At 44.5% G+C, this 288,358-nt stretch overlaps 2 protein-coding genes and 2 long non-coding RNA genes across 4 annotated transcripts; 2 read left to right on the top strand and 2 right to left on the bottom strand.

The window, feature by feature from the left end:
- The first annotated feature begins 1,133 nt into the window (after nt 1-1,133).
- On the top strand, nt 1,134-26,630 carry LOC130358514 (uncharacterized). The gene is made up of 4 exons (XR_008889548.1): nt 1,134-1,213; nt 16,152-16,301; nt 18,490-18,553; nt 26,313-26,630. It is a non-coding gene; the product is annotated as an uncharacterized LOC130358514 (long non-coding RNA).
- Nucleotides 26,631-74,290: 47,660 nt separating this feature from the next.
- On the bottom strand, nt 74,291-89,750 carry LOC130358515 (uncharacterized). Its single transcript, XR_008889549.1, has 3 exons — nt 89,655-89,750; nt 81,434-81,498; nt 74,291-74,458 (listed from the first exon to the last, which is right to left on the bottom strand). It is a non-coding gene; the product is annotated as an uncharacterized LOC130358515 (long non-coding RNA).
- A 124-nt stretch (nt 89,751-89,874) lies between these two features.
- On the top strand, nt 89,875-193,407 carry KATNAL1 (katanin catalytic subunit A1 like 1). The gene is made up of 12 exons (XM_056561851.1): nt 89,875-90,154; nt 104,238-104,412; nt 112,883-113,043; nt 123,262-123,427; nt 150,662-150,789; nt 161,794-161,899; nt 162,457-162,543; nt 162,576-162,647; nt 165,130-165,256; nt 169,531-169,665; nt 189,458-189,584; nt 192,044-193,407. The coding sequence occupies exons 2-12, from the start codon at nt 104,251-104,253 to the stop codon at nt 192,240-192,242; spliced, it is 1,470 nt and encodes a 489-aa protein (XP_056417826.1). The 5' UTR covers nt 89,875-90,154; nt 104,238-104,250; the 3' UTR covers nt 192,243-193,407.
- A 62,366-nt stretch (nt 193,408-255,773) lies between these two features.
- Nucleotides 255,774-287,725, bottom strand: LOC130357375 (uncharacterized). The gene is made up of 6 exons (XM_056560064.1): nt 287,544-287,725; nt 286,186-286,271; nt 273,527-273,574; nt 258,776-259,007; nt 257,479-257,605; nt 255,774-255,844 (listed from the first exon to the last, which is right to left on the bottom strand). Exons 1-6 carry the CDS (start codon nt 287,625-287,627, stop codon nt 255,774-255,776), a joined length of 648 nt encoding a protein of 215 aa, XP_056416039.1. The 5' UTR covers nt 287,628-287,725.
- Between the last annotated feature and the right edge of the window lie 633 nt (nt 287,726-288,358).

Raw genomic sequence — 288,358 nt, 5'->3', positions numbered from 1 at the left:
TATTCATAGTTAACTTTTTTAACAGTTAAAGGAGAACTCTGGGATAATAAAACTAAATCAAAATTAAAGCCTTCATCAAAAGTTATATAACTTTGAAATACACTTACATAGTCTATCTTGTACTGTTCGTCTGTTCCAATACTTCATTCCCTCCGGCCGGATGTGCTATAGGTGCTTTCTAACTTTCATTTTCGACCGCCATTCATTCCTATTGTGGCGGCCACCTTGTGGTCGAAGTCTCGGCTTACCCGGCATGCTCTGGGACTGTTCTCTTCCTCCCATCCCCGAAATAGGCCACTCCCAACTGTTGAATAATAATTTATGCTCAGCCGTCATTGGCTGAGCTTTGTTAGCTCATTCCCCGATCCTTTGGCCAATCGCAGTGCTGCCGCTGAGCAGCCTCAGAAGGCTCATTGCTGTTACTTCATTGTAAGTGCAGTGAGCCAACCAGACAACGCACCCCAACATGCGCTGTGTGCCAAACCAAGCTCCGCAAGTTTAGAGATCTGACCTGGAGCTCTGCGCCTGTGCAATCAATAAAACAGTGAGGGGGGGGGGGTGCGATTGGGGGGATTTATTGCCTAAATCTTCCCAATACTTTACCTGTGGTGTTCTTGATGCATATGAAGGGAGTACAGTGAGGGGGAGAAAAGGGGAGCGGGAGTAGAGTTAGAGGGAGGAAAATAAAATAGAAAATAGGAGCGGAATGAGAATAAGGGATGAAGGTTGAATATCATAAGCGAGTGTAGAGAGGGATAAGAAAGGGAGAAAAGAAGAGGATGAACATAGAGGGATGAGGAATGGATAAAAGATGCAGGTGCACACAAAGGAGAAGGGGGAGAAGTGAGAACGGGAGATTAGATTCATTTTTTCCCATAGTGGCGGTCCACGGAGCGAGCTCACAGACGTCTTGTTTACTTTCCTCTTCCTGTAGTGTCATTATGCTGCAGTGCCACAATTTATTGGATGATTACAGTCACATGGGGTGTGAGGTAACTGTACTAGGTGTGGTTAGTTGTAGATGTGTTAGCTGTGGGCGTACATAGTAAATAGAAGGGCGTGAGCAAGCGCAGGGGGGGTGAAGATATTACTGGAAGCTAAAGCAGGGAATCATGGGACATGGTGGCCATATTCATGATGTCACAGGCACTTTCGGCAGCGATTACAGAAGAACGGCTAGACCGATTTTCATTACAGAAAGTTTATCCGATAGGTGAGCGATTTATCTATCATATGAGAGGAAGTTATTTTTTGATTTTTCCATGCTGTAGTTATCCTTTAACTTTTTGTTAACATTTTATTCAACATTTTTTTGTCTCCATAGGAGACTATTACATGAAATTTTCAGATTGCATACACTGATCAATGCTGCTCCATAGGGGAGCATTGATCAGTGTTATCAGTGCTCGATTCCTACAGCCTGCAATGGCTGGCTGCAGCACTGGACCACCGATTGGTTGGCAGGGAAGGAGGTAAGAAACTTCCCTCTGTCTGCACAGTTCCCTTCATTACCCCTGTCGTGCAGCTGCGCCGTTCATAAACAGCATTTTGAGGCAAGGGGTTAAAGGGGTACTCAGCCCTTAGACATCTCATCCCCTATACAGTCATCAAGCACGAGGCAAGTTTGTTCCGTGCACCGGATGTCTGGGGTGCTACTGCCAGGATCCCAGGGGTCCCCAGCTGTGGGACCCCCGTGATCAGACATCTTATCCCCTCTCCTTTGGATAGGTGATAAGATGTTTAGGGTCAGAGTACCCCTTTAGGTGTTACACATTTTAAGTGATTGAGGGAGATTTATCAAAACCTGTCTACAGGAAAAGTTGCTGAGTTCCCCATAGCAACCAATCAGATCGCTTCTTTCATTTTACAGAGGCCTTTTCAAAAATGAAAGAAGCGATCTTCTTGGTTGCTATGAGCAACTCAGCAACTTTTCCTTTGGACAGGTTTTGATAAATCTCCCCCATAGTGTATATGCTGAATGCTTATTCTATTAAAAAATATGTTTTAATATGTATTGAAATGTTTGTCTATATTGATGTGTATTTATGGCATATGGGCTTCCTAAAACCTGGTTTCCAATATATATATATATATATATATATATATATATATATATATATATATACTGTACACACACGTTTCTGCTTTTGGGTGCAATAGGCTGCGCACCCCTATGGTTTATTAAGAGGAATCCTGTGAGCACAATCTACATATGGATGGGACATTGACTGTAAATGCAGACCATTTTGTGGGACTGTATCACTTTTACTTTAGGTTTGTTCTGTTTTTGTTGTGTGTTTGCACTTGGTGAATGGTGTAGTCATAATTACACAGCACTTTATGAAGCAGCTGTACAGTCATGTCGTCCCTTTTCCCTTATATCGCCATCTACTGGTAGTTAAACTTACAAACCAATGAGAAGTAGGCATGCAAGTCCTTAAATTTATGAATATTTTTACTTTCTATACTTGTACTTCGGCGAATCACTCCGTTCAGATACATGATGTATAAAGTAAGAAGCTAAGTTGGTCTTGTAGACCGGCCATTTGTTGTTTCGCTATTCACATTTTTCTTTCACAAGATGTTTTCAGGGCCTTCTGTTTTCTCATTTGTTGGAGTTTACACATTGCTCAGCTCGTCTTGCTGCACAATTTTTAAAACGATTTGTTCATGAGAATATATTTGTTTGTATGAGGCATTATTCCACTTTCTAACATGCAAATGTCTCTTAGCCTGGGCTTGATAAATTCTAGGTGTTTGTCAGCCCAAGCACTGACGGTGGCAGTAACAATTAGATACACCCAGCGGCTGATGTATCCCCTTTTATCTAGTGCTGAGCCACCTCTGTCGAGAAGGATGCTGCTCTGTGCTGGGGCGCTCCTGCTGCACCTCCTGTCACCTTCTCTGCTGCTACATCTCCTGTCACTACCGTCACCCTCCATCCTGTTACACTTTCTGTCACCCACCCTCCTGCTGCACCTCCTGTCAGCCCTGTTACCCTCCCTCCTGCTGTACCTCCTGTCACCCTTTCTGCTGCTGCACCTCCTGTCACCTTCCATCCTGCTGCATCTCCAGTCACTCTCCCTCCTGCTTCACCTTCCTTTACCCTCCCATTATCATCCCTCCTGCTGCACCTCCTGATACCCTCCCACCTGCTACACCTCCTGTCACACTCCCATTACCCTCCCTCCTGCTGTACTTCTTCACACCCTCCCTCCTGCTGTACTTCTTGACACCCTCCCTCCTGCTGTACTTCTTGACACCCTCCCTCCTGCTGCACCCCCTGTCACTGCCTTTTCAGAGCAAATTCTTCTAAAAAAAAAAAAATGAGCATGTTCATTCTTTTGGCAGAATCTGTGGTCCAGAAATTCCGCAGAGGAACATAAATATTGTAGTATGAGTGGTACAGCAGAATCCCATTAGGAACAATGGGAGGCTGCTTCACTGTATTTTCCAAACGTAATCCACTTAGAAAATGTGTAGTGTGAATGGGCCCTTAGAGTATACTGATGGCGGTGGCAAAACTTATAAATTTGCCTTTTTATTTCTCATCCAAGTGTCAAGGAGGTGTGCCGAACTATTTTCAAAGTGCCACAGCCTAGATAACCTTCTTGCTTACCCTTACCTCCCAGCTTCTATTTAATTGACATACAGAGCTCTGTACATCAGTCTGTTACATGCTGGGAGTAGTAGTACTACCTAAAAAATGAAAAAAAAAATTAAGAAAAAAAAAGTTAAACAAACTTTATTAACAGTTAATAAAAATTTTGTTATAAAAAATAAAAATGTTGTTAAATAAATTTTTTCCGTCCCTACTGCATCCTTTTTTTTTTTGTACTCAACACATTTTGAAGAAAACACCAGAGGGGCCAAAAATACAATTTCCACTCAAATGCAAAAACGCCCCCAAAAAAAAGTCAGACGCAGGGAATTGCACTGGCGTTTTTTCTGGCGTTTAAAAAAAAAAAAAAAAAAGGGGAATCCTGGCCTTAGAAGCAAGATAGACATGATCTGAAAGCGGAGTAGAAAATGATCTGGGTGCAGATCTGCACGAAATTTATCATGGTCACTGCGACAATATGATAAATTTAAAGCAGCACTGCCATAAAACAAAACAAAAAAAAACGTTTCTAGACAAACCACAAAAATGATCTAGCCAAGACCATTATTCATAAATAACCCCCACTATGTCTTGGGACCATACTCCAGGTGAGTATTGGGTGATGAACATGGCACGGTCACAGCATAGCGTCCAAGAGGATGCAGTGCAGCATCCATACTGTGACTGGTGCACCCCATTTGTGGCATAGTGGCAGGGCAGGGCTTGACCTCCCACACACCCACAGTGACACAGCAGGATGGGCATTGACCATCAGTCCCTTTGGGTGCAACCACAGTCCTCTGCCCTGGTATAAAGGTGACTTAGATCTGGTGATTCCACTGTGAAGCAAATACCAGTAGAAGCCTGCTTCATTGTAAGGCAGGATCGCTCCTTCCACACTATATTTTTCAGTACATGTCATTCATCACAGCCTGATATCACGAGGCCAAAGTGTCCTACTTTTTCCCTTTTGAAGAGCAAACAATTACTACTTACATATTGATCAGACAGCGCACAGCGTGCTGAGGGAATTAAAGAAACAATCCCATCTTTGCCGACACTGGAAGACTGGATGTGTTGGTGCAGTAGAAGTCTTTTGTGGAAATGCTTTTGTAATGATCGAATAACTTTAATTACAATGTAGAAGAGACAGAAGCAGCAAATAGACCTAGAAATTGTACAATATAAATGACAGATATCCATATCTATTTAAAAGAGGGAAAAAAAACTGATGTATTTTATCTAGCGGTGGAACATCATTATTGTACAAATGATTGCTTTAACTTTTTGTGTGGTTTGCTAGAAGCTAGTTTAAGGTTAGGTTTCTACATCGGCTTTTTATGGCATTTTTTTCTTAAGCTGCCACTGCGCCAAAGCCAGAAATGTATTAAAAAGGAATGGGAAATATAAAGGAAGGGCTTATACTTATACTCAATGACTGCACTGGCAGTATAAAAAAAAAATGCCAGAAATCTAGCCTAAGGGTAGAGTCACACATAACAGATCTGCTGGTGACCCAACCTATAGTGTGCCTCCTGGTCCCTGTTCATCACTGCTACTTTCTGAATTAAATAACCTATCAACCGTAAAGACCACTCAAGAACAGACCAAATATAAAAATAGGTAATCTTTATTATGACAATAATACAAAAAAATAGGTTAAAAGCAAGAGGCATGGACACAGAAAAAGGTGGGGACTAGGGAAAGGAGGGGTACAGAGCCAAATATGATAATGGCTATTGTTACGCCGAGCGCTCCGGGTCCCCGCTCCTCCCCGGAGCGCTCGCTACACTCTCGCTCCTGCAGCGCTCCGGTCAGATCCACTGACCCGGTGCGCTGCGATACCGCCTCCAGCCGGGATGCGATTCGCGATGCGGGTGGCGCCCGCTCGCGATGCGCACCCCGGCTCCCGTACCTGACTCGCTCTCCGTCGGTCCTGTCCCGGCGCGCGCGGCCCCGCTCCCTAGGGCGCGCGCGCGCCGGGTCTCTGCGATTTAAAGGGCCACTGCGCCGCTGATTGGCGCAAGTGGTTCTAATTAGTGTGTTCACCTGTGCACTCCCTATGTATACCTCACTTCCCCTGCACTCCCTCGCCGGATCTTGTTGCCATTGTGCCAGTGAAAGCGTTTCCTTGTGTGTTCCTAGCCTGTGTTCCAGACCTCCTGCCGTTGCCCGTGACTACGATCCTTGCTGCCTGCCCCGACCTTCTGCTACGTCCGACCTTGCTTCTGTCTACTCCCTTGTACCGCGCCTATCTTCAGCAGTCAGAGAGGTTGAGCCATTGCTAGTGGATACGACCTGGTCACTACCGCCGCAGCAAGACCATCCCGCTTTGCGGCGGACTCTGGTGAAAACCAGTAGTGACTTAGAACCGGTCCACTAGCACGGTCCACGCCAATCCCTCTCTGGCACAGAGGATCCACCTCCTGCCAGCCGGCATCGTGACAGTAGATCCGGCCATGGATCCCGCTGAAGTCCCTCTGCCAGTTGTCGCCGACCTCACCACGGTGGTCGCCCAGCAGTCACAACAGATAGCGCAACAAGGCCACCAGCTGTCTCAACTGACCGTGATGCTACAGCAGCTACTACCACAGCTTCAGCAATCATCTCCTCCGCCAGCTCCTGCACCTCCTCCGCAGCGAGTGGCCGCTTCGGGCCTACGACTATCCTTGCCGGATAAATTTGATGGGGACTCTAAATTTTGCCGTGGCTTTCTTTCTCAATGTTCCCTGCACTTGGAGATGATGTCGGACCAGTTTCCTACTGAAAGGTCTAAGGTGGCTTTCGTAGTCAGCCTTCTGTCTGGAAAAGCTCTGTCATGGGCCACACCGCTCTGGGACCGCAATGACCCCGTCACTGCCTTTGTACACTCCTTCTTCTCGGAAATTCGAAGTGTCTTTGAGGAACCTGCCCGAGCCTCTTCTGCTGAGACTGCCCTGTTGAACCTGGTCCAGGGTAATTTTTCCGTTGGCGAGTATGCCGTACAATTCCGTACTCTTGCTTCTGAACTATCCTGGAATAATGAGGCCCTCTGCGCGACCTTTAAAAAAGGCCTATCCCGCAACATTAAAGATGTTCTGGCCGCACGAGAAATCCCTGCTAACCTACATGAACTCATTCATCTAGCCACTCGCATTGACATGCGTTTTTCCGAAAGGCGTCAGGAGCTCCGCCAGGATATGGACTTTGTTCGCACGAGGCGTTTTTTCTCCCCGGCTCCTCTCTCCTCTGGTCCCCTGCAATCCGTTCCTGTGCCTTCCGCCGTGGAGGCTATGCAGGTCGACCGGTCTCGGCTGACACCTCAAGAGAGGACACGAAGCCGCATGGAGAATCTCTGCCTGTACTGTGCCGGTACCGAACACTTCCTGAAGGATTGTCCTATCCGTCCTCCCCGCCTGGAAAGACGTACGCTGACTCCGCACAAAGGTGAGACAGTCCTTGATGTCAACTCTGCTTCTCCACGTCTTACTGTGCCTGTGCGGATATCTGCCTCTACCTTCTCCTTCTCTACTATGGCCTTCTTGGATTCCGGATCTGCAGGAAATTTTATTTTGGCCTCTCTCATCAACAAGTTCAACATCCCGGTGACCAGTCTCGCCAGACCCCTCTACATCAATTGTGTTAACAATGAAAGATTGGACTGTACCATACGTTTCCGCACGGAGCCCCTCCTAATGTGCATCGGACCTCATCACGAGAAAATTGAGTTTTTGGTCCTCCCCAATTGCACTTCCGAAATTCTCCTCGGACTACCCTGGCTTCAACACCATTCCCCAACCCTGGATTGGTCCACTGGGGAGATCAAGAGTTGGGGTTCCTCTTGTTTCAAGGACTGCCTTAAACCGGTTCCCAGTTCTCCTTGCCGTGACCCTGTGGTTCCCCCTGTAACCGGTCTCCCTAAGGCCTATATGGACTTTGCGGATGTTTTTTGCAAAAAACAAGCTGAGACTCTACCTCCTCACAGGCCTTATGACTGTCCTATTGACCTCCTCCCGGGCACTACTCCACCCCGGGGCAGAATTTATCCTCTCTCTGCCCCAGAGACTCTTGCTATGTCTGAGTACATCCAGGAAAATTTAAAAAAGGGCTTTATCCGCAAATCCTCCTCTCCTGCCGGAGCCGGATTTTTCTTTGTGTCCAAAAAAGATGGCTCCCTACGTCCTTGCATTGACTACCGCGGTCTTAATAAAATCACGGTAAAGAACCGCTACCCCCTACCTCTCATCTCTGAACTCTTTGATCGCCTCCAAGGTGCCCACATCTTTACCAAACTGGACTTAAGAGGTGCTTATAATCTCATCCGCATCAGAGAGGGGGATGAATGGAAAACGGCATTTAACACTAGAGATGGACACTTTGAGTATCTGGTCATGCCCTTTGGCCTGTGCAACGCCCCTGCCGTCTTCCAAGACTTTGTTAATGAAATTTTTCGTGATCTCTTATATTCCTGTGTTGTTGTGTATCTGGACGATATCCTGATTTTTTCTGCCAACCTAGAAGAACACCGCCAGCATGTCCGTATGGTTCTTCAGAGACTTCGTAACAATCAACTTTATGCCAAAATGGAGAAATGTCTGTTTGAATGTCAATCTCTTCCTTTCCTAGGATACTTGGTCTCTGGCCAGGGACTACAAATGGATCCAGACAAACTCTCTGCCGTGTTAGATTGGCCACGCCCCTCCGGACTCCGTGCTATCCAACGTTTTTTGGGGTTCGCCAATTATTACAGACAATTTATTCCACATTTTTCTACCATTGTGGCTCCTATCGTGGCTTTAACCAAAAAGAATGCCAATCCTAAGTCATGGCCTCCTCAAGCGGAAGACGCCTTTAAACAGCTCAAGTCTGCCTTTTCTTCGGCTCCCGTGCTCTCCAGACCTGACCCATCTAAACCCTTCCTATTGGAGGTTGATGCCTCCTCAGTAGGAGCTGGAGCGGTCCTTCTACAAAAAAATCCTTCCGGGCATGCTGTTACTTGTGGTTTTTTTTCTAGGACCTTCTCTCCGGCGGAGAGGAACTACTCCATCGGGGATCGAGAGCTACTAGCCATTAAATTAGCACTTGAGGAATGGAGGCATCTGCTGGAGGGATCAAAATTTCCAGTTATCATTTACACCGATCACAAGAACCTCTCCTATCTCCAGTCTGCCCAACGGCTGAATCCTCGCCAGGCCAGGTGGTCTCTGTTCTTTGCCCGATTTAATTTTGAAATTCACTTTCGGCCTGCCGATAAGAACATTAGGGCCGATGCTCTCTCTCGTTCCTCGGATGCCTCGGAAGTAGAGCTCTCTCCGCAACACATCATTCCTCCTGACTGCCTGATCTCCACTTCTCCAGCCTCCATCAGGCAAACTCCTCCAGGGAAGACCTTCGTCTCTCCACGCCAACGCCTCGGAATCCTCAAATGGGGTCACTCCTCCCATCTCGCAGGTCATGCGGGCATCAAGAAATCCGTGCAACTCATCTCTCGTTTCTATTGGTGGCCGACTCTGGAGACGGATGTTGTGGATTTTGTGCGAGCCTGCACTGTCTGTGCCCGGGATAAGACTCCTCGCCAGAAGCCCGCTGGTCTTCTTCATCCTCTGCCTGTCCCCGAACAGCCTTGGTCTCTGATTGGTATGGACTTTATTACAGACTTACCCCCATCCCGTGGCAACACTGTTGTTTGGGTGGTCGTTGATCGATTCTCCAAGATGGCACATTTCATCCCTCTTCCTGGTCTCCCTTCAGCGCCTCAGTTGGCAAAACAATTTTTTGTACACATTTTTCGTCTTCACGGGTTGCCCACGCAGATCGTCTCGGACAGAGGCGTCCAATTCGTGTCAAAATTCTGGAGGGCTCTCTGTAAACAACTCAAGATTAAATTAAACTTTTCTTCTGCCTATCATCCTCAATCCAATGGGCAAGTAGAAAGAATTAACCAGGTCCTGGGTGATTATTTACGGCATTTTGTTTCCTCCCGCCAGGATGACTGGGCAGATCTTCTACCATGGGCCGAATTCTCGTATAACTTCAGAGTCTCTGAATCTTCCTCCAAATCCCCATTTTTTGTGGTGTACGGCCGTCACCCTCTTCCCCCCCTCCCTACTCCCTTGCCCTCTGGTTTGCCCGCTGTGGATGAAATATCTCGTGATCTTTCCACCATATGGAAAGAGACCCAAAATTCTCTCTTACAGGCTTCATCACGCATGAAGAAGTTTGCTGATAAGAAAAGAAGAGCTCCCCCATTTTTTCTCCTGGAGACAAGGTATGGCTCTCCGCTAAATATGTCCGCTTCCGTGTCCCTAGCTACAAATTGGGACCACGCTATCTTGGTCCTTTCAAAATTTTGTGCCAGATTAATCCTGTCTCTTACAAACTTCTTCTTCCCCCTTCTCTTCGTATTCCTAATGCCTTTCACGTTTCTCTTCTTAAACCACTCATCATCAACCGTTTCTCTCCCAAACTTGTTTCTCCCACTCCTGTTTCCGGCTCCTCGGACATCTTCTCCGTAAAGGAGATACTGGCCTCCAAGAAGGTCAGAGGGAAAACTTTTTTTTTGGTCGATTGGGAGGGTTGTGGTCCTGAAGAGAGATCCTGGGAACCTGAGGACAATATCCTAGACAAAAGTCTGCTCCTCAGGTTCTCAGGCTCTAAGAAGAGGGGGAGACCCAAGGGGGGGGGGTACTGTTACGCCGAGCGCTCCGGGTCCCCGCTCCTCCCCGGAGCGCTCGCTACACTCTCGCTCCTGCAGCGCTCCGGTCAGATCCACTGACCCGGTGCGCTGCGATACCGCCTCCAGCCGGGATGCGATTCGCGATGCGGGTGGCGCCCGCTCGCGATGCGCACCCCGGCTCCCGTACCTGACTCGCTCTCCGTCGGTCCTGTCCCGGCGCGCGCGGCCCCGCTCCCTAGGGCGCTCGCGCGCCGGGTCTCTGCGATTTAAAGGGCCACTGCGCCGCTGATTGGCGCAAGTGGTTCTAATTAGTGTGTTCACCTGTGCACTCCCTATGTATACCTCACTTCCCCTGCACTCCCTCGCCGGATCTTGTTGCCATTGTGCCAGTGAAAGCGTTTCCTTGTGTGTTCCTAGCCTGTGTTCCAGACCTCCTGCCGTTGCCCCTGACTACGATCCTTGCTGCCTGCCCCGACCTTCTGCTACGTCCGACCTTGCTTCTGTCTACTCCCTTGTACCGCGCCTATCTTCAGCAGTCAGAGAGGTTGAGCCGTTGCTAGTGGATACGACCTGGTCACTACCGCCGCAGCAAGACCATCCCGCTTTGCGGCGGGCTCTGGTGAAAACCAGTAGTGACTTAGAACCGGTCCACTAGCACGGTCCACGCCAATCCCTCTCTGGCACAGAGGATCCACCTCCTGCCAGCTGGCATCGTGACAGCTATGTAGCACTAATAAGAAGTCCTGGCCAGATATACAAAACAAAAACAATAATACAGTAGTCCCACACAGATGTATATGGCAGGACTAGGTAGAAATAAAGATAAGTGCTATCGTGCAAAAAATGCAAGAGAAGTGCACTGTGACAAATAAATACATATGAGTACATATGAATGGTCTCCTAAAGCAGTGCCAAGCACAATGAGAGATAGCAACAATGAGAGACATAGCTGGGAGGCAGAAAAAGCGGTCCAAGACTGGCATGTAAACAGATATACAGAGACCCCCCCCCCCCCCCCGTTCCCCAGTCACCTACCACACCTCTGTCGTGTTTCGCCATGGGGGCTTTGTCCAGGAGTGCTGCTTTCTGGTCACAGTTTCCAGTTCAGCCAATCTCTGACCTCAGCTTTGTGCCACCTCAGTTAGTCATTGGCTTAGTGGGGGAGTTCGTGCAGGGACAACAAGTCACCTGAACCAGGAAGCGTTGGTGACAAACAGGGACTGGAAGAGGCCAGAACAGGAGTTGTGGTGGATCAGGGCAGGTGGATGTTAAATAATTTTTAGGTTCAAAGAAGCAGACCAGGCTTTGTTTTGTTTTTGTGCACACTCATCATCACTAGTCCTACAGCACCATCTGTTTTATTCCAGCACAGCTGCATCCATTGTGTCATGTGATCACCAACTTGACTCACAGAAAGTAACAGTGGAAGTCGTCTGTCCTGGGTCAGCTGACTTCCTGTGAACTACAGGTAGACATCATCACCCATCAAATTTCTTCTGGCTGTTCATAGACCCCTTCCTGCCCCTCCCCCAAGTTCTATCTGTATACTATCTGTATGAGATCAGGATATAGAGTAGTTATATTCCTCTCCTGAGGCTGTGTTCACATGTATTTGTGCAATTTTCCTGCAACTGTGCAAATCATGTTGTCATTTTTACTGCAATTTTGGAAAATTGCATATAAACCACAGAAAGAATCTGTGAAAAATAAAATAAAATAAAGACTTGTAGGTCAAATCACTTTAGCTTCATGGCAATAAGGATATAAGACAATGTATCAAAACTGGACACAGTGTGAACTGACCCTGAACACTTATGAGTCTAATCAGCTCACCTGGGTGAACTCCAGCACTAGCAGCTTATTTAGATGAGATTTGTGATGAGACTCCACCTCCTCTTTCTACAAAGCCAGATAATTCATTGAAAATGTATGGAGCATTAGGAAATCATTTCAGTGGGGAAATAGTAATCAGTATGGCTGAAAAACAAAGTCTGCCACATTAGCTAGAACAGGTAAACACAAAGCATACACAAAACCCCTACATTACTCTCTACTAATAGCATACAGTGCACTTTATTAGCAACTTTGTTCCCAGAGTGCTTCTTTAAAGTTCCCACAGCCAAATATAAAAATATGTGCCCAGACAACACTTTAAAAATCTATTTTTTCATTTTCTTTTTCAATCGCTTTTAGCTTCAGTACAAAATCTGCAGGAAGTTTTCCTGCTCCTTTAAAATAAAGCTGTTTTATTTCATATGTTATACAATGTAGCTTAAACCCTGTCAAGTCTCTAAATGTGAACAGAGCAAAGACTCTATTACCTTCCGGAACAAAAAAGGTTTTGAGAACAAGGTATGAAGATTCTCCACAGATGATTTCTCTAGGTCCATGAATATTTATGTTCCACATTTTTAAGAACATTTTTGCTTTGAATGTGTCTTTATTCTGTAGGCAAAAAAAATATGGGACTTAGTGTCGTCAGCCATAAGCACATAACAAAGCACGCCGGCTTGACTTACAAGACGTTCCTTCTTTGCTGAGATGGACCCCCTGTAGTGTGTGAGAGGTGACACAGCACCATCCTCTATAATTCATGAATTCTGGGAAATCACCGGGTCTGGAATGAGAACAATTCTATGGAAACTGCTGTAAAATGACAAGCACATTTATCTCTAGACCGCTAACTGGCTACACTCGGTGCTCCTGATACACTCCCAGCTAATTCTAGCATTTAAATATGACACATTCATCATTTATTCATATAGATTCATCTATGAACAACATATGATCTATCATATCAGCTCAATCAAGATGCCTCTTCTGACATCATTTTATTTATTTATTTATTTATTTTTTTATAAAGTAAATAAAAGTTGCAAATACATTAAAGAGGTACTCCGCCGAAAAACATCTTATCCCCTATCCAAAGGATAGAGGATAAGGTGTCTGATCGCGGGGGTCCCGCCGATGGGAAACCCTGCAATCTCTGGCATGGCACCCCAGTCATCCGTGCACTGAGCAAACTCTGCTCCATGTCGGATGACTGGCAACTACAGCTGCCACGCCCCCTCCATTCATGTCTACGCCTCCTCCCATAGACATGAATAGAGGGGCATGGTGTGACCAGGCCCGTCACTACTGGACCGGCAAACCAAGCAATTGCTTGGGGCCCCGAGCTGGCTGGGGGCCCTAAGCAGAGCCGGTGCACATCCAGTAGCGACAGGGCACTTCGGGGGGCCCACACATTTCAATTAAATTACCTTTGTAGGGCGCGGGCCCCTTAAGAAACAAAGCGCAGGGCCGGCACCGGACAGGTCAGGGGCTGATGGGAGTAGAGACGTCACGTGCCCCGCGTAGGCACGCACGTCCACTCCAATCACCTGACCTGTCCTTGCTTACGTCCCTACGCGAACCTCCAGCATCCTCCTCATGCAGTGACGGGGGATTGTATGGTGGTTAGGGGACTACATTGGTGATGAGAGGTGTGTGTGTGTGTGTGTGGGGGGGGGTGGTTATGGGGGTGATAAGAGGTGCAGGGGGGGTGTTATGGGGGTGATGAGAGGTGCAGGGGGGGTGTTATGGGGGTGATGAGAGGTGCAGGGGGGGTGTTATGGGGGTGATGAGAGGTGCAGGGGGGGTGTTATGAGGGTGATAAGAGGTGCAGGGAGGGTGTTATGAGGGTGATAAGAGGTGCAGGGAGGGTGTTATGAGGGTGATAAGAGGTGCAGGGGGGGTGTTATGGGGGTGATAAGAGGTGCAGGGGGGGTGTTATGGGGGTGATAAGAGGTGCAGGGGGGTGTTATGGGGGTGATAAGAGGTGTAGTAGGGGTGTTATGGGGGTGATAAGAGGTGCAGTAGGGGTGTTATGGGGTGATAAGAGGTGCAGGGAGGGGTGTTATGGGGGTCATGAGAGGTGCCCCCCCTGCACCTCTCCTCATTAGCCCCCCCCCCCATCACCCCCCCTGAGTATAGTAGTATTTTATTCAGGGTACAGTGTATGGCAGTATTATATTCAGGGTACAGTGTGGGGCAGTATTTTATTTGGGGAACAGTGTGGGGCAGTATTTTATTTAGTGGGTACAGTGAATAGCAGTATTATATTCAGGGTACAGTGTGTGGCAGTATTATATTCAGGGTACAGTGTGGGGCAGTATTATATTTAGTGGGTACAGTGTATAGCAGTATCATATTCAGGGTACAGTGTATGGCAGTATCATATTCAGGGTACAGTGTATGGCAGTATTATATTCAGGGTACAGTGTGTGGCAGTATTATATTCAGGGTACAGTGTGGAGCAGGATTATATTTAGTGGGTACAGTGTGTAGCAGTATTATATTCAGGGTACAGTGTATAGCAGTTTTATATTCAGGGTACAGTGTGTAACAGTATTATGTTCAGGGTACAGTGTGTGGCAGGATTATATTTAGTGGGTTAAGTGTATAGCAGTATTATATTCAGGGTACAGTGTGGGGCAGTATTATATTCAGGGTACAGTGTGTGGCAGTATTATATTCAGGGTACAGTGTGGGGCAGTATTATATTCAGGGTACAGTGTGGGGCAGTATTATATTCAGGGTACAGTGTGGGGCAGTATTATATTTAGTTGGTACAGTGTGTGGCAGTATTATATTTAGGGTACAGTGTGTGGCAGTATTAATTTTAAATTCGGGTAGAAAAACAGACATGGTGCACATCTACAATCTTGTATAATGATCTGATTGCTTCTCAGCATAATATCAAAAACTAACAGGTTGTTAGTATACATTTTTGATCAAAAAGTACAAGCCCACTCGCCACGTCAAGGCCACCTATCCAGAGCGGGTCCCTAACGTGCCTAGCATAAAATGGCGCAGCAACGGGCGGCGACCACCACCGCCGCGACACCAATGCCCACAGGGGGGAACGACCCACCGGCAGAGCGGCCCCAATGCCACTCAAACCAGTCTATGGGCCGCCTGGTGCTGCGCCATTTTATGCTAGGGACGTTAGGGACCCACTCTAAATAGGTGGCCTTGATGTGGCGAGTGGGCTTGTACTTTTTGATCAAAAATGTATACTAACTACCTGTTAGTTTTTGATATTATGCTGAGAAGCAATCAGATCATTATACAAGATTGTAGATGTGCACCATGTCTGTTTTTCTACCCGAATTCGCAGTATTAATTTTAGTTGGTACAGTGTGTGGCAGTATTATATTCAGGGTACAGTGTATAGCAGTATTATGTTCAGGGTACATTGTGTGGCAGGATTATATTTAGTGGGTACAGTGTATAGCAGTATTATATTCAGGGTAAAATGTGGGGCAGGATTATATTTAGGGTTCACTTTCTGGCAAGGTTATAATGATTACTGTCTTCATGCAGAGGATGAGGATCTGCTGACAGTGAGGAGCCAATGATGTCTGGATATAAGACTCTGCAGAGAAGATGGAGAACGACCCACCGGCAGAGCGGCCCCAATGCCACTCAAACCAGTCTATGGGCCGCCTGGTGCTGCGCCATTTTATGCTAGGGACGTTAGGGACCCACTCTAAATAGGTGGCCTTGATGTGGCGAGTGGGCTTGTACTTTTTGATCAAAAATGTATACTAACAACCTGTTAGTTTTTGATATTATGCTGAGAAGCAATCAGATCATTATACAAGATTGTAGATGTGCACCATGTCTGTTTTTCTACCCGAATTCGCAGTATTAATTTTAGTTGGTACAGTGTGTGGCAGTATTATATTCAGGGTACAGTGTATAGCAGTATTATGTTCAGGGTACATTGTGTGGCAGGATTATATTTAGTGGGTACAGTGTATAGCAGTATTATATTCAGGGTAAAATGTGGGGCAGGATTATATTTAGGGTTCACTTTCTGGCAAGGTTATAATGATTACTGTCTTCATGCAGAGGATGAGGATCTGCTGACAGTGAGGAGCCAATGATGTCTGGATATAAGACTCTGCAGAGAAGATGGAGCTGGGGGAAGACCTGGTCTCTGGACCCGATGAAGAAAATATAACAGAGAAGATGTCACTCAAGGCAGAAGACGTCACTCAGGTCACTGATATCATTGTGTATTCTCCTGACTGTCCCATCAGAGCTGTAGTCACTTGTAAGTTCTGCAGTGATGATGGGTAAAACTGTGTCCAATCTGTGTCTCTCCAGCTGTTACAAAACTTCAACTCCCATTGCCAGAGGCTCTCCAGACATGATGGAAGTTTTAGTTTTCCAACAGCTGGAGAACCACTTCAACCGAGGTGATCGGTGGGGGTCTCAGCAGTCAGACCCCCACCAAAAAAAATGGCCCTGGGGGGGTGGACAGGGGGTATGGGTAGGGAACACTGCTGCACCTAATGTGGGGGGAACACTGCCTGCCTAATGTGGGGGGAACACTGCCTGCCTACTAAGGGGGAACACTGCCTGCCTAATGTGGGGAACACTGCCAACCTAATGCGGGGGGAACTCTACTGCACCTAATGTGCATCGTATCGACGTTCGCTCACGTTGCGCTCCCAGAATTCAAGGGCCGGCGTTACTATATCCTGACGCCGGCCCTAGAGCGTGACGTGCGTGAACATCAAAGGGGGGGGGGGGGGCCTCCATGTCCATTTTGCTTGGGACCCCAAATTCCTTCAAACGGCCCTGGGTGTGATGTCACGAACACGGAAACTCCAAGCTTTCGTGTTCCGGAGGGCACCTCTGCTGGCCCGGAGATCGCGTGGTCCCCAGTGGTCAGACATCTTATCCTCTATCCTTTGGATAGGGGATAAGATATTTCTCGGCGGAGTGCCCCTTTAAAGGGGTACTCCGCCCCTAGACATTTTATCCTCTATCCAAAGGATAGGGGATAAGATGTCAGATCGCCGCAATATAGCATTTAGCACCCACCTATAGGTGGGTGCTGCTTGCTATATTGTGGGGGGTCCCCAGCGGCGGGACCCCGGTGATCTGACATCTTATCCCCTATCCTTTGGATAGGGGATAAGATGTTTAGGGGCGGAGTACCCCTTTAAGGAAAACTTAACAATATTGCCATAGGATGTATGCATTTTCAAGAAATTTTTTAGTTGCGGGTTACTGTCCATATGATAACATATACATAATACTAAAGAAGGAAAAGGCCATAGCACTAAGCAGGAGACTCTGCTATCAAAAAAGAGCTTTTAAAATGTATTTGTTCCCAGAAAAAACATGCAACGTTTCAGCTACATGTTAGCCTTTATGAAGCATTTATCATAGCCATGACAAAGGCTAACATGTAGCTGAAATGTCGCAATTTTTTTCTGGGAACCAATACATTTTAAAAGCTCTTTTTGCGCAAGATACTGGAGTCTCCTGTTTAGTGCTGTGGCCTTTTCTTTCTTTTCTATTGCACCTGGATTGGCAGTCCGGTTGACCACTTGCACAACAGACTGATCCAGTGCTGACTTTCAGTTCCTTATGTTATACATATATCATAAACATAGGTACAATGGACCTGAAACGGTAAATGACAGACTAATATAGAAAGAGAGAGGGCCCTGCCCATGAGGACTTCCAACAATCTACAAGGGGGGGCAGTAGGTGAGGGAGACAGCTGGTCATCTGGGAGAAGTTATGAAAGCAACCATAGGGGCACACAGTGGCAGGAGAGGTTGTACTGTTGTACACTTTCTTGAATAGATGGGTTTCATGTTTCTTTTGGGTTAGAGTCTGATATGTTGGGTTAGTAAGTTTCAGTGTATGAGAGAAGCATGGGAAAACCTTGGAGATAGTTGTGTGAAGTGCAGATGAGGGGAAAGCACAGATGGAGGTCTTGAGAGGATCAGAGATTGCATAAAGAGTATCTTGTAGCAAAAGATCAGGTCAGAGAAGTTTAGAGGGGACAGGTCGTGGATGGCCTTGCATATCATAGTTAACAGTTTAAACTGATTTGTTGGGCAATGGGATATATTAGGTGGGGGGGGGGAAGAGTGCTTGAAGGAAGGTCACAGAGTAGGATGTTGCAGTAGTTGAAGCAGGCGATGCTGAGGACATGGACCAGTAGCTTAGTGTTGTCAAAGTTTAGAAAGGAGCAGATTCAAGGATTGTTTTTGAGGTAAAGGCAGCAGGAGATGGTAAGAGTCTGGATGTGGGGTTTGAAGGATGGAGCAGAATCGAAGGTGACCCCAAGGCAGTTGACTTGTGGGAGGACTAGGGACAGAGTAGCACCATTGACTGTCATTTATAGGGAAGAGATAATGAATTCTGTTTTCTCCATGTTAAGTTTTAGAAAACGGGAGAAGGAAGATATAACTGAGGAACACTCTGGGATCCTGGATAGAAGAGAGGTAACATCCAGATCAGGGAGGAAGATTTTAGTGCCGTCAGCATAGAGGTAGTACTTGAAGCCATGGGATTCGATAATCTGCTAGTGAAAACAGTGCCAATCCATAACTAGAGTACATGCGCCAAGTAAAGGATGTTAGCAGCAGATCATTTTAGTCCTTGCAAGGTAACCCATTTGTGGATGAGATTTGTTTTTCTAGCACATCCCACAGATGCCTGATCCCATTCAGCCTCCAGTGCAATTTCCATTGTATTTGGACACTACAACAGAACCTAGTATTATAGGTCAATGGGGTCCATCTGGTTTCATTGGTGTCAATTGTGTGACAGATCCAGCTCGGGTGACCCAGTACGGGATGGTGTTACCCCGTACCTTCCCTGCCCTGTTAGGCAGTGTCCCTTCGTGTCCCAAGGGCCCACTGCATTGTCTCCCGCATTGTAAATATGTTATGCATTATGCTGTGTATTGTACCTTTAACTAGTTATACCATGTGATTGTTACCCAGGAGGTACCAGTGACCAGCTGACCCCAAGAGTGACCTATGGGCTCCCTGCTAGTCTCCCCCATATAAGCCTTGGGTGGAGCTAGCTTCTCTTTCCTCTCTTGGAGCTTAGAACTCTTTGTGCTGAGGTCCGGTGCAGTCGTACCCAGTGTGTGTGTCCGGAGCAGTGGAGGCCTCAAGTCAAGTCCTGCCGCCACAAGTCAAATACACGTAAGCTAAAGTCACCGTCCTGTCACAAGTCAGTTAAGCCAAGTCATCTACCCAGCGTGGCCTGCGCTAAATTCTCCCGTCTAACTACAAGTCCCAGAAAGCCTGTGAGGTCTCTGTGTCACTGGTCACCTCCTTGGTCCCTGGCTGAACTGTATAGACTTTACCAGCTGTCTAGCCTCAGTAAAGCTACCGTTGTCTGTAACTTGGTGTCGGTGTCTTCATTGCCCCCGTGCCTAGCCCAGGATTCAGCAGTATACCTTCAGGTGGTTATAAAGCTAAACCAAGCCCTGGTGTCACGAATACAAGGGGTTAATGCTATCTGCCCCTAGGGTAACAACATCTGCCCTGCACCTCACACCCTCCAATACCATACAGCATTGCATTTTTCTGCTCTTAAGACTGAACAGAAGAATGCCATTGACAACACAGGTGTGAATTCAGATGAAGTTTGAAGACACCAGTGCTGGCTGCCTAGACAAAAGCTATAGTGAATTTCCTGTTACTGTGGCATCAAGCACAGCCATAAAAATAAAGCAGAACATTTGCTCTAATAATATACAGATGTACATTTCATCAACTGCAGAGCTGGGATTGCACCATACAGTTATAGAATGTTTGAGATATATATACAGTACAGACCAAAAGTTTGGACACACCTTCTCATTCAAAGAGTTTTCTTCATTTTCATGACTATGAAAATTGTAGATTCACACAGAAGGCATCAAAACTATGAACTAACACATGTGGAATTATAGACATATCAAAAAAAGTGTGAAACAACTGAAAATATGTCATATTCTAGGTGGAAAGTGTCCCCAAGTGCAGTCACAAAAACCATCAAGAGCTACAAAGAAACTGGCTCGCATGCGGACCGCCCCAGGGAAGGAAGACCAAGAGTCACCTCTGCTGCGGAGGATAAGTTCATCCGAGTCACCAGCCTCAGAAATCGCAGGTTAACAGCAGCTCAGATTAGAGACCAGGTCAATGTCACACAGAGTTCTAGCAGCAGACACATCTCTAGAACAACTGTTTAGAGGAGACTGTGTGAATCAGGCCTTCATGGTAGAATATCTGCTAGGAAACCACTGCTAAGGACAGGCAACAAGCAGAAGAGACTTGTTTGGGCTAAAGAACACAAGGAATGGGCATTAGACCAGTGGAAATCTGTGCTTTGGTCTGATGAGTCCAAATTTGAAATCTTTGGTTCCAACCACCGTGTCTTTGTGCGACGCAGAAAAGGTGAACGGATGGACTCTACATGCCTGTTTCCCACCGTGAAGCATGGAGGAGGAGGTGTGATGGTGTGGGGGTGCTTTGCTGGTTACCCTGTTGGGGATTTATTAAAAATTGAAGGCATACTGAACCAGTATGTCTACCACAGTATCTTGCAGCGGCATGCCATTCCATCCGGTTTGCATTTAGTTGGACCATCATTTATTTTTCAACAGGACAATGACCACAAATACACCTCCAGGCTGTGTAAGGGCTATTTAACCAAGAAGGAGAGGGATGGGGTGCTGCGCCAGATGACCTGGCCTCCACAGTCACCAGACCTGAACCCAATGAAGGCAAAAGGGCCAACAAGTGCTAAGCATCTCTGGGAACTACTTCAAGACTGTTGGAAGACCATTTCATGTGACTACCTCTTGAAGCTTATCAAGAGAATGCCAAGAGTGTGCAAAGCAGTAATCAAAGCAAAAAGGTGGCTACTTTGAAGAACCTAGAATATGACATATTTTCTGTTGTTTCACATTGTTACGCTATGCGCTCCTGCCTCACACGCTGGCCGTGAGCGCATGGTCCCCTTACCTCCTGCTGCCGACGGGGCTAGGACACGCATTGCGGGACACACCCACATGCGAGCCCCAGTCCGTCACTCTCCGGGTGTTTCCCCTTCCTCTGCTTCCGCCACTCTGCTCCGGCACGTGTGTCCCCGTCCCTTAGGGTGTGCGCGCGCTGGAGCTTTAAGATTTAAAGGGCCAGTACGCTCATTAGTGTAACCACCTGTGTCTTGTTGATAAATTCCTCCACCCTCCTCAGTTCTCTGCCGGATCTTTGTTTCCTTGTGCCCTAGAGAAAGCGTTCCTTTGTATTGCCTTGCTGTGTACCAGATCTCCTGCTCTTGTGACCTTGACCTTGCTTCTCTGCTGTCTGCCTACTGAACTTCTGCTACGTCCCGACTACGCTACTGTGCCACTTGCCCTGACCTACAGCTATCCTGACTAAGAGTTGTCTCATCCCTTCTGTGCTTTGCATCTCCTCAGCCGCCTTTGTGGTTGAGCCGTTGCTGGGGGTTGCTACCTGGGTGTCGCCTGCAGCTGCAATTGCCATCCTGCTTTGCGGCAGGCTCTGGTGAAGACCAGCGGCACCTTAGACTCCGCTCCCTGGCACGGTCCGAGTCATCTGTCACACAGGTCCAGCGGATCCACATACACCGGAGTTCCTGTCTTCAGAAATGTGAGTGTTACACACACTTTTTTGTTATGTCTATAATTCCACATGTGTCAATTCATAGTTTTGATGCCTTCAGTGTGAATCTACAATTTTCATTGTCATGAAAATAAAGAAAACTCTTTGAATGAGAAGGTGTGTCCAAACTTTTGGTCTGTACTGTGTATATATAAATAATTTAAAAAGAACAGTGGCACACCAAGTGTACAAAAGAAAAGGTGGTTTATTCAAAAAGACGTCGGTCATCGGTGAGCCAGCTGAAATGGCGCCTTACACATTTTTTGAATATACCACCTTTTCTTTTGTACACTTAGTGTGCCACTGTTCTTTTTGGATTTTGTAGCTAAGGGGGTCCCTAACCTGGACCTGATACAGTAGAACAAACAGGAAGAAGTGCTCAGATAAGCACCTTCTCACCCTGTTGTCTCCATGATGCATGTGACGGATTGTATAAAAAGTCTATGAAGCCTGCACAAAGAAAAAGTTCTCAACAGAGGGACTGATGGGGTTCTCAGCATCCAGACTCTAATCCAACACCAACTCTTTACAATGTTCCTCAAACCAACGTTCCCCTGTTCAGCCCGCAGAAAGGTGTCAGACCCATACACAACTGACACACTTTTCAGCTGTGGTCGGTGATTCAGCTCAGTAAAGACAGTATAAAACCAATATGTTTTGCAATTGCTTTCATTAGAAAATTTTCAGTATTTCATACTGAAAAAGCCAGTCAAACAACTGCCCCCCACCGGCTGCTTGGTCACATACTAGTCCTGCTGTGTCCATGCGTCATCACCTACATCATGGACACACTTCCTTGATTGACAGCTGTGAGTGCAGGGGTCACAGCTAGAGGAAAAATCCTCCCACTGTCAGCTTATGTCCCGCTACTGTCAGTGAGGACAAGCTGGGAGTTGTAGTTTTGCTAATGCTAGGGGAGATGTGAGCAGACCGCATACAGAGGGAGGGGGTGGAGAACTGCACAGTGAGGCCACGCCCCCTCCCTTTGAGAGGAATTCAGACTAGTGAGCTAAATTAAAAGTGTATTCAAAAAATAAATAAAGGTGCTAGACACACAAAAATGCACATGGTCAGGATTAGGTACTGAGTGATATATTAAAAAAAAAATGTTGTTGGGTCTGTCGGGTATACTTTAAAGAGGTACTCCGGTGGAAAACTTTTTTTTTTTTTAAATCTATACGATTAAAATGATACCCTACTTATATAGGTTTGATTTTGTTGTACTTCTGGAAAAAAAAAAATCATAACTACATGCACGAAAATGTATACGTTTAAAATTGTCATATTCTGACCCCTATAACTTTTTTTTTCCACGTATGGAGTGGCATGAGGGCTCATGTTTTGCGCCATGATCTGAAGTTTTTAGCGGTACCATTTTGTATTATTTGGACTTTTTGATGGCTTTTTATTCATTTTTTCATGATGTAAAAAGTGACCAAAAATATGCTATTTTGGACTTTGGAATTTTTTTGCACGTACGCCATTGACCATGCGGTTTAATTCACGATATATTTTTATAGTTTGGACATTTCCACATGCCACATATTTATTTTTATTTACACTGTTTTTTTTTTTAAATGGGAAAAGGGGGTGATTCAAACTTTTATTAGGGAATGGGTTAAATGATCTTTATTCACTTTTTTTTCCACTTTTTTTTGCAATGTTATAGCTCCCATAGGGGGCTATAACACTGCACACACTGATCTCTTACATTGATCATTGTTATCCCATAGGATAACATTGATCAATGATTCTGCCGCTTGACTGCTCATGCCTGGATCTCAGGCACTGAGCAGTCATTCGGCTATCAGACACACAGGAGGCAGGGAAGGACCCTCCTCGATTTCGCAATGGTGGTCCCGAACAGCCCACTGAGCTAACCGGCAGTAATTTACTTTGACTTTAGACGCCGCGATCAACTTTGAACGCTGTGTCTAAAGGGTTAATAGCATGGCTATTAGCCACGGGTCCCGGCCGTTGTTAAAGGCTGGGCCTGACCTGCTATGACGTGGGGCCACACGATGGCCCCGCGTTATAGAAAGGGAGCGGACTCAGGGCATACAGGTAAGCCCTGAGTCCTTAAGTGGTTAAAGGGGCACTCCACTGGAAAACATTTTTTTTTTTTTTAAATCAACTGGTGTCAGAAAGTGAAACAGATTTGTAAATTACTTTTATTACAAAATCTTAATCCTTCCAGTACTTATCAGCTGCTGAATGCTCCAGAGGAAGTTCTTTTCTTTTTGAATTTCTTTTCTGTCTGACCACAGTGATCTCTGCTGACACCATTTTAGGAACTGCCCAGAGCAGGATAGGTTTCCTATGAGGATTTTCTCCTACTCTAAACAGTTCCTAAAATAGACAGAGGTGTCAGCAGAGAGCACTGTGGTCAGACAGAAAGGAAATTCAAAAAGAAAAGAACTTCCTCTTTAGTATACAACAGCTGATAAGTACTAGAAGGGTTAAGATTTTTTAAAAGACCTAATTTACTAATCATATCATATATTTTGATTTCATTTCATATCTTTCTTGAGAAGGCATGGGATAAAAATATCTAAAGGAAAAATAGCTAGATTAGGCTGCATTCACATCTCGTTTTTGCAATACGGTTGCCGTATCCCGTTTCTGTACAAAAACGTATGTCTCCAAACTGGACCGAAACGTATGCAACCGTATATGCCCCCTCACGTTTTTAAACCGTATACGTTTGAAAACGGATGTCCGTTTGCATACGTTTTAATACGTTTTCCTTGAAAAAAAACGGATATGGTTTTATGTTTGTCAACATTTTAAATAAAGTAATTTTTTTATTGAATTTCCCCCCCCCCCCAAAAAAAAAATTAAAAATAAAAACAGTATTGTGCAAACCGGATGTAACCGTACGCACATACGGTTCAATACGGTTACCATAGAACTCCATTTTAAAATAACCGTATACAGGTTGGATACGGTTTTTGACCGGGACACAAAACCGTAGTAGACTATGGTTTGGTGCACAGTTAAAAACCATATAAACCCGTAAATGATGCAAAACGTACACAACCTGATGCTACGGTTGGCATACAGTTTACAATGAAATGTCTATATATACGGTTTGCAATACGGTTCGATACGATTTTTTCAATGAAACCGGATACGGCAACCGTATTGCAAAAACAAGATGTAAATGCAGCCTTACACAGTTTTGGGCTGCAGAACATTTACCGTATTTTTCGCCGTATAAGACGCACTTTTTCTTCCCCAAAACTGGGGTATGGCGGCGGTCCCTGCGGCCATCAACGGCCGGGACCCGCGGCTAATACAGGACATCCCTGATCGCGGTGATGCCCTGTATTAACCCTTCAGATGCGGCGATCAAAGCTGACCGCTGCATCTTGAGCAAAAGTGACACTAACCCGGCTGCTCAGTCGGGCTGTTCAGGACTGCCGCTGTGAAATCGCGGCATCCCGAACAGCTTACAGGACACCGGGAGGGACCTTACCTGCCTCCTCGGTGTCTGCTCCGTGCCGGGATCCCCTGCATGGCCGGCGCTATCCTTCGTCGTCATCACGTCGTCGTGCACGCCGTCCTGTCATCCAGTAGGAGTGGCATGCGCAGCAACGTGATGGCGGTGACGGAGAGCAAGGATACCGGGCAGCAGAGACGTTCCGGAGCGACGGGGACACCACGGGGACACGGTGACAGCGATGGAGGGCGACATCCAGGGCAGCGGTGACGGGTCCGGAGCGGCGGGGACACGTGAGTACTACCTCCTATACCAGTGGTCTTTAACCTGCGGTCCTCCAGATGTTACAAAACTACAACTCCCAGCATGCCCGGACAGCCAACGGCTGTCCGGGCATGCTGGGAGTTGTAGTTTAGCAACATCTGAAGGTCCGCAGGTTGAAGATCACTGTCCTATACTTTACATTGTATTTGGTTCAGAATCTTTACTTTCTGGATTTTTATCCTTTATAATTGGGTGCGTCTTATATGACGAAAAATACGGTAATATCTATAGCTGGTTAAGGAGTGAATGTCTATGTGAGGCTTTATATCTCTGTATCATAAAAACTGAGCTATGATGGCTATAAAGCTATATTAAGAAATGAATCAGCAAAGACATTTGAACCTAAAACAACATGATAATAAAAGGTGGAGATTCGCTTTAATGTATTTGTACATAGTAAACAGACATATTAAGCCTATCCATCAATGGAACGGTCCTATTCATTAAGACGATCATGGGGGGCTATGTATTAGCTTTTTCACAAGCATGACTTACATGACTATTTCTATCATAGATTTCTCCTCATTTACTCTTTCTTTATTATTTGGCTATTTTGTCTTCTAACTCCTAATTTTCTGGTAAATTGAGTCTGGAGTTTAGGAGCCTTTATACAGTACAATGGGAACAGCTCCATAAAGCAGATATTGATAAAATAATAGATGTTTCCCTGTGATGTCCTTTTAAAGGAATCTTTTCAACAAATTCAGCTGTAAAACACGATAGAGCAGAAAATGTATCTCAAGCAGTTATTAGGGCTATTACTGGTAAAATGTGTCACTAATAATAACCAAAATCCATGTTTTATCTTTTAAGTTCGTGGAAGGAGTCTGGAGGTCTTTGTTATTCAAATGATCGTTCCATTATTCTCCAACGATAATGAATAATACATCACACAAAGGAATAAAGACTGGTTCAGCCCATGTCCAACCATGAGCACGGGGGGATTAAAGGGATACCGAGTAATGTCGTAATTGGAAACAGAACAGACTGAGAATCTAAAGCATAATAGAACGCTGTGTTAAATAATTAAAGAAGATGAAGCAAGGTTATTGTTATTCAATGTTATGTACAGTTATTCATTTATTATTTTTAGCATTCTATATATTTATACATCATTTTAGATATATGGTGGGGAAGATAATCAAAGAATGTCGAATATAAAAAAAAAAGAAAACCTGCCTCTGTTGCCCATAGCAACCACTTACAGCTCAGCTTATATGTTGTAACAGGCTCTGAGCTGTGATTGGTTGCTATAGGAAACCAAAACCGTTTTTTGTTATTAGACTTTTTGATTACCTCCCCCACTGGTTGTTCTAATTTATTATTCCCTGCGCCACGCACGGAATGATAAAGCCAAGCACAGCCCACACCAGCAGTACGCTCGCTGTTATACCAGGTCCTGACTGGCATGAGCTGTGCGAAAATATGTGCGAAAATATGTGCAACTTTTCAACTCCTTCACACACAAAGATGCCAGGATTAAAGTGTGCACTCTCTGCCCCTTAGATTTGCCAGTGCAGAAAAGGCATCTGCACCGGCGAATACATGGTAATATATGCGGCGCACACTGTGCATCACAACAGGCATTCAATAAAGACTGATTTTGACTTTAGGACATGACCCCCTATGATTATAGCCAGAGCAGACCTTCGGCCTGCTGGCGACCTGTGCAATTCTACTGATAACCATCTTATGGTGTACTATAGTCTACCCAAATAATATTATCATTCACCACTCAAATAACATAAACATACAGATGTAGCCAGGTTTTTTTTAGTTAGCACGGTATGCTGTCAGCAAAGCATGCATTGCAAGGAACAAGGACAGGTGTCCCTGCTCCTGTGCATACTTTTCCCAAATTCATAAATTCTGGACAGATTCCGCATGCAGCAGCCTCAGTGCCAAACCCAGGAAAATTGTGCCCCTACCCAGAATTAAAGGAAATCTGTCACCAGTGTCACCTGCACTAACCTGTTGGTGCAGGTGACACTGATGACAACGGTACTTACCTTGTCCCTTTCCATGGTGGGGATCTCCGGTAATCTTCTCCTTTAAGCTTCAGCTCTAGCCCAGCTTGGGGCACGAGCGGAGCTTAGTGACTTCACCACAGCTGCTCCCTGCTGGGTCCCACTGCTAGAGAACAGCAGCGGTGACGTCACTAAGCTCCACCCGTGCCCCAAGCCGGGCCGGAGCTCTAATTTAACGGAGAAGATTACCAGAGATCCCCGCCACAGAATGGGACAAGATAAGTATGGTTTTCATCTGTCGTTACCAACAAGTTAGTGCAGGTGACACTGGTGACAGATTTCCTTTAAACTAGCTATGCTTAATACAGTGAGGCACAGGGTTTAAAGGGGTATTCCAGGATTTTTTTTTTTATTCGACTGTGCTACAGGGGCGGTAAAGTTAGTGTAGTTTATAATATGTTTGTACCTGTGTTTGATGGTGGTCTCACAATTCTTCTATGATTTTTGTCCCAATGTTTATTTTTAACAGCATACAAAATCAGAACCATCTCAGGTTTTCCCAGGTTGCAGTGTGGCCTGAGACATTACATCACTGGTCAGGTGATGAAAGGAAGCCTGTCTTTGCTTCAATGGGTGAGTGACCGATGGGTGGGAAGGAGATCATTCTGCAAGGATCCAGCAACAGCTGAAGGCACCCTGGTTAGAAAAATTGGTCTATTGAGAACAGGTGGGTTTCAATGGTTGGTGTGCCTGATGTGTAGGTGGGAGAAAAGTGATGTACAAACAAGGAATCATGGGACATGTTGTTGGAGGGAACTCCAACAAGAAATAACCATTTCACAAAAAGAAAGCGTTATGGTAATCTCACAACATAGCCCTTTAAATCTAATGCAAGCATGGATCCTTCCTAACATGGCCATTACTGTCTGGCAGGTATGTACTAAAATCACCTTAACCCCTTAAGGACACATGACGTACTGGAACGTCATGTGTCCACTCCCGATCTATAACGCGGGGCCACGGCGTGGCCCCGCGTCATAGCGGTTCGGGCCCGGCCTCTAACAACGGCCGGGACCCGTGGCTAATAGCGCGCGGCATTGATCGCTGTGCCGCGCGCTATTAACCCTTTAGACGCGGCGTTCAAAGTTGAACGCCGCGTCTAAAGTGAAACCGAAAGCATGCCGGCTAGCTCAGTGGGCTGTTCGGGATAGCCGCGGCTAATCGCGGCATCCCGAACAGCTGACAGGACAGCGGGAGGGCCCCTACCTGCCTCCTCGCTGTCCGATCGCCGAATGACTGCTCAGTGCCTGAGATCCAGGCATGAGCAGTCATCCGGCAGAATCATCGATCACTGGTTTCTTATGAGAAACCAGTGATCAATGTAAAAGATCAGTGTGTGCAGTGTTATAGGTCCCTATGGGACCTATAACACTGCAAAAAAAAAGTGCAAAAAAAAAGTGAATAAACATCATTTAACCCCTTCCCTATTAAAAGTTTGAATCACCCCCCTTTTCCCATAAAAGAAAAAACACAGTGTAAATAAAAATAAAAATAAACATATATGGTATCGCCGCGTGCGGAAATGTCCGAATTATAAAAATATATCGTTAATTAAACCGCACGGTCAATGGCGTGCGCGCAAAAAAATTCCAAAGTCCAAAATAGTGCATTTTTGGTCACTTTCTATATCATGAAAAAATGAATAAAAAGCGATCAATAAGTCCTATCAATGCAAAAATGATACCGTTAAAAACTTCAGATCACGGCACAAAAAATGAGCCCTCATACCGCCCCATACACGGAAAAATAAAAAAGTTATAGGGGTCAGAAGATGACAATTTTAAACGTATCAATTTTTCTGCATGAAGTTATGATTTTTTCCAGAAGTGCGACAAATTCAAACCTGTATAAGTAGGGTATCATTTTAATCATATGGACCTACAGAATAAAGGTAAGGTGTCATTTTTACCGAAAAATGTACTACGTAGAAACGGAAGCCCCCAAAAGTTACAAAATGGCGTTTTTTTTTTCAATTTTGTCTCACAATGATTTTTTTTCCCGTTTCACCGTAGATTTTTGGGCACAATGACTGACGTCATTACAAAGTAGAATTGGTGGTGCAAAAAATAAGCCATCATATGGATTTTTAGGTGCAAAATTGAAAGAGTTATGATTTTTTAAAGGCAAGGAGCAAAAAACGAAAATGCAAAAACGGAAAAACCCCCGGTCCTTAAGGGGTTAAAGGGGTACTCTGGTGAAATGTATTTTTTTTAAATCAACTGGTGTCAGGAAGTTAAACAGATTTGTAAATTACTTCTATTAAAAAATCTTTACCCTTTCAGGACTTATCAGCTGCTGTATGCTCCAGAGGAAGTTGTTTAGTTGTTTTCTGTCTGACAACAGTGCTCTCTGCTGACACTCTTTTTATTAGAAAAATACAAAACTTATCAAATACAAAACACAAAGCAAGCTTAACCAGCTATAACATAAATAAGAAATACTCTAGAACCAAAAACAAAACCTCAAACAAAACCCTGCCTAACCGGCCAGCCCAGCTTTACTAAGATACTAAAATACTAAGATATTAAAATATGCCCAAAATATCAAATCAAACACTCACACGCTTACCGAAAATGAACATAAGAAAAATAAATAAAATATCACAACTTGGCTTGTCAAAATATAAACATAAAAGTTATCATTATCCGACTATAACTCAAAACCATCCATACTTGGGAACACGCAACAAGAAAACTAAACAGAAACGTAGCAAGCACACATTATATATTTAAAAAAAAAAATTTTATTTTTACTTTTTATATATATATATTTTTTTTTTACACACATATATATATATATATATATATATATATATATATATATATATATATAATTTTTTTTTTTTTTTATAAATAAAAATAATAATAGTAATAATAATAATCCACACATACATTCACTTACAAAACGTCCAAATTAACTGGATCCTCTATCCGGGACTAATGAAAATACCAAAGAAAACATAAAACAGACCAAATAACTGAAATAAACTAAATAAACCACATATCAACACAACAACTGGTCCGGCTACCATAACGCTATAACATGAAACAATATGAAACAATATAGATATAACACAATATACGTACAAAATTACTAAATATACTATATAAATAAAATATAATATAAACAAAATATATGCACTACAGAAAACACCTACAAAATCAATAGAAAACCATAGGAAAACCCCTACACTAAAACTGTACCCTCATCCACACCACCCCTCCTGTACATGGGTCAGAGTCCATACCATTCTTACAGTTCACAAAGTCCAGTCCTTAACTGACCCATGTCAGGTCCCCCAAAGATGAACACCACCACCCACAAGCACACCCTCCCCACCTAGCACTCCTCCCAACCAACTTATACACAAACTTATACACACTGGGGGAGATTTATCAAAACCTGTGCATAGGAAAAGTTGCTGAGTTGCCCATAGCAACCAATCAGATCGCTTCTTTCATTTTACACAGGCCTCTTTAAAAATGAAAGAAGCAATCTGATTGGTTGCTATGGGCAACTCAGCAACTTTTCCTCTGGACAGGTTTTGATAAATCTCCCCCACTGAACCACAACCCACTTTAGGCCCAAGTTTGGTCGCCTGTAAGCCCTTCATACCATATCAGCTTAAAAACAAAACAAAAAGCTAGTGTGCACATGCATTAGCCCACCACCAGGGAGAAGGATGGCAGACTTGATACATTCAAAATAACTTTACACTCTTTCCCTAACTCCCCCTACAATTCTCCCTAATCCTATCCCTCCATTCAAACTAACCCTGTTCTCAACCTATCACTATCCCTATAACACTGTCCGTAACCAAAATAAAGGTACTCTACCCAAAAGGTCTAGTACCTAGGGCACATCAAAAGAAAACCCTCTCCATAGGAGAGAAGCCCTACTGTTACCAAGACTGCCATACTCCAAAGACCTGATCTTCCCGAGGTCACCGGTGATGTTCCTACAGACCACCTCGGAGAGGATTTTCTGTTGGGACGACACTAAACACCGTGCATTCCATGTGTAGTACCTAACCACTAAACTAACTAAGAATAAAGTGCCCCGATCTCGGCCACCCAGGTTCCTGAATGCCCCATAAGCCCACTCCGGATAGGTAAGGCCGGCAAGTTGACTCCAGCCGATGGAAGCACCCACCCTGTTGCAAACCCCTATATTAAAGGGACAATGAAGCAGGAAATGGTCCATGCTTTCCAGCGTGTCCCCGCACTCTTCTCGGGGACATCCCCGGTCATCAGAGTTCCTACACTTCAAATTATCCCTCACATATAGTTTCCCCTGAAAGCAGCGCCAGGCCAAGTCTCAAAACTTCTGGGGGATCCTTTTCATGTTTAAAAGGTACAACCCCACCCTCAGATCCCGACCTGGGCAGTCCCTGAGCGCCAGAGGCTTGCTTCTGGAAGTGGGCCAACAGAACCCGTTTGTCAAGGACCTGCCTTGACTGGGTCCTGATCTCCCACACTCCCAGACCCCACCGACATATCACTTTCAGAGTCGGGGTAGCATAAGCCGGAAGATATCCATGGGGCGTACGGAGGTCCTTCACTTGCCCTCCTGTCTCCCATTCCTGGAAGAAAGGCCGAAACCATTCCCTGCAGGAGAGTACCCACGGAGAAGCCCTCTCTGACCAGAGGTTTGAGATGTTAGCTTTCAAGAAGGTGTTGGTTAAGAACACAACAGGGTTTACCATAGATAAACCCCCTAGTCTCCTCGTGCGGTACGTAACCTCCCTCTTGACTAGGTTCATCCTGTTTCCCCATAACAGTTGGAAAAACAGGCTGTAGATCCTAGTGTAGTAAGCCTCTGGCAAGATACATACACTGCCCAGATAGATAAACAAGGGGAGCAGGTACGATTTGATCAGGTGTACCCTTTCCCTGAGGGTCAAAGACCAACCCTTCCATTGGTCCACCTTCTGAGCGGCATCCTGGAGCTTACCATCCCAGTTTTTGGTGGGATAATCATCCTGGCCGAATATGATGCCCAAAACTTTTGCTGACTCTTGGGGGGCCCTGGAAGGGTGTCCGGGAGATCAAACGTGGGATCTTCCCCTCCCAGCCAGAGACTCTCACACTTATCCCGGTTGATCTTAGACCCGGATGCCTCCGAGTAGCTGTCAACTTCCGACATCACCACATCGACCTCCTCTCGCGAGGACACGAAAATGGTGACATCGTCAGCGTACGCCACCACTCTCTGGGCGACATCCAGCTCCGCCAGACTCATCCCGACTCCCGCCAACGGCCCACAATCTACCCTCCGGACGAAGGGATCGATCGCAAACACGTATAACAGCGGGCTCAAAGGACAACCCTGACGGACTCCGGACCCCACCACAAAAGAGCGGCCAGACCAACCATTCACCAGCGGGAAACTCTCTGCCCCTGCATACAAGGTCTTAAGCCAATTAACAAAAGTAGTCGGTAAGCCATATCTAAAGAGGACAGACCAGAGGTACTCGTGGTTCACCCGATCAAATGCTTTGGCCTGATCCAGGGACAGCAAGTACCCGTTCCAGAAACCTGCACTACTCTGTTCCACTGCCTCCCTGACACTAAGGACCGCACGTAAGGCGCTTCGGCCTGGAACAGAGCAGTGCTGAGCCCCCGAAAGGAGCCGGGTGTAAACTTCACCAGCCGATTAAACAGTATCTTAGCCAGAAGCTTCCTTTCCTGTATTGAGAAGAGCTATGGGCCTCCAATTCTCAATACGGCTGGGATCTTTACCCTTTGACAGAAGAATCAGGGCTGACCTCCTCATTGACCTTGGCAGAGTGCCCGAGGAGAGACACTCATTGAATACCTCAGTCAAGAGGGGAGCTAAAGACTCCTTAAAGGTCCTGTACCACTCGGATGTTAAGCCATCCGGACCTGGCGACTTCTTAGGGGCAAGCCCCTCGATCGCCAGTCTCACTTCCTCTTCCCTGATTTCTTCTGCCAAAACATCAAGAGAGGGGTCTACCCCTGGCTCAGGAATGGTTTCAGTCAGGAAAACCGACATCTTGTCTCAATCTAGATCCTTCCTCCCCAAGAGGTGCGAGTAGAAGGATCTGACGACCTCCAAGATCCCTGATCTGGACCGATTCAGAGATCCTGTACTATCAATCAGTCCTGAAATGACTTTACTACTCACTGACATCTTACAGTTTCTGTAAGGGTCGGGCGAGCGGTACTTCCCGAAATCCCTCTCAAAAACCAAAGATGCGTGCCTATCGTACTGACACCCCATCAGCAAGGATTTCACTCTGGAGATATCCTCTCGGCTACCTCCAGTCGAGACGAGAAGCTCGAGTTTCCTCCTCAGTCCCTGATACAGGCGATACCTGTTCAGGGACCTGAGGCTCGAGAGCTGGCGTAAGAACCCCGCAACCCGCTTCTTGAATATCTCCCACCACTCTGACTTACTACTACATAGGCCCAGTAAAGGTACCTGACTCTGAAGAAAATCCTCAAAGGACTGTCTTACCTCCGCTTCCTCCAGAAGGGACGAATTCAGCTTCCAGTAACCTTTACCCATCCGGGGGGTCTCTGAAACATTCAAGGAAAACAAAATCATACAGTGATCAGAAAACTCCACCTCAACCACGGACACTGCGGAAGAGACGGCTTCCTCCTTTAAATAAAACCTATCTATTCTAGAACTGCGACGACCTTGATGATAGGTGAAACCCACGTGGCCCGAGGGGTTCCGGATGTGGGCGTCCTCTAGGCGAGCTTCTCTAGCTATGCTAATCAGTGCCACACTATCGCAAGTCAGCGGACCACCGTGACATTATTGAAGTCCCCTCCAAAGATCACCTGCCGACTTGTAAAAAGAAAGGGCTTAATCCTCATAAAGAGATCTTTACGGCCCCGCTTAGTTTGCGGGGCGTAGATGTTAATGAGCCGGAGCCCCTGCCCCTTCATGAGGACATCTAAGATCAGGCACCTCCCCATTTCTAATTCAATAACCCGTCGGCATTCAACAGGAGCCGTAAAAAGGACCGCCACCCCACTATACGGCTCAGCCGCAAGAGACCAGTGGGAGGGACCGCGCCTCCACTCTCTCCTGGCTTTTACCAGAGAGGCTAGATCTGACAACCTGGTCTCCTGTAAAAAGAAAATGTCGGCTTCAACGCGGCCGAGAAAATCAAAGGCTGCAAATCTAGCCGTATCAGACTTTATGCTGGCACAATTAATAGATGCCAGCGTCAATGGGGTGAGGGCCGCCATACAGGGTGATTGAGTTAGACGGCCTTCTATCCCTTACACCTTCTTCCTCTCCTTTCCCCCACCCCCATCTGAGTCAAAGGAAGACCCCTTACCCCTTTTAAGGCTGTGGGATAAATCCATCCCAGGATCGTTACCTTTGGAATCCAGAGTTGCCTTCCCCCTTGAGGAAACCACCTCAGGGGTGGAAGGCTCGGCGCCCCCTTGAGGCTGCACCACTTCCCGCCCCTCTTCCTCCCCCTCAAGAGGAGGAGGTGAGATAGTATCCCCGAGGGCCTCATACCGATTCGAGAGGACGATCAGAGGGTCAGAGACTGAGATGTTCCTTTTCAGGTCTGGGGCTTACTTACTTTTTCCCCTTTTCCTCCTCCTCTTCTTTTTACGGTCACCATTTAGTTTCTGCCCTCCCTCCTCCTCCTCATCCACTGTTTTGTATTGGGAAGAACTGGAGGAGAGGGCAATTTCACCCTCCTCTCTGCGAATTCTCCCGACCTCCTCATCCAACTCAGTCTCACCCAAAACCTCAGATTGCTGAACAGCTGAGCCCGTGCCTGGAGAGGGACCCAGAGTTACCCCTGGCACCTGGGAATTCTCCTGGACCCTCTCCAACCTGCGCTTCTCCTCTCGCCTCAGCTGAGAGGGGGTCTTGTGCTTCTCCCTCACTGATTTTGGTGCCCCTTCTCCATGGCTGGTCCCCTCCCCCACTGAGGCAACCGACAGGCTCTCCCCAGCAGGAGTGGTCGCAGCATAGGAAAAGGAGCGCGGACACCGGCTGAAAGGGTGACCTAAGTCACCACACAAGTTACACCTAATCTGCCCACAGGTGACTGCCAGGTGACCCACCCCACAGCAGAGGGCGCATATCTGCTGAGTGCAGTTTGCACTAAAATGGTTGGGGTCACCACACCTGTGACACAGCTTCGGCTGCCCTTGGTAGAAGACCTGAATCCTGTCGCGTCCAAGGAAGGTGGCTGAAGGGATGTGGGTGACTGTGTTCTGTGTTCCCTGAACGCCTGAGACTGACGGAAAACGTCCAGGCCCCAGACCAGATCCCGTGTTCATCAAAATTCTTTCGGGGGACGTCCGTCACCTCCCCGTACCTGCCCAGCCAGGTCATGATATCGTAGCATGAAAGGGACTCATTACGAGTTAATACGGTCACCTTCTTCAGCATGCTTTGGCGGGATACCGCTTTTACAGCAAAATCACGCCATCCGGGCTCGTTCTTCATCAGCTCATAATTAGACCAGAAAAGATCAAGTCCCTCTGGCCTAACAAAGCTGACGTCAAACTCAGAGGAGCCGAAGGGGTGAATCAGGGCAAAGATGTCCCTAGCCCTGAAACCCATCTGGAGCAGAAGCTCCACCACCTTGCCCCTTTGGGGGCATGCATCATTGCCAGTCCACACCAAACGGGCCACATTCCTGCGGCCAGCCTCCTGCCCGGGTGTATGGAGGGACCATACGATCTCCCCATCTTTTTCTCGGAACGCTCCAAGACCATGTCTCTCCACCCAAAAAGACAGGTCCACCTCCTTTCCCTCTACCTGGAGCGTCCTCTCTCCTCTCCTAAGCGCCTCCAGGAGGTGCCGCTGCAAGTGACCATTTCCAGATTCCAAAGGTAAAGAACTCCCTGAACCTCCCGAACCCCCAGCCGCCACACTTGCATAACTCCTGGCGACTGGGGGGGGGGGGGGGGGGGGGGCAGCCGGACCAGACCCCGACACACCAGAGCCACCAGCACTTACACCACAATCATTCCTCCCATCCATGACACTCCTCCTATTCATACCACTACCACTCCTCTCATCCACAGCACTAGCACTCCTCCCATCTGCACCACTACCACTCCTCCCATCTGCACCACTACCACTCCTCCCATTCACAGCACCACTCCTCCCATCCGCACCACTACCACTCCTCCCATTCACAGCACCACTCCTCTCATCCACAGCACTTCCACTCCTCCCATTCACAGCACTACCACTCCTCTCATCCACAGCACTACTCCTCTCATCCACAGTACTTCCACTCCTCTCATTCACAGCACTACCACTCCTCCCATTCACAGCACTACTCCCCTCATTAACAGTACTTCCACTCCTCCCATTCACAGCCCTACCACTCCTCCCATTCACAGCACTACTCCTCTCATCCACAGCACTTCCACTCCTCCCATTCACAGCCCTACCACTCCTCCCATTCACACCACTACTCCTCTCATCCACAGTACTTCCACTCCTCCCATTCACAGCCCTACCACTCCTCCCATTCACAGCACTACTCCTCTCATTCACAGCACTATCACTCCTCCCATTCACAGCACTACTCCTCTCATCCACAGTACTTCCACTCCTCCCATTCACAGCACTACCACTCCTCCCATTCACAGCACTACTCCTCTCATCCACAGTACTTCCACTCCTCCCATTCACAGCACTACCACTCCTCCCATTCACAGCACTACTCCTCTCATCCACAGTACTTCCACTCCTCCCATTCACAGCACTACCACTCCTCCCATTCACAGCACTACTCCTCTCATCCACAGTACTTCCACTCCTCCCATTCACAGCCCTACCACTCCTCCCATTCACAGCACTACCACTCCTCCCATTCACAGCACTACTCCTCTCATCCACAGTACTTCCACTCCTCCCATTCACAGCCCTACCACTCCTCCCATTCACAGCACTACCACTCCTCCCATTCACAGCCCTACCACTCCTCCCATTCACAGCCCTACCACTCCTCCCATTCACAGCACTACCACTCCTCCCATGCACTACTCCTCTCATCCACAGTACTTCCACTCCTCTCATTCACAGCACTACCACTCCTCCCATTCACAGCACTACTCCCCTCATTAACAGTACTTCCACTCCTCCCATTCACAGCACTACCACTCCTCCCATGCACTACTCCTCTCATCCACAGTACTTCCACTCCTCTCATTCACAGCACTACCACTCCTCCCATTCACAGCACTACTCCTCTCATCCACAGCACTTCCACTCCTCCCATTCACAGCCCTACCACTCCTCCCATTCACAGCACTACTCCTCTCATTCACAGCACTACCACTCCTCCCATTCACAGCCCTACCACTCCTCCCATTCACAGCACTACCACTCCTCCCATGCACTACTCCTCTCATCCACAGTACTTCCACTCCTCCCATTCACAGCACTACCACTCCTCCCATTCACAGCACTACTCCTCTCATCCACAGTACTTCCACTCCTCCCATTCACAGCACTACCACTCCTCCCATTCACAGCACTACTCCTCTCATCCACAGTACTTCCACTCCTCCCATTCACAGCACTACCACTCCTCCCATTCACAGCACTACTCCTCTCATCCACAGTACTTCCACTCCTCCCATTCACAGCACTACCACTCCTCCCATTCACAGCACTACTCCTCTCATCCACAGTACTTCCACTCCTCCCATTCACAGCCCTACCACTCCTCCCATTCACAGCCCTACCACTCCTCCCATTCACAGCACTACCACTCCTCCCATGCACTACTCCTCTCATCCACAGTACTTCCACTCCTCTCATTCACAGCACTACCACTCCTCCCATTCACAGCACTATCACTCCTCCCATTCACAGCACTACTCCTCTCATCCACAGTACTTCCACTCCTCCCATTCACAGCACTACCACTCCTCCCATTCACAGCACTACTCCTCTCATCCACAGTACTTCCACTCCTCCCATTCACAGCACTACCACTCCTCCCATTCACAGCACTACTCCTCTCATCCACAGTACTTCCACTCCTCCCATTCACAGCACTACCACTCCTCCCATTCACAGCACTACTCCTCTCATCCACAGTACTTCCACTCCTCCCATTCACAGCACTACCACTCCTCCCATTCACAGCACTACTCCTCTCATCCACAGTACTTCCACTCCTCCCATTCACAGCCCTACCACTCCTCCCATTCACAGCCCTACCACTCCTCCCATTCACAGCACTACCACTCCTCCCATGCACTACTCCTCTCATCCACAGTACTTCCACTCCTCTCATTCACAGCACTACCACTCCTCCCATTCACAGCACTATCACTCCTCCCATTCACAGCACTACTCCTCTCATCCACAGTACTTCCACTCCTCCCATTCACAGCACTACCACTCCTCCCATTCACAGCACTACTCCTCTCATCCACAGTACTTCCACTCCTCCCATTCACAGCCCTACCACTCCTCCTATTCACAGCACTACTCCTCTCATCCACAGTACTTCCACTCCTCCCATTCACAGCCCTACCACTCCTCCCATTCACAGCACTACTCCTCTCATCCACAGTACTTCCACTCCTCTCATTCACAGCACTACCACTCCTCCTATTCACAGCACTACCACTCCTCCTATCACAGCACTACCACTCCTCTCATCCACACAGGTATTACTAAACCCTTTTAGTGCAGTAACTTTTTCACTCTTACTTTTGGCTGAGCTGGCCGGGATAGACTGTAATGTTGCTGGTGCCGATGTCACTAACTCTGCCTCTGGCATCACATCTCTGCCACTGATGTCACTAGTTCCATCTCCTGACGTCACTTCCATGAGCAGGGCCGCCCCTCCTCCTTCACCATGTGACGTGTAGGAAATCCCCTCCCTCACAGGGGAAGTTTCCATAATGTCAGCACTTGCACTGAACGACCGCATGGACTGTCCAGCTGATGCCCGGACACTCCCCCCCCTCACAGGGGAGTGCCCTGCAGCACCAGCAATGCCCAGGGGACCGCCCCCCACTTCAAGCCTGTCCTGCCCTTCCCTACCGACAGGACAGGAGGGCTTCTCAGCATCTCCCTCCGCCATCTTGGATTTCACACTGTACCCCCCGTGCTGGCCCCGCTCCACCTCAGAAGTGGGGTCTTGCAGACTGGGGGCCCAGCAGCCTGTACCGACTTCTCAGCCGGCCCAGACTGCTGGAAAGGACTAAATACAAAACGGGTGACTTCTCCCACTTTCCTCTTCTTTTTGCTCCTCTGCCCTTTCTTCTTCCCTCCTTCAGGGCCCAGATCATCACCAAAAGAAAAGTTCTGGAAGTGAGTGGGGGATTCCTGCAGGATGATGGCCCTGAGCACCCCGCCATCACTGTCCTCGTTGCTCTCATCAGCAGATGACACAGAAGGCCACCATTTGAGCAGCAGCAAGGTGGTCTTCACTGAGGGGGGGGGGGGGGGGGGTTAGGGGTGACACAGACAGCAGGGGTCCCACCATCCAACACCACACTCTCCACCCTCCCCTCAGCCTCTCTGACAATCTCTGACTGTTCCATCTCCTCCTCACCGCCACTACTCTCCCCATCATCCACCACCTCCTTACCTGGGGATTTCATGGCGGTGAATCTGTCCTTGTTTAGCAATTTTTCTCGGAAGAGTCCACTGCCTTCCAAAAGGACCTTTCTCCTTTCTTCCAACGCCTTAATCTCTGTTTTCTGGGCTTGTATTCTCACCCTCAGCTCGGGTCGTTTTTTCTTGGGACCCCTGTCAGCCAGGTTTTGGGCCAGGCGCAAATTGTTACGCCGAGCGCTCCGGGTCCCCGCTCCTCCCCGGAGCGCTCGCTACACTTCCCTCACTGCAGCGCCCCGGTCGGTTCCACGGACCCGGGGCGCTGCGTTACTACCTCCGGCCGGGATGCGATTCGCGATGCGGGTAGCGCCCGCTCGCGATGCGCACCCCGGCTCCCGTACCTTACTCGCTCCCCGTCAGTTCTGTCCCGGCGCGCGCGGCCCCGCTCCCTAGGGCGCGCGCGCGCCGGGTCTTTGCGATTTAAAGGGCCACTGCACCGCTGATTGGTGCAGTGGTTCCAATTAGTGTTTACACCTGTGCACTTCCCTATATCACCTCACTTCCCCTTCACTCCCTCGCCGGATCTTGTTGCCCTAGTGCCAGTGAAAGCGTTCCTTGTGTGTTCCTTGCCTGTGATTCCAGACCTTCTGCCGTTGCCCCTGACTACGATCCTTGCTGCCTGCCCCGACCTTCTGCTACGTCCGACCTTGCTTCTGTCTACTCCCTTGTACCGCGCCTATCTTCAGCAGCCAGAGAGGTTGAGCCGTTGCTAGGGGATACGACCTGGTCACTACCGCCGCAGCAAGACCATCCCGCTTTGCGGCGGGCTCTGGTGAAAACCAGTAGTGACTTAGAACCGATCCTCTAGCACGGTCCACGCCAATCCCTCTCTGGCACAGAGGATCCACTACCTGCCAGCCGGCATCGTGACAGTAGATCCGGCCATGGATCCCGCTGAAGTTCCTCTGCCAGTTGTCGCTGACCTCACCACGGTGGTCGCCCAGCAGTCACAACAGATTGCGCAACAAGGCCAACAGCTGTCTCAACTGACTGTTATGCTACAACAGTTACTACCACAGCTCCAGCAATCATCTCCTCCGCCAGCTCCTGTACCTCCTCCGCAGCGAGTGGCCGCTTCTGGAATACGACTATCCTTGCCGGATAAATTTGATGGGGACTCTAAGTTTTGCCGTGGCTTTCTTTCCCAATGTTCATTACACTTGGAGATGATGTCGGACCAGTTCCCCACTGAAAGGTCTAAGGTGGCTTTCGTAGTCAGCCTGCTGTCTGGAAAAGCCCTGGCTTGGGCCACACCGCTCTGGGACCGCAATGACCCCGTCACTGCCTCTGTACACTCCTTCTTCTCGGAAATTCGAAGTGTCTTTGAGGAACCTGCCCGAGCCTCTTCTGCTGAGACTGCCCTGTTGAACCTGGTCCAGGGTAATTCTTCCGTTGGCGAGTATGCCGTACAGTTCCGTACCCTTGCTTCAGAATTATCCTGGAATAATGAGGCACTCTGCGCGACCTTTAAAAAAGGCCTATCCAGCAACATTAAAGATGTTCTGGCCGCACGAGAAATCCCTGCTAACCTACATGAACTCATCCATCTTGCCACTCGCATTGACATGCGTTTTTCCGAACGGCGTCAGGAGCTCCGCCAGGATATGGACTCTGTTCGCACGAGGCGTTTCTTCTCCCCGGCTCCTCTCTCCTCTGGTCCCCTGCAATCTGTTCCTGTGCCTCCCGCCGTGGAGGCTATGCAGGTCGACCGGTCTCGCCTGACACCCCAAGAGAGGACACGACGCCGCATGGAGAATCTCTGCCTGTACTGTGCTAGTACCGAACACTTCCTGAAGGATTGTCCTATCCGTCCTCCCCGCCTGGAAAGACGTCCGCTGACTCCGCACAAAGGTGAGACAGTCCTTGATGTCTACTCTGCTTCTCCACGTCTTACTGTGCCTGTGCGGATGTCTGCCTCTGCCTTCTCCTTCTCTGCTGTGGCCTTCTTGGACTCTGGATCTGCAGGAAATTTCATCTTAGCCTCTCTCGTCAACAGGTTCAACATCCCGGTGACCAGTCTCGCCAGACCCCTCTACATCAATTGTGTAAACAATGAAAGATTGGACTGTACTATACGTTTCCGCACGGAGCCCCTTCTAATGTGCATCGGATCTCATCACGAGAGGATTGAACTGTTGGTCCTCCCCAATTGCACTTCTGAAATCCTTCTTGGACTTCCCTGGCTTCAACTCCATTCCCCAATCCTGGATTGGTCCACTGGGGAGATCAAGAGTTGGGGGCCCTCTTGTTCCAAGGACTGCTTAAAACCGGTTCCCAGTAAACCTTGCCGTGTCCCTGTGCTTCCTCATGTAACCGGTCTCCCTAAGGCCTATATGGACTTTGCGGACGTTTTTTGCAAAAAACAAGCTGAGACTCTACCTCCTCACAGGCCTTATGATTGTCCCATTGACCTCCTCCCGGGCACTACTCCACCCCGGGGCAGAATCTATCCTCTGTCCGTCCCAGAGACTCTTGCCATGTCTGAATACGTCCAAGAAAATTTAAAAAAGGGCTTTATCCGTAAATCCTCCTCTCCTGCCGGAGCCGGATTTTTCTTTGTGTCCAAAAAAGATGGCTCTCTACGTCCTTGCATTGACTACCGCGGTCTTAATAAAATCACGGTTAAGAACCGCTACCCCCTACCCCTCATCTCTGAACTCTTTGATCGTCTCCAAGGTGCCCATATTTTTACCAAACTGGACTTAAGAGGTGCTTATAATCTCATCCGCATCAGAGAGGGGGATGAATGGAAAACGGCATTTAACACCAGAGATGGACACTTTGAGTATCTGGTCATGCCCTTTGGTCTATGCAACGCCCCTGCCGTCTTCCAAGACTTTGTTAATGAAATTTTTCGTGATCTACTATACTCCTGTGTTGTTGTATATCTGGACGATATCCTGATTTTTTCTGCCAATCTTGAAGAACACCGCCAGCATGTCCGTATGGTTCTTCAGAGACTTCGTGATAATCAACTCTATGCCAAAATAGAGAAATGTCTGTTTGAATGCCAATCTCTTCCTTTTCTAGGATACTTGGTCTCTGGCCAGGGACTACAAATGGACCCAGATAAACTCTCTGCCGTCTTAGATTGGCCACGCCCCTCCGGACTCCGTGCCATCCAACGTTTTTTGGGGTTCGCCAATTATTACAGGCAATTTATTCCACATTTTTCTACCATTGTGGCTCCTATTGTGGCTTTAACAAAAAAAAATGCCGATCCCAAGTCTTGGCCTCCTCAAGCGGAAGACGCCTTTAAACGACTCAAGTCTGCCTTTTCTTCGGCTCCCGTGCTCTCCAGACCTGACCCATCTAAACCCTTCCTATTGGAGGTTGATGCCTCCTCAGTGGGAGCTGGAGCTGTCCTTCTACAAAAAAACTCTTCCGGGCATGCTGTTACTTGTGGTTTTTTTTCCAGGACCTTCTCTCCGGCGGAGAGGAACTACTCCATCGGGGATCGAGAGCTTCTAGCCATTAAATTAGCACTTGAGGAATGGAGGCATCTGCTGGAGGGATCAAGATTTCCAGTTATTATTTACACCGATCACAAGAACCTCTCCTACCTCCAGTCTGCCCAACGGCTGAATCCTCGTCAGGCCAGGTGGTCTCTGTTCTTTGCCCGATTTAATTTTGAAATTCACTTTCGGCCTGCTGATAAAAACATTAGGGCCGATGCTCTCTCTCGTTCCTCAGATGCCTCTGAAATTGAACTCTCTCCTCAACACATCATTCCTCCTGACTGCCTGATTTCCACTTCTCCAGCCTCCATCAGGCAAACTCCTCCAGGAAAGACCTTTGTTTCTCCACGCCAACGCCTTGGGATCCTCAAATGGGGTCACTCCTCCCATCTCGCAGGTCATGCGGGCATCAAGAAATCTGTGCAACTCATCTCTCGCTTCTATTGGTGGCCGACTCTAGAGACTGATGTGGTGGACTTTGTGCGAGCCTGCACTATCTGTGCCCGGGATAAGACTCCTCGCCAGAAGCCCGCTGGTTTTCTTCATCCTCTACCTGTCCCCGAACAACCTTGGTCTCTGATTGGTATGGATTTTATTACTGACTTACCCCCATCCCATGGCAACACTGTTATTTGGGTGGTCGTTGATCGATTCTCCAAAATGGCACATTTCATCCCTCTTCCTGGTCTTCCTTCAGCGCCTCAGTTGGCTAAACAATTTTTTGTACACATTTTTCGTCTTCACGGGTTGCCTACACAGATCGTCTCGGATAGAGGCGTCCAATTTGTGTCTAAATTCTGGAGGGCTCTCTGTAAACAACTCAAGATTAAATTAAATTTTTCTTCTGCATACCATCCTCAATCCAATGGACAAGTAGAGAGAATTAACCAGATCTTGGGTGACTATTTACGACATTTTGTTTCCTCCCGCCAGGATGACTGGGCAGATCTTCTACCTTGGGCCGAATTCTCGTATAATTTCAGAATCTCTGAATCTTCCTCCAAATCTCCGTTTTTCGTGGTGTACGGCCGTCACCCTCTTCCCCCCCTCCCTACCCCCTTGCCCTCTGGTCTGCCCGCTGTGGATGAAATTTCTCGTGATCTTTCCACCATATGGAAAGAGACCCAAAATTCTCTCTTACAGGCTTCTTCTCGCATGAAGAGATTCGCAGATAAGAAAAGAAGAGCTCCTCCCATTTTTTCCCCTGGAGACAAGGTATGGCTCTCCGCTAAATATGTCCGTTTCCGTGTCCCGAGCTATAAGTTGGGACCACGCTATCTTGGTCCTTTTAAAGTTTTGTGTCAAATTAATCCTGTCTCTTACAAACTTCTTCTTCCTCCTTCTCTTCGTATCCCTAATGCCTTTCACGTCTCTCTTCTTAAACCTCTCATCCTCAACCGTTTTTCTCCTAAATCTGTTCCTCCCACTCCTGTTTCCGGCTCCTCGGACATCTTCTCTGTCAAAGAGATTTTGGCCTCTAAAAAGGTCAGGGGAAGAACTTTTTTTTTAGTGGATTGGGAGGGTTGTGGTCCAGAAGAGAGGTCCTGGGAACCTGAGGACAATATCCTGGACAAAAGTCTGATCCTCAGGTTCTCAGGCCCCAAGAAGAGGGGGAGACCCAAGGGGGGGGGTACTGTTACGCCGAGCGCTCCGGGTCCCCGCTCCTCCCCGGAGCGCTCGCTACACTTCCCTCACTGCAGCGCCCCGGTCGGTTCCACGGACCCGGGGCGCTGCGTTACTACCTCCGGCCGGGATGCGATTCGCGATGCGGGTAGCGCCCGCTCGCGATGCGCACCCCGGCTCCCGTACCTTACTCGCTCCCCGTCAGTTCTGTCCCGGCGCGCGCGGCCCCGCTCCCTAGGGCGCGCGCGCGCCGGGTCTTTGCGATTTAAAGGGCCACTGCACCGCTGATTGGTGCAGTGGTTCCAATTAGTGTTTACACCTGTGCACTTCCCTATATCACCTCACTTCCCCTTCACTCCCTCGCCGGATCTTGTTGCCCTAGTGCCAGTGAAAGCGTTCCTTGTGTGTTCCTTGCCTGTGATTCCAGACCTTCTGCCGTTGCCCCTGACTACGATCCTTGCTGCCTGCCCCGACCTTCTGCTACGTCCGACCTTGCTTCTGTCTACTCCCTTGTACCGCGCCTATCTTCAGCAGCCAGAGAGGTTGAGCCGTTGCTAGGGGATACGACCTGGTCACTACCGCCGCAGCAAGACCATCCCGCTTTGCGGCGGGCTCTGGTGAAAACCAGTAGTGACTTAGAACCGATCCTCTAGCACGGTCCACGCCAATCCCTCTCTGGCACAGAGGATCCACTACCTGCCAGCCGGCATCGTGACACAAATCCTCCCTGGCTGCCTTTAGTTCTTTCCCACAGCGGTCGTACTCTGTAAACCGAGCCGTGATCCTGGAGCAATATATTTCCGTGGACTCTTTCGGGTCTCGGGTGCCCCACATCTCAACATTCTGCAGGCTTTTCTTGGCCTTCCTGCCACTAGTGGCCTTTCCACTACTCGCCGTTGCCTGGGGGGCAGGGACCACATTACTGCGGTCCCTGCTAGATTTTCTCACACAGGCCGGAAGACTGGCTGTAGTTGGCTTCTCTCCACCCCCCGCCAGCCTGGAACGGGAAGTGGAGCCCCGAGATTCCCGGGGCTCCATGCAGGGAGGCTCTCCCCAGGAGACTGCCACCCTCCTGGGAAAAGCTGTTAGAACACCTGCCTCTGTAGTCTGCTTGGAAGTCCTGGAGAGCTCAAACAGGGACACACCCGCACGCTTCTCACACTGAACTAGTGTGTTTCACAGGAAGTGCTCTCTGCTGACACCTCTGTCCATGTCAGGAACTGTCCAGAGCAGGAGCAAATCCCCATAGCAAACCTATCCTTATCTGGACAGTTTCTGACATGGACAAAGGTGTCAGCAGAGAGCACTGGGCAGCTAAGGGTAAAAGCGCTGGTATCATGAGGAGTAGATAAAAGCGCTATGCACACTGTAGCTTGGCTAGCGTGGGGCGGGGTTAAGATATACTCTGTGTCAATCAGGGAACAGGAGTCAATCTATCCAATAGTGTGAGTGCAGCAAACGTGGATCTAACTAGCTAGAACCTAAAACGTTTATGTGATGGCACAATAAATGGGAGCACTATATAGGCTAGAGCATAGCTGGCATGAGGCAGAGTTAGACTATGATGACTGTCAATCATAAGGCAGGAGCGCCGGGTATGTAACAATGTAACTGACACTGGATACAGATGACAGATGCATATTAATACAATGGTAAGGTATATATATCAATGTAAGTGGGAGCGCTATATGTGTTAGAGCGTAGATAGCATGGGGCGGAGTTAAACTACGATGGCTGTCAATCAAGGAGCGAGAACGCCGGGTATGTAACAGTGTAACTGACGCTGGATGCGGCATACAGATGGCAGATGCATACTGATACAATAGTAAGATATCTATCTATGAGCCTAGGGTTGAAGGCATGGTGAAGGCCGCTATCAAAGTTAATAGGTCAGCTGATTTGTGGGTTACCAACTAGGTTATCCCCATGGTAACCTGTAAATCAGATAACTGATAGGGCCCTCCACCATGCTTTCAATGAATATATATATATATATATATATATAATTCCGTGGCGGAATTCCGTGAGCGGAATTCTGCAGTGTGAACTTAACATTAGTGTGAATGGGTCTTCCGCGAGACTCGTTCACACTGTGGAATTTCAGCGGCGGACAATTCCGCCACTGAAATTGTTCCACGCAAAGAAAGAACATGTTCATTCTTTGCGCGGAAGTCCGCGAGCACTGCATAGCCGTCAATGGTGAAGGCGCAGTGCCGCACAGTCCTTCCGCCGCCGCCGGCTGCCAGTCTGAATCTCCGCTTGCTGAATTCAGCGAGCTGAGATTCCGTTCACACTCTGTAGTGTGAATATACCCTAATAGTGTATACACAGTGAATGCATTTATTCAGCACCATGGACAGAAACCAATATTCATATTACACAATTTGCCTATAAGGGCTGTCACGAACCGACACGAGCGGGTGGTAGGGTTATCTATAAAATCACTATTTGTCTAGACTAGACTGAAAATAATCATAATCACTGCCACCACCTGTCAGTTTCAAGCCGACAGGAAGCTATCAATCCAATCTGGATATGCTACAATTCCCAAATATAATCTACTATCCCCAGTAGTATATGAAAAACAGGAAAAAGATTAATCCAAATCTATAATGTAGCCGAACAGGTAAGTAAATTATAAGACTATAACTTAGCTCTCTTCAAGGACGATGTGCGTCTGTTTTACCAGACATAAGGCGGTACTTAATAAATGAATGATTTATTATGAAAGAAAAATATTCACAATACATATAAAGATAGATATTAAGAAGACAAAGCTTCACCACACAGAAAATAAAATAAATGGGTAAAAACTAGAATCCTTACTTACAAAAAGTTACAGAGTTCTATTCCATGGGGGTCTGGTAGGAAATGGCGTCTGGCATCCAAAATTAGATCTTATCCCCCATGCAAGCGCACCCTAGCCCCCCCCAGGTCTGTCGTTTTATACCCTGCTATGGACAGGTGATCACTCTATGTTCAGCCCCTGAGCGGGACAAGAGAGATAGATGTTGTGATACCTTTGTGCCCAAAGAATAGGGAATGTCCTCTATCTTCTATCATGGGCCAGGCACCCACATACTCTGCTGCTGGACATCTTATTTCCTATCCTCTGCTGGGACCCCGCATGATCTCCGCGCAGCACCCTGTGTTGTGAACACTACACCCCTCGTGACATCACACCACACCCCCTATATTCATGTCTATGGGAGATCATGATATATGGGGCATCATGACCACTGCTCTCGGAACCCGACGTTTGTTTTAAACTCCGGGTGCTGCGCGGAGATTGTGGGAGTTCCAGAGTACCCCTTTAAGTTCTTTTTTTTGTAAATTGCAGGTGGCTTTTATGGGACTTTTACTTGGGAGAGCCTTTTTGCCATAAAGCAAAACTTGCTGGAAGGATGCAGTTATGGCTGATCTTTTTTTTTGTACCCTTCTCCTAATTGGTGGCTCCACACAGTCCTGCCCTGGAGCTCTACAGGTAGTGCTTCCCACCTTATAACAAAGCTCAGATATGAATTGGCAAAGCCCTGATAGGCATTATCAGCTGTGAGAACTTATATACACAGGTCTGTGTCTTTCTAATCATCCAATCATCTAAATTTACCTCAGGTGACTCCAATCAAGGTGTAGGAACATCTCATAGATGATCAAGAGAAATGGGAGGAGCCAAAGTTAAAAGTGTCATGGAAAAGGGTCTGAATACTTCAAGGGGTACTCCGGTGGAAAACTTATATTTTTTTTTTTTTAAATCAACTGGTGCCAGAAAGTTAAACAAATTTGTTAATTACTTCTATTAAAAAATCTTAATCCTTCCAGTACTTATTAGCTGCTGAATACTACAGAGGAAATTATTTTCTTTTTGGAAGACAGAGCTGTCTGCTGACAACATGACCACAGTACTCTCTGCTGACATCTCTGTCCATTTTAGGAACTGTCCAGAGCAGCATATGTTTGCTATGGGGATTTTCTCCCACTCTGGACGGTTCTTAAAAAGATGCCAGCAGAGAGCACAAATCCTCTGTAGTATTCAGTAGCTAATAAGTACTGCAAGGATTAAGATTTTTTTTTATTTTTTAATAACTTTCTGGCACCAGTTGATAAAAAAATAAAAAAATAAAAAAAAATAAAGGTTTTCCACCGGAGTACCCCTTTAATGTCAATGCAAAATTTTAGTTTTTTATTTTCAAAAATGTAAAAGATTCTGTTTTCAGTTTATAGTTATAAGGTATTGAATGCAGAATTGCAGAATGATAGGTGTGTGTGTGTGTGTGTGTGTGTGGGGGGGGGGTTACATGATTTTTTATTTTAATTTAGCACAAGGCCGCAAGGTAACAGAATTTGTAATTTGTTAGGCTCCGCCTCCAAGCAGATAATTAGCATACAGTACTTCAATTAACTAATGCAACCAAAGCATTTTATGCCTTCACTGGAATATCCCATAGTGTTTTTTTTCCAACCAGGGTGCCTACAGCTGTTGCCTACAGCTGTTGCAAAACTACAACTCCTAGCATGCTGGGAGATGTAGTTTTGCAACAGCTGGATGCACACTGGTTGGTAAACACTAATCTATACTGGAAAAACATCATCTTTATCAGTGTTTCTTAACAAGAGTGCCTCCAGCTGTTGCAAAACTACAATAAAAATACAAAAAAAATACAATAAAATAAAATACAATAAAACTCCCAGCATCCCCGTTCCTCCAGATGTTAAAAAACTACAACTTTCAGCATGCCCATACCTTCAGCTGTTGGAAAACTACAACTCGCAGCATGCCTGGACCTCCAGATGTTTCAAAACTACAACCCTCAGCATGCCTGTACCCTAATATGTTGCAAAACTACAACTATCAGCATGCCTAGACCTCCAGATGTTACAAAACTACAACTTTCAGCATTCCCATACCTTTAGCTATTGGAAAACTACAATTTGCAGCATGCCCAGACCTCTAGATATTTCAAAACTACAACCCTCAGCATGCCCGGACCATAAAGGGGTTATCCAGGAATAGAAGTGAATATCCATTGAAGCGAATGGACCCAAGTTGTAATACTACACACAACCTGGGGACAGACATGGAACTGTTTTCGGAAGAAATTACCTCTGTTTTTCTATTCTTGGATAACCCCTTTAACACATTGCCAAACTACAACTCCCAGCATTCCTGGACCTCCAGATGTTACAAAACTACAACTTTCAGCATGCCCAGACCTTCAGATGTTACAAAACTACAACCCTCAGCATGCCCATACCTTCAGAAGTTGGGAGATGCTGGGAGTTGTAGTTATGCAACATCTGGAGGGCCACACTTTGGAGGCCACTGTTATCTAATATGCATTAAATATAATGTAAGTGATCTGAAGGTATTCAGGGTCCCTGACCAGCTGTTTGGGGAATACTGGTTTAGCCCATATCTGTTGGTGCAGGAGTCACAATAAGGACCTAGCTGGTACCTAGAACTTGCTGTGATCCATAGTGTACACCAGTTTTTTCCAACCAGTGTGCGTCCAGCTGTTACCTTTGGCTGTTCGGGCATGCTGGGAGTTGTAGTTTTGCAGCAGCTAGAGGCACCCGGTTGGGAAACACTATCCCACCACCAAATATGTACTCACAGGCTGGTCTAAATGTTAGCAGGTGAGCGCCACCCAGTGGAGAAAAGCAATATTTCAGTGGCTTGCAAGGCTACTCGTGCAGTATTTTATAATAATACATATGTGAAATATCATGCAAGAATTATGGAAAAATTGTGACGCCGACGAGTACTTATGTATTGTGCCAATGCTTTAAGGAGATACACGAATGTCACACTGTAATATCATCATCAACCCTGTATGTCATGAAAGGTCAGAACACTTACACTGTAGAAAAATGTAACCTATTGAAGCATGGATTCCCGCTTCTACTTTACATTTATCATTTTACTTTTCAAACACATTAAAGAGGAGCTGTTGGCTGTCCAGTCAGGTTGGCTTTAGTGATGAATCAAAGAGGTAGCGGACCGGCACTTGCTCTGCTGGAGGGGTTAAATGCACACAGCTAATAGCTGACCTCTATGAAACAGCCTATAACTTGGATCCAGTGGTGCGTAGTCCCAAGTACAATGCAGTAAAATGTCAAATGTAGGAGAAAAGAAGACAGCACTCACCATCCAGTAGAAAACTTCTTTACTGTAGAGTAGGCATAAAGACAACGTGCAAGGCAACGTTAAAGAGCAGAGGCAGGGGTGATGACGAGACAGTGCCTCGGCTTGTGGAAGCACGCTAAGCGTGCGAAACAGCACTGTCCCGTCATCACCCCTGCCTCTGCTCTTTAACGTTGCCTTGCACGTTGTCTTTATGCCTAATCTACAGTAAAGAAGTTTTCTACTGGATGGTGAGTGCTGTCTTCTTTTCTCCTACATTTGATATTTCAGGTTGGCTTTAGTATTTACCTATATTCCCGGAGTCACCTCACTCCTACTGAGCCTCTTCTGTTTTTTGTAAGTTGTTCTGCTCCTCCATTAAAGAAGTACTCCGGAGGGGGAAAAAAAATGTGAAAACTGGGGCAGTGGAGTACCCCTTTAAGCCTGCCCTTAATTAAAAGCTGCTGTATGCTCCAGAGGAAGTTGTGTAGTTCTTTCCAGTCTGACCACAGTGCTTTCTGCTGCCACTTCGGTCTGCGCCTCTCTTGCTCTGGACAGTTCCTGACCCGGACAGAGGTGTCAGCAGAGAGCACTGTGGTCAGACTAGAAAGAACTACACAACTTTCTCTGGAGCATACAGCAGCTGATAAGTACTGGAAGGATTAAGATTTTGTAATAGAATTTACAAATCTGTACAACTTGCTGGCACTGTTTTATTTGAAATTTTTTTTTTCCTCTGGAGTACCTCTTTAAGGACCTTGAACGAGCAGTGTGATCTGCCATCAGCATGTTATAGAGTGGGAGGAGCTAAACAGATTTTAACTGTTGCTCATTCTGGACAAAGGAGTCCAGTAGGCGGTCCTATCAGTGATTGACAGCATTCTCTACATGCTTATACAGGAAAGGCTGTCAATCATAGACTAGGACCACACACTGGACTCATAAGCCCAGAAACAGCAGGGAATTTAATAAATAATGTAACATTTATTTAATCTTTTATAACAAAACTATCAGAACAAATGATGCTATGGCAATAAATTGACATATAGAAGGTTACAGATTCCTGACACTGTTCAATCAGCCACCATAAGCAGAGATCTTATGTGACGCTCCACGCAAGAAGGCAGCAAGACCTTTCAGTATCATGGAAATACCATAAGTTTTTAAATAAAAAAAAATGTTATATGTTGGCAAGCCATTAACCTTTCGAATATACTTCATTAAAATGTTATCTCTTTTTTTTTAATAGAAATCATGGTATAGGACCACTAGGGGTTCTTATACCATCCAGAACATAATCTTGTCCGGCTGTATCATTGTCTTTATCACAGCTGAAGCACAGGCATGGACAAAGTCCAGTAAGTGAGGGCAGGACTAGCACTTCTCTGTGCTCACTCCTGTCCCATCAGACTGTAGCATGAAAACAGAGAGGAGGGGGTTAAAGAGCAACCTGTAGTGATTGGATGAAGAGACCAAGCACAGCAGACTCAGGGAGGAAGTAAATGCATGGTGAGTGAGAGCGGGCTCTGTGCTTGCCTCTGGACATGCTCCTTTCTGAGAAGTGGATGTAAGAATAAGTGAGCAGTAGAACGGAATACAGAAGCTAGACACATAAAAAAGACATGTAAAGAATCTGTATGGCCAAATGAGGGACATATCTAAGCATTATTTTTATTCTGTGATATGGCAGCCATCATGATAGGGCTAGTCATCATGATTTGGGGCTTTTCTTTCCATTTTCATAGTCCCTTTCTAGTGCAGAGATATAAACCTTTTTATTAAGATGTAAACAAGGTTTAAGTGCTTAGGGGTTGCATGGAAAAAGCCCAGGTAAGTCCAACTCATCTCAATACCTCTGTGCCCAATATCAAATAAAGACAAGGTGAATGCAGTGGGCATGAACAAGAGGAGATGACCTGGCTAAGCCTGGACTCTTGCTTGCTTGCTTGCTGCGCTTTAAAGGGGTTATCCATTTTTTTTAAAGAAAAAAAAAACTGTAAAAGGCCCTTTAAATTAACCCCTTAAGGACCGGAGGTTTTTCCGTTTTTGCATTTTCGTTTTTTGCTCCTTGCCTTTAAAAAATCATAACTCTTTCAAATTTACACCTAAAAATCCATATGATGGCTTATTTTTTGCGCCACCAATTCTACTTTGTAATGACGTCAGTCATTTTGCCCAAAAATCTATGGTGAAGCGGGAAAAAAAATCATTGTGCGACAAAATTGAAAAAAAAAAACGCTGTTTTGTAACTTTTGGGGGCTTCCGTTTCTACGTAGTACATTTTTCGGTAAAAATGACACCTGATATGTATTCTGTAGGTCCATACGATTAAAATGATATCCTACTTATATAGGTTTGATTTTGTCGGACTTCTGGAAAAAATCATAACTACATGCAGGAAAATTAATACGTTTAAAATTGTCATCTTCTGACCCCTATAACTTTTTTATTTTTCCGTGTATGGGGCGGTATGAGGGCTCATTTTTTGCGCCGTGATCTGAAGTTTTTAACGGTACCATTTTTGCATTGATAGGACTTATTGATCACTTTTTATTCATTTTTAAATGATATAAAAAGTGACCAAAAATGCACTATTTTGGACTTTGGAATTTTTTTGCGCGCACGCCATTGACCGAGCGGTTTAATTAATGATATATTTTTATAATTCGGACATTTCCGCACGCGGTGATACCACATATGTTTATTTTTATTTTTATTTACACTGTGTTTTTTTTTTATTGGAAAAGGGGGGTGATTCAAACTTTTAATAGGGGAGGAGTTAAATGATCTTTATTCACTTTTTTTTTTCACTTTTTTTTTGCAGTGTTATAGGTCCCATAGGGACCTATAACACTGCACACACTGATCTTCTATGTTGATCACTGGTTTCTCATAAGAAACCAGTGATCAACGATTCTGCCGCATGACTGCTCATGCCTGGATCTCAGGCACTGAGCAGTCATTCGGCGATCGGACAGCGAGGAGGCAGGAAGGGGCCCTCCCGCTGTCCTGTCAGCTGTTCGGGATGCCGCGATTAGCCGCGGCTATCCCGAACAGCCCGACTGAGCTAGCCGGGAACTTTCACTTTCACTTTTAGCCGCGCGGCTCAGCTTTGAGCACGCGGCTAAAGGGTTAATAGCGCGCGGTGCCGCGATCGGCGCTGCGCGCTATTAGAGGCGGGTCCCGGCTTCACTATGACGCCGGGCCCGCCATGATATGACGCGGGGTTACTGTGTAACCCCGCGTTATATCAGAATAGCAGGACCAATGACGTACCGGTACGTCATTGGTCCTTAAGGGGTTAAAGGCCCTCATTAATACAATAAACTGTCTCGTACTTACCTCTTCAATCCTAAACCAATCCCCTGTTTAGCCTCCAGGTGGCACACCGGCCTTACTTTAGTAGCCGACATCACATGATCGCTGCAGCCAATCAGCACCACCAAGAGAGCCATGTTGCCAGAGGTACAGAGCCTGACCACTGATTGGTTATGGTGGTCACGTGACATCCGCTTCTAAAGTAGGATCGGGGTACACACCGGAGTCTTAATGAGGGTTCAGCACAGAATTGCAGAGTCAGTTTGATGTATTAATACGTTTTTGGTCCTTTTAAAGTTTATTTTTCCCACTGGATGGAATGAAGGCTTTCTTTTTCCATATACTGACAGAAAGCAGAGACCTTGAAAATAGCAAGTAATTAAAGCATAATAACTAGTCCCAATGTGTGCTAGATGGCCGGACATGACCCAGGAAGTGTTGGGAAGGGTCATGACCCAGGAAGTGTTGAGAAGAGTCTAGAGCAGTGGTCTTCAACCTGTGGACCTCCAGATGTTACAAAACTACAACTCCCAGCATGCCCGGACAGCCAACGGCTGTCCGGGCATGCTGGGAGTTGTAGTTTTGCAACATCTGGAGGTCCGCAGGTTGGAGACCACTGGTCTAGAGGTTTTTCTTGAGCAACCTTGTCCTGGTTGAGATCTATTGTGCAATTTGGATTCCCGGTCCCAAGTGAAGTAGACTATGGAATATACTAGGAGGAGCTTATGTGGGAATTTGATTCAGGGTACATTCACACCTAGCAAATCTGCAGCGGATTTCCTGCAGCTGATATTTCACTTGCGGATTTTTGGCTGTACATTTCCGCCGAATTTCTGCAGCGGTAAATCAGCAAACAGGTTATGTTGCTACCTATTGACTTCAATGGGTAGCAACATAATCTGCTTTCAGAATTCCACAGCCCAAAAGCTGCATGCAGAATTTCAGTTGCAGGAAATCCGCTGCAGATTTGCTAGGGGTGGTGTGACTCTACCCTAAAAGTGTCACCTAGATTTTGAATGTGTAACCTAGATTTTGTTTCCTGATTAGAGCCAGATACTGAAACATTTTCTTTTATATCTGTTTCATTCTTTTATATTTTTTCTTATATTCTTTTCAAATTTTTTTGTGCATTATTATGGGGTTATCATTTTGCCTTAAAGGGGTACTCCAGCACTAAACATCTTATGCCCTATAAAAAGGATAGGGGATAACATCCCGCCGCTGGGCACCCCCGCGATCTCTCCTGCAGCACCCCCGTTTTTCAGCTGCACAAAGCGAGGATCACTCTGTGGCTGATGACGGGCGCCCATCACGCCCCCTACCATAGACTTGCATTGAGGGGGTGGGGTGTGACTTCACGAGGGGCAGAGCTGTAACGTCACAATACTCTGTCCCCTGCACCGCCTGTTATCGCCACAGAGCAATCCTTGCGATCTTATCCCTTATCCTTTTTATAGGGGATAAGATGTTTAACACCGGAGTACCCCTTTAAAGGGTAGCTGCCACCATCACTTTTTATTTTATTTCTGTCCCTGCCTATTACCCATCTATCCCTAACCCCCTCCCTGCCTTTAATTTTTTTACATATTAAAAATGCTTTTTTGTCTGCCTGGTAGCGTGCTCACTACCAGGCAGACTTCCCCAGCAGGCACCACGTCACTGATGCCTGCTGGGGCCGGCACTTCCGCCCGTAGTTCACCTATACAGGGTGCCTCCAGCTGTTTCCCTACTGCAACTCCCAGCTTGCCCTGACATCTATTGGCTGTAAGGGCATGCTGGGAGTTGTAGTGGGGAAACAACTGGAGGCACCCTGTATAGGTGAACACCGGAGCACATACCGCTCCCCGCTGCACAGCCCGCAACCCCCCCCCCCCCCCGTCGTGCCGCTCAACTCACTCCCCCTCTCCCTTATGGTGCTTTCACCCAATAGATTGATACTGACTTGAGAAAGGACCGAAGATTGTTCCAAGTCGCTATGGTTCTGTCAAAGTTTTGTAGCTTTCTCCGCCAGGGCATGAACTTCCACCGTGCGGGTGAGCAAAATGACTGGATAAGACTTGAAATGATAAATTTGATCTGGGCCTTCCCTTAAAGCTTCTCCACACACCACACACCTTTACCACACTGGAGCTCATAAACAACTGGACTCTGAACTAGGGCAACTCCTCCCCCTACTACACTATATGGTCAAGAATTTAGGGGTTCCCATTGGGCATACAGGGTCACATGGGATTGCATTGCTCCAGTCTTAAAGGTACAAAACACATATAGAAATAGCAGAAATAAAAATAACACAAAATACTTAGGAAATATATTAACCATTTGATAAAGTGCTTCAACATAATAATAGGGTTAACCATCCCTTCAGTGGGCCAAACATCTGTGCCGCAGGTCTGCCCGAGGAAGCCCAAAGCCACAGGACAGCCTTTGGTGCTGGGATACCACATATGGGTGTCATCAAGAGGGTCCCATTTTTGGCACTCACCTATGTTAGGTAGATCAGAAGCATTTTTTTAAGAAGACTTCTGATATTCTATGACTTATTTGTTTATGCGCACATACTCACATACTATATACATTCTAAACAAGTGCAGTTTTTTTCTTACCAGGTTCCATCCAAAAAGATAAAGTAGCAATAATACAAAACACAGGTAGCAAAGACTCCTTTCCAGTATAGTAGATACAGTTTACTTCTTTATTGTGCACCTTTGGTTTTGTTTTTTTCCTGTTCCCAATTAAAGCAACTTTTAGTCTTTTTATTGTTTAGGGCACATTTTCCCTTCAAAGCCACTTCAAAAACAGCCATGATGAATGAAAAGTGACATGGACGAATTAGTATACCTGGCCTGTCTGCAATATGTTACCTAACAACCTGTGATTCCTTAGATCTTAAGATCTAAGAACCTGGACTATATTTAAAAGTGTGATGTCCATAGCAATTCTCTCCATTCCTGAACAGAGATGAAAGAGGGATGAAACATTTGATCAATGCATTTAAAAGAAGCTCCGTGGGTTTGATTTCTGTCATTTCTGGCTTTATAAGGTAAAAACGAGCACTTGTTCTAAGTGTGGTTGTTGTTGTGCCATAACTATAAAGCCGGAAGGACACTGAGTTTTCAGCACCTGCACCATGTGACACAGGATCATTCCCTTCTGTATGTTGGATCCAGTCTTGGTTATGGTGAAAAAATAAGCGAGTTACATTCACACTATATAACTGAACTATATGTGAAAACAAGATAAGAACAAAGCTTCTCTCTTTAGGATATGACCAGTCACAGATTATAAAGACCATACCCTATGGCAGGGTGTCAAAACTGGGACCACTCTTCCCTACTGCCACCCAGCTATGCTGTCTGTATAGTTGACACCACTTTTCTTTATAAACTGGTTTGATTCTGGGTAAAGAAACATTCCAGGTTGATGGTTTTTGCCCATATCTTGCACATAACCCATGGCTGGCAATGGGATTCCGCTGCACAGTGCACACTACGAAATTTTAGCGTCAGAGCTGAAAATTGATCTTGATCGCTCTTTCAGCAGAATATCCCACGGAATACATAGCAATCTATGGGGACTGGCAACATCTGTAATTTAACCGGGGCTGGTCCCCCTGGGATTGAAAATTCCTCAGTCTGAACCTAGCCTCAGTGTACTAAATGTGAAAAGCCCTTCAATTAGAACTACAAGCTTTCTACTAGAAAGAGCTTCAATAACCTGTGTAATGTGGACTGCAGAACTTCTTTGCACAGAGCCCCATCCCGGACAAAGGGCGTAAAGGTACGTCCTTACGTCTTGGTACTGGCATTAACCCAAAGTTGAGTGGGGCATCTAAAATGAAGGTTAATGGTGCTGGTTAGCTCAGTGGAGCTTATCGGGACATCAGCGACGACATTGTGAGTACCGATCAGCGGTGGGAGGGCCCATATCTGCCTCCTCGCCGTCCGGAGGACATGCAGGCTGGAGCAGCAGAGCACCAATTACACTGATCAATGCTTTGCTATGGCATAGCACTGATCAGTGTATGCAATCAAAGGATTGCTTGGTATAGCCTCCTATGGGGACAAAAAAAAAGTATAAAAAATAGTTAATAAAAGTGAATTATCTATTTCCCAAATTAAAGTTTGAATCACCCCCCTTTTCCCATTTAAAAAAAATAATGTAATAAAAAATAAACATAATAATATGTGGTACTGCCGCGTGCGTAAATATCCGAACTATTAAAATATAAGGTTAGTTCAACTGCACGGTCAACGGTGTACATTTAAAAAAAACACCAAATTCCAAAATTGTGCATTTTTGATAACCTCATATACCATTAAAAAAACTAATAAAAAGTGATGAAAAAGTCCCATCAAAATAGAAATAGTGCCAACCTGCAGATCACGGTGCAAAAAATGAGCCCTCATATAGCCCCGCATGCAGAAAAATAAAAAATGTATAGGGGTCAGAACATGACAATTTTTAACATATTAAGTTTGGTGTAGTTATAATTTTTTTTAAGTAGTAAAACAAAAGAAAAGCTACATCAATTTGGTATCCTTGTAATCGTATGGACCTACAGAATAAAGAAAAGGTATAATAAAATAATTTTTACTGAAAATTGCACTGTGTAGAAACGGAAGCCCCCCAGAGTTACAAAATGGCAGGTTTCTTTTTCAATTTCACCCCACAAATATATTTTTTGGGGTTTTGCGGTAGATTTTGTTATTAAATGATTGATGTCATTACCAAGTACAATTGGTGGCGCAAAAAACAAGCCCTTATATGGGTATGTAGGTGCAAAATTGAAAGTGTTATGATTTTTTAGAAGGGGAGTAGGAAAAAATGAAGGTGCAAAAACGAAAATTGTCCTGGCCCTTAAAGGAGTACTCCGCTGGAGGTAGTTTTGAAACATCTGGAGGTCTGCAGGTTGAAGACCACTGTATCAGACATTGACAAGCGGTAATGATGAAGGTGGGGGGGGGCTGATGACATGTGGTGATGATGACAAGGGGATGATGAAGGGGGGGTGTGGGATGATGACAAGGGGATGATGAAGGGGGGTGGGGATGATGACAAGGGGATGATGAAGGGGGGAGGGGATGATAACAAGGGGATGATGAAGGGGGGGTGGGATGATGACAAGGGGATGATGAAGGGGGGTGTCACGATGCCGGCTGGCAGGTAGTGGATCCTCTGTGCCAGAGAGGGATTGGCGTGGACCGTGCTAGTGGATCGGTTCTAAGTCACTACTGGTTTTCACCAGAGCCCGCCGCAAAGCGGGATGGTCTCGCTGCGGCGGTAGTGACCAGGTCGTATCCACTAGCAACGGCTCAACCTCTCTGACTGCTGAAGATAGGCGCGGTACAAGGGAGTAGACAGAAGCAAGGTCGGACGTAGCAGAAGGTCGGGGCAGGCAGCAAGGATCGTAGTCGGGGGCAACGGCAGGAGGTCTGGAACACAGGCTAGGAACACACAAGGAAACGCTTTCACTGGCACAATGGCAACAAGATCCGGCGAGGGAGTGAAGGGGAAGTGAGGTATAAATAGGGAGTGCACAGGTGAACACACTAATTGGAACCACTGCGCCAATCAGCGGCGCAGTGGCCCTTTAAATCGCAGAGACCCGGCGCGCGCGCGCCCTAGGGAGCGGGGCCGCGCGCGCCGGGACAGGACAGACGGAGAGCGAGTCAGGTACGGGAGCCGGGATGCGCATCGCGAGCGGGCGCTACCCGCATCGCGAATCGCATCCCGGCTGGAGACGGTATCGCAGCGCACCGGGTCAGTGGAGCTGCCCGGAGCGCTGCGGTAGCGAGAGAGAAGCGAGCGCTCCGGGGAGGAGCGGGGACCCGGAGCGCTCGGCGTAACAGTACCCCCCCCCCTTGGGTCTCCCCCTCTTCTTAGAGCCTGAGAACCTGAGGAGCAGACTTTTGTCTAGGATGTTGTCCTCAGGTTCCCAGGATCTCTCTTCAGGTCCACAGCCCTCCCAATCCACCAAAAAGAACCTTTTTCCTCTGACCGTCTTGGAGGCCAGTATCTCTTTCACTGAGAAGACGTCAGAAGAACCGGAGACAGGAGTGGGAGAAACTAATTTGGGAGAGAAACGGTTGATGATGAGTGGTTTAAGAAGAGAGACATGAAAGGCATTAGGAATACGGAGAGAAGGAGGAAGAAGAAGTTTGTAAGAGACGGGATTAATTTGGCACAAGACTTTGAAAGGACCAAGATAGCGTGGACCCAGTTTGTAACTGGGGACACGAAAGCGGACATATTTAGCGGAGAGCCATACCTTGTCTCCGGGAGCAAAAATGGGGGGAGCTCTTCTTTTCTTATCGGCAAACTTTTTCATGCGAGATGAAGCCTGTAAAAGAGAATCTTGGGTCTCTTTCCATATGGTGGAAAGATCACGAGTCACTTCATCTACAGCGGGCAAACCAGAGGGCAAGGGAGTAGGGAGGGGGGGAAGAGGGTGACGGCCGTACACCACGAAAAATGGGGATTTGGAGGAAGATTCAGAGACTCTAAAGTTATACGAGAATTCGGCCCATGGTAGAAGATCTGCCCAATCATCCTGGCGGGAGGAAACAAAATGTCGTAAATAATCACCCAGGACCTGGTTAATTCTTTCTACTTGTCCATTGGATTGAGGATGATATGCAGAAGAAAAGTTTAATTTAATCTTGAGTTGTTTACAGAGAGCCCTCCAGAATTTTGACACGAATTGGACGCCTCTATCCGAGACTATCTGTGTGGGCAACCCGTGAAGACGAAAAATGTGTACAAAAAATTGTTTAGCCAACTGAGGCGCTGAAGGAAGACCAGGAAGAGGGATGAAATGTGCCATCTTGGAGAATCGATCAACGACCACCCAAACAACAGTGTTGCCACGGGATGGGGGTAGGTCTGTAATAAAATCCATACCAATCAGAGACCAAGGCTGTTCAGGGACAGGCAGAGGATGAAGAAAACCAGCGGGCTTCTGGCGAGGAGTCTTATCCCGGGCACAGACAGTGCAGGCTCGCACAAAGTCCACGACATCCGTCTCCAGAGTCGGCCACCAATAGAAGCGAGAGATGAGTTGCACAGATTTCTTGATGCCTGCATGACCTGCGAGATGGGAGGAGTGACCCCATTTGAGGATTCCGAGGCGTTGGCGTGGAGAGACGAAGGTCTTTCCTGGAGGAGTTTGCCTGATGGAGGCTGGAGAAGTGGAAATCAGGCAGTCAGGAGGAATGATGTGTTGCGGAGAGAGTTCAACTTCCGAGGCATCCGAGGAACGAGAGAGAGCATCGGCCCTAATGTTCTTATCGGCAGGCCGAAAGTGAATTTCAAAGTTAAATCGGGCAAAGAACAGAGACCACCTGGCCTGGCGAGGATTCAGCCGTTGGGCAGATTGGAGATAGGAGAGGTTCTTGTGATCGGTGTAAATAATAACTGGAAATCTTGATCCCTCCAGCAGATGCCTCCATTCCTCAAGTGCTAATTTAATGGCTAGAAGCTCTCGATCCCCGATGGAGTAGTTCCTCTCCGCCGGAGAGAAGGTCCTAGAAAAAAAACCACAAGTAACAGCATGCCCGGAAGAATTTTTTTTGTAGAAGGACCGCTCCAGCTCCTACAGAGGAGGCATCAACCTCCAATAGGAAGGGTTTAGATGGGTCAGGTCTGGAGAGCACGGGAGCCGAAGAAAAGGCAGACTTGAGCCGTTTAAAGGCGTCTTCCGCTTGAGGAGGCCAAGACTTGGGATTGGCATTTTTTTTGGTTAAAGCCACGATAGGGGCCACAACGGTAGAAAAATGTGGAATAAATTGCCTGTAATAATTGGCGAACCCCAAAAAACGTTGGATAGCACGGGGTCCGGAGGGGCGTGGCCAATCTAAGACGGCAGAGAGTTTGTCTGGATCCATTTGTAGTCCCTGGCCAGAGACCAAGTATCCTAGGAAAGGAAGAGATTGGCATTCAAACAGACATTTCTCTATCTTGGCATAAAGTTGATTGTCACGAAGTCTCTGAAGAACCATACGGACATGCTGGCGGTGTTCTTCTAGATTGGCAGAAAAAATCAGGATATCGTCCAGATATACAACAACACAGGAGTATAAGAGATCACGAAAAATTTCATTAACAAAGTCTTGGAAGACGGCAGGGGCGTTGCACAGGCCAAAGGGCATGACCAGATACTCAAAGTGTCCATCTCTAGTGTTAAATGCCGTTTTCCATTCATCCCCCTCTCTGATGCGGATGAGATTATAAGCACCTCTTAAGTCCAGTTTGGTAAAGATGTGGGCACCTTGGAGGCGATCAAAGAGTTCAGAGATGAGGGGTAGGGGGTAGCGGTTCTTTACCGTGATTTTATTAAGACCGCGGTAGTCAATGAAAGGACGTAGAGAGCCATCTTTTTTGGACACAAAGAAAAATCCGGCTCCGGCAGGAGAGGAGGATTTACGGATAAAGCCTTTTTTTAAATTTTCCTGGATGTACTCCAACATAGCAAGAGTCTCTGGGGCGGACAGAGGATAGATTCTGCCCCGGGGTGGAGTAGTGCCCGGGAGGAGGTCAATAGGACAATCATAAGGCCTGTGAGGAGGTAGAGTCTCAGCTTGTTTTTTGCAAAAAACATCCGCAAAGTCCATATAGGCCTTAGGGAGACCGGTTACAGGGGGAACCACAGAGTCACGGCAAGGGGTACTGGGAACCGGTTTTAGGCAGTCCTTGAAACAAGAGGGCCCCCAACTCTTGATCTCCCCAGAGGACCAATCCAGGGTTGGGGAATGGAGTTGAAGCCAGGGTAGTCCAAGGAGGATTTCGGAAGTGCAATTGGGGAGGACCAAAAATTCAATCTTCTCGTGATGAGGTCCGATGCACATTAGAAGGGGCTCCGTGCGGAAACGTATGGTACAGTCCAATCTTTCATTGTTTACACAATTGATGTAGAGGGGTCTGGCGAGACTGGTCACTGGGATGTTGAACCTGTTGACGAGTGAGGCCAAAATAAAATTTCCTGCAGATCCGGAATCCAAGAAGGCCATAGTAGAGAAGGAGAAGGCAGAGGCAGATATCCGCACAGGCACAGTAAGACGTGGAGAAGCAGAGTAGACATCAAGGACTGTCTCACCTTTGTGCGGAGTCAGCGTACGTCTTTCCAGGCGGGGAGGACGGATAGGACAATCCTTCAGGAAGTGTTCGGTACTGGCACAGTACAGGCAGAGATTCTCCATGCGGCGTCGTGTCCTCTCTTGAGGTGTCAGGCGAGACCGGTCGACCTGCATAGCCTCCACGGCGGGAGGCACAGGAACGGATTGCAGGGGACCAGAGGAGAGAGGAGCCGGGGAGAAAAAACGCCTTGTGCGAACAAAGTCCATATCCTGGCGGAGCTCCTGACGCCTTTCGGAAAAACGCATGTCAATGCGAGTGGCAAGATGGATGAGTTCATGTAGGTTAGCAGGGATTTCTCGTGCGGCCAGAACATCTCTAATGTTGCTGGATAGGCCTTTTTTAAAGGTCGCGCAGAGGGCCTCATTATTCCAGGATAATTCTGAAGCAAGAGTACGGAATTGTACGGCGTACTCGCCAACGGAAGAATTACCCTGGACCAGGTTCAACAGGGCAGTCTCAGCAGAAGAGGCTCGGGCAGGTTCCTCAAAGACACTTCGAATTTCCGAGAAGAAGGAGTGTATAGAGGCAGTGACGGGGTCATTGCGGTCCCAGAGCGGTGTGGCCCATGACAGAGCTTTTCCAGACAGAAGGCTGACTACGAAAGCCACCTTAGACCTTTCAGTAGGGAACTGGTCCGACATCATCTCCAAGTGCAGGGAACATTGGGAAAGAAAGCCACGGCAGAATTTAGAGTCCCCATCAAATTTATCCGGCAAGGATAGTCGTAGACCAGAAGCGGCCACTCGCTGCGGAGGAGGTGCAGGAGCTGGCGGAGGAGATGATTGCTGAAGCTGTGGTAGTAGCTGCTGTAGCATCACGGTCAGTTGAGACAGCTGTTGGCCTTGTTGCGCTATCTGTTGTGACTGCTGGGCGACCACCGTGGTGAGGTCGGCGACAACTGGCAGAGGAACTTCAGCGGGATCCAGCGCCGGATCTACTGTCACGATGCCGGCTGGCAGGTAGTGGATCCTCTGTGCCAGAGAGGGATTGGCGTGGACCGTGCTAGTGGATCGGTTCTAAGTCACTACTGGTTTTCACCAGAGCCCGCCGCAAAGCGGGATGGTCTCGCTGCGGCGGTAGTGACCAGGTCGTATCCACTAGCAACGGCTCAACCTCTCTGACTGCTGAAGATAGGCGCGGTACAAGGGAGTAGACAGAAGCAAGGTCGGACGTAGCAGAAGGTCGGGGCAGGCAGCAAGGATCGTAGTCGGGGGCAACGGCAGGAGGTCTGGAACACAGGCTAGGAACACACAAGGAAACGCTTTCACTGGCACAATGGCAACAAGATCCGGCGAGGGAGTGAAGGGGAAGTGAGGTATAAATAGGGAGTGCACAGGTGAACACACTAATTGGAACCACTGCGCCAATCAGCGGCGCAGTGGCCCTTTAAATCACAGAGACCCGGCGCGCGCGCGCCCTAGGGAGCGGGGCCGCGCGCGCCGGGACAGGACAGACGGAGAGCGAGTCAGGTACGGGAGCCGGGATGCGCATCGCGAGCGGGCGCTACCCGCATCGCGAATCGCATCCCGGCTGGAGACGGTATCGCAGCGCACCGGGTCAGTGGAGCTGCCCGGAGCGCTGCGGTAGCGAGAGAGAAGCGAGCGCTCCGGGGAGGAGCGGGGACCCGGAGCGCTCGGCGTAACAGGGGGGTGTGGGATGATGACAATGGGATGATGAAGAGGGGGTGTGGGATGATGACAAGGGGATGATGAAGAGGGGGTGTGGGATGATGACAAGGGGATGATGAAGGGGGGGTGGGATGATGACAAGGGGATGATGAAGGGGGTGTGGGATGATGACAAGGGGATGATGAAGGGGGGGGGGGATGATGACAAGGGGATGATGACAGGCGGTGATGATGAGGGTGTTAATGACGGGGGTCTGGATGATGACAGGGGGGATGATGTATTTCCCACCCTAGGCTTATACTCGAGTCAATAACTTTTCCTGGGATTTTGGGGTGAAATTAGGGGCCTCGGCTTATATTCAAGTCGGCTTATACTCGAGTATATACGGTATATGTTTTCCAGTGGAGTACCCATTTAAGGTCAAAATGGGCTTCGTCCTTCAGGGGGTATTTACATCTACTCTCTGAGTAGTCTTCACAATATTTAGCTGGGAGAATTTCATATTTCCTTTAATGACATTACTATAATCCCTCATCAAAACACGTACAAATATAGATTTATTTCAATATAAGATGTAGGTCTGTAAGTATACTGGGAGCAGGGCCGACATTTGACCAGTGGGTCGTCTGCGGGACCGACTATCTTTTTTTTAAATAAAACAACTGTGGCTCTGGCCGCTTTACCATCCCTCCAGATGGGTCTGGAGGAGGACTAAGGGGTCATTGTTTTTAATGGGATTCTGTTCGTTCTTGGAAGGAATTCCACCAGACTGCATCTCTGGCAGCTCCTGCTGCATGAAGACACTACGCTGGCTGAATGTCCGCAGTGTGGAGGAGCCCTTAGGGAGGGAGAAGGAGAAAGATTGGTTTAGGGGAGCCTTAGGGGTCTGGGGGAGGACAGTATCGGGGTGGGATCCTGCCAAACAGAAGAAACAGTGTGTGGTAGTATCATTTTTCAGGGAGCATGATGCCTGGCAGGGTTAATTGTAGGGGGCACAGTGTTTGGAAGGGTTATAATGATTATTGTCTTTATACATAGAATGAGGATCTGCTGACAAAATGAGAATCCAATGATGTCCGTGCATCAAATTCTGCAGAGAACAATGAGCTGTAGTCACTTGTTGTTTCTGCAGTAATGATGGGATGGGTGAAACTGTATCCCAATCTGTGGCCCTCCAACTGTTACAAAACTACAACTCCCATCATGCTGAAGCTCTCCAGGCATGATGAGAGTTGTATCTTTGTGGCAGGTGGAGAGCCACTTGAACTGAGTCTAAGCAGCCCCCCCCCAAAAAAAAAGAAAAATAGAAAAGGCTGCATAGTTTATTATGCCCGGGCCTATTTTTGGTCCTAGTCCAGCCCTGGCTGGGAGTTGTAGTTCTGCAGCAGCTGAAGACACACTGGTTGGAAAGACTGGTCGATATAAGTCTAGAGCAATTTGAAGTCCCCCCCCCTTATTATTTTCTGGCCTCTGTGACTACCATGGACAATTTCAATTATATCAGTATATTATGACATTCCCATTAAAGCGATTCCCTTTTGTATTCTGTCCCGGATCTCTAGACGTACGTTTTTGTCTACGCACTGCAGCTATCATTGATCTTCATTGTGTCTCCAGCCTCTGCCAATATGTTTCTAATGCCCCCCGCTGCTTTCCGTCTTCAGGTCCTGGACACTGAAAATTTCCGACTATAACTTTTCCTGCTATTTCTTTTGGATACCGAATATTAAAGGAATTCTGGAACCTCCAGTTCTGTATTAAAGGGGTACTCTGGTGGAAAACATTTTTTTTTTTTTTAATCAACTGGTGCCAGAAAGTTAAACAGATTTGTAAATTACTTCTATTAAAAAATCTTTATCCTTCCAGTACTTATTAGCGGCTGTATATCACAGATAAAGTTCTTTTGTTTTTGGATCTTTTTTTTCTGCCCACGGTGCTCTCTGCTGACACCTCTGTGTGTGTCAGGAACTGTCCAAAGCAGCATAGGTTTGCTATGGGGATTTGCTCCTGTTCTGGACAGTTCCTGATAAGGACAGAAGAGTCAGCAGGGAGCACTGTGGACAAAAAAAAATAAAAAAATAAAATAAACTTTTTTTACCTAACTCAGTGTTTCACGACCGGTGTGCCTCCAGCTGTTGCAAACTACAACTCCCAGCAGTCACCTTACACCATGCACCATACATGCTGGGAGTTGTAGTTTTGCAACAGCTGGAGGCACACTGGTTTTGAAACACTGAGTAAGGTCACAAACTCCGTGATACATAACCAGTGTGCCTACAGCTGTTGCAAAACTAAAACTCTCAGCATGTACAGTCTGTCAGCGCATGCTGGGAGTTGTAGTTTTGCAACAGCTGGATGTCCCCCCCAATGTGAATGTACAGGGTACACTCACATGGGCGGAGGATTACAGTAAGTATCTGGCTGCAAGTTTGAGCTGCAGCAAATTTTCTGCAACAGCTCAAACTGCCAGCGAGAAACTACTGTGAACCCCCGCCCGTGCGACTGTACCCTAAAAACACTACACTACAATAACAAAAAATAAAATAAAAAGTAAAAAACACTACATATACACATACCCATACACAGCCCCCCTCCCCTCCCCAATAAAAATGAAAAACGTCTGGTATGCCACGGTTTCCAAAACGGAGCCTCCAGCTGTTGCAAAACAACAACTCCCAGTATTGTCGGACAGCCGTTGACTGTCCAGGCATGCTGGGAGTTTTGCAACAGCTGGAGGCACCCTGTTTGGGAATCACTGGCGTAGAATACCCCTATGTCCACCCCTATGCAATCCCTAATTTATGCCTCAAATGCGCATGGCGCTCTCACTTTGGAGCCCTGTCGTATTTCAAGGCAACAGTTAAGGGTCACATATGGGGTATCGCCGTACTCGGGAGAAATTGGGCTTCAAATTTTGGGGGGTATTTTCTGCTTTAACCCTTTTTAAAAATGTAAAGTTTTTGGGAAAAGAAGCATTTTAGGTAAAAAAAAAATTCTTTTTTTTACATATGCAATAATCGTGAAACGCCTGTGGGGTATTAAGGTTCACTTAACCCCTTGTTACATTCCCCGAGGGCTCTAGTTTCCAAAATGGTATGCCATGTGGGGTTATTTTGCGGTCCTGGCACCATAGGGGTTTCCTAAATGCGGCATGCCCCCAGAGCAAAATTTGCTTTCAAAAAGCCAAATGTGACTCCTTCTCTTCTGAGACCTGTAGTGCGCCAACAGAGCACTTTTCACCCCCATATGGGGTGTTTTCTGAATCGGGAGAAATTGGGCTTCAAATTTTGGGGGGTATTTTCTGCTTTAACACTTTGTATAAATGTAAATTTTTTGGGAAACCAAGCATTTTAGGTAAATTCTTTTTTACATATGCAAAAGTCGTGAAACACCTGTAGGGTATTAAGGTTCACTTTACCCCTTGTTACGTTCCCCGAGGGGGTCTAGTTTCCAAAATGGTATGCCATGTGTTTTTTTTTGCTGTCCTGGAACCATAGGGGCTTCCTAAATGCGGCATGCCCCCAGAGCAAAATTTCCTTCAAAAAAGCCAAATGTGACTCCTTCTCTTCTGAGACCTGTAGTGCGCCAGCATAGCACTTTTCACCCCCATATGGGGTGTTTTCTGAATCGGGAGAAATTGGGCTTCAAATTTTGGGGGGTATTTTCTGCTATTACCCTTTTTAAAAATGTAAAACTTTAGGGAAACCAAGCATTTTAAGTAAAAAATTCTTTTTATTTTTTTTTACATATGCAAAAGTCGTGAATCACCTGTGGGGTATTAAGGTTCACATTATCCCTTGTTACGTTCCCCGAGGGGTCTAGTTTCCAAAATGGTATGCCATGTTGGGTTTTTTGCTGTTCTGGCACCATAGGGGCTTCCTAAAGGTGACATGCCCCCCAAAAACCATTTGACGCTCCTTCCCTTCTGAGCCCTCTACTGCGCCCGCTGAACACTTTACATAGACATATGAGGTATGTGCTTACTCTAGAGAAATTGGGTTTCAAATACAAGTAAAAATTTTCTCCTTTTTACCCCTTGCAAAAATAAAAAAATTGGGTCTACAAAAACATGCGAGTGTAAAAAATGAAGATTGTGAATTGTCTCCTTCACTTTACTGCTATTCCTGTGAAACCCGTAAAGGGTTAAAACGCTTACTGAATGTCATTTTGAATACTTTCGGGGGTGCAGTTTTTATAATGGGGTCATTTATGGGGTATTTCTAATATGAAGACCCTTCAAATCCACTTCAAACCTGAACTGGTCCCTGAAAAAAAGCGAGTTTCAAAATTTTGTGAAAAATTGGAAAATTGCTGCGGAACTTTGAAGCCCTCTGGTGTCTTCCAAAAGTAAAAACTCATCAATTTTATGATGCAAATATAAATTAGACATATTGTATATGTGAATAAAAAAAAATTATTTGGAATATCCATTTTCCTTACAAGCAGAGAGCTTCAAAGTTAGAAAAATGCAAAATTTTCAAATTTTTCATAAAATTTTGGGATTTTTCACCAAGAAAGGATGCAAGTTACCAAAAAATTTTACCACTACGTTAAAGTAGAATATGTCACGAAAAAACAATCTCAGAATCAGAATGATAACTAAAAGCATTCCAGAGTTATTAATGTTTAAAGTGACAGTGGTCAGATTTGCAAAAAATGGCCGAGTCCTTAAGGTGAAAAAGGGCTCAGTCCTTAAGGGCTTAAAGACTTCTCATTGCAGAGAAAATGCCTATATCCCCTGTGTTCCTGGTTTTCTCTATTACAGTGTTTCCCAATCCAGGGTGCCTCCAGCTGTTGCAAAACTACAACTCCCAGCCTGCCCGGACAGCCTTCGGCTGTCCGGGCAGGCTGGAAGTTGTAGTTTTGCAACAGCTGGAGGCACCCTGGTTGGAAAACACTGCTCTATTAGCAGGTATAGATTCAGCATTGGTTGCTATGGGAAAGCTGCTTGTATCTTTTCTGCCTCATACTCTTATTCCTTGTGGTTATTCCTCAATATATTAGTTCTCATCCTTTACAGAATAAATGGTGGAAATATTGATATATAGAAATCTATTAATAAAAAGTTACGAGCAGGGAATGAATTAGATGACAGATATTTAACACTTCCTGTTGCTGACTGAGATATTTCGGAGCTCCCGAATTCTGTGGTTTGATGTATTCACTGTAATGTGCTGACTGCAGATGAATCAGAGACAACATCCACGCTGCATCACTGCGGAGCTCCTCTTAATGTTGATTCATTTGTTTTTCAAAGTCTTAGCAGCCAACCATCTATAATCCCCAGACAAGAGGATTCTAGGCTTGTTGTTGCCTGAGCCAAAAGAGTGAAATGCTGCTGCCCCCCTGACCCCCCCATCCAAACCTTTATTCCCCAAATTGCAGATGGTAAAGTGTAAGGATGGACTATATATCTGCCACAATGATGCCCCCTACAGTCAGGAAACTGTGTCAACTGAGACAAAGTGAACAGCTCACTCACTGATAATACGCTTTCCTTTGGAATAAATACTATGGAACCAATAACAATGTTTTTTGGGGGGATTACGGTGTCCATTTTAGGACATCGTCAGTCATCAGCCGTAACTCCGTCCCGCATCAGGTGAAACAGCGTCCCACCTCCTCCCTTGGACCAATCGAAAATATGCAGAATATCTGCAACCTGTGTTCCTTCTCTTAGAGATAGAATCTATGCTTTTTGGAACAGGGTAAACTCTTTATTTATGTTGCAAAAAACCCACCCCCAATCTTTTTATTGATAACTCTGTTAGTAGGACAATGTACAGGTTAATAGATAGAAAAGATGTGCTAAAAGGCCTCTAATTTACCTCTATGTAACATCTGATCTATCCACCCCTCTGGGTGAAAACCATTGGTGGAAATACCTCCTGATGTAAGGAAATTGATGTTGTAAGTGTAACACTCACATTTCAGAAGACAGGAACTCCGGTGGATGTGGATCCACTGGACCTGTGTGGCAGATGACTCAGACCATACCAGGAAGCGGAGTCTAAGGTGCCGCTGGTTTTCACGAGAGCCCGTCGCAAAGTGGGATCGACTTGCTGCGGCACCCAGGTCGCTACCCCTGGCACGGCTCGACCCCACAGGCGGCTGAGGAGATGCGAGGCACAGGAGGGATAAGACAGCTCATAGTCAGGATAGCAGAAGGTCAAGGCAGGCGGCAAAGTAGCATAGTCAGGATGTAGCAGGAGGTCAGTAGGCAGGCGGCAGAGGAGCAAGGTCAAGTCACAGAGCAAAGGATCAGATACACGGTAAGGCAACTCTCAGGAATGGTTTCTCTCAGGCACAAGGCAACATAGATCCGGCAGGGAAGTGAGGAGGGTGGAGGAATTTATCAATGAGCCACAGGTGAATTACACTAATGAGCGCATTGGCCCTTTAAATCTTAAACCTCCGGTGCGCGCGCGCCCTAGGGGACGAGGGACTCGCGCGCCGGAGCAGAGAGGCAGATACTGGGGCAGGAGAAGCAGCAGGTGAGTGATGGACTGGGGCTCACATGCAGGCACGTCCTGCGATGCGAGTCCCAGCCCCGCCGGCGGCAGCAGGTAACGGGACCATGCGCTCGCGGCCAGCGTGTACGGACGGAGCGCAAAACGTAACAGTGAGCATATTCTTACACCATTGACTGCACCATTGACCATTCTTACACCATTGACTGCACAATTAAAGGGGTTTTCCAGGAATAGAAAAACAGAACTAATTTCTTTCAAAAATGGCTCCCGTCTGTCTCCAGGTTGGGTGTGGTTCTGGAGACAGGCAGAGAGTGGTTTTTGAAAGAAGTGATCTCTGTTTTTCGATTCCTGGATGACCACTTTAAGTAAATTTCACCCAGGTAATTGGTGCTTAAAGGGGTACTCCGACTCTAATACATCTTATCCCCCATCCTTGTCTGGTCATGGGGGTCCTGCAGCTGGGGACCCCCCCCCCCCCCCCACAATCTGTCATTCAGCACCCACCTTTGCAAGCTCTCCACAGCGCTGGAGGCTCCGAGTGTGTAGTGTGACGACCACGGGGTCGGAGAATTGTGATGTCACAACTCCGCCCCTGTGTGATGTCACGCCCCACCCCCTCAATGCAAGTCGATGGGAGGGGGCATGACGGCCTAACAGATATTGTTTGATAGTAGATAACAGATATTGTTTGAGTAGTAGGGTAAAGTTCCTGTAGGTATCAGTGGTGGCCATTGTATACCCTCAGATGTGGACCAACTGTGCTATCTTATCGATTTAGGACCAAATTTGGGAGTGGAGAGGAGTCGGTATCCTCTAGGTTTTCACCCTTTATCCTACTTCACGATTCGGAAGCTGGAATTCTTCTGCAGGAGGATACCAGGTTAGTTCCCCAAGAGTGGTCCTGGTATAGGTCTGGTTAAGCAGGGCAAACAGCTCTGGTGCCAGACACTGAGGGCACAAATAGTGGTAAGGCTGGTGCAACGGGTCTGCAGAAGGGACATGCACAGACATTTTGGGAGGCAGGAGCTGATCTAAAAAACGGGTAATTTATATATGCTCACATAATGAAATCAAACATCAAAAGGGCAGGGGCTCAATCCCCCTTTCTAGTCAACCTGTGCACATCCCTGGTCTGCAGCCTGGTGGTAATTGCAGCAAATGCTAAACAGTCAAGAGTGTTAAACAGTCAGTAGCAGAAAGCAGCTCCAGTAGTTGGCGCTGGTCAACAGCAGAATATCCATCCCAGTAAGAGAAAGCAACTAGAAGTTGTAGCAGAGCTGAAGATGTCCTGGAAGCAACAGGATAAATAGCTGTTGAAATACAGGCACAGATTCAGTGTTCACAGCTTGGGTCATGCACAGGAGAGGCAATGTCAAGTGAACAGGCACAGGTCAGATACAGGATAGCAGATCAAGAACACGCACCATAAGAAAGCTTTGTCCATGTAATATACAGTAAGACAGGGATTGGTGGAGGACACATTAGAGACGCATGCACAGGTCGTCTAAAGTTGCAGCCAGTGCAAGGTTGTGGAAAAGAAAGCTGCAGCCATGGAAAAGAAAGCAGAAGAGAGGCCAGAGGAGCAAGCCAGGACCAGCAGGTTTGAAGGCGAAGAAGCGATCGCAGCCCAGTGGTGATAAGTGTCAGGGCAAGACACACGCCGATGGATGCCAACCGCCGGCTTTATGGTTTAGCAATAATCTGTTTTCTTGCTATATTGCTACATAGGTAGCTACCTCCCATTGGATGTGGAGTACTCTGGCTAACACCTACCCACCTGATGTACCCAGCTGGGGACAGTAAAAATCACTTATTTGTTTTTATCTCTTTCAACCTGTTAAGGACAAAGGGCGTACAGGTATGCCCTTACGTCCAGGTACCTAAGGACCAAGGTTGTACCTGTACACACTGAATCCTTAAGCGGCTTTGAACCGGCGCAGGAGCTGCACTCGCTTCAGACCAGTGAGTGTCGACTGCTATCAGTAGCCTCACACTCACTGCTTATGCCAGGAAGCGGCGTGCGGGATCATAATGTTTATGATCCCGCACGGTAAACGGCGTAAACGTAAAAAAAAAACAAAAAAAAAACACAAAAAATACTGATGTTTACTCACATCATATATTGGAAAAAAAGTAATAAAAAGCGATCAAGAAATCCCATCAAAACAAAAATGGTACCGATAAAAACGACAGATCAAAGCACAAAAAATGATCCCTTAAACCTCAGAAAAGGACAATTTTATGCATACCAATTTTGTTACAAAAAGTTAGCATTTTTTTTAAATAGTACAATAATAGGAAAACTATATAAATTGGGTATCGTTTTAATTGCATTAACCTGCAAAAAAACAGGTAATGTATTTTTTTTTCCATAATAAATTTTTATTAAAGTTTTACCAAACAATGGTCAACATACAACATCATGTCAAAAGGTAACATAGAAATAAGGATGGAGAGGCATATTTCAATACACAGCCAGGAAGGCAAAATAATGCAGTAAGAGCATACATATCAGGTCTCAGTGGCTGTCATAGGGCTTGCTGTGTGAGAGCAACAATGAAGCCTCCCTGCAGAGGGGAATAAACATGAAAACTAATTCAGGCGATCTAAGTAAAACAATCCCACAAATATGGAGAAACTAGGGAATGCACTTCCCATGTTACGGTGTACAGATTATCATAGGAGAAAAGGCACAGAAAGAGTAGAGGAGAGGAGAGGGGGAGGAGAAAGGAGAAAGAGAGGACTAGCAGATGGAGTAAGTGGGGGGGGGGGGGGGTAGAGGAAGAATAGACGGAATAGCACAGGACGGCAGGCGCCGGCGGGCCCCCCAGGGGGAAGGGCATCGAAGATGACACATGGCGGCCAACACGCCCGAGAAGCAAATGAGTGGATCAATGAGTATTTTGCGGTGAGAGGTGTAGAGATCTTAATTCAGGAGAGGAAACAAAGGAGGTCCAAGGCTCTCAGATCAAACGGTGTTTCACAAATTGATGTTTGGAGTCAGCCATAAGTTCCTCCATGCGGTGGATATGTGAAAGTTCTTGAGCCCATGAGGAGAAGGAGGGGGGCGAGGTCGTTTTCCATAAGCGCGGTATTACCGACCTGGCTGCTAGAAGCATGAATCTAATTAGACGGGCGTTCCATTTTGGGACCAATGGGGGTAAGATGTAGAGGAGCAGAGGGGCCGGGGTCAGCGTAAGGCGTATTGTAGTCAGTTTATGTATCACATCAATGACACTATTCCAAAAGGGCATCAATATGGGGCATTGAACCCAGATGTGCGACATCGTGCCGCCACCAGGAGTCCTCCACATTCGGGTAAATGCGGGACAACACAGCTGGCATTCTGTACCACCTCGATAACACCTTGTAGTTCGTCTCAAGAGCATTCCAGTCCCCATCCGAGAATGAACTATCAGTCTCATTTTCCCAGCCTTTCAGGTAGGGCAGGGGCTCATTAGGATGAGCCTCTAATAGAAGAGCATATATTTGTCTCACTGGGTGAGTCTCGCCGGTGGGAGAGCAGCAGAGTTTCTCGAACGGGGAGGGAGAGCGGGTCAACTGGAGCGAAGCGGAGCAAGAGGTAAAAAAATGTTTAAGTTGCATGTATTGGATGTGATGAGTCGGCGTGAGAGACGGCAGAGCAACAATGTTGCATAGTGGTTTCAAGCCCGTGGCATCTAGGAAGGCGGAGAATGAAATGCCCTCAGAGCTATGGGGACCCAGGAAGGAGGAGGAGGACAGGGCAGGCGGGAAGGACTGGTTATTGAAAAATGGGGCAAGAGGTCCATTAGGAGAGAATAGAATATTACCGACCGGGAGTAGGCGTTTGACATTCACAATGGAGAGAGTTACTGGGGGAACCATGGGGGCCAGGCCAGCCGGGACTGCTCGCAAGGGCAGCCAGAGTACAGATTTGGGGTCAAGTGGAGAGACATGTCTTTCCAGGGAGACCCATTGCTTAGTGGTCTGGTCAGTGCTGCAGTCAAGAACTCTTGTCAGGACAGCCGCTAGAAAATAATACAGACAATCCGGCATACCCAGGCCCCCGTTGTCTTTACGTCTAGTCAGGACGCGCCGGGATATTCTCGGGTGTTTGCGGGCCCAGACAAAGCTAGAGAGGAGCGAAGCAATCCCTCCAAAGAATGACCTGGGGGGACATATCGGCGTGCAGGAGAAGAGGTAGAGGAGTCTCGGCAGCACATTCATTTTTATTATATTAATCCTCCCAAGCCAGGAGAAATCTTTCCGCTCCCATATAGCCAAGTCCGTTTTAATGAGATGCAAAAGGGGAGGGAAATTGAGTCGAAAGGTGTCTGTTACGCCGAGCGCTCCGGGTCCCCGTTCCTCCCCGGAGCGCTCGCCTCATCCTCGTTGTTGCAGCGCCCCGGTCAGATCCACTGACCGGGTGCGCTGCGGTCCCGCCTCCAGCCGGGATGCGATTCGCGATGCGGGTGGCGCCCGCTCGCGATGCGCACCCCGGTCCCCGTACCTGACTTGCTCTCCGTCGGTCCTGTCCCGGCGCGCGCGGCCCCGCTCCCTAGGGCGCGCGCGCGCCGGGTCTCTGCGATTTAAAGGGCCAGTGCACCAATGATGGTGCCTGGCCCAATCTTCCCAATTAGCTTATTAGTTTCCACCTGTGCACTCCCTACTTATACCTCACTTCCCCTGCACTCCCTTGCCGGATCTTGTTGCCCTTGTGCCTAGTGAAAGCGTTCCCTTGTTTGTTCCTAGCCCGTGTTCCAGACCTCCTGCCGTTGCCCCTGACTACGATCCTTGCTGCCTGCCCCGACCTTCTGCTACGTCCGACCTTGCCTTTGTCTACTCCCTTGTACCGCGCCTATCTTCAGCGGTCAGAGAGGTTGAGCCGTTGCTAGTGGATACGACCTGGTCACTACCGCCGCAGCAAGACCATCCCGCTTTGCGGCGGGCTCTGGTGAAAACCTGTAGTGACTTAGAACCGGTCCACTAGCACGGTCCTCGCCAATCCCTCTCTGGCACAGAGGATCCACCTCCTACCAGCCGGGATCGTGACAGTAGATCCGGCCATGGATTCCGCTGAGGTGCCGCTGTCAAGTCTTGCCGACATTTTCACGATGATCACCCAACAAAATCACCAGCTGGCATACTTGTCCTCCGTGGAACAGCAACTGAACTCACAGTTACAGCAGCTGCTGCCACTGACACTGCAGCTGCAACTGCAACAACCATCTCCTCCGCCGTCTCCTGCAACTCCTCCGCAGCGTCCGGCCATGGATTCCGCTGAGGTGCCGCTTTCAAGTCTTGCCGACATTTCCACGATGATCACCCAACAAAATCACCAGCTGGCATACTTGTCCACCGTGACACAGCAACTGGAGTCACAGTTACAGCAGCTGCAACTGCAACAACCATCTCCTCCGCCGGCTCCTGCAACTCCTCCGCAGCAACCGGCCGCTCCTAACCCCTGCTTGTCTCTGCCGGACAAATTTGATGAGGACTCTAGACTCTGCCGTGGTCTCCTTTCTGGAAAGGCCTTGTCTGGGGCCACACCACTCTGGGACCGCAATGATCCTGCCACAGCCACAGTCCAGTCCTTCTTCGCTGAGGTCCGTGGTGTCTTCGAGGAGCCTGCCCGAGCTTCTTCTGCCGAGACTGCCCTGCTGAACCTGGCCCAGGGTGTTTCTTCCGTTGGCGAGTACGCCATTCAGTTCCGTGCTCTTGCTTCCGAGTTGTCCTGGAATAGTGAGGCTCTCTGCGCGACCTTTAAAAAAGGCCTATCCAGCAACATTATAGATGTTCTGGCCGCACGAGAGACTCCTGCTAACCTACATGAACTCATTCATCTTGCCACTCGCATTGACATGCGTTTTTCCGGATGGCGTCTGGAGCTCCGCCTGGATATGGACTTTGTTCGCACGAGGCGTTTTTTCTCCCCGGCTCCTCTCTCCTCTGGTCCTCTGCAAACCGTTCCTGTGCCTCCCGCCGTGGAGGCTATGCAAGTTGACCGGTCTCGCTTGACACCTCAAGAGAGGACACGACGCCGCATGGAGAATCTTTGCCTGTACTATGCCGGTACCGAACACTTCCTGAAGGATTGTCCTATCCGTCCTCCCCGCCTGGAAAGACGTACGCTGACTCCGCACAAAGGTGACACAGTTCTTGATGTCAACTCTGCTTCTCCACGCCTTACTGTGCCTGTGCGGATATCTTCCTCTACCTTCTCCTTCTCTACTATGGCCTTCTTGGATTCCGGATCTGCAGGAAATTTTTTTTTGGCCTCTCTTATCAACAGGTTCAACGTCCCTGTGACCAGTCTCGCCAGACCCCTCTACATCAATTGTGTTTACAATGAAAAATTGGACTGTCTCGTGCGTTACCGCACGGAACCCCTCCTAATGTGCATCGGACCTCATCACGGAAAAATTGAGTTTTTTTTCCTCAGGTTCTTTGGCCCCAAGAAGAGGGGGAGACCCAAGGGGGGGGGTACTGTTACGCCGAGCGCTCCGGGTCCCCGTTCCTCCCCGGAGCGCTCGCCTCATCCTCGTTGTTGCAGCGCCCCGGTCAGATCCACTGACCGGGTGCGCTGCGGTCCCGCCTCCAGCCGGGATGCGATTCGCGATGCGGGTGGCGCCCGCTCGCGATGCGCACCCCGGTCCCCGTACCTGACTTGCTCTCCGTCGGTCCTGTCCCGGCGCGCGCGGCCCCGCTCCCTAGGGCGCGCGCGCGCCGGGTCTCTGCGATTTAAAGGGCCAGTGCACCAATGATGGTGCCTGGCCCAATCTTCCCAATTAGCTTATTAGTTTCCACCTGTGCACTCCCTACTTATACCTCACTTCCCCTGCACTCCCTTGCCGGATCTTGTTGCCCTTGTGCCTAGTGAAAGCGTTCCCTTGTTTGTTCCTAGCCCGTGTTCCAGACCTCCTGCCGTTGCCCCTGACTACGATCCTTGCTGCCTGCCCCGACCTTCTGCTACGTCCGACCTTGCCTTTGTCTACTCCCTTGTACCGCGCCTATCTTCAGCGGTCAGAGAGGTTGAGCCGTTGCTAGTGGATACGACCTGGTCACTACCGCCGCAGCAAGACCATCCCGCTTTGCGGCGGGCTCTGGTGAAAACCTGTAGTGACTTAGAACCGGTCCACTAGCACGGTCCTCGCCAATCCCTCTCTGGCACAGAGGATCCACCTCCTACCAGCCGGGATCGTGACAGTGTCCTTGGGGTCATTAGGTACTTGGATCCAAAGATAGGTAAGAGAGGTGGGGCACCACTTGAAGGGGTAGTTGGCTTGCAATTGTCGGACGGTCTCTGGGGAGAGGGAGACGTTAGGCGCTTCACTTTTAGAGGAGTTTAATTTGTAGTTCGAGTGGAGAGCAAAGGTGCGTATGGTCGCAAGTAGGGCAGGCAGGGAAGTGTGCGGGGAGGAGAGGAATAACAGAAGATCGTCCGCAAAGGCCGAGCATTTATGATTGTGAGTGGCAGCGGGAAAGCCCTTGATGTCCACATTACCACGAATCGCTAAATGTTCCATGCAGAGCACGAACAAGAGGGGTGATAAGGGACACCCCTGCCTAGTACCATTACAAATGCGGAAGGGGTGTGATAGTTGACCATTAACTCTGACCTGGGCTTGCGGGTCTGAGTAAAGGGCCACAATGCGAGCGAGCATCTGCGATCCCAAGCCTATCTGAGAAAGGGTTGCCCTCCGGAAGCCCCAGTCCACCCGATCAAAAGCTTTCTCGGCGTCTAAAGAGAGCAGGCATAAGGGTGTCTTAGTCCTGCGCGCCTGATGTACAATTGAGAAAGTGCGCAGGGTGTTATCCCTTGCTTCTCTGCCCCGTATGAAGCCAACTTGATGGTTGTGGACTAGGGTCCCCATGTATGGGGCCAATCTGTTCAAGATCAGTTTTGCAAAGAGCTTCGTGTCTGTGTTCAACAGTGATATGGGGCGGTAGTTTTGGCATAGGGATGGGTCTTTATCTCCCTTGGGGATCACTGTTATAAAAGCCCGCAGGAAGGATTGAGGAGGAGCGGTGGAGTCAGCGATAGCGTTGAAGGCAGAGAGAAGGGGTGAAGACAGTTCTGACCCAAGGAATTTATAAAATTTGGCTGTGTAGCCATCTGGTCCCGGGCTTTTGCCCGCCGGGAGAGATGTGATCATGGAGCTTAATTCCTCAGGTGAGAACGGTGCTTCCAGGGCCGATACAGCATCCGGCGGCAGTCACGGCAGTGCCGTTGTGTTAATATAGGAAGAAAGAGAGGAATGGTTTGAAGGAGAGGACGATGGGAGGCTGTATAGCTTAGCGTAATAGGAGCGAAAGATGTCAAGAATGTTCGAAGTGAGATGGGTGAGGGATCCTGACGAATCCCTGATACAAGGGACAAAAAGGGAGGCCCTCTTTTGTCTGAGAGCCCTGGCTAATATTTTACCAGGCTTATTCCCCCATTTATAAAAGGACCTTCCCACAATCTGTTTATAATATCTGTGTTTCACGTTCAGGATGGTTAGGATTTCCTGACGGACTCGAATAATGTCACGGAGGGTGTGTTCAAGTTGAGTTTGCTTGTGTTGGGATTCCAGGGCATGTAGTTCCGTTTGAAGGGAGGGCAGTTTAAGTGACGCCTATCTCTTCAGCCTCGCCCCATGTTTCACCAACATCCAGCGGAGCAAGCATTTCAATGCCTCCCATTTAATAAGTGGAGAGGAAGCATCTGAGACGTGGTCCGCGAGGAAATTGGCAATCGATTCTTTCAGTTCCTGGGCACAGAGGGAGTCCAGAAGGAGACTCTCATTAAGCCACCAGGTGGCATGGGGTTTGGCGAAAGAGGGGAGCGTAAAGGTAAGCCTCACAGGAGCATGGTCTGAGAGGGTTATAGATCCAATGGACGTGTGGGTGATCGATGAGAGAAGATTATGGGGGCAGAAGATGTAATCGATCCGGGAATATGAGTTGCGCGGATGGGAAAAGAAGGTGTAATCTCTGCCATTAGAGTGTAGGGTGCGCCGCGTATCGGCGAGTTGCAATTCGTGAAGTTTAGAACGAATGAGACTCAGTCTGCTGTTGGGGAGGAGGGAGCGGCCAGAAGAGGTGTCTAGCGTGGGGAATAGCGGGAGATTTAGGTCTCCGCAGAGTAGAATTTGACCCGTCGCAAAGGAGGCGAGAGCCTCCAGGGCATTCAAGAGGAATGTGTTTTGATGACGATTAGGTATATGGAGGCGATGGTAAGTTTATGACCAGAGAGGTCACAGTTAGCAAATAGATATCTGGCATTAGGGTCAGAGACCGAGTCCAGAATTTTTAATGGAAGGGATTTATGGAAAGCTACGGAGACGCGCATCAGGGTTCGTGCTGTGCAGCCAGGTCGAGTAATATCTGGTGGGAAGGGTGGGAAGGTGATCCGTTTTGAAGTGTGTCTCCTGTAGGGCAAGTATATGTCTGCGTTGCTTATGTTGGGAGTACAGAATTTGAGCACGCTTTTTGGGCATGTTGAACCCTTTGACATTCAGTGTAGTGACATTAATGTCAGCTGCTATGTGTGCGTGAGGGAAGAAGAATAAACTTACCAACCCCCCAGGAGTCCGCCCACACCGCCATCCATCGAGGTCGCCCTGTCAGAGGATTACTCCATCTAGGAAGGAAGAAAGGAGAAGAGAGGGGTAAGTAGGTGAAAAGGGGAAGCAGAAAAAGCAGCCGTAAGAGAACGGATACAAAGGGACTATGTGTGGAAGCCATAAGGGCTAAGGTAAGGTGCAACCAGGACCAGCTTGGACACTCAACTAGTGGGTAGCCGGGAAGTGGCGCTAGATGCCCACTTGTGGGGGAACTAAAACGAACTGTAACCGGATAACAAGAGTACGGCAGGTGGCCCACAATGTACTATAGGAATTTCCCCTCAGAACAGAGGAGGGGAAATGCAGTGAAAACCAAGGAGGGTTTGAGAGCCAATGACACCTACGTGGCATGGGAAACGTAGCGAAGTGTAACAGGTAATGGAATACAATGACTAGCGTGTAAGAACAACTTGTAAGGTGCAATATACTACTTCAGGGGCGACCTTAAACGGAGAGAAAGTCAGCCCCCAAGAACAGTCAACAGGAGAAGCAGTGCACAGTGACCATGTGAAACATCACACGGTGGGAGAAGAACCAGATGACTAGCAGGATGTCTCAGTCTCAGGTCGTGCGGCCTCTCCTCTGGGGGAGAGGTGCCAAGTCCTTGTCTTTTCCGGTACGCCTCAAGGCTTGGCAAATCTCAGCCGAGTGACGCGCTGACACTGTAACAGGGGAGAACAGCTGTTCCCATTTCTGGAGGTTCACAGGAGGTAACTTGAAAGCTGCCAAGAATTCAGGGAGGTCATCCGGCTTGCGAAGGGTGGCCACTGTTGAACCATATCGAGCCATTAGGGAGAACTGGGAACCCCAGCGGTATACATTCTTTGCGTTCTGGAGAATAGAGAGCAGGGGCTTCAGCGTGGCCCGCAGGCGGAGGGTGCGGAGCGACAGATCAGGGAACAGGAAAACTTCAGCCACTTTGCACTGTATCGACTTCAGGTTACGCGATTTTCTCATAATGTCCTCCTTCAAAGTGTAATGATGGACCCTGCATATGACATCCCTCGGTTTGAGCGGGTCTGGGGACTTCGCTTTTAGAGCGCGATGGGCTCGATCCAACTCCAGGGGGGGGGGTCAGGGGGTCTTTGGAGTATACTATTGAACAATTTTTGAAGGGTAGCAGGGATCTCTTGGGGGGTTACAGATTCAGGCAGTCCCTTAATGCGTATGTTATTTTGCCTGTTTCTGTTATCCATGTTGTCCATATGGTCAACCATTTGAGCTTTCTGGGCAAGAAGAGAGGTGGTAGCATCCTGCAGGGTGTCGACCTCCGACGAAATGGATGAGCGAAAAGATTCTAGAGCAGTCATTCTGGTTGACAATTGGGCCACTTCAGCCTTGACAGGTTCCAGATCTTGGCGCCAAGTTTTTTTAATTTCCTCGGCCATGGAGAGCATATCCATTTTGGTCGGGATCAGAGCTAACAACGCCTGCAGTTCTGAATGATTTTTCAGCGTGTTGGCAGCAGCCTCAGGACTGGGCAATGCAGGCGCTGTCTTTCTATTAGTGAGTTGAGCAGCAGAGGGTTGTGAGGGAGGACCGGTGGACCACCTGAGGCATCATGATGCGACCTCTTGGTGCCGGCAGGGTCCTGTGAGTCATCAGAGGAAGAGCAAGCACCACTGTATGCCGCCCTGCGGGCGAGACTTGGAGGGCGTGCGGAATAATTTCCTTTTAGCAGGAGGGCTGTCACCCCAGTATTCCGGGACATCACTATTGTCCGTGGAGTCATCATCGCAGGGCGAGGCATCTGAGTCCATATGTTGAGAATATGGGGGGTTAGCTGCATCTGGGCACGACAGAGGAGGACCATATGGAGCAGGAGTGGGATAAGATTTCTGTGCGGCAGCAGTCCCCTTCTTGATAAGTGACATTGGTGGTGTGGCGTTTGCTGTAAGGGGTTCTCCCTCCTCCAAGGTGGCAGCAGGTGAGGAGGGAGTTAATGCAATGTCCATTGCGGCAGCCGGGGTTGTGGCTGACCCACAGCTTAAAGGTGGGGGGATGGGGGAGAGCGGACTCGCCATATTGTGTACAGCAGGGCCGTTTGTTACCTCCATAGACGTTGCTGTCTGCGCCCTGGATGTAGGCCTAACGGTCACGGGGCTAGCTGGGACTGCCAGCGCCACTGTCTGAAGCCTCTGCAGCGGCAGGAACTCGGTCCAGGAGACTTCAGCAGGGAACCCCAGAGGTACCGCAGCAGGGGAGCAGGGTTGCAGATCCCGGGCGTGTGAGGCGCTCACTCCAGCAGCAGAGGATGAGTCAGCGGCTTGAGCTGTGGGGATGGGCGGTGCTTCAGGCGCACAGTGTGAGGGTGCGCAGCTAGGCCACGGTCGCGGCGGGGAACTCAGAGGTGCCGGCAGGCTCTTGAAGAAGGCTGCCGCTCCCGCTGTGCTTTTTGTGGCGGTGGCGGTTTCCCATGCCAGGGAGAATCCTCCTTTTAGCAGGGCCGGTGCCGGAGCTCTCTTTATGTGCGTGCGGTCGCCAGCGTGTCAAACCACGCCCCCCCGATGTTTTTTTTTTTTTTGCATAAAGGGCACTGTGTAAGAACCGAACCCCCCCCCCAAAATTAGCACAATTGTAGTTTTCTTATAAATTTCCCCCCACAAATAATAATTTTATTGTTGCATCGTAGATTTCAAAAAGAGAGGAGAAAAAAAATGAAAATGCAAAAATAAAAATTGTCCCAGTCTTTAAAGGGACACTCTTCCCCTAGACATCTTATCCCCTATTCAAAGTATAGGGAAGAAGATGTCTGGGCGGGACCCCCCGTGGCAGAACCCCCAGCGGTAGGACCCCCGCGATCTCTGTGCAGCAGACACATGCCACCACGAGGGGGCTTGGCCATGACGTCATGAACCCCGGGTGTTGCATGGAGATTGCAGGGGTCCCAGCAGCACCCGGCATTTGTTTAGAATGCTGGATGTGGCGCCGGGGGCTCATGACATCACGGCCACGCCCCATCATGACGTCACGTCTCTACTGCACAGAGATCGCGGGGGTCCCGCTATCTCTGTGCAGATAGGGGATAAGATGTCTAGGTGCGGAGAACCCCTTCAAGGCCAAAATGGGCTTGGTACTTAAGGGGTTAATGTTATCTGAGTTTGCATTATAGCGGGATGGTCCCAGTGACTATCAGCCGCCGGGACCCATGGCTAATGCCAGGCATTACCGATCGGGCTGATGCCTGGCATTAGCTCTTTAGACAACACAATCAAAGTTGATTGCGACGTCTAAAATGTAAAAAAAATAATACTGGCTGCTCAGCTGAGCTGATCGGGACCAACGCGGTGAGACCGCGATGTCCTGATCAGCTAAGAGGATGGCCGTTTAACCCCTTAAGGACTCAGCCCATTTTGGCCTTAAGGACTCAGACAATTTAATTTTTACGTTTAAATTTTTTCCTCCTCGCCTTCTAAAAATCATAACTCTTTTATATTTTCATCCACAGACTAGTATGAGGGCTTGTTTTTTGCGCGACCAGTTGTCCTTTGTAATGACATCACTCATTATATCATAAAATGTATGGCGCAACCAAAAAACACTATTTTTGTGGGGAAATTAAAACGAAAAACGCAATTTTGCTAATTTTGGAAGGTTTTGTTTTCACGCTGTACAATTTCTGGTAAAAATGACATGTGTTCTTTATTCTGAGGGTCAATACGATTAAAATGATACCCATTATTATATACTTTTATATTATTGTTGCGCTTAAAAAAAATCACAAACTTTTTAACCAAATTAGTACATTTATAATCCCTTTATTTTGATGACCTATAACTTTTTTATTTTTCCGTATAAGCGGCGGTATGGGGGCTCATTTTTTGCGCCATGATCTGTAATTTTTTTTGATACCACATTTGTATATAAAAAACTTTTAATACATTTTTTATAATTTTTTTTTAATAAAATGTATTAAAAAAGTAGGAATTTTGGACTTTTTAATTTTTTTTTCGTTCACGCCGTTCACCGTACGGGATCATTAACATTTTATTGTAATAGTTCGGACATTTACGCACGCGACGATACCAAATATGTCTATAAAAAATGTTTTTTACGCTTTTTGGGGGTAAAATAGGAAAAAACGGACGTTTTACTTTTTTATTGGGGGAGGGGATTTTTCACTTTTTTTTTACTTTTACTTTTACATTTTTTTACATTTTTTTTTACACTTGAATAGTCCCCATAGGGGACTATTCATAGCAATACCATGATTGCTAATACTGATCTGTTCTATGTATAGGACATAGAACAGATCAGTATTATCGGTCATCTCCTGCTCTGGTCTGCTCGATCACAGACCAGAGCAGGAGACGCCGGGAGCCGCACGGAGGAAGGAGAGGGGACCTCCGTGCGGCGTTATGAATGATCGGATCCCCGCAGCAGCGCTGCGGGCGATCCGATCGTTCATTTTAATCGCGAACTGCCGCAGATGCCGGGATCTGTATTGATCCCGGCACCTGAGGGGTTAATGGCGGACGCCCGCGAGATCGCGGGCGTCGGCCATTGCCGGCGGGTCCCTGGCTGCGATCAGCAGCCGGGATCAGCCGCGCATGACACGGGCATCGCTCCGATGCCCGCGGTTATGCTTAGGACGTAAATGTACGTCCTGGTGCGTTAAGTACCACCTCACCAGGACGTACATTTACGTCCTGCGTCCTTAAGGGGTTAATCGGCTCTCCTATGCTCCAGTCAGCCATGGCAGGCTGGAGCAATAGAGCGCAGATAACACTGATCAATGCTGTGCTATGGCATAGCATTAAACATCCTCTTAGCAATCTAAGGACGGCATGTAATAGTCTCCTATGGGGACTAAAAAAATAGTGTAAAAAAAAAGTTTATAAATGTGATATAAAAACTACAGATCACGGCGCAAAAAATTAGAGCACATCCCTATATACGGAAAAGTAAAAAAGTTAAAGGGCTCAGAAGAGGACAATTGTAACCATACTAATTTTCGTACATAATGTTATAATTTTTTTTTAAAGAAGTAAAACAAAATTAAACCTAAATAATTTGGGTATCCTTGTAACCATAGAGACCTACAGAATAAAAGATAATGTATAATTTTTACCAGAAAGTGCACTGCATAGAAACTGAACCCCCCAAAATTTACAAAATTGCATTTTTTTTATTTTGCCCCACAAATATATATTATTTATTAAATATATACTTATTACAAAGTTGGTGGCACAAAAAACAAGCCCTCATATGGGTCTGTAGGTGGAAAATTGAAAGCGTTATGATTTTTAGAAGGTGAGGAGAAAAGTGCAAAATGGAAAAACCCTGATTTTTTTTTCTCTCCAATAGATTTCTATGAGAGAAATGCAAACATTTTTGTGAAAAGAAAATCATAGTCTCAACATGCTGCAATTCTGCAAAAATTCCACTGATCCACTAAATGTAGTGTGGAGCACAAATATTCGTAAATGCGAATTTTTATCGTGAATATCGGCAATTTGCGATTTTGCAAATATTTAGAATATAGTGCTATATATTTGTGATGACGAATATTCGTATTTTTTTGTTTTTTTCACATGCTAATTTTTATGCAAATTTTCCAATGCGAATTTTCCATGCGAAAAAGTGAATGAACAAATTTCGCTAACATAGGGCAAATAATCATCAATATATTTGTGAAATATCGCGAATTAAAATATGGCCCCTGCTGCTCATTACTAGCCAAATGTAGAAAAACGCCAAAAAAACGGCAAGTGGATTTGGTACTTCATAAATCCCTACTGAATTGCAGCGAACATCTGGCAATGGCATTTTTTCACGGGCATTTTTGTTTAAAAAAAAATAACAAAGCCTTGAGGTGCATTCCCAAGGCGTTATTGCTGTCCGCTTAAGGGTCTATTCACACGTACAGTATTCTGCACAGATTTGATGCGCAGGATTTGAATCTGTGTTCTGTCATTTAGTTTACATTGAAATCTGCAGCAGAAAATCCAGCACATCAAATCTGCAACGGATATTGTACGTGTGAATAGACCCTAAGAATAGGGTCACACGGATGGATTTGCGGTGTATTTTATGCTGCGGATTTGCCTATGATGGACCCTACAGTGTTGCCTTCAGCTAAGCCTGCTCATGGCGGAAATCCGCTGCTACGAGCAGACACACTGCGATGTGCGAGTCGCCCCACACATGCGCAGTGTACTCGCACACATCGTGACCACTCTCCCTGCTCCCTGAGCTAGGCCGAGAGCAGCCGCGATGTGTGCGAGTACACTGCGCATGTGTGGGACGACTCGCACATCGCAGTGTGTCTGCTCGTAGCCGCGGATTTCCGCCATGAGCATGCACAGCTGGAGGTACACTGTAGGGTCCCTCGTCGGCAGATCCACAGCGTAAAATATGCTGCGTATTTGTCGGTATGACCTTACCCTAACACAGGAAAACGTATATGTTAACAGATGCTAATAGTGGATGCCACACAGCATAATCCCATTAAAGGAGTACTCTAGTGCAGAGTATTCCTGCTCCGTTCTGCCCGGGCTGCAAAATAAATGAAAATGAACCATCACTCACCTCCCTGGGTTCCCGCGGAGCGCCACTACAGCTGATCGGTCCTCCGGTCCATCCTCTTCATACTTCCGGGTGTAACGAAGCGTCACATGGCGCTCAGCCTATCGCCGGCCGCCGCGATGTTCAGCCTCGGCCGGCGATAGGCTGAGCGCCATGTGACGCTTCGTTACACCCGGAAGTATGAAGGAGATGGACCGGAGGACCGAACAGCTGTAGTGGCGCTCCGCAGGAACCCAGGGGGGTGAGTGATGGTTCATTTTCATTTATTTTGCAGCCCGGGCAGAACGGAGCAGGAATACTCTGCACTAGAGTACTCCTTTAACTTACGTTATGTATATATATATACAATTTTTTTTTGCGTACACAATAGCAAGATTAAACGGACTGTAACCGAAATAAAAAAGCATTGTGAACGCAGCCTTAAATGGTCACTCTCATTAAAACAAATATATGCTATTGCACTCCTTACGGTAAATAAAAAATATTTCTAATATACTTTATTTTAAAAAAATGAAGTTTTCTATGTTTTATTTGTGCTTAACCCCTTAACGACGCAGGACGTATATTTACGTCCTGCGCCGCCTCCCGCGATATGAAGCGGGATCGCGCCGCGATCCTGCATCATATCGCGGCGGTCCCGGCGCTCATCAACGGCCGGGACCCGCGGCTAATACCACACATCGCCGATCGCGGCGATGTGCGGTATTAACCCTTTAGAAGCGGCGGTCAAAGCTGACCGCCGCTTCTAAAGTGAAACTAAAAGTATCCCGGCTGCTCAGTCGGGCTGTTCGGGACCGCCGCGGTGAAAACAGCCCTTACCTGCCTCCTCGGTGTCCGATCGACGAATGACTGCTCCGTGCCTGAGATCCAGGCAGGAGCAGTCAAGCGCCGATAATGCTGATCACAGGCGTGTTAATGGACGCCAGTGATCAGCATAGGAGATCAGTGTGTGCAGTGTTATAGGTCCCTATGGGACCTATAACACTGCAAAAAAAATGTTAAAAAAAGTGTTAATAAAGGTCATTTAACCCCTTCCCTAATAAAAGTTTGAATCACCCCCCTTTTCCCATAAAAAAAAACCAACCAACAGCATATGGCAGTTAAGTGTGAGAGGAGCTATGATTGGATGAGGCTGGACACCCCCCCCCCCCTCAGCACTCCATGCTGCACTTCCTGTGTTTCAGCTTCAGTCCTAAGTCTGTGTATGAGTTGGGGGAAAATGTGCTCTAGAGCTTTTTTAAGCACAAGTGAAACATAGAAAACTTCATTTTTTTTAAACAAAGTATATTAGAAATCTTTTTTATTTACCATAAGGAGTGCAATAGCAAAAATTTGTTTTAATGAGAGTGACCATTTAATGATTAGAAAACCAGAGATAATTTCTTACAAAAACAGAGCCACACTGGTACTCAGGTTGTGTGTGGTATTGCAGTTCTGTTAGAGTGAATGGAGATGTGCTGTAATACCACACACAACCTGAGGACAGAGGTGCTGCTGTTTCTGAATCCTCCTGACATGTGATTCCAGTAGTGGGCGCTGTTAGCTGGGCACACGATGACACTGCTTTTTCAGAAGCATTACATAAAAGTATTCTATAGGTTATAAACCAGTTATTGGGCACTATATGGCACATTGTAGCCTTAACATTAGGTTCTCTATGGTTTCCAATGTCCAATGTAACCAGCAGCTCCCCCTGGAGGAGGCATCAGCATTTACAGGACAATAAACCCCTCCCCCAGACGGCTCTTCTCTCTGCATCCGCCCGCAGCCATGACAACGCTGCAAACACAACTTGGTAACGGCCGGGGCGGGGGACGTGTTCCGCTAGAAATAAAGACCTGGGCCGGAGACTCGTCCTAATCCTAGGCCGGACCCCCCTACAATACCGTCCATTAATCCGCCCCCCCGCCTGAACACTGCTGTCCCCTACACTCAGCTGTATCACTGACCCCCAATCGGGCGCGCTACGCATGCTGGGATATGTAGTTTGTTACTCGCCGGCGCAGAAAGGAAACTGTAGGCGCGGAACTACAAGCCCCAAGACCCCAGTCACCTTGCAGGGATTCTCCATCCTTATCCCCTGTACATTTATCCCTATTGTAGTGGATACACTGGCTCATCGACCCGAATAGTGATCAGAGGCAGGTGAGTGATGGGATGTGATGGGATTGGGATGGGGGTATATAGGCATCTTCATGTATCCTGTGGTGAGAAGGGAGATCGTGCAGGGCCGGGGTGCTCAGTGATGTGTCTGTTACATTCTTTGTATTGTAGCAGTACATTATTCAGCCTAGAAAATGATTATGCAGTATGTGGGCTTTGGAGGCACTACAAATCCCAGCACACCCTACCCTTGCCTGCCCTATTACAGTGTCACAAAAAGTGCACAAGCAATTGCATAATCTTTATGGTATATAACATGTATAAATGTTACAAGACTACAATTCCCAGCATGCCCGGACCTCCAGAAGTTGCAACACTATAATGCTTAGTACGCCCGCTGGTATGCTGGGAGTTGTAGTTTAGCAACATCTGGAGGGCTGCAGTTTGCAGACCTGTAATATAATACGCAAAAAATATAATGTAAGTGACCTGAAGCTATAGTGCTGTGTTCCCCGCTCTGTGGTTCTCCAGCTGTTTGGGGCTCATGGTTTTGCAACAGCTGGAGAACCACAGATGGGGGAATTCTGGTTTAAACCCATATCTGTGGGTGCAGGAGTCATAATAAGGCAGTGTTTCCCAACCAGGGTGCCTCCAGCTGTTGGAAAACTACAATTCCAATCATGCTCGGACAGCCGAAGGCATGATGGCGATTGTAGTTTTCCAACAGCTGGAGGCACCCTGGATGGGAAACACTGCAATAAGGACTCACAGACGTGGCCGTACTACAGATCCATAATATGGTACCTAGTGTTTGCTGTGGCTCCAGTGTACACCTGTGTTTTCCAACCAGTGTGCCTACAGCTGTTGCAAAACTACAATTCCCAGTATGCCCGGACAGCCTTTGGCTGGAGGCACCTTGGTTGGGAAACATTGATGTACACCAAGCATGTCAAACTCAAAGGCTAACATGGGCCAAAAAAAAAAACAAGGTTTAAGTTTATGTGGGCCACATAAAAAAAAAAAAAAAAAAAACATGCCCCCACCCCCTCTGCACAACACCTCATGCCCCCTCTGCACAACACCTCATGCCCCCTCTGCACAACACCTCATGCCCCCTCTGCACAACACCTCATGCCCCCTCTGCACAACACCTCATGCCCCCTCTGCACAACACCTCATGCCCCCTCTGCACAAGACCCCATGACCCCCCTTTGCACAAGACCCCATGACCCCCCTTTGCACAAGACCCCATGACCCCTCCTTTGCACAAGACCCCATGACCCCGTTTGCACAAGACCCCATGCCCCCTGCTCAAGACTGTGCTGTACAGTTCCCCCACATTAGGTTGGCAGTACAGTTCCCCCACATTAGGGTTGGCAGTACAGCTCCCCCACATTAGGGTTGGCAGTACAGTTCTCCCACATTAGGCTGGCAGTACAGTTCCCCCACAGACATACAGCCTCCAGCCATATACAGTGTATGGCTGGAGGCTGTATGTCTGTGTACTGCCTCACTTCAGTGTTCTGACCACCGCTCCTCCTGTCCGGGGTCACGATCTACTGCTATGGCCTATAGGCCATAGCAGTAGGTCCCGGGACCGGAGGAGTGTTGGTCGGAACACCGCAGATGACGTGCTGGTGAGTGGTGACATACCATACCTGCGCGTCCTCCTTGCTGCTTCGCTCCGCTCTTCTCCTATAGGTGCACACACGGGATGTCAGTGACGTCCCTGCGTGCGCTACCTCCCAGCGGCCCGTTTTTAAAGTTAACGCGGGGCCGCAGAGAGGTAACCGGGGCATCCTTGTGTCCTGAAAAGATTTTTCGGAACACAGGGATGCCAGGTGGCAAAGATATTCATTGTGGGCTGCATGTTTGACACCCATGATGTACACTGTCATATGGGGACATACAGATGGGATTTTTTAATTGTATATGTGCCAAAAAAAAAAAAAAAAAAACAATAAGTACATCCCATGTTGTATTATGAAGATATTCTCCCCTAGAAGTAGTGCTGCCAGGAGGGAATGTGTTGGCATACAGAGGATCCTCACACAGAGAGACCCCATGTGCCACCCTGCATTGTCTGTACCCATGTGCACTGCTTCTTACAAGGCTGATACCGGTAAGGCTATGTTCACATGGTGGATTTTTTTTGCAGAATGTCCGGCCGGAAAATTTCCAGCAGGGCATACCGGCGCTAGGACCGAGCGGAAAGAGCAGAAAGAATTGCCATGTTTAAATTCCCGTGCCACATGTTTCCAGTGTGGAAATTCAGCCATGTGCACAGTCCAGCAGAATCCCATTGGCTGCAGTGGAATTTGTGAGCTGAATTTTTCTTCCGGATTTCGCTCGGAAATTCTGCCGTGTGAACGAGGCCTAAGGGAGCATGCACACTACGTTTTGGCAACACAGTTCCCGTATTAGGTTTTTGATGAAAAGCGGATTCCTCAAAACCGTACCAAACTGTATCAAAACGGGTGTACAAATTTTAACCTGGATACGGTTAAAAACCGTATACTGTTTGAAAAATGATGTCCGGTTGCATCCATTTTTGTAACAAAAAACCATATACGTTTTTAACTTTTTATTCCATTATGAATAAAGTTTCATTTGTTTCATTGAAATTAAAGAAAAAATACTGTGCAGAGTCAAAAACCGTATGGTGCGTTTCCCATTGACTCCCATGTTAAAAAAACAAAACGTATACAGTTTTTCTCCCGGACCAAAAACTGTGGTAGGCTACGGTTTTGGGTACGGGAAAAAAAATGACCAAACCGTACAAGACGCAAAACGGATGCAACTGGATGTATCGTTTGGCATACGATTTTTAATGGAGAGTCAATGCATACGGTTTTCAATACGGTTCCATACGGTTTTCTAATTGAAAATGTAAACGTGGTGTGAATGCAGCCTAACAAGACATGTACACGTGTGCCCATCATGTGACCGCATTATTGTATTTATTAAATGACAGAAAGCAGAGGTCTTGAAAACTGTGAGGAATTACTATAGAAAGTATTGGAATGTAGCAGAATGTATCAGAATATCTTTTATTTGTAAACAGTCTGTCATCTGTATTTGTTCTTATGAGCTGCAGGCACCTTTGGATAGCTTTTAGGGTATAAAAGTAAAATGTATCTTTCTGGAGAGGATGGTGGTTGCCAAACTTACTAAAGGGGTACTCTGGCGCTAGGACATCTTATCCCCTATCCAAAGGATAGGGGATAAGATGCCTCATCGCGGGGTCCCGCTGCTGGGGACCCCCATGATCTTACATGCAGCACCCCGTTAGAATCAGTCCCCGGAGCACGTTCGCTCCGGGTCTGATTACTGGCGATCACGGGGGCCGGAGCATTGTGACGGCACGGCCCCACCCCCTGTGTGACAACACGCTCCGCCCCCTCAATGCAAGACTATGTGAGGGGGCGTGACAGCTGTCACACCCCCTCACATAGTCTTGCATTGAGGGGGCGGAACGTGTTGTCACACGGGAGCGGGGCCGTGACGTCACAATGCTGCGGCCCCTGTGATCGCCCCCGTGGAATTCTACATGGAAATTCCATTGTGTGAACATAGCCTTTTAGTTTTTGATATTATGCTGAGAAGCAATTAGATCATTGTGCAAGATTGTAGATGTGCGACCATGTCTGTCTTCTACCTGAATTCACATTGTGTTTTCTATCCCCTCTTTTTTTTGTTTGAACATGTTGTCTGCACTCTTCCCCACTCCCTCAGCCCAACCCTATATAAGTAGTAGTTAGCTACACATGGGCCTTTTCTTTCCTGGCAGCCTCCCAGTCTGACTGGGAGAGCATGGTAAGTGAGCTGTAGCATCCTGTTCACACTGGTGTGGTGCTCTGCGGCGTCTGTTGCTGCCATGGCACCGTGTCTGCAGGTAGGTGTGACCCATGGACTGGTTTGAGTGGCATTGGGGCCGCTCTGCCAGTGGGTCGTTCCCCCTGTGGGCACTGGTGTTGCGGTGGTGGTCGCCGCCCAGGGCTACGCCATTTTATGTTAGGGACCCAATCTAAATAGGTGGCCTTGACGTGGCGAGTGGGCTTGTACTTTTTGATCAAAACGTATATACTAACAACCTGTTCGTTTTTGAAATTATGCTGAGAAGCAATTAGATCATTGTGCAAGATTGTAGATGTGCGACCATGTCTGTCTTCTACCTGAATTCACATAGCCTAAGAGTATGTTCACATGGCGGAATGTCCATGGGGAATTCCACCAGAATATTCAGATGCAGCTGTGTTCGTTTTTCATGGGATTCTGCTGCACTGTGCGCACGGGGAAATTTCCGCGGCAGATGTTTCTGCCATGGAAATCCCGATTCTGTCTCTTTTTTTTTTTTTTTTCAGATTTTGCTCGGAAATGCTTTACAGGCTATGAGACAGAGCATTTCCAAGTGGGTCTAGTGCCCGCCGAAACTTTGAACTGTGCGGAAGGTCTGCCCGTGTTTTCCAGGTGGTCATTTTGCACATTTTCCTACCGTATGAACATACCTTAAAGGCCACTCAGATGTCTACTCAAACAATACAGTGGTCCCTCAACATACGATGGTAATCCGTTCCAAATGGACCATCGTTGAAACCATCGCATGTTGAGGGATCCGTGCAATGTAAAGTATAGGACAGTGGTCTTCAACCTGCGGACCTCCAGATGTTGCAAAACTACAACACCCAGCATGCCCGGACAGCCGTTGGCTGTCCGGGCATGCTGGGAGTTGTAGTTTTGCAACATCTGGAGGTCCGGAGGTTGAAGACCACTGTTAGAGGAAGTTGTACTCACCTGTCCCCGCCGCTCCTCACCATCACCGCTGCCCGGGATGTTGCCGTCCAGCGCTGTTGCCGCGTCCCCGAGGTCCGGCAAGGCCTCTGCTTCCCCGGCATCCGTGTGCTCCGTCGTCGCCATCACGTTGTTACGCACGCTGCTCCTATTGGATGACGGGACAGCGTGCGCAGCGACGTGATGATGTCGATGGAGGGGATCCCGAAGAGGACGCTCCGGAGCCCCAAGGACAGGTAAGAGACATCACCGGAGCACACGGGGCACCGTAAACGGCTATCCGGTAACAGCTGAAGCAGTCTGCGCTGCCGGATAGCCATTTATGCGATGGCCCCGACATACAAAAGCATCGTATGTTGATGCTGCCTTCAACATGCGATGGCCTCTGAGAGGCCATCGCATGTTGAAATTATGGTATGTCGGGGCCATCGTAGGTCGGGGGGTCACTGTATTGATTACATGTTGGGTGAAAGGTGGCAACTTTGCCACGATTCAAAACTCTTGCCCACGGTTTCTATACATACAATGATCCCTGTGATCTGACAGTAGATTTATTTTGTATCCATTCATGTCTAATGCTGAACAGACTCTCACATGGTACCTGTTGTTTTTCAGCTGTAGTCATAGCATCTTCACTTCCGTGTAGTAAGAATAAGAGCTAACAATGTACTTTTGCGCGGACGACAGAGGCGTATCTGAGAAGTTCTTATGATCTTTTCATCATGTAATACAATTTTCTTTTTCCCTTTAGTATTTCGGATAGATCTCACTTCAGCTGACATCAGTCACTTAAAGAAGGGAAAGAAACCTCCTTATTTTGCCCTTTCATCTTGGACTCCTACACATCCCATACATACGTCATCTAATTGAGGAAATGGAGGGAAAAATAGCATTCGGCTTTTAGCTTTACAAAAACAAGTTATAGGAGTGCACTTAAGAGGAATACGTCGTATGCAGTTATTCTTATAAGAAAGCAGAGTGTTTACTTGCTTGCTTTTTCTGTAACTATTCTTTAGGAAGCCTTGTAGAATAATAAAGCACTTTTCGGGCATGTCCTTTGTGTTATACTACCGCCTGTCTGTGACATCCTCGTTTGGTGCCTTCAGGTGGATTTCACCTCCTACATGTACGTTATGTTTCTTCTGGTGATATTTGTATTGCATGGTCAGATATTAAAGGGGTATTCCAGGAATATTTTTTATTTGACTATGCTACAGTGGCTGTAAGGTTAGTATAGTTCATAATATAATGTCGGTACCTGTGTGTGACTGTTTCTTATGTGATTTTCACCACAATATTTATTTTTAACAGCATACAAAATGACTGCTGTCTCAGATTTTTCCCAGATTGCAATGCGTTCGAGACCTGACATCACTAGTCAGCTGATGACAGGGAGCCTGTCTGCTTCAATCTGCAACTAATGCAGAAGCTGTAGGCACCCTGATTGAAAACCACAGGTCTTTTGAATGGATGCAGCTCATTTATGTTTCAATGGGTGGGGTGGCTGATGTGTGGGAGGGAGGAAGATAAAATTATGGGATTTGTAGTCATAAAAAGAAAACTGAAAAGGAAATACCAGTTCACAAAAAGCTATCCACAGTGTTATGGTAATCTCTCAACATATCCATTTAGCCCCAAGACAAGTGCAAATCCTTCCTAAGCAAGTTACTGTCTGCCAGGTACGTACTAAAATCACCTTATGGTGGATAACCCCCTTTAACAGCCTAGAAGGCTGCTGTAGGAGAAGGAAGTCAGCAAATACATGCTTGAGGATCAGATATACACAACCTGGTAAAGGAGCATAGCCCCAGATATGTCCAGTAAGTTACCACAACTGAGCATGTGTGAGCCTGGGCTTACAGCGCCCGAGTAGTTAAAGGAGTACTATCCGTGCAGGAAAATGTATCTGTTTAATCGAGCGCGCGCGGGGGGGGGGGGATTTGGGGGTGTCTGACTGCTGTTTTCCGAAATGGCACCCCAGCAAGAACGAAGCGTGTCGACCACGCATGAATCACCAGCCGACACCCCCCCTCCATGTATATGTACCTCCATGTATCTCTATGTACCTCCATGTCTACAACTCTCCCATAGAGATTATAGTTCTCTTTAAATGGGTACTCTGCTGCTCAGCATTTGGAACAAATGCTCAGCAGCGGGGTACCCCTTTGAAAGCAGTGCCCTCTACTTTATTGGCAAAGTCTAGTTTACAACATACCGCTATTAGTCAAAACAGGCATCCTTTCCTCTTCTGTTGAGCAAAGCAGGAGAGGCTGTGGACCAAGTGTTGTCCAACCAAGTGGGCATTACTGGGGCTGGCACACTTATTTGCAAATGTCTACAAAGTACCACAATGGCTGCAATCTTTGTATGACCACTGGCATAAGTGCTGCCCCCTTCAACACAGCAGTGTTGAGGGGGCCGAACTTTAAGAGGCACTGTCATAATGAAATACTTTTTATATTTTGTGGTACTACTGATAAGATTACTTTTTTAATTAAACATTTATTTAAAAAAAAAATTACAAAAAAATAAATAGCCACCACTAGGGGTCATCTATCCTTATGCAGACAGACTACTCAGTATTTTGCAACATACTGGATACCTGCCGTAAAGTGTCTTGGTATGCAGTGTAGGAGATCACCATTGCACCACTACAGCCTTCAGTTGTTCCTAAACTACAACTCCCATGATGGGAGTTGTAGTTTTGCAACAGCTGGGGTACATTCTTTGTGTATTCTCCAGCTGTGTGCCTCCAGCTCTTGCAAAACTACAGACAAAGGATATGTGGGCATGCTGGGAGTTGTAGTTTTGCAACAGCTAAAGGAAACACTGCTCTAACACAGTTCTCTACAAACACTGCAGCTCCAGCTGTTGCAAAACTCCCAGCATGCTTGAACAGCCAAAGCTTTCTCTGAATGACAAAGAAGCTGATCAGACATTCAGGAGTCTGTGAAAGCTGAATGACACACATAGTTATAGCTATGTTGATTAGTATCCAGCTTTACTGGGAACAGATAGAAGACATATGCATAAAAACTACTGTGCAGTGATTGGTAGACTGCCAGGCTGCTCCTAGACTTGGAGCAGATGAGTGATCACAGTGAGGGAGAGCGATGGGCACGCCCCCTCCACAAGGATAGAACAAAAAGCAAGTGAGCAACATATAAATGCTATTTGTTAGGGATATATAGGTCCTAGACACATAAAAATTATATGTGCATGATCTGGATTAGTTACTGAATAACATATCACTTCTTTTGGAAGTATGATAGCTATGCTTTAATTGGGCACATTTACACATAATGTAGGGACATGTCAAAAATTTTCAGTGGTTGGGGTCTCCGTGCAGATTCCCCCCTCCCCCCCAGATCAGCAGAATGAGTGGGGATAAGCAAGTGTACGTTACTCCCCAGCTCTCAGTGATCGTTGTCTTACTGCATAGACTTATAATGAAGGAGACAGACAAAGATTGCTGTGAGTCGGGGAGTAAAGTGCGCATTGTTTATCCTGCTCGTTCTCCTGATTGGTGGGGGTGTCAGCACTGAGACCCTGACTGATCATAACTTTTTACATGTTCCTACGACTTGTCAAAAGTTTTTTCACAGGGACACTTTGTGAGTAACAAAAAATAAACCCTTTTCCTGTGGCTGCTCCCCCCATGACGTGGTCTGGAGAAAAAATGTAATCCCCCCCCCACACACTCCTTTTGGTTAGAACTGTAGCCACTGATTGGGGATTTGCGATTAATTTAACCACTTTCTGTGTATAGGTGTGGGATCTACATTGAATCTGCAACCAAATCCACATGTAATTCATACGTTTTTTGCTGCATAGTTGTGGCAGATTTGCATGAAAAAAATTCTGCCCATGAAATCGCCCAAATGGGGTGTGTTCAGTCTGAGTGTCTAGGGCAGCTGGAGCTGTAAATAAGGCCCTGGTTGCAGCCAATACCGGCCCCCTGGATACAGGTACCAAAACTTCTAGTATATTAGAACTTTTTTTAGGTATGTAATTAGATTCCATATATTCATCTTGATGTAATGTTCTGTCAGTCCAGGCGGTATAATTTATCCATATTACGGTAGGAGCCTTTGCTCGCGCTCACATGATTGCACATTCATTTTTTGTGCTCCTCTGCAATCAACTATCAGTATAAGGAAAAAATATCGTTTTTGGAGAGATGGAGGAGGGGCAGAATGCTGAGGAGGATGTTTTTCGAGAAATTGCCATCTTTCATGGTGAAATGTTTGGCTTTTTCTCCTTCTCAGTGGCCAGTTTTTTGAATAAGCTGAGTTAATATTCGCAAAAATGAATAATTTACAGAAATGTTTATTGGCACCTAATCGGAATGAAGATGAATAAAAACATTACAAAATACAGTATGATACATGACAAGATCCAGTTCAGTAAATGGTGCCGTCAGCAGCTATCATACTCTTATTTCTACTTTAAAAGTGTTGTCTAGTGCTACAAAAAAAATATTGTTTAAGGGGTACTCCATCCAGAGACATCTTATCACCTATCCAAAGGTGATCCACGTGATTTCCTTGCCGCACCCGGCATTCTAAACAGTATTTTTAGACCGCTGGATTTCCGCAGCCGGAGACATGGCTCGACGTCACGTTTCCGGACGCAGAAACCCAGCGTTCTAAACATACTGTTTAGAATGCCGGGTGATGCACTGAGATCACGGGGGATCCCAGTGGCAGGACCCCCGGGATCAGACATCCTATCCTCTATCCTTTGGCTAGGGGATAAGATGTCTCTGGGAGGGGTACCCCTTTAACCTTTTGGGGATGCAGGGCATATGCATTCACCCTGCATCCCCGATCCTTAAAGGGGTACTCTGCCCCTAGACATCTTATCCCCTATCCAAAGGATAGGGGATAGGATTTCAGATCGCGGGGGTCCCGCCACTGGGGACACCCGGGATCTCGGCTGCAGCACCCCGCTTTCATTACGGCACAGAGCAAAATCGCTCTGTTCCTAATGACGGGCAATACAGGGGCCAGAGCATTGTGACTTAACGGCTCCACCCCTCATGATGGCACGGCCGCCCTGCCCCCTTAATGCAAGTCTATGGGAGGGGGGCGCGATGGCCGCCAAGCCCCCTCCCATAGACTTGTATTGAGAGGGTGGAGCCATGATGTCATGAGGGGTGGAGCCGTGATGTCACGATGCTCCGGCACCTGTATTGCCCGTGATTATGCACAGAGCGAGTTTGCTCTGTGTAGTAGTGAAAGCGGAGTGCTGCAGCAGAGATCCCGGGGGTCCCCAGTGGCGGGACCCCTGCGATCTGACATCTTATCACCCTATCCTTTAGATAGAGGATAAGATGTCTAGGGGCGGAGTACCCCTTTAAGGACCCAGGGCATACCTGTACGCCTGTGGGAATTCCGGTCCCCCGACGCTCGCTAGGCTGGGATTAGACCGGGATGGATGCCTGCTGAAATCATTCAGCAGGCATCCCGTGCCAACACCTGGGGGGAGACCCATGGTAGTCCGGGCAGAGCGGGGGACCTGTGCTGGGAGTGGCGGAGGTCCCGTACTTATAGCAGGCGGCAATCGGCGGCGGGCGGCTCCTCTGCGTGCGGCAGCGGCGATCCTGCAACTGACCCGGTGAGTTGTTGCCTAGCAACATTTGGAGGGCCACAGTTTGGAGACCACTATACAGTGGTCTCTAATCTGTAACCCTCCAGATGTTGCAAAACTACAACTCCCAGCATGCCCAGACAGCCATTTGGGCATGCTGGGATTTGTAGTTTTGCAACAGCTGGAGGGCTACAGTTTGGAGATCACTGTACAGGGTACATTCCCACGGGCGGGTTTACAGTGAGTTTCCTGCTCCAAGTTTGAGCTGTGGCAAATTTTCCGCTGCAGCTCAAATTCCTAGCGGGAAATTCACCGTAAACCTGCCTGTGTGAGTGTAGCCTAAAAACACTACACTACACTACACCTACACAAAATAAAGGGTAACACACTACATATACACACGTACACTTTCCCCCCAATCAAAATGTAGAAACGTCTCGTACGTCAGTGTTTCCAAAACAGAGCCTCCAGCTGTTGCAAAACAACAACTCCCAGCATTGCTGGACAGCCACTGACTGTCCAGGCATGCTGGGATTTTAGCAACAGTGAGCATTTATACCCCACTGGTGTCTGACAGAGTTTTGGAACAGTCGTCCGTGAAAAAAATGATGTTACACATTTTCGGGGCATTTTCTCCTAAAAATGTAAAATTTTGTGAAAAATGTTAATTTCATTTAAGCATCTGACTTTAAATGGTCACTCTCATTAAAACGAATTTTTGCTATTGCACTCCTTATGGTAAATAAAAAAGATTTCTAATATACTTTGGTTAAACATAGTCAAACGTAGCAGAAGGTCAAGGCAGGCGGCAAAGGTTCGTAGTCCAAAAACGTAGCAGAAAGGTCTGGATACACGGGAATGGCAAAACAGGCAATGGGAACGCTTTTTATTTGTGCTTAAAAAAAGCTCAAGAGCACATTTCCCCCATCTTATACACAGATTTAGGACCGAAGCCCAAGCACAGGAAGTGCAGCCTGGAGGGCAGGGGGGGGGGGGGGGGGGTTGTCCAACCAACAGCATATGGCAGTTAAGTGTGAGAGGAGCTATGATTGGATGAGGCTGGACACACCCCCCTCAGCACTCCGGGCTGCACTTCCTGTGTTTGGGCTTCGGTCCTAAGTCTGTGTAGAAGATGGGGGAAATGTGCTCTTGAGCTTTTTTTTTTCTTTCAATAGTTTTTTACTGAATTAAGCAAAAATAAAAAGCGTTCCCATTGCCTGTTTTGCCATTCCCGTGTATCCAGACTTTCCTGCTACGTTTATTGACTACGAACCTTTGCCGCCTGCCTTGACCTTCTACTACATTTGACTACGCTACAGCCTCATCCTACTGTACCTTGTCTTGCCCATTTATCTGTGTAGTCGAGCCATGTCGGCGGTAGCGACCTGGGTGTCACCTGCCGCAGCAAGCCCATCCTGCCTTGCGGCACCTTAGACTCCACTCCCCAATACGGTCTGAGTCATTAGCCACACAGGTAGAGGATCCACTTCCAGCTCCGTGACAGCCTCCACCCAGGTGCGTGACATCACTCCATAGATTAATGCAGTGGAGGAGTCAATGCAGTGAAGCATCTGGCTAATTACAGCTTATAACTAGAGATGAGCGAACTTACAGTAAATTCGATTTGTCACGAACTTCTCGGCTCGGCAGTTGATGACTTTTCCTGCATAAATTAGTTCAGCTTTCAGGTGCTCCCATGGGCTGGAAAAGGTGGATACAGTCAAAGGTGACTCTTTCCTAGGACTGTATCCACATTTTCCAGCCCACTGGAGCACCTGAAAGCTGAACTAATTCATGCAGGAAAAGTCATCAACTGCCGAGCCGAGAAGTTCGTAACGAATCGAATTTACTGTAAGTTCGCTCATCTCTACTTATAACGTGTGATCACAACGGGTCTCAGGTCTGAGATCCCGTACGAGCTATACTTTCGTCGTGTCTGGACGACATGTCAATTTTATTTATTTTTTAACAAATGACAGTGATGCTTTATGAGCAACTGCATTTATTTAGTCTTAAGAAGAGACATCTAAGGGGAGGACATGATTCATTTATATAAGTATATTAAAGGGGCTCTGTCATTAAAACTATTTTTTGATATTGCACTCCTTATGGAGTAATGTACTAATGTACTTTGTTTTAAACTAAATGTGAAGTTTTATTTGTGTTTAAAAAAAGCTGCCACTAGGGGTCATCCTACTTGTCCAGAGCACATTTCCTCCTATATCTTGCACAGACTCCTGTTGGCCTGGCAGATGTCCAAATTCAGGAAATGCAGTCGGGAGGGTGTGTAATGCCCCTTCCCAGTCTGTGAATCTGAGACTGAGCAGAAAATACAGAGCAATATCAAGGTAGAAAACTAACAAATAATACAAATAAAGGCAGGGGGTGATTTATCATCATGGGGCAGTAAACTGGGAGGATTATAAAATGTAATAAGATCGTGACAGGTACTCTTAAAGTATATGTAAGTGGGCTGTACAAGAAGTATGGTGAAAAGCTATTCAGGGTAAAATATTCTTAAAAGGGGCAGTCTTTTATCTGGAGACAAATCTTTATCCTATGATCCTTTACCTTTATGCTTTCACATATGACAGATGCCATTGAGTGGAATCAATGATAGCTATATGGCAGGGGTGTCTACATATCTACAATGCAAAGGCTTCAAAATGGGATTAGACAATTTCTTAAAACAAAATAACATTAATACTTTTGATGTATGTAATATGTAAATGTATAGAATTGCATGTTAATTCAGTCTGACCGGAAGTGAAATTTTTATGGACAAATTGGCTCATGTTTTTATTTTATTTTTATTTTGTTTTTATATTCTTCTCTGGATCCATAAGCGGAAACAATCTTATACAGTACCCGCAATTCTTTTTTTTTCCATGTCCTCTTCCATTCACTTTGATGGGATTTAAGCTGCAGTAACCCAGCACTTAGACTACACACTGTATGGCCCAGTCTGCTTTCTTTATATATGTGTTATATGTGTCAAATAGCTGACCGGTGGGTGTTCTGGGTGTCGGATCCCCAGAAATCACTGTTAGGCATAGAGAGCATTGCCTAGGCTGCATACAGTTTTATTCACTTCTCAGCTAAGGGCAGGACAAGCTCTGTACAGAATTTTAGCCTCTGAATGTAAACAAAGCGTTCTTATAAGTTGACTCTCAATATCTTGAAAATATTGATGAGTTTAACCACAAACCATAAGAAAAGTTGGTATATAAAACTAGTAAGGGTAGGGTGACAAGTAGTGCATCTGCAGCGTATTTGATGTTGCGGATGTGCTTCTGACTGCCCCTAGAGTTAGCCTCCTATTTTGCCAGTGTGTCCTGGTTTTTCTGTTGGTAGCAGCAATACGCCGCTACGAACAGACACAGACTGAGCTGCGAGTTGCATGCGTGCATGTGCAGTGTACTCAGACATTGCGGTTGCTCCCTCTGCTAGGCCAAGCGGCCGTGATGTCTGTGAGTACATTGCGCATGGCGCACAACTCGCTGCTCAGTCTGTGCCTGTTTATAGCGGTATATTGCTGCTAAGAGCAGACGAACCAATGCACACACATATATGGCCAATTCAAATGATAGGCCATCATTTTTATATATTGGTTAACCACTTTAGTCTTAGTGATGGTGGTATTATAGGTTGTTACTATCCTATTGTATTTCTTATGAAAATGGTATTTCTTTCCCATCTCAAAATAAATCTCTTACTTTTTTTTTTTTTTTATTCCCCATAGGAGGTTCACAAAAATGAATTTGGCTGAGATGTGCGATAATGCTAAAAAAGGCAGAGAATACGCTCTTCTTGGAAATTATGACTCCTCTATGGTTTATTATCAGGGAGTAATTCAACAAATTCAGAAACACTTCCAGAGCATTAGGGATCCAGTGGTGAAGGTCAAGTGGCAACAAGTGAGTAGTTTGATTATGTATTGTGACGCACTGTTACATTCCCTTGTGTGCTGTGGATTTTACCAATATTGTATTTTTTATGGAAATTATACCCATTTAGATTGCTGGCTTTTGTTGTGATTAGCATCTGGTGTAAAAAAATTAATAAAATAAAATAAAAATAAAACAGAATGTCGGTAAAAGAACCAGCTTTCTTAATCAAAAAAACTTTTTTAGCCTATTTTTCTAATAACACATTGCCTCCCACCCCCTTTGTATACATCTTAAAGGGGTACTCCGGTGGAAAACATTTTTATTTATTTTTTTAAATCAACTGGTGCCAGAAAGTTAAACAGATTTGTAAATTACTTCTATTAAAAAATCTTAATCCTTCCAGTTCTTGTTAGCAGCTGTATGCTACAGAGTAAATTCTTTACTTTTTGAATTTCTTTTTTGTCTTGTCCACAGTGCTCTCTGCTGACACCTGATGTATCAGGAACTGTCCAGAGCAGCGTAGGTTTGCAATGGGGATTTTCTCCTGCTCTGGACAGTTCCTGATACGAGCATCAGGTGTCAGCAGAGAGCACTGTGGACAAGACAAAAAAGAAATTCAAAAAGAAAAGAATTTCCTCTGTAGCATACAGCTGCTAAAGGTACTGGAAGGGTAAAGATTTTTAATAGAAGTCATTTACAAATCTCTTTAACTTTCTGGTACCAGTTGGTTTAAAAAAAAAAAAAAATGTTTTTCACTGGAGTACCACTTTAAATGTTAAATGAACTGGGAGGGGAAATAAAATAACAATAGAAAAACCTAAAATCACCCCTCCTTCCATTCCCTTTCCAGTGCCACCACTGATCCAGTGTCCACAGCAGAAATGCCCCGCCAACGTTCACTGTGTGCTGAATGCTATGGCCGATTATTGGCCTCTGAGGTCATGTGCAAGAGGAGGTGTACATGACCTATTTAACAGCAACTTCTGGTGGCTTTTCAGGATAGTCTGCCCTGCATGTGTACATAAGGAACAGCACTATTTCTGGCCATTATATAACTTGTATTTGGTATTTTAGCAGATTTCTGCTCCGCAGGCTTCATCTATAATTTGCAGTATCCCCAGAGTTGGTGGGTGGTACTCTCTTCCCCCCCCCCCTCTATAAACTTGTATTGCCTGTCTACAAGTCTCCACCAAACACTGTTGTTGGATTAATGTTTACCTTTCCAAACCCTCCCCACGTGATCCCAAAATCTGCCCTCTGATGCATCTGCCTGTCTTATTCCTGTCTGCTGCATGTAATGCTGTGCCCCTCTAAATCCAGATTACAGAGATTGATCATGGAGTTACAAACAGAAAAGTGTTCCCATGTTCTTGATGTACAGCATTGTGTCAATCCTAAAGAAGCCCTGTGCCTGACATTACAACAGAGCCCCATATAAATGTAGGAGTTCTGATCCAGCACTAAGTCAGGAACAGCTAAATAGCCGCCGCACCTTTCTGGTCATCGCTGCCTATATGTAAGTGTTTCCCAACCAGGGATGCCCGGACAGCCTTCGGCTGTCCGGGCATTCTGTGAGTTGTAGTTTTGCAACAGCTGGAGGCACCTTGGTTGGGAAACACTGCTCTATGTTGAAGGGAATCCTAGCGATCCACCTCCACAGATCACACAACTCCGTATGCCATCAGTGTTTACTGTAGGGAAAACCCCATTCTCTGCAGAAAGCACTTCCTGGATGGAGTCCAATTCTGCATGTTGAAGCACACAAATTATATTTATTATTTTTAGCGACAAAGATTCTAATAATATCTAGACATTGATGTTATTTAGAACTTCATTTATTTAATCATCACTTATCAGTTAGTATGAAAACAACTTGTACATATATATATCCTGTGTGGCACAAAGGGGTTATCCCAAGATTATCACTTTCCATTATCCACAGGATAGGTAACATGTATTTTATCGAAGAGGTCGGACTATTGCAAGAATGGAGGTCTCATGGATTGGATAGGATGGATTGGATAGGATGGATTGGATAGGATGGATTGGATAGGATGGATTGGATAGGATGGATTGGATAGGATGGATTGGATAGGATGGATTGGAAGGATGGATTGGAAGGATGGATGGATTGGGTTGATGGCTTGGATTGATGGATTGGCAGCACACATGCTCGACCACTGCTCCATTCACTCTCTATGGACCAAAGATAGCCGATGGGTGTATTTGGCTATCCTAGGCAGTCTTATTGTGGAGTTGGAGCAGCAGCTCTGTTGACTTATGGGACAAGAGAGCTTTCTTTTTGTGATTGGTAGGGGTCACATCAATCAGATTCTGTGGTTAGGTTATAGGTTGTCACCTTTGTTTAACCCCTTTAGGTCATGCCCTGATATCTATTAGTCCTGTGTCTGCTAGACCACCTGCTTCTTTAGCAAGATGCAAACCACACTACTGTGCTAGGGTGGTCATAAACACTAGGCAGAACTGACCAACTATCGTATGTTTACGGTCGTGTCCCCAATGGCAGATATAAGGCTACATTTCCATGGTGTTTCTTAGGGTGCATGCACACCATGTTTTTGCAATTCAGTTCCCGTATCAGGTTTTTGATGAAAAACGGGTTCCTCAAAACCGGTCTAAACTGTATCACAACTTGTGCACAAATTTCAACCCGTATACGGTTTGAAAAATGATGTCCGGTTGCATCCGTTTTTTAAGAAAAAAACCTATACGTTTTTAACTTTTCACTCCATTTTGAATAAATTTTCACTTGTTTGATTGAAATTCCAAGAAAAAACTGTGCAAAGTCAAAAACCATATGGTACAAACCGGATGGAACCGTACGCACATACGGTTGTGTACGGTTCCCATTGACTCCCATGTTAAAAAAAAAAAAAAAAAAAAAAAAAAAAAAAAAGTATACGGTTTAATCCGGTTTTTCACCCGGACCAAAAAACTTGGTAGTCTACGGTTTTGGGAACGTGAAAAAAAAAAAACGGACAAACCCGTATAAGACGCAAAACGGACCAAACCGGATGATTCGTTTGACATACGGTTTACATTGTTAAGTCAATGCATACGGTTTTCTATATCGTTCCGTGCGTTTTATAACTTTAAACCATATAGGAGAACTGTATAGCAAAAGCGTCGTGTGCATGAACCCTTACATACAGTTGCCATATCAGTTTTTTGTTTTCCTAAATGGGAAACACAAAACTGACACAACCGTATGTATTTTAATGCTCAATGCGTTTTGCATTGAATATGTTTTTCAATATGGTTGCATACGGTTTGTACATTGAAAAATGTATTTGCCAGCCATATGTAAAAAACGTGATGTGAATGCATCCTAAGGAGGATAAGAGTCAGGCAGTTGGATTTTAACGTGCCCTATCTTTTTGTTCTCAAGTAAGATAAACACCCTTATTCTTACCCTTATAGCCGTCACGCCCCCTTCCATAGACTTGCATTGAGGGGGAGGGGCATGACATAGTGAGGGGGCGTGCTTATGACATCACGAGCTTCCGGCTCCAGCGTTTGAAACATTTTGTTCCAAACGCTGAGCAACGGAGTACCCCTTTTAAAGGGTACCTCTCATCAAATAAACTTTTGATATATTTTAGATTAATGAATGTTGAATAACTTTCCAATAGCATGTTAATGAAAAATATGCTTCTTTCTATTGTATTTTTCCCGATCAGTCCTGGCAGCAAGCATTTCTGACTCATGCTGGAGTCCTAAACACTCAGAGCTGCCAGCCTGCTTTGTTCACAGCCAAACAGGCTGTGAACAAAGCAGGCTGGCAGCTCTGAGTGTTCTCCTTTGTGAACAAAGCAGACTGGCAGCTCGTAGTGTTTAGGACTCCAGCATGAGTCTGAAATGCTTGCTGCCAGGACTGGTAGGGAGACCCCTAGTGGTCATTTCTTCAAAGTGGAAAATTAAATAGAAAGAAGCATATTTTTTAATAACATGCAATTGTAAAGTTATTCTGCATACATTAATCTATAATATATCAAAAGTTTTTTTTAATGAGAGGTACCCTTTATGGGAACCTCTGACCATGATATATAATTTATGAACCAAAAAGTAATTTGACAATGGCACAATTAGAATCCACACACTAATATTTACTTACACATTTCTAATCTGAACAAAGGACACAATGTAATCAACCAGCACCAGAATACTCACTACTTTACTTTGTAGCAGAGGGTCATTTCTTCAGTGCTGTCACTTGAAAAGAATAAAATATTACAAAAATGTAAGGGGTTGACTCGCTTATGTGAGATACTGTATTTAAATAATGTGAGGCGTGGACTCGCTTATGTTAGATACTGTGTATTATAATATGTAAGGGCAGACAGAGCATGATTAAGAAATACTGAATAAATGAAGTCATAATAATAAAATTAATAAATGGAAAGGTGATATCGCACTCTCAAAATTATTGAGCATGCATACACCAATTTTATATAGCAAGATCTTTCCAAAAATACCATCCATGTGTTGGAATTAGTTACGATACATGTAAATACACTATAAATTGTGCCATTAGTTCATGTTACAAAAACGAAGAAACATGAACTAATAGCCAGGATGGAGAAAATAGCCAGGGAGCCCATCTCTGTGATCACGTTAGAGTTGAGGGAAGGTGATATCGGTAGAAACTCTACCCAAGGCTATTGTATGGAGTGCTTTACGTCTCTGTTTTGATCACTGGTCGGGGACGTCTACATTACGTTCCTCACCCTTGTTTAGGGTGCATGGCTTCCTAGTAAACTGATGCACTGTTTACACCAACTCCACTGCAGTATCCATAGTGTTTCGGAAACAAGAGCACTTTAATTTACACCTAGTAAATGCTTTCACACCGCACCACAACAATACAGCACATCCAGGCCTTACATTATATCTTGTATTGTCAGTATTTCTTAAAGGGGTACTCCGCTGCTCAGCGTTTGGAACAAACTGTTCCGAATGCTGGAGCCGGCGCCGGGAGGTCGTGATGGCATAGCCCCACCCCCTCATGACGTCACACCCCGCCCCCTCAATGCAAGTCTATGGGAGGGGGCGTGACGGCCGTCACGCCCCATCCCATAGACTTGCATTGAGGGGGCGGGTGTGAGGTCATGAGGGCCGGGGCTTTGACATCACGAGCTCTCGGTGCTGGCTCTAGCGTTCGGAACAGTTTGTTCCAAACGCTGAGCAGCGGAGTACCCCTTTAATCATGCTCTTTCTGTCTGCCCTTTATTATATACAGTATCTCACATAAGTGAGTCCACCCCTCTCATTTTTGTAAATATTTAGTAAATATTTTATTTTACGTGACAACACTGAAGAAATTACACCTGATACCATGTAAAGTAGTGAGTGCTCAGCATGTAGAACAGTGATTAATGTTGTGTCCCCTCAAAATAACTCCACACACGAACATTATTGTCTAAATCTTGGCAACAAAAGTGAGTATATCCCTAAGTGTAAATGTCCAAATTGGGCCCAGTTAGCCATTTTCCCTCCCTGGTGTCATGTGACACTCATTAATGTTACACGGTCTCAGCTGTGGGCATGTGCTCAGCGTCATATTCAGACGTTGTGTTTGGGAAATAGTGTTGCCAGCATTGCTGCAGAGGTTGAAGGGGTGGGCAGTCAGCCTGTCAGTGCTTAGATAGTACGCTGCACACTGCATCAAATTGGTCGACAAGGCTTTGTCACATAAGGATGCCTCTTCTAAAGATGAAGCACAAGAAAGCCCGCCAACATTTTGCTGACATGGATTACTGGAACCATGTCCTGTGGTCCAGTGAGACCAAGATAAACTTTTTTTGTTCAGATTGTATCAATTGTGTGTGGGGGCAACCAGGTGAGGAGTACAAAAGACAAGTGTATCTTGCCTACAGTCAAGCAAGGCGGTCGGAGTGTCATGGTCTGGGGCTGCATGGGTACTGCTGGCACTGGGGGGCTACAGTTCACGAAGGGAACTAACAATTGCCAACATGTACTGTGACATACTGAAGCAGAGCTTGATCCCCCTCCCTTAGGAGATTGGATCACAGAGCAATATTCCAATGTGATAACGACCCCAAACACCTTTTTAAGATGACTATTGCCTTGATAAAGAAGCTGAGGGTAAAAGCGATGAACTGGCCAAGCATGTCTCCAAATCTAAACCCTGTTGAGGCTCTGTGGGGCATCCTCAAACGGAAAGTGAGGAAGCACAAGGTGTCTAGTTGAAGAGGACTCCAGTGGCAACCTGTGAAACTCTGATGAACTCCATGCCCAAGAGGCTTAAGGCAGTGCTGGAAAATAATGGTAACCACACAAAATATTGAGACTTAGGACCTATTTGGACACTTTCCTCTAAGGGGTGTACTCACTTTTTCCCAAGTTCCCAAGATTTAGACATTAATGTTTGTGTGTTGAGTTATTTTAAGGGGAAACAACATTAAAGGAGTACTCCGGTGCACTTTTTTCATGTTATCCCGTCCGGCCTGCAAAATAAAAGAAAACGCACTTTATCTTACCTGCCAACAAGCCCCCGGAGCTCCGGTACAGGTGTTCGGTCCCCGGGCTGTATTCTTCTTGCTTCCGGTTAGCCCGGCACGTCACATCGCTGCGGCCAGTGATAGGCTGAAGCTCCGTGTGACGTGCCGGGCTAACAGGAAGTAAGAAGAATACAGCCCGGGGACCGAACACCTGTACCGGAGCTCCGGGGGCTCGTTGGCAGGTAAGATAAAGTGCGTTTTCTTTTATTTTGCAGCCCGGACGGGATAACATGAAAAAAGTGTGCACCGGAGTACTCCTTTAAAGGGGTATTCCAGGAAAAAAACTTTTTATATATCAACTGGCTCCAGAAAGTTAAACAGATTTGTAAATTACTTCTATTAAAAAATCTTAATCCTTTCAGTACTTATGAGCTTCTGAAGTTAAGGTTGTTCTTTTCTGTCTAAGTCCTCTCTGTTTACACTTGTCTCGGGAAACTCCCAGTTTAGAAGCAAATCCCCATAGCAAACCTCTTCTAACCTGGGTGTTTCCCGAGACAGGTGTCATCAGAGAGCACTTAGACAGAAAAGAACAACCTTAACTTCAGAAGCTCATAAGTACTGAAAGGATTAAGATTTTTTAATAGAAGTAATTTACAAATCTGTTTAACTTTCTGGAGCCAGTTGATATATATAAAAAAGTTTTTTCCTGGAATACCCCTTTAACCACTAACACTGTTATACAGGCTGTACACTCACTACTCACTGACACCCCTCATGTACAATAGTTGTCCACCTTAATAGAACCGTGACAGGGAGGGAGGGACGGGCAAGATGTATTTTCTTCAGGCTAGCAGCTCGCTCAGTCCGCCAGTAGCTTATATAGAGTTGATAGTTCCCGCCGTGACTGGAGGTAGCCAATCAGGTTCTGATCCAGATCTGCCCAGCAACACCGCCAGCCCTATAAGAAATGCTCAGCACCAAAGTTCATAGTTATAAGGACATGAAGGAGTTAATTAAATTATTAATACTTGTTCATATACAGTGGTCCCTCAACATATGATGGTAATCCGTTCCAAATGGACCATCGTTTGTTGAAACCATCATATGTTGAGGGATCCGTGCAATGTAAAGTATAGGACAGTGGTCTGCAACCTGCGGACCTTCAGATGTTGCAAAACTACAACACCCAGCATGCCCGGACAGCCAACGGCTGTCCGGGCATGCTGGGAGTTGTAGTTCTGCAACATCGGGAGGTCCGCAGGTTGAAGACCACTGGTATTGGAGGTTATACTCGCGTGTCCCCGCCGCTCTGGCAAGGCCTCTGCTTCCCCGGCATCCTCTCTCTCACGTCGCTACGCACGCTGCTGCTATTGGATGACGGGACGGCGTGCGCAGCGACGTGATGAGGATGGAGAGCGCCGAAGATGCAGGGTATCCCGAAGAGGACGCTCTGGAGCCCCGAGGACAGGTAAGTGATCATCACCGGATTACACGGGGCACCGTAAATGGCTATCTGGTGTCAGCTGAAGCAGTCTGCGCTGCCGGATAGCCGTTTATGCGATGGCCCCGACATACAAAAGTATCGTATGTTGATGCTGCCTTCAACATGCAATGGCCTCTGAGAGACCATCGTATGTTGAAATGATCGTATGTCGGGGCCATCGTAGGTCGGGGGGGGGGTCACTGTACTGCTAAACCAGAACCCAGGGGAGCAGAGAGAGACCCATCCCATGTGGCCCCTCCGTTATCCTCCTGGGCCTTGACATTGTAGCAGAGGGTCATTTCTTCAGTGTTGTCACATGAAAATATATAATAAAATGTTTAAAAAAAACTTGACATATGTGAGATACTGTAATAGAAAACTGTCATGCTATAAAAGTGACATGGTGTTAAGTTGACCTTTTTTAAGGGGTGTCTGACAGGTGCCCCATTCAGGGGGTGGGAATGTAGAGAACATAGCTGATTCTTTGAATACGGCAAATCTGCTGCATTGTGTTTTTTTTTACTGCTTGCAGGTGTGCCAAGAGTTAGTGGAAGAATACGAGCAAGTAAAGACCATAGTAAACACTCTAGAATCCTTCAAAATTGAAAAGCCTGCCGACTTCCCCGTCGCTTTACAAGATGAACCTGTGAAGGACCCAGCAGTATGGCCGCCTCCTGTTCCAGCAGAGCACAGGTGTGTGTATATAATGGCGTAGCTCTCAGTAAGTGCTGTAAATCACAGTAGTTACACGACATCTGCGAGGACGCACTTAACCTTTCAGTCTTCGTGACAATCGCCTGCAAAGCCACTTTTCATAAAATCATTTTCTATGCTCCCATCATGGGGACTTTTTTTTTCTCTTTGTTTTGTGTCCTTTTTCATGCATTTAACACATTTTCTTTTAAAATAAATCAGTAAATGTTTTTTGTTCTAGGTTGTAAACAATGCATTGACATTTTGGCATCGTTATCATTCTTTCAATTTTCTCAATTGGATGCACTATGCTTTTTTGACAACCTGTCCTTTTAAAGAGGTACTCCGGTGAAAACCTTTTTTCTTTTAAATCAACTGGTGCCAGAAAGTTAAACATATCTGTAAATTACGTCTGTTAAAAAATCTTCATCCTTCCAGTACTTATTAGCTGCTGAATACTACAGAGGAAATTCCTTTCTTTTTGGAACACTGATGACATCACAAGCACAGTGCTCTCTGCTGACATCTCTGTCCATTTTAGCAACCGTGCATAGCAGATGTATGCTAAGGGCAGCATGGTGGCTCAGTGGTTAGCACTGCTGCCTTGCAGTGCTGGGGCCTTGGGTTCAAATCCCACTAAGGACAACAATAAATAAATAAAGACTTATTATTATTATTATTATTATGACGTCAGCAGAGAACACTGTGCTCGTGATGTCATCAGAGAGCATTCCAAAAAGAAAAGAATTTCCTCTGTAGTATTTAGCAGCTAATAAGTACAGGAAGGATTAAGATTTTTTAATAAAAGTAATTTACAAATCTGTTTAACTTTCCGGGGCCAGTTGATTTAAAAGAAAAAAGGTTTTCACCGGAGTACCCCTTTAAGGGGTACTCCAGGGTACTGAACTTTTTAGACACATCCCCCCCTATACACAGATAGACCACCTGCGATCAGACATTTATCCTCTGACATTGGACCTCCTGCGATCTCCTGTATGGGACCTGGCTACTTAACCCCTTAAAGACCATAGACGTAAATGTACGTCCTGGTTTGGCGGTACTTCCCGCACCAGTACGTACATTTACGTCCTGTGTATGACCGCGAGCATCAGAGCGGTGCTCGCGTCATACACGGCAGGGTCCGGCTGCTATCAGCAGCCGGGGACCCGCCGGTAATTGCCGACATCCGCGATCGCGCAGATGTCAGCCATTAACCCCTCAGATGCCTTCGGCTGTCCGGGCAGCCTGGGAGTTGTAGTTTTGCAACAGCTGGAGGCACCCTGGTTGGCAAACACTGGCTCAGACATAGGATATGTTCAAAATGTCAGATCAATACAGGTCCCAACCACTGGGACCCACATCTATATGAAAAACAAGGACCTCATAGGGCTGTCCAGATTAGTTGCGGCAGCCAGAGGTGGTCAGGATACAGAAAACAGCAGAGCGGGTTAATAGTTATGTATATTGCACTAATGAGTGATGAGATTAAAACATAACATTTATTTTTATGCTGATAAAAAAAGCTCCAAAGAGTGAGAGAAAAAAAAAAAATCAAAAAAGCACATTTGTATGCGCCGCCATCATTGTGTCCACGCTGAACGTAAATAAATGACAGCAGTCTTGTATTGCAGGACCAACATCAGACGGTGGCATATATATATATTCCTGGGCACACAGTAATATATAAGTCTGTGCATCTGTATATCATAGTCTCTTAGCACAGAGCACATATATATTCAGAAATTCCCATAAAGATATTGCAGCAACCATATACAGTGATATTTGGCGGTATCTGAGCAGATTAGTATTAAAAATCTCTCCTATGAACATGCAACCATAATATTCCGCATGTCAGCTGCCATAGACACCTGCAGATTTATATATTGCACTGTAGAGAAAAAACGTTACTTCTCCTGCTATCTTCCCAGTTTAGGTCATATAGCAGCGTATATTACATACAGATATTATTGCACATAATCCTTGGGTTTAAGTGTAACCGTTGTCAAGTGACATATATTCCGTAGGCACCACATATACCCTTGCATGGGTATCACAGTTTTCGTGAGAGCATTATTAATATATAGATAGGTGCGATGTGCATTAAGGTGCTGCAAGTGGATATAGAAAAAACATGTGATCCTGGGCTTGCTTCAGTTGTCTTCCGAAATGCCGTTATGGTTAGTCGGCTCCTCTAGTGTTGCGATTCTTGCGATTCGACGCATTTCCCTCTCTTCGGTCCCCCTCATCAGGAATCATGATGTATCCACACATAGATATTCATGTATAGCTGCTGTGAAGCGTATTGGGAACATGACACGGATGGCGGCCATGTAACGAGCTAATGTGAAAGCTGCACTATATTCCTACTAGCCCATCCCCTATTTTTTACTTAAAGGGGTATTCCAGGCAAAAACTTTTTTTTAATATATCAACTGGCTCCGGAAAGTTAAACATATTTGTAAATTACTTCTATTAAAAAATCTTAATCCTTCCAATAGTTATTAGCTTCTGAAGTTTTCTGTCTAACTGCTTAATGATGATGTCACGTCCCGGGAGCTGTGCATGATGGGAGAATATCCCTTGCATGATGGGAATATATCCCCATAGGAGCTGGACAGCTCCTGGGACGTGAGTCATCATTGAGCAGTTAGACAGAAAACAGCAACTCAACTTCTGAAGCTAATAACTATTGGAAAGATTAAGATTTTTTAATAGAAGTAATTTACAAATCTGTTTAACTTTCCGGAGCCAGTTGATATATAAAAATTTTTTTGCCTGGAATACCCCTTTAATTCTTCAACTGTGGAGCAATTTTGGCATACCCGCAGGTATTGGCCAGTAGGGATTCCCTTCTTCAGTGGGGGTGGATGACAGCTCCCCCACTGAAGATGGTTATTTGTGGCTGTCTCTTTTCTATGGATGGTCGTCATTATTTTATGATTACTCGCTATCCAGATTTCTAAATCTAAGGTGATTAGCTCTCATTGGCTGATGGTATGGGTAAATCTCAAACCCATGTCATTTTCATTCAACTTAGAGACAAATTCCCTAAATGACTCTTCTGATGACGTCCAAATAAGGAAGATGTCATCTATGTACCGGATCCACAAATTAATGGATCCGGTCCATAGAGACATCTCCTCTGAGAAGACCTGCTGGTCTTTCCAGAAGCCTAGGTATAAATTAGCGTAGCTGGGGGCGCAGGGGCTCCCCTTGGCCACGCCCCGCTGTTGCAAGTAGGTCACCCCATCAAAGCAGAAATAGTTGTTGGTTAGAATAAATGAAAGTAATTCTAAATCAAATTCATTATGTTGCATAAATTGGACACCTCGTGTTTTGAGAAAATACTCGATAGCTTTACACCACTCCATGCGAGGGATGGACGAATATAATGCCTCCACATCGAGGGACACCAAAAAGGCCCCCTCCTCGACGTGGAGGTCCTCCAATCTCTTAAGTACATTCGTGGTGTCACTCACATAGAAGGGGAGCCCATACACAAAAGGCCGCAGTATAAGATCTACTGTGCAGGCCATCAATTCCCGGGGGAAGTACCTTTGTGTATCAAGGGGGAGGTACCTTTGTGTATCTTAGGAGTGCTATAAAAGCATGCCATCTTAGGGGAATCGGGCCTCATATATTGATATTCAGATTCGCTTATTAATTGGTTATGTTTTGCTCTGATCAAAATTTTATTAAGCTTCTCACAATATGTTTTTGTAGGATCTCATCGCAGCTGGTTATAACATTCGCAATGTTTTAAAATTTCTGGCACATGCCCTTGTACTCCTCTCTGGTCATAATTACAATATTGCCACCTTTATCCGATGGGATAAACTTCTTCTCAGGAGAGAGGCAGAATGGACATATAAAATACAATCAGTCGAACCGTTGGGTTTAAATGATTTGATCTCCTATTCATGCTTTATATGACTGCAATATACATATTGGAAATCAAAATCAGTTTGTTTTTATGGTCTTAGCTATCGTTATGTTATTGTACTGATGCGTCTTGGCTGCTGTTTGTTTAAGGCTAATAGTAATACCATCTACATTACGGCATCATAGTGTACTTTATAGTATTGGCTGTAGTTATCAATATATATATCCATGTGAGATTATTTAGAAATAAGAGGCACCGATCGTGGGTGTCGATATTATAACACTACACGTATTTACCGATGCAGAGCAGATACCTTGATACGCAACATCCTTCATTGCCAGGCAACCACAATAAAAACGAGGCGTGGATAAACACGTCCCTAGACCCCGTGACCTGGTTGTTCATGGTCGCAAGTATGCAACGCACCTCACATATAGTCCAGGTGTGTTACCGGACATACGTCGGATGTAAGGGGCGGCTATTGAGTGCAGGTAAAAAATGGGGGATGGGCTAGTATGTATATAGTGCAGCTCGTTACATGGCCGCCATCAGTGTCATGTCCACAATACGCTTCACAGCAGCTATACATGAATATGTATGTGTAGATACATCATGATTCCTGATGGACCGAAGAGAGGGAAACGCGCCAAATTGCAAGAATCGCAACACTAGAGGATCTGACTAGCCATAACGGCATTTCGGACCACAACCGAAGCAAGCCCAGGATCACAGGTTTTTTTCTATATCCACTTGCAGCACCTTAATGCACATCACACCTATCTATATATTAAAGGGGTACTACGGTGGGAAAACTTTTTTTTTTTTTTCACATCAACAGGTGCTAGAAAGTTAAACAGATTTGTAAATTACTTCTATTTAAAAATCTTAATCCTTCCAGTACTTATTAGTTGCTGAATACTACAGAGAAAATTATTTTCTTTTTGGAACACAGAGCTTTCTGCTGAATCACGAGCACAGTGCTCTCTGCTGACATCTCTGTCCATTTTAAGAACTGCCCAGGGTAGGAGAAAATCCCCATAGCAAACATATGCTGCTCTGGTCAGTTTCTAAAATAGGCAGAGATGTCAGAGAGAGCGCTGTGCTCGAGATGTCAGCAGAGAACACTATGTTCCAAAAATAAAAGAATTTCCTCTGTAGTATTCAGCAGCTAATAAGTACTGGAAGGATTAAGATTTTTTTTTTTATAGAAGTAATTTACAAATCTGTTTAACTTTCTGGCACCAGTTGATTTAAAAAAAAAAAAAAAAACTGTTCCATCGGAGTACCCCTTTTAATAATGCTCTCACGAAAACTGTGATACCCATGCAAGAGTATATGTGTGGTGCCTACGGAATATATGTCACTTGACAACGGTTACACTTAATCCCAAGGACTATGTGCAATAATATCTGTATGTAATATACGCTGCTATATGACCTAAACTGGGAAGATAGCAGGAGAAGTAACGTTTTTCTCTACAGTGCAATATGTAAATCTGCAGGTGTCTATTAGAGATGAGCGAACTTACAGTAAATTCGATTCGTCACGAACTTCTCGGCTCGGCAGTTGACTACTTTTCCAGCGTAAATTAGTTCAGCCTTCAGGTGCTCCGGTGGGCTGGAAAAATGGATACAGTCCTAGGAAAGAGACTCCTAGGAATGTATCCACCTTTTCCAGCCCACCGGAGCACCTGAAAGCTGAACTTATTTATGCAGGATAAGTCATCAACTGCCGAGCCGAGAAGTTTGTGACGAATCGAATTTACTGTAAGTTCGCTCATCTCTAGTGTCTATGGCAGCTGACATGCAAAATATTATGGGTGCATGTTCATAGGAGAGACTTTTAATACTAATCTGCTCAGATACCGCCAAATATCACTGTATATGGTTGCTGCAATATCTTTATGTGGATTTCTGAATATATATGTGCTCTGTGCTAAGAGACTATGATATACAGATGCACAGACTTATATATTATTGTGTGCCCAGGAATATATATATATATATATATATATATATATATATATATATATGCCACAGTCTGATGTTGGTCCTGCAATACAAGACTGTTGTCATTTATTTACGTTCAGCGTGGACACTATGATGGCGGCGCATACAAATGTGCTTTTGAGATATATATATCAGCATAAAAATAAATGTTATGTTTTAATCTCATCACTCATCAGTGCAATATACATAACTATCAACCCGCTCTGCTGTTTTCTGTATCCTGACCACCTCTGGCTGCCGCAACTAATCTGGACAGCCCTATGAGGTCCTTGTTTTTTCTACAGATGTGGGTCCCTGTTGTTGGACCTGCATTAATCAGACATTTTGAACATATCCTATGTCTGAGCCAGTGTTTCCCAACCAGGGTGCCTCCAGCTGTTGCAAAACTACAACTCCCAGCCTGCCCGGACAGCCGAAGGCTGTCCGGGCAGGCTGGGAGTTGTAGTTTTGCAACAGCTGGAGGCACCCTGGTTGGGAAACACTGGCCTAGGGACTTGTACACGCACACACACACACTTGTATTGTTTTCTCTCGAAGGCTGTCTGGGCATGCCAGAAGTTGTAGTTTCGCAACAGCTGGAGGCACCCTGGTTGGGAGACACTGGTCTATGCCATAAATTTTGGAGATCAGGATACCTCTTTAAGTATGTCCGATGAAAAAACTATATAGGGGGAGATTTATCAAAACCTGTCCAGAGGAAAAGTTGACCAGTTGCCCATAGCAACCAATCAGCTCGCTTCTTTCATTTTTTACAAGGCCTCTGCAAAATGAAAGAAGCGATCTGATTGGTTGCTATGGGCAACTGGGCAACTTTTCCTTTGGACAGGTTTTGATAAATCTCCCCCTATATCTTCATTCTAACACTGATTTGACCTTTTAGTGTTTTTCGTTGTATTTTTATTTTTTATATTTTTTTCCCGGGCAGTCCATTAGTTAGGAAAAACCTTCGATTTATATGACCTTGTAGCAAATACCACACGTCGGTGAAATTCTATCACACTGCTGTTTACTGAGGACATTACAGTGTGTTTCCAGGTATATTTCCAAGAACTCATTGGCTTTAGTGGTTAAGTGTGAGATCAATACTTTCTTTATTTGCTCCTCAGACTGGTCCTTCCGGGAGCTGTGCTGTGTGGGATATCCTTATGAATTGTTTCTTGGTTCGCCTGTTCATTCTTGAAATGTCTGGTAGTGAATGACTTCCGCGGGATGAAGTAGCGTTCTGACACTTTTACATAATAATGCGTCGTGTTTCTGTTGTGTTAGGATTCAGACAAATCATATATTCTCTCAGTTGACACAACGCCAGAGGAAGAGAAATATACGGCGAAGGCAAATTCTTCTCATCTGTATACTTCTGAAACACGACTAATGCCAAGTGTATTTTTATTGAAATATTAGTCATCTAGTATTTTTTCTTTAACAAAAAATGATAAAGTAAAGGAAAATGGAAAAGAAAGTAAAAAAAAAAAAAAAAGTTTGAATGTGGGAGACAGTAGGGGAGGGAATCGGATGTCCGGCTATTGTAGGTTGTAGGATATTCTTTTAAAGAGTAGCTCCCACCATCCTTTTATATTTTTTTCTGTCCCTGCCTATTGCCCATCTATCCCTAACCCCCTCCCTGCCTTTAAATTTGAGAAATGTCTTTTTGTCTGCCTGGTAGTGTGCTCACATACCAGGCAGACTTCCCCAGCATGCGCGACGTCCCTGATGCCTGCTGGGGGGGCCGAATTCCACCTTTAGTTCACCTATACAGGGTGCCTCCAGCTGTTTCACCACTACAACTCCCAGCTTGCCCTGACATCTATTGGCTGCCAGGGCATGCTGGGAGTTGTAGTGGTGAAACAGCTGGAGGCACCCTGTGTTGAAAACAATAACTTTGTTAGGGCCAGGTCCAAGGCGCTACCCCGAACCCCGCTCTCCCCCCCCCTTCTCTCTTGAAAACAATGGCTTTATTATAGCCGCAGAGCTACCCCGAATAACGCTTTCCCCCCAACCCCCCCCCCCCAGGAAAAGCAATACCTGAGTGCAGAGCAGCAGCGGTGCGTATGTGCTGGGAGGTGGGGCAGGTGTGTAAGGCCGGGAAGCCAATGCTCGCTCCCGCCGGTCTGTGTACAGTACTGGGCACCAGTGTACAAGAAAGATGTAGTGGAGCTGGAGAGGGTTCAAAGACGGGCAACCAGAGTAATACGGGGAATGGGAGGACTACAGCACCCAGAAAGATTATCAGAATTAGGGTTATTTAGTTTAGAAAAAAGAAGGCAGAGGGGAGAACTAATAACTATGTATAAATATATCAGGGGACAGTACAGAGATCTCTCCCATGATCTATTTATACCCAGGACTGTATCTATAACAAGGGGGCATCCTCTACGTTTAGAGGAAAGAAGGTTTCTACACCAGCACAGACGGGGGTTCTTTACTGTAAGAGCAGTGAGACTGTGGAATTCTCTGCCAGAGGAGGTGGGCATGGTGAACTCTGTAAAAGAGTTCAAAAGGGGTCTGGATGCATTTTTGGAGAATAATAACATTGCTGGTTATGTATACTAGATTTATAAGGACAGAACGTTGATCCAGGGATTTATTCTGATGCTATATTTGGAGTCGGGAAGGAATTTTTACCTCTAGTATGAGGGTTTTTTGCCTTCCTCTGAATCAACTCCGTAGGGACTCATTAGGGTTATAGGTTGAATGTGATGGACTCTGGTCTTTTTTTTAACCTTAGGAACTATGTTACTATGTTATGTATAGAGGGTGTAGATTGCCTTTATGTCATTGTTATAAGTTTGAAGGGAATCTGTCAGATGCAATTCATGTTCCAAACTGCTGACACTGTGCTGTTTGGACATATACCCATCTGTGCTTCCATAACAATAGAAAATGTTTTTATTTTCTATTACAAAGTGTCAAAGAGGCGGTCCCAAGCCCCTATATTACTGAAGGCTGGAACGCCTCCTTGCTCCTCCTCCCAACCCTATTCCTGCTTGACAGTCAGTTGGAAACTAGGGCTGAGGGGTAGAAGGCAGCGTCCAAGTGAAACAGGGAAAAATAATTAATCTGTTTTTTCAATGTTGAGTATTAGAAAGCAGAAGGAGAAGATGGTTTACAATATGACTTAAATAGGCTATACAGGAATTGAAAACCAGAGATAATTTCCTTCAAAAACAGCACCATACCTGTTCTCAGGTTGTATGTGGTATTACAACTTGGCTCCATTCACTTCAATAAAACTGAGCTGCAATACCACACACAACCTGAGGACCGGGGTGGTGCTGTTTTTGAAAGAAATTGGCTTTGGTTTTCTACCATTTTTAAGAAGTGTGCACAAAAAAACAAACAAAAAAAATCCCTGAAACATCAATACAAAAAATATTATATTCACATTACAAAAGGGCTGTTTGTTTATTGGAATACATTAGCATACTGGTAGAATGGTATGCTGACATATACTTCTGCAGGCCAAAAATAGTCTGGTATTCTGGTCAAAAAGAGGCAAAAATATTTCTAAAAAAAACACTGTCAAAAATGTCCCAAAGTAGAAGAAAGGCTAAAAAGGGTGGTCAGCTTTTGGAACAAACTGTTCCGAACGCTGGAGCCGGGAGCTCGTGACGTCATAGCCCCGCCCCCTCATTACATCATGTCCCACCCCCTCATTACATCATGTCCCACCCCCTCAATGCAAGTCTATGGGAGGGAGCGTGATGACGGTCAAGCCCCCTCCTATAGACTTGCATTGAGGGGGCGGGACATAATGTAATGAGGGGGCGGGGCTAAGATGTCACGAGCTCCCAGCTCCAGCGTTCGGAACAGTTTGTTCCAAATGCTGAGTAGCAGAGTACTTCTTTTAAAGAAATTCTGAAACTTTTTTTTAACCTGAAATACGTTGGATTTTGGAGCTCAAGTCTGATCCAAGGAGTTGTCGCCCCAAAATTTACGGGACCTAAAGGATCTATTGCTTAACCTCTTGATACCTGGTACCACAGGATACCTTCAAAGGTCCTATAGAGTCCAGGTCTCAATGCGTCCGAGTTGTTTCAGAGGCACAAGCTGGAGCCTGCACACTATTTTGCTGGTGGTTTTAATTTTATTGGCGATCACTGTATCTTGACCATCCTGATTCTGTAAAATATTGGATTTACCAGGATTGACACACCTTCGAACAGGAATGGTCGGTCCACAGTGCTGACTTTTCATCTATGTAAACTGTATATAGGTTTTGAGCATTTTTTTTTTCATCCACTTCGGTCACAACAATAAATGTAAGTATTTCTTGGCACCAACCAATACATTTCAGTTAAACCTATGGTTTCCTTTTATGTTTTTCAGGGCTCCTCCCCAGGTCAGAAGACCTAACAGAGATGTAAAGCCTTTACGTAAAGAATCTCCTGGAATCCAACCACATGGCCCTGTCGGCAGAGCGCATCCTATTTCAAAAAACGACAAGGTGTCAAATCGGGAAAGAGATGTCCGAGGAAGAGTAAAGGATGACAAGGTAAGGAACTAATTTATTTTCTCGGGTGGTCTTCAAGGAAATTTGAATTGTCTTTAAAAAAAACAAAAACAAACAAACAAGACTCATCACCCTATCATTCTTTACTGTAAGAGCAGTGAGACTATGGAACTCTCTGACACAGCATGCTTTCATAGTTGAGGGGGTTGGCCAAGATCATAATGAAGGAGATTTATCAAAACCCGTGCAGAGGAAAAGTTGACCAGTTGCCCATAGCAACCAATCAGATCGCTTCTTTCATTTTTGAAAAGGTCTCTAATAAATGAAGGAAGTGATCTGATTGGTTGCTATGGGCAACTGGTCAACTTTTCTTCTGCACAGGTTTTGATAAATCTCCCCCAATGTATTTTCTATATGGCCAGGGTGGTATAAGAATAAAAAGGAAGTCATACTCCCCCCCCACACCCCGGTCTGGTCCCTGCTTGTCACCGCTTCTTCCTGGTGACAAGTCTCAAAAAATGGCTAACACTGGCCATAGTAGTGTCCCACCTAAGTTAGTAATTATCTAAGTAAGCAGTGCTTGCTGAGACTACTTGTCACAAGGAAGAAGCGTTGACCAGACCAGAGTGATAAGTATGACTTTTTTTTTCTTCTTTTTATTCACCACCCCCAGCCATATAGAAAGGGACACACAATATATAAATTGGCCTGGATACCTTAAAAGTATTTGCATTACAAGTTATGTGTACTTGATACTGTAGATGAGTTACTGTTCCAGGAATTAGGAAGGGTTTATTTTTATTACACCTAATATGAGGCAATTGGCAACTACATCGTGAGGTTTTTTCCTGCCTCTCTTCCACTAAGAGGTTATAGTTTATAATATATCTAAAATTGAATACAGGTAGGTTGAGGGCTAAAGAGTCTTTGCATCCCGCTGAAGGGGCATGAGGGTGAGAATACTCCCAGTGATGCTGACTGACAGGTCATACCTTACAATGCCCCACCCATATATATTTTTCAGTTGAATGCCAGCACTGTATACAGTGTCCATCACTGTGGATGTAAACCGTTATTAAAGGGGTATTCCGGCTCTATACATCTTATCCCCCAACCAAACGATAGGGGATAAGATGTATGATCGCAGGGGTCGCGCCACTGGGGACCACCATGATCTCTGTGCAGCCCCTGGCATTCTGAGTTGGGCTCTGCCTCTGAGACAGGGACGTGATGTCATCACCACACCCCTAGGGATGTAACGCCACGCCCCTCCATTCAGGTCTATGGGAGGGGGCGTGATGGCCATCACGCCCCCTCCCATAGACATGAATGGAGGGGCGTGGCATGATGTCACGTCCTAGTCTTGGAGGCAGCGCCCGGCTAAGAATGCCGGCGGCTGCACCAAGATCGCGGGGGTCCCCAGCGGCAGGTCCCCTGGGATAAGATGTATAAAGCCAGAATACCCCTTTAATGTCAACCTTCAGGTAGGGTCTGCTGGGATCATCGCTCAAGGATCGCATTGATGAGCTAATATCGAATATGTAGTTGAAGTTATTTTTCTCTTTTTTTTATTTATTTTTATTTTTTATTTTATACCAGCTGTCTGGAAAACAATCGAATTACATCATATCTTTTTTTCCAGCAGCTGGGAACCAAGTGCATTTCCCTTTTACCCTTTCCATCTATTTTTAACCTAATTTTGCGTTGCCATGGTGGTTATTGTTGTCTGTGGAGAGCATTAGTCGCATTTTGAGTTTCTGGAAAGGTAGAAAGTGTGTGCAGCAGAGCTTCTCAAGCTGTGAGGCAGGCTGCGCTACTGAGACTTGCTGTCATCTCCACAGTAATAACCTGGAAGAAGCCATTGTCTGCTCATGGCACATTTCTGTTCCGCATACAGTACAGCCTGCTGCAGCTGCGTGTTCTATTCAGTGATGCCGCACAGCTATTAAAAATAAGAAAAAGCAGTAACACAAGAGTACATTGATCCGTGCTGTTGGGTGTATCCCACCCATCGAACAGCAGCTAGTTCACACTCTTAGCAGTATCTGTATATGTCTCCAGCTTATGAGATCCGAGCAGAGATGAAGGAACATGGACCATGACTGAGGCAGGGTTGAAGGAGAACAGATCTCGAGCATTATTAAAGGGAAACGGCAAGCCGGTCCACCTGCACTGAACCAAATACACAGGGTTATAATGTGTTAATATCTAGCTTATAGATCTCATATTAGGAATATATTGATACTGCTAGTAGAAGTAAATGATAGGATCCATGACAACAATGTAATAAGAAAGGAGACAGTCGGCAACTCACCGGATGCTCTTCTTACTTCTTCTTTATTAAAATACTAATTTTACATAGTTGGGGAGGACAACAATACAGGGGGGTACAGCAAGGCAAGGCAAGGCCTTGCTGTTCCCTGTGTTTTGTTGTCCTCCCCGTCTATATAAAGGCCTTGCTGTACCCCCGTGTATGGTTGTCCTCCCCGTCTATATAAAGGCCTTGCTGTACCCCCGTGTATTGTTGTCCTCTCCGACTATGTTAAGGCCTTGCTGTACCCCCGTGTATTGTTGTCCTCCCCGACTATGTAAAGTGAGTATTTTAATAAAGAAGAAGAGCATCCGGTGAGTTGCCGACTTTTTTCTTATTACATTACTTTTTCTGAACAACATGTACAGTAAAGATATTGGCCCAGAATTTTGGCACCAAATGTGCTAGAAATGTGGTGCATGGCAATTGTGACCCAATTATTACACACAGTGCATCAAAAAGAATAGTAAACTGTGTCTCACTCAAGAAGGCTGCATGGCTAAGACAGAAAGTTAAAAATGTTACCGTGTGGCAAAAATGTGGCATTATTTTGGCTTAAAGCTAGCCAAATAATAGTTTGTACTTCGACTCGATAGACAAATGTGTCAGATGTATCAGACTGACTAGTCTAAGTTAACACTGTCTAGGAATTAGGGATCGACCGATATCAATTTTTTAGGGCCGATACCGATAATCTGTGACCTTTGAGGCCGATAGCCGATAATTTATACCGATATTCCGGTATAAGTTATCAGCTATTAGCTCCCCCCCCAGAAGCCGCTGCAGATCAATGATTTAAAACGGGTGCTTTTTATATCAATGAACTGCAGTGGCTTTTGCGGGGCCAGTGACTGCCGCCGCCCGCTTCTCTCCCCCTGCCTGTCCTGGGGTCCTCCCTAGTCCAACCACCACCGCTGCTCCATTGCCTCCCCCCATCCCCGGTTTTATAATTACCTGTTCCCGGGGCTCGTGGTCCGTGCTACTTCAGGCTCCGGTGGAGTCCTGAGCTGTCACTGTGTGCACTGACGGTGACGTCGCGTTGAGGACGTCACTCGTCATTGTGCTGCGCAGCGTGCAAGAAGTCGCAGGAGCCAGAAGTAGCGCGGACCCCGGGCCCCGGGAACAGGTAATTATAAAACCGGGGATGGGGGGGAGGTAATGGGGCAGCGGCGGTGGTGGTCTCTGGCCAGGTGGGGGGGGGAAGGGCATTATCGGCATATCGGCAAGGTAATTGCCGATACCGATAATGTCCAAAATCATGAATATCTGCTGATAATATCGGCCAAACCGATAATCGGTCGATCCCTACTAGGAATTAGATTAGGTTTAGTACATCTGGGTTATTGTTTCAATAAAGATGAGTAGTGTAAAAACAAGTGGAAAAATAACCAAACATAAAAAGAAGAAAATACAAAACCTAAAACCTTAAACATTGAGAAGTAGTAATTGATGGAATAAAAGGAGGCAGAAGCTGCAACAATTCTGGAAATGAATAAAGGAAAAAAAAGAAACCAGGCAGTACTATTCCCCTTGTCAATTACAAATGTCACATTTGGGATTGTCCATAACCTTCTGTTCCTTTGGAAGAGAAAATGTCTCATATTTTCCAAAGGAACAGAATTCTCCTCTTCAACAGAAATTCATTATAACTTATGAACTCTTGCTAACTATGCACTGTCTGTTTTAAGGATAATATCAAGTAATCTGCCTTATTCACTTTGATATAATTCTCATTTGGATATTACATATATTGTATGCATTTATATTTTAGTAGGTGTTGATATTAATATTTTCATTGTGCATATAATCGAAAGATATTTTCCCTTTGCAGCTATCATTATTAATATTGATATTTAGCTGCTGCTAGGACACCCACAAGGACCCTGTGACTTGTCGTTTTTTTTGTAAACTGCTAATTGGTCTGATTATTTTATCCCCATTTTTTATTTTAAGTGTATTTTATTTTTCACAATAACTGCCTAGTTAATTTATTATGTTGTTCTGTTACACTTCTTTTAAGTATAGATCATTTATTAAGGTGTTAACTATATTTATTCCGCTAACATTACCCTGGAAATACATATCCATCTATCACCTCCAATCGTGTATACTATTAGTCCTGTTTATGAACAAACCTGTATAGCTACACATATATACTATCCTATTTATCTTGCGGTCTGATACTCCCTTTTAATTCTTTTTCACTTTCTCTCAAGGTATATGTATAGGAGGTTCAATATCAGAGACCTCAAATAAGATTATATATATATATATATATATATATATATATATATATATATATATAAATATACTGTGTGTGTATATATATATATATGTATATATATGTATATATATATATATATATATATATATATATATATATATATATAATCAATAAAGAAATTCCCTGCCTTACTCAAAATAATGTTTGAATATTCTGAGTGCACCTCTGAAAATTTCAGTGGTAAAAATTAGGGCTGGGCGGTATACCGGTTCATACCGAATACCAACATTTTTGTGCTGCACGATATGAATTTTAACCCATACCTCAATACCGGTTTGGCCCCTCCCCCTCGGGAATGAATGAATTAGCCCAGCGCTGCGCTGTCCCCACATCGGGGAACTAATCATATATTGCCCGCGAGCGCTGTTCTGCCCCCCCAATTAATTATCAGCCTAGAGCTGTCCCCATCCTCGCCCTCCTGTTTGTTGTGGCCGCCAGCGCTGATACTCTATACCAGTGGTCTTCAATCTGCGGACCTCCAGATGTTGCAAATCTGCAACTCTCAGCATGCATGCTGGGAGTTGTAGTCTTGTAACATCTGGAGGTCGGCAGGTTGAAGACCACTGCTCTATACTGTGCTGTATCCCTATGCCCGGGCTGCAAAAAATAAACAAAATAAACTTTATCTTACCTCCCATTGGTCTGATACCGGCCTCATCTGCTTCCTAGGGAATGGAACGTCGGACAGCCGTCAGCCTATCACCGGCCGCAGCTATGTTCTGCCTCGGCCGGTGATAGGCTGAGCCCACTGTCATGTAAGAAGCCGTCCAGAGCTCCTTACATGACAGTGGGCTCAGCCTATCAGCGGCCGAGGTGGAACATCGCTGCGGCTGGTGATAGGCTGACGGCTGTCCGACGTTCCCGTCCCCAGCGTAAGGCCGACGTCGGATCATGCGTTAGTTTATTTTGTTTACCTTGTGTCGGCGCCGGCGGCTGCAACAAACAGCACGAGGAGGGCAGCGCTAGCGGGTGGCATGTGAGTATTTACCCCGATGGGGGCAGCGCTGGGCTGATAATTAATTTGGGGGGGGGGGGGGGGGGGGGCAGAACAGTGCAGCGCTGGGCTGCTAATTAATTTTGGGGGGGGGGGGGGGGAAGAGAAGGAGGAGGAGGAAATACCATTATATACCGTGGAGGCACCGAAAGGTACAAACATACAGTGATACACATATTTGGTCATACCGCCCAGACCTAGTAAAAATGTCTTTTAGGGTATGTTTCTATTGGTGCTATTTTTTATTTTTTTTTCTCAAGAAAAACAATGGAGACCTTGGTGGAACTTGGTGGACTCTTTTATAAGTCATCAGGTTCTCACAGCCTCTGCTAGTGTCTGGTATGCAAGGGTCTGGGTTAACATCATGTTTACTGTACATAATTTAATTCAGGATGCAGATGTTTAGAATAACTCAGAATTGGTTACATTTTTATACTGAAATTTGTGAGTTCTTATATTTGGTGATAAAAAGTATTTTGGTCTGCGTCCATGGATCACTGTGGATACATTTTTATAAAATATTCCTTATTTTTAAGAAAATATGTTATAAAAAATGACCAATTGTTTAAAAGGGTACTGTGCCCCTAGACATCTTATGTCCTATCCAAAGGATAAGGGATAAGATGTCTGATCGTGGGGGTCCTGCCACTCGATACCCCTGCGATCTCTCCTGCAGCATCCCTATCATCTGGTGCTCGGAGCGAGCTTCGCTCCGTGCCTGATGACTGGTGATGCAGGGGCCGGAGGATCGTGAAGTCACTACCCTGCCCCCTCATGATGTCACGCCCTGCCCCCTTAATGCAAGTCTATGGGAGGGGGTGTGGTGGCCGTCACATCCCTCCTATAGACTTGCATTAAGGGGGCGGGGTAGTGACATCACGATCCTCCGGTCCCTGCATCACCAGTCATCAGGCACGTAGTGAGGATAGGGGATTAGATGTCTAGGGGCGGAGTACCCCTTTAAATCAAGTTTTTTTGTTGAACATATTTTTATGAATTTTTGGTGATGTTATTTCTAATTTACCATTTTACCATCTATATTTTAAAGTAATCCTGAACTGTTGCAGTTTCCATTCTGGCCACTAGGCCTAAAACTAAGCTGAAACTTCCTGTTCTGTACAGATCTTTTCCCAGTAATGCCTTTCTTCTCAGAGCAGACAAGGGAACCAGTGAAAGGTAACACTGCAGAGCTTACCTTCCCCCATCCCTGTAAAATGACCTTTGCAAAGGTCCCAGAGAATGCCCAGTAGCGTCTCCAAATTATCTGAATGGGACATGTCCTGTCTATTGTTGTCTATGGTTCATGGGTGATGTCAACCATATCTCTAAATCAGTGATTCCCAACTGGGGTTCCCTGGATCCCCAGGGTCCTGTCAGGCCCTGCCCGGGGTACTGCGATGCTCCGGCAATTTTTTTTTTTTTTAAACCTCCTGCCCTGGCCTGTGAGCCTGTGAATTAGGGCAGCACAGGGGGAAGGGAAGCCTGCATGCGCATTGCGTGTACGTGCGCACACAGCGTCCCCCTCCCCCTGTGGTGTTGTGAGTGAGTCACAGGTGTGCAGGCCGGGAAGGGGATATATGTAATGGGGATGGTGCACTAGACCATCCTCCCGGCCCCAGGACCAACCATCTATCCTCCCAGGACCATCTTCCCGTCCCCCTGCAGTAGGACATTGAAAAACAGCTCAACTTAATTGAGGTAATGCACCCCTACTCCCCTGTCACCCATGTACACTCTTCTACAACCATCTGTCACCCATGTACACCCCTCAACACCCCTCTGTCACCCATGTACACCCCTCAACACCCCTCTGTCACCCATGTACACCCCTCAACACCCCTCTGTCACCCATGTGCACCCCTCTACACCCCTGTCACCAATGTGCACTCTTCTACACCCCTCTGTCACCAATGTACACTATTCTACACCCGTCTGTCACCCATGTACACTATTTTACACCCCTCTGTCACCCATGTACACTATTCTACACCCCTCTGTTACCACTTTATACCTATACGCCCCTGTATTCCTCTTCACTTGTAAAAGAAGAGGCTGATGCAGTAAAAGTGCGGGTTTAGCATGTTTAACAGTGAAGAATTGTTCGTCATGAAGACCCGGAGAAGAGAAGGGAATGACGCTGATTTTAGAAGATGTCACTTTCGAGTTGCTGTACAAAGCAGCACTGTAATCTACATAGCCAACAGATAAATTGATAATGTGCATTGCAGCTGTTTACCCACAACAACCCTCACCCCTTTTTTTTTTTTTGGTTTGTTCAAATTCGGTAGGGGTACCCTGCAGAAGAAGGTTGGGATCCACTGCTCTAAATGCTGTTAAAATCAACTGCCACCATAAAATGACTGGCCCCATAATATTTTACTAAAATAAAAAAATAAAATTACAATCAGAAAATAGTTTTCATATCTGGCTCTAATCAGAAAAAAAATGTTTAATGTCAAGTACAACATTTCTGTTTTTATGTTATGTTTTTCTAAAATCTTTTTTACTTTTAATATCAGTTTATAACTGATCATACGTTCTCTCCAGCTACATTCGAAGCGACTATAGCTAGCTGTAAGGATATTATCTACAACCATTTATAATTATACTCATGAAGCTAAAAGTATGTTTTCTTTCCCATGTATTTTTCATGAAGCACAGAAAGTAATTATTTCCCTGCGCGCGCAAGACGATTGTAAAATAAATCCGGCGGTCTGCAGCCTGTGTGGGTTTCTTTCGGAAGGTTTTGGAGGGCTGCTCATTAGTCTGTGTGGCTGGCATGCCGGCAAAGTGATTGAACAGCAGGTTTGCTTAGCAACCAACCACAAGTGTCAGCAGAAGTGTTGCAGACAGCACAGCCGCTCGGATCATTCTCCGATCCCGCATAAAGGAAACTCTCCTGTGGGGTTTGGCTTATCATTTATTATTGTCTTGGCAAGTATAGGCTTCATTTAACCTTTTTGTATCCTCGGGGGAGTATCAAAAAAGACCTTAGTCAAGAGGATGGAATTTTCTTTTTGAATGATGAAATTTCTCCCAAGTGTCTAATTGGAAATACACTTAAGTATGTGAAGAATAGAAAAAAAAAGCATCTTAGGTTGAGGCAGGATGTGAGAACAGGTTCTTCATTCTACTATGTAGATAATTTACATTACACTGTTCTAACACTGAAATGTCACAAAGACATATTGAGTGAGTGTATATATACACTTCTGAACATTTAAAATTGCAACACTAAGAAACAAAAGTTGTGGAATTCTGGAAATCACATGATGAAACGTTAATAGTATGCAAAAGAGGGAAACAAAATATTTAGAACATCTCTACAGTGGTCCCTCAATATACATGAGGGATACATACCATGGATTATACTCGTGTGGCCCCGCCGCTCCGTTCCGTCAGTTCGCCTCTCTTTTGATGCCGTATCACTATGTCGCTCTCCGGCGCCGTCATCACATCGCCACTCACGTCTCCCAATAGGGGCAGCATGAGCAGCAACGCGATGATGGCGACAGAGAGCGACGGCGACAGAGAGCGGCAGCAGAGGAGCGGCGCAATGACAGACCAGAGCGGCGGGGACAAATAAGTATTAATCAGCGGGGCACATTTAACGGCTATCCGGCAGCTGAATCAGTCAGCGCTGCCAAATAGCCATTTTAGCCGTTTTGCTGTTGCTGATGGAAGACAAGTGCTAAGATGCTGGAGGCTATTGTAGCACGTTTAGGTCACACAGGCTGCTCACAATGCCATGAGCAACATGTAATCTGTCTTTTTCACGTTGAAAAACAACTCCTGGGACATTTCAGAGAAATTGCCATACTACTGCTTCCACAACTTCCAAAAATTGTGTACGTGGAATGAAGACTAGAGGGGTCTGGTCCCCGTACATTATGCCACCCCACACCATAGTCCCAGGATAGGACCAGTGTGTTGTTTCCTCGTAAAGGCCTTTTCATGGCATTTCCCACATGGCATAGACAATTTCTGGCTATCATTGTGTCCGAGACAAAAACGGGACTAATTCATTGCTGAAGAGGATAGACCTCTATTGTCCATACTCTGTACCATAACCTTACGGCTTTTCCTTCTTGAATAAGGCATGTAAGGAATCTCTGGGGCTCTGTGACATGGTTGCTAGGTTCTGCTAGGGCCAACAGCACCGTCAAAAAAAAAAAGTTATGGGTCTTGGAATGTGGCAACAATTTGTTTTGTTGTTGTTAATAAAAAGTGTTTCTACTATACCAACCTACTAAAACCGAAAAAAGAAAAAAAAACACACGCAAAAAAAAAACAAAAAAAAACCTTATATAAATTGCTGTAGTCATACTGATCCATAGAATAAAGTTGTATAGTGGCATTTTTTTTTACTGCATGGTAATGGTGTCAAGTCTGAATGCAAGAAAGAACTATCCACCCCCCAAACAAAAATAAATAAAATTGAATTAATAAGTTATATGAAGCTCAAAAAGGTGCCATTAAAAGTACAACTTGTCCAACAAAAAACAAGCCCCTGACCAAAAAATATAAAAGTAACAGTTCTTAGAACACACCAATAAAGCAAAATGAAGAAAACTGTTTGGGCAATAATACCCAAAATAGCTTGGTCACTGAGGCGTTAAAGGGGTACTCCAGTGGCAAACTTTTTTTTTTTTTTTAAATGAACTGATGTCAAAAAGTAAATTACTTTTATTAAAAATATATTTACCCTTCCAGTACTTTTTAGCAGCTGTATGCTATAGAGGAAATTCTTTTCTTTTTGAATTTCTTTTTTGTGTTGTCCACAGTGCTCTCTGCTGACACCTCTGTCTGTGTCAGGAACTGTCTGGAGCAGCATAGGTTTGCTATGGGGATTTTCTCCTGTTCTGGGCAGTTCCTGAAACGGACTGAGGTGTCAGCAGAGAGCACTGTGGACAAGACAAAAAAGGAAATTTAAAAAGAAAAGAATTTTCTCTGTAGCATACAGCTGCTAAAAAGTACTGGAAGGGTAAAGATTTTTTAGTAGAAGTAATTTGCAAATGTGTTTAACTTTCTGGCACCAGTTGATTTAAAAATGTTTTCCACTGGAGTACCCCTTTTAAGCTTCACTACTGTCTTTTAACTCGGGATGAAAAATATCCTACTGTTATGCACGATTACATTTAAATAGCAGATATATAATTTAATCCCATTAAAGGTACAGGGCCATTTATGGACAATATCCTTTATTATTTCCCTGATAAATGGTGCAGTTAAAATAATATACAGTAGTAATGTAATGTAGAAGTAATGAATAAGATTTTTATATCCAAATTTAATTTAAAAAATGAAATGCAACAATGCAATATTTCTTCTTTTCTCATGACTGAACTGCTGAGGGCACCACTGCTTTTTTACTTGCGTACCGTCCAGCTAAACGTACTTTCTCCATCTGCTTTTGAGCAATTCATGTGTAAAAGGCACTTGACATTAGAGTATACTTGTCTTACATCTGCAAGTGTAGGGGAACGGCAATGGGATGGAAAACTGTTTATTCCGTGATAGTCTCGGAAGGAGCTCATTGACTTTATCCCTTTAATGCAGTGGTCTCAAACTGTGGCCCTCCAGCTCCCTCCAACTGCGCTGGATGTGCTGAGTACTAGCACTACCCAACAAGGCCACAACAGCTGAGGTCTTAAACTGTGGTAAGATGTTGCAAAACTTCAACTCCCAGCATGCCCTTGAAGTTTTGCAAAATCTTCAGGGCCACAGTTTAAGACCTCAGCTGTTGTGGCCTTGTTGGGTAGTGCTAGTACTAAGCACATCCAGCGCAGTTGCCTTTTATATATCAACCACGATTTGTTACTCTGCTAAGGATTATAAAATAACAGGTGTTTCACGTCATCCCTAGGGCTTTTTGTTACCTAAAATAATATTTGCATCCATGTATAAATGCTATTATGTATTGCCTTCCTCCACTTATGGCATACGTTAGAATTGCATGATAGCGATGTCCCAATATATTATGTCTATGCTAATAAGAATTACTTCCACAGGAATATTCTGCTTATAGTTTCAGGATAAGGCATCATATTCCCTTTCCCCCCAAGGCATCCCTGTTAGCCCATTAGCAAGTACAAACTATTTTACCACTGTCTTTATCTGTCGCTGCATAAATAGAATACAGCCGGCTGTAAAAGGTTAGTGGCTCTGTGTATGGATTAGCAGATTTCCTGCTGCTGTCTTACTCTGTTATTGGATTGCTTACGCTTGTAGAGAGAGCAGGAAAGTTTAATAAAGAATCGCTGTTTATGCAGTTCCCTAATGCCAATAGCGCACGCACATTCATAGATGATATATAATACAGGGCCATGATGCAGTTTAGTAAATGCTGCAATTCTTATCTTTATTTTTTGTTTTTATTGCAGTATGGAAAAGGAAATGGTTTTGCTCAGATGCATAAGTGAACTTAAAGGGGTAATCCGGTAGAAGCCTTTTTTTTATTTTTTTAAATGAACTGGTGCCAGAAAGTTAACCAGATTTGTAAATTACTTCTATTAAAAAATCTTAATTCTTTCAGTACTTATTAGCAGCTGGATGCTACAGAGGAAATTCTTTACTTTTTGAATTTCTTTTTTGTGTTGTCCACAGTGCTCTCTGCTGACACCTGATGCCCGTATCAGGAACTGTCCAGAGCAGGAGAAAATCCCCATAGCAAACCGATTCTGCTCTGGACAGTTCCTGACACGGACAGAGGTGTCAGCAGAGAGCACTGTGGACAACACAAAATAGAAATTCAAAAAGAAAAGAATTTCCTCTGTAGCATACAGCTGCTAAAAAGTACTAAAAGGATTAAGATTTTTTAATAGAAGTAATTTACAAATCTGTTTAACCTTCTGGCACCAGTTCATTTTTTTTTTAAGTTTTCCACCGGAGTACCCCTTTAAAGTGATATTCTTCTCATGAAGTTATCCCATGTCCACAGGATGTGAATACGATGAGGAAGAAAAATGGTGATTTGCTGTGGCGCTGCCTTATAGAGACCAAATCGATTCCAGTCCAGTTCAAAATAAAGCATTCATATTTTTCTAAGTAATTGTTTATTTTAAAGACGTTTTTTCATATTTATATAACATATGAGGTACAGAAAACCAAAAAGTACATCACGTAATAATGTAAAGAAATCAGAATCATATATTCAGTATAATAATATTCATGACATTTTAAATTGAAGGCAATATATTCCTCAATGTGTGCGTAAAGAAAACAATATGTGGTTCGTTGGGGTTTCTAAATATTGGTATCTAGAATGCATAAAGATTCAGTGATTTGGCATAAACCAGATGTATGGCCTATCCCGATAGGCCAAAATTATTCTACCATCTACATATTTCGTTGAGAGAGGGAGTATACCCCTAGATGACATAGAGAATACATGAGGAAATCAAGAACAAGGTAAAAGGAACAATAAGGATAGAGAATTGGGGAAAGAAGAAGAGAATTGGAGAAGTATATCCGCTCCGTCTCATACTGTGGAGGGAGTTGAAAACTAACTAGGCTCTGTATGATTCTTCCTCCCATAAGTCCCAGGGCCGCCATGTCTAGTGGAATTGAGACATGGTATGGTATATGAGGGCAGAGAGATATTCCATCCATCTTACCTCCCTAATCCTGCCTAGTAGTGCCAATAAGGGTGGTGTCTCAGTACGTTGCCATACTGCGCTATGAGGCATTTAGATGCAGTTAAGATGTGGAGACACTATTCCCCATCCCCTCCCAAGCTGGGGCTTGTACTTTCTTAACCCCTGTGTTTTGACTGTTTATACTGTTAGCCCCTGTGTTTTGACTTGTTTCACTTGTCCTGAGCTGCAGGGATTCATTTCTCCCTGCTCATGCCTTTGTTTGTGTTTTTATTGAAAAACTCTGAATAATAATTAACAGTTCAAAAAATAAAAAATAAAAAAAATGTGGAGACACAGTTTGACCTGGAACTTAAGACAGTTCCATAGGAGATTAAGGAGAAATATTGATGGATCCGTATGGACCAGATATCCAAGTAGTTTGTGAATAATATTACGTACCCTTAACCAAAACAGTTTCAGTAAAGAACATTCCCAAAATATATGCGGGAGAGTCCCTTTATCAATCCCACACCGCCAACATGTTTCGGAGACTTGAGGAAAGAAACGTTGTAATGCATCTGGGGTATGGTACCAAAACATGAGTATTTTAAATTGATTATCCTTATGTGAGATAAACGAAGAAGATTTACAGCATGAGACCAAATCCTTTGCCAGTACTATAATGGAATGTGTTTTCCCAGATAAGATTCCCACTTGGACTTGTATGAATGAGGGTTTAAGTCCAGATCAGTGGGTGTTACCAGAATGTTCTAAATTTGTGAAATAAGGCCTTTAGATGTCACTGTTTTTCTGCATATTGCTTCAAATGGTGTTAGGGAGGGAAGTGGTCTATTCATGGAAGAGGGGAAACATTTATTGATGATTTCCCTATACAAGGGAAGGGAAGAGTCAGGGAGATCATATTTGTCTTGGAGGGTCACAAAGGTAAAATGGTACACCTAAGTGGGTCAATTATGTCAATTAGTTGAAACAATCTATCCTTCATCCAAGGAGAGATCACATCAATATATTTACTCAATGGAATAAAAAAGTTAAAGCGCAAGGGGGTTAACAAGGATTTAGGTGATTTCAGGAGAAATGCAGAAGAGGATCTCTCCCAGATATTGTTAGTAAGTTTCATGGAGCCCAGTAGGTCTTTGAAAGTTTCGGTTGGGTTCCAGGCCCATATATGGGAACTGAGAGGAGCAGCAATAAAATATGCCGGAATGCCAGACCGCCAACGTTTTTAGGTGATGCCAAAACCGAAAAAGGGATTCTATGGCGTTCCCCTTTCCATACAAATTTTAATAGTGACTATTGGAGTTTTTGCAAGGTCTTTTTGGGAACAGGAATGGGTAAGGTTTCGAAGAGGTAAAGGGCCTTGGGTAAGACAGTCATCATAACATTTAGTCAGTAAGGCGTTAATCTCCTGAATAAGCGAGGGAAAATTATATTTAAACAAGGAAGTGAAGTTTGGAGTGAGTTTGATCCCAAGATATTTTAATGAGGTGTTTTGCAGCTAAAATTATAATTTAGCTGTAGTCTCTGAAGGTCAGGTCCTGTAATGTTTATGAGTAACGCTTCAGTTTTAGTAGAATTGATTTTATAACCTGACACTTTAGAATACAGTTGGATAGAGGAGAGGAGGGTAGGTAGGGAAATGTGGGGGTTTGTTTATGTGAGGAGGACGTCGTCCACAAATAGAGAAATCTTGAACTCTGAAGAGTCCAATCTAACTCCATTTATGTCAGAGTTGTTTCTTATACTAGCTGCTAGAGGGCTCTATACTTAATACGAATAATAAAGGAGATGGGGAACACCCCTGTTTTGTCCCATTGGAAATCTTAAAGAATGGGGATAATAACTAATTTATGAATTATGAATTATTAATTATGGTCAACAAAAATATTAATATTATGACCGTTATAATTTGCCAAAAATATACAAACCATGCAATTCACCATATCTGGGCCCGCCTTTTCCCAGATACGAGTTCTTTGAAGTAGTGGTAGATGTAACTTTTGCAATATAAAAAAATAACACAGTTATTATAAAAATTATATGTACATTTATTGATTATAATTGATTTACATTAAAGAGTAATAAAAACAGACCATAATATAAATACAATTATGTTAAGAATATCAATGACTTAATGTTAGATATAAATCAATGGAGTATTAGTATGTTATTTAATAATATTAAGCTTAGTCACAGAAGTAGGTTAGTTCAGGCATCATTTATATTACTATGCATAGAGATAATCATATTACATGATATCTAATGGGCATTTTACATATATAAAATGGGAGTAAACCCCGCCCAGTTCGAACCACAACTATCTCTGGTAAGATACGGTACTAAATATATAATTTATAGTACGCTACTAATTAGGAAGACTTAAATTAAGTTTCCTTGTGGTAATTATTATTTCATGTGGTGAAGCAGAGAAAGAGCCCATCAGACTATGCTAATATGCAATATGATCATTGCATTGATCCCCATAAGACGAGCCCCGTTCATCTGCAGTAGAAGGGTGTGTGGCTTATAAACTACTATTACATATCATAATTGAGATTATATATGTCAGGTCTGCTCATCTACATAACATAATTCCGTCCACATTAAAAAAGAGGTAACTTAATCAAATAAGAAACCTTTGTATCTTACCGAGTGTAGGCACGGTTGTAATCCTGGATAAAAGATAGATGGCTGCCTGGGGTCCATGGGGATGCCTGTAGTCATAACCGGTTATCAGAGAAGAGTGGGCTATAGGACATACTCTCCCCCTGACTCTTCATGGCTCCACCCCTTCAGATAGCTTCTAGGAACTTCAGTAATAGGGATCTGTGTTGCTTCTGTGATGCCTCCTTTTGCAGTTCCCTGCAGTTCTTCCAGTTCTCCTTACACCTGCTTTTAGCTTGTTTTCAGAAGATCCACCCAAACAAATATCAGATCATCCAATGATGACTGGGGTTGGTGTGTGTATGGAGATCAGGGCTAGTCACATGCCTAGTCACATGACATCACAGCTAATCATTAATGATAACTGTATATTCTATGTGTGATTAAATTCACCATAAGTGATAGATATATCTATATAATGTATCATGGCTACTTTATTTATCATTATATGATATATGATTTCTGAATGAACTTATCAGGCAACTGAAAATTACATGATTGAACATCCCATACATTATTTAGACAAATTGAATACAGCATTTAGCTACATAGCTGTATACATAATAATAATAATAATAATAATTGTTATAATGCCACTATCAATCAGTTATATATCAATATTGTTATAATAGGGCTAGACAGCATATTCATGCTACATTGATCATATTATAAGGAATGGTTTTATGAAGACATCTATATTAACTTGTATTTCACTTTTGGCTGGCAGAATCGCACCTTGTTGACTATCAGAGACATGTCTTTTGTTTACAGTCCCCCAGTATCCCTAGCTTAGTAAATATGAAAGCTATTGTGTTCAAACCCAGCTAACACCGTCAAGATTTAAAGATCTCAAGTATTTACTGCTCTCAAGACTTTTGTCAGTAGACCATTTTCTGACTTGTTTGCCAGACCCCATAGTTTATATCTACATGTCTATTAGAGAGATAACATCTTTGCAAACATTCAAAGGAATACACATTTCTAGAGATACTGTGATCTTTCAATGAACTCCACTTAGGCCTACTTACTCGGGGCCTTCTGAGAATTCCTACAACATGGCGGACATTTTGCCATGTTTTATCTTTCATATTAGAACATCTGATTATATCAGTACCAAATAACCCGACACCATAAGACTTGTGGGCTTCCATGAGAAATGGCCAACTCAACCTGTTGAATGCTTTTTCAGCATCTAAGCTGAGTAGAAGACCTGTTTTCTTTTTGTTTAAAAAAAATGATCTATGATTTTTATGTTCCTTCTCGTGCTGTCCCCAGCCTGCCTACGTTGCACAAACCCCACTTGATCTTTGTGAACTAATTTAGGGAGTACCTCGCCCAACCTATTAACCAACAATTTGGAAAAGAATCTGAGTTTAGCAGGAAGACTGGGCAATAATTTGCACACTCAGATGGCTTGGGAAGAACTATAATATAGGAGTCGAGCATAGTGGAAGGAATGGGCTCACCTGATGATAAAAAATAATTAAATAAAGTCAACTTGTGGGGGGTAAGGGTGTCCAAAACACTTTAATAATATAAATACGTAAGAGCGTCAGGTCCCTGGGACTTACCATTAGGTAAACTTTTTATTGTAGCCTGCAATTCTTCTGACGTAATTTGAGAATTAAGTAATTGTAGGTCATCTAATGTGATTCTTGGCAAGTTACATTTATCTAGGTAAGATTAAACAATACGTTTCTGTTTGCAGGATCAAAAGGATGGTCAGGATCTAAATTATATAGTTGAGAATAGTAATCCCCGAACAATTTAGCAATATGTTCCGGGTCATATATGATATGACATGATTTATCTTTTATTTTAAGTGGGTTAGACTGAAGGGACTGAGAGTTAAGTTGGGAAGCAAGCAAGGAGTGGGTCTTATTCGCCCTAGCATAATACTTATGTTTGGCGTATGTAACCAGTTTCTCTGCATTATTAACCTCCATGTCTCTGTTTGTTTCTTGTCTGGGTGATACGTCTCAGAAGTGCTATTGTGGGGCGAGTCTGTATCCTCCGCTCTAGGGATTTTAGTGATTTCTCTAAATCAGATGAGTCCTTCAGCAGTTCCTTCTTAATTCTAGAAGATAATGCTATACATTGACGCCTGAAAACTGATTTATGTGGTTCCCATAGAGTGGAGGATGAGACCGACCCTATATTATACACAAAATATTCCTTCAAACATTCCTTCAATAATTTTTTATGTATTTTTTTTTTTTTTTAAGCAATGACTCATTTAGTCTCCAATGACACACCCTTCATGGAGCCGAACCATCTTTTAACTCTAATGTAATTGGAGCATGGTCGGACCATGTGATGGGATGGATCACAGATTTTTCTGAGAGACGTAGGGCCAACACATTACCGAAAAAGGTGTATATCCTTGTATGGGTGGTATGTGGGTGGGAATAAAAAGTGAATTCCCTATTTTTTGGGTTAAGTATGCGCCATAGATCAAATGAGTGGTGTTTCCTGATTAATTGCCTAAATTGTGAAGATAGGCGGATAGAAGCTGGTGACAGGGTAGGGTGGTCGATCGAATGTTTATCTGTAGTGTCAGAGAACGTAATGTTGAAGTCACCACCTGTTAATATAGTTGTCGGAAGGAATATAGGCAATTTATTGAAAACCAGTTTTAAAAAGGTTATTTGAGAGTGGTTAGGTGAGTATAAATTACAGAGAGTAATGGGGGTATTGTATAATCTGCCAGAAATAATGATATATCTACCATTCGGATCGGATATTGCACTTGAAAAGGGCAATTTTTGGAGAACATAATGGCCACCCCACCTCTTTTCCTATCTTGATTCAAAGTAAATACCTTGGGATATTGGCGTAGAGCAAAATTAAAGGCTTAAAGGGCGCATTTCGGGGGCAAGTTCCCTCTTTCTCAATTGCAGAAAAGGAATGAATATGATATGCATATACCAAGACTAACCCCAGGTGAGCACATTTCACAACCGGGGCTATTGTGGGGACATAAAGCCCACGGTATTACGCGAGGCGCTATCCTCTCCATCTTTTTCCCTTCCTTTATTTGCTTCACAGGATGTTGGAATAACAAGTGGATTAGTGATGCACCAATATAAATCGGTGGTCGAAATGTTTTGGCCGAGAGTGCTGTTTTCAGAATAGAAAGCATGTACAATAAGCTTCCTTCCCTGGATATACAAAGGGGCACTCTGCCCCTAAACATCGTATCCCCTTTCCAAAGGATAGGGGATATAATTTGTGATCGTGAGGGTCCCCCAAGCTGGGACCCTGCGATCTCCGGCACAGCACCCCAGTCATTTGGTGCATGGAGCGAACACCGCTCCTTGCTGGATGATTGTGACCACAGTCGTCACACCCCCTCCATTCATGTCTATGGGAAGAGGCGTGACGGCTATGTACCCCCCCCCCCCCATGGACACATTGGCGTGACAGCCCAGAAATCTCGAGGATCCCAGCAGCTGGACCCCCCATGATCAGACATCTTTGTCAAGGAGAGGAGTACCTCTTTAACCTTGCCTTCTCTACTGGGCATCTTTAGCAAGAGTGTTGCTATGGGAGAAAGGAAGTGGACTATGGACTGGTGGCAGAGCATTTTTTTTATTTTTATTGTTGGATGGGGGATAGTTAATTTACTTCTTCGGAGACGGTCATCCCAACTAAAATAGAATATTTATTTTAGGGTCAGGGGCATAGTATATAATATATGGTGCCCACTGGCACAGTATATAATATATGGTGGCTGCACATGGTATATGGTTGTACACAGGATATAATATATGGTGGCACTTGCTGGAACAATGTATATAGTGGCACACAGTATATAATATATGGTGGCCCAGGATATATGGTGGATGAGAGAAAAAAGCAATTTTAGATTCAGTTTTCGGCCAAGAACATTTTTTTGATTTCGGCTCAGAATTATTTTATTTTTGGTGCACTACTAAAGCTATGTTTACACGGTGTAAATTGTGCGAAAAGTCTGCCCTGAAAAAATGAGGATAATTCTGCACATTTGAGTGTTCTGGCAGTGCTAGATAGCAATACATTTCCAAGCGGAATCCACAGAAACAGGTTCATCATTTCTAGGGATGCCAAAATTGCCATTGGTGGGGGAATTCCGCCATGTGCACAGTGTAGCAAAATCCCATTGTATTCAATGGGACTCTGATGAAGCCGAATATTTTTCCAGAATTTCACTCAGAAATTTTGTTGTGTGAACATGGCCTAAAGCTGATCCCACCAACCACTGGGACCCCAACCAATCCTAAGAAATCAGCAATGTTCGGTGGCCCCTTAGAGAATGAATGGAATGCTGTCTAAATACTGTCTACACATTTTTACAATTCTCGTGTTTGGTGTCCCAAAGGTCAGGTCCCCCATTGATCACAAAGTCGTGGCATATATTAACAATATACCATCTCCATCTCATTATGAGATTAGATTGTAAACCCATTGGGCTGATGTAAATTGTTACAGAATGTCTTGGTTCTATGCAACCAATGGGAAATAAAAATTCTATAAAAGTGAGTAACCTTCACGCTGTAGTCCTGTAGTAATGTGCAGCTTTTAAGTAATGGTGTAGGACGTTATTTTAATTGAAATAAAAGCAGATTACATTGCTGTAACGCCGAGCGCTCTGGTCCCTGCTCCTGGACCGGAGCGCATACAGCGTGTGTCCCCAGGCAGCGCTCCGGTGTCTCAGCATGTGCGCCCCCGCTCTCTTGGGCCCGGGACTCTTAGATCTAAAGGGCCAGTGCACCGGTGATTGATGCCTGGTCCAATGTGGTTGATTAAGGGTTAAGGTTTGTGAGAGGCAGTGCTGCTTGGACTTAATTAGGCATCACCTGTGCACTGCCTATAAATACCATCTCCTCCCACAGCCTCCTGCTGGATCTTTGTTGCCTTGTGCCTGAGAGAAAGCGTTCTTGGTTCTTGTGTTCCCTGCCTGTTGCCGACCCGTTGCTACTGACTACCGCCTGTGAACCGTTGCTGCCTGCCCTGACCATTTGCTTCGTCCGACTACACCTTTGCCTCATCCTCTTGTACCTTGCCTTATCTCAGCAGCCAGAGAGGTTGAGTCGCTACTGGGAGGAACGACCTGGGGGTTACCTGCCGCAGCATGTCCATCCCGCTTTGCGGCGGGCTCTGGTGAAAACCAGTAACTCCTTAGACTCCGTTCCCCTGGTACGGCCCACGTCATCACCTCTCTGGCACAGAGGATCCACCACCAGCCTCCGCTACCTGCTACCAGCCCGGATCCTGACAATTGCATATAACTCTGTGAGATTTCCAGAACTTTGGGCATGAGGTCTGCAGGCTTTTGGGCAGCTGTGATACTGCTCCTTGACAAGGATAATTGAGCATTGATAGAAACATTATGCACAGGGCAGCCATTCACAATGTACAGGTATTATTTGGGTTCAGTAGATGAATGGCCATGAATATAGCAAGCACGGAGCTGGTTTAGTGTATTGCCACTTAACAGTTTTTTTTTCTGGCTGTTACTTTGTACATTAATAATGTCTTCAAGGAAAATAGTCAATTATTTTGCTGGCTACACTTAATGCATACTGTGTATTCATTATGCAGCAAGAAGTGATGTAACCACAAGTATTTTTTGCCGATCCCAGGGAAAGTAATTTATTACTATAGAACTTTCAGTTAACGTGCACAGATTGTTCCCTAGAGGCTGCAACACTTTGTAATTTTGGCTTTTCTTCAGACTATCATTTTATCTTTCTCAATTAACCTGCATTTTTTCCTGCATAGCTTATAACAGGGGATTAAAATTCTTACCCCCAAGGGTTATGTCTCCCTTGTCACCATGTTCTAAAACATCTCAATTACCCTCATTTATATTATTGGTAGTTAAAGAGTACCTGTCCGTCCATTCAGTTTCCTTTTTAGATAGGGGATAAGTGTTTGATCGCGGGGGGTCCGAACGCTGGGGCCCCCGGCGATCTCCTGTATGGGGCCGCGGCTCTCCCGTGCAGGGGGCGTGCCAGCCGCATCATGACGTTGCGGCCGGCACGCCTCCTCCATACATCTCTATGGGAGAGGCGGGAGGCAGCGTTCCTGCCTCCCAGTCTCCCCCATTGAACTGTATGGGGACGGGGAGGAGTCGGGGCGTCACCATCGACCTCTAAGTCGACGGTACGTCACCATGAGCGCTTATGGCGGCACCCCGTTAGGGAGACCGGGGGGGGGGGGGTCCCAACGGTCGGACCCCCCGCGATCAAACACTTATCCCCTATCCTGTGGATAGGGGATAAGTGTAATGCTGCTGCAGTTGTCCTTTAAAGGGGTACTCTGGTGGAAAACAATTTTCTTTTCAAATCAACTGGTGCCAGAAAGTTAAATAGATTTGTAAATGACTTCTATTAAATAATCATAATCCTTCAAGTACTTATCAGCTGCTTTATGCTCCATAGGAAGTTGTGTGGTTCTTTTCAGTCTGACCACGGTGCTCTCTGCTGACACCTTTTGTTCGTGTCAGAACAGGAGAGGTTTGCAGTGGGAATTTGCTTGAACTCCTTGAGTTCCTCTCATGGACAGAGATGTCAGCAGAGAGCACTATGATCAGATTAAAAAGCACTATACAACTTCCTCTGGAGCATACAGCAGCTGATAAGTACTGGAAGGGTTACGATTTTTAAAGAGAAGTAATTAACAAATTTGTATAACTTTCTGGCAGCAGTTGATTTGAAAAAAATTGTTTTCCACCGGAGTACCCCTTTAGGATATGTAGCCAAAGTTATATGATGTGATAAAAAGTAGCTTGTTATATAACCTGTTCAGTTTATTTGGTCGACTTTATCAGTATTCTTTTTGCTGCACGGTATCCCTGATGCATACACTATTTCCAATTTTCTCCTTCCCAAAAGCTGTATGTTTTGTCTGTGGCCTGATTCGCAGATAAACCACTTGAGGAACAAATACTTCTCATCCCAAGAAGCCAGCTCCCGTATTGATTTTGTAGTTTGCTTTAGGTGTGAAGACTCAGCATGGAGTAATGCGTTCATAGATATCTGTCAAGATATTCCCACTCAGATCTGCTAAGATAAATAGATCGAAAAGTTCTGCTACCGCTAAATGGACTTCTTAATGTTTAAAACTTTTGTTGACATGTGTGATAAAATGAGTTACGGTTTTCGGGCAGGGTCACATGGGGCACATCCACAGCATATTTCCTGCTGCGGATGCTCCGACGCCAGTCACTAGAATGAGCTCCCTGCTGTGGGCGCAGGCCGCAGCAGGGGGCTCACTCTAGTGACTGGGGTCGGCACATCCGCGGACTGAAATACGTTGCGGATGTGTTACGTATAACCCTACTCTTAGAGTATATTCACACATACAGTATCTTGCACATATTTGATGCTGTGGTCAGTCATTTAGTTTGCGTTGAAATCTGCAGCTTCAAATCCTGCGCATCAAATACGTGCAGGATACTGTATATATGAATACACACTTTCTACTTTTGTGTTATTTAAGTAGCATGCCATCTATATAGTGCAGGGGTACCCAGAACTTTTTCGGTCTTAGAGCTGCTATGTCAGATTGTGCTACTTCAAGTGGTTGCAATAAAATGTTGGATGCTAAATAAAGTGTACTTGCTAAACCAGTTTTCCACAGATTTTTCAGATTTGGAGTGGAGAGATTCAAGTCTGCGCTGTGCAGTTCATGTTTTATTTATTTTTTATTTTTTTTATTTATTTTGGCTGGCTTTTTCAGTGGCAGGCACTCTGGATGGCTCTGTTAATAATAGGACATTAAAGGAAAACGGCCAGCCTTTTCACCCACACTAAACCCAGTACACTGAGTTATAGTGTCGGGGGGGGGGGGGGGGGAGTCCTACGAGGGGTCACTTACTTAAATATGTCCAGTAGATCCTGAGATATGTCCCCCAGAAGATCCTCTGCTAAATTCAGTGAATCGCACGCAGGGCGCGTGGCTTTGCAGGGGGAGGGGCTTCGTAACTCCACTTCCCTAGGATGTGGATTCACAGACAATGAGTATGTAAATTGAGCTGGCGAAACCCCACCTCCTGTGCGCGATTCACTGAATTCAGCAGAGGATCTTCTGGGGGACATATCTCAGGATCTACTGGACATATTTAAGTAAGTGACCCCTCGTTGGACCCCTGTTCACCCACTCTATAATCCAGAGTATGGGTTTAGTGTGGGAGAACAGGCTGACAGTTTTCCTTTAATAGTAGGGTGCACTTTACTTGAACTTTTAATAATGGGGGCACTCTTCTGGCACTATTAATAATAGGAGTACTCTCTTGGCACTACTAATGGTTGGGGGCACTCTGCTGGAACTATTAATGATGTGGGCACTCTGCCAGTAATATTAATAACAGAGGCATTCTGCTCGCACTATAAATAATGGAGGAACTTTGGTATCAATATTAATTGGGTACTCAAACTTTTTTTTTTTTTTATGAACTGGTGCCTGAAAGTTAAACAGATTTGTAAATTACTTCTATTAAATAATCTTAATCCTTATAGTACTTTTTAGCAGCTGTATGCTACAGAGGAAATTCTTTAGTTTTTGAATTTCTTTTTTGTCTTGTCCACAGTGCTCTCTGCTGACACCTCTGTCCGTGTCAGGAACTGTCCAGAGTAGCATAGGTTTGCTATGGGGATTTTCTCCTGCTCTGGACAGTTCCTGATACAGGCATCAGGTGTCAGCAGAGAGCACTGTGGACAACACAAAAAAAAAAGTTCAAAAAAATAAAGATTTTCCTCTGCAGCAATCAGCTGCTAATAAGTACTGAAAAGATTAAGATTTTTTTATAGAAGTAATTTACAAATCTGTTTAAATTTCTGGCACCAGGTCATTAAAAAATAAAATAAAGTTTTCTACCGGAGTACCCCTTTAATAATGGGAACACTCTGACAGCACATACTAACAGGTGGTCAATCTACCATCAATATTAATAATAGTAAGAGGCAGTCTGTCATCAATATTATTAATGGGGGCACTATGCCAGCACTATTACTCATAGAGGACACTTTGCCGGTACTATTACTAATGTGTGCACTCAGCCAGCATTATTAATTATAGGGGGCCCTCTGCTGGTAATACTAATAATGGGAAACATTCTGCTCTGAAAAAGGACTTTTCATATAAAGTAATTTGGGTGTCGGGAACAGGAAAGGACAAAACATCACGTCGCAGGGATGCTGACATCCTGTGCAGCAAGTGAGATGACGTCACTTATAGTGCGCACCTCCGCCAGGAAGTCCCCGCAGGCAGATGTAAGTAGCAGTTTAGTGATGGGGCAAGACTGGTTGCCCCAGCATTTGTGTACCGGATCCCATGTAGCAGTGTTTGCCGAAGTTTGTGAAGTCTTCCGGCATTTAGCCCTGCTTTCCCGCTGTCCAGGTGGGGAATCTGTGCTACGGCTACCTATTGTGGGGAAACTGTGCTGCGCTACTTAATGTGGGGAAACTGTGCTGCGCTACCTAATGTGGGGAAACTGTGCTGCGCTACCTAATGTGGGGAAACTGTGTTGCGCTACATAATGTGGGGAAACTGTGCTGCGCTACCTAATGTGGGAAAACTGTGCTGCGCTACCTAATGTGGGGAAACTGTGTTGCGCTACCTAATGTGGGGAAACTGTGCTGCGCTACCTAATGTGGGAAAACTGTGCTGCGCTACCTAATGTGGGGAAACTGTGCTGCGCTACCTAATGTGGGGAAACTGTGCTGCGCTACCTAATGTGGGGAAACTGTGCTGCGCTACCTAATGTGGGGAAACTGTGCTAAGGCTACCTAATGTGGGGAAACTGTGCTAAGGCTACCTAATGAGGGGAATCTGTGCTAAGGCTACCTAATGTGGGGAATCTGTGCTGTGCTACCTAATGTGGGGAAACTGTGCTGTGCTACCTAATGTGGGGAAACTGTGCTGCGCTACCTAATGTGGGGAAACTGTGCTGCGCTACCTAATGTGGGGAAACTGTGCTGCGCTACCTAATGTGGGGAAACTGTGCTGCGCTACCTAATGTGGGGAAACTGTGCTGCGATACCTAATGTGGGGAAACTGTGCTGCGCTACCTAATGTGGGGAAACTGCGCTGCACTACCTAGTGTGGGGAATATGTGCTAAGGCTACCTAATGTGGGGAAACTGTGCTACGGCTACCTAATGTGTGGAAACTGTGCTACGCCTACCTAATGTGGGAAAATATGCTATCTAATGTGGGGAAACTGCTACCTACCTAATGCTCCCCCCCCCCCCCCCCCGAGGCAGTAGCATCCCCATCATCCATCAGCTCATGCTATTACCACAGGGGGGGATGGGGGGGTGTTGCTGGTGGATGATGGGGGTGCTACTGCTGGCGGGGGGTGTTGGTGGTGGATGATGAGGGGCGCATGATGGGGGCATTATATGTGAGGGGCGCATGCGGCCCAGCCTCACCCAGCCGCTACCTCCAGTGGCCCCCAGATAATTTGAGTTTGAGACCCTTGGTGTAGATGATACTGATGACAGGTTCCCTTTAAGGGTATGTTCACACTACAGAATCTCCGCTCGCAGAATTCCGTGAGCGGAGATTCCATTCTGGCGTTGGCCGCCACAATACTGCGGTGGTAGGACCGCGCAGCACTGCGCCGTCACCATTGATGGCTATGCAGTGTTCGTGGACTTCCGCGCAAAGAATGAACATGTTCTTTCTTTGTGCGGAACAATTTCAGCGGCGGAAACCCATTGACACTGATGTTTATGTTCACAGCACGTAATTCCGTTCGCGGAATTCCGCTGATGGAATTCCGCGTGAATTACGTAGTGTGAACATACCCTTATGCAGCTTTTGCACAAAAATAGCCTGTAACTGCATTACAGACCCAGATACTGAGGAAAAGAGTAATTTAAAGACTTTCATCTTTCAATAAATTATCCACATGCCATTGTTTTGTTGCTAAGACCAGTGATGTCCAAAGATGACATCGGGCCCTGGTGGACTATATAAAGGGGACACATCACCTGCTAATCTTGCCTGGCCCTTGTTCCAGTGTGCTTGTTGCTAAAACTTTCCTACTGACCATAACCTTATTGCTGACTTGGACCTAGTTCCCGGATATGCTCCTGATTTGCCCTTTGGAGTCTGTGCTTGGTAGCTGTTGTGGTTTGGGCTTCTGGTTATCTCTTGACTATGGTTCTTTCTCATCCCATGGCCCTTCTACTACTGGCCCGATATTACTGTATCATACTGCCACCTGTCAGTGACTGTTCTGGGGATCTACCTGCAGGAGGAAATATTTTTTTTCTGAACAGGACGTATTAATAAAAATGTCACCAATATCCCTCATGATCAAAAAAAAAAAAAAGTATTTATTATATTTATCCAATGTCTGTCCAAACCATTTCTGGATGTTGGTTCCCAAACATTCTTAATCTGTATTAAACATATTTCTATCTCTTTTATAGGGGAGAAAAAATCAGCAGGATGTGGGTGGAGACAATGAGCTGAAGAAGTTTGATGGTGCTGGGCATGACAAGGAACTTATTGAAGCATTAGAGCGGGACATCATCTCTAGGAATCCCAATGTCCATTGGTATGCTTAACCCTACGATGACTGTATTGTAATGTATGATGATGCAGTAGATTTTTATTGATGATAAGTCTAGTCTTTGCTCATTTATATGTTTATAGGGGTTTCCCACCAACAAGACTCATCTCCTATCCTGCCCTTTAAATTGTCACTATTAGAAGTGAACACTTTCCTTCCAGGCTTTGTGACACCTGACCAAGACTGGATCATAATGTATGTCTATGGGACCATCTCGCTCACAGAGTAGGGAGAGATGCTTTAGGCCACCCGCTTTTCTCCCCACTTATTATTTTGAAGTATTATTTTATGTTGCATACATAAAACATAGAAACATTCAAAAGGAAGGAAAAAAGAAAGTCTTGGCGACTGTTGCTAATCGTTATTTTTAAGCTTTTAAGTAAAACAGATGGAAGGGTGAAGAGGGAAAAAAGGGGAGGGGGGAGGGAAGAAAAGGTAGGGGAGGGGGATACATTTATAATTATCTAAATTCAAGCTATTTTGCCCATAGGATGGTAAATTTTGATAGTTGATTACAGACAGAAGCAATGGATCACTCCATAGTGTAGTTGAGGGGGATTATATTGATAAGGTGCTGGATATCTGGTAGTTCCACACTCTTCCACTTAGACGCCACTGCCGCCTTAGCGACTGTAAGAAAATGCACAGTAACAGTGACCTCTGGGAGGTAGACGTCATCTAAACCTAAGTGAAGTAGTGCCACCTCTGGGCCCCAGGGGAGAGCATAACCCACAATTGTACACAGGGTAGAATATGTTTTGTGCCAGAAGGATTGAATCTTTTTACATCCCCCTAGGGCTGCACGATATGGGGAAAATGTGCGATTGCTATCATGGGCCTAAATATTGCGATATCGATATGCGATGCAATATAAAAAATAAATGGTGAAATCCCACCATTTCATGTCCAATCTCCTCCCTTTTACAACTATCCACACATTTTATGCCCACCGACCCTCCATTAAATTTCTATCTCCCCCTATGTCACATTCCTCCCCCTATGTCACATTCCTCCCCCTATGTCACATTCCTCCCCCTCTGTCACATTCCTCCCCCTCTGTCACATTCCTCCCCCTCTGTCACATTCCTCCCCCTCTGTCACATTCCTCCCCCTCTGTCACATTCCTCCCCCTCTGTCACACTCTCCTTCTGTCACATTTTCCCACCTGTCACATTTTGTACTGCAACAATCCACTAGGTTTCCCGGGTGGTTTTCAAATCACCAACCTAGTGTGTTTGCTGCTGAAAAAGACCTTTCCCCATCAGCCAATCACTGGCTTGACACGTGACATTGCTGCAGCCAGTGATTGGCTGAAAAGGGAAAGGTCCTACTGCTTGTATGGAGAAGACATGAGACATCAGACCGCACAGAGGGAAACGGCATCTGCAGGGACCGGGAGTAGGTGAGCAGAAGTTTTTTTTGTTTTTTTCTTCCTGTGCCCTTTTACTTAGCTCAGTGTTTTTCTACCAGGGTGCCTCCAGCTGTTGTGAAACTACTACTCCCAGCCGGAGCAGGTAAAAAAAAATTTAAATACTAAAATTCACTGTTTCCCAACACTCCCAGCATGCCTGGACCGGGAAAGGCTGTCCAGGCATGCTAGGAGTGTTGGGAAACACTGAATTTTAGTATTTACATTTTTATTACCTGCTCCGGCTGGCCCCTGCCTGCAGCAGCACACAGGAGCTGCCCGAGCAGATAATCGCAAGTTTTCCCAGGGGCTGTATCGCTATATCGCAAAAATCGCGATATATCGTGCAGCCCTAATTCCCACCAAATATGGAACATAGTGCCCGCTTCTTCATTACAACGCCAACATTTGTTGGAATGACCAGAGAACATTTGTGCAAGCTTGTGTGGGGTTAGGTACCATCGGTACAGAATTTTTCTAGCAGTTTCTAGATGAGAAGCATTGTGAGAAACTTTGGTGCTTAGGGTGAAATAGTGGGTCCATTGGTCATCAGTGAAGGTTTTACTTAAATCCTGCTCCCATTTTTTACAACAAGTTGATGAAGTTGCAGTAGAGAGAAGGGAATGATAAGCTCTAGACATTTCTTTATGTAGTAGGCTAGTATTGGAAAAAAACAAGCTGTATAAAGATTTGGGTCAAGAGGTTGGAAACTGAAGGGATGTAACATGTGTCTCAACTTTAAATATTTGTAGAATTCCGTTATGGAAAGAGAAAATTTCTGTGCAATCGTTGTAAATGGTAGAAGCTCCCTGGTGTCCGAGAAGATATCAGAATATGTTAAAATTTCATACTGTCGCCAAATGGAAAAGTCAATACTAGGAATCTGTGCTTTAGGGATATCCAAGTCTCAAGGGGAGTATGGAGTCTGGGACGATGGGTAGAGACCAGATTTGGAATGATGCCTAAATCTTGGGGCAAGACTGTAGTGTAGTAACTTTGGATACTCTGGCTAACCAAAGTGCTGTATGGAGTGAATCTGTTGATGTTAAAGAGGATTCTATATCTACCCATAGTTTGGAGTGGTCATTTTTCCACCATAGTTTTAGTTGATCTAATAATGAGGCTCGATAGTACCAAAGTAAATCTGGGCAGTTCAGGCCACCTCTATTACTCGGAAGGCTGAATAAATTTGTAGATATTCTAGCATTTTAGTTTTTCCAAATAAACTGCATAAAGAGCTGTTAAAAAGCTTGAATCCGATATTTAGGGACTGGAATAGGTAAATTGCAAAAATAATAAAGGACTTTGGGCAATAATATCATTTTAGTAATGGCAATTCGGCCAATCCAAGAAACCGGAAATTTAGAATATTTAGTGATGTCCCATAACAGTATGGTGTTTAAGGCAGAATAATTAACCGAACTTAATTTGGACGTGGGTGATGTAAGAATAATTCCTAAATACGGGATTTGGCCATCTGTCCATTTGTATGGGTATGTTTTTGTAAGTTGTTTTTTTAGTTGTTTTTTGAGGTTGTATGAGATGCCTGAAACAAGGGAAGGGTTAATTTTATAGTAGCTTATATCACCAAACTTCTGAAGGATTCTAGATACACAGGACAAGGATGAGTTAGATGAAATAAGAGATAATATAATATCATCGGCAAAGAGTCCGATGCGATGCTCTCTAGAGCCGATTAATACCTGAGACTTCATTGGAAGAACGGATATTCTGGACGGCTATCTCTCAGTTAGTATGCCAGAAATATGAACATTCGCTGAGGGATTAGTATACAGGGCCATAACTGCCTTTCCAAAGGTTGCCCCAAGGCCGAACTTAGTAAACACTTGTGCCAAGTAGCCGCAGTGCATGCGGTCAAACACCTTCTTCGCGTCCAAAGATAGAAGTAGAGAAGGCGTTCGACGGTGCTCCAGCACTGATATAATATCGATAAATAGGCGAGTTCCATCTGAAGTTTGACACCCTCTCACAAATCCCACCTGGTTGTTAGTTATTAAAAGGGACAAGACAGAACGGAGTTTACTGGCCAGTATAGAAGCATAGATCTTAAGGTCCGCATTTAATAAAGCTATAGGCCTGAAATTACTTGGTGTATCGGGGTTTGCCAGGTTTTGGAAGGGCTACTACCAATGCCCTAAGCGTCTCGGGAGGGAAATTTCCTCTTGAAATATTTTCATTATATAATTTAACCAAGTATGGTGCTAGGAAAGAATCATACAGTTTGTAGTATGCATTGGATAGTCCATCTGATCCAGGTGATTTATGTGGCTTTAATACTTTAATAGCTGAAGTGATTTTGTCTAGAGTCATTGGGGTCGAAAGAGAAGCTAACTGGTCTACGGATACTTGGTGTAGCTGCAAATTATCTAAAAAGGCTGAGATGTTGCTAGGTGTCGGCTGTAGTGTTTCTGGGTTGTCGCTAAGGTTATAAAGTGTATTGTAATAGTCTGACAGAACATTTGCAATGCCTTTAGGATCTGTAATTTTGTCCCCCTGCTTATTGAATATGTTATTAAGTCTGCTCAGTTTTTAACTGCTTGGCTAGGAATGCATCGGGGCGGCTTTCATGTCAGTAATGGTTAAATTTTTTCTTACGTAGGGCCAGGTGGAATTTATGGTTTTGCAAGGAATGCAATTGGGACGTAAGTTTTGATATTTTGTTGGCCCTTTGGGAGTAAAATTTAAATTTATTTAAGCCATGCAGAGCTGCTAACTTCTGCTGAATGTCCAAAACTGCCTGGGTGCTGTTTAAAAAAAATAATGATATGCCTGTTGTATAAAGTGACCTTGTATAAAGGCTTTATGGGCACACCAAAGTGTACTTTCTGATACCTGCCCATTATCATTAATGCAGAAATAAGTGAATATGAAGGGCTTCTACCGTGGTAGGCATGTTGTCAGGTTGGTGAAGTACCAACTCATTAATGCACCAAATGGAATCATAAGAGCATGGAACTTGTTCTCTAAGGGATAATGCAATTATAGGGCTGTGATCAGACGATGTTATGGCACCGATATTGGTTTATTCCACTTGGTGCAAAGTAGAATGTTCTATTAGGAAAACATTGATTCTAGAATAGGTCTTGTGGCGTGAAGAGTAGAACGTGAAGTCGCATTCACCTGTGTGTTGTACTCTCCAGGGGCCGTAAAGATGATGGGAAATAAGTGTCTTAACATAAAGGGTTGGTTCTATGGTTGACCCAACAGTTGTTGAGTCCATAGATGGCCATAATGCCATATTAAAATCCCCCATTATAAGTAATAATTCTTGTCAGATACTAGCAGTTAATTTTAGTATTTTTAAAATGAAGCCATGTTGTCTAGAGTTAGGGCTGTAAACCAAGACCAGTGTATATTGTAAATTGTTAATTAAGCAATTTAATATAACATAGCGACCCTCTGTATCTACAATTTGTTGCTGAAGAATAAAAGCAACTGTGTCTCAGATCAGGATAGAGACCCCTCCTTTTTTGCAGACTGCTGGTGAAGACACTATTGTAGTATAACATTTGATCTTAAGTCTATGTAAATCCGCCTCATTTAAGTGAGTTTCTTGAATGCAGCATATGTCTGCCTGTTGAAAGAGTATTTCTTTGGTTAATTAAGATCGTTTGTATGGGGAATTTAGGCCGTTTACATTAAGAGAAAATATTTTAATGTCCTATTTGTATATGGTAGCAGTTCTGTACAAGTACTTTATTTGCGCAAAAAAGAGGTCTCCACCTGCATATTGTGTATGTGCAAGGTCAGATACCGACCGTGAGGATGCCGACTCATTCGGGGTAATTCTCCGAATTCTATCCTTGTGGCTAACCTGGCTAAGGAAAAAAAAAAACAAGAAGCAAAAGTTGTACAGCCTTTATGAAGAATAATCATATGTCGGGAGAGAATAAAGGTATATCCGCACTCACCACCAAGTTCGGCATCAAACGTGGAGACAGCCACGGATTCAGAGAGACTGCATCGCTTTGTGTGCTCAGAGGCAATAACCGGCTATTTTGCGCACTTGCGCTTCATCCGGCTTCAGTGTTCGTCATCGCGTTAAGGGTTTTTATATCTGCAGGTGAAGTGCATCGAGTCACATGACGATTCAGGTGAGTGAATGTGACGTAACATAAAAAGGAAGAATAACATATTAAAAATAGTTAGATATAAACGTCATTGTTGCATATGAGCATGACAAGGATTGTCATGTGGATAAAACTATAGTATAGAAATACCGCCAGATCTATTTTCTCGTTGAAACCGAGTGGACTCTGCCCGTCCAGGCGCATGATCCAGACGGCTTCAGCTCTTAGAAGTCTGGTATTCCTGTCCAATGCCGAATTGGAACATTTAAATATTTCTAGTCCTCCAAACTTCAAATCTGCTGTGGAACTGTTATGTGCTTCACGCATATGCTTAATGAAACGGGGAGCACCAATACCCGTTCTAGTAGACTGGATGTGCTCACGCACCCGGATTCGAAGCTGTCTAATTGTTTTACCTATGTAAAATGGATTGCATTTGCACATTAAAAAGTATACCACATATGAAGTGCGGCAGGTGATAAGATCATGAATCTTGACAGTGGTGTGACAGAGTTGTACCAAAGTTGAATTCTAGTTATGAATGCACATGTACCACATTTTTTATTGAAAAAATTCATAACTATAATTCAACTGCTGAGTTGCTGCTGACAAATCTGCAAAAATGTTGAGGTACTTAAATCGCTCTGGCATCTGTGGTGGATTCCTTGCTGCCTGCAGGATTTTTTTCTTAACATGAAAGTAGTGCATCCGCAAAGTAGTGTCACTAGGAAGTGTTGGAGAGAGATTTTTTGGTTTTGGTAGGCGGTGCACTCTATCCAATGTCATATCTAGTGGGGAGAGTTGTGGTAATAAAATTGCAAAGTATTCTTTAAGGAAGGGAGCTAGTTCTTCTTGTTTTACCGACTCTGGGACACCTCTCATTCGGAGATTATTTCTCCTTGAGCGATCTTATATGTCCGTTACTTTTGCTTTAACTGCTCCATTTCCCCTTTTATCTCCTCCACTGATACAGCTACCTTGTTATGGGCCTGTGCATGTTCCTCCAATCTATATTCCATCTGGGTAGTGTGTAATCCTAATACCTGTATCTCATGTTGAATAGTTGATACTGCAGTTTGTAGTACTGATGTGAAGGAGGATTTAAGTTCTACTTTCAGAGACCAGGATTAATTCCGGTTTGTCTTTACATTCTTTGGGAGAAGACGTACTAGGTTTAATGTTAAAGGTTCTAGGGTGCTGTGGCTCTAGGACTTGTTATATACCTTCAGGTGGTGAGTTAAACATTAAAGGGGTATTCCAGGCCAAAACTTTTTTTTATATATCAACTGGCTCCGGAAAGTTAAACAGATTTGTATATTACTTCTATTAAAAAATCTTAATCCTTCCAATAGTTATTAGCTTCTGAAGTTGAGTTGTTGTTGTTTTCTGTCTAACTGCTCAATGATGATGTCACGTCCCTGGAGCTGTGCAGTTCCTATGGGGATATTCTCCCATCATGCACAGCTCCCTGGACGTGACATTATCATTGAGCAGTTATACAGAAAACTTCAGAAGCTAATAACTATTGGAAGGATTAAACAGCAAAAAGAAATCTTGTCCACAGCACCAATTCCAAAAAAGTGAAAATTTTATTCCATAACAGGTGTCAATACAGCAGCGACGTTTCAGTCAGCTCAACCTGACCTTTCTCAAGCCTCCATACGGATATTTTTTAAATTGGATGTGCTGTTCTTCTATCTTCTTCTGTATTGGAAGGATTAAGATTTTTTAATAGAAGTAATTTACAAATCTGTTTAACTTTCCGGAGCCAGTTGATATATAAAAAAAAGTTTTTGCCTGGAATACCCCTTTAAGTTTAGCCTACTCTTTGATCGGGCTGCTGGGCTGAAGGCCACAGGCGCTGACAGGGATGCTAAAGAGGGGATATTTTTAATGTTCTTCAGCCTAGTTCCCTCATGTGCCTGATCTGGGGGTTATCATCGGGCTTGTCCGATACCACTACTGTGGGGTTGTTTGAATCCCCCTCGTTGCACCCATAAGTATTCAGCCCTCCAGCTACGGTAACTTTACTTCCCCCACTTTTGCTTAACGCTTCAGGAGACTTTGTAGCAGTAGAAGTTGGTTCGGGCCAGGAATCGTTTGCAGGTGAAATCCAACCTACATCCGGATCCTTTCCTCTGTTGTTCTCTTCCGTGCCTCCGTTCTCCTCATCAGGCTCCTCTGTCAGCGTGATCTCCCCACTTCTCCCAGTGCTGACACCTCCTGCCTGGCTCTGCTTCCGTCCTCTCTCCAACATACCTCCAGCCACCAGAGCGTCCACTCCTCTCTGGGGCTCTCTCTCTCTCTCTGGTCACTAGCTGGGGACCCAAACGTTCCACTTCTTTAAGTTCCTCGATCTCCTGTTCTGTCCCGCAACTCCGCACCTTCCGGTGCTATGCTCGCGGACATCGCTCCATGCCTGGTGCGTGTCAGTCCCGGTGACCCTCCACTTAGAGCCGCACCTCCTTGTCCACCTGTGCCTCCTCCCTGCCGGTGAGTAAAAGCTTGTCACTTTCACAGGACTTTTCTTTTTGGTCTTGCTGCGAGTCATCTTTAATCAGCAATTGTATGGTGTCTTTCTTCCAGTGGGTTATTTTTATTTCCTCTACTACAGGCTGTTAGTCGGTGTTCAGCCGGTGATGCAGCAGTAGTGCCTTCTCACAGGGCTACCGCCGCCATGCTCAATTAGCCACTCCCTAAGACCTTGACTTGACTAACACTAAGACCTTTACTGATAAAACATTTTTTTTTAATTTTTAATGTTTTATTATAATTTTTATTAAGAGGAAACCAATAGGAAGGAATAATAATGCAACCAGTTTCTGTAAAAGAAAGAATTCACTTTCCACCTAAAATGAGGCACAGTCACTAGCTGTCAAGATCAGGAATCGGTGTTAAAAATACACAAATCAAACGTAAAAAGCATCACATCTAGAAGTATAGGAGAAAGTAAAGCAAAGAGAGAGCAAGAAAGGAAGGAAGGGAAGAAGGTTAATAAAGAGGGTAGGGGAGTAGAAGGAGAAAGAAAGAAGCAGAGAGAAATGCATAGAGACTGGGCTGCAGCTTCTATTAAGTGTCATATCTCACCCCAGTGCTAGATTCACAGCTTACACTGCTCAGTTCTGCTCCATTTTGTTTCTATGGTTGTGTTGTACAGCTATAGGGGAGCTATAGCTCTTCTATATCTGTGTCCAGTATATAGGAGACATCATAGAGGTTAGGCGCCACCCACTGGCTCAGGAACAACTGGAAATTAGAGATTAAGTCTGCAGAAGGAAAAAGTTGTGAAAAATGCCATAAACAAGTTATGTAATGGGAAGAAATAGTGCTCACACACGCACACAACAGCTTATCCTAAAAAGTTACCTGAAATGACAGGGATACTTTAATAATATTTTCCACTTTAACTGAATATAAATTAGGAAATCATATGGTTAAAACTGTACAATTGATTCTAATGGTATAATGATCTGCTTCCCCTTCTCCACAAGTCTGTTTTTTTTTTTAGCTGGTTATCAGGAGTCAACCATGCCTATTTGTTCTCTGGTTTATATTCCTCTCTGAGAAAAGTGGCCCTGACATTTATTATATCTGCCAGAACTAGAAATAAAGGAAATGAAAGGCTGCTTCCTATAAAGCGGTTATGTAGAGACCCAAAAGTAGTGATGCAGAAAAATCCATGCTCTTTAGAAATATACTTTTGAAAATTGTTACTGGCTTAAGTGATTAACGTCTGAACAAAGCCGAGCGGCGCTTAAGCCTGAAAATCCTACACCTAGCTGTGAATTTATATTTCAGTCACTTGAAATGTAATATGGTATTTACAATAAAGCTGCATTTTGGGGCTGAGACGGTAATAAAATGTTTGTTTGGTTTCTCATATTGTAAATGAAAACTAACACGACTTCTAGTAAACAAAACTTTATAATGTCAGCCTTAGCACTTACATCATAACTGAGGCTGAATAACTGCAGTCAACCACATTCCCAGCCTGGTGGCTATGGGGCTGCTGTGCTGGGGAAAACAGTGAAGAGGATACAGTGTTATGCTTTCTCTTTATTCTGATGATCCTAGCAATATGCCATCTGCATATACCCCTTTAAATGGGCACTGTCATTATGGCAAAGTTTTGATCGGCGGGGGTCTGAGTGTCCAGGCCTCTTTCGTTCAGGAGTACAAGCCGGAAGAAGTTTGCACTCAGTACGTTCTTCTCCTGGCTGAGTGCCAGGATCGAGACAAACTCTCCATGTAAGTCTATGAAAATGTCTTGATCACATGACACAGGCAGGTTGGGGCGGGGGGGGTGTCAAGGAGAGGAGTGTGTGCGGCAGTGAGGTGGTTCTCCTGATCGACAGAGGTCTGAACACTCAGACCCCCGCCGATCAAAACTTTTGACATGTTACTAGGACATGGGAAAAGTTTTTCATAATGACAAGTAGGCTTTCTAAATAGTCTTCATTCAAAATTTCCTGATAATGTTTGGGGGAGAGAGGGGGAGATGGAGAGAGAGAGATGGAGAGTGAGATGGAGAGTGAGATGGAGAGAGAAAGTTATATAAATCTATCAGACAGGCTTTCTCTTCAAAGTCTTAGGTCATGTTCACACGTCTGAATTTCCGTGCCGGATTCTGCATTGGAATTCAGCACGGAGATTCTGCTGCAGCTCAGTCTCGTTGAAGTCAATGGGATTCTGCTGCACTGTGCACATGGTGGAATTTCCATGCCAGGTGTTTCCGGCACGAAAATTCTGTTTTCCGTGTCCACAGAAAGAATAAAAAACGTTCATTCTCTCTGCGGACTTCACACGGAATGCAGAGCAGTCTATGAGACGGCACATTCCTGTGCGGTCCTAGCGCTGGCATATTTATGCCGGCGCCCGCAGTTTGCGGAATGTCCGCATTGAGATTCTCCGTGCGGGCACTCCGTGGTGTGAACATAGCCTCAGAGATAGCAGCAGGGAGGGGTTTACACAGAAGCTCAGATTGCAAACAGGGGGAGAGAAACCTTGGAGGACAACTCACACAAACAGCCTTGAGATGAAAAGTAGAGTAGATACAAAGCAGCCTGCAAGAGAGAACCATATAGGGTGTGTAGAGAGGAAAAAGAGCTTATGCTGCATACTGTAATCGCTGTAGAAGAGAAACTAAGGGAAATTCTGTAAAAAAAATAATATAGCAAAAATGTGTTTGCACCATAAGTACAAATGTAGAGTAATGAAAATGCTTTCTAAAGTTGTCCATAGTCTTTAATTCTCACTGTTCTTTGCCACTCCTCCGGTCCACCGTGTCAGCTATATTTCCACATCTGCCATATTGACATGCCTGTATACATGCATTACTACTGCAGTCAATAACTAGCCTCAGCTGTTTTTTTTTTTTTTTTTTTGCTTTCAGTTTTTCCCTCTTTCTTCCTTACTTTTTCTTAATTTTCTCTTCCTCTTATAACACCTCTTTTCCATTTCCTCTCTCATTATCATTTTGTCTCTACATAGGGAAGACATTGCTGATCTGGAGGAGGCAAAGAAATTATTAAGGGAAGCTGTAGTCCTTCCTATGTGGATGCCAGATTTTTTCAAGGGGATCAGAAGACCCTGGAAGGTAAGAAAAAGAATATAAAACTTCAGTCATTGCCCAACCACCAGCTGGGAAGTGAACCCAAAACTCAAACCCAAACTTTTACCCAGGGACTGGGATACAGAGATCTTAAGGCGTCTCCTGCCTTTGTACCCTGGTTTAAAGGGGTACTCCACCGACCAGCGTTCGGAAGTTAATGTTCCAAACGCTGTTTTCGGGCTACGGGGGTCGGCCACGCTCCTAGTGATGTCATGGTCACGTCCCCTCAGTGCAAGTCAATGGGAGGTCGATAGCTGTTAACGCCCCCTCTCATAAACTTAAATTGAGGGGGCGTGGTCACGAGGAGCGTGGCCGACCCCCACAGCGCGAAAACAGCTGGCCAACGGAGTAACGCTTTAAAGCTTAGTCATCTTTATGAAAAAGTATTTTGTTGTACAGTGGGAAATTCCTAGAAACCATTCATTGAGAAAGCTGGTGGTGTGAAAATGTCCTGTCGTCAGGAACAAAAAAAAAAGAGAAAATCAGTAAATAGCCTTTCTTATAGGAAAAATAATTATGTATTTTATTCTTTTCTTTTTTAGGGTGTTTTAATGGTCGGACCACCTGGTACGGGTAAGACCATGCTGGCTAAAGCTGTAGCAACAGAATGTGGGACGACATTTTTTAATGTTTCCTCATCAACCTTAACATCTAAATACAGGGGTCCTCATCAACCTTAACATCTAAATACAGGGGAGAGTCTGAAAAATTGGTGCGACTATTATTTGAAATGGTAGGTGTTTTCTGTTAAGTCGCACACTGTATTGTTGTTAGGGAGAGATCTAAGCTGGACAGCAAATTGTTGTGGAAAAAATCCCTCCCAAATGGAACATTGGCTTAAAGGTTGGAATAAGAACTGCTTGAATGCCGGAAAATATAACCTTTTATAGGTTTATATATTATTATTGAACTGATGTTATTTTTATAGCAGAAATACAATAGTCACTAAGCCAGTGTTTTGTTACATTTAGATTTTTATGTTATGTTTTTCTCTAAACCAGAAACAAAGTACAAAAAAAGTGATTTTTTTATTTTATTTTTTAAAGTAATTCAGTATGTTATGCCTAGTGCGCAACCTATGGGGGCAATACATGATACTTCACTATACAGTGTATATACAGTATATCAGTTTTGCCAAGTATATGTCTTTAAAGCAACCCAGATAGATACCTGTGTCCACACTTCCGTAGGGTGGTGCTGGTGTTAGACAGACTTGGGACATAGTATAGCAAATAATCCCAGCACTCACCAGAAGATTTGGAGCGAAAGTAGAACTTAATTCCACAGTGAAGAAGAAAATAACAAGACGCGTTTTGACAATAGTCTTACTCGACTGTTGATGCGTTGATAGTCTTGACTGTTGATGCGTCCTGTTATTTTCTTCTTCACTATGTAATAAAGCTCTACTTTTGCTCCAAATCTTCTTGTGAGTGCTGAGATTATTTGCTTTAAAGTGACCCTGTCATGTTACAAAATGCAGTATGACCTGTGGGCATCATGTTTTAGAGCATGAAAAACTGAATCGGCTAACATACAGTCATGGCCATAAATGTTGGCACCCCTGAAATTTTTCAAGAAAATGAAGTATTTCTCACAGAAAAGGATTGCAGTAACACATGTTTTGCTATATATATGTTTATTCCCTTCATGTGTATTGGAACTAAACCAAAAATGGGAGGAAAAAAAGCAAATTGGACATAATGTCACACCAAACTCCAAAAAGGGGCTGGACAAAATTACTGGAACCCTTAACTTAATATTTGGTTTCACACCCTTTGGAAAAAATAACTGAAATCAGTCGCTTTCTATAACCATCAATAAGCTTCTTACACCTCTCAGCCGGAATGTTGGACCACTCTTCCTTTGCAAACTGCTCCAGGTCTCTCTTATTGGAAGGGCGCCATTTCCTAACAGCAATTTTAAGATCACTCCACAGGTGTTCAATGGGATTTAGATCTGGACTCATTTCTGGCCACTTCAGAACTCTCCAGCACATTGTTGCCATCCATTTCTGGGTGCTTTTTGACATATTTTTGGGGTCATTGTCCTGCTGGAAGACCCAAGATCTCGGACGCAAACCCATCTTTCTGACACTGGGCTGTACAGTGCGACCCAAAATCTGTTGGTAATCCTCAGATTTCATGATGCCTTGCACACATTCAAGGCCCCCAGTGCCAGAGGCAGCAAAAAAAACAAAAAAAAAAACATAATTGAACCTCCACCATATTTCACTGTAGGTGCTGTGTTCTTTTCTTTGTAGGCCTCATTCCATTTTCGGTAAACAGAAGAATGATATACTTTACCAAAAAGTTCTATCTTGGTCTCATCTGTCCACAAGACATTTTCCCAGGAGGGTTTTGGCTTACTAAAGTTCATTCTGGCAAAATGTAGTCTTGCTTTTTTTAGTTACAGTGCCATGGGTTACAAACTTCTTGATAATGTTGCGCACTGTGGACAAAGGCAAATCTAGATCTCAGGAGGTGGACTTGTAACTTTGAGATTGCTGCTATTTTTCCACAATTTTGGTTCTCAAGTCCTCACAGTTCTCTTCTCTTTCTGTTGTTCATTCTTAGTGTGGCACACACAGACACACAATGCAAAGACTAAGTGAACGTCTCTCCTTTTTATCTGCTTTCAGGTGTTATTTTTATATTGCCCACACCTTTTACTTGCCCCAGGTGAGTTTAAAGGAGAATCACATGCTTGAAACAATCTTATTTATCTATTATTTGATGTGACATTATGTCCAATTAGCTTTTTTTCCTCCCTTTTTTGGTTTAGTTCCAATACACACAAAGGGAATACACATGTATATAGCAAAACATGTGTTACTGCAATCCTTTTCTGTCAGAAATAATTCATTTTCTAGAAAATTTCAGGGGTGCCAACATTTACGGCCATGACTGTATATACATTTGTGGGAAATCATTTAATATAACTTGTATCTTATACAATTAAAGGGAAACTGACATGAGGTTAGAAAAAAAACAACCTAATGATTCAGGCTAATAGGGCTACGGGGCTGCGCGGAGATTGCAGAGGTCCCAGCGGCGGGACCACCGCCATCAGACATCTTATCTCCAATCCTCTGTATAAGATGCCTAGCGGCGGAGTACCCCTTTAACTTTGAACAGTCATTGAATAAGTCTCCTTGTTTTTCATATAATTATAAATTGATCTTAAATAAATTATTTTTGTAATTGCTCTCACCACAGGCAAGATTTTATGCTCCCACCACCATTTTTATTGATGAAATTGACTCAATCTGCAGTCGAAGGGGAACTTCAGATGAACATGAAGCCAGTCGAAGAGTCAAGTCAGAATTGCTTATTCAGATGGATGGTATGATATGTCTAGACGTTGCCTGAATGTTTTTATAGGATTCATACAAAAATTCATGGGGGAGATTTATTAAAATCTGTGCAGAGGGAAAGTTGACCAGTTGCCCATAGCGACCAATTATAATAAAAAAAAAAAAAAGAAAAAAAAAAGTGATCTGATTGGTTGCTATGGGCAACTGCTCAACTCTTCCTCTGCACATGGTTTCATAAATCTCCCCCCACAGTGTCTATTCCAGCAGTGTCATGTAAAGTTTTAGTAAAATATTGGCACAATTCAAGAATTCAGCTACTCCCCAGTGTTCTTGGCAAATACTCCTAATGTCATTGTTTACATAATTTTCATTATAAAATGCTAAAGAGTTATTCCATGATTTTTTTTCCCTTCAACCCTTGAAGGGGTACTACCGTGCTGACAACTTATCCCGTATCTAAAGGATAGGGAATAAGTTGCCTGATAGCGCGGGGTCCTGCCGCTGGGGACCCCCGCGATCTCGCACGCAGCACCCCGCTCTCATCAGGCCCCGGAGCCAACATCGTTCCGGGTCTGATGACTGCCGATCACAGGGCCAGAGTATCGTGACGTCACGCCTCCGCCCCCATGTGACGTAACACTCCCCCCCTCAATGTAAGTCTATGGCAGGGGGCAAGACGGCTGTCTCGCCCCCTGCCATTGACTTGCATTGAGGGGTGGAGCGTGACAACACACAGGGGCGGAGCTGTGATGTCACGATCACCGGCCCCGTCATCAGACCCGGAGCTGATGTTCGCTGCGGGGCCTGATGAGAGCGGGGTGCTGCGTGCGAGATCGCGGGGGTCCCCATTGGCGGGACCCCAAGCAATCAGGCAACTTATCTTCTATCCTTTAGATAGGGGATAAGTTGTCATCACAGTAGTACCCCTTTGAGCCCATGATACCAAGTTATTATACTGTTAAAGGGGTACTCCGGCGCTTAGACATCTTATCCCTTATCAGCGGCGGGACCCCCGTGATCTTGCACGCCGCACCCCATTTATAATCAGTCCCCGGAGCGTGTTCGCTCCGGGTCTGATTACTGTCGATCACGGGCCGGAGCGTTGTGACGTCAAGGCTCCTCCCCGTGTGATGGCCCCCCCCTTCCTCAGCGGTCATGCCCCCTCCCATAGACTTGCATTGAGGGGGTTGGGCATGATGTCATGAGGAGGCGGGACTATGACTTCACATGCTCCCGGCGCTGGCTCCAGCGTTCGGAACAGTTTTTTTTCCAAACGCTGAATAGTGGAGTACCCCTTTAATGATCAGTGGGGATCAGTTCAACTGTTGGGACCACCCAGCTAGGCAGGGAATAACTAAATGGGATGCAGCCCAAACTTTAATTTCTGGATCACTGGAGGTCCTAAAGGTTGGACCCCCGCTAATCAGTCATATGCCATCACTTTTAAAAAATAGGGGTACCCAGTAAAGGCTGTGTATCAACCTAATATAATGTTATTTAAAGGGGTATTTCAGGGATTTTCATGCAGATGGTAAAAAAAAACACACTCCATTCTTTGCTGTGCAGCTCTTTCAGGTTTGGGATCAGCACATGGTATCGGTCTCTTGGCCAATCAGCAGTCACCATGGCCTCCTTCCTAAGCTACTGATTGGCCCAGTAGCCAAAAACCATCTGCTGATCCCAAAGCTGAAAGTGCTACTCTTTATGTTTTTACCACCCGCATGAGCACCAATTATGGGGAAAAAACCTATACAAATATAAATATATAATTATTATTATTATAATTTTTTCTGATTCTCCCCCCCCCCCCCCCCATTGTTTCCTGCAGCTTAATAATCCTTGTCAGTTAGTAGATAGTAATAACATGTACATGTCATATTCTGGTGTTTTCTAGTCTTTAGATGTACACAAAAAGTACACAAAATGTTTTCTATTCAGTTAGGCTGCATTCACACTACGTTTTTACATTACGGGTGCCGGATCCGGCTGGGGGAGGGGCAAACCGGGCTCTCCCGTACCCCAGCCGGACCAGTGCTGTAATCCATTTACTTTAATGAGCCGACCAGAGTCAAACGGTGACTCCGGTCGGCTCATTTTTGACCCGTATGCGATTTCCTGACCGGATCTAAAACTGTAGTATACTACGGTTTTAGGTCCGGTCACAAAACCGGATACGGGTCAAAAATGAGCCGACCGGAGTCACCGTTTGACTCTGGTCGGCTCATTAAAGTAAATGGATTTCAGCACTGGTCCGGCTGGGGTACAGGAGAGCCTGGTTTGCCCCTCCCCCAGCTGGATCCGGCATTCGTAATGTAAAAAGGAAGTGTGAATGCCGCCTTAGAGCTAGAAAGATCTTAAGTCTAATTTAACAGTTTATAAACCTTTGTTTAAATAAAACTGAAACCCTCCTTTATGCTGTCACATGGATAGATATGTATAGTATATACTGGTCCATAATTTTATTTGTGTTTACTGTGACATACATAGTGAAAAACAAAATACTCCAGATAGGGCCTCTAACCTGAGCTGGTTCACATACCTAGACATGCCTTCCTGTACATTCTCCCTTCATTTATATAAGCATGGGGGGGGGGGGGGGTAAAACTCTCTCATTTATATGTTTTATACATTGCCTGGTCTGTGAAGAGTAGAAGTCTTGATATCGTTGTGTATTTCTAGTTTTTTTTTTTACAGATTCTTCTGGGAAGAAACGCAGCTATATTAGTTCACACAGAGCTTAATTCGGGGAGCTCCGTCACAAGTTCTGTTTATTTTGTAGAATCTTAGTGGACAAAAAATACTTCAAGCTGTTATTGTTTTTTGATTATTTTTTTTAAATCAACGGACACCAGACGGAAACCTTGTTTAAAGGACCATCCAGCTCTGTTTTGTGACACCAAACGGAGTCTGCGTCAGGACTCTGAGCCTCAAAGGGTTATTCCTGCATTAAGACACTTATCCCGTATCCTGTGAATGGAGGATACATCTTTGTTTGCAGGGTAAACGACCAGTGGGACCCCAACAATCTCCATAATATGGCTCCAGTTCTCCCCGCTGCACGGAGTACACCACTCCATGCAGCTGATATAGCTGGGACTCCATTCTGGAGATCATGGGTGACCCCCCTGTAATCAAATACTTATTCCCCACACTGTAAATAGGGAATATGGGGGAGATTTAGCAAAATCCGTCCAGAGGAAAAGTTGTTTAGTTGCCTGTTGCAACCAGTCAGATTGCTTATTTAATTTTGCAGAGGCCTTGGTAAAAATGAAAGAAGGAATCTCATTGGTTGCAAGGGGCAGCTGCACAACTTTTCCTCTTCACAGGTTTTGATAAATCTCCCCTATGTGTTTAAGTGCTGGAATACCCCTTTTTTTTTTTTTATCAAATTGTGGCAGAAAGTAAAAAAGATTTCTAAATTACTTTTATTACAAAATCTTAATCCTTTCAGTACTTCTGCTGCTGTATACTACAGAGGAAGTTATTTTGTTTTTGAATTTCCTTTCTGTCTGACCACAGTGCTCTCTGCTGACACCTATGTCTATTTTAGGAAGTGTTCAGAGTAGGAGCAAACCTATCCTGCTCTGGACAGTTCCTAAAATGGAAAGGGGTGTCAGCAGAGAGCACTGTGGTCAGATAGAAAGGAAATTCAAAAATAAAAGAACTTCCTCTGTAGAATACAGCAGCTGATAAGTACTGAAAGGATTAAGATTTTTTTAATAGAAGTAATTTACAAATCTGTTTAACTTTCTGGCACCAGTTGATTTAAAAGAAAAATGTTTTCTAGTGGAGTACCCCTTTGAAAGAAACTAGACCTTTTCATGCATCATAATCGTTTTGCTTTTTATACAGAACTAAAGTGCCTGGATGCAGTTCTGCTTTTCGTGCTGAAAAGCTCAATATAAAAGAACTTTAGGATTGTTTCCTCTAATAACTTTTCATCCCCTTTAGTCTGAGAGCAGTAGAGACAGTTATATAAATAACCTGTCTCCCTCGGCTGAGCAATGTACAACAGTAGTTATTTTATGTAAAGCCCTCCAGCATCAGACTTCAAAACCACCGAGCACAGATGCCATTTGAGAAATTGCCTGGGACAGTCTGTTTTTATGAATATATACTTGCATGAACTAGCCGAGCAGTACAGTGAAAGCAGAGCTGCTATGATTGATGGCAAGTGGTCTGTGAATTCTAAGGAGTCTTTAGAGCAAAGTGCGGTTTTAATAAAGATCCTGGTTTCTCCATTGTCAACACCCTAAGTCAGTTTACTTCTGCTAACTTCATAATGCATGTTTTAATATTGCAGGTGTTGGAGGCGCACTGGAAAATGATGATCCCTCAAAAATGGTTATGGTTCTGGCGGCTACCAATTTCCCCTGGGACATCGATGAGGCTTTACGGAGGAGATTAGAAAAGAGGATCTATATAGCATTACCTACAGGTACTGAGATACTCATAAATAACACTCGGGCAGTGGCAACTGTCATAAAGTACAACGAAAGTCTCAAATCTGAAGAATCTATACATGATACATATAGCTAGAGGTGATCTCTACATCCAGGAGGCGTGCTGGTATATGCTTAGGGCAAATCTGAAAGCCAAATGCGCCATCAGTGTTCCCTTCTAATGCATGTGTATCAGCCCTTCAATCTTATTATGTTATTATATAGCATTCCCATTCATAAGGAAGGGAGTTGCATTAAATATTTGAGAGATTGCAGATTTTGCCAGTATGCATATCAATGTAAGATCAAAAGCCATTATTTATCTTTTTTTTAATGTCACCCTTGCAAAGCCTAACTGTCTTGTCCACAGTGCTCTCTGCTGACACCTCTGTCCGTGTCAGGAACTGTCCAGAGCAGAATAGGTTTGCTATGGGGATTTTCTCCTGCTCTGGACAGTTCCTGATACAGGCATCAGGTGTCAGCAGAGAGCACTGTGGACAAGACAAAAAAAGAAATTCAAAAAGAAAATAATTTCCTCTGTAGTATACAGCTGCTAAAAAGTACTGGAAGGGTAAAGATTTTTAAATAGAAGTAATTTACAAATCTGTTTCACTTTCTGGCACCAGTTGATTTAAAAAATAAAATAAAAAATGTTTTCCACCTGAGTACCCCTTTAACCTGTTAAGGACCCATGACGTACCGGTACAACATGAGGCCCTGGTAGTTAAGGACCCATGACATACATGGGAATTTCTGTCCCCGCCGCGTGCAGGGCGGGGACCAGACCGGGGTGACTGCTGATATCGATCAGCAGGCACCCCGCGCAAAAGCCCAGGGGGTCATCAGACCCACCCATGTCAGCGATTGCCGCAAATCGCCGGTGAATTCACACCGGCGATTTGCGACAATTACGGGTCTATGGTGACCCGGAAAATAAGGGGGATCGGGGTTGTCCAAGACACCCACGATCCTCCTGAAGGGATAGGAGTGAGGTGGCAGGGGTGCCACCCCTCCTATCCCTGCTATTGGTCATCTAGAAGCGACAACCAATAGCAGATCGGGGGCGGGGGGGTTAACTTTCGGTTTCCCCATTCTGCCCACCCACAGTAGGCTGGGCAGTACGGGGAAACTGACGTGGACCGGCGCCAAAGGTCCACTTACCCATCGGTGGCGGCAGCGGGCGGTCATCGGCGGCAGCAGAGGACGGTGATGCGGCTCCCTGGATCCTACGGAAGCCGGTGAGTTGCCTAGCAACATCTAGAGGGCTACAGTTTGAGACCACTATACAGTGGTCTCTAAACTCTAGACCTCCAGCTGTTGTATAACTACATCTCCCAGCATGCCCTTTGGCGATCAGTACATGCTGGGAGTTGTAGTTTTGCAACAGCTGGTGGCACACTGGTTGGAAAATACTGATTAAGGTAACAGAACCTAACTGAAGGATTTCCAACCAGTGTGCCTCCAGCTGTTGCAAAAGTACAACTCCCAGCATACACAGTCTGTCAGTACATGCTGGGAGTTGTAGTTTTGAAACAGCTGGAGGTTCCCCCTCCCCCCCCCCCCCCATGTGAATGTACAGGGTACATTCACACGGGCGGGTTTACAGTAAGTTTCCTGCTTGAAGTTTGAGCTGCAGCAAATTTTTCACCGCAGCGCACACTCCTAGCGGGAAACTCACTGTAAATCTCCGCCCGTGCGAATGTACCCTAAAAACTCTACACTACACTAACACAAAATAAAGGGTAAAACACTAGATATACACCCCCTTACACTGCCCCCCCCCCCAATAAAAATGAAAAAGTATTGTACGGCAGTGTTTCCAAAACTGAGCCTCCAGCTGTTGCAAAACAACAACTCCCAGCATTTCCGGACAGCCACTGACTGTCCAGGCATGCTGGGAGTTTAGCAACAGCTGGAAGCACCCTGTTTGGGAATCACTGGCGTAGAATACCCCTATGTCCACCCCTATGCAATCCCTAATTTAGTCCTCAAATGCGCATGGTGCTATCTCACTTCGGAGCCCTGTCGTATTTCAAGGAAACAGTTTAGGGCCACATAGGGGGTATTTCCGTACTCGGGAGAAATTGCACTACAAATATTGGGGGGCTTTTTCTCCTTTTACCCCTTATGAAAAGGAAAAGTTGGGGGCTACACCAGCCTGTTAGTGTAAAAAAATTTAAAAGGAAAAATTTGTGGGCATAAAATGCTCTGCGGACGCACAACAAGGCTCAGGAGTGAAAGCGCACTATGTACATTTGAGGCCTACACTGGTGATTTGCACAGGGGTGGCTGATTTTACAGCGGTTTTGACATAAACGCAAAAAAATGAATACCCACATGTGACCCCATTTTGGAAACTACACCCCTCATGGAACGTATAGTAAGCCTTTACACCCACAGGTGTTTGACAAATTTTCATTAAAGTTGGATGGGAAAATGAAAAAAAATGTCACTAAAATGCTGGTGTTACCCTAAATTTTTCATTTTCACATGGAAAAATAGGAAAAAAGCCCCCCAAAATTTAACCCTATGCTCAGAAGAGAAGGAGCGCCCTTGGGCTTTTGAAGAGAAAATTTGTCCGGAATTGAAGGCTAAGTGTGTTTACAAAGCCCCCATGGTGCCAGAACAATGGACTCTCCCCCACATGTGACCCCATTTTGGAAACTACACCCCTAATGTAATGTAATGTAATGTAATAAGGGGTACAGTGAGCATTTACGCCCCACAGGTTTCTGACAGATTTTTGGAACAGTGGTCCGTGAAAATGAAAAATTTAATTTTTCATTTGCACAGCCCACTGTTCCAAAGATCTGTCAAACACCAGTGGGGTGTAAATACTCACTGCACCCCTTTTTAAATTATGTAAGGATTGTAGTTTCCAAAATGGGGTCACAAGTGGGGGGGGGGGGGGGGAGGGTCCACTGTTCTGGAAAAAGGGGGGTTTTGTAAACGCACATGGCCCCTGACTTCCATTCCAAGCAAATTCTCTTTCCAAAAGCTTAATGGCGCTCCTCCTCTTCTGAGTAGTGTAGTGCACCAGCAGAGCACTTGACATCCACACATGGGGTATTTCCATACTCAGAAGAGATGGGGTTACAAATTTTGGGGGTAATTTTCTCCTATTACCCCTTGTAAAAATCAAAAATTTTGTGAAAAAACAGTATTTTTGTAACAATTTTTTTTTTTCATTTGCACATCCAACTTTAACAAAACGTTGTCAAACATCTGTGAGGTGTAAAGGCTCACTGTACTCCTTGTTACATTCCTTGAGGGGTGTAGTTTCCAAAATAGCAGGCCATGTGGTTGCTTTTCTTTTTTTTGCTGTTCTGGCCCAATAGGAGCTTCCTAAATGCGACATGCCCCCCAAAACCATTTTAGCAAAATTTGCTTTCCAAAAGCCAAATGTGACTCCTCTTCTGAGCATTGTAGTTCTCCAGCATAGCACTTGACATACACACATGGGGTATGTCCATACTCAGAAGAAATGGGGTTACAATTTTTTTTTTTGGGGGGGGGGGGCATTTTCTCCTATTACCCCTTGTAAAAATAAAAAATTTGGGGGAAAACTAGCATTTTAGTGAAAAAAAAAAAAAAAATCATTTACACATCCAACTTTGCTCTCCAAAATCCCACTGTTGCTCCTTCCCTTCTGTGCCCTCTAGTGCACCCACAGAGCACTTGACATACACATATGAGATATTTTCTTACTTGAGAGAAATGGGGTTACACATTTTAGGAAGATTTCTCTCCTTTTACCTCTTGTAAAAATAAAAAAAAACGGGGTCTAGAAGGAGCCAGTGTAAAAAAGGAAGATTTTGAATTTTCTCCTTCTCCTGCAATTCCTGTGAAACACCTAAAGGTTTGAATGTCATTTTGAATACTTTGAGGGGTGCAGTTTTTATAATGGGGTCATTTGTGGGGTATTTCTAATTTGAAGGCCCTTCAAATCCACTTCAAAACTGAACTGGTCCCTGAAAAATTTCAATTTAGAAAATTTGGTGAAAAATTGGAAAATTGCTGCTGAACTTTGAAGCCCTCTGATGTCTTCCAAAAGTAAAAACTTGTCAACTTGTTGATGCAAACATAAAGTAGACATATTGTATATGTGAATCAATATATAATTTATTTGGAATGTCTATTTTCCTTATAAGCAGAAAGCTTCAAAGTAAAAAAAAATGCAAAATGTTTAATTTTTTTCATCAAATTTTACCACTAACCTAAAGTAGAATATGTCACGAAAAAACAATCTCGAAATCAGAATGAAAGGTAAAAGCATCCCAGAGTTATTAATGCTTAAAGTGACAGTGGTCAGATGTGCAAAAAATGGCTGGGTCCTACACTGAAAATTGGCTGGGTCCTTAAGGGGTTAAAGTTAGCCTTTTGCACGGGGGACATAAAAAAAGTTAAATAAATAACAATGGCGTTTGATCTAAAAAGCAGCTTATTTAATTCCAGCCTTAAAGGGGTACTCCGCCTCAAGACATGTTATCCCCTATCCAAAGAATGAGGGATAAGATGTCTGATTGCGGCGGTCTCGCCGCTGGGGACCCCCGCAATCTCCCTGCTGCACCCAGCATTCGTTTAAAGCGTCGGGTGCAGCGCCAGAAGCTCGTGACGTTACGGTCACGCCCCACTTGTGACGTCACGGCCACGCCCCCTCAATGTAAGTCTATGCTTGCATTGAGGTGGCGTGGCCGTGACATCACGAGCAGGGCGTGACCGTGACTTCACAAGCCTCCGCCCAGCATCTCCAGTCATCCGGCACTGAGCGAAGTTCGCTCGGTGCACCGGATATCTGGGGTGCCGCATGCAATATCACGGGGGTCCCCCAGGACCCACGCGATCAGACATCTTATCCCCTATCTTTTAAGTAGCTGTTGGCCGCTTGATTATTGGACTGGCAAGTTACCTCTGCCGACCTACGCGTGAAAGTTTGGCACTGCAGAATGTTCATGTGTCCTCTCTGGGGAGGGGAGGGGTAAGCCACCACCAGACATCTCCAGTCAGGCAGTTAAAATTCAACAAATCCAACCCTTCTCTCCATCAACAAAGTCTATCAAGAAAAGTCAGGAGGCCGCCATACATTTAGAGCAGTCGTCTCCAAACTGTGGAGACTGTTGCAAAACAACAACTGCTCGCATACCCGGACAGCATGCTTTGAGGGAGTTGTAGTTTTGCAACCACTGGAGGTCCAACTCCAGTTTGGAGACCTACTGTATGCTACAGACAGTGGCCCAAACAACAAGAAGTATACGGTGTATTGGCATCTTAGAGGTAAACTTTATGGATGGCCACAGCGTTTCCCAGTAACAGCCGGTCACCAGTAGTTTCAGAAATTGTACCTGCTGCTATCAGTTGATCACCCAGCTGCCATCATCTCAAGAGTTTGCTATAGGAATTAAGTAAAAGTTGAAGGCAGTGATCAGATTACATGGGTCCAACGCATTTTGAACACAGGGGCATAAGGGTTATTGTCTTATGTGGATGATTTGAATGCAGCTGCAATGCAGTTAAAAAACACATGGGAATGTTGTATGACCCAATTTTGGATTGATTAGTAATGACCATGCGGATTTGCAGGCATCTTACCTGCATAACTGTATGGCCAGGGTGTCTATACACATATATATATATATATATATATATATATCAAGAGTCACACGACTTTGCAACAAAACTGTACAGCTATTATCAGTCCAGTGGTTCCCAACCAGGGTGCCCCCAGCTGTTGCAAAACTACAACTCCCAGAAGGCTGTCCGGGCATACTGGGAGTTGTAGTTTTGCAACAACTTGAGGCACCCTGGTTGGGAAACACTGTATCAGTCAATAGAAGATTATGCAAAACGGCATGCTTCTTTAAAGGGGTACTCCGGTGGAAAACTTTTTTTTTTTTTTTTTAATGAACTGGTGCCAGAAAGTTAAACAGATTTGTAAATTACTTCTATTAAAAAATCTTAATTCTTTTAGTACTTTTTAGCAGCTGTATGCTACAGAGGAAATTCTTTAGTTTTTGAATTTCTTTTTTGTCTTGTCCACAGTGCTCTCTGCTGACACCTCTGTCCGCGTCAGGAACTGTCCAGAGTAGAGTAGGTTTGCTATGGGGATTTTCTCCTGCTCAGGATTGTTCCTGATACGGGCATCAGGTGTCAGCAGAGAGCACTGTGGACAAGACAAAAAAAAAGAAATAAAAAAAAAAATAGATTTTCCTCTGTAGCAAACAGCTGCTAAAAAGTACTGAAAGGATTAAGATTTTTTAATAGAAGTAATTTACAAATCTGTTTAACTTTCTGGTACCAGTTCATTTAAAAAAAAAAGTTTTCCACCAGAGTACCCCTTTAAATGTGTTGTGTCTGCATCTTTGGCTGTCTGTATTTTGCACTGGTATTTGTTGGGAAATACCAGTGCAAAATACAGACTGGTGCCAGAAAGTTAAACAGATTTGTAAATTACTTCTATAAAAAAAAAATCTTAATCCTTTTGGTACTTTTTAGGGGCTGTATACTACAGAGGGAATGCTTTTTTCTTTTTGGATTTCTCTTCTGTCATGACCACAGTGCTCTCTGCTGACATCTCTGTCCATTTTAGGAACTGTACAGAGCAGCATATGTTTGCTATGGGGATTTTCTCCTGCTCTGGACAGTTCCTAAAATGGACAGCAGAGAACACTGTGGTTGTAACATAAGAGAAATCCCCCAATAAAGCATTTCCTCTGTAGTATACAGCCCCTAAAAAGTACTGGAAGGATTAAGATTTTTTAATAGAAGTAATTTCAAATCTGTTTAACTTTCTGGCACCACTTGGTTTATTTTCACCGGAGTACCCCTTAACAGTTTCATTTTGATAGTACGTGTAGCAATTGCTGGGGAGTTGTGTGCTGCATGACAATACTGCACACAGTTTTACAGCAAATTGTCATAGTTTTGTGATGCAGTTTTCTGCCATGGGCCATGTACAGGTGAAATACACTGAAACATATCCCTCAATGTACAGCATTCACACAACCTGACTGTATAATCCCACCCATCACCTGTCACTCCCATTGTTAAAATTAAGTCCTGCCCATCTGACCGATTCCCTGAATTGTCAGATAAACTATAAACCCTCATATTTCAGGAGCGGGAGTACATATAAAGAAACTGTAAAAATATGTGTGATCGTAATTTTTGGTATTCCGCCCCCCCCCCCCCCCTCCTCTGGATCATGCTCCACCCACTCAGGTTCCACACCAAGCATTACACAGTGGCCCGACAGTTTTTCCTCGGGTTGTGCGCCCAAATTGTGTCACATGCTGCATGCAACACATTTTGCGACAGTCTGCACCCCAAAAAAATCCAAGGCTTCTCAAAACCCTCCAATTTAAAAATAAAAAATAAAATGTTGGTGTGTCCCCAACAGTTTCTTTTAAAAAAAAACAACTTATTTACTAATGTTCCCACACAAAATGTGGTGGATTTCAGCTTTAGAAAACCCGACAGCTCAGAGCAGGTGTAAAAAAAAGAAAAATGTAGGAAAAAGTGCAAAACTCAGGGAAAATACCTGTCGGGAATCAAAACCCACAAGGAAAACTACACTCCACTCTTAGTAAATCAGGGCCAGTGGATCAGTTTTTCCAGGAGTATTTCTTTAAAGGGGTACTCCGCTGCTCAGCATTTGTAACAAACTCTTCCGAACGCTGGGAGCCGGCGCCGGGAGCTCGTGATGCCATAGCCACGCCCCCTCATGATGTCACGTCCCACCCCCTCAATGTAAGTCTATGGGAGTCCCATAGACTTGCATTGAGGGGGTGGGGCGTGGTGTCATGAGGGGGCAGGGCTATGACGTCACGAGCTCCTGGCTCCAGTGTTCAGTACAGTTTGTTCCAAATGCTGAGCAGCGGAGTACCCCTTTAGGCCATTATGTAATGTGTTTCTAGATTCCTTAGTCACAGGTCTGTATCCTTCCCCTCAGACTTTAAGACTTTTTCAGCAGATTAATCCCTCATGTCAGTCTGCCGGGTGCTGCTCGCTGATATTTGTTTTTTACTTTTTTTGTATCCAAGTTCAACGGTGATGAATATGAAAAACATATAAATGTTGCATTACCGGCTCCTGTTTTGTTAAAAATTTGTACCAAAAATTTCTAATAAGGGTTATTGTTGTGTCCATGACTGCGTGATCATTATGGATTGGAGAGAGTATTTGTATTTAACTATACACTTCTAGGTGGATGATGTCAACTGCAGATTAATGTGATTAAAGGAGTCGCCTCCATATCTGACGCAGCCATCACTGCAGGGAGCCGCTCCGCAGCAATACATTTCTATTCCGAATGGATATTTGTAAGACGTGTATTTGATGCTGGCTGCTTTACAGACAACAGGGGAGACTATTAACTCAGCCTGTGTCCTGGACAAATTAAAATACTAAAATGAGACAGCTTGTTTTAGTTTCATAAAAGCCTGTACTAGCTTAGGGGTTTGGTGTTTTATTTGTCAACTTTTTTTCTTTAAGGAAAAAGACAAAGTGTTACTGTGAAGACTAAATCCATCATCTTCATTAATACATACATTGCACCTTTAAGAATGGCGTAGCGAACCAAAATTAAAGGGGTACTCCGGTGGAAAACTTTTTTTATTATAAATCAACTGGTGCCAGAAAGTTAAACAAATTTGTAAATTACTTCTATTAAAAAATCTTAATCCTTCCAGTACTTATTAGCTGCTGAATACTACAGAGGAAATTATTTTCTTTTTGGACCACAGTGCTCTCTGCTGACATCATGAGCACAGTGCTCTCTGCTGACATCATGACCACAGTGCTCTCTGCTGACATCATGACCACAGTGCTCTCTGCTGACATCATGAGCACAGTGCTCTCTGCTGACATCATGACCACAGTGCTCTCTGCTGACATCATGACCACAGTGCTCTCTGCTGACATCATGACCACAGTGCTCTCTGCTGACATCTCTGTCCATTTTAGGAACTGTCCAGAGCAGCATATGTTTGCTATGGGGATTTTCTCCTACTCTGGATAGTTCTTAAAATGGACAGAGATGTCAGCAGAGAGCACTGTGCTCGTGATGTCAGCAGAGAGCTCTGTGTTCCAAAAAGAAAATAATTTCCTCTGTAGTATTCAGCAGCTAATAAGTACTGAAAGGATTAAGATTTTTTAATAGAAGTCATTTACAAATCTGTTTTAATTTTCTGGCACCAATTGATTTAGAAAAAAAAAAGTTTTCCACCGGAGTACCCCCATTAAAGCGTCACTTCAGGTTGTCCAAACATGTCAAAAGTTTAGATTGCACCAGATCTTAATCCTGAGCGCTCTTCGCTCCCTGGCTGGCCACTTCATCTGAGCTTTTCACTCCATAGACTTATACAGTAAAAGGATTGGGTTTGAGTGACAGCCAGGGAGTGAGGCACACGCTGCCCCGCCCTTCACTCGGCTGTAACTTGTGAAGAGTGAGACACAATGCAATCTAAACTTTTGACAAGTCTGGACAACATGTCAAAAGTTTATTTAAATGAAAGTGACACTAAATGTGGTGTTCAGTGGTAAGAAAAAAGGTTTTTTATATGCCCGGGGGTAATGTGAAAATAATAAAGAAGCTATACTCACCTTTCCTGAGCCCCTTCAGCTGACACTCCTGGTCCTTCTCATCACTGCTACTTCCTTGTTCCTGGTGAGGTGTCGTCCCTGCAGGAAGTGCCTGTTCAACCAATCACTGACTGAGGCGAGACACCAGCATGTTTCTGTGCCAACAGCATGTCACTAGGAAAGGTAGCAGTGAAGCGTGAAGACCAGGCGTGTCGGTGCAGCAGTTGTGGGGAACTCTGGGTAGGTGAATATAGCGTCTCTATAATTTTTACACTACCCCCAGACATACACAAAAAGTGTACCTGTTACTTCATTTTCTGCCATTCTTCCATTTGGGCGGTGAGAGACGCGGTCTATTGTAGGCTATTGGGCTGCTGAGGCATAGCTGTAGGCTATTGGGCTGCTGTGTATTAAACTCACAGGGTGTTGTATGTTTGCCTCGGCAACCCAACATCTCGGCATAGACCGCAGAACGGGCAGGAGATGAGGTTTGCAATTACCAGTGTATAAATTTACTTGCGCCATCTTGATCCTTGATGCATTAAGATATTTTTTACTGCATTCCTGTAAAATTATCTTAACCTAATTTGAACATTACTCCTCAATGACTGGTACCAACGATGCTTTAAAAAGAAATAATAATATAACAATAATATACATTTCTGGTGCATTGTGAATATCCCAACATCTTAAAGGGGTACTCCACTGCCCAAGCGCTCGGAACTAAATGTTCCAAACACTGGGTGCAGGCTTCCGGGGTGACCATGCGCCCTCGTGACATCACACCACGCCCCCTCAATGCAAGTCTATGGGAGGGGGCGTGGCGGCTGCTACACCCCCTCCCATACACTTGCATTGACGGGGCGTGCGCATGACGTCTTGAGGGGTGTGATGACCCCCGAAGTCCAAACCCAGTGTTCGGAACATTTAGTTCCAAACGCTGGGGAAGGGGAGTACGCCTTTAACACAATTAAAATAACCATGGCTACATCTCTACGAGTCCTGATTGACAGTTGTCATGACTACTTCACTCTTGAGAAAAGAGGTCTTCCAGATACAGCTTTTCCATTTGCATATATAAAGCTTTCTTTTACCATATGTGATGTAGCTGCTGATTTTGTTTGCTGTGACTTCCTGCTGTGATAGAGAATGTTTAATATTGTGTTATGGACTACGACCAATGGTGAGGCCCACAAATCCTGGCTTGGGGTTCCTCTAGAAACAGATCAAGATGCCCAACACTAACTATGCTGACACCTAATAGTAGTGGTCCACAGAGTCTACGGAAAGAGTATGAATAACCTCTTCCTTCTAGAAGTCATGCAGGTAGCAATACCCTAAAGTTGTATCGACATACATTTCAGGGCTGCATATAACTTTTCATCCCTTGATATTTTATGAAAAGTTTCCTTTCCTGCCTTAACACTAAAACATTTTTACTGCCTTGTACACTTGGGAGCCACTTCACTTTTTCTTCAGAAACTGATATAAAGAGTAGAAATAACAGGAAGAAAATAATCCAACGGGTCAATTGTTTGCAGGGAATATTGCTAAAAATAAGCACTGTCTACTAATAGAAATATAATGGGAGCACTTGAAATAGAAATGACTTCATACGCAGTAGGTAACTCTCATTCTAGCAACTAAAACGTCTGAAAATTGAGCTTCTCACAAAAGAAGTTCTCTTATGTCTTTCTAGTATTTTTAATATGCATGAATGTGTAATGGGGTGGCAGCCCGCTGGAATGTCGCCGACTCTTTTTTTTCTTTAAACAAATGGCTGTATTAATGTTTTCAGGCAGTAGGCACAGCAAGCTTAACAATTACAGTGCATAAAAGTGGCACATAACACTTGGTGGTTACACTCACATTTAACTTTTATAAGTGTAACTTATCAATTCAGCAGTATCTAAAGGTCCATTTACGTGGAGCGATTATAGGTCAAGAAGGCCAAAATTGCCTTGGGACAATGGGTAATAGGGTCAATGATTAGCTGATACGTAACACTCGTTCAACGGCTGATCGCATTGTTTTGCCTTGCTACAAAGTCATTGTTCATCCACATCTGTCCGTCTAATAGGAGAAATACAGCCTACACGCCCCCTCCCATAGACATGAATTGAGGGGCATGCCGTGACGTAACTAGGGGGCATGGCCGTGATGTCACGTCCCTGTCTAGGAGGCAGCGCCCATCACAGAAAGAGGCGGGACCCCTGCGATCATACATCTTATCCCCTCCTTTCGATAGGGAATAAGATGTATAATGCCGGAATACCCCTTTAAATAGGATGCTGTGGCCCAAATAAGTTCCAACATTTTGAACACATTTTTGGCATTAAGTAAGCCAACTATTCAGTGATAAAAACCTAGTTGATTAGACAGTCTAAAGATGTGCTGACTATCACACAGCCTGGGTCACTGTGATAAATCTGGCACATTTTTTGACTGTTTTACACTGTCCAAGTATTAGATAATTTTTATTTGTCTTCCCCTTTTTCTTTAAAGAGTAGCTCCCACCATCATATATATATATATATATATATATATATATATATATATATATATATATTTCTGTCCCTGCCTATTGCCCATCTATCCCTAACCACCCTTCTGCCTTTAATTTTTTTTTTACTCTCTTAGAAATAACTTTGTCTGCCTGGTACTCGCTCACTTACCAGGAAGACTTCCCCAGCAGGCGTGACGTCACTGATGCCTGCTGGGGCTGACTTTTGCCCTTAGTTCACCTATACAGGGTGCCTCCAGCTGTTTCACCACTACAACTTCCAGCTTGCCCTGACATCTATTGGCTGTCATGACATGCTGGGAGTTGTAGTGGTGAAACAACTAGAGGCACCCTGTGTTGAAAACAATCTTTGCAACGGTCACGGTGCCACCTGCCCCCCCCCCCATGCACAATGTACAAGACAGCAGCAGCTCCCGCTCCCCTCCCCCCTATCCCATGCAACTCCCTATAAAACATTTACAAAGCAGCAGCGCCCTCTCCCCCTATCCCATACAACAAGACAGCAGCAAGCACTGCACGCTGCCGTGCGTATAAGTCTGGAGGCGGGGCCGGCGCGAGGCCAGGGAGCCAATGCGCTCAAGCCCTGGCTTTCACAGCGCTCACTCCCGCCTGTCTGATTGACAGGCGGGGAGCGAGCGCAGGCTGAATGAATTAATACCGATGCCCGGCCGGCATCTGTCTGAATTCAAGCATGACGTCACGCCAGCCTGCAGCTGGCCACTAGGAGGGAGACCCCTAGTGGCCAGCTTTCAAATGTAAATTAAAGTATTTTTATTAAAAAAAAAATATATATATACATGTAAATATAAAGTACATACATACACATATTAAGTATAAAGCACTGAAAGGTAGCCTTCCCCAAGGATAGTCCAAGTTTATTTGCCATTTACAGATGTTAATTCATCTGTGATTCCTTTTAAATATTTACCGCCACAGTCCAGAGAGTGAGCCGAACATCATTTTAACATCATTTGGAGCTGTCTAAGATGGTTTTAAAGCAAAAAAAAAAAATAATTCAGTATCTAAACTCTGCTGTTCTCAGGGAAAGAACATAAGTTCCTACATCTTTTTCATTCGAAGGCGCAGATCATTGTAATCAGATCATTGTAATTCAGCGATGTCTGGTCCCGGTGACTGCGCTGTCTAGACTCGCACTACATCAGAATGCAGCAGCCTCACCTCTGCCATTACTGTTTAATCACATATGTCAAACTTTATGGCTGACTGCAATAAGCCAGATTGTAAAGTTAGTTACAAATAGCAATGGTTACATTATTAGGAAATAGAAATATTTGTGCAGAAATGAGGATTCTAACTATAAACCGGACTATATAGGGTTTATCAGCCAAATAAATGCACATGATACCGTGTGCGGAGCCTGAACGGTTGCTCTACGGCTCTGTAGTCTTGTATGTTGAAAGGATGTGGTTTCCTCCAACATACAGTTGCTTCTTGGGATTACTACCTCTATATTATGACATCCGAATGTCACATTTTTTCTGTTAGAGTCTATATAAATGCAATAGAAAAACAAGAAAAAACGAAACTGAGTAAAATAAAACCCTACAGGGCAGCCAATGTGGGCGGTTTAAATAGCAGCCACATTGGTTTTCATTCATCTTAGGAAGAATTAGCCTCTTGTTGTAAGAAAATGTATGTTTATTTTTATGATGCATCCCTATGTATGATGGGCCACTATATATCATCGGTCATGGCGCATATGTTAAATGGGTACTGTCAGAATCAAAAACTTTTGAAATCATGGCTCATAAAAAAGACCACTAGGGGTCCCCATACCATCCAGAACATAATCCTATCCAGCTGCAGCACGATCTTTGTCCCAGCTGAAGCACAGGCTGAGACAAAGTCCATGATGTGGGGGCGGCACTAGCTCTCCTCTGTGCTCACTCCTGTCCTGTCTATCAGACTCCTGTCTGAAAACAGAGAGGAGGTGGCTTACAGAGCAGCCTGCAGGGATTGGATGTGAAGATCCAGTACAGCACAGCAGACTCAAGGAGGAAGTAAATGGAGGGTGAGTGAGAGCTGGCTCAGGGCTTGCCTCCGACACGCTCTTTCCTGAGCAGTGGATGTCAGAATGAGTAAGCAGCAGGAACCGAGGGATTTGTGAGCCAAATACAGACTCTAGAGTCTAGACAGACACATAAAAAGACATGTAAAGTATCTGCATGACGTGAATCACATATAAAAGCATTCTTTTTATTCTGTGATATGACAGATACGCTTTTAATAGAAACCATAAATGTGATGTAAACATATCCTTAGAATTCGTCCTTTACATGTGGAATATTAGGAGGCACTGCATATAGATGTACTTGATCCCCCCCCCCCCTTCTGATCCTTAAAGGGGGGGGGGGGGGGAATCAAGTACATCTATATGCAGTGCCTCCTAATATTCCACATGTAAAGGACGAATTCTAAGGATATGTTTACATCACATTTATGGTTTCTATTAAAAGCGTATCTGTCATATCACAGAATAAAAAGAAGAGGACAGAGTTTTAAATTAGAGGGGAAAGGTTTCTGCAGTAATATCAGGAAGTATTATTAGTAGTGAATGCATGGAATAGCCTTCCTGCAGAAGTGGTCGCTGCAAATACAGATAAGTATAAGGCTATCCTTCATATAAGATAGGGCCAGGGACTATTCATAGTATTCAGATTATTGGGCAGACTAGATGGGCCAAATGGTTCTTATCTGCCGACACATTCTATGTTTCTATGTTAGATCGCAGGGGTCCCTCCGCTGGGGACCCTCACGATCCCCGGGCCGGCAGCGGCGGCATCCGGAACACGAAAACTTGCAACGTTTGTGGCGTCATGCCACGCCCCCTCCATTCATGTCTATGGGAGGGGGGGTAGCGGCCACCACGCCTCCTCTCATAGACTTAAATGGAGGGGCGTGGCAGCTTGCATTGCCAGTCAGTCATCGGGCTTGGAGAGAAGTTCGCTCTCCGCCGTAGCGGAGATTGCGGGGTTCCCCAGCAGCGGGACCCCCGCAATCTAACATCTTATCCCCTATCCTTTGGATAGGAGTTCTCCTTTAATGATCACGGGTTTGTTATTGGGCTACCTGCAGTGATAGAAATGGTGAAACGACCTGGACTACGCCTTGTAAGTTAATGTGACTATAGTGATTATGGGACATGTCGCACTCCTGATACTTATGGTACATCTTCTGCCAGCCAAATGTCTGGTCACAGAACATTACTGAGGACATTATGAATCTCCTATCTCATAATAACCGTCTGGTTCAAGGGCATTGACTACCAGACTGGAATAGAAATATAAGTTATGAGGATTGTCGCTGCTAATGGAACAGTTGTGAGCGCTGTACGGGCTGCATGTAAAGTGGATGTGTTTCCAGCGAGGCCTTGGCTGAAGTCTATGACTTTTCAAGCTTTTCCTGGAAAGTGATGTCATTAGATCAGATTTATTCATACATGTATTTTATGCTGCCCGCTGCTGTGAAAACGTATTACTTACTTAACACAAAGAAAAGTGCATTACAAAGAACATTGAGAGAGTTTTTCAAGGTCTTCACGGCTGACTTTCAAAAGAAAAAAAATATGTATTTTCAGGGGAATTGCTGAGAAGTGTATATGATGTTTTAACAGGAATAGGCTATGTTTCAAAGAGTGATACTTTCTTAGCAATACATTTTATTCTTCAAAAATCTTACGTTCCTTCCTTTTCTTCACTTCCTTTATTTTTATATATAGCACACACACATTCCGCAGTGATGTACAGTTAAACAATTAAACTGTTCCCTGTGCCCATTGGGGCTTACAATCTAAATTCCAAAATTACCTATCAGTATGCTTTGGGGTATGGCAGGAAACTGGAGTATGCGTATTCCCTTCTTCGACATTTGCTTTACCTGATCTTGTTGGTACTTTTAGTCTTTCTTGCTATGTGTATAGATGATTATGACTATTATTAGAAGGCAAAGAATATGTTAGTAGAATATGTCTAGACCAGTGTTTCCCAAACAGGGAGCCCTTAGCTGTTGCTAGACTACAACTCCCAGCATTCCCAGACAGCCTTCGGCTGTCTGGGAATGCTGGGAGTTGTAGTTTAGCAACAGCTGAGGCTCCCTGTTTGGGAGCACTGGTCTGGACCCAAACATATGTAACCGAAAAATTCAAGTTCTATCTGTATACGTATAAGAGGCGGTACATTACCATGCATTTTCCATTAACCAGTACAGAGAGCCGGTCCACCCATGTCTTACCTGGTCACCTATTTATTTCAATGGTTGAAACTAGAGATGAGCGAACTTACCGTAAATTTGATTCGTCACAAACTTTTCGGCTCGGCAGTTGAGGACTTATCCTGCATAAATTAGTTCAGCTTTCAGGAGTTCCGGTGGGCTGGAAAAGATGGATACAGTCCTAGGAAAGAGTCTCTCCTAGGAGTGTATCCACCTTTTCCAGCCCACGGGAGCACCTGAAAGCTGAACTAATTTATGCAGGATAAATCATCAACTGCTGAGCCGAGAAGTTCCTGACGAATCGAATTTACTGTAAGTTCGCTCATCTCTAGTTGAAACATAAGGCTGGGTTCACGTTCACACTTTGTATTTGAGTCAGTAGTTTAGCCTAAAGCAGGAGTCCAAAGTAGGACAATATTTTCATTTTAGTTTCCTGTGTTGGCTCAACTTATAGCCAAAAATGCCAAAATGAGCCCCAAAATATGGTAAGTACCAGATACTACTTGTGAAACCATGCCAACGGTATGGTGACCATTGCAAAAACTATGTATGGGCCAGTAGTTCGGTTGCAATATCTGCATCATCATCTGTTCTATTGGGGGGGGGGGGGGCGGGGGCTAGTCCTACAGTGAAAAACTAAATGCTGGTTTGGCTACATTTCAAGTTCTATAAGTTGTAAGGATCCCACGACACATAATATTGACCAGTAAATCTTACGGAGATCTGCAGTGTAAGACACTTATCCCCTAGGATCTGCAGGATAAGGGATAAGTGTCTAATCACGGGGGTCCGAACGCTGGGATACCCCCCCCCCCCCCCCCCCCCCCCCGCGATCTCTTGTACAGGGCCCCGTGCAGGAGACGTGTCAGCCGCAGCGTGATGCCATGGCTGATATGCCCCCTCTATGTATCTCTATGGGAGAGGCAGAGATGCAGCGTTCATGGGTCAATGACACGTGCATCAGCTGGGCACAACTGCTCCCGATCAGACCCTTTCCCCCTATCTTGCGGGTAGGGGATAAGTGTCTAACACTGCAGTACTCCTTTTGACTTAAATGTAAAAACTTTATTGAAAAAATCTTCCAGAAAATACAGGAGTAAATTTTCTCCTGACCCTTTCAATTTCCATTGTCATTATTAGGTATTAAACTTTGTTGTAGAGAACTTGTCATCACTTTCATGCTGCCTGAACCACAAGTCATCAGAGAGGTCCTCGGAGGCTTCTCCTTAAACCCACCCACTTTGATGGATAGATTTTTCTTAGTTAAAGTAAAGAAATTGGTCTTTTCATCCAGGCTGGTGGGGCAGTGAGAAGTTTCAAGAGACCACCTTGATGACTTGTGGTTTAGGCAGTTTGAAAGTGATGACAGGTTCACTTTAAAGTGTACCTGTTGTTTTCAAACTTTTTATATAATGAATTATTTTATATGTATATTTGTAATATACATTGGTTTAAAAATGTGTATATTTTTTGGGTAACATTTTTTTTTCCCTGCAGCTATAGCTTACATGTTTCTGTGCAGAGACAAAATACAGGAAGTGAGGGCAGGCAAGCAGGACTTTGTGCAGGCTCCTGGCTTGTCAGTCAGCCTGGTGTGAGTCTGGGGGGTGTCATAGAGCCTCAGTGCACAGAGCCCTGCTTGTCCTCAGTGCACAGAGCCCTGCTTGTCCTCAGTGCACAGAGCCCTGCTTGTCCTCAGTGCACAGAGCCCTGCTTGTCCTCAGTGCACAGAGCCCTGCTTGTCCTCAGTGCACAGAGCCCTGCTTGTCCTCAGTGTACAGAGCCCTGCTTGTCCTCAGTGTACAGAGCCCTGCTTGTCCTCAGTGCACAGAGCCCTGCTTGTCCTCAGTGTACAGAGCCCTGCTTGTCCTCAGTGTACAGAGCCCTGCTTGTCCTCAGTGTACAGAGCCCTGCTTGTCCTCAGTGTACAGAGCCCTGCTTGTCCTCAGTGCACAGAGCCCTGCTTGTCCTCACTGCACAGAGCCCTGCTTGTCCTCACTGCACAGAGCCCTGCTTGTCCTCACTGCACAGAGCCCTGCTTGTCCTCGGTGCACAGAGCCCTGCTTGTCCTCGGTGCACAGAGCCCTGCTTGTCCTCGGTGCACAGAGCCCTGCTTGTCCTCGGTGTACAGAGCCCTGCTTGTCCTCGGTGTACAGAGCCCTGCTTGTCCTTGGTGTGCAGAGCCCTGCTTGTCCTCGGTGTGCAGAGCCCTGCTTGTCCTCGGTGTACAGAGCCCTGCTTGTCCTCGGTGTACAGAGCCCTGCTTGTCCTCGGTGTACAGAGCCCTGCTTGTCCTCGGTGTACAGAGCCCTGCTTGTCCTCGGTGTACAGAGCCCTGCTTGTCCTCGGTGTACAGAGCCCTGCTTGTCCTCGGTGTACAGAGCCCTGCTTGTCCTCGGTGTACAGAGCCCTGCTTGTCCTCGGTGTACAGAGCCCTGCTTGTCCTCGGTGTACAGAGCCCTGCTTGTCCTCGGTGTACAGAGCCCTGCTTGTCCTCGGTGTACAGAGCCCTGCTTGTCCTCGGTGTACAGAGCCCTGCTTGTCCTCGGTGTACAGAGCCCTGCTTGTCCTCGGTGTACAGAGCCCTGCTTGTCCTCGGTGTACAGAGCCCTGCTTGTCCTCGGTGTACAGAGCCCTGCTTGTCCTCGGTGTACAGAGCCCTGCTTGTCCTCGGTGTACAGAGCCCTGCTTGTCCTCGGTGTACAGAGCCCTGCTTGTCCTCGGTGTACAGAGCCCTGCTTGTCCTCGGTGTACAGAGCCCTGCTTGTCCTCGGTGTACAGAGCCCTGCTTGTCCTCGGTGTACAGAGCCCTGCTTGTCCTCGGTGTACAGAGCCCTGCTTGTCCTCGGTGTACAGAGCCCTGCTTACAAATATATATATAATAGTATTATCTACATTATATAAAAAGTGTTTGCAAATGACAGGTACACTTTAAGTGATCATAGCTTATCATCGTGTCTCCTGTAGTGGATGGAGTAATGGTGGAGGGTTCCTTCTGCTACCAGTTGCCTTACAGAAAGAGACATAATCATCAGTAGGAGGAGCAGTAATTTGTTGATCTTCTGGGATACATAGATTTTATTAAATTAGATTTGTTATTATAATATTGACAAAGATATAGCATGTTATTGCTATTTTAATAACTTTGTAGGGAATTGTTGCTTTGTCATTACTGTGGTTATGTTGTTAGCCATCAGTATCTTTTGCCGTGCTCCTTTTTATTATCCAGCGCACATATGTTCTGCTCAATCTGCCATGATAATTTTGAATGGCATTTTGTCAGAACTTGGCACCTGGCAGCCAAGCGGAATCTCCTAAGAGAATATAATTTGTGTTTAATTGATTTAATCTTGGCAAATTTGAGACTATGCTTATGTTTTCAGTTCTTTTGGGAACTGGTTCTATTATTAATCACTACAAAGTTAACTTTGCCCCCCTGTCTCTTTGTGTTGCAGCTAATGGAAGAGCTGAGCTGCTGAAAATAAATCTCCGAGAAGTTGAGCTGGACCCGGGAGTAGACCTGGAGGTCATTGCTGAGAAGATTGAGGGATACTCTGGGGCGGACATCACCAATGTTTGCAGGTACTTTATAGACTCGCTTGAATCTTAAAACCATAATGTTCTACTGCATTGTTGTAATGCGGATTTCTGTCTGAAAGGGGAATTACAGTTTTAATAAATGTACAATTTTTCAGGATCTCTGCTTGCAGTCATTCAAGAGAAACCTTTGTTTGTTTCACTTGGATAAAAATCTGTACTGGTCATGTAGTGGATATATAAATGTGCTTTGTGTTACGATAATGAGATTGAGTTGGGATGAGGTGTGGGGGTGACCCCTTGAATAGACAAGGGGGTCAAGCAGTGGCCACCCTGCAGAATAACTTACAGGCCACAGACACATGGTTTGCTCAATATAACTTTTCCTCTTATTGGAGGCATGGGCTTGGTGTTTGCAATGTATAAACAGGTCACAAGTTTGAGACAGTCATAGTTATGTATAAGTGCATTAGTTTACGTAATGGTTGGCGGTCACAGCTGCAGTTATGCTGTGTGTGTATCAGTCTGCTCTCTTTGCTGATGGTTCTCATTTTTATGTAGTCTCCACAGAAAAGCTCTTCTCTATCTATGCTGGTAACCCTGTTTTCCCTCACAGCACCTTCTGTTGGTTGTGGCATGCTAGTTGGTAAAAGGGTATTCCGATGAAAAACACATTTTTTTTTTTTTCAGATCAACTGGCTCAAAAAAGTTAAACAGAATTGTAAATTATTTCTATTAAAAAATCTTAATCCAACCAGTACTTATCAGTTGCTGAAGTTGAGTTGTTCTTTTTCTGTCTGACAACAGTGCTCTCTGCTGACACCTCTGTCTGTCTCAGGAACTGTCATGAGCAGGAAAGGTGTGCTATGGGGATTTGCTCTTACTCTGGACAGTTCCTGAGACAGACAGAGGTGTCAGCAGAGAGCACTGTTGTCAGTGCTCTGTAAGCATCACATGACCAAGACAGATCTGTATCCTCTAGAAAAAAAATGATTGAGGTTTATATTGAATGAAAGATCTTGGAAAAGGAATTGATACAATAAGTATGTTAGGAAAGACAGCATCCCTTGTTAATAGACAGGCAATTCTGTTTATATGCTTGTTTGTGTATGATATATGAAATGTGTATATTATTTGTTTCTACATAGTCGATTATGAAAGAGTTAAACAACAAAAAGATACAAAATGTCCCTACTGTTCCTAACCCCCCATTTCACCATCCTTCGTCTTCTACAGGTGCAATTTCATTGGGTAAATTGTAACCTTTGCTAAATAATTTAGCAATCTGTTCCTGTTTTAGGTGAATCTGCTTGTGCTATTAATCAGGGCTCTGGGCTCCTTCAAATGTAATTAGAGATTTAATATCTGGGGGAAGGATTTTTCGATTGTCTATTTAATTACTTTAAGCGGCGCCTTGCTCGAAAAATTAAGTGAATTTTTGTCATAGAAACATTGAAATGGTGTCAGAAATAGACGACTCTTCCCAATTAACGTCTATTGTCTTTGGTTTCTACAAGATATTTTTATCGGATTTGTCACATTTGCACTTGTGTTATTACTTCTAATTGAGAAAGAGGTCAAAGTATGACGTCTGGTGTCATCACAGAGGCGGCACTTTCTGGAGAGTCCTGTTCCATTGTTAAGGGGCTAGGATGTCAATTCGAGCCACCGGGATAGGACTACTCAGATAAAGGGGATGTCTTAAGACCTATCCCTTATATAGGATGTAAGTGTATGAATGTGGGGGTTCCAAATACTATCATCCCCCAACCCCTCGATCCCTTATTAGAGCAGGGGTCACGCAGGCGCTCTGTCTTTTTGTTAATTGTATATGAGGCCTGCTGGAGGTAGCCAACCTATGTACTTGGCTTTGGCAGTATGAAAGATGAGCGGCAGTTCACTCCATTTCAACCAGGCTCTTTGACCTCAGGTGGATGGGAGGTATCAGTCCAGAGCTGCACTGACAATTCATGATAAAATCTCCCACCATTCCTTGCTGACTTTACACTGGTCTTTACTTCGCCCCTAGACTTCTTATCCCCTATCCAAAGGCTCATGACATCATGGCCAGGCCTCCTCAATTTCAGTCTCGCCAGTCATCCGGCAAGTTCGCCCCGTATGGTCATTCATCCGGCAATTTCACTCCGTGCACCGAATGTTTGGGGTGCCGCAGCCGAGATTGCGGGGGTCCCCAGTGGCGGGACCCCCGTGATCAGACATCTTATTCCTCAACCTTTGTCTAGGGTACCCTTTTAACCATATCAGGGTAACTACACAAGTAGGAGTCCAATCACAGTGACCTCTGCCGATCACTAGACTGAAGTGTTGCTGTGTTAGAAAAATACATTAAAATAGGTTTTCTAGAACCCCATTACATTGAATGGCTGACTATGCTGCCTTTGTTAAAGCAGATTGACATGGGTTTGTTGTCGTCTGATGTCATCAATATTCTGCTTTAGACTACCCCTTTTAGTCATGTTAAAACATTGGGTTTTATTTTTCAGGGATGCCTCCATGATGGCTATGCGCCGACGTATCCAGGGCTTAACGCCAGAACAGATCCGTGCTTTATCCAAGGATGAGCTACAGATGCCTGTGACAATGTTAGACTTTGACTTGGCACTAAAGAAAATTTCAAAGTCTGTTTCTGCTGCAGATTTGGAGAAGTATGAGAAGTGGATGGGAGAATTTGGTTCAGCTTAGTAAAACTAAACTTATGCATCTTGCATTTAAACATTTTCAAGCTCCGAAGGTCATGTGATTCCCACCTTTTTTTTTATTGACTCTAGACAAGGTCACTTGGTGGTCTCCAGTATATCGAGTGAAACCATTCCTCAGAAGATCCACCTCTAATTTTACTAACTTTACCCCTTCATTATGCGATCTTCGGTGGGGGCAAAAAAGAACATTGTTGAATGTGTCTGCTTCAGTGACCCCAGTTTTAGGTTTTATTCCCATTTGCACTTTGAAAACTCACCTAACCCTATGAAGAAGACCATTTTGTGACCAACTTTCACCATTTCCAATTATGCCAGAACCAATGTTTTCAAGCACATTTATTATTTCTTCTTTAATAGTAGGCCGTAGGTTTGTTGATTCTTTCGCATAAGGTAAAAATGTACAGTTGACGATCGATTAGGGGTTGGACTAGTGATCTACTGTTGGGTATAAAATTCACTCTACCCTGAACATCCATTTTCATCACTTACACAAAGCTTTCCTCCAAAGCTTCTACATAGATATCCATTACATACTGCTTCAAGGGAATATTTGGATGTCTAACCCAAAAGTTGTCCGTGTATTGTTTTTTTGGGTAAATACAAAAACCAAGCTGAATATTGAGTCCTGGGATGTTGACCATAGCTTCTTCAAAATCATGATATCCTACGAACTTTTGTTTTCTACTAGTTGTACAAGTCCTACCATTATCATAGCTTCATCCATATGGACCTTATAGAAAAATGTATAAATAATCGTCACAACAGTGCACATATCGTTATAATACAGTTAGGTCATTAAGCGCTGACCTCAAGTATCTGTGAACGGCGGAGATTGAGTTTTGTCCTGCAGCTTACATAGACTATACATACTACAGAGATAATAGGGGAGATTTATGAAAACCTTTAGCCTATGGCAACCAATCAGATCGCTTCTTTCATTTTTGAAAAGGCCTCTGAAAAATAAAAGAGGCAATGTGATTGGTTGCTATGGGCAACTCAGCAACTTTTGCTCTGGACAGGTTTTCATAAATCTTCCCCAATATGATTGTACTAGAGACTTTCATCTGTGATGTGCAAAGACACTTTATTCTAACAAGAAATATTTTACCATGTGAAAATGTTTTACCTATTAAAGAAGTTAAAGTGAACCCCGCTTAAAGGAGTCGCCCAGTAAAGAAAACACACTTTTATATATCCTATTAAGAGCATTTTTGTTCTACGGTTTTGTGTCTTCAACCTTTATGCAGACCTATGTGTTTCCATGGTTACAGACTACACCAAAAGCTGTGTAGTCTGATTCTTCAGCCAGGTGTTACTACCTTTTATCTTCCCCTATTCTGTAAGTTAGCCATAGGTCTGCATAGGAGACACATAGTTCTGCATGGGAGCTGTATACACTGTAACAAAGTTTGCAGTCATTATTATTATTATTATTTTTTTAAGGAGTACATGTCATCAAACCATATTTTCTAAACTAACTCAGATTAAATTCCCTTACTACTCCTAGCACCCCTCCTGCCCTTAAAACAAATTTCCGAGCTTTAAAAAGCTCTTTATCATACCTTTCCCCTTGCTCACATTGTGTGAGCTCCCGGCACGCGAAAGTGGGTGTTCCCCAGCAGGTGCCACATCACTAAAGCCTGTGAGAGCTGTGCCTCTCCATGCCCTGCACGCACTTCCTGAGTTTGGTCTCCTGCCAGGCCAGGAGGAGACCAAACTAACTGTTTGACTTGCAGCAGGGAACAGAACAGAGCCACCTAGTGGCCGTTTTTTCAATGACATTAAAAACATATAAAGGTTGAGAATTTTAACAGTAAGTAAATAGCAAAGTGTCTTATAATTACATAAAGAACAATATATTAAAAGTTTAGTTTGGTGACAGGTACTCTTTAAATACATAAATGCAATACAAAAGTACATACAATCGTGGCCGTAAATGTTGCCACCCCTGGAATTTTTCTAGAAAATGAAGTATTTCTCACACAAAAGGATTGCAGTAACACATGTTTTGCTATATATATGTTTATTCCCTTTGTGAGTATTGGAACTAAACCAAAAAAGGGAGGGAAAAAATCTAATTGGACATAATGCCACACCAAACTCCAAAATTGGGCTGGACAAAATTATTGGCACCCTTAACATAATATTTGGCTACACACCCTTTGGAAAAAGTAACTGAAATCAGTCGCTTCCTATAACCATCAATAAGCTTCTGGCACCTCTCAGCCGGAATGTTGGACCACTCTTTCTTTGCAAACTGCTCCAGGTCTCTCTTACTGGAAGGAGCCTTTTCCCAACAGCAATTTTAAGATCTCTCCACAGGTGTTCAATGGGATTTAGATCTGGACTCATTGCTGGCCACTTCAGAACTCTCCAGCGCTTTGTTGCCATCCATTTCTGGGGGCTTTTTGACATATGTTTGGAGTCATTGTCCTGCTGGAAGACCCAAGATCTCAAACCCAGCTTTCTGACACTGGGCTGTACAGTGCGACCCAAAATCCATTGGTAATCCTCAGATTTCATGATGCCTTGCACACATTCAAGGCACCCAGTGTCTGAGGCAGCAAAATAACCCCAAAACATCATTGACATTGAACCTCCACCATATTTCACTGTAGGTACTGTGTACTTTTCTTTGTAGGCCTCATTCTGTTTTCTGTAAACAGTAGAATGATAGCTCTATCTTGGTCTCATCTGTCCACAAGACGTTTTCCCAGAAGGATTTTGGCTTACTCAAGTTCATTTTGGCAAAATGTAGTCTTGCTTCTTTATGTCTCTGTGTCAGCAGTGGGGTCCTCCTGAATCTCCTGCAATAGCGTTTAATTTCATTCAAATGTCGACGGATAGTTCACGCTGACACTGATGGTCCATGAGCCTGCAGGACAGCTTGAATATCTCTGGCACTTGTTTGGGGCTGCTTATCCACCATCCAGACTATCCTGCATTGACACCTTTCATCAATTTCTCTCTTCCGTCCACACCGTGGGAGATTATCTACAGTGCCATGGGTTACAAACTTCTTGATAATGTTGCGCACTGTGGACAAAGGCAAATCTGGATCTCTGGAGATGGACTTGTAGCCTTGAGATAGTTGATATTTTTTCCACAATTTTGGTTCTTAAGTCCTCAGACAGTTCTCTTCTCCTCTTTCTGTTGTCCATGCTTAGTGTGGCACACACAGACGCACAATGCAAAGACTAAGAGAACTTCTCTCCTTTTTATCTGCTTTCAGGTGTTATTTCTATATTGCCCACAACTATTACTTGCCCTAGGTGAGTTTAAAGGAGCATCACATGCTTAAAACAATCTTATTTTTCCACAATTTTAAAAGGTTGCCAATAATTTTGTCCAGCCCATTTTTGGAGTTTGGTGACATTACATCAAATTTGCTTTTTTTCCTCCCTTTTTTTGTTTAGTTTCAATACACACAAAGGGAATAAACATGTGTATAGCAAAACATGTGTTACTGCAATCCTTTTCTGTGAGAAATACTTCATTTTCTAGAAAAATTTCAGGGGTGCCAACATTTACGGCCATGACTGTAGCTCATAATCATATACATGTAACAATTTATGACCCTCAGCCCTTTATTACATAAGAACATAGTATGACTACAGTATGAATCACATGTTTTGACACGTAGCTTATAGGAAATAATTGAGTATTATTCTTCACTGTGGCACATTAGGAATACTCTTGACAAAACTGATACATTGTTTTCTATCTAATTATGTTGAGGGTTTAATGGGTCAAGTGCCATCCTGAGGATCTGTGCTCAGTGTAAGACAGTGTATCAGTTTTTTCTAAATTGTTCCTTTGGCTGTTCCTTATCCTATTATGTCGGACGAGATTCATTTCCATATTTCACATAGTGCTATCTCATACATATACTATTATTACATTACCTCTTCTGCCTACTTACAATACTGCAGTTACACAACTTTAATGAGTTATCACCTTGTGTTTTACCTCCTTGTTTACATGTACATAAAAGTAGCATTTCTCCCGCCCAGCCTAAATGCAATATAAAGCTAAATATAAAGCTACTTAGGAACATAAATAGATCATATTTCACGCCTATTGTGATCCATTATACCACGTGAACCTCTGTGGCAAAGATAAGGCTATAATTTAATTTGCTCTGCTAAAATCCTTCCAGTTGTAAAGATATTACAAGCGTAATTACATCTCTGTCTATTTGGTAAACTCTGCCACTAATCCAATTATAAGAGCGTTCTTGGAAAATTTGAGCTGAGGACGTTCAGCGCCGGCAGAGGGTTTTCTCTCTGAATAAATGGATTTCCTCATAAGATCATGTAGAGACTTACCATTGTTCGCTGGCCTGTAGGTAGTCTGAATTTTTCTTTTACATATTACATATATTTGCTTCTTTTATGAGTGTCTTCCTGTGAGATGTAATCAACTACAGTATTTAGCTTAAAGTGTACATCAAAAAAAAAGTCAATAAGAAAACTTTAGACATGTTGTAAGGACATGTCAAAAGTTTTTATTGGTTGGGGTCTAAATCTTTAAACCCCAACCAAGTATGAGAATGAGCAGGGAGAGAAACAAGAGAATCGGTCAGTGTCTAAACACACAACATCAATCAAATCAGTCTCCACGACATGGTGTTTGGTTTGGGCTTTGTGCATGGCATCCATGCAAGAGTTGACATGACTTAGAAGGATACAAGGATCATCTTCACTTCTACAGTAATAGTGCACTGGACTTACACAGAAGTAATCCCTGCTAGGCTTATACCTACACAATACATTTGTAAAGAATTTATGCAGTGTAGATCCTGTAGATACCGTGAAGAGCCCTTTGTGGTTTAGGACGATAGGACAAAGTTACCCAAATTTCAGCTAAACAACATCACTTGCTAAAAAATTGACTAGCATTTAAAGAAGGTTTGCCACCATGGACACTTATCCCCTATATAGGTTATAGGGGATAAAGGTCTAATGGTGAGGGGGTCCTCACCACAAGGACCCCTGTGATCTTAAGAATGGGACCCCTGAAGGCAGAAGCAGTTCACATACTTGACCACTGTTCCCTTCATTGTCAGTGGTAGGGCTGACGATAGCTGTAACAGCACCTGCACTGCTGCTCCAATCTGTATGAGATCTTTGAGAGTCCCGTTCTTCAGAACGCAATGAGTCCTAGAGGTTGGACCCCCTGCAATCAAACATTCATTCCCTATCCTGTGGATAGGGGAGAAGTGTCCTTGGTAGCGTTGCCCCTTTAAAAGGAACCGGTCATCACTTTCATGCTTCCTGATCCATGTGTTATCGGGGTGGTGACTTCTGCTGCCCCACTTGCCTTGACTGATGTCTTCCTGTTTGGGTATAGGTAGAGATCTATCATACAAGGCTGGGAGGAATCGCTGGGGACCGCCCCGATGACATGTAGTTCAGCCAGCATAAAAGTGATGACCAATTCCATTTAAAAGCATTGTTTAAGATCAGAAAAAGGGTCTTCGTTTTCCCAGGTACAGTGTCACTCCTGTACTGTACATGGGCTGTGCATGATATTGCTGCTTAGATCCATACATACAAGCCATAAGCCTACGCACTCTTTAGACAAATACCTTCAATCTGAAAATCTTATGTAATTAAAGTTTCATAATTAATATTTATACACAGTTGTAATATGCACCATTTTTATGACCCAGGCTTTCTGTCAGTAAATGAGAACATTCTTGTTTTAAATCCTGAATCTTAAAACTTGATGCACAAATAAGAGATGAATAAGGTTGTACTCAGCCAAGGGAACCTTCTATCTGAATACCGTTGTAAGTAGTAAGGTATCTGTTCAGCCCACAGTAGAAAAAAATAACTGAGGAGAAGTGCGTAAATATAAATACTCAAAGCGGGAAACAGGGAAATGTATCAAAGATAAGTCCTCACAGTGATTCTAAAGGAGAGAGAGAGGTGAAGAATGAGAGATTTTGTAGTGAAATCTAAAAGGGGTACTCCACCCCTAGACATCTTATCACCAGCTGCTGCACCCTAGACATCTGGTGCACAGAGCGAGCTTCACTCCGTGCTGGATGACTGGCGATGCAGGGCGGTCACACCCCCCTTGTGATGTCACGGCTATGCCCCCTCAATGCAAGTCTATGGGAGGGGAATGGCGGGGTCATGACGTCACGAGCCTCCGAGCCATTGAGGGGGCGTGACGTCTCAAGCCTCCACCGCTGAACCCGACACTCTAAACGAACGCCAAGTGCAACACAGAGATCGTGGGAGTCCCCAGCGGCAGGACCCCCACGATCAGACATCTTATCCCCTATCCTTTGGATAGGGGATAAGATGTCTAGAGGCGGAGTACCACTTTAATGTGTACAACACAATCTCCCATTCTTCACCTATGTTTGCCCTTTAGAACCACTTTAAGGACGGTTTAATTTCCCTGGATACAATTGTATCTACCCTGGAGAACAAAGGGGGAGAGTTATCAAAACCTGTGCAGAGGAGAAGTTGACCAGTTGCCTATAGCAACCAATCAGATCGCTTATTTTATTTTTCACAGGCCTTGTTAAAAATGAAAGAAGTGCTCTATGGGCAACTGGTAAATGTTTCCTCTGCGCAGGTTTTGATAAATCTCCCCCAAAGTACTGGAAAATGGTAAGAAACTAAAAGGTATAGAACTTTCAGACATACATCACAAAACCCTTTCCCCCACTGGGGTTTTCTCTATACCACTATAATATTTCTTTGTTTACATCAAATATTACACATGGTACTACTATTATTTTTACTCTGGAACACAGATTATTTCATGTTTATTTTTAACCTCAACTGTGAGTATAATATTTATTGACCATATGAATTGTACACTCACAATGCATTTGAAAATCCAGATGTTTAATATTTTACCTTGAATTAATAATAAAAGTACATAGTAATAACCGTGACTATTATGACATTATTTTGTTTTCTATTGTATTCGCTTTTTTTAATTCACTTACCATCAATTGATTGTTTATGGGTGTATTCACACAAATGACAATTCTTATGTATTTATAATTACCTTCTAAAATCTTCAGCGGATCCCGTGTGTGAATGCACCCTAAGGGTACGTTCACACGTGTGTACTTTGTGCTGCAGATTTGATGTAGCAGATTTTGCTACCCATTTAAGGTCAATGGGCAGCAAAATCTGCTACAGCAAATCTGCAGCAAAAATAAGCACGTGTGAACATACCCTAAAAATGTATTCCTATGTTCTTGATCCGCATATTGTAATTTTACCCTTTGGCAATATTCACACAGTTTTTGGAACTCTTTAAAAAAAAAAAAAAAAAAAAAGGATTTGGAGATTTTTAACAATTGAATTAAATGGGAAAATGTCTGTCAATTCAATTGTACATCTGTCCTTCTTATTATGGACAAATAAACTAGTTACCCAGTTATAAGAAAAAAAAGAACCAGAGCTAGTTTCTTCAAAAACAGCGGTATTAACAGCTTTGCCTTATTCAGGCTAGGTTCACACTGCTGTTGTGGTCCAATCCTTTCAGGGTCCATTTAACTCCAAAGGAGCTCCCTTTATCGGAGCACAACGGCTACGTGAGCGAGTCCTAACTTCAATAGAACCGAGCTGCAGTACCACACACAACCTAAGGACATATGTTTTTTTTTTTTTTTTTTTTTAAATCTGTGCTGTTTTTCGAATCGTAGATTACATCTTTAAATTCAAAGGACTTCTTTTGGGCTGTTTTTCCTCCCAAAAAATGTATGTGTGTTGACATTTATTGAGCCACTTATGGCTGATTTGCAAATTGCATATGAGCATTTACTGAGGCAAAAGTAAAAATAAAAAGATTGAGAAAATAGTTAAAAAATGCTCTAATGCCAGGGGAAATGTCTGAAAGTTTGAGACTTATTTTGCTTGTATAAACAGATTATTATTATTATTTTTTTTTTTTGCAAGGCTTGAAATACTGTATTTTTCGCCGTAGAAGACGCACTTTTTCTTCCCCAAAACAGGGGGGGAAGTTGGTGCATCTTATAATACGAATACACCCCTAGCGTGGCGGTCCCTGCGGCCAGCAACGGCCAGGACCCGTGGCTAATACAGGACATCACCGATCGCGGTGATGCCCTGTATTAACCCTTCAGACGCGGCGATCAAAGCTGACCGCCGCGTCTGAAATGAAAATAACACTAACCCGGCTGTTCAGTCGGGTTGTTCGGGACCGCCGCGGTGAAATCGCGGCATCCTGAACAGCTTACAGGACACCGGGAGGGACCTTACCTGCCTCCTCGGTGTCTTCTCCGTGCCAGGATCCCCTGCATGGCCGGCACTCTCCTTCGTCGTCATCACGTCATCGCGCACGCCGTCCCGTCATCCAATAGGAGCGGCGTGCGTAGGGATGTCATGGCAGCGACGGAGAGCAAGGATACCGGGCAGCAGAGACGTTCCGGAGCGACGAGGACACCCCGGGGACACGGCGACTTCGATGGAGGGCGACATCCAGGGCAGCGGTGACGGGTCCGGAGCGGCGGGGACATGTGAGTACTACCTCCGATACCAGTGGTCTTCAACCTGCAGACCTCCAGATGTTGCAAAACTACAACTCCCAGCATGCCCGGACAGCCAACGGCTGTCCGGGCATGCTGGGAGTTGTAGTTTCGCAACATCTGAAGGTCCGCAGGTTGAAAATCACTGTCCTATACTTTACATTGTATTTGGTTCAGAATCTTTATTTTCTAGATTTTTATCCTATAAAATTGGGTGCGTCTTATATGACGAAAAATACGGTACTTTGCGTGCACAAAGTCAAATAGTTATGAGAAGATTCTATCTGAAAACATACTGCAAAAATAAAAAAAAATTAATTACATAAATAGATAAATATAATACCCAATGGGAATATAAATAGTAGACACGTTAGATATAGACACCCAAGCTAATTTCCATGCATCTTAATGGGATTGTTTCTGTAGCCTGTGCATGGATTTCTGCAAAACTTGCTAGTTGTCTCCAAGCTACAGCCCTCTAGATTTTGCAAAACTACAATTCCCAGCATACCCGGTCAGCCAACAACACTGAATCAACTGTGTGAACGTAGCCTAAAAAAAAACTTGGATGTAACTATAGATGACAGTATCCATTGATTGAACGAGAGTAGCAGATTTGCTGGTCAGTAGTTTAGTGATTTACAAATTGAATATGGCAGCCATAGCTGATTTTCCCTGACCTCCGCCACAATTATGAGACTTATTTTGCAGCGTTATTATAAAGCATAGGAATCTAGTTAAAGCTGTCACATATGGTTTACAGGAGCACTCCATTCCGCTCCACTGAGTCTCAGATTGTTGTTGTTACCAGTGGAACAGTACATTTTATTCCTGCAACATTAAACAACTCCTGGTCGAATATAATGATGGACGTAGCCTTTGTATTAATAATGTGTTCACCATGTTGCTTTAGCCTTCCAAGGGAGATCTGCTATAGTTTAACAACAAAACATATCATTAGTATAACTTTTTATTTTCACTTTTAACATTTAAAGAGTTATTAATGTTTCAATATTTTTTATTACATTTTTGAGAATAAGAAAATATAACAAGAACATTGTGCAACAAGTACATGAAGTAACATATACACAAAGTTGTCAATAGTAAAGGGAGCTTCTGGTTCCAAATATAAAGGTTCAGAGTGGGTACAATGTATATTGTAGGACATGTATACAGTAAGTACTTGTCATATCCCACAAAAAATATTTTTTTTTTATATGTTACTCAGTACCTAATCCTGATCATGTTTTATGTGTCTAACACCTATATTTCTCTCACAAATACATTCTTTCCTTTGCTCATTCTATGCTTTGGAGGGGGCGTGTCCTCACTTACCATGCATTCACTTGAGTCTGCTGTGATGTACTTGGTCTCTTTATCCAATCACTGCAGGCTGCTCTAAAACTCTATCCTCTGTTTTCATGCTGCAGTCTGATCGGACAGGAGGGAAAACAGTGGAGTGCTAGTTCCAGCCTCGCTTACTGGACTTTGTCCCAGCCTGTGTTTCAGCTGGGACAAAGATAATGCTGCAGACGGACAGGATTATGTTCTGGATGGTATGGGGACTCCTAGTGGTCTTTTTTTTTTTTTTATTAGCCATGATGTCTATAAAAAGGAAATACATTTTTCTTGAAGTATATTAGAAAGGTTTCATTGTCCTTATATCGTACCTAAGCCAAAATATGTACTGAAATATTTTTCAGATTTAAAAACCTTTTATATGTGCAACATATAAAAGGTTTTTAAATCTGACAGTGCTCATTTAAGCAATATTTCAGTACATATTTTGGCTTATGTACGATATAAGAACAATGAAATGTAATGATATTTACTGGTTTCCCAAGGAGACCAAATGTAGTAAAAAAAGGTGTCTAACTTGCCATTCCTATATGCTAATGCGAACTCATAAAAATATGTGATGTTTATAGTAATAATTACCTCTTCCAATTATGTGAGATTTCCTGTTTTGATATTACTAGAATTTTATTTCTTTTAGACCGTTAATAGGTTATTTATATTTACCAATGTTCTGCCATATAGTATCTTTGCCATCACATTATGATTATGGGGAACCTGGCCTTTGGCACTCTGATCATGAGGCTGAAGGCACATAGGAGCTGTTATTTTATTCCATGCACAGCCTATGCAGGGAACTGCAGCACAAGTTTACTCAAGTGAATGTGTCTGTGTTTTCATTCCCTGCACAGTGAGAACAGTCATGCTAGAAAAATCTGTGAAGAAACAGCGGTGGAGGTACATCACTTAGTAAGGATCTGAGGTGGAGGTCCATCATGTAGTGAGGGTCTGAGTTGGGGGCCATCACCTTGTGAGAATCTGAGGTGGAGGTCCATCACCTAGTGAGGATCTGAGGTGGTGGTCCATCACCTAGTGAGGATCTGAGGTGGAGGTCCATTACCTAGTGAGAATCTGAGGTGGAGGTCCATCGCCTAGGGAGGGTCTGAGGTGGAGGTCCATCGCCTAGGGAGGGTCTGAGGTGGAGGTCCATCCCCTAGCGAGGGTCTGAGTTAGGGGCCATCACCTAGTGAGGATCTGAGGTTGAGGTCCATCACCTAGTGAGGATCTGAGTTGGGGGCCATCACCTAGTGAGGATCTGAGTTGGGGGCCATCACCTAGTGAGGATCTGAGTTGGGGGCCATCACCTAGTGAGGATCTAAGGTTGAGGTCCATCACCTAGTAAGGGTCTGAGGTGGAGGTCCATCACCTAGGATGGGTCTGAGGTGGAGGTCCATCACCTAGGGTGGGTCTGAGGTGGAGGTCCATCACCTAGTGAGGGTCTGAGGTGGAGGTCCATCACCTAGTGAGGGTCTGAGGTGGAGGTCCATCACCTAGTGAGGATCTGAGTTGGGGCCATCACCTAGTGAGGATCTGAGTTGGGGCCATCACCTAGTGAGGATCTGAGGTTGAGGTCCATCACCTAGTGAGGGTCTAAGGTGGAGGACCATCACCTAGGGTGGATCTGAGGTGGAGGTCCATCACCTAGGGAGGATCTGAGGTGGAAGTCCATCACCTAGTGAGGATCTGAGGTGGAGGTACATCACCTAGTGAGGGTCTGAGTTGGGGCCATCACCTAGTGAGGATCTGAGGTGGAGGTCCATCACTTAGTTCAAAAAGCCCATTTTTATATAGTATACGATAGTTTCAACATACGATGGCCTCTCAGAGGCCATCGTATGTTGAATACAGCATCAACATACAATGCTTCCGTGTGTCGGGGCCATCGCATTAAATGGCTTTTCGGCAGTACTGACTGCTTCAGCTGCCGCCGGATAGCTGTTTAATGTGCCCCGCTCAATGATATTCATGTGTTCCCACCGCTCTGGCCCGTCAGTTCGCCACTCCTCTGCTGCTGCCCTGCGCCGTCACTCTCTGTCAAAGCTCACACTGCCCCGTCTTCCAATAGGGGCAGTGTGAGCAGTGACGTGATGATGACTGCAGAGACCGACGGCACAGAGCGACGGCGACGTAGTGATACGGCAGCAGAGGAGCGCCGAACTGACAGGCTGGAGCAGCGAACTGATTGGCCAGAGCGGCGGGGACATGTGAGTATCATTGAGCATCTAACTACATGTATAGTTATACAAGTCCCTCAAAATACGATGGTCCGCCTGGAACCAATTACCATCGTATGTTGAGTGACCACTGTATGTTCTGAATAAATAAGAGGGTGCAGGAAGGTTTAGGTTCATCTCTTGACCAGAGCGGAGAATGGTTTTGAAGAGCAAGTCTCTGTATGACCTGCCTTGTCTTGCGTCACATAGACAACTCATAGACCATGTCATGTTAAATTTCCCCTATGGCCGTGCTGAAAATTGGACTGCCAGGTTTCTCCTCAGATTACTGCTGCTCTTGAGGGGGCCCATGAAGGACACAGGCACACCAGCAAAAATAGTTAAGTTTTCTGATTTTCTCAATGATGTCATGGCAATAATGTAGAATCCCACCTTCATCATGCTAAATGGGTTTTCCAGTGCCCTTATTCTTATTAGAAATCCCACAACTTCAGAACAAGATATCTTGGCAGCAAGTTGGCGAAAATAAGTAAGTGACCCCTCATTTGAATCCTGTTCACCCACACTATAACCCAGTCTATTGGGTTTAGTGTGGGGGAACAAGCTGACAGTTTTAAAGGGGTACTCCGGTCAGGCCAGGCGGAACCACCAGGCGGGCAAGTCCGCAGACGGGGGTGGGGTGGAAAAATTAACCTCTTCTTTTTTTTTGGAACATCCCTGCGGGGTGCTCAGTAGCAGATCGGAGCGGGGGGGAAATGAGGAGCGGGGGGGGGGAAATGAGGAGCGGGGGGGGAGAATGAGGAGCGGGGGGGGGAGAATGAGGAGCGGGGGGGGAGAATGAGGAGCGGGGGGGGAGAATGATGAATGAGGAGCGGGGGGGAAATGAGGAGCGGGGGGGGGGAAATGAGGAGCGGGGGGGAGAATGAGGAGCGGGGGGGGGGAGAATGAGGAACAGGGGAGACAGGGGAGAATGATGAACAGGGGAGAATGATGAGCAGGGGGGGTAATGATGAGAGGGGGAGAATGATGAGCAGGGGGGAGAAAGATGAGCAGGGGGGTGGAATGATGAGCAGGGGAAAACACGGGAAAGGAGGCGGGGGGGGGGGGTGTAAATATGGCACAGGGGCTGATAAAAGGAGGAGGGGGGGTCAAAGTTTGTATCTGTCTGACCCCAGCGCTCTATGCTGGCACCTCTGTCCGTGTCAGAAACTGTCCAGAGCAGGAACAAATTCCCATAGCAGACCTATCCTTCTCTGGTACAGTTCCTGACATGGACAAAGGTGTCAGCAGAAAAGACTGGTGCAAGGATTTTTGCCACCCTAGGCAGAAGCTAATTTTGCCATCCCCTTGACTCCCGCCCTATGACACACTCCACCTTACTACTGGGGTGACACACTGTAACAAACCCCCTCCTCATGTAATTTCCTTACTACTGGGGTGACACACTGTAATAAACCCCCTCCTCATGTAATCACCTTACTACTATGGTGAGTGGTTGCTATCAGGACCTGGAGACAGTGTGCAATAACTTTCTTGCAGAAGGCAGAGCGGCGCCCCAATCAAGAAGGCACTCTAGGCAGCTGCCTATTTTGCCTATAGGTGGAGCCAGCCCTGCATGGGATAGGCATATGGTTATCCTTCATAAATGCATTCCTTGTTTTCTTTTGCCATTGCCATCCTAGTTTATTGAAAGAGCTTTGGTAACCATACAGTCATCATTACAAATCATTCAATAACTTACAATCATACATAACATGACAGTACAATATACAAAGTACAATATACAGCACAGGTTCCCTACACTATACACTGTACCACATGCTGCACTAACATTCCACTCCATCACTCATTGCATTGCAACATTGCATTACAATCTGTGATCGAGGAAAGGTGTGGGGTCTATGGGGGTAGGGAGGGGCGGATCACAAGGCCAAACTACTCCGCAAACGTATTGGGAGGTGGGGAAGTAGAAGGGCGTTAGTCCTCTTCTTCATCCACGTCCGGACTGTCCAAGATAGAATAGTCTCTAAGCAGGCTGTGGATCAGCCTGAGACAGTCCTGGACGGGCATGTCCTCCCTGTTGAAGATGAGGCGGTTCCTAGCAAACCATATAGCATCCTTAAAACAGTTCATAATGCGCCAGGCCTTCTAGATGAACTCCACGCCGTGAACCCCAGGAAAAAGTCCATAAAGCACTGAATGGTATCATAAGTTATTCCTAGGTACCAAGGCACCGCGCACAGAGGTTTCCTCCACATTGGGGCACCTGGGGCAGTACCTGGTTCTGCTAAGGCCATGAACATGCATGAATGACCTCAGAGACAGTCCCCCCTGAATGGTAATCCACAACAAGTCCTTGTGCGCATTGGTAAGCCTTGCAGTCGCCTTAGGGAGCCCTGGAACAAGCTCCAGCGAGTCCTTAGCTCTGATGAGCTTGTAAATAGTCTTAGGCTTCCCAGGTCGGGCTTGAGTCCTTCAAGTTGATGTTCCCCTATGAACAAGACCACATCCCTATAGAACCAGGGAGTGTACTAGTTGTAGGGGATGGAGCTGTCCCACTTGTCCTAGCCAAGCCTCTTCCAGAGGGGCAGGAGAAACAGGCGAGACATGGACCTGCTTGCAGAGCCTTTCTTTTCATCTAGTCCTCTGCATGCTGACACATGCAAAGGAAGCCTGCAGCAGAGTGGGGATATCGTGGACTCCCATGCCACGCTTCTTGTACATCAAAGTCTGCTTAACTCTGTCCATTTTGCCCCAGATGAAACAAAACACAGTCCGGGTGATGGCACTGGAAATGGTGGTAAGAGGGGGTCATGCCTGTGCGGTGTATTATAGCACAGGCAAAACTTCACTCTGCAGGACAAGTGTTTTGCCCTCAACCGAGAGCTGTCTGGTACTCCAAAGTGCAATGTTTGAGTTCATCTTAGCCAGTCGGTCTTGCCAGGGCTTGAGGGCCACACCTTCATTCCCGAACCAGACTCTGGGGATTAGGATGAAATCTGGTTTAACTGTGAAGGAGGCAGAAGAAGCCAGGTGCCATTCCACGAAGAGCATAGCTTCCAACTTCCTGCAATTGACCTTTGCCCCCGAAGCTCTGCCAAAGTCCTTGCGGGTCTGGACGAGTGCAGTCACCGAATCAGCACAGAAGACGGTCACATTGTCCATGTAGAGTGAGCACTTGACCTCGTAGCAATCTGGTCCTGGTGTGGTGTTCCCTCTGATATCTCCATTCTGCCGGATAACTCAAATAAACATAAAAGGTGAAAGAGGGCAGCCTTGTCTGACCCCAGAAAGCATAGGGAAGGGGTCAGTCTTCCAGCTGTTCACCAGCACGGTGCTGCAAATGTCAAGATACATCACATTAACATACGAGAAAAACATCTTCCCCAGACCTAGCCTGTGCAAAGCCCTGACCATGAATTTGTGAGAGACCCGGTCAAATGCCTTCTCCTGATCCAGACTGACCAGGGCGGAGCGGGCATGACGGTCCTGGATGTAATGGACCGAATCTCTCACAAGGGCAAGACTATCGGCGATCCTGTGACCGGGGATGCCGCAGGTCTTGTCCGAGTGGACGATCTGCCCCATGACAGACTTCAGCCTGTTGGCCAGCACTTTGGTGAGGATCTTGTAGTCCACGTTCAAGAGAGAGATGGGACACCAGTTTTTCAAGTCACATCTCTCCCCCTTGCGCTTATACAAGACCGTGATCATCCCTTCCCTTAACGACAGGGCCCTCCACCACCATCTCCTCGTACAGATCTGGACAGATCAGGTCCCCCAACGCTACATAGAGCTCGGTTGGGAGACCGTCACTGCCTAGGGTCCTGCCTGGCTTGAAGGATTTAGCAACAGATAGCAACTCCCCCACCGTCAAGGGATCGTCTATGGCCACGGCACCTGTAGGATCAACAATGTTAGTGATACCTGACAGGAACCTCTCGGCAGCTTCGGGGTCGGATCTCTTTGGGGCGTAGAAGTCTGCGACGACCCCCATCACCTACTCCTTGCCCTTCCACATGTATCCAGTCTCATCTCTCAGTTCTGTCAGGAATGTATGGCTGGCGTGGAGCTTCCTGAAAAAGAAAGGGTTACATTTCTCACCCTTTTCCAGGTTCTCCATCTTGGAATGAAAGACAATTAGCTTGGATTCCTCCTCAAAATGCCCTTTCAAGCTCTTTTTTTTGTCTCCTCCAGCTTCTCCCTGACGTCCCAGCCACACCGGAGCAGATCTTTCAGTGACCGGAATTCTCGCTGCAGTCTCCTGAAGTCCCATTTCTTCTTACACCTGTTGTCTGCTTTTTGCCTGAAAGAAACAGCGAAATTCGACTTTAACATACTTCCACCAGTCACGAGAGCAGTTGAAAAAACATTTATTATTACTAGAGATGAGCGAACTTACAGTAAATTCGATTCGTCACGAACTTCTCGGCTCGGCAGTTGATGACTTTTCCTGCATTAATTAGTTCAGCTTTCCGGTGCTCCGATGGGCTGGAAAAGGTGGATACAGTCCTAGGAGACTCTTTCCTAGGACTGTATCCACCTTTTCCAGCCCACCAGAGCACCGGAAAGCTGAACTAATTTATGCAGGAAAAGTCAGCAACCGCGGAGCCGAGAAGTTCGTGAGGAATCGAATTTACTGTAAGTTCGCTCATCTCTAATTATTACACCACACAATGTAAGCATCTCTCCTAGATGCATTTGTCCCATCTGGTTTAATTTCCTCAACTATTAATCAACAAAAATACTAGTGCATGCCCTAATAATCTGCTGCTTAGATTACAGCAACATCCTTTTCTGTGGACACCTCTGACTGTGCAAACCTATCCTGCTCTGGACAATTCCTTTTTTTTATTTTTATTTTTTTTAAAGTATTTATTTAGAAATTGAGGCTGGAGGAGGGCAGGACACAGACAGACAAAAACAAACACACCACACACACACACTCATCCCAGCAACCCCCTAACCCCAGCACCCCTCCCCCCCCCCCCCCCCCATAAAACAGTACTACAACACTACAACATAGGAGACCTACTGGGACAATCTCGCCAGAGGGTCAGCTGACACATCAATTAAGAGCCAGAGGGTCCAGATATTATGAAATTTCTTGGGACACTTGCGACTCCCATACAATGCCTGGTACAATGGGACATATTTGTTAACCAGACTAAGCCATCTGGACAGAGGAGGAAACATATCCTTCCACGTCATCGCTACCCACCTTACGAGCACAAAAGAGAAGGAATCAGTTTAAACGTCTATGGGAACCAGAAACAATCCCATTAATAACTCCCAACAGGCACACCACAGGCCTAAGTAGATAAGGGAAATCTAAGTCGTCAGCTAAAAACCTCATCACATCTCCAGAAGAAGGCGATAACAGGACAATCCCAAACAGCGTGCAAAATAGTACCCACCTCCGAGGAGCAACGAAAGCAAAGATCAGATGGGGAAACACCTATATGTTTCAATTTTGCAGGGGTATAATACAGACTGAGTATATATCCAGTTGTATTAGCATATTTCTACTACTAACCACAGTAGAATAATAAGTACCATCAACTTCCTTCCACTGACAATAAGACAAGTCTGGGATATCAACCACCCACTTATGAAATGTTTCCGAGAAAGGACTAGGCCCCAGCGACTGGAGGAGAGCATAGGACTGGGTTAGAGCTTTAGAGAGATCCATGGTGCCCAGGAGAAGCTCCACCTCAAAAAATACAGGAGTAAACGTAAAGGAGCCAAACTGCGCCTGGACCGCATGCCTAAGCTGAAGATACCTATAAAAAGGCATTTCCAGGGATGCCATAATGTTCCTGCATGTCCGAAAACCTGATCCTCTCCAAACAAGTCGATCACAAATTTGACTCCATGATTTCCTCAAAAGCTGGCTCCCTGTAACCCATGCAGGTAAGGAAAATGTACATTCCCCCACAGGGGTGCTCTAGGAGATACCAACAGCTGCGGAAATCTACTCGACACCATGGACCACAGTTTAGCTATCGACTGAATGGGAGTAATAAAAGATGAAGTAGAGGAATACCTGTGGAGCGAGTTAGTAAGAGCTTCATAGGAACCCATAAGCGCTCCAGCCAAGGCAGTAGCAGAATTTGAAAGATCCAGGTCGATCCACCACGCTGCATAGACCAGTTAGGAGGCAAGAAAATTGTTATACACATCAGGGGCGGCCAGGCCGCTGTGCCTTATAGGGGCCTGGAGAAGAGCCCAGCCAAGTCTGTGAGGTTTGCCCTGCCAGTAGAAGGATCCCAGAGCACCACACAGTTTCCCCAAAAAATTCTTAGGAGGAATAAGGCGAGATAAATGGAAAAGATAAAGGAATTTGGTAAGGTAAATCATTTTGAATATATAGATCCTGCCAGCTAGGGATAGAGGAAGCAAGGACCAGGCATTCAGCCGTTCCTCAGTGGAACACATAAGCGGTTCTAAGTTCAGAGAAAAATAATCCCACCAGGGATGCAGTGACCTCCACCCCCAGATATCTTAAAAGATGGACAACCTGTAAACCAGCTGGAAGAGAAGAGGGCAGAAGAACCCCAGTTGATAGCGCCATCAGGGAGGACTTAGCGCAGTTGACCCGCAGGCCCGAAATCAAACTAAATCGGGCAAGTAGGTCAATTAGAGAAAGGAGAGAACCTTCCGCATCCGCCATGTACACTAACGTGTCATTTGCATAAAGGGAAACCTTTTCTACAATAGAACCCCTGGGGATACCACATCTAGTAGGGTCCATACGGATAGCTGCCGCCAAAGGCTCTACCGCTAGCGCAAAAAGGAAGGGAGACAGAGGACACCCCTGCTTCGTCCCATGGCCTAATGGGAAAAGTGCAGAAGTGCTGGAGCAGCAGTGTGTGCCGAACAAAACTCTGCACAATAGTAAAATCATAAATCTTTATAAAGTATACAGAATCTTTGAGATTCTCAAAGAATTTTGCACCAAAAAAAACTATTTTTTCGCGAAAAGTATCAACCACATTTTCAAAGCGCTTTGTGCTGCGGTTTACACTGTTCATGTCAGTTTCGTAAAAGTGAGCGTGCCCACGTATATTGTCTGCTTTATATAATGTTTTCAAAGGGGTGAGAGTCCAGTTTACATCAAAAATTTCACACCAGCTTTTTGATAATGTAGAAATCACAGAAATGGTTGTAGTTTTATTGTTTATGTCTTCTTCTCATTTTAGATAGGTGAGTGCGGAGGTCTACGTCAGATTCGGTGGATTGCGATGATGAACATTGTGTTTTTTAAATGTCAATAAAAGGATTAACGAAGGCTGTGGGGGAGTGTTTTTTTTATAAAAATATTTTTGTGTTGTGTTTTTTATAATTGAATTTTCAGGCTTAGTAATGGAAGCTGTCTTGTAGACAGAATCCATTATTAAGCCATGGCTTAGTGCTAGCCCCAAAATCAGTTAGTACTAACCCCCAATTATTACCCCGATACCCACCGCAACAGGGGTTCCAGGAAGAGCCGGTACCAACAGGCCTGGAACCTCAAAAATGGCGCCTTGGCCTACAGGCTGGTGTTATTTAGGCTGGGGAGGGCAAGTTACAATGGTCCTCGCCCACCCTGGTAACATCAGGCTGTTGCTGCTTGGTTGGTATCTGGCTGATACTGAAAAAATGGGGGAACCACACATTTTATTTTATTTAAAAAAAATGCATAGTGTTCACTTTATTTTCAGTATCAGCCAGATACCAACCAAGCAGCAACAGCCTAATGTTACCAGGGTGGGCAAGGATCATTGATACTGGCCCTCCCCAGCCTCAATAACCCCAGCCTCAATAACGCATAATGTGAACAGAGTCAGGCCTGGACTGTGTAGCTCCATCCCCTAATGATGTCATCACTAGGGGGCGGAGCAGTAAAGGTCGCAGGGGGTCTTAGGAGTGAGACCCCCTTTCGATCTGTCCCTCTGCCCTTGGACTACTACTACCATCATGGGACAGAGTCTTTCCCATGATGGGAGTAGTTGTAGTACCGCAGAGCTGAGGGATGGCACTTGCACATCCCCTGGCTGTGGGACTTTTAGGACTACTACATAGTCTAGGGGCTGAGGTGCAGATCGCAGCAGGTCATTCTCCAGAGACTTGCTGCAATCCGCATTTATTAAGTTAAAAAGCCGGCGGCACATGCGGCTACACTGCGCTCCCCGCCGGCTCCTGTATACGGTGTCATAATTCATAATCACCGCCGGGAGACAGGAGCTCTGATTGGTTAATAGCTATTCACCAATCAGAGATCCCGTCTGCCGACTGGGATTATGAATTATAAGAGCGTATACAAGAGCCTGGAGCCGGCGGGGAGCGCAGTGTAGCCACATGTGCAACCGGCTTGTTAACTTAATAAATGCGGATCGCAGTGGGTTTCTGGAGAATGACCTGCTGCCATCTGCACCTCAGCCCCTGGACTATAACTCCCATCATGGATGGAGTCTGTCTATGATGGGAGTAGTAGTCCTAAAAGTCCCGCAGCCAGGTGAATGTTCAAGTACCATCCCTCAGCGCTGCAGTATTACAACTATTCCCATCATGGGACAGACTCTATCCCATGTTGGGAGTAGTAGTGATATGGATTTTATCAGATAGCATAGTAAATATCCTACTCCCATCCGAATCCATTTATATTCTTTGATCGGATCAAGTGCATGCACCTTAAGTAAATCACACAGACACACACATGGTCAGTGGTAAAATACTTCTACCTTTATTAGGATGTCCACTTGCTTATATAACCTCTGTATTTAGCATAAGTTCCCACCCTCACATGGGGGGGGGGGGGGTAAGTATAGCTGTGGCATACCATATAAGGTATGCTTTTCCTGAAGTGTTTGGTGGGCTGTGAAGTCTTTGTCCAGGACCTCTACTCAATGGGAGGGGGTGAGCAAGGAGCAGAGTAGCATGAGGAGATTGGAGGCCCCATCCTTAAATGGCCATTTTATATATACACATACATAAATAAATGTATATATATATATATATATATATATATATATATAATGTGATGAGGTGGCAAGGAAAGGGTGTATTTCCTTGGCTAACCCTGGAGAATCTCACCTGCTTCTTAATTAATGAGGCAGGAGGGAAGGGAGGTGTGTATATAAGATGGAGAGTCAGTCTAATCTGTGCTCTTCCTAGGAGACAGCAAGTGGGCTGTAGGGGAGAGACAGAACCTACTGAGGAGTACACAGCCCGAGCTACGAGGGGCTCAAAGAGTGACATGAATTGTGAGTAGCAGGTTGCAGGGGACATATGTTTAACCGGCTGAGGGAAGCTCAGCGGTTGTTAGTCAGGAAAAGCTGATCTGTTTATTCAGTGACCAGACGGTCTAGGATTTTGTTTTGTTCCTGCTTTTTGTTTATTTTTTCCCCCTGCAACCTGCCTAATAAAACTGGCAAGGTGCCAGATTTGCATTATAAACATTTGTTTGCTGGTTTATTGAGAAGAAACGCATCCTGTGGCGTAGTCCAGGACGATCCCAGAGTGAATCCCCGAGGACGGTTCCTTACAATATGGTGGAGGATACGGGCAAACCGTTGCCAAGGGCAACCAACGGATGAGTTGCAGTTGAGCCGTTGCTAGGAGCAACCCCCTGCATGTTGCAAGTCGGAGGAGCCCAGCAGAGGAGTTCAAGCACAGGATGGTGTCTGTAGAGGAGTGTTTCTAGGGGCAACGGATCGAGATGATTTTTTTCTCTCTGGAAATTGGTCGCCATCGGGAGGCTGTTGCTGGGAGCAACCGACGTGGGCCACAACCGATGGTCACAAAGATGAAAAAGAGGACCCGTGAGTTATAAGTGGGTGGAGTCCCACTGTTGGTGGAGTTGGATTGTTGCCAGACTGTATCTCGGATTATGCCGGAAATAATTCCCTTTGTGAAGTCCAGCCCGGAGCCCGGTAAGACTGTTCAAATTACCTTTGATACATGTTTTGGGACAGTGAGCCATATGATGGCGGTATGTGCAGAACTTACAGTTGAAATTGTACTGGGCAGAGACTTTCCGTATTTCTGGCAGCTGTGGGATGCCGAGAGTGCACCTGAGAGTTCGCACACAAAGATTCCGGAAGTAGTGAGGACTGGAGGGTCTCTACTGGACTGTGTGAATGGTGCTGTATATTGTGAACCCATGCAGGCTGATAATGTTGAAAAACTTATGCTAATGTGTTCTGATGTAAAGAGTACTGTTGCCACCTCTCGCAGGACAAAAGAAAACCTGTGTGAACTGGCAATAGAAGGTAAAAAGATGGTGGTTTTGTTAGATCCAAAATGTGTAATAAGTCTGGTAAAGACCAGCTGCAGAAAGCCAGACCCTGCTGTAATGTCTATACAAGCCGGTATTTGGGGTTATAAAACAGTTAGTGTGTGTATTTCTACTCCCTATGGTACCATAAGTCATAAGGTTGCAATTGAGCCTACCTTAGAGTATGAAGTAGTGCTGGGGAAAGATTTTCCATTTTTTCAGCAGTTGTGGGAAGATAGTCAGGTGACTAGAGCAGTAACACCTGATAGGCTCACAACACTTGATTTGCACCACATAGCAGGGGACAGTAACTCGGCAGAGGATGAGGTCGGGGAGTGTCAGCAGACCCTAGGTATATCTCAGGTGGGAGTGTGCCAGACCACTAGGGGAGCTGAAGAACAGTCTGCGAGTCAAGATAAAGAGGTGACTGGAATAGAAGCTATGGAGATGGCTGTGGAAAAACCAAAACTCCGGAAGAGAGTACCAGTGGAGCTGGGGGCTGCGCTAACGGTCACAGACAGAGTCCTAAGTGAAGGAGATGTGGCATCTGGACCAGAGAGGGGTTGTAACCAGGAAGGTCGAACCACTGGACCAGATATTGTTGCAGACCCAGGAGCCCTTGCCGTTTTTGCCAGGCCGTGGAGCGACTGTGACAAGACAAAAGAAAAGTCTACCAAGGAGCCGAGAGACAGTTCAGAGGAACTGTTCGGGAATCACCCTGACTTGCTGGTGCCAAGAGCCATTGAAATTGTTGCTAGGGGCAACAAACTTACCTCCAAGGGATTGCCGGTCCGACTGGAGTGTTTAGCAAGAGTCTCCAGAGTTGCCAACGTGGTGGGAGAGGAAGAGTTCCAGGTGTCAGTGGCACCTGTTGTTGATGATGATGACGAGGCAAAAGTGTCTGCAACCCCGAAAAAGGGGGAGACTTCATCTAGAGATGGAGAAGAGCTGGGTCGAGTGTCTGACGGAGGACCAGAGGATGTCTCAAGGTCTAACAGCAAGAGTGAGGAGACCGCTGTCAGTAAAACGTCTCATAAAAGACGAGCTGGCCTTGGGAAAAAACTGGAGCAGATCCAGAATCTGGAAGAATCCCTGCAGATGGTTTCTGTGAAGTTGACGGAGAAAGAAAAAGAGGTACATCGCTTGACAGAGGAGAGGGTCAAATCGCTTGCTGACTTTAAGAAAGAGCAAGAAGCAAGGCTTCAGCTGGAAAAAGTCATGGAGCACCACAGAAGTGAGTTCGTGGCTCTGCAGGATGAACTGTCCCGCTCCCAGGGTCTTGTGACCAGCAAGGAGAGTGAAGTGCAGAGTCTGGCCAAGCGGATGTCATTCCAGGAAGAAGTGAGTCTTCTATATGGTGCATATCAGGCTCTGTGGGGGGATCACAAGGCTAGGCTGGTAGCCATGGAAGGTGCCAGATTTGCATTATAAACATTTGTTTGCTGGTTTATTGAGAAGAAACGCATCCTGTGGCATAGTCCAGGACGATCCCAGAGTGAATCCCTGAGGACAGTTCCTTACAATATATATATATATATATATATATATATATATATACACACACACACACACACACACACACATATATATATACATCCATTGTAGTCCCCCCTCAAAATGATCATTTTACCTTTCCCCAATTTCTATCATCCTAACTCATCTGCCCCAACGTGTTTTCTCGAACGCTTCACTATACTTTAGACGACCCGTGGCCTGTCCATGGACCCCCTCAGCCTCAGACTTTACACATATGGAGTCAGATGCTATCCCTATGGTTCACTGGTGTTATAGATAGTGTTGTGGTTCGTGGCTTGGGGCTGAATTGAATTTGCCTCCAACAGTCAGATGGCATTGAAGCACTGTAATGGGGTATAGGCTTCATCTGTAATCTCGAAGTCCACATTCGTCCTCACTGGCGTGGCATTCTCGACGGTCGTCTCACACTTCTTCTTTGGGCAAGGCAAAACACAACACACAACAAAGCAAGATTATCAGAATTATAAGTATGGTTATTTTACCGGTCCTGTATTGGCTGAGATATATATGTGCAACAGGTCTCCCCAAACATTTTACATACCCCCCTTTTTCCACTTACACCATACATCATATCTAATGCCGAACCATTTTGGAATGTTATAGTGGATGTGGCTCTTAGTTGTTCGGCCTGACCTTTAAGAGCATTTACTAAGAAATGTATGAATCTCTTTTGGTTATAATAGATATTGGCCCTCATTTACTTAGAAAATCGGGTTGTAAGTCTATGTTGCTTTCTTACCCGACTGCTTTTTCCCCCTGATATTCATTATTATGTCGCATCCTGTTTGTCGCACTGGGTTTTGGTTTCCAACTCCTCTGAGTTGTCGGGAAAAAATCCACAACAATTCAACAAATTCAGGTTGGAAACCTTTATAAATACGTGGGAAAGCTCAGAAATGTCGGGTTACGCCCCTTTTTCGGGTTTGGGAGAATCCACATCGGGTCCGTCGGGAAAAAATGTTGCATCGTGTCGCAGACTGGCGCACGATGTCTGCGACATGGCGCAGACAAAGATGCGCCAAAAAAAACCGACAAAACAAGTCGGTTTACAATAGTAAATGAGGGCCATTATCGACTCAAATTTGGCTTTTACTTGACCTATAGCTTTAAACTCATGTGGGATCCCCCATAGGACTCCTATAAAACCAATATACACATGGTCAAGGTTCCCATCAGGGGCTGCCTGTTTACTTCTAGAGTGTGGTTTGGGTTCCTTTGTAGGTTTGGTAGTGAAAATGTGTATGGGCAGAAGCTAATGTGTATTTTACAGTTCAATTCCCTTCCAATCAGATTTTAAGTTTCATATCCCCAAGTATCCCATACCTTACGGTAGTTACCATTTACTCATCCTACTAGCTAGGCATATCCTTTCTATAATCTTACGCCAAGTATTCCTTTTCTTCATAACATTATCTCCCACTAAAATGCTTACTTCATCCCACTATTTGTACATGTTCACCCACTGATTCTCCTCATACAATGTCACATTCTAACAATCCGTTGTGATTATCTTTCCCTCTGGAACAACCATGGTTATGTACAGACATAGATTTAACAGTTATCAGAGAATATATCTTAGATACATCTATACAGGATCATCATATGTAAGCGTCTCTTTCCTTACTTATTTCCTGACACACACACTCAAAGGTTTAAGGAACTGGGTGACAATTACAGAATCTGAACTAGGCACAACTCTACAAAAGGTTCTTAGTTGTATTCTTTACTGTATGGTTAGGAAATCAGTACAGTCAGAAAAGGACATACTTATATTGGGCCACCTTAGGCAGTTAGATGAAGTTTACTCATAGTCTGAAACAGGTAAGATGATTATGGAGTGTGTTGGCCAGGTACCTTTATTGTTTTACCTAGGTCATAACAGATATAAATAATAAAGTCTGTACAAACCTTCTTTCTGCATTGTTGAATCCTGAGGCCCCCCAATGTAGGTCATTACTACTTCTGCTTAGTGTATGGGGTCATATATGTTACCATGGGGTACAAAACTGTTAGCACACAGTTTCTTACCAACCTCTTTCTTCTTCCATTGGTCTCTCTCAGCATGCATTGCTTGTTCCTGCAAGAGACCCGACCAGACAGATCCACACTCCTCATCCACTTGTGCACTCTGTACCATAACTTTGAGAGGACAGGAGCACTGAAGCCTTGGGTCTGATCTTTATGATGGTCACCTTCTCTGGCAGCTCTAGGACTTTTAACACTTGAATTACAAACTACAGATTCTACATTTTGATTGGTTTACCCAAGGATTCAAGAAAACCTTTACTCCAATAGGCCCATACTGGTTGGCGGTAATAAAAGTTTACTCGTACTCATTATGTCTTACCTTAAGATATCTTACACATCTCAGTAAATCTCTTCAACTCTTCTTTTCCTAACCACCAGTTCAGATCGAGTGGTTTATTGCAGTAGAACTTTATTCTGCGTGTTGGAAACCATATATCCTGCCTTATGTATTACATCTTTGTGTTACTTGGAGTAAGCTTACATTTACAACTCAGAATTAACCATGGATTCTCTGATATCCTATCATGGCTCTTGAATATTTAGCCTCATAAGTTCAAGACCATCAGCATCCTCGTGTTACACTAAATTATCATTATAAAGTTATCCACTCAAAATTGATGTTATTCAAATAAATGCGATGTAGAATATATAGGTACATCACATTGTGTATGCAGGCACTATAAACATACTCAAGTTTAACCAGTACATATGTAGTTTCTTCAAATCTAATGTGTCTCTGTTTCAGTAGACCAAGGCTATCAATCTTCCTATAAGCCCCACCTTTCTCCTCCCACTCCTCTACGTCACTCACCACCCCAGTCTGGCTTTTTGTTCTCCCTCAGCTTTGGCCAGTCTTCAATCACCCTCGAACGTCTAGTATCTGACTGAATTTCTGTGTTACTTTACCTCAAGAGACGACCAAGACACATGTAACAATACAGACATTTACAAATACTCAACGTACAACACACAGGGCCCACATTCTCACCAAAAATGTAAAAGAAATAAAAAAATATATATATACAGAGCTCTTTCAAAAATTGGAAAAATCACCTTCAATGCGCATTGTTTATAATCCAATAAACCATTAGCTGAATTTAAATGCTTAAAATAATACTTATCAATTAAATAGTGGTCACTTTTTATCTATTTTATATCTTATTTTATTTTTCTTGGCCAAACTTCTCTTGTTACTCCAATAATATATTCAGACCATTAATTGTATTTCCTTATACATTTCATTTTTAGCATCTATCCTGTGCAAGTGTGAAAACAAAACTTATTAGGAAATTAATAAAATATCATTAAATAGGTTTAATTAATACCACGTGGATTTTCTTTTGTTCTTTACCAATTTAAAGTGATCCATTACAACATAAACATGTACATAAACAGCTTCACCAGAAAACATTCACTGGTCATACTCCATGTATTCCTGATTCATTAATCTACATCATACATACTTCACTATACTAGGTCTGCTAAGATGACTTCCGGGGGTGGAGGTGGGAATAATGAACTAAAATGCCTGTTGGGGGCGGAAGTGGGAATAATTGGGTGAGCCAGTATGGCTGCTGAGGGCGGAAGTGGGAATACTTCACTTCCGGGAATGGTAACATGGCTGCCACTTCCGGGTACAGAATGTGGCAGAGACTGGAGTAGGAGCAGCCTCATGGCTGTCTCCAGACAGAGAAAGCATGGGATAAATGGAGGTAAAACAAGTATCTCTCTATAAGAAATTATACATACAGACAATTATACAAATTATACATACAGACGGTACTATTTCACATTCCCCCCCCCCCCTCTCTTTGCCACCAAGTCTCATGTGACTCTACATTCCTTTGTTTCCCTCATTCAATCCTCATTTTCCATTCATGGTATCTCACACCCTAAAACAAAGGCTCTCTTCATTGAATATATGATATTTCTCTTACTCACCATTCTATCAATAGATTACCAAAATGTATGTCTGTACAGTGGGGATCAAAAGTTTGGGTACCCCAGGTAAAAAATTGTATTAATGTGCATAAAGAAGCCAAGGAAAGATGGAAAAACCTCCAAAAGGCATCAAATTACAGATTAGACATTCTTATAATATGTCAACAAAAGTTAGATTTTATTTCCATCATTTACAACCTGCAGAATTTATAGCATGCACTGCCCCCTTTGCAAAGCTGAGACCTGTCAGTGTCATGGATTGTTCTCAATCATCATCTGGAAGGACCAGGGGATGTCAATCTCAAAGGTTTTAAATGCCCAGACTCATCTGACCGTGTCCCAACAATCAGCACCATGGGTTCTTCTAAGCATTTGTCTAGAAATCTGAAACTGAAAATACTTGACACTCTGGAGAAGGCTATAGGAAGATAGCAAAACGTTTTCAGATGTCAATATCCTCTGTTCGGAATGTAATTAAGAAATGGCAGTCATCAGGAACAGTGGAAGTTAAAGCAAGATCTGGAAGAGCAAGAGAAATATCAGACAGAACAGCTCGCAGCATTGTGAGAAAAACAATTCAAAACCCACGTTTGACTGCACAATCCCTCCAGAAAGATCTGGCAGACACTGGAGTTGTGGTACACTATTCCACTATAAAGAGATACTTGTACAAATATGGTCTTCATGAAAGAGTCATCAGAAGAAAACCTCTTCTACATCCTCACCACAAAAATCAGTGTTTGAACTTTGCAAATGAACATATAGACAAGCCTGATGCATTTTGGAAACAAGTTCTGTGGACCGATGAGGTAAAAATTGAACTTTTTGGCCGGAATGAGCAAAGGTAAGTTTGGAGAAGAAGGGGAACAGAATTTAATGAAAATAACCTCTGTCCAACTGTTAAGCATGGGGTGGATCAATCGTGCTTTGGGGTTGTATTGCAGCCAGTGGCACAGGGAACATCTCACGAGTAGAAGTTAAAATTGATTCAATAAAATTTCAGCAAATTTTGGATGCTAACTTGATGCCATCTGTGAAAAAGCTGAAGTTAAAGAGAGGATGGCTTCTACAAATGTATAATGATCCTAAACACACCTCGAAATCCACGGGGGATTACATCAAGAGTCATAAACTGAAGGTTTTGCCATGGACTACACAATCTCCTGACCTCAACATAATTGAAAATCTATGGATAAACCTTAAAAGAGCAGTGCGTGACCGACAGCCACTGGAAGACTTTTGTAAGGAAGAATGGGCAAAGATACCTCAAACAAGAATCTAAAGACTCTTGGCTGGCTACAAAAAGCATTTACAAGCTGTGATACTTGCCAAAGGGGGCAGTTCAAGACATTAACTCTGCAGGTTGCCCAAACTTTTGCAGACACCATTTTTTTGTTTTCTGTTATTTTGAAAGTGTAAATGATGGAAATAAAATCTAACTTTTGTTGATATATTATAAGAATGTCTAATCTGTAATTTGATGCCTTTTGGAGATTTTTCCATCTTTCCTTGGCTTCCTTATGCACATTAATGCAAATTTTACCTGGGGTGCCCAAACTTTTGATCCCCACTGTACATCAGTGTTAAATTCATTACCTAAATATTTCCATCATACTTTCAGCCAACAACAACTTTGACTTATCTATACCCATTTAGATTACTACACTATAACTAAATAAAATCACAATTGTTCTCAAGAATCACACTGCTGTATATGACTGTATATAACACTGCTATATATGAATACTTTTGTCCATCAAACATCAACTTTCAACTGCCTTAATATCCATAATTCATCCATTCTTAACTCATCACATGCTTTCCATCAAAACTTCATTTTGTTTCTCACTCTAGTACACCTCCCATCCCCCATTCCTTTCAACACAGCGAGGTCTGTGAAGTCTAAAACTGCAGCTGTGTGACCTCTGCCCTTTGTTTCTCCCTGTTGAATGCAACTAGCCCACAGCAGCCCCCCTCCTTCTGCTCTTCCTGGTGGGACCTATTCTTGGACCTCCAGCTGCTGAGAACCCCTTCTCTACCTCTTCTTTCCTTAGGAGATCTCTCTAAACTATTAGAGTTCAATTAATAGACACATTTACATGCAGTTCTTCCTTTTTAACTAGGTCTAGTATCAGAAAGGGAAGATCTACTTCCTTTCTTCATCTGAATTAGCTAATTTAACAAAAATCCATGGACACATGAAGACATGACATGACACATATACCATTAGTTGCAATGGGATAGGTCCCTGGAATATTGTGAAAAGTCCAGTGTACACTCAGTCAATGGGACGTGTCCCTGGAAATATGTTATCTTGGGGGTCCCGTGCCATACCTTCCGGCATACACACTCTGTCCTAGACACACCGTCAACGTCTAAGAGACAGTCCCACTTAAGCGGCATCCTGCTCCAAAACTCCACTGATATATCATCAGTTCTCCTGACAAATTCCACCAATATGACCCAATCTCTCCCGCCAGGATCCTGCATACTCACTTGGGCACTGTGGCTAGGTACAAGAAGGCGTCCTTACCTTACCGGAGTTGATCAAATTCCGTCTGCGTTCCCTGTTCCATCTCCTCTGGTTCAAAATGATGCCCAATTTTGCGCGACTGGATTATGATCGAAAACCCAGGCCCCACGTTGGGCGCCAATTCTGATATGGATTTTATCAGATAGCCTAGTAAATATCCTACTCCCATCCAAATCCATTTATATTCTTTGAACAGATTAAGTGCATGCACCTTAAGTAAATCACATAGACACACACATGGTCAGTGGTAAAATAATTCTACCTTTATTAGGCTGTCCACTTGCTTATATAACCTCTGTATTTAGCATAAGTTCCAACCTTCACATGTGGGGTAAGTATAGCTGTGGCATACCATAAAAGGTAAGCTATTTCTGAAGTGTTTGGCGGGCTGTGAAGTCTTTGTCCAGGACCTATACTCAATGGGAGGGGGTGAGCAAGGAGCAGAGTAGCATGAGGAGATTGGAAGCCCCATCCTAACATGGCCATTTTATGTATACAAATACATATATATATATATATATATATATATATATATATATACATTCCATATACATCCATTACAGTAGTCCAAGGGCAGAGGTGCAGTTCGCAGCAGGTCATTCTCGTCCACTGCGCTCCCCGCCGGCTCCTATACATAGCTCTCATAATTCATAATCCCTGCTGGGAGATGGGAGCTCTGATTGGTGTATAGCTATTCACCAATCAGAGCTCCCGTCTCTCGGCGGCAGGGATTATGAATGATGACACCGTATACAGGAGCCTGGAACCGGCAGGGAGCGCAGTGTAGCTGCATGTGCAGCCGCTGGTTAACTTAATAAGTAGGAAGCCTATTGGGCTGAATTTGCACGAGGGGGCGTGAATTCCCACGCCCCCTGCACCTACAGGTGGGGCCATGCAGGGGGCACCACTATAAAACGCCCCCGCAACTTACAGGAGGGGCGTACGTGGTTTCCAGACAGGCGCGTGTGGTGTTTCCAGAGAGGAGCGGCGGTGGCAGTTGCGGTAGGCCCGGGTCATCCCGGGACATTGTGCACTATTGTTCCGGCGACAGCCGGCCCCTGTCACCTATGTTTCCCCGCGAAGTGCTCCTGGAGCCGGCCGGGTGACGTCATTCACCCGCGCCGAGACGGGTCATGCGGCCGGGTCTCTCGCTTCTGGCGGCGGCCGGGCTGGGCTCCAACCCACTTCCGTGCTCACATCGCTTGTCCCCCGCCGGCATCCCGTGGCTCTCGCGGCGTGACCGGCACTCCCTGTTGCCGGGGTGCCGCCGCCGAGTAACGTGATGTGCACGGGGGCAGAGCTCAGCCGCGGCCGGCCGGCAGAGACGTAGCTGCCCTGTCAGGCTATACCACCCACATTAAGCCCAGGTTGGGGGTGTCTCAGCTGGGGATCCCCGGCGGCCTTGCCACAAGGGTGCAGCTGGGGATCAGTTCAGCCCGCCATCCGACCCCCCCCCCCGCATGGGCACGGGCAGCGCACGTCTTCCTTCAATGTCCTGTCACACTGCAACAGCTCCCCAGCTGTGGTCGGACCACCCTGGAGCCACATGCTCTGCCTACAGCTTTCTTGCACAACTGTACAATTAAGCTCATACTGGTTGTTGCAGTTGCCTTACGTTGATTTTAGTACATTAATGTGATACACTAGACAGCCCATGCAGTCACTACAACTTTGTACCGTGCTGTCACCCATGGCGGCCACTTTATGCAGTCACTCATTGCTTTCATACCATGCAGTCACTCATAGCTTTCACACCGTGCAGTCACTCGTAGCTTCCATACTGTGCCGTCACTCATAGCTTCCATACTGTACAGTCACTCACAGCGTTCATACTGCGCAATCATTCAGAGCGTTTCATACTTTGCAGTCACTAGCAGCGTTCGTGCCGTACAGTCACTCATAACGCTCTCACTGTGCAGCCACTCTTAGCTTCATACTGTGCAGTCACTCATAGCATCTATACCGTCTCAGTCACCCACAGCAGTCATACCGTGCAGTCACTCATAGCATTCACACCGTCCAGCCGCTCATAGCATCATACCGGGCAGTCACTCATAGTTTCATACTGTGCAGTCATTCATAGCGTCCACACTGCGCAGTTACTCACAGCGTTTCATATTCAGTCACTAGTAGTGTTCGTGCCGTACAGTCACACATAATGTTCCATATGGTGCAGCCACTCTTAGCTCCATACCGTGCAGTCACTCTTAGCATTCATACCATCACAGTCACCCACAGCATTCATACCGTGCAGTCACTCGTAGCATTTTTACCGTGCAGTCACTCATAGCATTCATACCATGCAGCCGCTCATAGCATCATACCGGGCAGTCGCTCATATTATCATACCGTCCAGTCACTCATAGCGTCATACTGCGCAGTCACCCATATCATTTATATCGTGCAGTCGCTCAGGACTCATACCGTGCAGTCACCCATACCAATTTACACTGTGCAGTCTCCTGGCGTTCACTCCAGGCAGTTACTCTCAGCACTCATACCATGCAGTCACTCATAGAATGTAGTCCACACGTAGCTTCACACGATACATACGCTCATGGCTTCACACCGCACGCAACATGTATACGGTGCATACACTCATAACTTTTACTGCTCTACGTTATGTCAGTACTATACCGCTCACCGCTTCATACTGCACATACGCTCAAGCTTTTACACCACGCATAAACATTCACAATATTTATCCTGCATAACAGGCGCTGTTGGTGGCACATGCAGGGCACACAGTTACAGTGTGGTATAGAGCACACACGTCATAGTGTTTCTTGCAGTGGGTACAGCACGTCGTTTACAGTACACACATGTCCAGGGTCACATGCAGCAAGTACAGCTACATCATGGTATAGAACACACACGCTCACAGTGTCACACACAGAGGGTACAGCTGTGGTATCGTGCACGGTACGTGCGCTCTTGGTACATTTACAGTGGGTACAGTTTGCCGTTTGCATTCAATACACGCCCAGTGATGCACACAGTGGGTACAGTTATAGTACCACACAGTAGACGCTCATACTCTTACTTACAGGGAGTACAGTCACATTGTCGTATACAGCACATTCACTCACAATGTTATATGCAGTGAGTACAGCTAAAGTATTGTCTACAGTTCATAGGATATTAGTTTCATGCAGTGGGTACAGTTCCATCGTTGCACACAGTACATACGCTCATCATGCCACACACTGTGAGTACAGTCATAGTGCCGAACTCTCATACCACTAGCACCGCATTGTGCCCGTCATGGTAATACTGCACTCACGTGTGCCGCTGCATCCACATATGTGCGCATACAGGTTGCACTGAACGTACGCTCACAACTATTGTCATGTCTAGCTCGCTGTGTCACCGCACACATGCTCATAGTTAGCACTGTTCACACGCATAACCTTACTCGGCACACCATACACACGCTCGCAGCTTCTTATTGTACAGATATTCAGGTTGTTCGGTGCAATCACAAATAGTCACTCCACACACACGTCTGTGCCGGCTATTGGTCCCCGTAGATGTCATACCACACTCTCGTTACCATAGCAACCGCTCAGTCACAGATCAAGCTTCCGTATCTTGCCATACTCTCACCAGTTACCTTCTAACTGATCCTACAGCATGCACAAAAATTGTGGTCGCTGACACGTTATTCTGCACATTCATACCACGACACAAGTGTTGTACACCCACTTCCCCTGCCACGTTCTGCAGGGAGACGCGCTACTTATTTGTTGTTACTGACATATCTTCCTAATAACAACTTCACGACACACAGGTGGTTGTTTCCCCGTCATACCTGCCACGTCTGCAGGGGGCAGCACTGCATAGTTGCTGTTACTGACACTTCTTCAGAGCACGACATCACAAAACACAGATGGTTGGCATACCCCTCTTATGCCATGCCCACAGGGGGTTACACTGAGTAACGGTGGTTGTAGACCCCTATCAGATCCATACACTTAAAAAAAAATAAAAATTTAAGGAAAATATGTACACTCTGATCCATGTTACTTTCACCACTCTTGTTTGCTCACCACAGTCACTTGCTCACACACTGACGCTGCTACTGACACGTCTTCAGAGCCTCACGCGTCTTCTCACCTACCAAGTTCCTCAGGTCTGTCTCGCTTCAGTCGGGGTCCTTGTGAAGTCTGTTTGTTCCTGACTCTGCTTCAGTGCAATATTACTCGATACACATAGGCAGTGGGTCAACCGTCTCGCTGACACGCCTTCAGTGGGGGCCCCTGCGTATGCTGTTCTGACTCTTCTTCAGCGCAACAGCATATACTTAGTCTCATCTCATTTCTACATGCATACATCATGTCAGGCACTCAGCTGCAATTCACCCCCTCATTACCAAAAAAATAAAAAAGTGAGGAAAAATATGTACACTCTTATGTATGTACTTTACAACACATACCCACTGATCCATGTTACTTTCACAACTCTTGTTTGCTTACCACAGTTACTTGCTTCACACGCTGACGCCGCTACTGTCACGTCTTCAGAGCCTCGCGCGTCCTCTCACCCACCAAGTTCCTCAGGTCTGTCTCGCTGCAGTCGGGGTCCTGGTGAAGTCTGTTTGTTCCTGACTCTGCTTCAGTGCAATATGACTCGATACACATATGACTCGATACTCCATGCATACATCATGTCAGGCACTCGACGGCCACTCACTCCCGCGTCACCAAGTATGTACTTTACAACACATACCCACTGATCCATGTTACTTTCACAACTCTTGTTTGCTTACCACAGTTACTCGCTTCACACGCTGACGCTGCTACTGACACGTCTTCAGAGCCTCGCGCGTCCTCTCACCCACCAAGTTCCTCAGGTCTGTCTCGCTTCAGTCGGGGTCCTGGTGAAATCTGTTGTTCCTGACCCTGCTTCAGTGCAATATGACTCGATACACATATGACACGATACTCCATGCATACATCATGTCAGGCACTCGGCTGCCATTCACTCCCGCGTTACCCAAAAAAAAAAAATGATGAACCCAGGGGTTGCATACCATCTCCACCTGCAGGGAGATTTACGGCTTAGTCAATGTTTCCCTAACACAGGTCATAGAGTCACAATTTCACGACTCATAGGTGGTTATTTCACGCATTAATCTGTCTTGTCCACTCATGTCAACGTTACGCTAACAGCTATCACTTCCACAGACACGAGGGTTACTCAAAGTCCTGTCACGCCTACAGGTACGAGGTTCGAGTCAGATTGCCATTCCAGGCACAGCGCTTACGCAAATACCTGTCACATCCACAGGCTCGAGGGTATGCGAGGCATGTCAGACTACAGGTACGATAGTCACATAGAGGCCTTCCAGATCCACAGGTACGAGGGCATGCAAGACCTGTAAAAATCTACAGGTACGATAGTCACAGAGAAGTCGGTCATGTCTGCGGACACAGTGATTCTGTTGACGCCTGTCTGCAGGCATGATAGTCCTTAGGCTTAATTGTTACTGAGATCTGTCGAGTCTGCAGGCATGATCAGGATGAGGAGGCCCGTCGTTCGCTGCAGGTCATTACTCCCGAGACCATATTTGTGACGGTATGTTGGCAGGTTAGAATATGGCTCACCGTACAGTCCAGTCAACTCTTCATATCACTTAACTAACAATGAAGATTTTACCACTTATCAGCAGGGACAGGAGGACATGTTATGCCCGACAAGCACTATCGGTTTCCCCTTTCTGCAATTACCACAGTGAGCATGTCAATATGAACGAATCAGCTAGCACGTAGTCAGGTACCGTTCCAGTGCCGGGTCGGACGCAGTAGGAGTCACCACCATATCTTCTCAGTGTCAGGTACTGCCTCATGAGGTCGCCAGCTGACAGGCACAACTCTATTGGTCTTGAGTCTAGCAAGAACAGTTTAGGGGAAGATAGACATGACTAGTTGTGGTGTTGGTTATTATGGTCAGGAATGTTGTTATTAATTCTACTTCTTGATTTTTTGCCCTCTATAGGCGTGCCCTCACACGCGGTTATGGACACAACTCAACCACCTCGTAAGTCATTCTTATTTATATAGGTACATAGGTTTGTATGTAGGTGCAATCTTAAGTACGGAACAACTCAAACCGCTTGGTAAGTCAATGTATGGTTTGCATAGTAGTGTATTCAGCGCTTGCTACCACAAGCTCGATTGTAAGCCCTGAGCACAAATGTGGATCGTAGCAGGTCTCTGGAGAATGACCTGCTGCGACCTGCACCTCAACCCCTAGACTATAACTCCCATCATGGACGGAGTCTGTCCATGATGGGAGTAGAAGTCTAGTGCCATCCCTCAACGCTGCGGTACTACAACTACCCCCATCATGGAACAGTCTATAATGGGAGTTATAGTCCAGGGGCAGATCGCAGCAGGTCATCCTCCAAAGACCCACTGCGATCCGCATTTATTAACTGTAAAAGCTGGCAGCACTGCACCAATCAGAGCTCCTGTCTCTTGCCGCGGGGACTAAGAATTAGGAGAGCTGTATACATGAACTGGTGGGGTGCGCAGTGTAGCTGCATGTACCGCCTGATTGTACAGTTAATAAATGCAGATCGCAGTGGGTCTGTGGAGAATGACCTGCTGCGATCTGCCCCTCAGCCCCTGGACTATAACGCCCATCATGGAAAGGGTCTGTCCATGATGGGAGTAGTAGTCCTAACTGTCCCAAAATAATTTCACTTTCTCAGATGCTTTCTGACACTATCGTTGCGCCAGAAAAGTGCTTTTGCGCATTTTTTTGCATAAAAAAAAAACCTGCAGGTAATAAATTCGATTCTACAGTAGAAAGTGCTCTATGGTAAACTTAACTGTAGACACGGCTATGAAGAATTCTATCAGATTTTGCGCAAAAAAGATGCAAAAAAACTCTTGCGCAATTTTTTGCATTAAAAAATAGACAATAAAAAAAGCTCTATATACAATGATAAATTCCCCCCAATGACACTATGAAGGCGAGTAGCCAGTAATCTAGCCAATATGCTCTGGACAATTCCTGACCTGAACAGAGGTGTCAGCAGAGAGCACTGTGGTCAGACTGGAAAGAACTACACATCTGTATACCTTTCTGGCATCAGTTAATTTTAAAACATTTGTTTTCCTCTGGAGTACCTCTTTAAATCCTTCCTCACCAATAACTCCATTCCGAGAATATTTAGCGATGCCATCAGCCGTATCGTACCGCAACTGGCTTGGATGCAATTTATCAGAATGGAAAGAAATATTGTGATCAAATCACAGCTCAATATTTTCTCAAGCGTCTAGCGTCATTCCTACGCTTTGTTACTTCAAAGGTGACATATTTCAGGAAAAGCTCAATACATGTGAATTGTTGCTGGGGGGAAGAGAGCAAGTGATCATTTCTGTGTATGTTTCTGCAGATGTGAGCTTGTTCCTGGAGCTTAACCAATCTTGCTTAGTCTTGCATTTTGCTTGATTTATTGAATGCTCAGCAGGTTTGGATAATATGTAGCACAGATTTACAAACAGTGTGCCCCCAGCTGTTGCAAAACTATGTTGCATCATAACCTATACTGTACTACTATATAGCCAGCTGCAGAGCCATAGGCTGTATCATGGCATGCTGGGAGATGCAGTTACTTACTACAACGCCCAACATGCCCTGGTACACCCTATGGCTCTGGAGCTTACCCAAACCTATAATTCATGTTGTACCATAACTAATAATTTTACATTAAACATTTGCGAAAGGCTTGACATCCCCTTATTCACAAGTGGCACAGTGTGGCAGCATGAAATGGTGTAAAAAGAAGCAAACTCCGCTGCGCTCCCCTCCGGTGGGGTTTCGTGATTTTACTGTCGTCTTCCCTTCTGGTAACAGACGCGTTCCTGCATACGGCACACAGGCTGTTACCAGATTCTCCTGTGCTGTTAATGGGCCCTGAGCAACTTATGGGTTGGGGGGGGGGGGGGGGGTGTCCCCGAATGCCCAACCTGTTAGTCCACCCCTGGCACAGTCCCCATTAACACTAAAATTTGCTGTCAAGAAGGAAGACGCAAAATATCGTCCCGTGCGCCTTACTTGGCACGTGGGCCACGAGTTTGAGACCCCCGGTATATACCTTTAGTGAAAATAGATTCACAATAATCAAATATTCAAGTACTTATGGGTATCCTATAGTACCTCCTTAAATAATGGCTTAAAATATGAAAAAATATATAAGGTACTATCCTCAAAAACCTATTTCCAAACTGATCTCAACATGTTTTATTTTAAAATAATAGGTTCACCAGGGAACCAGTAATGGGATAACAAAGATAAAATAGCACAGGATGCCAATATGACACTTGACATCAATAAAAAAAAAATATATATATAAGGTACTATCCTTAAAGGCTTATTTCCAAACTAGTCCCAACTTGTTTCCCTCTACTATAATAGGTTCACCAGGGGGCCAATGATGGGATAACAAAGAAAAAAGCATGGGTTGCTAATATGACATCTGACTTCTGGTGGTCACAGGTATCTTAAAAAGGTAAATAGGGAGCAATATCCATGCTCAGTAGAGCCACTCACTCCTGCCCTCATGCCTGATGTTAACTTTCATTGAAAATTTTCTAGGCATACTCTGTCAGTGGCCATTGTATAGGGAGGGTGAGGTAAACTGTACCCTTTACCTATTGGGAATGTCCTGAACCCATCTTATCTATAATCTGGTGTTGCCTTTTCATTGCCTGTGACCAAAAGGAGATAACTGTAAACATTTCTCTATAGAACAGGAAGTGTCATCTTATTATAAGGCCTAGTGGTCAGACTGAAAACTGCCATATTTTAGGATTATTTTGTAATATAGATGATAAAAATGGAAAATTAGAAAAAATAGCCAAATTTTCCTAAAAGAAATATATTTTTCAGAAAAAAATCATAACATCACATTCCTTTTAACTTTGGACTTCATTTATGAAGGACACAAAAATCCAGAACATTTGATAATGTATTTCGGATTTTAAAGAAGCTTTTGCAAATTTAAACTTGAAGAGTGAGAATTGTAAATTCCCCCCAATGCTGTATGAGCATCTGACTGAACCAATGTAAAGACTCTATACTAGGATGCACACGTTCTATGGAAAAAAAAAACTTTGTTTTACATATCAGCCACATGTGGTTTAGGCTGCCTGCAATCAGATGTAATGTGACTCTGTATATTTAATGCCAAAAATGTTATGTGATCCTTTCATGTGTAGTTAGGAAAGTCCTTAAAGGGGTACTCCGGTGCTTAGACATCTTTTCCCCTATCCAAAGGATAGGGGATAAGATGCCTAATCGCGGGAGTACCGCCGCTGGGGACCCCCCGGGATCTTGCACGCGGTACCCCGTTTGTAATCAGTCCCCGGAGCGTGTTCGTTCCAGGACTGATTACCGGCGACTACAGGGCGGCGTGTGACATCACGCCCCCGCCCCGTGTGATGTCATGCTCCGCCCCTCAATGCAAGCCTACGGGAGGGGACGTGACAGCTGTCACGCCCCCTCCCGTAGGACTGCATTGAGGGGTGGAGCAAGACATCACCCAGGGGCGGGGTGTGACATCACACGCCGCCCACCCTGTAGTCGCCGGTAATCAGTCCCGGAGCGAACACGCTCTGGGGACTGATTACAAACGGGGTGCCGCGTGCAAGATCCCGGGGGTCCCCAGTGGCGGGACTCCCGCGATCAGGCATCTTATCCACTATCCTTTGCACTGGAGGAGTACCCCTTTATCTGTTGTTGTGTGTCTTTGTCTTTCGATAAAGCTTCGGGCCTGTGATTTCCCCTCCCTATACCCTGTTCCCCCAATCCCCTTCCCCTATCGCGGTACCCTACCCCTTGTTGTTTGACATTGTTGTTTTTGATAAACATTTTTATGCGTGTGTTAGTGTAGCATGTGGTACGATGTATAGCGTAGGGAACCTGTGCTGTATATTGTGCTGTCATACTATGTATGGTGAATGTATTATTTATTGTATAGATGACTGACGTTTAATTGCTAATAAAGTTATTTTCAACCAAGAAATGCAGTAACTGCAATTCACTGCCACTCCTTCCAAAGGTCTAGACCAGTATTTCCCAACTGGTGTGCCTCCAGCTGTTGCAAAACTACAACTCCCATGCCTGGCTGAAGAGACACTGGTTGACAAACACTGGTCTATCCTAAGGAGAGACTATTCATATTAAAGGCCCTGACAAGCTATTTAACATAACTCTCCAGTATGGGTCTGGGCTCTTTGGCCCCCACCCTCTAAGATGAGCAGGAGTGACAGCCCACTCAGCCAAACACAGCTGAGACGGGACCCTGTCTCAGCTAGTGATAGGCTAAGTGAGCAGTCACTACTACTACTCCGAGGGTGAGGGCCGGAGTGCTATAAAGGACTGGTGAGTAGCGGGGCCCCATACAGGCCCCGCTACTTTGTGGACAGGGGATGTTGGGTTCCCCAGAATATCCCATTTAAAGCTTTATTTAAAGTTGGGTATCAATAGTAATTGTGTCAATAGTAAAGGCTACACAAACACCAGATGTTATCCCCACAGACTATTAAGCAGGGCTCAAGTCCTGCAGGAACGTGTGGGAGCTGAGTTCCTGCACTTTTTCGACAGCAGGAACACTGTTCCCATTAGCAAGAGTCCTGCGAAACCATCCCTTGAGTGGAAATCTTGGGTGAGTTCCTATACTTTTTTTTTCCAGGACTTGACCATTGTATGCGGGGCTGCGTCTCAAGTGTCAGTCCCAGCGGCGAGACACCCCCCCGATCAGACATTGTATCCCCTATGCTCTGGATAGGGGATAAAAGCTTAGATCCCGGAATACCCCTTTAATATAAACTAAGGGGTGGGTATCCTTAAAACATGGCATTTATTTCAGCGTATTAAAAATCACTAAATAAAAACAGTGCTTAAATACCCAAAATAATAAGTGGAGACACAGATATAAATATAAATATTCTCATGGCTCCATTTAGAGGAGAAAGAATGGTACACGTATATAGAAGTATGAAATCACTGTTCCTATAGACAGAACATGCATTCCTTATGGAAACTCAGAGGGCATACTATCTGGAAGGCAACAGGTTATCTATGCACATATTTCCAAAGCATTTCTGTCCACATAAACAATTGTAGCAAACATGGGGACTTCCTCAGGGGAACCTAGTGCCACCAGACACAGTGTAATGCTTGAGAATGGATACCTTTAGGGTGCATCTGTATATCTCACATATGCACTCCTAGAAATACTCCTTTATATAGTTGTGCTCATAATCATCACATCGCTGTTGGTTCATCCTATTCGGGGGCATCCCGGTACATAGGCATCAGTCCCCTGCAAAGAATGTACACAGCAATCAACAAGAGACCTTACCCCATACAGATGTGTCACTTCAATTGTGCTGTTGGTGTTAATATACTCACAATAGATTGTATAGAAGAACCCTATAAGACAAGAGAAGGTAGAGGGGGTAAGGTAATTAAGTATGTGTTGTCTCCTAACAATAGTCAGTAACACAGTAACACTGCTCAGAGTAAAAACTTACAGTTTATGATGCTGAGCAGTACTACCAGCTCAATCCTGAAGTGACAGGAGTGCAGGGAAGTGTCCCTGCATGCCGATGTAGCTCGTGGTGAAGCCGGCGCCAAATGCATGGCTCCCCTATATGACAGCTTCCGGTCCCCTCATCTCCCGATGTCAGAGGAGGTGGTGGGACAGCTCGCAGCGAGCGTCCTAACAACGCTCTAGTGTAGCAAGTAGCAACATTACGCCGACGGGAGGTGCGCGTATCAGTACAAACTATATGCCTCTCGCTATTCGTGGGCTTATAGGCTAGAAAGAAATTCAAGTGGAGATACAAACTAAATGCTCTGTCCAGGTAGAAATAGTCTATTGCATCATTATTTGCCACTACCACTATCTAGGGGTCTAGTTGCAGTACCCTGAAATGCGTCTAGGCTTAAGACTTTGTCTGAACAGAGCACTACAAAGACGCACTGCTCATCCATCTAACACATTCACCTGCTTCTGATTCTACCTTACATGCCTGACATGCTGCCACCACCGCAAGAATTTCCACCGGAGTAAGCCAGCGAGGGTCCGATATTACAACAGCCGCACGCTGCAGCTACGGACCTCCGGCGTGGGAGCCATCTGCTGTATCACCACTCCCAAACCAAGCTGAAATCAACGCTCTGCTTGTGAAGTAGAACTGCTACTCCCATCATTTTCGGCCCGTTGGAGTATGGGACCAGCGGACACGGTGAGCATTATTCATCTTCATAGAGACTACAGGCATTTTTAGTCCAATCTACACAAAGGACTTCACAACCAGATATACAAATTGCTGGTTTAACAGTACAATCCGGACAGTCGGCAATTATTTACAGCCTCATATATTATTATGAATATATACCATTAGGGCCCTATGGTAATCCAATATATTCAATATTGCTCTGTTCAAATGTTTTTTAATTGAATCATTTTAATTGTATTTTAATAAATATTTTTTGCATTGTTCAAACAAACTGTCTTCAAACCATTTTTTCACTGTGCACCCAGTAGGGTGGTATCCTTGAGGGGTGGTTGAAATTTTGTTTCTAAATTTGTTTTGCTCAGTCGGTGGGGACCAATTTATCAACCACAATTTAACCTCGGATACAAGGTTGTGAGCTGCACACATATTTCCATTTATTTCCACAGATCAGGATCTAGTTTAAGAATGTCCCAATGTTGCTGAATGATGTTTTGTACCTGGGGAGCCTCGTTGTCAATGATCCTTAAGGGCTGTCTTCCCATCTCTCTAGGTTTAGGTGTCAGAAGTCTCTCTCTAGGGGTCTCCAAAGCTTTTTGGAAGGTTGGTTTGAGGACTCCATTCTGGTATCCTCTTTCCCAAAAGCTGTGTCTCAAATCAGCAGCCTTCTCCTTAAAGTCCCGGTTGTCCAAACAATTTCTCTTAAGGCAGAGATACTGCCCCCTAGGTGGCAGCTCTTCCACCTCAGGAGACTGTTGGTGGAGGTGACTTTATGGTATACTGTGGTTCTCAATGTACCATCTACCTCCTTAGAAATAAAGACATCCAGGAATGCCAGGTCTTCAAGAAATGTTTCACTGGTGAAAAATAACCCAATATTATTATGGTTGAAGAAGGGTGTATTATGATATGATTGAGGATGTGTCAAATTGGGCCTGTGTACCTGTTCATAAGATGAAGATGTCATCTATAAACCTGGACCAGGAGACGGCATATTCCGATAGATATTCCCTGTCATCTTGGAAGGTGATGGTGGCCTCCCACCAACCCAGGAGCAAATTAGCGCATTTGGGAGCACATGGGCTCCCCATCGCTGTACCCCTGAATTGGTGGTAGTACCTTCCATTGAATAGAAAATAATTATGGGTTAATGTGAAATGAATTAGGTCCAAAACAAACCGGTTGTGTGTCTTTATAAAGGAGCCCCTAGTGGAGAGAAAATGGGAGACAGCCCTCAAGCCAACATCATGGGGTGTGAAAGAGTACAAGGCTTCAACGTGCATGCTCTCGAGCATGGTTTCTGGTTCCACAGTGACCCCCCTCAAGTCCATTGTGTCGCGAGTAAAAGGCGGAAGCGCAAGTACAAAATCATGCAGGATTTTATTAATATAGATGCCAATGTTTTGGCCCTTACTCCCAATGCCCACACTATAGGTCTGCTCTTCAGGGGTGATAGCCCCTTATGTATTTTGGGTAGGGCGTAGAAAGGTTGGCACAATGGGGACATTGGGAGTAAGAAAGGGGTATTCATGTTCATCAATTATGTGATCCGCTTTTGCATGATCCAGAATCTGCATAAGTGTCCTCGAGTCCTCTTGTGTGGAATCGCGGCTCAGGACTTCATACGTATTAGTGTCATTCAGTAATCTGTAACACATAGCAGTATATTTCTCACGGTCCAGAAGACATCCCCTACTAGGAAATTTTAGAATTCGGCACTGTCCCTGTCTAGAATTATTATTGCACTGGATTAGACCCAAAAATTTCATGTGTATTGCTCCAAGAGCCTTGTAAATGACCTCTAGTCTTAAGTCTTTCTATAATCAATTTTTCCCAATGGTTTTTACTGAATGGTAAATGATATGGCGGATGTTTATTGTACACAGTTTCTATAATTGTGCTGTGTAATTGGATGGCAGTTTTATATGGAAATGGAGTACATTACTTTACATTTATAGATTTACATTTAATATATGGAGTGGAATTGTTCCTCTGCGCACGTACATCTTCCTTTTTGCTGTGACAGAACAATTTATATTTCTTTCGGTGCAAATTCCTCTCAGTGTAATTTTCTTATAGACATTAAAACTACACTTCTATTTAAGTGCCTGCAAAATGGTAATTTACCAATAAGACTGTTATACTTTTACTTGCAATAGAATATTATTAAGTTTAAAGAATATTTCCTGTGCGCCGAGCATTTCGTCGTAAAATAAAGGCGATAAAAGCAAAATGAAATTTTTCATTAAAAAAAAAAAAAGATCAGAAAGTTAATCTCCTTGAAAGGTCATTTAGGTTGGATAATGGAGACTGAAAAGTAAGAGAACCCTTTAGGCCTCATGCATATATTACAGCTTCATACAAGTTGTATAGAGCCAATATATGGCAACACTAGACTTTTATAAGGGATTGGAATATCCATGTTATGAAGTATTTCCCCTGGAAACATTATTATTATTATTATTATTATTATTTTTTTTTCAAATCCCAACTGGTGCCAGAAAGTTAACCCCTTAAGGACCAAGGACGTACAGGTACGTCCTTGGTCCTGCTCCCGTGATATAACGCGGGGTTACATGGTAACCCCGCATCATATCACGGCGGGCCCGGCGTCATAGTGAAGCCGGGACCCGCCGCTAATAGCGCGCAGCGCCGATCGCGGCGCCGCGCGCTCAGAGCTGAGACGCGCGGCTAAAAGTGAAAGTAAAAGCTGCCGGTTAACTCAGTGGGCTGTTCGGGATAGCCGCGGTGAAATCGTGGCATCCTGAACAGCTTACAGGACAGCGGGAGGGCCCCTACCTGCCTCCTCGCTGTCCGATCGCCGAATGACTGCTCAGTGCCTTAGATCCAGGCATCAGCAGTCAAGCGGCAGAATCATCGATCACTGGTTTCCTATGAGAAACCAGTGATCAATGATAAAGATCAGTGTGTGCAGTGTTATAGGTCCCTATGGGAGCTATAACACTGCAAAAAAAAGTGAAAAAAAAGTGAATGAATATCATTTAACCCCTCCCCTATTAAAAGTTTGAATCACCCCCCTTTTCCCCTAAAAAAAAAAAAAACACAGTGTAAATAAAAATAAACATATATGGTATCAGCGGGTGCAGAAATGTCCGAATTATAAAAATATATTGTTAATTAAACTGCTCGGTAAATGGCGTACGCGCAAAAAAATTCCAAAGTCCAAAATAGTGCATTTTTGGTCACTTTTTATATAATTTAAAAATGAATAAAAAGCGATCAATAAGTCCTATCAATGCAAAAATGGTACCGTTAAAAACTTCATACCGCCCCATACACGGAAAAATAAAAAAGTTATAGGGGTCAGAAAATGACAATTTTAAACGTATTAATTTTCCTTCATGTAGTTATGATTTTTTCCAGAAGTGCGACAATATCAAACCTATATAAGTAGGGTATCATTTTAATCGTATAAGGTTAATGATAATGATAAGAATAATGATAAGGTTTCATTTTTACCGAAAAATGTACTGCGTAGAAACGGAAGCCCCCAAAAGTTACAAAATGGCGTTTTTTTTGTCGCGCAATGATTTTTTTCCCCGTTTCACCGTAGATTTTTGGGCAAAATGACTGACGTCATTACAAAGTAGAATTGGTGGCGCAAAAAATAAGCAATCATATGGATTTTTAGGTGCAAAATTGAAAGAGTTATTTTTTAAAGGCAAGGAGCAAAAAACGAAAATGCAAAAACGGAAAACCCCCTGGTCCTTAAGGGGTTAAACAGATTTTTAAATTACTTCTATTTAAAAATCTTAATCCTTCCAGTACTTATCAGCTGCTCTATGCTCCACAGGAAGTTGTATAGTTATTTCCAGTCTGACCACAGTGCTCTCTGCTGACATGTCTGTCCATGTCAGGAAATGTCCAGAGCAGGAAAGGTTTGCTATGGGGATTTGACATGTACAGAGGTGTCAGCAGAGAGCACAGTGGTCAGACAGCAAAGAACTATAAAACTTAATGTGGAGCATACAGCAGCTGATAAGTACTAGAAGGATTATTTTTTAATAGAAGTAATTTACAAATCTGTTTAACTTTCTGGCACCAGTTGATTTGAAGATTTTTTTTCCACCGGAGTACCCCTTTAAACTCTGGCTACCTACAGCCAACACTAAGGGGAGCTTATACTATGTGCCTAATATTGACTAAAACTCTCTAAAAGAACCCCTCTGTGAAAAGACTACCCTGACCTACAGCAGATTTTCCCATGATGAATTTTAAATTCCCCTATACAAATCATCCCTCTTGAAGATTAAATATTCCTGCAATATTGGCAGGTGACAATACAGATCAGCAGGGACAGCATGCTGAGAGTTGTAGTTTTGCAACAGCTGGATACACTCTGGTTGGGAAATATATATACATATATATTTTTCTTTCCTATGATACACACACACACACAGTAGTATATTTCAGGGGGTGGAATCCAAACTTCTCTCTCTCCGGCGTGTCCAACCATCCGGAGTCAAAATTAAGACGCAGAATGTTTGTGAACTGTCCCCTTCAAATGAATGGGATCAGTTCTAGCATCAGTTTCCCTCCAGTGCACGCCTGATATATGTGAACCCGGCCTCATTTGGTCTACAGGGTGCCATCGTATAGCTGCTATCTACTACTATATGTTACTGTATGTGAGAATATTGCTCTATGTATCGTGGTTTTTATTTAGGAACAATATATAGCGGTATTGTGTGTCCACAGGGACATACGCTTTGTGGCTTGTGCTCCTGATCTTTTAACCCTTTCAGGACTCAGCGTTTTTCGTTTTGCTTTTTCGTTTTTTCCTCCTCACCTTCTAAAAACCATAACGCTTTCAGTTTTCCACCTACAGACCCATATGAGGGCTTGTTTTATGCGCTACCAATTTTACTTTGTAATGACATCAGTCATTTCACCACAAAATCTATGACAAAACCAAAAAAATAATAATTTGTGGGGGGGAAAAAACTAAGAAAAAAGCCATATTGTAGTTTTTAGTGGCTTCCGTTTCTACGCAGTGCACTTTTCAGTAAAAGTGACGTACCATTTTTGTTTTGATGGGACTTTTTGATGGCTTTTTATAAAAAATGTTTTAGGGTATACAAAATGACCAAAAAATACGCAGTTTTAAACTGTGGAATTTTTTTTTACGTATACACCATTGACCATGCGGTTTAATTAACATTAGATTTTTATAGTTCGGACATTTACGCACCTGGCAATACCATGTATGTTTATGTTTATTTTTGTTGAAAATTTTTTTGTAATGGGAAAAGGGTGGGGGGGGGGGGGGTTAAACTTTTTTTACACCATTTTTTAGTCCCCATAGGGGACTATTACATGCAATCTTCTGACTGCATGCGCTGTTCAGTGCTATGCCATAGCATAGATGAGTGTTATCGGCGCTCTGCTGATCCAGTCGATTTCACAGCGGCGATAACGACCAGCCCGACTGAGCTGCCGGGAACGGTTTTAATTTCACATTAGACATAGCGATAAACTTTGATTGCCACGTCTAAGGGGTTAATGCTGGGCATCAGCGCGATCAGTGATGTACAGCATTAGACATGGGTCCTGGGGGCTGATAGCCGCTAGGACCACCCAGCTATGATGCGGGGTCAGCCCGTGAGCCCAAGTCATAGCAGGGGAGCGGGCGCAGGGCATTCAGGTACGCCCTGCATCCTTAAGAGGTTAATAAACTGGGAGCACTCTTGGCACGCTACATCCTGAATTAACTAAATGTGACTGAATTGTTTGGCTTTTGGGGCCCCACTTTTAATTTTGCCCAGTGCCACAATAAGTCTAAAACCAGCCCTGCATATCAGAGCATAAACCAAGCCATGAGAGGGAAAGAACAGAGATGGGATTGTGTGAAGGTAAAGATGTAGAGATGGGTGCAAACAATGTTCTGCTGCACTTAAAGTTTCCAAGAACATAAAGGCTTACAGTATAGAATTCTTAAAGAGGTACTCTCATTTTAAAAAATGTATCCCCCCATTCACAGGGTAGGCGATAAGTGTCTGATCATGGGGAGTCCGGCCCCTGCAATCCCCTGCACAGTGCCCTGGATCTCCTTGTGCATAAAGTGAGGATTGACACTCCCCCTCTATGCATCTCTATGGGAGAGCCAGAGTTGCATGAGGTACCAGCACTCCCAGGGCTACCACCCTCTGTGATCAGAAACGTAACCCCCCTCCTCTTAAGAAGGGATCCGTTTTTTGAAACCGGAGTACCCCTTTAATGGAGAACTCCAGCTTATATTGTATTGTATTCTGTGGATAGGGGATAAGTGTCTTGGACCCCCTGCGATCTCCAGAACGAAGCCTGACTCACCTACCTGAGTGCTTCGGCAACCACCTTCAAAGACCTGCTATCAGGATTGACCGTCTTATTCAGCCAATAACCGCTGTCACTGTGATTGGACACATATCCCTTATCCATGAGATAGGGATAACTTTTTACAGGCTTAAGTTCCCCTTTAAATGGAAGAAGTTTGGAACAACCAGGACACTTCCTTGAGCTGTCTGTCCCAGCAAACTAAGTAATTGGGGAGAAGGGTCCTGGTAAGAAAGGTGACCAAGTACCCAATGTCAATCTGGCTGAGCTCCAAAGATCCTGTGTGCAGATGGGAGAAACTTCCAAAAAGAAGGTCAACCCTCAGTGCAGCACTGTATAGCATAGTGGACAAAAACATTGTGAGAAACAAGATCATGCTGTGGGGTTCCTGTGGGTTTTTGTGGCTGATACAGAAAAACTGTTCACGTAAAACGAAATCAAACAAAGTGCAGAGATATAATTCAAACATGGCCCAGAGCATTCTGGACCTCAGACTGGGCCAAAGTTTCTCCTTCCAATAAGACAATGACCTTTAGCACACAGCCAAGACCATACAGGACTAGCTTAGGGACAACTCTGTGAATGTCTTTGAGTGGCCAGGTCAGAACCCTGAGCTGAACCCAATCAAAAATCTCAGGACAGACTATAAAATGGCTGCCACCAATGGTCTCCATCCAACCTGACCGAGCTTGAGATGATCTACAGAGAAGAATTGCCGAAAATTCCCAAATTCAGATGTGTAAACCTTGTGGCCTCATCAAAAAGACAGGAGGCTTTAATCACTGCCAGGTGAGGTCAGGTGCTAAACCTAAGTACTAAGAAAGGGTCTGAATACTTCTGAATAAATTAGCAAAAATGTCTAACATTCTGTTTTAGTATTCTCATTATGGAGTATTTACTGCAGAAGGATAGGGAAAAAGTTTTCTTTTATTTAATTTTAGCACAAGGCCTCAACATAGCAAAATGGGAAAAAAGTAAAAGGGTCTGAAGACTTTCCATACACACTGAATGTATATAGTTATTACTATATATATATAGATAGATATATGTACAGTGCGTATGGAAAGTCAATGTTATTGTATGTGTAACAGTAATTGCATATATAATGCAGTGAATAAATGGCACCGTCCAAGCACCAGGCCTTTTTTGATGTTGACAGGCCTTTTTGGATAGCTGTAATCTTTACCTTGAGAGTATTCCTTTCTTAATATTGATTGTAATAGTGACTGCAATGTACCAGATTTTTTTTCTTAAATAAATATTTTGAGAGTAACTAAACCTAAGATCTGTTACTTGTGACATTACTGGTGAAATGAGGAACTGATAGTACTAACAACATTTAGCCACAAGGGGGCACAGTTTATAAAAGTTCTGTAAGTAATGGACAAAGAGGCTGTAGAGCTATGAGTCTATGCTACTTATGTTTTTTTTTATATACCACTCTATGGCAGTTTCTGATTATCAAGGGTTGAATTATTGTTAAAAAGATCAATGTTGTTAAATAGGATTATTAAGAAAGGAAACTGAACTTTTATAAATGAAGATTAAGTAAACACACCAAAAATTTGCAATGTGTTCATGTGTTTGTACAGTGAACCTTTCTATAGTTTTTATAGAGAAAAAAAAATGTATCAAGTCATTTTCACCAAAAACAATGGGGGCTATTTACGAATAATGGCTGTGGTATGTTTTTTTATTTTTTATGGGTGGCTTTTTAACTCACTGCACCAAATTTACAAAAAGGCGCAAGTTAGGCTATAAATTTGGCACAATTTCAGAAATGACTGTATATTTACCCACCTTTCAGGTGATAGTTCCAGGAAGCTTTTTCAGAGGTGAATCCTTGTGTGTTACTGCAGGGCAGTTTAGTAGCTTCATTGTGAATGTCCTTTATTTTACATTTCATTTTACATCTTTTCATTAGCTCACAGGTTTAAAACCATCACCAAAAGCCTCCCCGACGTTTCGCTGAACAGGTCAGCTTTGTCAAGGCATCGTTGCCCTTGACAAAGCGGACCTGTTCAGTGAAACGTCGGGGAGGCTATTGGTGATGGTTTTAAATACAGCAGACTTTATGGGGTGTAAAAATAAAGGAAGTGGCACCAGTAGCTATAGGATGCTGAACTATAAGCACTGAGTAACCAGCTTATACCTGGACCACACAATTATCCTTAGTATAGTCGGAGCAAAATACCATCTATAAACCAGCCATACCGCTGGAGTTTTAAATAAATGTGGGGTATATTTTAACCAATAAACCAATAAAGGTTATATTTTAAGGGAGGGTTCTAATCTAGCACTGGCTCTGTGTAAGCTACACTGTCAGACTCCTCCAGTGTTATTTTATCTCTCCAGTAACAGAAGTGTTGTGCAAGGGAGTTTACCATTCTGTTCCCTGGTGTTTTGTCAGGTAAGGTGACTTTTCAGGATAAGCCGTCCTCTGTGTTTACATGAGATTCAGCATTATTTCTGGCCATTTTATGACTAGTATGTCATTTCCCCCTTGGTTACCCCTCTTTAGGCTCAATCTCTGTGTCACCTTTCCCTGTACAGTGGATGTGGACTGTCCAGAGCAGCATATGTTTGTTTTGGGGATTTTCTCCTCTGGACAGTTCTTAAAATGGACAAATATGTCAGCAGAGAGCACTGTGATCATAATGTCAGTAGAGAGCTCTGTGTTCCAAAAAGAAAATAGTTTCCTCTGTAGTATTCAGCAGCTTGTAAGTACTGGAAGGGTTAAGATTTTTTAATAGAAGTAATTTACAAATCTGTTTAACTTTCTGGCACCAGTTGATAAAAAAAAAAAGTTTGCCATCGGAGTACCCCTTTAAAGGGGTACTACCTTTCTGACAATATATCCCCAATCTAAAGGATAGGGGATAAGTTGCCTGATCGCGCGGGGTCCCACTACTGGGGACCCCCGCGATCTTGCACGCAGCACCCCGCTCTCATCAGGCCCCGGAGCGAACATCCGCTTCGGGTCTGATGACTGCCGATCACGGGGCCGGAGTATCTTGATGTCACGGCTCCGCCCCTATGTGACGTCATGCTCCGCCCCTCAATGTAAGTCTATGGCAGGAGGCGAGACAGCTGTCTCGCCCCCTGCCATAGACTTGCATTGAGGGGCGGAGCGTGACGTCACACAGGGGCGGAGCTGTGACCTCACGAACACCGGCCCCGTCATCAGACCCGGAACGGCTGCGTCCTTAAGGGTTAAAGGGGTTAAAGTAATAATTTGGATAAACATGTAAACATGTAAAGTATGGTTTGTAAACTTAAATGTACCAAATATCCAGACTTTTAAACATGACCATCCTAACCATATTGAAAAATGTTTTCAAATGAAATTTTTTTAAATAAAAAAATCTGTTATTTTTTTTAATTATATTTTTTTATAATAGGATATATATATATATATATATATATATATATATATATAGCAAAAGAAAGAGGTTCGGGGAGCACCGTGTAGCAGGATTCCAGATCCACGTGGGTGCCAAGCTTCGGGAACAGACCAATTCCCACGAAGTACAGAAAAAAGGTAGAAGCGGCACTCCGACGTTGCCTGCACAGATGTGTGAATAAAACTTTGTGATTGTTTCACCTACAAGTCGGAGTGCCGCTTCTACCTTTTTTCTATATATAAATACCGTATTTATCGGCGTATAACACGCACTTTTTAGGCTAAAATTTTTAGCCTAAAGTCTGTGTGCGTGTTATACGCCGATACACCCCCAGGAAAGGCAGGGGGAGAGAGGCCGTCGCTGTCCGCTTCTCTCCCCCTGCCTTTCCTGGGGTCTAGAGCGCTGCTGTCGGCCCTTTTCACCCCCTGGTTATCGGCGCCGATAACAGCCAGGGGGAGAGAAGGGGCAGCGGCACCCATTGCCGGCGCCGCTGCCCCGTTGCCTCCCCCCATCCCCGGTGGCATAATTACCTGAGTCGGGTCCGCGCTGCTCCAGGCCTCCGTCGTGCGTCCCCGGCGTCGTTGCTATGCGCTGAACGGCGCTGCGCACGACGTCAGAGCGCCGCGCCGTGCATAGCAATGACGCTGGGGACGCACGACGGAGGCCTGGAGCAGCGCGGACCCGACTCAGGTAATTATGCCACCGGGGATGGGGGGAGGCAACGGGGCAGCGGCGCCGGCAATGGGTGCCGCTGCCCCTTCTCTCCCCCTGGCTGTCGGCGCCGCTTCTCTCTCCCTGTCTATCGGCGCCGGCACCGATAGTCAGGGGGACAGAACGGGCAGCGGCGCCGATAACCAGGGGGTGAAAAGGGCCGACAGCAGCGCTCTAGACCCCAGGAAAGGCAGGGGGAGAGAAGCGGGCAGCGACGGCCTCTCTCCCCCTGCCTTTCCTGGGGGTATATTGGGGTATACACGCGCACACACGCACCCTCATTTTACCATGGATATTTGGGTAAAAAACTTTTTTTACCCAAATATCCTTGGTAAAATGAGGGTGCGTGTTATAGGCCGGTGCGTGGTATACCCCGATAAATACAGTATATATATATATATATATATATACATATACATATAATTAAAAAAACAAGGTGATCTTATATTAATGAGTAATTTTAACTAGTTTTTGTAATGTGTTTTCCATGCCACTTTTTTTTATGGAGGTGATTTGCGCCGTTTTAAAGGGTTTGCGCCAAATTTTACGCCTTTTTAAAAAGTCAATTTTTTAAATAAGTTTCTGATCACTGCAAAAACCCAACTCAAAACACGTGTACCACAGCCAAATGCAGGAATTCGCATAAATGAAAAGTTGCAAAAAACACAGTGCGCCAAAATATTGTGACAATTTTACCCAAGAAAACAAAGGTAAAATGCTTCAAAAATACCCCTCAATATCTTCAAAACAACCCTGATATCTCCAACACATACACCCTGGAAATGAAACTAATATGCTTTAGTAACTTTAGGTCTAGACACCAAAGGGATAATGTTCCTCCATGAGGAAAGTGCCATAAGTTTGCATAGATTTATTGACCAATCATGCTCCACTGGGAATTCTGCGAACAAGAATATGCAAAGCAGCTATCTGGTGCCACCTTTTGCATGTAGCCCCTATTAAATCAATGTTTTATTCCAATTAGGTACGTAAGAACATGACTTGGAATTTATGCCAATCAGTAAATCTCTACAGAAGGAAAGAATGCCCATCTGTAAACAGCTGATTCAGGGATATTACCCCTTGTCATTACTGAGCATTGTGCTGGCTGGCTGCAGAGAGGCCAAGCGTCATGGCACCAAAGGGGTAATGAAAGGCGGCACACAGCTTTCTAACACTCTCTTTAAGGAGAAAGATTACCCCTTTGGTCCCAAAACATTCTCAGTCCTGTTCTAAGTAAAACACTGACTGACAAAAGATAATATCAGAGTGCTGCTTTGCACGTTCTTTTAAGGAGTACCTGTCATCAAACCATATTTTCTAAACTAACTCAGATAATATTCCCTAACTACTCTTAACACCCCTCCTGCCCTTTTTTTCCCGAGCTTTAAAAAGCTTTGTATCTTACCTTTCCCCTTGCTCACGTTGTGTGAACTCATGGTAGGAAAAAGTGGGCATTCCCCAGCAGGCGCGACGTCACTGTAGCCTGCGAGAGCTGTGCCTCGCTATGCTCTGCATGCACTTCCTGGGTTCGGTCTCCTGCCAGGTCGGGAGTAGACCAAACTAACTGTTTGACTTGCACAGGGAACAGAACAGAGACACCTAGTGGCCATTTTTTTCAATCACATTAAAAACATATGAAGGTTGAGAATTTTAACAGCAAGTAAATAGCAAAGTGTCTTATCATTTTGTGGTCTCCCGGTACTGTATTGCATACCGTACCTAGTGTAGAGGTCCCCAAAGTCAGAGTAACTACATTCAGGTAGGGTTCCTCAGGTGGGGCAGCCCCTAGTCTCCTCTCCTCAAGTCTATCTTTAATAGTAATAAATGTATATATTTAATAATTATATATCTTCTATTGTAATGTATAGTACTTACCTTGTTCAGCGTAGCATGTGACCATGCAAGTCACCTCTATGGTATGTTGTAGGACCTTAGGAGGTCCTTGGGTCACGTGTTACCCACAAATCTCTGTAATGGTGATTGACATCAATTAGCAATTACCATTAGTCCAGCCCCTGCCCATATAAGGCACTTTCTTGGGTTGCTGCTCTCGTGGATGCCAGACTAACAGGATGGTGCTACGCAACTTTCAAAGACACGCTAGGCCTCAAAAAACCTGCCGGCCTCAGCGGAACCAAAACCGTGAGTTCACATCTAAATCTCCGCTAATGCTAGCATGACTACTGGACTGCAACTAACCCCTAAATCCAGTGGAACAATGCATAGTACTAAAAGACTCTAAATGTTAAAGTCCCAACCATTGTCAATCTCCAAGGAAAGCTGTTGTTATGCTGAAAGACTGTTATGTTATTGAAGCTTGCAGAAAATCTTCAGTAAAAGTTAATACTGTTTCAGAAACTCTCCAGTTGTGGAGAATCTATTCTTATTATCTACACCCTATCGATCTTGGGAAGGGTGGCGGTAGGAAAAGCATTATTGAGGATCCCTCACCCTGGCGTCATGAATAGAAAGGGTTAACAAGCACCCTTTAATTACCGCACAGCTGCACTCCCCATACCCTACATCCCCCAGGCTATCACATAGCTTTTTGGCGTCACGAACAGGATGCGGGTGTGTGCCTCCAGCTGTTGCCACCAAGTAAAGTGTACTCCCCCTATATGAAAGACTGTACCAATGTGTTACGGAGCACCATATTACTGTACGGAAGATTGCATATGGTGCCGAGTCCAGAGAGCACACGTGAAAAATAAGGGGGGAGGCGAAAATTTTATTGCTGCAGGAATGTTTAAAGTAAGGAATGAATGTATGCTACGATCCTCTGGTCCAGTCAGCAGTGCAAGAGTTAACCCGCTGCCGGAAATGCGCGCGAAGAAAGCCCGCGCTTTGCCACTACCCGCCCCTGATCGTGGCTATCAAGTGAGCGTGTCACAGCTGAAAGGGAACTTAAAATCACAGTTGTTGTTTCCGGGGGGAAAGGAAGTCGGGACTGCAACAATGACGTTCTTCAGGCTGACAGCCATTTTGGCGAAGTCCAGTATAAAGGGAACCCTGCACAGCAACCTCTTCAGTCTGGACAAAGGAGAGCTGGAAGGTACAGACATGGCGTAGAGCAGTGTTCCACGTGGCATGCGCATGAAGATGGCACCGGAACAAAAGGAAAGTTGCGGCGGTCGCAGCCGACCGTTTGCAGCGGTTGTCACTGGATAAAGAGGGGGCCTGCAATCTTCCCCCACTGCCCGATGGTGACTACGACTGGCAAGATACCCCTCCAGGTGACACTGCAGGGAAACCTGGAACTCCTTCCCTGGTGAGACTGTCCCCTCATCACCGCACTTGGGGTTCGTGGGCTGAGATCCCGACGGAGGAATCCTCTGTAAGCACCCCATCAGAGGCAGCTTTCTCTTCCTCCACCAGCCCTGAGCCAGAAATACCCCTGTCCGCCCTGCATAATACATGACCGTGCTCACCAAAATTGCCCCAATGGGTCTTCGGGGATGAACCGGACTTCATTCAATACATGCATGATGTGCTTCAACCCCGGCCTGGGAAGCCCCTTCTATCGGTTCCTAAGGCACAGCAAGAAAGGGCCCATCAGGAGGCCGAAATAGCCGACTTGATGGACAAACTAAAGGCCTGACGCCGAGAACTTCACGCCCCCAAACATGTACATTTGCCTCTTGAGGAAAGGATCCACTACCAAGAGAACACCAAAGAGATGGAGGCACTCTTCATTCGCAAGTGGGATCATCCCCGAGAAGGGGAGAAGCCCTTGAAACGTCGCAGAGCAACAGTGGCCAAGTTCGACAAGGTCAGAGGTTATGGTACCCTCATTGATTGCCACACCGGCTATACCATCCTCATAAACCGGTGAGCTGTACAGAGGTCATATCTTCACAAAAAGTTCCATTCCCTGGAGGTGGGGGAGATAGTGGAATACACCCCCGTCCAGGGCCTGCAAAGAGAGTGGGCGGCCACAGTCACCAGGCCAGCTGCTCCAACCCAGTTGCACTTCAAGTACTTTCCCTCTGATGATTGGGAAGCGGACCCATTCCAGCTGAGGCCGAAATGTCCTGCTCCTGATGCCTCCACCCACGTACCCAAGGAGGAGGAGTCTCTACAGCAGCCGCCACTTCCTTCTGCCTTCAACAAAGTACCCTGGCCTACCCCTATCCAGGAGGTTTGGCCTCGACCGCGGGTACGAACCAAAGTTCCTAGGCCTACTCCCGACAAGGAGATTTGGCCTGCCCACCAGGTACCAATGACCGTGCTGTGGCCCACTCCTGACGAGGAGGTGGGGCTGAATCAACCAGCACCAACTGTTAACCTCAATCCTTCAGTGTCACACTCTACCCTTACTAATGTGGTGTGGGAGAGCCACATTAACTCTTAACCTGCTTGTGATCCTGAGAGGGGTAGAGGCTCTAGGCAAGGAGCAGGACGACATCGCCAGAGTTTCATCTGAACTGTGACCCTTATACTGCTTTAAAGTTTTTTATGCTGTCTTCATAAGACTTTTCTGCAACAGTTCAAGAAGTGAACTATGCTAAGACTTCAAGTTATAAAGCTTTTGTGCCTGGTCATTAGACCAAGAGACTCCTAACGGTAGGAGATTTGTAAGTGTGTGCCCGGATAGAGCTGGTAGCCGTGAAGTTTAGACTCTTAGTGCAGGTGGACTGCTGATCCTTGCACGCTTGTTTACGTGTATATATCTCAATAGTAATGTAACATTCTTCGTGAAAGTTGCACTTATCAGGTGAATACACCTGAACCCTGTTGGAGTGTTTAATAAATGCTTATGCTAGAGTAACTAAATGTAAGTGGTTACTGTACCAGGAAAAATTTGCCTTGTACATGTGTACATAAAAAAAAAATATAATAATAATAGGTGTTATAGTAGTTGCTAGTAGGTGGCTTCCTCGGCTCCTCTGAGGAATAACAGTTTTTGTCACCCATCACTAACACCTTCTCAAAGGTCCACTCAAGGGAAACTACCCCTAAGGTATCAAGACTGACTTTGCAAAGAGTACTACACACATAGTACCTCAAAAACAATCACTTAAGTGTACTTACCTCACTTAAACCTAGTACACCAAACAAACAAACAAAAATATCTCACATTAAAGTAAATGCTTTGAGAATTGTAGCTAATGTCATTTTCCAAATCCTGCCACTGTTACATACACAATTGTCTCTTCTCTTATACGTTTGCAAGATGTTCTGCCTAGCCAGTAGATACTCTAGCGAGCTAAAAGTAATACACATAATTAAAGGGGTTATCAAGCATAAGGTGATTTTAGTACGTACCTGGCAGACAGTAATGGACATGCTTAGGAAGGATCTGCGCTTGTCTTAGGCTAAATGGCTAAGCTGTGAGATTACCAGAATACTGTGGCTAGCTTTCTCTGAACTTGTATTTCCTGTTTTCAGTTTTCTTGTTTGCCTACAAATCCCATGATACCATTTTCCTCCTTCCCACACATCAGCTACCCCACCCATTGAAACATAAATGAGCTGCAAACATGTGGTTTTCAATCAGAGTGCCTCCAGCAGTTGCATTACTTGCAGATAGCTCTCTCCACCCATTGAAGCAGACAGGCTCCCTATCATCAGCTGACTAGTGAGTCATGTCTCGACCGCATTGCAAGCTGGGAAAAATTCGAGACAGCAGTCATTTTGTATACTGTTAAAAATAAATAGCGGGGTGAAAATCACAGAAGAATTGTGAGAAAATCATCACACACAGGTAAAGACACTATATTATGAACTACACTAACTTTACAGCCCCTGTAGCATAGTCAAATAAAAAAATTCCCGGAATACCCCTTTAAAGGTAACCTAGGTAAGGTTTATCTGTTGTGTTCTAGGGATAAGAGCGTATAGCCAATGGACCCTAGTAGCCAGTCTTATTGATAGAAAGCCTCAGGCAAGCCAATATACTCTCAGTGTACTAAACAGGTAGCTAACGTGGCAAAAATGTAAAGTGAGATTCAAAAATGTATAGTGAGATTTAAATTGTCTAGTGAGCTTAGGAAAAAATGTTAAGTAGGATGTATCTCATGTGAATAATATCATCCTGTTACTAAATTCATGGACCAATCCTGTTCATGAGTTTACCCAAACCAATATATGTACATTAAAGAAAATGTTAACCCCTTAACGACGCAGGACGTATATTTAAGTCCTGCGCCGGCTCCTGCGATATGAAGCGGGGTCGCGCTGCGACCCCGCATCACATCGCGTCAGTCCCGGCACTCATCAACGGCCGGGACCCGCGGCTAATACCACACATCACCGATCGCGGCAATGTGCGGTATTAACCCTTTAGAGGCGGCGATCAAAGCTGACCGCCGCTTCTAAAGTGAAAGTGACAGTATCCCGGCTAGTCAGTCGGGCTGTTCGGGACCGCCGCGGTGAACAGCTTACAGGACACCGGGAGGGCCCTTACCTGCCTCCTCGGTGTCCGATCGATGAATGACTGCTCTGTGCCTGAGATCCAGGCAGGAGCAGTCAAGCGCCGATAACACTGATCACAGGCGTGTTAATACACGCCAGTGATCTGTGTAAGAGATCAATGTGTGCAGTGTTATAGGTCCCTATAGGACCTATAACACTGCAAAAAAAAAAGTTTAAAAAAAAGTGTTAATAAATGCCATTTAACCCCTTCCCTAATAAAAGTTTGAATCACCCCCCCTTTTCCCATAAAAAAAAATAAAACAGTGTAAATAAAAATAAACATATGTGGTATCGCCGCGTGCGTAAATTTCCGAACTATAAAAATATATCATTACTTAAACCGCACGGGCAATGGCGTACATGTAAAAAAATTCCAAAGTCCAAAAAAGCATATTTTGGTCACTTTTTATACCATTAAAAAAATTAATAAAATGTGATCAAAAAGTCAGATCAAAACAAAAATCATACCAATAAAAACTTCAGATCACGGTGCAAAAAATGAGTCCTCATACTACCCTGTATGTGGAAAAATAAAAAAGTTATAGGGGTCAGAAGATGACATTTTTAAACGTATACATTTTCCTGCATGTAGTTAAGATATTTTCCAGAAGTACGACAAAATCAAACCTATATAAGTAGGGTATCATTTTAACCGTATGGACCTACAGAATAATGATAAGGTGTCATTTTTACCGAAATATACACTGCATAGAAACGGAAGCCCCCAAAAGTTACAAAATGGGGCGTTTTTTCTTCGATTTTGTCGCACAATTATTTTTTTTCCGTTTCGTGAATTTTTGGGTAAAATGACTAATGTCATTACAAAGTAGAATTGGTGACTCAAAAAATAAGCCATAATATGGATTTTTAGGTGGAAAATTGAAAGGGTTATGATTTTTAAAAGGTAAGGAGGAAAAAAACAAAAGTGCAAAAACGGAAAAACCCTGAGTCCTTAAGGGGTTAAGTAGCTTTATAGTGTTGTACCCGACCTTCACTTCATCCCTCTGTCTTAGGGGACTGACGTCGAGGCCGACTTATCTTAAGTAAGGGGGTTTGTGGTGTCCCGGTACTGTATTGCATACTGTACCTAGTGTAGAGGTCCCCAAAGTCAGAGTAACTACGTTCAGGTAGGGTTCCTCAGGTGGGGCAGCCTCTAGTTGCCTCTCCTCAAGTCTATCTTTAATAGTAATAAATGTATATATTTAATAATTATATATCTTCTATAGTAATGTATAGTACTTACCTTGTTCAGCGTCGCAGGACCTTCGGTCATGTGACCATACTGGTAACCTCTATGGTATGTTGTAGGACCTTAGGAGGTCCTTGGGTCACGTGTTGCCCACAAAACTCTGTAATGGTGATTGACATCAATATGGACCAATTAGCATTAGTCCAGCCCCTGCCCATATAAGGAAGCTGCATCCAATTATCGCTCTCTTGGGTTGCTGCTCTCGTGGATGCCGGACTAACAGGACGTTGCTACGCAACTTTCAAAGACACGCTAGGCCTCAAACACCTGCCGGCCTCAGCGGAATCAAAACCGTGAGTTCACATCTAAATCCCCGCTAATGCTAACGTGACTACTGGACCGCAACTAATCCCTAAATCCAGTGGAACAACGCATAGTACTAAAAGACTCTAAATGTTAAAGTCCCAACCATTGCCAATCTCCAAGGAAAGCTGTTGTTATGCTGAGAGACTGTTATGTTATTGAAGCTTGGAGAAAATCTTCAGTAAAAGTTAATACTTTTTCAGAAACTGTAAAGTTGTGGACAATCTATTCTTATTATCTACCTCCCTATCGCTCTTGGGAAGGGTGGTGGTAGGAAAAGCATTATTGAGGAGCCCTCACCCTGGCGTCACGAATAGCAAGGGTTAACAAGCACCCTTTAATTACTGCACAGCTTCACTCCCCATACAATACATCCCCCAGGCTATCACAATTACATAAGGAACAATATATTAAAAGTTTAGTTTGGTGACAGGTACTCTTTAGGTATAGATTCACATTTTTTTTAAACCCCCTACATTCTTCAGAGCAGATAATATGGTAGCCATGCTAGTCCAGTCACCGCTCACTCATCAAAGGGCCGGCACCTTCCCCTGTCATGGTGTGGGAGCAGGTGCAGAACTACTCTACATAGGAATAACTGTAAGAACGCAGCATTATGAGCCTTCTCTGCTTCCTTACACCATACAGGAAAATGCTCACCTCTCCTTGTTCTTCCTATAGGTCAGTGTTTCCCAACCAGTGTGCCTCCAGCTGTTGCAAAATTACAACTCCCAGCATGCCTGGACAGCCTTCGGCTGTCCAGGCATGCTGGGAGTTGTAGTTTTAGTTTTGCAACAGCTGGAGGCACACTGGTTGGGAAACACTGCTATAGGTTGTAATTCCTACAAGGCATGACTACAGACAATGGGGGAGATTTATGAAAACCTGTCCAGAGTAAAAGTTGCTGAGTTGCCTATAGCAACCAATCAGATTCCTTCTTTCATTTTTCAGAGGCCTTTTCAAAACTGAAAGAAGCGATCTGATTGGTTTCTATCGGCAACTCAGCCCTTTCCTCTGGACAGGTTTTGATAAATCTCCCCCAATGTTCTGACACCAGGGACTTGTTTGTGACAGTGTCCAGGGGTGATGAGGACTGGAGGAGAGGTTAGGTTAGGTTGGGTTCACAACTGTGACTCCATGGCGTAATCTGTCTAAATAAGTGGACCAAAAACACATCAGGGGGAGATTTATCAAAACCTGTCCATTGGAAAAGTTGCCCAGTTGCCCATAGCAACTAATCAAATCGCTGCTTCCATTTTTAACAAGGCCTCTGCAAAATGAAAGAAGCGATCTGATTGGTTGCTATGGGCAACTGGGCAACTTTTCCTTTGCACAGGTTTTAATAAATCTCCCCCATTATGTCCTGTCAAATTAGTCAATTGAACGGACATCATGACAGAAGCCCATTGGGCTTTGTGGGGGCCAACATACAGCAGACTTACTGGCCCTTATTTATTAAGAGTGGAGTGTTTATTCTGAAGTGTTTTCAATATCACTCGTCTTTTTTTTTCAGGCTTATTTACTATTCTGCCGCACATGTCAGCTATTTTTCTGTCGCGTGTTTATTTGTGTCGCACTAGTCAATTGTGTCGCACAAACTCCGAGCTAAAGAAATGAGTTGTGTGAGTCAAAATGGTTTAGACTTGTTTGTTTAAAAATGTTTTCATGAATCAAAAGTATTCATGTGTTATAATTTTTCAAACATTACAACAATTCTCCTTGTTTATCAGCTTGGGGGTTATATTGATTTAAACCTAATATTGCAAATGTGTTAAAAAGAAAAAATATATATAAACATAAATTATCACAAAAGCATTCAATATTTTATTCATAATAGTGTTGAACTGTACAAAAATGTTTTCAGGTTAGAAAACAAGTTACTCAAAGCAAGTCACACAAAACACAATGGTAAACAGTTCCTTGTTAGAAATCACTCCATTTTTGGAATTTCACTCGGCCTCCTGGCTGTCGGTTATTCTGTGAGGCAAACTCACACTTTTTCTCGAGTGATTTTGGAAGTACTCAGAGTATTTTTTGTTTTTTTGTCGGTAAAACATCCATTTTTGCATAAAACACACCCATTTCCGAGTAAAAAACAACAACACTCCGAGTGGTTTCTAAAGTATCGGTTGTGCGGTGTAAAATTTGGTCGCATAAATAGTCGCACAGACGTTGCGACTAAAATTTAGGCCCTGTAACCGACAAAAAGAGTCGGTTGGACTTTAGTAAATGAGGGCCACTGTCTTCCTTTACCGCTTTTGAATGACATCTGCTATGGAGGCCTGAACAGAGCCCCTAACGCAGATGTCAACCTAGCCTTAGATGCTATCCGACTTCACAACACTACAGTGTATTGGAGTTTAAGAACTTCCTGCTCCAGCAGTCCTTAATAGTGGTTTTTAATCTGAGGTTATAAAGACGGAGTTATAAAGTCCTCATGCAGTACCTTGTAGATCTGCGGTCAGCTCCTCTGTACAGAAGACTTGCCCTTCAAGCTATCTTAATGCATTCTTCCTGCTCGATGTTAACAGCCTCTTCATGTAAAGAGATTTCTATGGCTTCTTTGAAAAGATGTAGAGAAAAGTAAATCGTATTACAGTAGCTGCACCGAACAGCTGATACCGGCCTGTCTTTTAGACTTTTAAATTGTTCTTCTCTATGTATTCCTGGTTGAGGGCAATAATCTTACCAGACCTCAAATGTCACAGAGCGTGAGATGTCCTTCGAAACCCACAAGGAAGGGGTATTACACTGACTTTATCTAGTAGGGACTTAACTATTTATCTACATAAGTGTTTCCCAACCAGTGTGCCTCCAGCTCTTGCTAAACTATGACTCCCAGCAAGCCTGGACAGACACAAGCTGTCCTGGCTTGCTGGGAGTCGCAGTTGTGGTGTCCCAGTACCATCCTCAGGTGGGACATCCCCTAGTCACCTCTCCTCAAGTCTAATTCTCTAATATTAATACATGTATATATTTAATAATAATATATATTTTATAATGATGTATAGTACTTACCTTGTTTAGCGTCACAGGACCTTCGGTCATGTGACCATGTTAATATCCTCTATGGTATGTTAGAGGACCTTTGGAGGTCCTTGGATCACGTGTTACCCACAAGCCTTTGTAATGGTAATTGATATCTGTATGGACCAATTAGCTCCAGTCCAGCCCCTGCCCATATAAGGGAGCTGTAGCCAATTATCGCTCTCTTGGGTTGCTGCTCTCGTGGATGCCAGACTAGCAGGATGGATCTGCGCAACTTTCAAAGACACGCTAGGCCTGAAAACCTACCGACCTCAACTGAACTAAAACCATGAGTTCTTATCTAAATCCCACTAAAGCTAGCATGACTACTGGACTGCAACTAAATCCCCTAAATCCAGTGGAACAGCGCACAATACTTACTTTGTCAATCTCCAAGGAAAGCAGTTGTATGCATAGAAACTGTTATGTTATTGAAGCTTGCAGAAAATCTTCAGTAAAAGTTAATCCTGTTTCAGGAAACTCTCCGGTTGTGGACAATCTATTATTATCTACCTCCCTATCGCTCTTGGGAAGGGTGGCGGTAGGACAAGCATTACTGAGGAGCCCTCAACTTGGCGTCACGAATAGCAAGGGTTAACAAACACCCTTTAATCACTGCACAGCTACACTCCCCATACCCTACATCCCCCAGGCTATCACACAGTTTTGTAACGTGAGGTGTCCTTCGAAACCTACGAAGAAGGGGTAATACACTATTTATCTACAAAAGTGTTTCCCAACCAGTGAGTCTCCAGTTGTTGCTAAACTACGACTCCCAGCAAGCGCGGACCACCAAAGGCTGTCCGGGCTTGCTGGAAGTTGTTTTTTTGTAACGTGAGATGTCCTGCAAAATCCACAAGGACTTTATCTACAACAGTGTTCCCTAGCATACTGTTGGCTGTCCAGGCATGCTGGGAGTCGTAGTTTTGCAACAGCTGGAGGGAGTCTGTTTGGAAACCACTGATCTACACTGTCGGATGACTACCTACTGTGCCCACGTATAAACTGATGATAGTGTGGTGTCAGGTTCTAAGGAACAATAGTCAATAGTTGCACTGCAGTAGCCACAGCATTTACACTTCTGAGAAGGACCAGTACAGAACAGGAGCCCCTTTTTCCACTTCAATAATAAAAGGGGTGACAATATTCTAAAAGATGCTGTACTCACTTGTTTTATCCTTTTTGCCGCTCTGGTCCTCCCGTCTGCCTTTGTTGACATCCCTGCAGCCAGTGACTGGATACGGTGGTCTTGTGCCAACTACCGCTGAGTCCAAAAATTGGCTGCAGGGTGCCCCCTGAGGACGCCATTAGAATAGTACTGAAAGCATGTGATATAGGAAAGTATGTTAAGCCGGAGCGTCGTCAGTATAGAGTATAGAGAGTTTACTGTATTGTGTTATTTTATCATCTTAGCAGACTGTATTTTTTTTATTTCTTTCTTAAGTTAATTGACAACTCCTTTTTGCCGCCATGATAATTTATCTACACTATATCTTGAGTTGTATATTTGTACAATAAGGGAGGAAGTTTACAGTACAACTTACAAAAAGATTTCTAAGGCGGTTGCATAATAAACAATGCATTGAGTCCCGGGGATGATCAATAAATGTGTTATTAAACCTTGGCACCACGTCCCTGGGTAGCCTATTGATGAAGAGTCTCCGAGTTATTTAGGTCATTTTTCATATCTGGGACATCATACCAGGGCATGGAATCTTGACAATCGCTTTGCGTACTGCAGCTCTATGCTGATCTACGACACCTTTCAAACCTCTACAGTATCGTGAAAACAGAGATTTATACGGCGGAGAGATCACTTTTTTAAACAGACTGTAGATTCAGAGAAATGCCTCGAAAGATGAATTTGTTATTGAAAGGAAAACCAATGGACTTCCGTCACTGCCTGATGTGCGCACCAGCCAGGGGCCAGACTAAATTTCCTCTGGACATCTAATATACTTTGTTTTTTATTTTAAATGTGTGCATAGGTTTCCAATAAAATAAAGTGAGTATGTGTTTGGAGAGGGAGAGGAGTAAATGGTGTATTTGAAGGCAGAGCATCTGTTTTTGGTTCATTCCAATGCATGACTTTATAATGTGATGATACCATACTGATTCTATTGGCTATTCTCCATTGAGTTAGCTCTTTGGTAAAAAAAATTCTTAGGCTAGGTTCACACTATAGAATTTCCGAGTGGAATTCCGTTTTGAAATTCCACTTGGAAATTTTGGTGCTGGTAATGGGATTCCGCTGCACAGTGCACATTACGGAATTTTAGCAGGGGATATTCCTCAGCTGAAATTCAACTGCTAAAAGAATGGTCTTATCCATATGCGGCAGCCACTGGGTGTTAGTAGACGTAACCTGTTCCCTTCATGACACCAGGGCACTGTTAATCCGATCCACGGTCCGAAGGTGGGAGGCAGCTTTTCCTGGGCAAGACACAATAAGCAAATAAACGCACCGACGTCGGGTTACGGATAACAGCCTTTACTGAGCTTGTGCAGATGTTGTTACACAGACAGATGGCTATGGTGTGAAAGTGATGTATACCCCTTGAGAGCCTTGTTTCCGTTCTGAGACTCGTGGTGCTTTTCACCGGACGGAATTGTAGACTGTAGATTCTGGTTGCTAGGGTCCTTCCAAGGCACTGTAAACTATTCTGCAGGGGCATGTAATCCTCCTGCAAGTGACACCTGTAGGATGACCAGTAGAAAGGTTAAAGCTGAAGTAGGCCTCTGCTTAGGACACACAATACACTTTTGCTCAGGTGTCTCTCACTATGTTGGAAACTAACTGTGGACTTACTAACTCCTCCCCTGTACCTCACTGTATAGAGGAGACTTTTGGGGTCTCATTGGCTCACATGGTCACATGATGTTCACTGCTCAGAAAGTTAAACAGATTTGTAAATTATTTCTATTTAAAAATGTTAACCTTTCCAGTACTAATCAGCTGCTGTATGCTCCAGAGGAAGTTGTGTAGTTCTTTCCAGTCTGACCACAAGTGCTCTCTGCTGACACCTCTGTCCATGTCAGGGACTGTCCAGAGCAGGAGAGGTTTGCTAACAGGATTTTCTCCTACTCTAGACAGTTTATGACACTTTTATAGCATGTGCTGCTTTGTCTGATAAAATATCAAACACAAAGATGAAAACTCAACAGACCCCATTAAAATCAATAGGATCCATCTGGTAGCATAGGTGTCCATCATGTAGCAGATCCAACAACCATTTTGGTTCTTCTGCTCCAATGTTGGCGCAGAACAGTAGAAACACTAGCACAGATGTGACATTCCCCAAACCTATCACTATTGCCCAGCACTGTTTGCTTAGCTTCTGGCCCCTATCTTGAGTGGTGTCCCGGTACCGTATTTCATACTGTGCCTTTATAGAGGTCCCCATAGTCAGAGTCCCTAGGAACGTCGGGGTCCCCTCTTCTTTAGTTATCCCCTCGTCACCCCTTAGTTGGTTCGTATTTGTATAGAAATTCATATAAATAGAAGTATAAATATGTATATATTCAAATGCCTACCTGTTCAGCGTAGCAGGACCTGAGGGTCATGTGATTAGCAAAACCATAGAGTTCTGAACCTAAAGGACCTTTGGTGGTTCTCATGACGTGTTCACCCACAATGCAATGTAACAGTGAGTGACAGTTGTTATGGACCAATCCAAAACGGCCAGCCCCTGCCCATATAAGGGAGCTGCACCATCTTGATCGCTCTCTTGGGTTGCTGATTCTGAAGGAGGTAGGACCTCCGCAGCTTACAAGACAATTTACTAGGCCAAAGCTTTGCAGCCTCGGCCTCTAACAAAGCGGTTATACTAAGCAATTCCCGCTACTTTCCACAAGATCACTGGACCTAAACGCACCCTTAAATCCAGCAGATCTATGCTACAAAATCTCTGAGAAGCTAAATTGAGCTTATCTGATCCCAACCAACTGTCAATCGCTGCTCAGCTATATCTATAGAGACTCTGTTATTTGGACTGTTACTATTGCTGCATGTACAGAAATTCTTCAGTAAAAGTTCCTGCAAGCAGTGGTTGTGGACAATCCTTTATTCTACATTCACCTATTGCTCTTGGGAAGGGTGGCAATAGGCCTATCAAGATTACCGTATTTAACCCTCACCCTGGCGTCACGAGTGACAAGGGTTAACAGCGCCCTTTATTATTCTGAACAGCAACACCCTAACTACCCTACACCCCACAAGGCTTTATCCCCCAAGGTTACCACACTTGGACTTACCATTCTGATCAGGTGTAGTAGGTTTCATTGTGACACTAAGGGAACCAATCAGCAGATTGTAGCATATATAACACTTGGCAATGCGTTAAATATGTTACAATCTTTATCCTCACCATCCCCAGGGGATGTTTTTGCCCCCAGGGATTTTGCAGACATAAAGTTATAAAGTCTCCCCCTGGCCACCCCGTAAGTAGTCCCATACTTATACTTACCGGGTCCCGTTGCTTTGGATGTGGACCCGACCGGGTCTTGATTGATGAGTCGCGTCATTGCTCTGCTCCCTAAGCAAGAGAAGGCAAGGGGGCGAGACCACGGCCAGAGAAACGGGACCTGGTAAGGGGATGTTGAGGATAATGATTTTATATATGATAAAATCTGCTGATTGGTTCCCTTTAAAGGAATCTTTTAGCTCATATGATGTGATATATGAACTACAAACACTTTCAGATAATTGACAAGACAAAAATATGAAACATACTTAACTTTTGTAACTATTGATGGGTTTGCTAACAACAACTTTATTGACAGACCCCATTAAATCAATGCGATCCATTTGGTACTATAGATGTCCATTACGTAGCATAGTCAGCAACCAACATTGGAGCAGAGCAATGGAAACAAAAGGTCAGATGTAAGCTGCAGACACCATCAGATAGTTGACAAGGCAATGATATGAAATATACTTTTGGTTAGTGTTGATGGGTTTGCCACAACTTTATTGGTTCATACATCAATGTAAAATCATGTAAAAATTAGGCCTTTCGTTTGGTTACCTCTTGTTTAAAAAATTTTTTTTAAACAGAATTTTTTTGTTAAATGAACCCCTCAGAGAAGTGACAAGATGATTTTAGTACCCTCACTGCTGTTTTTCAGCCACTAAGAGTTCCCTATTTCTTATTCTGTCCATTTCGGGGGGCGGGACCAGTCCTGGACTGTTTGCCATAAGTTCACACATAGGGCTTCCTTTCCTTGACTTCTCTGACCAATCACAGCACAGTATCTAGTCCTTACTGCTATGACATGTCATAGTGCTGGAGGAAGTGCACTGGACGAAACAGTCTTGCACTTTGCTGGAGGATGATTTACACAGTATACTAATATATACATGTAGAGGGGGAAGGGGTTATTCATTCTCTGGCTTTGCAAGTTGCTTTGTGCAAAAATGAAACAAACAGCAACAGTAAAGCAAGAAAAGGGTAATCCTCATCTCTGCTACTGCGAAGATAGGAAAGCCTTGGTTTTCGTTTTTTTGAACAGCACAGATCCTCTGGACACTCACAGATGAAGGTAGGTATTTTTTTTTCTCCCATCTCTCCAGCACAAAACACATACAAAGCCCTGCTTCCACTTCCTGCCATCCATCTTGCGGTGTCTGTTACTAAAGATAGAATTCCCTTAAAGGGGTTCTCCGGGGCTTACACATCTTATCCCCTATCCAAAGGATAGGGGATAAGATGCCTGTTCGCGGGAGTCCCGCTGCTGGGGACCCCCGGGATCTTGCAAGCGGCACCCCGTTTGTAATCAGTCACCGGAGCGTGTTCGCTCCGGGTCTGATTACCGGCGACCACACGGCCGGCGCCATGTGACATCACGCTCCGCCCCTCAATGCAAGCCCGTAGGTTTGCATTGAGGGGCGGAGCGTGACGTCACACGGGGGCGGAGGCGTGACGTCACACGCCGCCGGCCTTGTTGTCGTCGGTAATCAGACCCGGAGCGAACACGCTCCAGGGACTGATTACAAACGGGGTGCCGCGTGCATGATCCCGGGGGTCCCCAGCGGCGGGACTCCCGTGATCAGGCATCTTATCCCCTATCCTTTGGATAGGGGATAAGATCTGTAAGCACCAGAGAACCCCTTTAACAACAGGCCATGGACAGCAGAATGCTAAGAAGTGAGACACCTAGTGGTCAAGAGCTGTTTTTTGATGGTAAGGAGTCATTTTAGGTAAATGAAATGATTTACAAAAATATTAGGAATTACATTGTCTAGCAAACTAATGGAAGGTGTTTGAAAGGACAGTGACCCTTCAACATTCCTTTATCGTAACTTGTGATTGTCACTTATTCTGGTTTAGTGATGTCCCAAGTATTCAAGCCTTCTTTAGAAATTCTTTATACAGTTCTTGGATCCAAATATATAGATAAGCAATCCTATGTGATGCATAAAATTTGTAGACAAGATGTTCTAAAAGTTGCTGACTACTTCAGTTCAAAAGGGATTTATGTCAGTACATACAGTATGATTATAATTGGATGGTGACCACTGCCCCTACCACTGTGGCTAACAACCCTGTCCATATATCAAGGTTCTCCATGGTGGCACACAGTCCAAGCATTATCTTAAAGGGACAGGCACATGTGAGCTGATTGATGGTCAGCCTATAGCTAACCAACCAGCTCAGGTCTGCCTTACCATTCCTGAGCAAAAGGTTGCTTGGTTCTTTCTTATTTCTGAGTCTTATTTCTTATTTATGCTATTTCTTATTTATGTTATTTGCTATTTCGGATTCAACCAAAACTTTTGACTGACTCTACCTATCGAACACTGCCTTTACTAATCTGTATCTATCTTATAGTGTCGCATAAATTTCAGGCCAGGCTAGATCCCAGATTTTTACAATAACCAGAATTTCGGTTATTGGTTCTGCTACCACAGTTCAGAAATATCTACTGTAACCTATCTGCAGTGGCTACTGGGATGACTCTGGGATTGCGACCTTGGAATTCTCTACACTCCATAAACCTATGAGGGACATTTTAAGGTGTTCATTGCAAAACCCCTCATATAGACTCCCCCTCCTTGTTTAGACCTAAGACAGTTTAAAGGGGTACTCTGCTGCTAGACATCTTATTCCCTATGCAAAGGATAGGGAAAAAGACGTCTGATCGCGGGGGTCCAGCTGCTGGGCCCCCCTCGATCTCCTGCTGCACCCGGCGTTTGTTTAGAACAGCGTCAGGGGTTTTGCCGTCACGTGTGCCAATCGACATTCCCCATCCCATAGACATGTCTAATGGAGGCGCGATGTGACGGCACGAGGGGACGTGGCTGTGTCAACACGATCACGTCCTCCAGCTCCAAGTGTTCTGAACAAAATGTTCAGAACCCTGTAGCACCGGAGTACCCCTTTAAATAGCAATATGCTGCTCTCCTGAGGCCTAACCATGACACTAATGTGTGGGGAAAAAGGAAAGCTCCAGGTCAAAGTGTTGCTTGGTTTTCAGCCGGCTGTTGAAATATCATTACCAGGAGAACATATTTTTTATCTGATTTTCCCCGCTAATATATCTTTCCCACCTCCTAACTGATCTAAAATTATAGAAATTAGCCTGATTATGTCTGATTAGACACTGATTTATTACCCTCTGTCTTAATTAAGAATTGCTCATTTTCTTTTATAATTTTAACTTGATAACATCATGGAAATATGCCATTGAGCGATATAGACTGGATCATTTATATTCCTGCTCATTTATATTCCTGATAAACTTTCAACATCTCTCACTTGAATATTTAAAAGTTAAACAGTTTCCGTTAAAAAGTTAACGTACAATCAAATTAGCATTCTCAGGGTAATATTAAAATGTGATTGCTGTTCCCTGAACGGGATAAGTCAGGACATGGGTAATTAAAAATAAAAAAAAGCAAGTATAAGTATGGTAACTATGTGTATGTTCCCTCCTGCCACCAGTGGTCTCCATGCACCTTTTTTTTTTCCTCGCCAAAGTCTGAACGACATGTCAAAAGTTTTACTAAATAACAGTAAAGCATTAAATGGTTTCCCTACTACAGAAAGTGATGGTATATGTCAAGGATATTGTAATAACTCTGCTGTCAAAACAGCAAGTTTAGACTTCAGTTATAGTAGTCACCTTTCCTGGGTCCTAACAATGCCTGCCAGTACTCATATACCCCCCAGACTTAAAGGGGTACTCTGCCCCTAGACATCTTATCCCCTATCCAAAGGATAGAGGATAAGATGTAAGATCGCCGCGGCCCCACTGCTGGGGACCCCCGAGATCCCCGCTGCGGCACCCCGCTATCATTACAGCACAGAGCGAGTTCGCTCTGTGCGTAATGATGGGCGATACAGGGGATGGAGCAGCGTGACGTCATGGCCCCGCCCCTCATGACATCACGGCCCGTCCCCTTAATGCAAGTCTATGGCAGGGGGCGTGGCGTCAGGAGGGGCGGAGCCGTGACGTAACGATGCTCCGGCCCCTGTATTGCTCGTCATTACGTGCAGAGCGAACTCGCTCTGTGCTGTAATGATAGCGGGGTGCCGCAGTGGGGATCCCGGGGCTCCCCAGCAGCGAGACCGTGGCGATCTAACATGTTATCCCCTATCCTTTGGATAGGGGATAAGATGTCTAGGGGCGGAGTACCCCTTTAAAGCAGGGCTGAATTCTATACCAACCAGATAGTCACAAGAACAAATATATTAAAGAACACATCAATGCAGGCTGCAACAACTAACACGAATAAGATCAGAAACTAAATGATGATGGGAATGGATGATTAAGAGAGGGCGGTCTGGAATTAAAGGAGACAGATAATGAACAGGAAAGGACTATGAAAACATAGCATAACTAGCCAACCCTGAATCTTTCCCTAGATTTATTCTGACCACTGACTCTCAATGTCCCTGCAAATATCTGTAATGAAAACCCTGATATGCAAAACTGATCCTAATAAAATTGTTGTGTCTCAAACATCTGTTGCTACTCTAAACACTGATTGGGTGGCTATAGTCACAAAGGCTGCTGCTCTGTCTGATGTTTCAGATCCTGCAATGCCTGCTGAACTGTTCACACAGAGGCATATTCATAGTGTAGGGTCCGTCTCAATGAGGTCACCTTACCGTGGTGGGACGGTCCAAGCTAATTGGCCACCAAATTGCAAGCTAAGTATCTCACTTTTTCATAACTGCATAATTTTATATTTCCATTTCTTGCACCATAGCTGTATAGCTTTTCATGTTGTATCTATATACTCATGTTTTATCTATATCTTTGTGCTAGCAGTGTGCTGCTGTATTCTCCTGTTGCTGTAATGAAAACCCTGATATGCAAAACTGATCCTAATAAAATTGTTGTGTCTCAAACATCTGTTGCTACTCTAAACACTGATTGGGTGGCTATAGTCACAAAGGTTGCTGCTCTGTCTAAAGTCTGTCTCTGAATGGCCTATCTCTCTAAGGTTTATTACATTACAAATGTATTTTCTCTGTTTTAATATATTGCATGCATGTACTGGGACATAAAAGAGGTTAACAATTTCTACCCAATTTCTAGCTGACTACTACAACTCCCATGAGTCCACCGCTGTCCGCTTGATACTACAACTCCCACCACTCCTCCACTACTTGCTGTCTGCTGGCTGCTACAATTCCTACCAGTCCGCCAATTCCTGCTGTCTACTGGCTACTACTACTCTTACCAGTCCAGCATTACCTGCTGTGCACTGGCTATTACATCTACCACCAGTTCACCACTGCCTGCTATCGGCTGGCTACTACAACTCCTATTAGTTCACTACTGAGTGCTGTTCACTTTCTACTACAACTTCCTCCAGCCCACCACTGCCTGCTGTGTGCTGCCTACTTCAACTCCCACCAGTCCACCACTGCCTGCTGTCTGCAACCTACTACAACACCCACCAGTCCACCACTACCTGCTGTGCGCAGTTTACTACTTCTACCACCAGTCAGATACTGCCTACTGTCCACTGGATACTGCAGATCCCTCCAGACTTGCACTGCCGGCAGTTTTCTTGCTACTATAACAAGTCTACCACAGCCTGTTAACTGCTGACTAAGGCTAAGTTTCCACTTGTTTTTTTTCTGGCAGTTTTTGGAATACTGCCAGTGCAGTGTTTGAACCAAAGCCAAAAGTGTATTCAAAAGGAATAGGACATATAAAGGAAGGACTTACACTTCTCCTCCTTTATGGATCCACTTCTGACTTTGGCTCAAAAACTGCCAGAAAAAAAACCAAGTGGAAACTCAGCCTAAAACTACCACTAGTCCACCATCACCAGGCCTACACATAAACAACCCATGATCCCCCAAAAATATATCATTTCTTTTGGCTTTTCATACAAGAGCTATTTCTCCAATTTTGGGACACCAATCCTGTTGAAATTCCCTGGGGAAATTTTTGGAACTCCTGGAAAAATCCATTGGCCGACATTTATCTCTTGTCTTTAGACAGTTTTTATGTGTCTAGAAAAGGTGCAAACAGGATTTATTTGCTCCTTTTTTGCGCCTTTTGGTTTACACGTTTCTGCTGATTTTGAGTTGCTATCCACTGATTTTGGCAATACACAGGATATGGAAGGGTTTTATGAACTGCAACTTTTTGTGAAAAGGCGGAAAGCCACTGAAAAGTCCCTAAACTACACCAGCCCAGACTTAGCTTAGATTTATAGGCCGGCATTTATCATTGTAGTGTAAGTGAAGCATTTTTTTACACCTTTTTTTTGTGGGCTGGTAATGTGTTGGAGCACCACATTTATTAAATGTCACAGAGCATTTGATACATTTTGTGCAGGTCACATTTTCTGAAATTTCTCTTTTCATATTCACCAAAAAGCTAAGCTAAGTCTGGGCTGGTGTAGTTTTGGAGACTTTTCAGTGGCTTTGGGCCTTTTTTGCACCTTTTCACAAAAAGGCACAGTTCATAAATCCCTTCCATATCATGTGTATTGCCAAAATCAGTGGATTGCAACTCAAAATCAGCAGAAATGTGTAAACCAAAAGGCGCAAAAAAGGCGCAGATAAACCCTGCTTGAGCCTTTTTTGCGCCTTTTGTAGACATAAAAACCAGTCTAAAGACAATGATAAATGTCGGCCATAGTGTATGTGAAGAGTAAAATTTCAGAAAAAGTGTATCCTCCACAAAATTTATGAAATTTTCTGCGACCATTTAATAAATGTGGTGCTCCTACACATTACCAGCACACAAAAAAGGTGTAGAAAAATGCTTCACTTACACCTACAATGATAAATGCTTCACTTACACCTACAATGATAAATGCTTCACTTACACCTACAATGATAAATGCCCCTCACTGTGTCTTCCCTTGCCAGACTCAAAACCTGTTGCTATTGCATCTTCCGATTCTTTTGTGTGCATTTTAACACAGACAGGCTTCTACCAACAACCAGGGACACTTTATGCACCTTTATTTTAGTTTTACAAAGCATAGCGCAGTGTGTTTTTAAACAAGCTATTAGTTACCATGGATTACCACATGTCACCATAACTTTGACATTTACCAATTAAAAACAGCTTGAACACATTTCAAGGTGACACTAGTAGTGTTATACAGGGCTTTAGAGCTCTTAGGCAGAGTTAGACATGTCTTTAAGGGTTATTTCATGTCATGTTGTACTATAGAGAACTTAAACAGATGTAAAAAGTTTGCTCATCTCTAGTTAGGTTTATGCTAATGAAGAGGTTCATAATTTTACCTCCGATGATCTAGGGCATTAAAGGGGTACTCCACTGCCCCATCGTCCAGAAAATTTTGCTCCGAACGCTGGGTGCTGGGGTCTTCACATCACGGCCACGCCCCTCAAGATGTCACTCCATGCTCCCTTAATGCAAGTCTATGGGAGGGGGCATGGTCACCACACCCCCTCCCATAGACTTGCATTAAAGGGCCGTGGCGTGAAGTCATGAGGGGCGTGGCTGTGACATCACGACCCTCGCAGCCCACAACCAGCATTCGGTAAAACTTTACCTAAAGTACATTGTATTTTATTCAGGTGGTCCAAAATTCTGTGCTTGACAATTTTATTATATATTAGGTTCTAGACTTTAGATTTTCAGATACAGAGCCACACATTCCTTGCTTTTCTTGAGCAGTCATAGAACTAAATTATGAAATTCTGTCAGCTATGAGCTGTCACAAGGAGCCAACCACTGCATACAGATTAACACAACACCCACTGAAGTAGTAGTAGTAGCTGTATAAATCCATGCATAAAAAGATCTCTATAAGGATGGCTGCAGGCAGAACCGATGGACAGTTAATTTCGGCTTAAATTCCGGCAGAATTTTTTCATGAAATTTTGTGCAGAAATTCTAAACATAGCCTAAGGGTTTAGAGCCTCAGCGGATCTTCCGCAGCGGGAAATAGTAGCAGACCCCATTGAAGTCAAGGCTGCAAACCCGCTTGTGAACGTATCTTAATGGAGCCAAGGTAACCTAACTGGACTCCCTAGGGCAGTGGTCACCATACTGTGGACCCCCAGATGTTGCAGAACAACAACTCCCAGCATGTGCGGACAGCCAATAGCCACAGTTTGGAGACCAAGGTCGTAGGGCAGGATTACCAAACCAGGGCATCTCCAGCTGTTGCAAAACTACAACTCCCAGCATGCCCAGACAGCCTTTGGCTGTCTGGGCATGCTAGGAGTTGTAGTTGTGCAACAGCTAGAGGTACCCTAGTTGAAAAACGTTGCCCTAGGGTAAGCCTGGACATGTGACATTACTACCTTGATTTGCCTAAATTTTACCTCCATCTCTTCCAAAACTTACACATGAACTACCCCCCCCCCCCCTGCCCCCTTCCACCTGGGAAGAAGGGGACTGATGTCTCCTCTCTCCAAAGGTGTAACTTATAGTTTCTGGGCCCATATGCAAAATCTGCAGCAGGACCCAAAATGCCAATTTATAATATGGGGCAGATGTGCTCTGGGGACCCCTTAGGCACCAGGGCCCTGTTGCGACTGCTACCTCTGCATCCCCTATAGCTACGCCCCTGCCTCTCTCTGATATTACCTAATAACCAAAAATAACCTATGCTGCCACGTCCAGCATACGGCACAGGCACGTGTCTATGTGCATTTCATCTGCAGGAGAATCTTTACCTGCCTAGGATATTTTCATTTCATTGAGTAACATTGACAAATAAAAGCTTGGCGGGTACATCCTACTGGACATCACGTAACAGAGAACACGACAGACAGAAATCTCCTGGACAAGCTGACAATTCTCATTTCTCGGAGTGGTTGATTCTCTTTTCAGACGCTGACATCTTCTGGCAGTAGTCCTCCTAACACTGTCTACTTCTGCTTGTGGCTTCATCCTCCCCCAGAAATATATGTATTTTTTTTCTAGTAAGCAAACTGTGTGTCAGCACATAGGATTATCTCGTTCGCCTGAGCTTGAAAGTCAGATACATGAAACGCTGGTCATCAAAGTGAGCAGAAGAAGATTCAGCAATGTATGAAGCTGGGATTGTGAGCCTGCATCGACTACATTACACTGCACATGGAGCTGTATCAAGGGTTAAATCATCACTGTTATTTCAATAAACTTTTAACATGCTGTCCAATAAAAAGATATTACAAGATTCTGCAACTTTCTATGAGTCTATGGACATGTTGTCCAGACATATTAAAAGTTTAGATCACACCGTGTCTCATTCCTGAGACGCTCTGCAATTGTGAGTTATAACCTTGTGAAGTGCGCAGCAGGGCTCTTCGCTTCCCTGCCAGCTTCTCTGTCTGACCTTTTTTTACTCAGTAAAAGGGTCAGGTTTTAGAGACAGCTGGGAAGTGGGTCGCCCTGTAACTCACAATCGCAGCATGTCTCAGAAGTAAGATCTGGTGCGATTTAATCTTTTGACTTGTCTGGACAATGCGTTAAAAGTTTATTGAAATCACAGGTAAATGCCCTGTGTGGGACTGTTTTCTTAATCCTGCTTCCGCCCACTTTCGATAAATTTTCGACCATAACCGCCCATTCCTGTTGGGTGTTTGTTTCACTCCTCACTGCTCCCGCAACATGTGTGTCTAATCCCACATGCTCCGGCTAACATGTGTGCCAAACCTGTCTGCTCCTGGTAGTATGTGTATCCAGTTCCACCTGCTCCAACTAGTGTGTGTCCAATCCCGTCCGCTTTTGCTAACGTGTGTACAATCCCGTCCTCTCCCGCTCACATCTGTTCAATCCCACCTGCTCCCGCCAACATGTGTGCCCAATCCCATCTGCTCCCACTCACATGTGTTCAATCCTGCCTGCTCCCGCTTAAGTGTGTGTCCAATCCTGTCCTCTTCCACTAACATGTGTGTCCAATCCTGTACCCTTCTGCCAATGGTTTACCCTAGGGTCGGTATCTACATTCCTATACACATGGGGGTTTGTGCAGAGCATTGCACCTTCTTTTCTCTACTACAGGCACTAGGATGCAATGCCCTGCACATACCCCCATGTGCATAGCAGGGTATAGTCTGTACAGTGTGCTCTCTGCTATATTTGACAGAGAACACAATCTGTCTGGATCTGGCTTTTAACAGGACAAAAGCGACCTGCATCATTTGTGTGTCCTTATGCATCCTGTATCGCCCCAAAAAAATATATATATATTTTTTTTTTAAAAGACGTTACAGCAGGATACAACAATGTTATATGAAACCAGTCTACAGCTTTCTTGCTGGTGATGATGGGGCTTGTTGGGATTTCATGCTTCCTATGGTTCAGGCAGCACAAATCTACTTATTCTATTTAAACTGGTTAAAAAAATATTTACAATATTTTCAAACACCCTATTAGGTAATTGTGGTAAGTCCTTCATTTGGATGCTCCGTCTAATAGACAATGTGGAGAGTGGATACAAAGAACATCTCCTACTATGAAGGACACAGCATTACCATGGATTACATGACTGGACCATTTATTGAAACTGTCTAATTCTTTATTTCCTCAGTTGTAGCACTGTTGAGAAAATCACCACTTACTGCACCACTTTCCTGCTCTGGACAATTCCTAACATGGACAGAGGTGTCAGTAGAAAGCACTGTGGTCAGACTGAAAAGAAGTCTAGTAAGAAATACAACTTGCTCTGGAGCATACAGCAGCTGATAAGAACTGGAAGGATTAAGATGTTTAAATAGAAGTAATTTACAAATCTGTTTAACTTTCTGACACCAGTTGATTTGAAAAAAATTGCTTTCCACCGGAGTACTCCTTTAAATCTGTTCAGTATATGCAGAGTTCTGGTACTGTAATCTTTAGCTACTTTGTGCTCCAGCATGCAATGGAGGCAGGAAACTGACTCACCCAGCTCCCCTGCCTCCTCCATATTCTTCATCTGCCCGGACCCCTTTATTATTATGCAAATGAAGGACATGGGTGAGCATACAGAGAGCAAAACGTTAACCCCCAGCCTTCATTAGCATATTAGATCTGGCACATGGAGTGTTACAGATGTATAAGGACTCGTGCATGGTCCATCCACATGGCTTTGTGCATAAGCCACAACAGTTAATGTTATTTGAAATATATTAAAAAAGATACAACGTAACTAAGCAAAGTGCATTCAAAGTAAGGAAGGATATTTATTTACAGTACTATTTGTCATCCATTCTATACTATGTTTTTTATACTATGCTTTTATACAATTGAACAAAAAATATATTGAAATATACTGGCCACAGCACATGTCAAAAGGATACTCCTCTTTTAGCCTCTCTTGAGTGAATACAGTAGGAGCATGGATACATTTAAATGGATGCTGCAAATGCAGTTTAAATACTCACATAAGCTTACTTCAGAGGATGAGAAAAAAAACCTTCTTATTTCCCTACTGAAGTCACTGCATCACTTGTAACATTAAAATCAAAGGCAAAATAGATGAAAGAAATTGATTTTCTCCATCACCGATGTCATGATTTTACTCCTTCATCTATCATCCCGTTGACTTCAACGTTAAATAAACATATGAGAGGGTTCATGGCTCAGATGGATGTGATGCTTCCTTCTCTGTCACCAAAAACCCTGTCACAATGGCCAATTACGTTTTAAAGGGGCACTCCACTGGAAAAAAAATATTTTAATCAATTGGTGCCAGAAAGTTAAACAGATTTGTAAATTACTTCTATTAAAAAATCTTAATCCTTCCAGTACTTATCAGCTGCTGTTATGATCCACAGGAAGTTCTTTTCTATTTGAATTTCCTTTCTGAACAACAACAAAGATGTGGTCTCAAATGGCAGGAGGTGCTCAACCCCAAATGCAGTTGTGCATATATAGTGGGGGAGCAGATCCTGCCCTTGTGGACCGTTGCTAAGTGCAATCCCCAGCATAAAATGCATACAATGGAGGATGCCTGCAGAAGACTACAAATGCCATAATGGCATCCTACACCAGATAGACGGTGTGGATGTGTAACAATTAGAATAATACAGGAATTTAGGTGCACTACTGTGGTAGATGTAAACAATGACATTGGCTATCCCTCAACACTGATGTTAAAATTGAGACATTCGCCAGTGTATCCTTATATGAAGGACATACCAGAGCCCGCACACCAACGCCAAGATTTCTCAAGTGGCATGGGACCTAGCACTAACCTACCTGTGCCGTATGGGCAAAACCAGGGGCCAGTGGGCAATTAAAGCAGCATTAGGTCCGACTTGAGGGATAGCCAATGTCACTGTTTACATCTACCACAGTAGCGCACCTAAATTCCTGTATTATTGAATTTCCTTTCTGCCTTACCACAGTGCTCTCTGCTGACACCTCTGTCCATTTTAGGAACTGTCCAGAGCAAGAAAGGTTTTCTATGGGGATTTACTCCTACTCTAGACAGTTCCTAAAATGGACAGAGGTGTCAGCAGAGAGCACTATGGTCAACTTCCTGTGGATCATAACAGCAACTGATAAATACTGAAAGGATTAAGATTTTTTAATAGAAGTAATTTACTAATCTGTTTAACCTTCTGGCACCAGTTGATTTACATTTTTTTTTCCAGTGGAGTACCCCTTTAAGGTGTTCAATAAAGTAAAATAAAAGAAAAAAAGTTAGTGGACAGCATCAAGGCCTGACATTATAAGGTGTGATGTGGGAGTCTTCATAGGGGGATTCATCTGACTGGCCCCTAATACAACCAAAACCCAAAATAAATCCAATTTACATGAACAACCCTAAAGGATTCATATACTGTACATACATTTTCATCATCCATTCCTTTACTTGTGCCATTCCCCAGCAGACACCTGCTAGAGAGGAAGAAAAAACATGAAGTAAATAGTAGTTTGATGCAAAGAGATTTACTTTTAAAGCATCTAAAAAAAAATACATCACCAGTAAATCTAAATGTTTAAAGGGGTACTCCCCCCTTAGACATCTTATCCCCTGTCCAAAGGATAGGGGATAAGATGGCTGATTGCGGGGGTCCTGGCGCTGGGGACCCCCGCGATCTTGGCCATGACACCCCAGACATCTGGTGCACGGAGCAAACTTTGCTCCCTGGTAAATGACTGGCGATGCAGAGGCTTGTGATGTCACGGTCACGCCCCGCTCGTGATGTTACAGCCACACCCCCAATGAAAGTTGTCTACGAGCGGGGCATGACATCACGAGCCTCCGTCGCTGCACCCGACGCTATAAACGAACAATGGGGGAAGCAGGGAAATTGAAGGTGGATAGGGGATAAGATGTTAGGATGTATCATTTTTTAAGGCAGTATGATCCCAGTTATTGCCCATCTTTAAACTAAGCAGATATTCTCAATGGTGTAACATGAAGATTCTTGGCCCCAATTCATAAACACACTCTATTATGTCATAATTTAAGGTATTCATTAGATAATGTCATTCAATACAAATGTTATAGTACTAAATCACTTTACAAACTTTTACCAGAAAAAAATTGTGAATAACAAGCCAGTTCTAATTAAATGCAACTACACCGGAATAGAAGAATATCACAATGTTGCTTATATTCTATGCTTATAAGTTGCTAGAGCAGCTATAGGAGTTGAACAAAATAACTAGAACACAAATTACAGATAAACTTTTGAAAAGTTAGCACCCTCTGCAAAGGTGGATATTGGCAACAATAGAGGAAGAGGCTCTTTATTGGTTTTACATCTGTGGCCGATTGGTGTTAGTGGTAAGTCACACTTTGTATATATGTGTGATCCTCCACATACACCTGGTGAGTGTACCCATTTCTCTATATTTAAATAGATTTTACGGTTGGTATTGGATAGTAGTGCCACCTACATATTTTTTTCTGTTTGTTTGTTTGTTACAGCCCCCTAAAGGAATGTTGGGTAAGACTCTTCCCCTATGTCATCTTGAGTTTGTTGAGGGCACAGCCTTAAGAAATTAGACACCTAAGCAGAGGCATTTGCCATAGAGCAAAAGGCGGCCACTGGTGTATACCCTCTCCTTAGGGTACATTCAGTTCTATGATTCATAGTATCCTGCAGACTGGACCCATCCTCTGCAGGGACCACTGTGTATTTTGACAGCTTAGAGATCGCCATATGCACCTTGGGAATGGATCTCCAGGATTCCACCAGATTCTCTGCCATAGAAACATGGCTCAAAACTGCTTGGTCACAACTGGGCCCTTCTTTGTTCTCTTCTATTCTCTCTTCATAACATAGATAAGGGTCTCATCTGCTTTGAAGACCCCTGGTCCTCTAGAGATGGATCCACCAAGTCAACACCATGGTCCCTCAACCTTTATGGACTTTAAAAGCCACTGCAAAAGCTATAAAAATATACTGTATGTCACATTCTGCGATCCTTCTCTTGTGTCCTTTACAAGTGCATTAGTTAATGTATATTTACCTTGTTTTAGTTTCATTCTTTGGTTAAAAAAATATATATAGATAAGAGTTGTGTCATACAAATACCTGAAAATAACTCAGGCAGAGGACAGGACTCAGTGAAACCCTTAGAATTATGTTCTCATTTTCCTTATATCTGAAAACTTACTTCTCTAGATGTTACCATGGAAATCACCTAAGCACGGGTGCATTAGGTTTAAGGAAAAATGTTCTGATTATAATTTTATGTTATACTTCTACTCTAAGGAAAAGTTTGTTCTTAAAACGTTCTGGAGAAGAATATACAATTACAGGTGACCTTGGATGAAAGCTAAGGTCATTCAATGAGAGAAGACTGTCTATAGTACAGCAATCAACTTCCTACATTCTTTGTGTCCTTCTTTGTTCTTCTGATTTCTTGAACCAAGTTCCCATTGATAGATTTGTGTAAACCATACTATATACATCAGATATAGGTGGGGATCACAGACACCCACACTCTTACTCTTACTCTTGCATAATCTTGTCTGAATGATCTACTTTTATTTCTTTAGGCAGGCATATAGCTAAATATAGCCATACATGACCCCAAATTTAAAATGAAGCCAGTTAGAGGAATAGTATAAGCCCATTTAGTAACAAAGGAAAAATAGAACCGTGTCATGGCACCAACATGGGATGTGTTTCCTACTCTTTGTCCTTCTCATAATATTTTTTGCATGTTCCCCAAAACTCCCTCTCTCCAAGGTAGTTGTACAGCCGACAGTCCATTCCCGCCTGCTTCCAGAGTGCACGCTCCAGGTCAATGCTCCTTGCGGACATGCTCTGTCTCCTGTCACTGTTGCTCCAAGCTCTGCCCGTAGGGTGTACACATTCTCCCTTCCTGTGCAGCCTAATCCTTCCTCCCCTTATCTCCAGGCAACTACATCTGACACATGCTGCCTGAGCAATACAGTTCCATAGAATTTCATTGAAAAGTGTTCTTTACATGTGTTGTTGTTATTGTGTCAGACTACAGCTTGCTTCCCAAACTTCATTTCTGCTTCGGGTACCATTCTGAATCTCCTGTGGCTGACCTTGACCTGTTTCTGTACTGCTTAACCTGACCTGTTTGTCCATCATCTGACAATACATATACACTATCTGCCCAAGAACTGCCAATATCCAGTTTGGTCTCCTGATTTTTAACAGCATACAAAATTAATAAGGTCTCAGGTTTTCCCAGGTTGCAGTGAGTCCGAGACATGACATCACTAGTCAGGTGTGCAATGGGAGCCTGTCCTGCTTCAATGGGTGCTCCGCCGCTGGGTGGGAGAGAGATCATTCTGCAACTAATTGTATTTTTGCAACAGTCTGTGCAGCTTTCAGTCTGTTCAGCTGCTGTCAGTGAGGCTCTTTGCAGCTGTCAATCAAGCTCAGTGCAGACCTGAGTTTGATCTCCTACCATTACAAGCAGGAGACCAAAATCTGAGATTTTTAAAAGACAGAATGTGTTCTGGCCAAGAAGGGAGACTCCTAGTGGCCAGAAGTATACAGCAGAAAAACTAAGATCCAAATGTCTATTGACAATAATAGTTGTCAGGAGCACTAAATTACTACTCATAGGCTTTAAAGCAGTGGTCTCAAACTGTGGCCCACCAGATGTTGCAAAACTCCCAGCATGCCCAGAATTGTAGTTTTACAACATCTGGAGGGCCACAGTTTGAGACCACTGCTCTAAAGCCTCCTAGATGTGTCTATGACGACAGTGTCAAAACATTCCCATAGCCATCTTTTATGCGCTTTTTCTTTGATTTTACTCTTGTACAATTCCGCTTTTTCAACTAAGTACCGGCGGTTTAATTAGTTTGCACTTGAAATGGTAACTTGATAGAAGTAAATAGTCCACAGACATTTCCGGCAAGTGTATATTTTAGATGTTCACTTATACTGACTGTGCCCTTTGCATAATTTAGATGGATTTGGCATAAAATTGGGGTAAAGGAGCACAAATAATTCCTCCAGGACTAATAATCACAGAAATGGATAGCTCATAAATCTGAAGGAAATAGGTACTGCACACACAGTAATGCCCTCTGGGCTCAGCACAGGGAAAGTTTATTTTTAACAGAATTGTAATCTTCTTTTTTATGCCAAGCCTCAGGTCTGGAATTACAGATTTGAGAACCTGTAGAACCTGTTACACAATGTGTTTTCCTAAAATTGTTTCATAATGGAGTTCTACTTAAAAGTTTTACATTTAATATAAAATGTATCATAAGGAGTGTAATTCACTTTTCATAGTTATGACTCTTGCTTGCAGTTTCGGTACCAGTGATATTATTTATTAAAATTACTGCGCAGTTTGAAAAAAAAAATATATATATGTACTCAATATATTCACCAAATATTTCCAGTTATTTGTTCAACTTGTTCCTAGAGAGGTGTGCTTCAGGGCGCACTATTGAAACTCTATAGTTTTTAATTTGGAAAATGTCTTACCGTATTATAAAAGCTGTGTTCTGCCTGACTGGCCCAAACAGTGAAATGTATGGAAACACTTAAAGGGGTACTCCAGTGGTTAAGATTTTTGGCTATATTGCATCTTCTTTTAATGTTCATGTTTTTTTGCAATTGACATGTATTATATGTTTGTGTAGCATGTGTCTTTTTTTCTTACCTGTTTGTGGGCCAGGAAGTTATGTAGTTCTGTGTTGGATCTCTTACTGTTGTCCACAGGTTAGGATTAGGCTGTGGACAAGATGTCATGGTTTTTTTTTCTCTGTTCTTTCAAAACTGCATGACAGAGATAGGCCACGCCCCCTCATCTCCCCCTCCAGGTGGTCACAGGTGTGCATGATAGCAAGAAGATCCTACACAGCTCCTCATCTCCCCTCCCCCTGCTCTGTCTTCTGAGGACGCAGGTCTGCACTGAAAGAAGACAGAGAAGATGTATGTGAAGGGGAGGAAGTGTCATGTGAAGGGATAACAAGGTGAACGGGCTGGGGATGTATAGACTGCAGGGGAATAAATCTCGGACTGGGGATGATTTCTATGTGTGAAGGGGGGGGGGGGGGGGGGGGGACTCCGGAATGACTCATGCTGGGAGTTGTAGTCCCTGTTATGTGTGTGTATGCTAGTGTTTACAAACCAGTCTGCCTCCAGCTGTATCAAAACTACAACTCCCAGCATGCCTGGACAGACTTTGGGCATGCTGAGAGTTGTAGTTTTGCAACAGCTGGAGGCACACTGATTGGGAAACACTGGCCTAGCCTATTCAGTATATTACAAACAAAGTGCATTGTTTCCCAACCAGGATGTCTTCAGCTGTATCAAAACTACAACTCTCAGCATGCCCGGACAGCTTTTGGCTGTCCGGGCATGCTGGTAGTAGTAGTTTTGCAACACCTGGAGGCACCCTAGTTGGGAAACACTGGTGTATGCCCTATAGAGGTGTGGTGAACTACAACCCCCAGGAGACTACAGAGGCAGCATGCTGGTGTTATACCACAGACTGAAGACTCCTGAATGACACATTCTGGGAGTTGTAGTCCCTTTTGTTTGTGTATGACAGTGTATCCCAACCAGGGCTGATATATATTAGAGGGCCGACCCGGGAAAATAGTAGGGTGGGTAAAGGGCGGAAAAAAAAAAAAAAAAGGAGCGGCCCCAAACCAGCAAGGCATGTGGCATGCTGGGATTTGTAGTTTTTAGCACAGAGAGAAACAGGAAATAGAAGCAAAGATAGGAAAACAAAGTGGGGGATAAAAAGACAACAAAGAACGGAAATAGAGTAGCCTAAACAACAAGAATAGAAATGAAACAAAACAAATAGGGTCAAAAAGTCAAAAACGGAAAAACACGTTCACCACCGGAGTACCCCTTTAAAGGGGTTGTGCGCTGCCCTGCATTTCGGAGCTCTGCACGCAGCGTCTGGAAGTTCATTACTCCAAACGCTGTGTGCGGGCCTCCGTGTTCGCGGCCGCCGGGCGTGACATCGCGCCCGGCCCCCTCGTGACGTCACGCCCGCCCCCTCAACGAAAGTCTATGGGAAGGGGGCGTGACAGCGGTCGCGCCCCCTTCCCATAGACTTTCGTTGAGGGGGCGGGCGTGACGTCACAAGGGGGCGGGCGTGATGTCACACCCGGCGGCCGCGAACACGGAAACCCGCACACAGCATTTGGAGTAATGAACTTCCGGACGCTGTGTGCGGAGCTCCGAAATGCAGGGCAGCGCACAACCCCTTTAAGGTCTAATCACACGGGCAGAATTTCTGCTTGCGGAATTCCGTCTCAAATGGAAGCCCAATAGACTTCTATGAGATTCCATACTTCTGAATTTCCGCATGAGGAATTTCGGCACCAATTCAGCACTAATTCCACACAAAATTCACACAAGCCAGAAACCACCCAAGGAAGAGGAAGCAGAATTAGCACGGAAATTCTGCCTGTGTGAATAGACCCTTAGGTTCTATTCACACGCCAGAATTTCAGCATGCGGATTCCACCTTAAATTATAGCTCGATAGCCTTCAATGGGATTCCGCACTCCCATTCACATTTCTGAATTTCCGCATGCGGATTCCGCACTGATTCCGCACTGATTCTGCACAAGCCAGAAACCACCCAAATGAATGTTAATATGGAATTGGTGCAGAGGTGTGAAAATTCTGCCATGGGAATAGACTTTTAGAGAAGGAATTTAAAGGGGTAATCTGGCCCTAAAACATCTTATCCTCTATCCATTTGTTGTGTTTTGCAGCATATTTACTGAAATCAAAAGCTATTTAATTCAAACTTTTAACATTTTAACAGGTCACGTTACATTTTAACATAGGACCTCTTATTTGATAGCAGCTACACAAGTCTTGCATCCATTGAACTTGTCAGTTTTTGGACAGTTTCTGCTTGAATTTGTTTGCAGGATGTCAGAATAGCCTCCCAGAGCTGCTGTTTGGATGTAAGCTGCCTCCCACCCTCATAGACCTTTTGCTTAACCCCTTAAGGACCAAGATCACTTTAAGGACCAGAGCATTTTTTGCACATCTGACCACTGTCACTTTAAGCAATAATAACTCTGGGATGCTTTTACTTATGAATTTGATTCCAAGATAGTTTTTTCGTGACATATTCTACTTTAACATAGTGGTACAGTTTTGTTCATACTTAAATCATTTCTTGGTGAAAAAAATCCCAAATTTAATGAAAAATGTAAACATTTTGCATTTTTCGAACTTTGAAGCTCTCTGCTTGTAATGAAAATAGACATTACAAATAAATTATATATTGCTTCACATATGCAATATGTCTACCTTATGTTTGCATCATAAATTTGTCATGTTTTTACTTTTGGAAGACATCAGAGGGCTTCAAAGTTCAGCAGCAATTTTCCCAAAAATTTTCCAAATCTACATTTTCAGGGACCAGTTCAGTTTTGAAGTGGATTTGAGGGGCCTTTATATTAGAAATACCCCCTTATAAAAACTGCACCCCTCAAAGTATACAAAATGACATTGAGAGAGTTTGTTAACCCTTTAGATATTTCACAGCAATAGCATAGTGAAGGAGAAAATTTAAAATCTCAATTTTATACACTAACATGTTCTTGTAGACCCAGTTTTAGAATTTTTACAAGGGAGAGAAATTGGGTTACACATTTTGGGGGGCTTTTTCTCCTAAAAGCCCCCCAAAATGTGTAACCCAATTTCTCTTGAGTAAGGAAATACCTCATATGTGAATGTAAAGTGCTCTGTGGGTGCTCTAGAGGGCTCAGAAGGAGCGACAATGGTATTTTGGAGATTGAGTTTTTCTGAAATGGTTTTTGGCAGGCATGTCACATTTAGGAAGCTTCTATGGTGCCAGAACAGCAAAAAACAACATGGCATAATATTTTGTAAACTACACCCCTCAAGGAACGAAACAAGGGGTACTGTGAGCCTTAACACCCTACAGGTGTTTGATGACTTTTCGTTAAAGTTGGATGTGTAAATGAATTTTTTTTCACTAAAATGCTGTTTTCCCCCCAAATTTAAAATTTTTACAAGGGGTAATAGGAGAAAATGCCCCCCAAAAAATTTGTAACCCCATTTCTTCTGAATATGGAAATACTCCATATGTGGATGTAAAGTGCCCTGCTGGCGAACTACAATGCTCAGAAGAGAAGGAGCGCCATTGGGCTTTTGGAGAGAGAATTTGGTTGGAATAGAAGTCGGTGGCCATGTGCGTTTACAAAGCCCCCGTGGTACCAGAACAGTGGACCCCCCACATGTGACCCCATTTTGGAAACTACACCCCTCATCTAATGTAATAAGGGGTGCAGTGAGCATTTACACCCCACTTGCGTTTGACAGATCTTTTTAATTTTATTTTTCATTTTCACGGACCACTGTTCCAAAAATCTGTCAGACACCTGTGGGGCATAAATGCTCACTGTATCCCTTATTTAATTACAAGAGGGGTGTATTTTCCAAAATGGGGTCACATGTGTGGGGGGTGTCCACTGTTCTGGCACCATGGGGGCTTTGTAAATACACATGGTCTTCAATTTCAGACACATTCTCTCTCCAAAAGCCCAATGGTGCTCCTCCTTCTCTTCTGAGCATTGTAGTTTGCCCGCAGAGCACTTTTGGGGGCTTTTTTCCTATTTTCCCTTGTGAAAATAAAAAATGTAGGGTAACACCAGCATTTTAGTGAATAAAAAAAAAAAAAAATTTTCACATCCAATTTTAACGAAAACTCATCAAACACCTGTGGGGTTTTAAGGCTTACTATTCCCCATGTTACGTTCCGTGAGGAGTGTAGTTTCCAAAATGGGGTCATATGTGGATAGTTATTGTTTTGCGTTTATGTCAGAACCACTGTAATATCAGCCACTCCTGTGCAAATCACCAATTTAGACCTCAAATGTACATGCTGCGCTCTCACTTCTGAGCCATGTTGTGGGCTGTAGAGCACTTTGCGTCCACATATGGGGTATTTCCGTACAAATATATATATATTTTTTTTCTATTGCCACTTGTGAAAATTAAAAGTATGGGGCAACACCAGCATGTTAGTGTAAAAAAAAAATTTTTTTTTAACACTAACATGCTGATGTAGACCACAACATACATGCTGGGAGTTATGCAACAGCTGGAGGCACATTAGTTGCAAAACACTGAGAGTTTGTTACTTAACTCAGTGTTTCGCAACTCTCAGCATGCACTTACAGTCGAAGGGCATGCTGGGACTTGTAGTTATGCAACAGCTGGACGCACACTACTGCAACTCCCAGCATGCCCTTTGGTTGTTTGTGCATGCTGGGGGTTGTAGTTATGCAATTGCTGGAGGCACACTTTTTCATAGAAAAAAATTGCCTCCAGCTGTTGCATAACTACAACCCCCAGCATGCACAAACTACCAAGGGGCATGGTGGAAGTTGCAGTAGTGCCTTCTGCTGTTGGATAACAACAACTCCCAGCATGCCCTTTTGTGCATGCTGAGAGTTGTTGCTAAGCAACAGCAGGAGGGCAGCCTTACCTCCTGCTACTGCTCTGCCGAATCCTTTTGCCGCCGCCACTGTAACCGCTCCAGGGGCCCCGATCCCGCCGCTGATGCTAGAGATCGGGGGGGGGCTCCCACTCCAGGTACTCACTCCCGGCACCCGCTCTCACCCTCTGGAATAGGGGTGGAGCGGGTGCCGTTAGGGACACCTCCACAGCAGGAGTCCTGATTTGTCGGCTGGTAATGGTGCCACCTCACTCCTGCTGCTATACGGTGATAGGTGCCATGTCAGATGGCACCTATCACCCTTTTTTTCTAGGTCACCAGGGACCCGATTCACCCGGAATTGTAGCAAATCGCCAATCTGTTTGCCGGGGACCGGAATTACGCACAACGAAATTGAAGAAAAAACGCCCTTTTGTAACTTTTGGGGGCTTCTGTTTCTACATAGTAAATTTTTCGGTAAAAATGACACATTATCTTTATTCTGTAGGTCCATATGATTAAAATGATACCCTACTTATATAGGTTTGATTTTGTCGTACTTCTGTAAAAAATCATAACTACATGCAGAAAAATGTATATGTTTAAAATTGTCATCTTCTGACCCCTATAACTTTTTTATTTTACCGCTTATGGGGCAGTATGAGGGCTCATTTTTTGCGCCATGATCGGAAGTTTGTAGCGGTTCCATTTTTGTATTGATCAGACTTTTTGATCGCTTTTCATTCGTTTTTTCATGATATTAAAAGTGACCAAAAATACGTTATTTTGGACTTTGGAATTTTTTTGCCATTGACCGTGCGGTTTAAGTAATGATATATTTATATAGTTCGGACATTTACGCACGCAGCAATACCAGATATGTTTATATTTATTTTTATTTACATGTTTTTTTTATGGGAATAGGGGGGGGGGTGATTTCAACTTTTATTAGGTAAAGGGTTAAATGACATTTCTTAACTTTTTTTTTAACTTTTTTTTGCAGTGTTATAGCTCCCATAGGGGGCTATAACACTGCACACACTGATCTTATACCCTGTTCACTGCAAAGCCATAGCTTTGCATTGATCAGGGTTATCAGCGGTCGAATGCTCAAGCCTGCATCTCAGGCTTGGAGCAATCAATCGCCGAGGGGACACGCCGGAGGAAGGTAAGAGAACCTCCGCTCATGTCCCAGCTGATCGGGACACCGCATTTTCACTGCGGTGGTCCCGATCAGCCCCACCGAGCAGCCGGGCAGCTTTCACTTTCGGTTTAGACGCAGTGTTCAACTTTGAACACCACGCCCAAAGGGTTAATAGTGCACGGCACCGCGATCGCTGCCGCGCGCTATTAGCTCCGGGTCCTGGCTTCAGATACATCGGGACCGACCCGATATGACACGGGGTCACCGCGTGACCCCACGTTATATCGCGGGAGCCGGCCAAGGACGTAAATTTACGTCCTTGGTCGTTAAGGGGTTAATTACCAGGATGTCAGGTCATACCCATACGGGGTTAAGGATCTCCAAAGGTTCTCAATAGGATTGAGGTCAGGGGAAGATGGAGGCCACACCATGACTTTCTCTCCTTTTATCCCCATAGCAGCCATTGATGCAGAGGTATTTTTTGCAGCAGGACATGGTGCATTGTCATGCATGAAGATGATTTTATTATGGGAAGCATAGTTCTTCCTTCTGTATCAGGGAAGAAAGTGGTCAGGCAGAAACTCCACATACTTTGCAGAGGCAATCTTAACACCTTCGGGGACTCTAAAGGAGCCGACCAGTTCTCTTCCCATGATTCCAGCCCAAAACATGACTCCACCACCGACTTGCTGACATCGCAGCCTTGTTGGAGCAGGGTGGCCGTCCACCAAACATCCACTACTCCATCCATCTGGACCATCCAGGGTTGCATGGCACTGATCAGTGAACAGGACTGTTTGAAAATTAGTCTTCATGTATTTTTTTTGCCCAATGCAGCTGATTCTGCTTGTGAGCATTGGTTAGTGGTGGCTGAATAGAAGGTTTATGCACAGTTGCAAGACTCTGGAGGACGCTACATTTTGATATCTGTGGGGCTTTAGAGGCACCATCAGCTTCAAATATCTGTTTGCTGCTATGTAATGGTATTTTAGCAGCTGCTCTCTTGATCCGATGCATGGATCTGGCTGAAATCTTCCTCAATTTGCCTTTATCTGCACAAACCCGTCTGTGCTCTGAATCAGCCACAAATCTCCTAATAGTGCGATGATCATACTTAAGTTTTCGTGAAATATCTAATGTTTTCATACCTCGTCCAAGGCATTAAACTATTTCACTCTTTTTGGCAGCAGAGAGAGGCTTTTTCTTCCCCATATTGCTTGAAAATGGGGGCTGCTTAATAATGTGGAACACCCACCTTTAGTAGTTTTTCCTTAAATTGGGCTCACCTGGCAATCTAATTATCACAGGTGTCCGAGATTGTTTTCAGTGATCAAAAGAGACACAATGCCATCTATGAGTTAAACTGAAAAATAAAATATGTAATCTTTGTGACACTTAAATATCATTTGCATAACAATTTGGAACAGGGTGAATACTATCAATTTCAGATTGTGGGGTCTGGCTCACTTTAGTAGAGCTTTTTAGCAAATCTCTATACAGGTATGCCCCTGTCCAACTGCTGTGCTTTAATTCTAATATTTTGCTGGGTTCCCATAGGTCAGGCTTATACTGATAATGATAGCATGGCACATCCAAATGTTTTACCAAAACAGTGCTCATTAAAAAATTACCTGTATTACATTGGGTATCAACATTGTTAGTCTAATGTCCAACAACTCAGCCAGAGTCCATGGACATGATGTTATGCACACCCCATGTACAATAAAGATGAGTAGTTGCTCAGGACAGTGTTGTGTTCTGATCACTTCTTTCAGATCTCATCCTATAGATGACATAGCAGATACCAAAAGCTTGCACTGAAACATAAAAATGGTAATAGGTCAACATTTTGTTGGGTTATGATGCTATAAATTACAATATTTTGTGTTAAAAAACAATATTTATACCAAACAAACACCATCAGCCTGTTCCGAGACTCCCTGGTAAAGTTTAAGTTTTCTTTTGTCAAAAATGCAAAGCAAAATAGAGCAATGTGCAGACATGAGAAAAACACGATGGACCCCATAAAGTCAGTGTGGTCCATTGATAGTGGAAAAGAAAGAGTTAGGATGAGTTTGATGGCGCCAGATCCCAGGAAACCAATGAGCCAAAAGTTTGGTAAAAACAAATTGGCTTTATTGGTACAAAGTTTAGGGGTGCACCCCTAAACTTTGAACCAATAAAGCCAATTTGTTTTTACTAAAACTTTTGGCTCATTGGTTTCCTGGGATCTGGCGCCATCAAACTCGTCCTAACTCTTTCTTTTCCACTATCACTTCGCTGCAACATACCTGGAGGACATTGAGGCTGCCTCCCTGCGCTTCTGGATCCCCTACATCAGCGAGTCTACAGGCGAACAGAGGTGTTGTGCCCTCAGCACAACACATTACGGTAAGGTGCAACTTGTAGCGCACAACTTACCCCATCTCAATAATACTCCACTAGGAGCGCACCTCGTCTTTTTCATATTTTCCCTCAGTGTTGGGCACCCTTGGTGTTTGGTATGTAAGGGATTCGGCACGGCTATCATTCTCATTGTTCTTCTCCTATTATGAAGCAAAACAACAGAAATAACAATGTAGATAAGAACAGAGCCTCTATATGTTTTATTAGAAACAACTGATCATAATGGAACTTGTTCAGATTATATCTGTCTTTTTCAATTCTGTCATGATCGGTTTATCTTTCTACAAGATCTGTAAATCTTCAGGATCTACAGGAACCCATGTGACTGGCTTCAGCACATGATCTTTACTTAATTCTACGGAACTAAACCTATATCATCATAGAACCTTAAAGCGTCAATCTAATACGTCAATACAGTGTGATCTTCAGCTCCAGCATGGGGAAATGCAGGCCATACTAGACAGTGCAGCTGCTGAGACAACTATACCACACACCGCAAATTTCTGTGCATGAGTTCCATTCATCAGAATCAGGGCTTAAAGGGGTACTCCGTCCCTAAATATCTTCCCGCAACTTTGCCGGCAGTCGCCTCCACTTTGAGCGCCCTGCTGTCAGCCTGAAATAGGATCTGTCCGAGATGCCATAGAAGTCGGTTTGCTGTTTCCTTGCGGTGACTGCGGGTATCTTTTTGTCTTTCTATGTATGCTATTGAAACTATAAAGAGTTCATTTATATTCTTTTTACCATGGAAATACATTAGTCTGCATAGAAGATGTTAAAAAAAATGATTTGCTTTCCATTTAGGGCGCATTGCAGCAATAAAAAAATGGTTGCAAAGGTGAACGCAGCCTTTTAAGCGGTGGCCATGTGGCGTGTGACTTTCTGCATTTTTTTTTTATATTACATGTACAGTATAAAAGGAGAAGAACTTATAAACCAGCAAAACATTGTAGAAGTACAACAGTGTAGCGTCTCCTACTATAACAAGCCACATGGTTCGGCTTTCCTCTTCGCTGCTATTGTTTTCTGCTCCTAAATGTTAATCTCAGTTATTTCATCACAACTCTAATAAATATTGTGGCAGGGGAATAGCGTGATGCATAATTACGCTTTTTATCTTGTTGACAAAATTCCCTGTACAAAACAGTTTGCTAATAATGATACTTTTATATGTATACCATAATAATACAATGCTGACACCAAATGACTCCTACATTCCTAATGAAAACTCACATAAAGCTTTGTGTGAACTGCCTCCACAATACATAAAAGTTGCTCCATTATGTTTACACAATTGTTTTAACCAAACAATCACAGATTCAGCAAAGTGTTGCATTTTATCAGAAATACCAACTATTGCTACAGGTTTAAAGAACTTCCTTCCCATTAGCCCTAAAGTACAACATATTTACCCTGTTAGAGCAGTCCTGATGGATGAGCAGCCACAACACAATGCGTCTACATTGTAAATTCTTCTTAATACACCTCACATACATAGACTGGATTGTGTCAGTTCAGTCACCAACTGAGAGTAATTCACAGTAATTGTACAAATCAGACTTCAGCAGCATAAAGAGGCTGTAAATCTAGCACATTTTTGAAAGGTGTATTCTAAGGAAACAATGGTAGGATCCCACACATGTTTGGATACTATAAATCTTACCTACTGCAAACCAAGACAATGCATGGTCCAATAACTGTCCCCAATGTGATAGCATCCAAGTGTGACTAAATGGAGAACTATGGAACATAGCAGTGAAATTTTGATGACACTGTACCGGTCAGCCATAACAAAGTGTCTAATAGTATAAAGGTCTTTGCTTATGCTGCCAAAACTGCTTTAATCCTTTGACTCCACAAAATCTCTTAAAGGGGTTGTCCAGCAAAAAGATTAAAATAACTAACAAACATGGGCAGGCTACTTGCTTAAAGGGGTACTCCGCCGGAATGCATCTTATCCCCTATCCAAAGTATAGGATGAGATGTCTAATCGTGGCGGTCCTGTTACTGGGGATTCCCGTGATCTCCGCTGCGGAACCCCAGTCATCCGGTGCACTTAATGAACTCTGCTTCGTGCCGGATGACTGGCGACTACAGCCGCCACGCCATCTCCATTCATGTCTATGGGAGGAGGCGTCATGGCTATGTACTAGTCCAATGTCCAATACTCTAAGCTTCCATGTTCCAGATTCCGCCGCTGCCGGCCCTGAGATTGTTTGGGAACACC

Source organism: Hyla sarda, chromosome 2 (assembly GCF_029499605.1).
Source record: "Hyla sarda isolate aHylSar1 chromosome 2, aHylSar1.hap1, whole genome shotgun sequence".
In the NCBI taxonomy this organism is placed as follows: Eukaryota; Metazoa; Chordata; class Amphibia; order Anura; family Hylidae; genus Hyla; species Hyla sarda.
The sequence above is the reverse complement of the archived record's forward strand: the minus strand, read 5'-3'. Positions and strand labels throughout refer to the sequence as shown.

Excerpts from the sequence above, each read along its gene's own strand:
- KATNAL1 (XM_056561851.1), top strand. The coding sequence starts at position 104,251 with ATGAATTTGGCTGAGATGTGCGATAATGCTAAAAAAGGCAGAGAATAC. Across the intron at positions 104,413-112,882 it reads TGAAGGTCAAGTGGCAACAA|GTGTGCCAAGAGTTAGTGGA; the intron begins GTGAGTAGTTTG and ends TACTGCTTGCAG. Across the intron at positions 161,900-162,456 it reads GGATCAGAAGACCCTGGAAG|GGTGTTTTAATGGTCGGACC; the intron begins GTAAGAAAAAGA and ends TTTCTTTTTTAG.
- LOC130357375 (XM_056560064.1), bottom strand. The coding sequence starts at position 287,627 with ATGTATGTGAGGTGTATTAAGAAGAATTTACAATGTAGACGCATTGTG. Across the intron at positions 286,272-287,543 it reads ATCAGGACTGCTCTAACAGG|GAGAAGAACAATGAGAATGA; the intron begins GTAAATATGTTG and ends GCTTCATAATAG. Across the intron at positions 273,575-286,185 it reads ACTGAGGGAAAATATGAAAA|AGGTGTCTGCTGGGGAATGG; the intron begins AGACGAGGTGCG and ends TTCCTCTCTAGC.